General features: G+C 54.0%; 5 protein-coding genes and 1 pseudogene across 14 annotated transcripts; 5 read left to right on the forward strand and 1 right to left on the reverse strand.

Moving 5' to 3' along the window:
- Positions 1–14,288: 14,288 nt before the first annotated feature.
- On the forward strand, positions 14,289–159,870 carry SCUBE1 (signal peptide, CUB domain and EGF like domain containing 1). 7 transcript variants are annotated; one of them, XM_037848438.1, is made up of 24 exons: positions 14,289–14,495; positions 17,785–17,916; positions 37,211–37,339; positions 61,613–61,747; positions 85,243–85,368; positions 89,406–89,522; positions 92,066–92,155; positions 108,831–108,947; positions 116,006–116,128; positions 118,617–118,733; positions 120,278–120,400; positions 144,563–144,682; positions 144,977–145,081; positions 146,060–146,176; positions 146,852–146,989; positions 148,057–148,260; positions 149,882–150,043; positions 151,411–151,578; positions 153,299–153,460; positions 155,122–155,319; positions 156,741–156,893; positions 157,211–157,290; positions 158,294–158,448; positions 158,557–159,870. In XM_037848438.1, the coding sequence occupies exons 1-23, from the start codon at positions 14,408–14,410 to the stop codon at positions 158,444–158,446; spliced, it is 3,057 nt and encodes a 1,018-aa protein (XP_037704366.1). In that variant the 5' UTR covers positions 14,289–14,407; the 3' UTR covers positions 158,447–158,448; positions 158,557–159,870. The 7 variants fall into 7 exon arrangements, with proteins under 7 accessions (XP_037704366.1, XP_037704365.1, XP_037704368.1 ...); XM_037848437.1 differs by having other exon boundaries at positions 158,294–159,870; XM_037848440.1 differs by lacking the exon at positions 146,852–146,989 and having other exon boundaries at positions 158,294–159,870.
- A 5,529-nt stretch (positions 159,871–165,399) lies between these two features.
- Positions 165,400–170,748, forward strand: LOC119542521 (annotated as a pseudogene).
- TTLL12 (tubulin tyrosine ligase like 12) lies at positions 170,588–189,942 on the forward strand. 2 transcript variants are annotated; one of them, XM_037845626.1, is made up of 14 exons: positions 170,588–171,091; positions 174,465–174,640; positions 177,175–177,373; positions 177,877–178,036; positions 178,118–178,251; positions 180,697–180,773; positions 182,229–182,345; positions 182,445–182,639; positions 183,006–183,117; positions 184,019–184,170; positions 184,650–184,731; positions 187,103–187,171; positions 187,757–187,895; positions 188,451–189,942. In XM_037845626.1, exons 1-14 carry the CDS (start codon positions 170,885–170,887, stop codon positions 188,594–188,596), a joined length of 1,965 nt encoding a protein of 654 aa, XP_037701554.1. In that variant the 5' UTR covers positions 170,588–170,884; the 3' UTR covers positions 188,597–189,942. The 2 variants fall into 2 exon arrangements, with proteins under 2 accessions (XP_037701554.1, XP_037701555.1); XM_037845627.1 differs by lacking the exon at positions 170,588–171,091 and adding an exon at positions 171,366–172,497.
- Positions 189,943–193,266: 3,324 nt separating this feature from the next.
- On the reverse strand, positions 193,267–202,410 carry TSPO (translocator protein). 3 transcript variants are annotated; one of them, XM_037845629.1, is made up of 4 exons: positions 202,331–202,410; positions 196,234–196,444; positions 194,563–194,701; positions 193,389–193,717 (listed from the first exon to the last, which is right to left on the reverse strand). In XM_037845629.1, the coding sequence occupies exons 2-4, from the start codon at positions 196,413–196,415 to the stop codon at positions 193,529–193,531; spliced, it is 510 nt and encodes a 169-aa protein (XP_037701557.1). In that variant the 5' UTR covers positions 196,416–196,444; positions 202,331–202,410; the 3' UTR covers positions 193,389–193,528. The 3 variants fall into 3 exon arrangements, with proteins under 3 accessions (XP_037701556.1, XP_037701557.1, XP_037701558.1); XM_037845630.1 differs by lacking the exon at positions 202,331–202,410 and adding an exon at positions 202,096–202,302; XM_037845628.1 differs by lacking the exon at positions 202,331–202,410 and having other exon boundaries at positions 193,267–193,717.
- Positions 201,921–202,970, forward strand: LOC119542523 (translation initiation factor IF-2-like). Its single transcript, XM_037847331.1, has one exon. The coding sequence runs from the start codon at positions 201,921–201,923 to the stop codon at positions 202,968–202,970; it is 1,050 nt and encodes a 349-aa protein (XP_037703259.1).
- Positions 202,971–208,764: 5,794 nt separating this feature from the next.
- Positions 208,765–223,894, forward strand: MCAT (malonyl-CoA-acyl carrier protein transacylase). Its single transcript, XM_037847180.1, has 4 exons — positions 208,765–209,221; positions 210,243–210,330; positions 214,875–215,092; positions 222,612–223,894. Exons 1-4 carry the CDS (start codon positions 208,799–208,801, stop codon positions 223,032–223,034), a joined length of 1,152 nt encoding a protein of 383 aa, XP_037703108.1. The 5' UTR covers positions 208,765–208,798; the 3' UTR covers positions 223,035–223,894.
- The last annotated feature ends 42,418 nt before the right edge of the window (positions 223,895–266,312 follow it).

Below are 266,312 nucleotides of genomic sequence, written 5' to 3' on the forward strand. Positions count from 1 at the left end.
AAGAATGGATGTGAACAGCAAGTTGTGATTCAAATGTGAGAATTTTTCTTGGTTCTACCTTTGTCACGCACCTGCTGTGTGACCCTCAGTATATCCATGCCCCTCTCTGGGCCACTGTTTCCCCTTCTGTGAAAAAAGGGAAGTGAAATAGACGGTCGTTTCTCAAACCTGTTCGCTGAGTGACAGTGTGAATCGTTGTACCTCAGAGGGTCTGGGGCAGCAGGGGCTGGTGGGAGGTAACCCCTGTCCATTGTTCCTTCAAATGCATGGCAGGTACTCTGCCCCAGCCCAACCCAAGCAGATAGGACTTTTGGTCTTGTTCTTGAGCTGTAGACAACAAAGGTCTGGAAGCTAATTTGTCTTCTGGTTGTTTTCTTGCTGGGAGGCTGTTGGCCCAGAGCTGCCTTTCCTAGGGTCTAAGGTGTGAGGCATTCAGCATTAATCAGGTCGTGGGCCTCTGTTCTAGTTTGCTAATGCTGCAGAATGCAAAACACCAGAGATGGATAGGCTTTTATAAAATGGGGGTTTATTTGGCTACACAGTTACAGTCTTAAGGCCACAAAGCGTCCATGGTAACACCTCAGTAATTGGGTACCTTCACCGGAGGATGGCCAATGGCGTCCGGAAAACCTCTGCTAGCTAGGAAGGCAGCTGGCGTCTGTTCCAAAGCTCTGGCCTCAAAATGGCTTTCTCCCAGGACGTTCCTCTCTAGCAAGCTTGCTCCTCTTCAAAACATCACTCACAGCTGCACTCCGTTCCCTCTCTTTGAGTCAGCTCATTTATATAGCTCCACCGATCAAGGCCCACCCCGAATGGGCAGGGCCATCCCTCCATGGGAACATCCCATCAAAATCATCACCCACAGCTGGGTGGGGCACATTCCAAGCAAATCTAACCAGCACCAAAACGTCTGCCCCACAAGACCACAAAGATAATGGCATTTGGGGGACACAATACATTCAAACCGGCACAGCCTCGCTCAGTTTTCATCAGTAGCTCCCCATTGCCAGCAGAAGTAAGGCTAAATCTCTTGACTGATTCTGGCCTCTGCACATTGTCAGAAGATCAAAGCTAGAATGTCATTCCCAGTAGTCCCTCCCCTGGCCTGTTTGCACTACCCAAGATTGCACGCTTCTGCAGCCACATGGCTAAGACCAAGACCCTGGAGGTCAGACAAGCCCTGACTCTACTGAATGCTCCCATGGGTACTTGGCCAAGTGACTCCCCTCCACTGTGCCTCAGTTTCCCCATCTGTAAAATGGCCATCAGAGCCCACCTCCTTTGTAGACTTGTGGGAAGATGAAATAGAATGAGTTAAGAAAGTTGCTTAATACAAGGCCTAGCACAGAATAGACACTCAATAGCAGATGCTATGATTATAATAATAATTATTATTATCATTACTGATTGCAACCTTGTTGGGAGGTGCTCAGAGGCAGCAGACAGGCCGTCCACTCAAAGCAACCCTTATGAAGAAGTCCTCTGGATGGGAGCCCAGAAAACCAGAATCTTAAAAGGATAAAGTCTCCTGCAGCAGGGCCGAGGCTGGGACCCGCCTGACGGGCAGGGGCGTCCGCCGAGGGAAGGCTTTAAGCCTGGACAATGGGCGCCGTCTGAAGTCACCAGGGCCGCTTCTGTGAGTCGTGAGAATAGCTATTTTCTTGTTTAAGGCCTTAAAGAGCTATTAAGTCGGGCAAATCACTGGTAAAACAGCTGGAAACCTAAGTAGCAATTTAAACAGCCCATTGCCCTTCAATCCCGACTTGGAATGTGAGCCTGGGCCGCAGGCAGGCGGGATCTGGGTTCTATATTGTCAGGCCTAAGAGGATTGCGCCGGGACCTTTCGGCCGGCTGGGGCTGAATGCAGCCCGGGGCTTTATTGAGCAAATCCACAATTTCTACTCCCCCTTCTCTCTCTCTTTTTTTTTTTTTAAAGTGAGTACACCGAACTCTCATTTTCTTCTTTTCTCCCCCACGCCCCCTTGAATCAGGCCATTCTTTCATTATGTGGAACTAATGAAGGCCGCACAGAGACCCAGCTTGGGAATAGGGCCCTTAAATAAAACATGTTTCATTGATCAACTTCAAAAAGTCCTGGGCCAAGTGAGTGGGGGGGACAGGGTCTCCCGGGGCCGCCTGACGAGTGACAGCTCCAGGCCGGGAGGGGACAGGCCCTGAATTATGTCTCCTTCGTTTGTTTGTTTTCTGGGCCGCCATTTCTGAGTGGCTCAGGCTGCCGGCTTGGGCTCCACTGTTCACCCGCCATGGGCAGAAAGGCGGGCAAAGGGCTTCAATTATTTTTTTTTTTTAATTTTAAAAAGAATTTTTCAGTCTTCCCCAAAATAAAAATGTCAGCTAAGCAAACAGAGCTCTGGCATTAGAGACGTTCCCCAGGGAAATGTGGCAGCTTCAGGCTGCCCTTAACATCTCTTGGTTCCAGCGTCACCCTATCACCTGAGAGCCCCAGTCAGGTGTCCGGCACCCGGTCAGGTGGGGGAGGCACCAAGAAGGCAAGGAGAGTTGAATCCCTCCCTTCAACACATATTTAGTGAGCTCCTACTATGTGCCAGCCTCCTCTACCAATTAACTTTTTCTGATGTTTCTCTATCATTTTAATTGCAAGAACAGCAAATGCAGATTGCAAAATAATTCCATGACACCCATGGGTGCATAGTAAAACATTCCTGCTATGACGTTTAATCCCACTCACCAGAGGAAACCACTGTCAACTTTTGGATGTATATTTTCCAGGGACTTTCTTTATACAAACACACACAGACATACACACAAACACAGTGTTTTTATTGTGTTATGTTTTTACAAACACAGGCTCATAGACAGATCCTGTACTTGCTTTTGCCATTTTGTCACAATGTAGCACTCTTTAAGGACTGCAGAATATTCATTTGGGTTTGTACATAATTTTACTCAACCATTGCCCTATTGAAAGATATTTAGGGAGTTTTCAAGTTTTCCTGTTTCATCCATGAACAGCTACCCCTGTGACAGGCAAGTATTTCTGTAGTTTCTTGGTGGTGAATTGCTGACTCAAAGATACTTGCCTTGTGTTTTATTTTATTTTTCCTTTTAATGCAATATTTGTAATCAGGTGTATAAGAGGCACTAATCTTAAGTACTCAGCTCAATACTTTTTACACATCAGTGCAACGATCTATATCCAGGTATAGGACTTTTGCAGCATCCCAGAAAACTCCCGTGTGCTCCTTCCTATCAGTCTCCCACCCTAGCGATGGGGGGAGCATTTTAAATATTGATAGAGAAGCCCCCCATAAAGGCTGCTCCAATTTACCACCTGCCAGCAGTGTTCGAGACTGCCCATTCCCAAGAACCTCGCCATCTCTGGGTGTTCAAGACCTTTGTCATTTTGTGCCAACCCCGTAATGGAAATGGGTGCCTCAGTGTTGCCGTAATCAACCTCTGTGATGGGAGTGAAATTGGACTTTTTTCCAACAATACCTGCCCTTCAGTAATTCCTCCTCTGTAAATTGCACATGCTTTGCCCATTCACTCTATTCCCTTAAAAAGCATCTTGGCCCCCCTGAAGCTCAGACTGGGTGGACCCCCCCCCGCCCCCCGACATACACACACACAGCTCCTTACCCTGTTAGTTATAGACTTTCAACGTCCTCCTTTTTTTGCTTCTGAGTACCCACCTTCCTGGGGGCTTTCACCCTGGAACCCTCAAACCGGTCACTTACCCTCTCTGAGCTTCAGTTTCCCACATGTCAGATGGGGGGAGTCACGCTGTGTGGTGGGGGTATTGGGAGATTGTGAGAGGCTGGACAATATTGACAACTTGGAACATGAGGCTTCCTGGAAGGGGAAGCCAGCCCGGCCCTTCCCAGATTCCCCGGCCTTCTCTCTGGGTCCAAAGCAGAACTCCGCGAGCGGGGCTCCTTTGCCAAAAGGCAATGAAGGACCAGGGACTTGGTGACTCCAGGGTCCACAGCAGCGGGCCCCAAGATTTACTGTGAGTATGTTTTTCTCAAACTCCTGGGACCAGAAAGGGTCTAGACTATTCCTCAAAGAATCTGCCAAGGACTCTTAATAGGCGTGGTATGATTTAATTAAAAAAAAGAAAAAAGGCAAGGGATGTAGTCAAATTGGTGTGGGAGGACCTGGGTCAACCAAAGCCATAGGATACATCTGCTGAGGACCTCCCAGGTCCTCAACATGCTGATAGCTGGGAGACTCCCCAAGAGGGTGGGTGTACATCTGTGGGGTAGTTCCCAAGAGGATTTGACCTGAACCTCCACAGGAGAAATACCAGGCTGGAGTCAAGCAACTGTCTTAATCCCCTTTGCAAGCCCCCACCCATGCCAGGAGATGTGCCTGGAACACGAGTCCGTGTGGTCACTGCCCAGCCTGCAGCCCCCAGGGTCTCTCCGCAGACTCCTTCCCACTGCTTCAGGCCGCACGGCTTTGCCTCCAGGCCCCCCAAACTAGTCGCCGTTTCCTTTGCTTCCCAGGGTGTTCCTCCATTTCTCAAAACGCTCTTCATTCCCCAGTTGCCTGTTGAACTCCTACTCAACCTACAAAACTTGACTTAATTGCCTTTTTTTCTATCAAACGTTTCCCTGATGCTCACCGGCTGAGTTGATAGTGCACTCTTTATCTCAAAACTTCAAAGACAACCCTATCTCTCTGAAAGGTGAATATCTATGCATTTCTATCCCCCTTTAGACTCTGAGCTCCTTGAGGGCTGAAGTTGTGCCCAGTATAGTGCTTAGTATACAGTGGGGGCTCAGCAAATGTTTGCTGACTGAATGAATGAATGTCACTCCAACAGAATGTCACCCAAAATAAAAGCACAATGGTTTGATGGTAGTAATTCGACTTTCTTTTCACTCAGTTCTGTGGGATTCATTATCCAGGGCCAGAACCCAAAGAAGAAGTTAAAGCCTGGTTACTTCTTTGTCTGGGCAAAAATGCCGCTATCCCTTAGACTCGGGTGAGAAGACACGCTTCAGGTAGTTCTCCCCAGGTCGGTCTTGGTGGCAGAGCAGCTTCCCTTTCCCTAACCACCACATCCTTCTGGGTGTGCCACTCTTCCTGTCCTTCAGGGCCCAGTGCCAAAGCCACCTCCTCCAAGAAGCCCTCCTGCAGGCATACAGCAGTTTCTCAGCAGACATTTCCTTTCTTCTCTCCCAGAGCAGGCATCTGGTAAGCCTGTAGCTTGGCCTCCAATACCCCTCTGGCCATGGCACCTCCTTTGGAGACCTGTCCCCTACAGCCTGCAGTCTTGGTGGGTCCATCAAGCAAGGTACCCAACCCACCCTGACCAAGGAGGGCGTGACCTTAGCTAGTCACTCCTGGGAACTTGAATCTGGACTCAAGTGTGGAGACTCACTGGAGCTGATTCATCCAGGCCCCTAGTTCGCTGCCCAAATCCCTAAGCCTCCTTATGAACTGTCCCTTCCGAGGCCCGTGTTTTAGATTGTCCTGGTTTTCAGTGTGTTACCCACCTTCTTCCAACAGGTGCTGCTTCAGCTCTGCAAAGCCACATTCTGTCACTCACAACCAGCGTCCTCTAAGCCACATGCCTCGTCCAACCCAGGTTGGCCCTCCTTCCGTTTTTCTTTCCATGTGTTTTTTTGGCACCTACTCTATCCTGTCTAAAATTGATATCAGTATTTATTGAGTGCCAGCTGTATGTCAACTGCCATGCCAGGAACTTTACACGTGTCATCTCATCTCTCCACCTCTTCACCTCGGTGAGGAGAGTTTATTCTTCTCATTTTACATAAGAGGAAGCTGAGGCTCAGAGAGGCTAAGTAACTTCCCCAAGGGCACACAGCCAGTGAAGTGATTGTGTCCACTCAGGCTCAGAACCAATTAATGTCAGTTGTAGGAAATGAACTAATATTTCTGGAGATTTGCAGTATAGCAGAGAGGAACAAGGGCAGATCTGGGAGGCAGGCCCCTTCGGGTGGAATCTTGACTGCATCCTACAGAGTTCGTTGTGTTTGAGTCTCCCTCTCCAGCAGGGAGCAACTCAAGTTCCAGGGCCGGATCTCTTCCTGTGCCTCTAGCATTGGGCCCAGCACCTGGCCTGGGGTCATGGCTTAGCAAACTGCTTTCTAAATGAAATTAATTCCCTCCACCTCTGCTGGGCAGTTGCACAACTGAATAGCTCTTTTTCTTTCTCTAAAGACTTAGGTGGGATCAGCACAGCCTGGGGGTGGGAGTTGGGGCCAGTACCTAACATCACTTGGGTTCAGTTTCTCCACGTGCAAAGCAAAGGATACAGGGCTCCTGACCTCAGGCTTTGTGAGAAGCAAACAAGATGATGGACATGAACAGGTTTGACAAACTGTAAAGCCCTGCACAGATGCCCATTGTTCCTACCACCTGCCTGGCCGACATCCACCCTGGAGGCTGGTTATCAGAGAGCAGAGCTGGCCTTGGCGGCAGAGCCGGGAGCCCAAGCCCCTGGGTCAGGCTCTCCCCGGCCAGTGTCCTTCACTCCCCCAGTGTTCCTTGGAGATGAGGATGCCTGGCAAGCATCCTGAATAGCTTGTTGTGCAGGGGGCGCTGCTTCTGCAGCCTGACACGGGCAGCGGCAGGGAGCCCTTTCTAGTGGTCATACTTGTGCCCTCCTCCTTTGTGTTGGGGACAGTCTTGGAGTTGAACTAGATGAGACCAGGGGCCGGAGAAGGGCTGGCCTTGCCCATTCGAAATGGCAAATTGGAGCAACTCCAGGGAGGATGGGAAAGCCGTGGGTCTCTGGGCTAAGAGCCCGCAACTTCTCTGTGGATCTTGGGGCACCCATCCTGGCATGTCACTTACCAGCATCATCACCTCCTGTCTGTTCATCCCAGAGGTGTCCGCTGCCACCAACCACCCTGGGAGGAGTACGTGTTTTGAGGGAATCTGGATCAATGTCTTGCTGTGGGGGCCGTGCCCATTCTGAGCACCTCACCTGCCTGGACCACTGTGCTGGACACTGATGGGAAAAGGGAGGGAAGGGGACTAGTGGCCTCTAATTTATTCATGCCCCCAAACTCACGGAGCTCCTGCTCTCCACCAAGCTGCAAGGCTCCTGCCCTGTCCACAGTCTCGGTGGATGCTGGTCGTGGGGCCAAAGAGAGGCTTGCAGTCCAGGAAGATAACATCCTTGGGCAGAGATACTGGGGAAAACGCTGGGTAGCGACCCCAAAGGGCGGAGGAGGCTAGGATGTGGAGAGGGGTCCACACAGTGGAGAGACACTTAGGAGGTAACATTGACGGGACCTGTTAACACCTGAGAAGCAATTTGGCAATAGCTATAAGGAGACAAAAAATATTAATTTCATTCCACTCAGCTTTTCCACATCCACAGATTTGCTTTCAAGAAGTGGTCAAAGATGTGGGCAAAGACTTCGGTACGAGGATGTTCATCTCAGTGTTGTTTATCATAGCAAAAAATTAGAATCAGCTTGGGCTGGTTAAGGAAATTATGGAGTATCCCTGCAATGGAATACCATATAGCCAAAAAAAATCACACTCTAAGAAATTTAATGCTGTGGCTCTGAATGAAACGAGTGATAACAGTTTGCAAAACTGTATGTGTTGAATGAAACAAAAAAACATGCTGAGCAAAAGAAGCCCAATAGAGAAGAATACACAATGCATGATTCCATTTGTATAAAGTTCTAGGACAGGCAAAACTAATCCATAGTCCTAGACATCAGGTCAGCGGTTGCCTGTGTTAGGGGGTTGGGACAACTGACCAGAAGGACAGGAGGAAATGGGGGGTGGGGAGGAGTTGCTGGAAATGTCCTCTATCTGGGTAGTGGTGGAAAACACACATGTGCATGTATTTGTCAACACTCATAGAACTATGCATTTAAAACCGTGGTATTTGTTGTTGTTGTTATATAGATATTTTGTATATATGCTGATGCAATCAGGTAAAAAAAAAAATTACAAATGCAATTATAATTCCTAATGCTTGGTTTCAATGCCCCCTGGGAGCTGCCCCATTCCTTGTCTGTGTCCCAACCCCCAGCACTTCCCCACAGTTTCTCCCCAGTGCTGGGGGTAAGGAGGGTGGTCAGGTTAGGGGAGGGAGTGGGCTCTCCCAAGGCAGTGCTGGTGACCCAGAGGGTCTACTCCAGGATGGGGAGGCACAAATGAGGGGCAGGGGTGGGGTAGTAGCGTCTCTAAGGTGGGATGGGGATGGAGCAGCGCAGCCCACTCCTCTACCCCTAGTTTAAAAATGTCCCAGGGCATCTTGTAATGTCCCTGTTTGTGTACAACCAGGCAAAACAGTTGTATTTTATTGTATGTAAAAGTATAACCCTATAAAGCTGATTCAAAATAAAATTTTAAAAATAGAGAGGTCATAAAATGATGCTGTATGTGGTAATATGATCTTAGCTTTCTTTTCTACAGCGTTTATGCTCTTAGAGAAAAAGACTGGAGGGAAATAACAGAATGTGGAGTGCCATTATCTCTGAGTCTTTTCTATATTAAGCAGATAACAACCTTTTAAATTGGAAAACATGTTAACTTTTACGTAAAAGGTGTCCTTGCACTTGCAGGGGCAGGTGGGTGGGTGCACACTTGAGCCTGCTTGCGAAGCACACGGCACACACACCCCCAGCGCGATGCTGTTTAAATTCTGTCGGCAGCGCAGGTCACCCAGTGGAGGGGACTTGGGACAGGCTCCATTGAAACTAAAACAGGAAAAATTCTGAAAAAACTTTTTTCCAGGAGAACAGGATACAGTGAATGGCCCAGTCGGGGTCACCCTTTCACCACTGAGGCCTTGGGTTGAGTTCTCAAAGGAATACTAGGTGACCAGGAAGTCTAACTGCCCCGTGCGCTGTGCACGCCCCGACATTTTTGACCTAATGGGAAGAGACAGACCTACTAACCGATACATTCAAAGATGGACCAGGGCCTGTGGCAGGGGGTAATGCCCTAGCAGGGGTTGGGCAGGCTTCTGTGGGGAGTGAGTGTCTGCCAGGCACATGGTGTGGGGAAGGGCGTCCCAGGAGGAGGAAGGGAGTGAGCTGCGGCTCAGAGTGTGAGGCAGCACGGACTGGAGGGAGGTGGGGGGATTTATCAGGGAGGGGGCTGAGGACGGAGAGTTCTACAGGGCCACGTCTCTGAGGATCTCAAGTGGGCTTTGTCTTGTAGCAGCAGGCAGGGGAGAGGCCAGGTCAGTCTTTTGAGATCAGCTACCCTGGTGGGTAGTAGTTTGAGCCAAGGTGGAGTCACTGGGGTGAGAGCTGTGTCATCTCGGCACAGCCAGCAGCTGTGGGATGGAAAGAAGAAGTTGGGGAGGCAGCGTTGCCAGGGCGTGGTTGGGGGGAGGTGGGCGGGGGGAGAGGATGCCATACCCGATACAGAGAACCTTGAGAGGGGCTGGCTTAGGGAGCAGATGAGGCCCGTTTGGAGGAGTTCAAGGGGTCCCAGGGTCTCCAGGTGAACATGCCCAGTGGACAGTGGATCTGTGAGTCTGGCCTCAGTTTCCCCATCTGTAAAAGGAGGAGCGTGGGTTGAGTTTTCCCTAAGATTCATGCACAGCTTTTCCCATCTAGGTTTCTATGAACTTGAGTCCCCAGTCTATTCCACAAGTAAACCCATGAGGTGCTGGATGGGGCCACGCTTGGAGAACTGCAAAGTTCTGCACAGACAGTGGTTATGAAGGAAAGGCCTGCTGGTCCTCAAACTCTGTTGCAGGAGCACCGAGAAACCTTCTCGATGTGGCCTTGTCTCATTGTGCCTCCTCGGCGTGGGAGTTACATCACCCCCACTTCCACACGACTCTCCCCGCCCCAAATATCCTACAGTGAAATCTTGCCATTCTAGAGGGAAAAATTTTTTTGGAACTGTTAGAAAGATGAGAGAACCTAAAACTGGGGAGTACTAAAGTCACCTGTGAATTGTGAGCTGTTACAATTGGTCTGGCCATTGTGTAAACACCAGTTTTCTCAATATTAAAACCAAAAAATAAAACTAAGGGCATTACAATGAGGAGAAGTGCCCTAACCACCACCAGGCCCCCCAGCCATTCAAGTGTGTTCGCTTAGTGGGTAACGGGCAAGAGCAGGCCTTCAGGAGCCGCACAGACCTGGGTCCAAATCTCACCTCAGCCATGTGTGAAGCGGGGAGGGGGGCAGCTTCTATCTCATAGGATTACGTGATGCAGTGCCTGGGACATCCGAGCACAGTGCGGGGCACACAGGGACACGCGACAAATATCAGCTGCTGTTAGAATGTGAAGGAGGCGGTGGCGGCGGTGCTGGCAGTGGCAGTCAGAATGCCTGGAACTTCATAAATAGGACAGTCATTTCAGAGGAGTCTGGAACGTGAGCAGGAAGGAGCCCAGGGCCCCCGGGAGCAGGGATCCTCGTTTCACAGATGAGCTAGGCCCTGGTTGCCCACCCAGAGTCATGCAGGGGTGCATAATAATTACCCTGGAAGTCTAAAGAAGTGTGAGACCATGAGGGGGTATTATTATGCAATTTCATTTTTAATAAGAAAGGATGCCAGAAGCCTCTAAAACCCTCAAGATTGAGGCTTAACGTCCATGTAATGATATTTCATGCTTGCAGAGAACTTTATTTTCTCAAAGAACTTTCACAGCTGTTATTAATCAAGAGAGTTCTTCTTGAGGAAATAAAATGAAAATGTAAGGTGTTCTTAACCAGTTCAATATAACTACCATCACTACCAACACTAAAAAAGAGCTGAGGTAGTAGAAATGGTAATAAAAATAGATACAATAGCAATGTGTACCAGCTACCTCCTTGTGCCAGGCACAATAGTTCATTGAATCCTCCCCACAGCCCAGTGAGGGAGACACTAGTATATCAGTCTCAGTTTACTGAGGAGGAGACCGAGGTTCAGAGAGGACCCACACCATTCCTTCCCACCTTTACTCTTCCTGGCAACACAAAGGGGCAGGTTTTACAGAGAAGGAAACTGAGGCCCACTGAGGCGTTAAGCATCTTAGCTAAGGTCAGTAACCAAGGAGCGCTTTGAGCCCAGGCCAGTCAGATAGAGTGCTGGTGACACGGGGCCACGCCATCCCTCAGCTGCTCTTGGAGTTCGGCATCCACTCCCCAAACAGTGCCCCTCCCAGCCAGCAGTTCCTGACCTCAGTCTGCTCACTGGGGCTGCTGGAGGCGAGAGGCTGGGAAGACTCGGGGTGGGGGGTGGGGGTGGCTGGGCTTCCTCCCCACTGAGAACTGGGGTCACAGATGGAGCCCGGGGTCGCAGAGACTGTCTGTGGGCTGGGGGTGGGAGTGGGGTGGGGGTGGGGGTGGGAACAGGGCAGGCTCGGAGGGTGTGCGGGGGCAGGGCGGGGTGGGAGAGCCAGGCTCACTTCCCAGCCTCTCCTCTCCCAGCCTCTCCTCCTCACACCCATGCGAGGCGTCACCAGGGGGAGCCAAAGGGCCCTGAGTCACCAGCTCTGACACCCAGCTTCCCTGCAGGGCTGGGCGCGGAGGCAAGAGGGGATTCATTCCCGGGGGGGGCCCCATCACACGGTCGGTCTTTAGCTACTCATCGGTGCAATAGGGATTCACAGTCACGTGATGCCTGTCTCATTGTTCATTCATTCATTCAACAGTCATTTCTTGGGCCCCAGCTGGGAGCTGTGGCCCCAGACATGGATTAGCTGTGAGCCCTGCCTTCGAGAACCCCTGGGTCTAGGAGGAAACAGATGCTAAACAGGCCTGAGACCCAGAGTGAGCTGGGCTCTGATGAGGGCAGCTTAGGGTCTGTAGGGGCCCAGAGAAGGCACAGGGGTTTGGGGCCAGTTTGGGGGGGTGGCGTGCAGGGCCCCTTGTTAGCCACGCAAAGAGCTCAGGCATTGATCAGGTGGTGATGGGAGCCGTGGAGAGGTTCCTCCCAAAGTGACCGTGGGATTCGTCCTTGCTGTCTGCTCTCCCGGCGCAGTCTCACCCCATGAGCCCCTCCTACTTAAGCACAGACATGCCAGTCTCCCTCAGTAGCCCTCCCTCAGATCACATACGCCCAGGGCTTTACAGTTTGCAAGACACCTGGAGAACATTTGCTGGCTTGGTCTCTGACATCTCAGACCTTGGCACATTCTCTCTGTCTTTCCCTCCTTGTCCGTCAGGAAATCCTCCTCATGCTTCCTGCTCCAGCTCTGGGGTTGCCAGGCCTCCCTGACTGCCCCCCAGGACAGAAGTGACCACCATCTTTCTGTACCCCGTAGGCCACCTCCATTGGTCCCCCATTGCCCTGGGAAGCATCTGTGGGGGCTTACAGTGCTTCCCCTCCACTTTCCTGCTCCCTGCCTCCTGCTCACTGACCTTCCCGCAGGAAGCACTCACTGTCTGCACAGTTTACAGAGTGTTGACTCACCAGCAAGTGCAGCCTGCGTGGTTTCTTGGGGCAAGCCAGGGACTAGAACTGCAGGGGTCACAGGCCATCACTGCATCTCCATCCCCTCCTTGATTTGGGGGAACACACCTGGAAGAAGTCCCCATTACCATCAAGCTGGGGATGGGGCCACTGCTGAAAAGGCAATTGAAGGGCATTGTTTCCAGCCAGTCAGAACCCCCTGAAAAGACCCACACACACTCACAGTTTCTGCCCTGTTGCCTGATACACAAGATCCTGAGTGGTTCAGCAGGAGCTCCCACCCTTTCCAATGAAACCCAAAGCCACACAATTGAGAGAGGAGCAAAATAAAACCTGAGAACGGGGTCTCCCAAATTAAGCCGCCAGCCAGGAACAACCGAGCAGAAGAAAATATCTGGAGGACGGGGAAGGGTGCTTGTGGACACAAAGGGCAGCACCTCCCCGCCTCTGATTCCCACAGCCTCGGCTGGTCCTCCCTGGGGCCCCCAGGCGGGGACCCTGGCTCAGTCACCAGGCCAGTGCCATGGCCTGTTTGCACTGAGAAGTCAGATTGGGAGCAAGCACTGGCTGGACACAGCTATAGCTTTCCAGGACTGAGATCATCTTCAGAAGGTGGGGTGCATGGGTGTGAGGGAGCGTGGGTGACAGTGTGTGTGAGGCATGTGTGGGAGGACATGTGCATATGTGAGTGGGTGTGAGGATGGACGTGAGAGTGTGTGTGTGGATGTGTGAGGGTGTGTGTGTGAGTGGGTGTGAGGACGTGTATGAGTGTGAGTGAACTCGTGCCTGTACGCATGAGGGGGTGTGTTTGAGGGTGTATACGAGGGTAAGTGTGAGTGTGTGAGCATGCGTGCTGGAGACAGGGAGGGGAGCTGGTGCGGAGGAAACACCGGCGCAAACTGGCGCAGGCAGAATGGACAAAAAGAGCAAAGTCTTGTCTTTGAGTCGGAACTGGAGAGCCGTGGAAGAAAAAAGGAGCTCTTATTGGTGGTTGTCAAGGAGATGGGCCTTGGGGTTTGCTGAACTTTCTTCCCTTAAAGCGTCCTGCTTGGGGCTGAGAGGGGCCATTTATTTCCAACCGGCCTCTCGGGGCGGGGGTCCCGGCCCAGGCCCCCAAGGCCGAGAGGCTCAGGTGCAGACCCCAGGCCAGGCCAGAGCTGTTCTGGGGTGTGAGCCCCGCGATGCTCCTCCTGCGTCCTCCCGCGCCCCGGGCCTCGCGTTCACGCGGCATCAACCCTCCAAGGCGCCGAGGTCAGCCGCGCGCTCGCCGGCGCTGGCTGCAAAGTGGCTCATTGTCCCGGGCGGAGCTCACCGGGCGCCGGGTTCTAGGCGCCGACCCTGCGTCCAGACCCCGCGACAAGCACACTTAGGGGCCATTGTCCTTTGGGGAATGTTCCAAAGTGTTCCTTTGGCCGGTACAGTTTAAAACCGTCTCCCCAACCTCTGCACGTCTGGCGTGTCCGCCGCTGCGCGGCCAGCGCTCGGCGCCCGAGAGGGGCTCAACGGCCCCGCTGGGCGCCCCTGGATTGTCGTCCCTACAAATGGACGCCGCGGGCCTCTCGCCCTCCGAGAGGCGGGTTCGCAGGCCCCCTCCTCTCCCGGGCGTGTGTGTGCGCGCTGGGGGGAGGGGGCTAGCCCCCGAGGGGCGGCCACCCTCGACGAGGGGGACGAGGAGGGGCAGGGCGCAGGGGGAAGGCAGCCAGCCTCCGAGCAAGCCCCGGCCTGGCCGAGACGGTGCCCCCCGCGGCCGACGAGCGAGCCGGGCGCCCCCACCCCCCACCTGCCGCCCGCCCCGAGGGGAGGCCCCCGACGCCCGCGGCCGCCCCTCCCCCCGCGGCCTGGCGGCGGGCGCCCATTGGCCGGCCGCGCGCGGCGCCCCGCCCCACCGGCGGCCGCGGCCAATGAGCGCGGCTGTCAGCTCGTCAGCCGCGCCGGCTCGGTGGCTCGGGAGCCCGAGCGGTGGCCGCGGAGCCAGGAGCTAGGAGCGCTCGCGGGAGCGGCCGGTCGCTCCGGTGCCCGCCCGCACTCCCGCACGCCCGGCCGGGGGCCTGCAGCGAGCATGGGCGCGGCGGCCGTGCGCTGGCACTTGTGCGTGATGCTCGCGCTGGGCGCGCCCGGGCGGCTGGCGGGAGGCAGCGGGCTTCCAGGTAAGCGCCGGGAGCCGGCGGGCGGGTGGGGGGCGAGGGTGGGGGCGGCGGGGACCCCGGACCCGGTCCCCCAGCCCGGGCTGTCGGCAGGACCGCAGCCCCGCGCGACCCCGCGCCCCGCCTCTTCGCAAAGTAACTTCGGCGGCCGGCCCCGGGCGCCCCCTCCCCGCAGCCCCGGCGGCTCGGGGCTCCGGTGCCCGGCGCGGGCCCCCGGGGCGGGGTGGGCTGAGGCCCGGGGAAGGGTGAGGACAAGCGCGCGGGGAAGAAAGAATGCGTGACGGCTGGCCGAGGGGGCCCCCAGCGCGCGGACCGGGGAGACCCCGGTGCGGAGAGGGGCGCGCCCCCAGGGAAAGGGGAGCGCGGGCGGAAGGAGGGCCGCAGGGGTGTGAGCGAAGGGAAAAAGGCCGACACCGAGAAAAAGAGGGAGGGAGGTGGTAGATGGAGGGACAGACGGACAGAAAGGAAGCATAGAGGAAACAGACAAAAGGACGCAGGAAGAAAGCCAGAGAAAGACGGACAACGGAGGGTAGAGAAAAGGGGAAAGGGCGAGACCCCGGGGAGAGAAAAGGAGGCAGATGGACCGCAAGGGTGAAAAGGACAGATCGAAGGAGGGGACGTGAGCGACCGACCATGGAAGAGAGAGGAGGAGAGGTGGGGAGAGATGGACAGACAGACAGCGAAGGAGGGAGACAACAGAGGGGAAAAGAGGGGTGCAGATGCCTGGAAAGTGATGCAGAGAGGGGACCTCATGGACGGACAGACGGTCAGGCAGGACGGGGAGGAGGAGACAGGCAGACAGAGGAAAGGAAGGAAGAGGAGCGGACAGAGGGACAGACAGCGGGGAAGGAGATGGGTGGGAACCCAGAGGAAGGGGACTCCACCGGCCAGCAGGAGGAGATCAGGGAGGGAGGGAGCTGGTGCCCATCAGTGGGGTGGCCACTCTGCCCTTGCCCTGCACCCTGTGCCAGTGGATTTCAGAGGAAACCCCTCCTTGACCCCCCCTCCCTGCCCACTCCCCCACTGTCTGTCTGGAAGAGGCTCTCCCACAAAGCTGAAGTCACATTCTCTCCTCCCAAGTCTGCATGGGAGCTTCTCCCTTTATCTTGGAGGAGGGGGTCCTGTGCCAGGCTCTCTGAGGTCCGTGTTTCGGGCACAGGGTTCTGCTTCCTGGGAGTCACACCCTGGGAGGATGCCACGCTATTTAAAGGCTTCCCAGTTGGAGCGGAGTTGTTTTGCTGGCTCCGTGTGTCTGTCCCAGGCTTGGGGCTCCATCATCTCTCTATGGCTGTCCCTGTGTGGGCCCCTCCCCATCTCTGTTCCTCCTCGTGTGCCTCTGAGTCTGTCTGTGTCCCTGCCTGGGTCTCCTCCTCTCCTCCCTGGAGCTCATGTGTGGCCCTTGGAAGCTGGGGGACTGTGGTGGGGGACGAATGGTCTGTGTGCCTCTCCCCTCGAGTTCCCCTGTCCTCTCCCCACCCCACCCCAACCTTTTAAAGAAAACCCAAAGATAAATTTATGAGGTTTGTTAGGAGGTGTCCCACCTGCCCCCGGCCAACATCCCTCCTCCATTTCCATCCCCGTGAGGGTACTTTCCCGAGTGGGATATGGGAAGAGGGGAGCAAAGGGGCTCCAGACAGTAGCTCCTGGAAAGTGGGAAGAGATGTATCCGTGGTCTTTGCAGGTCCTCATCTCAGAAGTGGCCCCAGTCCTGCACCCCAGAAGCACGCAATTTGGCCCTCACTGGCCTCTAGCTTCTGGCCCCTGTTGCCACCTCGGTGTCATTACCACTGGGCGGCCATCCATCGTCGGCTCTGACCCCCCGACCCCCTTTCCACCCTTCCTTTGGGCAGCTGTAGGGGATGGGCTGCTGACCTAAGCCGATGCAGGTATCCTGCAAAGTGATGTAGCCTGCTGCACATATGTGTGTCTGTGTGCAGGTATGCACGTGTTTAGGCATGTGGGCATAGGTGCATGGGGGTGTGCAGGTTGAGCATTTCTCTTGTTCTTTTTTGTGCCTCTCCTCCTTCGGGGGCAGGCTGGAGCCTTGGGGTCTGGGGCAGGGAGCAAGGAGCCCTCAGGGGGAATGGGTATCTTCGAGAGGTCCCCACACCCAGATTTAGAACCGGATGCCAGCCAGGGGAGTAAGTCAGAGTGGACATCCTTGGGCACTGAACCCTAGGGTGGGGCCGGAGGATGGGGAAATGGGACATTTCAGGACTTCTGCTGGTGTGGCTGCCCTCGGGGCTGCTGCAGAAGTTCCCTTGTGCTGCATTCCTGGGTCCTTCTTTCTGTCTGCTGTCCATCTGTATTTTGTTTATAGCTGGCAGGAAGTAGCTCGGCATGGAGGAAAGCTGGACCTGCTTACTCTGTGTCGAGTCTAGTGTCTGCTCCTAATGAGTGGGTGACCCACAGCAGCCCCCTGGGCCTTGGTTTCCTCGTCCATAACCTGAGGAATTCACCTGGGGTGTGGCGAAGGCCCCTCCTGGCTGTGCTGCCCTGTGCCCTGGGGGTCCTCTCCCCACCTGGACTGTGTATGTGTGTGTGTGCATTGAGGAGGGGAGGTGGGGTGTGCCAGGAGCCCTCAAAACCTAGGCTGAATTTGAGTTTGGAAGTTGGTGTGTGAGGACCAGGTTCACACCTGGATTCTGAGGCAGGGAGCAGAGGCCAGGTGAGATCAGAACCATCCATGAGCCTGGGCAGCCCAGCTGAGGGTGGGGGCCTGCCACCAGGATACTCTATTTGGGGATGTGGAAGCTCGATTAAGAACCCTGATTTCCATAACCTGGGGAGTGGGTGGGATACACCTGCAGGGGTCTCCCGGCTTGGCCTCTGTTCACTGCTCTGTCCTAGCCTCAGTTTCCCCATCTGAAACCCAAAGGAGCTGGATTGAAATTCCTCCAAGGACACTTCTGGCTCTAAATTCTAGAATAAGGACAGTGGAGGAGGTTGGAGTGATGCTTGTGCAGACACAGAGCAAGACAGATAGAGAGATGTTGCTGGCTTTTCTGCTGTGTGACCCTAAGCCTCAGTTTTCTCACCTTTTTTTAATGGGAATAATAGTTCTACCGGATGGGGTTGTTGTGAAAATAAACGAGACCAGGTGTGTTGGTAGCATTGTAGCTGGCACGAGGAGCTGCCCCAAAGGTGCCACCAATCCCCAGTGATGCCAAGTGGCTGCCTTTGTGGCTGATTACCCCAACAGGAATGGAGGGTGGGACAGAAGAAGGTCCCTGCTCTGGTGGCTGCCACCTTCCCTGGCCACACCTGATCTGTTGTTTCCCCCACACCACAGGGGCAGTCGACGTGGACGAGTGCTCAGAGGGCACAGATGACTGCCACATTGATGCCATCTGCCAGAACACACCCAAGTCCTACAAATGCCTCTGCAAGCCAGGCTACAAGGGGGAAGGGAGGCAGTGCGAAGGTGAGCCTCCCGAGACAACCCACCCGCCACTCTCTTCTACCCCACACCCTGCTGTCAACAGCCATGTCCTGCCTCGTTCCAAGCCAGCAGGGGCTCAGCCCCCAGCTCTGCCACGATAACTGCAGCCCAGACCTCTCTCCACCTTGGGAGGCTGTTGCAGGCTTCCTGAGAATGTGGGCTGCTTCCCTGGAGGGTGGAAGTTGGAGTTGTGGGGTCTCCAGCTTTCACCTGGGTTTGAAAGGTTTTGTTTTTGTAGAGAAATTGAGAAAAGCGTTGAGTGATATATTTGAGCATTTGACCCCTACTGGACTTGGGGGCTGGATAAAAGTTTTGGGTGACACTCCCCCAAGGTCCCTAACTCCAAATCAGAAACCATCCTGAGCGTCGCCAAAGGACTTTCACAGTAGCCAGCCCCAGTGTGGGGGGTGGCTCGCTCAGGTCTCTGTCTCAACTGCCAGAGTGTGGGTAGAGACCACTGGTTTTGTGGTGTCTGCAGCATCTGGGTGCAGGTTTGACCATCGAGTTTAGAACCAGCCTCCCTGGCAGGTTGCAAGTCAGGGAGAAAAGAGCAGCCTCGGCTGTCTGGGGAGCCCAGACCTTCCAAGCCGGACGGAACCTCTGGGAGTCATCCCTGAAGGTCTGGTGGTCATTCTGACCTTGTGGATCTGGGTCTGAGTAGGGACCGGGCATCAGGAGGCTGGAAACAGCTCTCTCCACGATGGATGTGCCCCCTGGGTGAGAATCACCAATCCACATCTTCCCTGTCTGTCCCTATTTCATAGATGAGGAAAACTGAGGCTCAGAAAGAGGAAGTGCCCTCTCCAAAGTCCCCAAGTTTCATGACGGCAGAGTGAGGGCTAACCCCTGATTTGTGCTCCAGGGCTTGATAGCATCTTGCCTTCTTCCCCGAGTGCTGCTAACTTAATTTTTCAAGTGTGAGATTTGTGTAAGTTAAGCGACACATGAGACAGATGGGTGCCTATTCTTTCTTTATAAGGTTGTTACAGGTGCTCAAGTGTTGTAGGAGATACAGCTGCATCTCCTGGGGATGATGGCATTTGTTTATCCATCTCATTTCTTGAGCATCTACTTAGGGCCAAGTGCAGGGCAGATGACATGGTCTGGGTTTGGCCACATCCCTGGCCTTGCCTGGGACCCAGAGGCCTGAGTGGGGAGCTGGCATCTGCCCACACGCCTCCAAAGGGGGCCAGGTTGGATTCCCAAGACGGCAGGGGTCTTGCCTGAGTGAGGGCTAGAGCCCAGGTTTGGGGGACCCATTTCTTCATACTGCATTTCTGCAGATGGTTATTTCTGTCAGCAGCTTTCTGCCCTGAGAAGAGGGAATGAATAGTCCATATTTGATTTAGCATGGTGGTTAGAGCATGGACTTTGGTGCTAGACTGCTGGGGTTCAAATCCTGCCAGTGTGGCCTGGACAAGTTACTTGACCTGTGTTTATCTGTAAAATGGAGATAATAGTAGTACCCACTTTATCACAGAGATAGCAAGAAGATTAAGTGAGTAATGTATTTAAAACATCTGAACATAGCCTGGTACATAGAACATACCATATAAGCTTTAGATGCTGTTACTGTGATGATGATGATGGGATGATAATGCTGCTGATGTTGATGATGATGGTGATAATGAAGATGATGTCAGTGATGATGATGATGGTGGTAATGAAGATGGTGTAATTGATGATGATGAAGGTGGTGATGAAAATGGTGACACTGAGGATGCTGATGCTGATGTGGTTGATGATCATGATCATATTGATGATGGTTATGATGGTGATATTGATGATGATGTTGGTGATGTTGGAGAGAATCATGATATGGTTGATGATGATGATATTGTTCAACACATGGAAAGGGATGAGGCTTTGTCTTTTTCCATCAATTCCCAAGATCTAAAATGGCTGAGAAATGGGATGTTCTGGTTCATTGACTATTTAGACAAACGATATGCATATATCCATGTCCCCATAGAGAGATGCAAATGCATGTGCCATTAGCAGATGACCGTTTACCAAGAATGTAAAATAAAAAATACACATGACAGAGGCTTCCCTTTGTCCAACTCAGCTTCCTTCAGGAATGGCAAAGATGCTGTCCCCTTCTTCCCCAGCATGCATCAATCATCAGTCACCATACCCTCCAGACAGCCCTTTCCACCTTAGAGGAAACCTGTTTTCCCTCCCTGAGCCCTGCATCTGTAGGTCTTAAGCTGGTATGGGGTTCTACAGAGGCTGAGGCTGGAGCTTTGGGAAATGAGTAACCTATCCTACAAATCTCATAGACTTTACAGTTTACTGAGATAGGCACAGAGGGTGGGTTCTCAGCAAAGCGGGCTCGCAGAGCGCAGCTTCCCATTTCCCCAGGTCTTCACAGAAAATGGGCATGGGATGGTGGCACTGGTCATCCCAGCTGGTGGGAAGCCCTGTGAGGGGCTGGCTGAGCTTCTTGCACCCTAAGCCCCCCAACCATGTTGCCTGGAACTCCTGCTGGTCGTAAACACCTCTTTAGCAAGCCCAGCATCTGAGGGATGGGGATGGGTCCTTACCACACCAGCAGGGCCATCTTGCCATGGGGCCCAGGGGACCTGCAGCTGTGCATGGGGAGGTGTCTAGGGCCTCACACGCTCAGCTAGGGGCTTGCTAAGGCTGGCCTGAAATGCCCCAGCCAGTTGGGAAAGTCTCCGAGCAAAGCTGGGGCTAAATCAGTGTTTTCTGGATGGAATCTGAAGTCACTTGAAATCAACTCATAGATCTGTGGAGTTGGGAGAAACTTTAGAGGGCATCTGGGAAAGCCCGCATTCTTTAAAGATGACCACCCCTCTGTTAACCTCCCCGTTTTAGCCCATATTACATTGCATTTATGTTTTCCTGTGTTTCCTCCTGGAATGTGGGCTCCTCAGAGGCTGTTTCTCATCACTGGAACCCAGTGCCAGGCTGGCACAGGGCTTGAAAGGCATTTGGGTGAAAGGGTGGATGGATGGGTCCTAGGGGTTACCTCCTCCAGGAAGTTTTCCCAGAAGCCCCAGCCAGGAGAGCTGTCACCTGTGAGCTCCCACGGCCTCTGGTACATCCCTCCTTCCAAGCCCCTGTCACTCTGGATGGCTATGACTTTTGTGACCTCATTCAGGGCTGGGCCCAGAGCTGGTGTCGAGGGTGGTAAGTGACCATTATCAATCTCGGGGTTATCAGGGAAGGCCTCCTGGAACCTCACAAACTCTGTGAAGGTTTTACAGATGAGGAAGCTGAGGCCCCGAAAGGAGAAGGGACTAGTCTGAGAGTATCTACTGCAGACTGGTGGCAGAGTTAGGCTGGGGAAACTGGGCCAGTTCAGCCATGGGGTTCTGGCATGGCTGGGCCAGCCCTTCGGCATGCCTGAAACCAATGGGAGGGATTCCTTAGCCAAGGAAGGTTAGAAGGGGCTGCAGAGACCCTTTCTTTCTTCTTTCTTCTTTGAACCCTGCCATCCAGTTGGTCTCAACAGCTTGTCCAAGCTAGGCCTTATGACACTACGGGGCTGGAAGTGCATCTTCCATTTGCCCAGCTAGGAGACGACCCCCTGCCGGGGTTCAGCTAAGTCCTTGGTACCACTGTGTTGAGCCACTGTCATTCCCTGTACTCTCTCCAGCTGCACCCCAGCATGATTGTCTTTGTTAGTTCTCCCAGACTCAGCAGCTCCTTCTCCCCTCGGGCCTTTGCACCGTCTGGGTCCCCTGCCCCTCACCACTGAGCTAACCCTGCACGTGCCTGGCTCAGTGGTCCCTGGAGCAGGGACCTTTGGGAAGCCCCCCAGCCGGCACAGCCCCAGACTCCTGGTCTGAATTAGCTGGGCCTGTTTGTGCTCATTCTGCTGAGGGGTGGGCAGGGGGCATGGAGAGGGCATTTCATCCCCCTTTACGTGCTTCAACTCATTTAACCTTAATTGCCTTGTTTTCGTAGACATTTGCTAAGGAAAAGGACCAAATTATAGCTTGAATTGGGTCCTACTAATCTTAATTAAAAGCTCTCGTTTATAATCAGGACCAGGCTCCAAAGGAAGAGCAAAGCGCCCTCAAATGGCTTGTTTAAATAACTAAGACCCTCTTGATAATCACTGTTTAGTCTGAACCGGCGGCACGCAGCACCCCTTCTACGTGTACTTAATTTTTTAGACCACGTAGTCAAGTGGTTTATTCTTCTTGCAAGTTTGGAAAAGCTCAGGCCTTTTCCAAAATGTTATAATTAAAACTCTTGGGGGAAATAACTTTTTGTTTTGGCAACAGTATATCAAATATGTTACTATTTTCCTTTTTTTGTGGCAAGGAGAAAAATGACCACCTTATGGGTATCAGAGATCACAAAATTAGCATGTAGGTAATGAATGTAAATAGTCACTTCCCGAATTTTATATCCCCAGGGTCTACTTGCCAGTCACTGAAGTTAGGTAGATCACAGGGCATGTTAGTAAGCGTTTTTAACAAAACTCCTAATAACACACCCAGTGATCCATTTAGTTTAATATCCAGAAAAAAAAATCTTAAAGCCAATTGAGCCTCCTGGAGAATAATGCCCATGACCTTTTTAAATCATGTTCATCACCATTATTGCACACTTTAGTGAAACTCTGGATAAAATTCTGTTTTTCTGGGAGACCAGGAAAGGCTGTAGGAGATGGGCAGGGGGGAAAGGAAGGGGAAATTCTCTTCCAGAGTCTTAAAACTTGCAATTATGCGCGCTAACGTGTGCCCTGCTGAAGATGAAAGCACTCGAGTCCAGCAGACCAGCAGGCAGGAAGAAACTGGATGGGACTTAAAATTCCAGGTTGTTGTCAGCTAGCAGTTAGGTGGCGTTGCTTGCATCTGGTCCCAACCCTGCTGCAGAGTTTAGTTCTGCAGAACCCTTGGAGTGCATGTTTGTTTTTAGAAGGGAAAATAAAAAACTCGTGCTGTTGGCTGTTAAGCCTTGGAGGTGAGTTCGCTTCTCGGGGCCTTAGTTTACCCGTCTATAAAATGTGCACACTGGACTGGGTTCAGTTCAGTATGGAGAATGTTCCCTGAGTGCCTGCTTTGTGCCCAGCTTGATATTGGAGCCAGGACACATTTCCTGCCCTTAAAGAACTTGGTGGTTAATGGGAAAGGCAGATCTGGAAATATGTGCTCATAGTGGGGCATGGAAGGTGCAGCAGTGGAAGTACAGATGAGACCCTGAGGGTGGTGCAGAAGAGTTAGTGCATCTCTCTGCTTGAGGAGAGGAAGTTAGGGAGGACTACCTGGAGGAGGTGTCACCTGGGCCAGGTTTGGAAAGCAGAGTGGAAGCGGGTCTCTGACGTCCCATCCAGCTTTGACTGTCGATGGGAGCTTCTGTAGCAAGGATTCAGAGGCCCGTGTTTTGGTCATTGCTGACTGTAAGTCCAGCAGGCAGCTTACCCTCCGCAAGCCCTGGTTTCCTTAAGCTTCAGATGGTTGCTGCCGGAGAGGTTTGGGGATGGAGAGGGGCCTGGCTGTCCGTGAGTGTTGAAGGCAATCCCAGGGACTGCCTGCCGGGGTTTTTCTCTCTAAATCCCGATTTCTCATGGGGTTAGTGCTGCTTTGCCCCCATCCCAGTGCCTCCCAGCTCCGCAGGCAGCAGGCCCCTTGCTGCCCCTCCCCCAGGGCCCTCTCGCCTCCTCTTGGCCCGCTTCTTATTACAGTGGCTGTATTTGTTTTTCATCGGAGGAATGCTAACCAGAAAAAAACCATTATTTCTAAGAAAATAAACTGTGGGCTCCTTGGCCTTTGAATGCTACTAAAAATGGATGACGGCCTTCTCCTAAGGCCTAGAGACAAAGAGGGCCAGGGGGCTTGTGTGTGCGGGTGAGGTCAGGGGGTCTCAGAGCATCTTCTGAGGGGTCCTCCAGATGGGCCAGGGCTGTGGCCCCTGGCCTGGGAGGAGAGAGTTCAAACCCCAGCCAGCTGACTTGGACTTCTGGCCTGGGTTGATAATGACGACTGGGTGCCAACCACTCCCCACTCACTCGGGGCTCTCCAAGATGCACCCTTCTCTCCAGGACCCACCCCCCGCCTTGCCTTCTGTCTGGGCTGCCTTGGGGAAATTGGCCTGAGATGTGGTGGAGGGCTGGGCTTTGTAGCTCAGGGTGGGGAAGTGGAGGAAGAGAAGAGGGGGTAGGAGTGGGATGGGGGAGCATCCCCAGTCAGGACCCCAGGAGGGGGCAGGCCTGGAGAGTGAGGGCCTGATTCTGGTGTGGTCCCCAGTCTAGAGAGTGAGGCAGAGATTAGCAGGGTTGACAGTGCATGGGTCTCTAGGTCATTCAGTCACTCAACACATGTTGTTGGACCAACTTTTGGAACCCCCTCACTCCCTGTGATGGGCACTGAGAGGGCATGAATATAATGGCAGCAAGTTACCGGGTTACGATCATTGATAGCGCAGATAAAAGTCAGGGGCTATGGGAACACAAAGGAGACATCTGCCCCTTGAGGGGAGGGCATGGGCAGGGGAGATTTTCTCAAGGTAGTGAAATCTAAGCCAAGTAGGAGTCAAGCAGGCAAAGAGGTACGTGGAAGGGTATTCTGGGCAGAGGGAACAGCATGAACAAAGGCTCAGAGGCAGGCAAGAATGTGACTGTCTGCTTAGAGGAGTCAGTAGAAAAGTGAATGTGATAATAGGTTACATTTACAGAGGCAACAGATCTAGGATTAGGGAGGGGACAGTCACCTGCTTTCTCTCTAGGCAATTGTATTCTGTTTGGAGATAGATGTATTAACTCATTTAGTCCCTGGACAAGTCTCTGAAATAGGTAAACTATTTTAAATTCCCATTTAACAATGGGGAAACCGAGGCCCAGAGAGGCAGAGTCCAAGTCCCACAGTGAGGGAGTGGCAGAGCCAGGAACGGTGTGACCCCAGGTGTGTGCCGCCATGGGGGTCTGCGAGACCCCTAGAGGGTAGGACCTGGAAGTGTGGGAGTCATATCAGGCAGGTAGGTCACCTCTGGCCTGAGATCCTTCTAGCAGAAGAACATGTCCCTGCATGGAACCTTGTCTGCTTTATGGGTGAGGGGGAGGTGGGGTGTGAGCTCCCTGTCCCCAGGGCACTAGCAGAGGCCACAGGGATGGCATGGCTTTTATTTTATTTTAATAATTTAAAAAATCTTCTATCAAAGTAATATATATATGATTAATAAAAGCCTAAATGAAACACTCTCTGGCCCCTTCCACAGAGGCAGCTGCTTTGAACTTTTCTCCATTTCTTTTGCACCACTAGGTAAGAAAGAGAGGCCTTTACAGGTCTTAAACCGCAGGCAAAAGCCTCCTGCCCTGAGCCAGGGAGAGCAGAGCTGGGCGTCGGGGAAGGGGGCGGAGCTCTCAGCCAGCTGCAGGTGGCCTTCAAGCTGGGACGAGGGGCTGGGCTGATCCCTCCTGCTGGCCTCTGAGTGACTGAGCCATCGGCCCGTGGTAGACGGAGAGATGGTGGAGCTGGGATTCCAGCCTCGCCGCCCGACCGGGGCAGGTCTGTTGACCCCTGGGGCTTAGCATCCTGACCGCAGAGCACAGAAGGGGTCCCGTGGTGTCAAACACTGGCCCAGTCCATGGGGGCGGCTGGTGGGCTCGGGCAGGAGCCTGTGGCGGCAGTCCCTCCCACTTGCAGTCCTGCAGACAGACCTGGGCCGGGCCTGGCCTGGGGAAGGAGTTGGCACAGAAAGTGTGAAGAAGGCAGGGAGTGCAGCTTGATCCTCGGTGAGGCTGTGGGGGATTCTCCAGACAATGGTTTCAAGGGTGGGAGCAGGCACTCTGGAACCAGCCTGCCTGGGTTTGAATTTTGGCTTTGCCACTTAGTAACCAGGTGATCTTGTTAAATTCTCTGACCCTCAGTTTCTTCATCTATGAGAGGAGGATAGTAAAAGTGAACACCTCCCTACCTGGTTATTCCGGTTTGCTAATGCTGCAGTTATGCAAAATACCAGGAATGGACTGGCTTTTATAAAGGGGGTTCTTTGGTTATAGTTACAGTATTAAGGCCATAAAAAGTGTTCAGTCTAAGGTATCAACAAGAGGGTACCTTCAAAGAAGAATGGCCAGTGGTATCTGGAACACCTCTGTCAGCTGGGAAGTCCTGTGGCTGGCATCTTCTTCCTTTGCTCCCAGGTTGTGTTTCAAAATGGCTTTCTCCCAGGATGTTTCTCTCTAGGTGTCTGGGGGTATTCTCCTAGTTTCTCTCAGGCAAACTCTGGAATAGCAAAAGTCTACTTTCAATGGCCATCTTCAAAATGTCTCTCTTGGCTGAAGTTCTTCAAAATATCACTCTTAGCTGCTCTGAGTTCCTTCTGTTTGTCAGCTCTTTTATAGGGCTCCAGTGATTTAATTCAGACCCACCCTGAATGGGTGGGGTAACACCTCCATGGAAATTATCCAATTAAACGTTTCACTCACAGTTGATTGAGTCACATCTCCATGGAAATAATCAATAGGTTCCACCCTAATCAACACTAATATGTTGGGCCCCACAAGATTGCATCAAAGAACATGGCATTTGGGGGGACATAATACCTCCAAACTAGCACACTGGGCTACAGTAAAGATTCAACCACTTGCTGTTAAAAATGGTGCCTGGTGTGGAGCTGCTGTTGCTGCCGCTACTGTTAGTTTAATTACTGTTGGAGGGAAACTCCACTGAGCTGGGGGAGAGGAAGAAGGGAATCAAATTGCACCAGGCTAGTGCAGGTCCTTCCCAGGCTGCTCTTGGGGTATCCTGTGGAGTTTGGGTTCGGGTCACTGTCAGCCCCTGACTTGCTGATCTGGATGGGTTCCTCAGTCCCCTCTCCATTGCCCCTTTACAAAATCCATGAGGGTGGACTGCAGGAACTCTCGGTTCTGCCTTAAATGATTCTAAGTGACAGCTCAGGTTTTCCAACAACTTCACATTTCCAATTGCGCCTCTATTGTGAGTCCAGGGGAGCAGCCTGGCAGAGCCTGTGGTTTGGGGACCTGGGCTCCTCCTCTGCCTTCCACTAAGGGGATGGGAGAATGACGGAGCTGGTAGTTGGCAGAAGGGAGTGGTGGGGGCCTCAGCTCAGCCTGGCAACCCACCTGGCCCCCACCTCACTTCCATCTCAGACTTCCAGTGGGTCCGTTCTCCCTCAACCAGATTGCCTCGGCATCCGTGAGGCCTGATATCTGAGGCCGGGAGCAGCCAGTAGTGAAGGGTTTAGGGCGTTTTTGAGGGGAAAAGGAAATAATTAACTGGTCTTCATCCTTTAAGTTCAGTAGGGGAAAACCCCCTGGTTCTTGGGAACCACATACCTGGCCATGAGTCCCAGCTGGGCAGGTGGTATTTGAGACAGGCTCGGAGCAAGCATCCCTGTGGCAGAGCTCTGGGGACCCAGCCAGGCCAGCGCCACGGAGAAGGACGTCAGTGGATATCATTCACATACCATACACTGTACCCATTTAGAGTGTACAATTCAGTTGCCGTTAGTTTGTTCACAGAGTTTTATGTCCTTCGCCACAATAAATTTTAGAAATTTTCATTACCTCCAAAAAGAAACGCTGCACTTGTTACCCGTCACCCCCAATCCTCCAACCCTCCAGCCCTAGGAAACCCCTAATCCACTTTCTGTCTCAATCGAGCTGCCTCTTCTGAACTTCAGGGAAGTGGGATCAAGCCATCAGTGGTCCTTGCGACTGAGACAGCCATGGCCCTGAACGAAGTCAGGCCTCCTGGCTCAGATGCCGTCTCCCCTTGTCTTCGCTGTGTGGTCTCAGGCCGGTCAGGTAACACCTCCAGCCTCAGTTTCCCTCGCTGTAGAATGGCACAGTTGGCACTGCCTGCCTCTCAGTAATTTCCTGGGGGTCAGTAAGTGGCCGCCACAATCCTGAGGCTGATTCAGCTGAGTTCTGAGGCTAAAGCAGAACAGGACGCGATCCTTGTGTCCAAGGGACTTGTGGCCTTGAAGGACACACCCATAGGTGAGCCAGAGCTGTGGGGCCCCGAGGATGGAAGGGCCTCGTCTGCCGGGAGATCAGCCAAAGCTTGCACGTGCTCCTGGGGCTGAGAGAGGAGGTGAGTTGGGGTTCATGGAGGAGAAAGAGCTCCAGGCAGAGGGAACAGCAGAAGGGCAGGGGCCCGGAGCCGCGGGGGGCGCTGGGAGAGGCCGCTGGGCAGCCTGAGCTTCACGGGGCTGCACCTTCCCACCCTCTGGCCCAGCCACGGTCATTGTGTGCCGTTAGGAATGAAAAAGTGCGCGGATTTGTGTTGGTTTTGTGTGACCTTTGACCTTTCCCGTAATTAACTGCTGGGCCCACTTCTGGCATTGTCTCGGCAGAGGGGAAATCTGATCAATGGATGCCAGGCCCCCCCACCCCCAGAGTGGGTGTCATTACTCAGTCATTACAAACCCAGAGCTTAACCCTGCACCACCGGAGACAGGGCTTAATCCTTCCTGCTCAGCGGCCCCGGGAAACCGCCTTCCCTTGAGCGTAATTAGCCAACAGACTGGATTAAGATTTATTCATCAATAAGGACTCAACTTCCTAAGCCATACATCTCTCCACGAATGGTTGTCTGATCTAAGAAGTGCACGGTTTTTCCTAAAGCACCCAGACAAAGGAGGAGAGGGGCTAGCGGCCCAGCCGGGGAAGGGGTCTTTGTTCCAGCGTTTAGTCTCCACTGTCCACAAGGGATGTTGAGAAAAATGCCGTTTTCAAGGGAAACTGGAAGACATTTTCAGTAATGATCTCTAAGAGTGGAGAGTGGGGTGCTTTAAAAATCCTCATTTGGAGAACAATTTCCATTGGTCTTCATGTTTAGGAAAATGCCCTAAAATAGTATTAAAATAAAATGAGAAGGAACTCTGAATCGTTGCAGTAGAATTGTTTTAGAACCTAGGCACCAGCCAAATTATATATTTTATGGGACAGCGAGAATCAGTTTTGAATAAAATGAGAAAAACAAACACATCCCACTCAGGTTCTAAACCGGAATTGTGGGCACGTAACCACATTTATGGGCTCGCGTGTGCTCACACTGCCATTTAATAGAGAAAACGTGGAACTGTGTGTGACCTTCTAAAAATCCTATAATGAGGAGTTCCCCATTCTGCTTTGCTCTGCTCTGTTGGATGCTGGGAGTGGTGTTCTGTTGGGAACTGAGCTTCCATTAAAAAGAACAAAAAAAACGGAGCTGGGGAGAGAGCGGGAACTCCCAGCAATGAGCCGACTGACTTCTCATCCTCAGCGCTCAGGGTTTGGAAAACCGCTCAGATCTTTTGTCCTCTAGCTTTTCTCTGTCCATGAGAACCACCCCTGTCACTACCCCTCCACCTTGAGGGTAAGTACAGACCTAGGAATTAAAAATATAATGCACGTGACATCTGTTACACATTGAATTGTGCCCCTCCCCCCAAAAAATAAAGATACGTTCATGTTTTAGCCCCCGTCCCATGAACATGACCTCATTTGTAAAAGGGTCTTTGAAGATGTGATTGGTTAAAATGAGGCCAGACTGGGTCAGGGTGGGTCCTAATCCAACATGACTGTGTCCTTATAAGAAGAGGAAATCTGGACACGGCGTCAGGCAGACACAGGTGGAGAGGTGAAGGCCATGTGTTAACAGATGCAGGGAGAGGACGGATGCTTCTAGGAGCCGAGGGTACCAAGGATCTCTGGCAACCACCAGAAGCTAGAAGAGGCGAAGACGGAGACTCCCCTGCAGTGTTGGAGAGCATGGCCCTGCCGACAGCCGGATTTTGGACCTCTGGCCTCCATAACTATGAGAGAATCCATTTTTCTTGTTCTAAGCCATGTTGTTTGTTGCAGGAGCCTTTGGGAACTGAGGCAAGGTCTCTTCCCCGTCTTTCTCCTTGATGACTTTTTGGAGCAGGAGGCACTTTAAAATAATATTTCTCTTGTGCTCACCACGGATGGGCCTTGGTGGCAGGAGCGGAGCCTGCGTCTGATGCAGCCGTTGGCTGGGGCCAGGGGAACACGGTCCTCAGCCACGTAAGGCCTCAGTCTCCTCATTGCCATACCCACTTCACACGCCGTTATGAAGATCGGGGTGAAAGAGGGCCCGTCCCCAGGCCTGGCGTGGAGTTGGCGCTGGTGCCCGCCCTCCTCCTCCTCCACCGCCAGGAGACGTTCAGTTCTGGGAAGCTTGCCAGGCAACTCACGGGGCACCGCTGGCCGGGTGACGGCGGGAACTAGGCTCGTCTGCCCACAGATGGCTTCTGTGGCCTCATCTTGTTGGCATCAGCACTTCACCAGCCTCCACGCATGGAGCAGGTCTCAGCCGCAGGGCAGGGGAGCCGTGGGGTGTCCCCAGTCCAGGCAGCAGGGCCTGCAGGGCCCCCTTGGTGCCAGACCCAGGCCAGCGGCTTAGGCAGCAGGGCAGCCGGGATGCAGCAGAGCCCTCAGGGTGCGCTCAGGCTGGGCGGAGATGGACTCACGGTCGGGGGTCCTCATGCCGCCAGCCCCCGAGGGGCGAGGTTTAGGCTGGTCCCTGATTGATGGTCACGGTCTGCCAGACAGACGAGGGGATTGTCTTAGCTTGCAGGGCTGCAAATTCCACAGGCTCATTGGCTTAAGCAACAGGAATTCTGGAGGCTCAAAGTCCAAAATCAAGGGTCGGCAGGATGAAACTTTCTCCAAAGGCTGTAGTGTTCTGGTGGTAGCTTGCCAGTGACCCATAGCTCAGTGTCTGCCTCCGGCACGTGGCTGTCTCTCTCCTCTGCCTCCTCCCTCTTGATCCAAATGTCTTCTGCTTATAAGGACTCCAGTCATGTTGGATTAAGGCTCCCCTGCTTGGGTTTGGCCTCACCTTAACTAAAAGCACTTCTATAAATGAACATGCCTTTGAGGGGGACACAGTTTAATCCGTGACAGGAATGAAGGTTTCAGGCCAGGTGTGGGCTAGACCGCATGATGGAGTACCTGCCTGCACGGCCAGGGGCCCATCTCACACACACCCAACCTGATCATGTTCAACCAGATGTCCACAGAGAAAATAATAATTTGAAACACTAAAAATACCATAGGTGATGTTCTGCCTATGGGATTTGCTTACAGCATATACCATCCATGACTCCAGCTGACATTTAGAGTTACATTTTTTGGACATGGTAAATTCAACCTCTCCAACCTGTAGACGTACCTTAGGGTGGATTGAAGGACTTTCTAGGGTGATTTTGAGACTACTTGCCCTTCATCATAAGTGCATATTGGAGAATCTCCTCTGTGGCTGATTGTGGCTGGAATGACAGAGAAGGAGGGGGGGGGTGGTCACAGAAGGCCTGGGAGAGAAAAGAGTGGGGCCAGGCCCATCCCCAAGTCCAAGATTTGGACTTGATTGCAGGGGGATGGGGAACCCCCAAGGACTTGTGCTGGAGCTGGGTTTGAGCAGTAGAGCTGGTGCTGAGGGTGAAGGCAGACAGGAGGGGATGGGTGGCAGGGAGGCTGCTGAGAGTGTGGGTGCTCCTCTTGCCAGCCCTGTCTCCTGCCCTGCACCCAGCCCTGCCCTGCCTGTCCTCCACCGTCCACCAGACCCCACTCTGCCTCTGCCATCTGGGTGAGCCTTGGCTGGGATACTGCCCGACGAGGGAACCTGGCTTTAGGTGGATAATGGGGCAGATGGCCTCAGAGTTTCCTTCTAGTCTGAATTCTAGAGCTGGATTATAGAATAACATCATGTGATATACCTAACATGAATGTGTTATTTGGACGGCAGTGCTTATCAGGCAGTTTCCTGTACTGGACCACGAGGTGTAAAGGAAAAGCCCGGGTTTTGGAATCAGACAGCCTGGGTTTGAATCCCAGCTTTGTTTAATGTCGGAGGGACTCGAGACGTTGGCTAATGCCTCTGAGCCCCAATTCCGACATCTGTAAATCAGGGATGGTAGTTGGACCCGCCTCAGAGGGCTGTTGGGAGGAGTCGGTGAAGGGATCCTGGCAAGGCCCCGAGAAGGGTGCTGGGGTGTTGTGGCACCCATTTCAGCTTGGCTGTTGCTGTTTGTGTGATATGATGCTAAGCCACGCTCCCCGCCCCCTCTCCTTTGGCCCATCCTGTAATCCTAGGGGTTGTACTGGTTCCTCAGCTCTCCCCTCCCAACCTCCACTCCCCCAGCAGAGCTGGGGGTGGAGGGGCTGACATGGCTCCAGAGGTTGCCCCAGAAAGAAGAGCTGGGGTCTGAGCCCCTGGCCCAGGGCTGGCAGCCCACCTGTGGTGATTTGATTGACGCCGTGGAGCTGGAGCAGCATTTGCTGAGCTCTCTGGTCACAAATCAGCAGAGCAGGAGGGCGGAGCTGGAGGTGGCTGATGCGGTGCTTACTGGAGGTGGCAGGTCTGTGCTTCTCATTTTGCAGAAGAAGAGACTGAGGCCCGAGAGGCTCCACGACCATCTAAAAGGGGCAGAGTTGGTGGTGCCAGGTCATAGGATTCCTAGGGGTGCTGCCCCCACACTGGGCCTCTCTAACCCCTCACCCACTCCTCCAATCACTTACCATGTGGTCAATATTCAGTAATTAAACCCAACATGGGTATCTGCTTGAAAGGTGATTTCTAGAATCCTCCCTACTGTACACCTGGCATGTGAATCTGTGAAATGCCAACTTATACAATTAATTTTAATTAATCCTTTCACCAGCCCTTAAAGGGGATGATATTACTTCAACTTTACAGACAAGGATACAGAGCTCAGGGCTGGGAAGTAACTCTCCCTAGCATATCATACAGCAAAGCCAGAATTTGAACCCAGCCCTGCCTTCCCTGACACCTGCTGCTTTTCTGAAGGGAACCCTAGAGCTCAAGCCACAGGCTCAGCTCTTCTCTAAATGGAGAATATATACAAGTCCCAGCTTCTCCCCAGACAACTCCGGGAAATCAGAGATGGGAGCTGAACTGATTGGGGTGGAGGCTCTGCTTGGGCTTCTGGGATTCAGCGGCCAAGTTTAGCATACAGTCAAATCCTTTTCCTGGTCCCTCCCGGGCATGTAGGTCCTTTAAGAATAAATGTCCAGAGACCTCCCTCTGCCCTCCTCCATTCCTTCACCCTCTCCCCACCCCATCTACGTGCTCCTCATTCTCTGGCTTTAAAGGCCCTTAACAAGTGGTCCCAGCTTGATGGGTGTCTGTGAAGCCTGGGAGGCCTCTCCCAGGGGTGGTGGTTCCCACATGTGTTTTTCAATAATAAATCCCCTTGCTTGGCAATTTTTTCAGTTGGTTTGTTTGTCTTATGTATCTCTCATGTAATAAATAAGGAGGCTCATGTTGATTTTTTAAAAATGAAAATTCAAGGCACAAACCCAGAGAATGAGGGAGAGTTTGGTCTGGGAGCAAACATTCTCCTGCCAGGGCATGGGGAGGAAAGGCTGGCTGGCTGGCCTCAGGGCCTGTGGGAACTGTTCAGGCCCGGGGATCAGAGAGGAACCGATTGTTCTAAGAGATGCTCAGACCTGGGAGAACTCTTTGGGGATGGATTAAGAGGAGAGACGTGTGCAATGAGTATTACTGACTCTTCACCCAGGCGGCATCTGCTGTGTCCTCCGCTATGGAGAGTCAAAGGGAAGAGAAAGGAGGGAGTTTTTCTGTCGAATATTCAGTGATCTCTTCATGATGCCTTATGGGTGTGGTGATCAAATAGTTTATCATTTGAATAAAGACAAAGTTGCTTTTAACACTTACACCCAAACAACAGGCATCAACTGGAACTATGCCAGGCACGTCAGGACATAAGGTCATCCTAATTAAGGGAAGAGACATTTTTCTCAGACCTCATTACCAGAAAAGCAGTGGTTTAATTGCATTTTATGAATATGGTGAATCTAAAACTCATTGTGTTTCCTTCTTTACCTTAACTGCTAGGAAGCTCAGAGCCATATTTGTGACCTGCCTTTTGTATTTGTGCCAGACTTTACTGAATGTGTTTTTGCAAACAGAATGGCTTTATCTTATTTTTCAACCCTCATTCATTTCTTTGTCCTAACTTCTTTCTAAAAAACTTATTATATGTGTCTTGTAAACTTTGAATGAATGGATGATATTTGAAGAAATGGATGGGTTGGTGACTAGAAGCTTGGATGGATGGATGGATGTGGATGAATGTTTGGCTAGTTAGACTGATGGATGAGTAGGTGTTTGGATGGGTGTGCGTGTGTTTGGACAGATGAGTGGGTATTTGGATCAATGAATATATGGATGGGTGGCTAGGCCAAATAGGGTGGATGAATGGATATTTGGAGGAAGAATGTTTATATAAATGGAAGGAAGGCAGCTGCATGGATATTTAGATGAATGGATAGATGCATGCATGTTTGGATATAAGGGTAGATATTTGGCTGAATAAGTGGATGGGTGGGTGAGCATTTGTATGGGTGATTGGATGAATGGAAGGATATTTAGATGGATAGGTTTTAGCATGAATAGATAAATGGTAGGATGGCTGGGTTGATATTTACATGGATGGGTTCTGGGGTAACTAATGGATAGATAATGAGTGAGGTAGATGAGTGTTTCGATGGACAGGTGGATGAATGCATCCATGGCTGCCTGGCTGAATATTTGGGTAGGTGCATGGGCGTGTGTTTGGATATGTGTGTGTGTGTGTATGGATGGAGAATGAGTGAAAGGATGGATGGGTAAACAGTGTTTGGATGACTGAGTAATACTTTCTCAGTACACAATGCAACAAGGATGATATAACATGTAGGAAGCACTCTGCCAATGTCATGGGCATTCTAATCCATTAGAAAGGACATGGGCTCTGTAGATTGAAGGACTTTTGTTCTGATCCTTGCCCTACCACTTATTGTGTGATCTTGAACAATCACCTCTCTGCACTTTAGTTTGCTTGACCATTAAATGGAATTTAAAATACCCACTCCAGAGAGTTGCTGTGAGAATTCAAAGGACTGGCGTTTGACTCAGGGGTAGATACCTGCCTATTCCTTCTGAGGTACAGCTGGAGAGAAGGAACTCTTTACCCAAACATGGAATAAATCCTTTCCCTCAGTCTGATTGATCCAACCTAAATCACATGCCTGGAACCAGTCGCAGTTGCTAGTGTCACTTGCTGTTTGGATTACTCTGATTCAGGCTACATCCTCAGAGTTGGGATGGGGTTGGGATGGGCCAGGGACAGGCCAGACTGAGTTTCCTGCTTGAATGAAGGGAAGAAGGGAAAAGTTTGGGGGCTACCAGATCATATCAGGTGAGAGGTGATGCTATGATTGACAGGTAGTGTATAGTGGTGACCACTGGGAAGACCGTAGCCATGTTAAAGGTGTAGTAAAAGCCTGCTGTGGTGGCTGATTAGATGTGAGGGGAAGGATAACACAACTCACTGAAATGGGGAACCCCAGGGAGGTGCAGGTTGGGGAAAGATGGTGAGCTGGCATTGACTTGGGTTGCCTTTGTAGTGTCCAGCAGATCCAGGGGGTGACACAGTGGATTGGTGTGTTTGGGGCTTTGGGGAGAGGTCAGGGCTGCAAACAGAGATTGCGAAGCATCACTTCACGTTTACAACACCCATGTGCCCTTTCAATAAACATAAAAAATTTCTATTCTTCTTTAATGTTATTTAAATTTTCTAAGTGCATTAAATATCATACTTAAAAACCATTCAAATGAGTTTCAGAATTGAATCTGCTTCCCGGACCTGGAGAATGGCTGGAGCAGATAGCCAGTGCAGGCACGACAGGGTGAAGCCGCCTGTCTGCTGCGTGCCTTTGGATGGCTTGCATAGCCTAGACCCTGTACTCTGGTGCCTTTGGTACTGCTGCTATCATTACAGTTTTCCCCTCTGCCGGGCAGTGTCTCTGGCAGGAAAATGTCTTGGTCCAAGGAGCTCACCCCCCCGCGACAGGCATTCTTCCTGGTGAACATTGTGTGTCCCCCGGGTGCAGCTCTGTCCTCTGGACCAGCGTGGAGTGAGCACAGAGCTCAGTGCTTGTCTGCACCGGGTCTCAGGCATTTGCAAGGACGGCCAGGCTTGACCCCCAGTCTCTTCTCTTCACCAGGCTGCCTCCCTCCCAGCTTTTACAGCTAGAGCCTGGCCTCAAACTACCTCTTTGACCTGCTAGTGGTTGGGTCGGCTTCTTCCTACGCATTCGCCCCTCGCTAAGCACTTCCGGTTCCGCTTAGCTGGGGCACTTCCGGTTCGCTATATGCCTGGGGCACTTCCGGTTCGCAGTGGACCTCTTACCCCGGCTTGTTCCTCGGGCCTCTAGAGGCCGAGGCGTGTGTTGGTTGAGATGGGGGAGTGGAGAGGAGGTGTGGGTTTGGAATTTCAGCGGGGAGACTGAAGACCCAGCATGAGCTTTGGCCTCCCTGGCCGCGCTCCCAGAGGGCCGGGCTGCGCCGGGTCTGTTCCCACTTGAACCCAGGTGGGTGACCTTTGGCAAGTTTTTAGCCTCCCTGTGCCTATTTTCTTCTGTCCTTTTATAAAATTGAGAAGGATGAGAGCAGACACTTGACTGAGTTAGTGAGGGAATTGAGGCAGTGTTGCAAGCAGGACAGGGGCAAAGAAGCCTTCCTTGAATGTTAACTGAGGGCGTTTCTGTTATTCTCCGAAGCTTCTCACATCTCTCTGGAGCTCCAGAACTGATAGTCCTTTGGTTCCTGATGGGAAATGTTGAAAAAGAGTTAAAACGGCAAAAAGGGTGACCTTTACAAAAGCTATTGGTCATTGTTTATGAGACAGAAGCCGTTGTTAGAACAAGAAAACTGGAGCAGTAGAAAGTCAGGCTTCAGATGCTGATGTGGAGAGAAATTATATGGAGAAGTGTATAGACTTTCCTTTCATTCCAGGGGTTACATTTTTTGGTGGTTGCCTTTTCTGCCTGTGTGCACAGTTAATTTTAGTCGATGAGCCCTTGCTTTACAAGTAATGTGCCCTCCATCTCTGGGAAGATTTTAGATAGTCAGGATATCCAGTCCTCAGGCATTGGAGATAGGATTCCAACATGCCTATTAATATTAAACTTGAGATGGAGGCCAGTCTGGATTTGTATTTCTCTGGCTTCATGGTGGTGGAAGCTGGATGAAATCATGTATGGAGGGCACAGCCCACTGGCGCATGGCCTATGGCCCTGCTCTGTAAGGAGGAGGCCGACAATCTTTACCTTTGGGGGTGCCAGGATCTTCATCTTTGTAATCCTTGGGTCCCCAGACCCAGCAAGGACTTTAGTAAATACTTGTGAAGTCATCCCCTAACCACTCATGTCCTGATGGCTTCGTTGGGGGTGGGAGTGGGGGTGGGTTATGAGGAACCCCAGGACTCATCCTCTGACACCTGTCGCACCCTCGTTTTGCAGACATTGACGAGTGTGAGAATGACTACTACAATGGGGGCTGTGTCCACGAGTGCATCAACATCCCAGGAAACTACAGGTGCACCTGCTTTGATGGCTTCATGCTAGCTCACGATGGACACAACTGCCTGGGTGAGTGATGCAGCCATGCGGACCTCCGGGCACACCCCGCCTGTTTCCCAGCTCCAGCTCATGGAGTTGGGGCAATGGGAAGGCTGGCCCTTCTTTGGCTTCTTGAGGACTCTTCTGTAACTCCAGATGATGCTCTTGATTCAAATGTTTATTTTAAACCAGTTGTATACAATTTCTAGGAGTAATGCAAGCTTGCTGCATAGAATTGGAAAAATATAGATGAGTAGGGGGAAGTTGAAACCGTTTTAGTTATGCTGGTGTGTTTCCTTTCAGTCTTCTCTCTGTGCCCATCTGTAGTGGTGATCAGATGGGCAGCAGGGTCTCACGTGTTGCTCTCCCTTTACATCACACATTCCATGGGCATTTTTACATGGCCTGTTACCCCTTTGTCATAGTTGCCCCTTCGTGTGGTCAGTGGCTGGACCAGCGGTGGTTCACAGCCTGTGGCAGGAGTGTCTCTCAAAGCAGATGTGCCCATCTTCTGGGCCCTCTTCTACAGCTGGCTGCCAAGAGACCTGGGGCCAGGCAGCTGGAGCCCATGGGGTAAGAGTGTGGGTCTGGCAGGAGCGTGGCCGTGGCTATGTTACTTAATGTCTCCGAGCCTCAGTCCCTCATTGGTGAAGGGAGACAGGTCAGAGCAGCTTGCTCACAGGGCTGTCGTGAGCAGTAACTGAGCTAGTGTCCAGACAGTGCTGAGGAGCATGCCCAGCCTTTGGGGGGGCAGGTGGCAGGTCCAGTAGCTCATAACTGTTACTGTCATGGTGACCTCTGAGCCTTGTCTTCTCCGCTGGAAATAGGATAATTATGCTGCCTGCTTTATCAGGTTGAACTGACTCAGCGGAGGTGAGGTGACTGGTGCTAGTAGGTGCTAACCAGCCAGTAAATGGGTATTATTATTCCTCCAGGTGACCTGGCCGCCCCTTTGTGGCTGACAACTGAGATTGTTTGCTTTCTTTTATTTTTTTTTAAACCATTAGAATCCAGAAATGACTCTGGGCATAAAACTTTTCTTTTTCCTGTTTTCCCAGTTGTTGCCTTAGGAATGTTTCCCAGAAGTGGAACTCCTGGGTCAAAGGATCATTTGGATTTTTTTTTTTTTTTTATGGCTTTCAGTGCAGTGCTGTCTAAAAGGGCTCAACAGACGTCCCATTGTGCCAGCTGGTTGCTGGTGCATGGTAAAGGAAAAAGTTGAGGTCCTGGGGACTCTGGGACTTTTCCTTTTAATGGTCATATTAGCCTTAGATTTCCCCATATGTTTTTGTTTAATGCATATCAGATCTCAGATGAGCTTGTTATGGGAAACAGATCCGTGAACGTTTCTTGCACCCAAAATAAAAATGCTGAAACTGAGGCTGGAGGAGTCCAGGAAGGACCTCCCCTGCATGAGAGGAGGGTAGCGGTGGGCTGACTCCCCAGGAGGGCTCCAAAGAGGAGGTGGCACTGAGCAGGGTCTCCAGAGGCTGGGGAGAAGTTTCCTGGGTGGAGAACCTGAAAAGTTCATTCCTGGGGGCAGTGGGTTACAGCATGTGCACATTGCTGTGGCAGCTCCTCCAGGCCAGCCCGGTGTGCAGGCAGGGTGGCGGGAGGTGGAGCTGCGGAGGTGAGCAGAGCCGTCAATTACATTGTAAAGAATGGAGATTGCGCAGCATTTATCGGACCAGACGCAGGCCAAGTATTGTACGAGTGTTATCTCATTCAATCCTCACAAAAACACAAGTGCTTAGCTTTCCCAGTTGTTTTTCTCTTTTTCCAAATGATAAAGAGTACATTTCATTAACTGATCAGTCAGCAAAGGAAGAGAATGATGTGATGAGCCAACAGTTCCTGTGGGACAACCAGTTAAAAGCAGGTAGTGTGTCACCCAGCGGTCAAAGAGGACAGACCTTGGGAGCTGCCAGTTCTGGGCTCATATCCTGTCTCGGAGGATTATCAGTATGACCTTTGGCCCATCATTTCACCTCTCTGTACCCCAGTTTGCTCAACTGTGAAATGGGATTCATAATCCCTCTCTTGTAGGGTTCTTGGGAGGTTTAAATGAGATCATGTATGTAAAGTGTCTCGGGAGCACTCAAAATGTAATAGGCAGCATTCTCATCACCAACTCCCTGATGAGGTGTATTGAGAGTGGTGGTTTGATGCCTCCGAGTCCTGGTGGGGCTAGAGCCTGCTTTTGTACTCCCTGGGGCGTGTCTGGCACACATGGCTCCCCTTCCAACCACAGCACTCTTAACCTGTGCAGAACCACCTGTTTATAAAGACCCTTGTTCTTGGCTATGGCAGGTACACCAGGTGCCTACAGTGTCCGGCCCCACCAGTCTCCAGACTAAGAGTGGAGTTGGCACAGGCCCTTGGTGCAACAACATTGTTTTCATAACAAATTCTTTTTGCACTGGTTAGTTTAAAAGAACTGGATAAGCCTCCCCAACCACCTCCCTGGACAGATTGCAACTTCATAAGCTCTAAGTTGCACATATGGCAACCAAGAAAAGTCTGTCTGTTGTTCCTCTCCTTTCTGCTGAGGGCAGACCCTCCCTCAGGGCTTTTTTCTTCTCAAGACAAAACTCCAACACTAGAGATGTCAGACTTTGGTTCTGCTGGGCTCCAACCCAGCCTGACTGCATGACTTCAGGGGGTGAGTCTCAGAGCCTCGGCTCCTCCATCTGTAGGATGCTGCGAGAATTACAGCACCCGGTCCAGTGTCAGGACCACAGAGGCTGGACCAATGTTGGCTGAAATAAGTCAGTTTAGAGTCTTCTGGGATTGGAACTTAATGACCTTCACATTCTGGGGCTGCCACTCCTGAGTTGTAGGATTTGGGGCCAGTCATTAAAACCCTCCAAGCCTCAGTTTCCCTCACCACAAAATGGGTCAGTGATCCCTGTCTCTGCGGGTTGATGTAGTTATATATGGAAGTTGGTGGAAAGCCTTGTGTCTAGATGTGACATTCTGGAAGGCACTGGATGTTGTCGCCATGTGCAGAGGTTGCACGCCTGCTGGCTGTGGTCCTCATCTGGCCCCCACGCGCATTTGCTTTATCCTCCCAGTGTGGTTTATTTTAGTATTCTTACTGGATTGTTTGTCACCTTAACAAGCCAGGTGATGTCCCACATAAAAATTGGTATTTGCAGCATCATTCCTGCTTGGCCGTGATCACCTGGCCCCTGACATTTGTGGGACTTGGGCAAGAGTGCAAACAGAAGCCCACATCCCATGTCTAAATATTTAAAAGTCTTTAATGAAGCTCCCTAGCTAGATGGTGTTCTATCTTTGTACATCAAACAAAAATTCCTTCCCAGTGGCCTGGAAGGCCAGGCTTGAATTTAGGCTTCCTGGGCTCCTTGGCATTTTGGGCCAGAAAGTGGTATGGTGGTCAGTGCCTGCCTCCACCCCCCTCTTCCCACCCATGACTCCATCCTGCACCACACCTCTGGACACCTGAAAGCTCAGACTGGCCTTATGCCCCCACAAGCAGCGCTCTTTTGCTACTGCTTGGACCAAGTGTCATCTGTCCTTCCAAGGATAGGCCTGAGGAATGGGACTGCCCAAGCCTTGGAGAAAGGCCCGTGGGCATTTGGCAGGGAATTTTAGGGTCCCAAATACCCAAAATGTGGTCTCGAGGGTTGGGTGTGTGTTCCAGGTACACGTGCCCCCTGAGTTGTGAGTTCAGTCACAGGAGGGGCAGAGCTGAGTCTTCCAGAGTGTGAGTGTGATTCTGGCAGCAACTGGCGGGAGCTGTGCTGCAGCTTCAGCGGTGGTGTGTGCTCATCCCCTTGCCGCAGCCCCCAGCACTCCCTATTGCTCGTGGCTGGTCAGCTTTGGGCCTGCGGATTACCTGTTTGGCCTCTGTATGAGCCGTGTGTGTGCCTCTCGACACACCTCCCAGGGCCTGCCCCAGTGTGTCTGTGGCTGCCAGGGGACAACTGAAGTGTGGAAGCTTCTCTGTTCTCTTGCTTTATGGCCCTTGTTGAGCCTCACCCCCGTCACCCGTCGGCTGGGTTCAGCCTGTTTGCATCTCTCCTGTTGTTTTGTCTCCAGAAGTCTGGGCTGAGAGTTTGACCGGCTGTCACAGTCCTCCCCGGACCTCAGGGAGGATGGCTGGAGTAAAGGTCACCGCCAGCCAGATAAACAGCCCAGTTTGAAGGTGTTCTGAGTTAAGTAGGAGAAATGGGGCTGGTTTGAGGATTTAGTTCTTGTCTGCGCTCTCCCAGTCAAGCCTTGCCTTTTCTTTTGAGTCAACGAGGTTGTTTTCTTGTGGTGAAGGCTGGTCCTGCCGTGTTCTGGCAGGTGGCCAAGCCCAGCCCCCAGGGAGTGAAACCTGCTCTCTATTTGACATCTTTATTGAGGAATTTCTCAAATATAACAGAAAATGACACCATGGAGAATTGAAACCCTGATGAGATCCTTGCTCACCCCCAATGACTGCTTTCAGCATTGTAATTACTTGAAATAGCAGTAGTTCTGTTTGAAAAATATTATTCCAAATTCCACACAATTGGACATAAGACCAATATTTAGGCTAATAGAATAAGGCTTTTTTCTTTTTTTTCATCTTAAATTAAAACCAGCAGTGGATATTTTTTTCCTGTCTCCACAAAGCCAGGCTCCTTTTTCTCTAAAGCCATTAGTTCACTTATCCAGATGTTGGCTTTGACCCCGATCTTTACCTTGACTTACTGAAAACTGAGTCTCTCAAATTGCTTACAATTTGAATCATGAACTTGCTTCTCAGCACTTTTCCCCTGATGAAGAAAAGTCATTTGTAGCCAGATTCAGAAGAAGAGTTGCTTTATTAACCAGATCACTCCACTTCTGTTAGCATTTGTCAAGCACCTACTGTATGCCTGGCCTCATGCTGGGTGGTTGGTAACTCTTGGGTGAGACACGTGGAGTTCAGTTGGACCTGATTGCCCAGGACATCGCACTCACATTCTCACATCTGCCAGCATACGCCATTAGCATCCCCTTCATACAGAAGAGGAAACTGAGGCTCAGGGGTGAAGGTGACTGATGAGAGGTCCCAGGGCCAGTAGGTGGTAGAGCTGGGACCGGAGCCCAGTCTGTGCTTTTGCCGGTTCTAAGCCTGTGATGTTGGGGAGCCGGGGCCCCACCATCCACCTTCTGTTCCCCTGCCCCTGGAACAGTGACAGATCCAGAAGACTGGCTAGGGTCAGAGAGGGGCTCCCTGTTGTGGGGTGTTAGATATATACCCTCGACCCAACACGTAAGTGTGGGAGTGGCTGAAGGCACCCAGAAGTCCCAGCATCTGCCGGCCAGGCTAGGGGGTGTGTGCTAGGGGCCAAGAGTACACCACTTACTCCAGAGAGTTTATTTCAAGGCTGCCTCCTCCCCAAAGCCTGCTCCCCTCCCGTGGCCGACTCGTGTAGGTGCCTTGTGTGGCCTTGGAGTTTCCCTTTGGACCTTGCCTCACTCCCCCTAGCTGCTCCTGTGGCTCCCACCCTTTCACAGCAGCACCCTGGTTCCCCGGGCACCGGCTTACAGCCTCCCCCTCATACTCCCCTTACCGCCCGAGCCCTCTGGCCCAGCCTTCCTTACCCCACCGAGCCCTCCCACACACCCCTCCTGTTCGCACACTGCTGCCTTGTGCCCCTCCCCCAGGGCGCGCCTGGGATGCAGGGCACCCCCATCATTCCAGCCCCAGCCCCAATCTCTCCCTTGCTCCAAGGTCTTCTCTGGCCCAGTCCGCATTGTACTCACCTCCTTGGTAGCTTTGTGTCGTAATTCTCTCTTAGCCCTGAAAGCAGAATTTGCCCTGTGTACCTTTCTGTCTTCCTCCTGGGAGCCTGGTGTGGTATATGGGACATCCCAGGTGCTAAATAAATGTTTGCAGAATGAATGAATAAATGAATTTTTGATGCCTTGTAACCTGTGAAAATGCTCTCACTCGGCAAACCTCGGGGCCGTGCCCTGTCAGAGACGAGGGAGAGCAGCTGGGGCATCCCTGCCAGGCCCCTAGGCCCGTGAGGAAGATGGAAGTAGCCTCCACTTCAGGGGAAGGTAGACAGTACTGTGTGAGCAGGGATGCCGAAGCCTTTCAGCTGGCACCAGTCCATTTATTTATCCAACAAATACGTGGGGGCCCCTGCTGTGTGCCAGGCACAGTTTTAAGTGCTGGTGATGCAGTGCTGAGCAAAATTGTCCTCGTCCCCGTACTGGTGACCTTCCATAGTAGAGGGAAGACTGTAAACAAACATGTAACAGTCATTTTAGGTCAGGTCAAATCCACTGAAAAAATAATATAGCAAAATAATGTGATAGAGAATGCCGGGGAGAAGGGTGACAGCCTTAGATTGGGTAGTATTCCAGGCACCACTGCTGCACAAAAGCTCCCCAAACTTAGTGGCATACACCACCATTTTATTCTGCTTGTGGACTCTGGGTCAAGAATTCAGACACGGTACAGCAGGGACGGCTTCTCTGGGTTCCAAGATGCCGGGGGCAGACTTGACAGCCAGGAGCTGGCATCATCGGGGAACCCCTTCACTCATGTCCAGCAGCTCGTCTCGGTTGTCGGTTGTCCCCTCCCTTGTGGTCTTTCCACATGGGCTGGTGGGCTTCCTCCCGGCGTAGAAACTGGTCCCCAAGAGCTGGTCTCCCTAGAGAACAAGATGGAAGCACACACCGTTTTCACAGTCTAGCCTGGGAAGTGACTTTGACAAAACCCTGTTGGTCACAGCAGTTCCAAAGTTACTGGTCACTCCCAGACTCACTGGGAGGGGACATGGTAAAAACGGGGAAGCCACCATCTGCAGACCTAGGGAAGCTCTTCCTTCCAGGCAGAGAATGGGAGAGTGCAGTGGCCCTGAGCTGGGGACAAGCCAGGTGCATTTGGGAAACAGCCAGAAGGCCTTTGTACCTGGAGGAGACGAGTGGGGCAGGTAGGCAGGGCCAGGTTGTGTGGGGCCTTACAGGTCTTAGTAAGGAATTTGGATTTGATTCCAAATTACCTTGAAAGCCATGGGACATTTTACCTGGTATTGACATGACCCGATTGACATTTTAATTAAAAACAAAACAAAACAGGCTTTCTGGCTGCCAAGTGGAGAACGTGTCAAGAGGGGACTAGTTAGGAGCCCACTGCAGGGGTCCGGGCCCGAGATGTTGGCGGCCTGGTCCAGGGTGGCAGTGGAGGAGCGGTGGGGAGTGGTTGAATTCGGAATATAGTTTGAAAGCTGCGCCAGCAGGACTTGCTGAGGGATTAGACATGAGAGGTGAGGGGAAAGGAGGAATCAGGGCCGACCACCAGGCTTTTGCCTGGAGTATCTGTGGCTCGGCTGCCAGGATGGGATGAGAAGACTGTGGGAGGACACACTGCAGGAGGAGGCCAAGGTGCAGGACCCAGGAGGCTGTTTGGCCAAGTTTAGTTTGAGATGATCAGCAGCCATCCAGATGGAAATGGCGTGTCAGCAGTTGGATGCACAAGCTCAGAAGTCTGCGAAGCCCTCACACAAGGGCACATATGAGCGTCATCAGCTTCCAGGTGCAGTTAAACCCAGAGATCTGCAGGGATATTTGCTAATGGACTTGAATCAGCCACAGAATTCTCTTTCGTTCATTTCATAAAGATTTCATGAGTGCCTGCTCTGTGTCAGGGCCTGGGCTGGGAGGTGGCTATAAAAGGATGGGTGACATAACTGTCTACCCTCAGGAGGCACAGGGACTCAGCCTGCATGGCTGCAGATCCTGGACCCATCCTCACTCACTGTATGACCTTGAGCAGGTCCCTTGGCTTCCCTGAGCATCTGTATCTTCCTCTGTACCATGGGGCTAACGGCAGTGCTTCTTGTCCAGGGAGGGTGCAAAGACCAAAGGGGAAGCTTTGTGACACACGTACCATGCTCCTGGCCTGCAGGAAGGACTCCATGGATGTGAATTAGCTACTTAGCATTTATTGCTAGTGTACAAAGACAGAACACTTAAAAAAAAAAAAAAAAAAAAAAGGCAGATATTTTCCAGACTGGCAAGGCTGCAGGGGCTGAGCCAGGGCCCTGGGCTGCCCACGTGAAGCCCTTTGGCCAGCACCACTCCTTCACAGTCCCTGTTACATGCCTGTCAGGACTCTGCCAAACGAGCCAGTCCTTACACATTAGCTTCTATACTCACCCGTTGACCCTGGGGCCACGGCTGGCACTCAGGCGCCTAATCCCAGCTGTGCCATGAACTGATTTTATGACTTTGCATATGTTCACCTCCTTTCTCAGAACCTCTGTTTTGTTCTCTGCAAAATGGGAGTGAGCCTTATCTAGTAGGATAGATGAGGAGGTGGATGTGCAGGTGAGGCTCAAGGCTGCCAGGTGGAGGGAGAGGAGGAGGAGGGTGGTCGGAGGCTCCTGGCAGGACCCGGCTGTGCAGTGGGAGGAAATCGACGTCGGCGCAGCAGTGGCCACTCTCCCTGCACTGGGCCGCCTGGCCCCTGGCGTGATGAAAGGGCCCGCACCGCCGGGGCCCCTTTGAAGCCGCCCGCCCCCGCGTCCTGGAGGACAGCTGGAGACAATGTGCTGCTTCTCGAAGCCCTGAGGAGTCTCAAGCTGCCTCTGTTTATTTGCCTTTATACTTCAGTGGCCCAAATGTGTTCCTTGCTGGGAAAAAAATGCTGAACATTTTAATGTAAAACTAAACAGCTTCAGACAGGCATATACTCCATAAACACCAATAGTTTGTAAGGTAAACTCGAGAGGTTTCTTCCTGTCCTCCGTATTTGGGCCTCCACCGCCACCCTTTTCCCCATTCTCGGCCGGAAGTCAGGTGACCCCGGCAGCCAAGAAGCAGGATTCACTGTGGAAGTATGAGTCGGACCCTCGCCTGCTGCTCCTTTCCATTTTTTAAAACCGTTAATCTGATGGAAATTTTTTGGCCTGAGAAAAAGAAACACACTGAATGCTCTCGTGCATCTTTATAAACAGGCTTCTTTCTTTTCCCAAATCATTACAAAAATGGAGAGATCCTGGAGCAGGGTGCAGGGCAGTGGACTGATTTAGGCACAAGTGTTTTGGGGACTGGAGGGTCCCCCCCTCCACAGCCCCATGTCCACAGCCAGCTCAGGGTCAGGTGGGGAGTGGGGTGCTTTCAGCCAAGGGGTTGGGGCGGGCGCTGATGTGGCCTATGAGTCGGGCTCTTTGGACCCCTGACTCCTTGGGAGGCCTTGGGTAACTCCCTGCCCCTCTGTGCCTCACTTTCTCTGTCATTGTGAAGTAAAGGGATGAGATTCAATTCATGGTTTTCAGATTTTGTGGAATTTTGTTCATAGCAGCAGAACCTTTTTTTTTTTTCTTTCTTTTTTTTCACACCGAATCTTGCCATGGTGGACTGGTGTGGTTGAAGTGGGCAGGAGGTGGGCGGCACCCAGAGGTCCACTCATGCACAGGGCCCATCCCTCCACTGCAGCCTGCGCCCACCCTGCCCTGCTGGCATGTCACGGTCTTTGGTGACCTGGTGGCATGGCACTCATAGCATCTGTTGCTGGGAAACAGTGGCCAAGCTCTTTTCTGTCCTCCTGGTCTCTGCAAGATGGGTCTCTGTCTCCCTCTCTCGTTTCTCAGAACTGTCATCTCCCACTCCAGCATGGTGAACAATTTTCATTTCCTTCCTCTGGACTGTCCAGCCTGAATCACCCTTCCCCATCCTCGTATGTAACCCCATGTCTGGTTGACACCTCCTTGTCCCTCGGGACTCAGACATCAGCCCTTGAGAGAGCCTGCCCTGGGCCGTCAGGTTTACTCGTCTGTCCCCTGGGTGCCTCAGCCCCAGCCCTTCCCTCTGACTTAGCACCGAGCCCCCGGGACTGTCACTGTGTGTTTCAGGTGGATGTCCCGTACTTCCTGGGGACTTCCTAGAGGGGTGTGCTCAGGACTGATTTCTCTCTGTCCCTGGGGCCTCAAGGGGGCAGGCCTAGAGTAGGTTCATTTCCATGATGGAGGGCTGGGCAGGAAGCTGGGTTGGGGCCAAATGTTTGATTCTCACTCTCAGGAGGAGCATGACTTGATGTGGTGAATGAGCACCTCGTGTCCTCCACCTGGGTCAGGGGAAAAGGTCTCAAGACTGGGTGGGCGTGTTTGGATGTGCTTGGAAGGTCTCCTCACAGCCTGTGTCACTCCAGCTTCCAGCAGCTAGCCAATCCCTCACAACCCCCCAAATCCACGTCTCCATGCCAGACTCCAGCTCTCTGTTCCTGACAAGGTGAGAGTGTGGGCTTGGGAATCACACTCGTTGGGCCTTGCCTCCTGGCTCCGTTCCTCACTGCTTCTTGCCTTTCTCACCTGGGAGGGGGCATGGCGATGCCCTGGGAGTGTGGTTGGGGACCAAGGCGAGGTGGCATAGGTGAGAAGTGACACCTGGCAGGCACTCGGGAGCATCTGCGGCCTCCCCCCAACCCCCAGCTGGGTTTCAGTTGGTGGTTCGAGGGATAAGCCCTGCTCTGTTGCAGGCGGAGTGTGCCAAGACCATAAACAGCAAAGGAAAACACCCGATCGAGGAGGGCAGGCCCGGCAAGCAGACACTCTCCTTCATTTGGTCTTGTTTGCAATCCGTTTGCCAAGGGCTTGATCAGAATTCTGAGAAATAAACAAAAGCTAAGTGTCTTCTGAAGGCCCTTTAAAAATACCCTACTGCCAAAACATAGGCCACCAAACCAGACATTGCGCCGCACTCCTAAAAGGGGCATTATCAACAAATAAGGGTGTCCCAGAGTCTCCAGTCCAGCCCTCCCTTTGCCGGCAGCTTTGCTTATTTTGGAGCCACCTGGACCCTGGGTGGTGTTTGGGGTCACCCTGGATGTTTGCTGGGCCTGGCTGTGTCTGGGCAGATGCTGCAGCACCAGCAGGACAGGCCTTGGCTGTTTAGGGTGGCCATCAGCCAGCCCTGTGCATCGGCCTGTCCCAGCACCCCTCCCTGTCACCTACCGTGTCCCAACCGCATGCAGCTGGAAATAGAGTGGCTGGCAGTGATGCCTGGCACCTGGCTGGCACATGGTGTTTGTGGGAAGTGGGCAGCAGCAGCCACCCGGCTGGTTGGTCTGGGGTCTTGAATAACCTCCCAGGGGTTACCTAAGCAGACCCTCCCCTCCCCAGTTCATCTGCTGGCTGCCACGGGATCATCTGGGACTTGCTGTTGGCACAGGCCCCCTGAGTGGGATCTCCCTGGAGCCCCTGTTGCTGTCAGTGGGTCTGGCTTCCTCAGCCTGGCAGCTGGCCCCCGTGACCCAGTCCCTGCCAGCCACCCCATCTCTCGCTCCTCCTCACACTCCAGCATGCTGAGAACTCTGCCTGTCCGGGCCCCCCGTGCCCTCTGTGCCTTTGCTCACGCGGCCCCCGTGCCTGGATGACCCTCCCCCTGGTTGGTCTCGACTGTTCCAGTTCTTCCTGCGTGCACACACACACGCACCAGCCCTCCCAGGCAGAAGGACGCGCTCCCAGTCTGTGCTCCCATCAGCCTCCGCACCTCTGTGCTGGTACCAAGAGGATTACAGTGCTCCTCCCAGAGAGGTGAAAGTGGCTGTTTACTTATCCATCTTCTACACATGTAATAATTATACAGAAACACTCAGGGAAATCAATAGAAAAGACAGAAAAAATTCTTCCATTATCTTGCCACCGCAACAAATCAACAGTTTTCACGATTTGATGTTCTTGCCCAATATTGCCTCGTCTGTAGACTTTATATGGTTATAACCACTGCACTGATGTTTGTAGGCTGCCTTCCCCCGGTGTTCCATGAGGAACATTTTTCCCTGTTGATTCTTAATCCCAGAGCCAAGATGTGGGGATTGATGAAAGTCCAGGGTGTGGGACTGGTGAGAGCAGCTGCCGCTGCTGTGTCCTTCTGGTTGGGACAACAGAAATGCCCAGGAGAAGCTATGTGTGCAGGAAGGCTGTCTCATTCGGGAGCGCCGAGCGGGCTAAACACTCCTCAGGTCAGGGGCCTGGCCCTGTACCCCTGCAAGTGGGAGCACATCAGGGTGTCACCCCTTGACTGCACCTTGGACATGCCACCACTCAAGTCTGGCCCCCAGCCCTGCCTGCCCACAGCTGCCAAGGCCCTACCTGCTGCCCCAGGCTTACCTCATGCGCACTTCTCACACACAGGTGCACAAACACGTGCACACATATTGAATGCATGCACGCACATGGACGACTGCGTCATCTCACCACCAAACCCGCCTTCCCCACACCTGCTTCCTCTCTGCGAGCCCTCGCGGTGCCTTTCTCAGGTCACTCTTCTCTTCCTTCAGAGCTGACCTCCATCAGTAGCTGATGGGTGCCGGCATGCCGAAGCCCTTACTCCCTGCCCCCTGAAGGGCAGCTCCCTGAGGGCAGGTGGGGCCTCTTGGTCACAGCTTATGCTCTGCCCCTAGCACAGGGCCTTGCACCCTTGTGGAGTGGATGAACAAGCACCCATGGCTGATCGTGGAGGCCTCTGCAGGAGGAAGTCACTACAGGAAAGATGATTTCAGTTGAGACAACACACACTCGAGGGCTGGGAAATCCATGAACTTGTGCAGATTAACTGGGGAGTAATGGGAGTAAAAGGCTCCTGGTGTTTGTGTCAGGGATCCCAGTGCTGGGAACTGACCTGGAGGAAATAATCTCTGCAGTGAAGAGGCGGTAGCTGCCCGCAGGCGTCCATTGCAGGGCTGGAGCCGAAACAGCTGCAGCAAGGGGAGAGCAGAGGAGGTTAGCTGCTGGCAGGACAAGCAGAAAGTGAGAAGGATGACCGGGACTGAGCTGTAGCGTGGCAGAAATAAGGCTCACATATAGGATGACTCATCACAATTTATGAGAAAATAAGCGCATGAAACAAGACAGAAAACAGATGCTCATAATTGTGGTTGTACCTAGATTTTAGGATTTGGGGTTTTTTTTTCTCTATTTTTCACAATTCCTCATGAGTTCAAAATTTTAAATAATAAAACAATTCTACTGGGCGGGTGCTAGGGAGCCATGGTAGGTTCTTGAGGAGAGGAATGCCACAGGTAAGAAGTGGCCACATACTTGGACTGGAAAGGATGGAGCTGGCTGTGGGGAGGCAGTGACATTTTCTCCCGTTCTTCAGCCAAGCTCCAGTGCCCCCTTTCTCGTGAAATTCCCTGATGCCCTTCCTCAGCCTTCCACCCCTGACCTCTGTTGTCTGGACAGTGTTTTTCAGTCCTGCCTGTGGCCGCCCACTCCACCCTAAGCCTGACAACGAGGGACTGCTGAGTGCAGGAAGGAGCCAGCCGGCTCGCAGCGGGCCTGGTCAGGGGCCACCCTGGCAAACGGGCTGGGTGCCACATGCTGGGGGCTCAGGTCACACAGAGCTCTCGGGTGGGGACTGGGCAGTGGAGGGAAGGAGGACGACAAGGAGCACCCACCCAGCTCCCGCAGCAGCCTGCCAAGCCGAAGACCTGGAGTTTATTCTCAGCACCTTTGGAAAGAGAAAGAAAATGCTGAGTTTAATTGGGAAGAATTAAAGCGTGAGAGTTCAGAATTCCAGGCAGTGCCAAGGCTGGAAAATTTATGCTGAGAGTAAGTCAAGTTAATTGGCCGGAGTCGGGCAAAGTGGACAGCCAGAGGCGCCTGAGGGGCCTGGGCCCTCTGTGGTTGGAGGGGCGTTTTCACGGGGGCCTGACCCCCGGGCCCTAGCCCTCGGCGGTAATCACGTCCAGCTGTGCCTGGTTTCTTTCCAGGCTGTTCCCTCAGAATCCTGTCAGAGCGTTTCCTCTTCGCTTCTTCGAGCTTCTTTCTTGCTTTGGTTCATGATTTGTTTGTTTGGTTTTTCTCCCTTTCCAGCCCTCCATTCTCATCCCCATCAAAAGAAATGTTAAAAAGCTCTAGTGCCTCCCACAGATGCGGGCCCGGATCACATTCACAGCTGGGCGGTCGGAGGTGAGGGCGGGGGGATGAAAGGGCCCCAGTTTCCTTCCTGGCTCTGTCACTCGTCGCGGGGCCGTGGGCAGGCCACTCAGCCTCTCTGAGCTCCTGGTTACACATCTGCTGCTGTCCTGGGCTGTGGCACGGTTAAATGAGACCATGTCAGAGGGTGCCTGGCGCAGAGCAGGGGCTCGAGAGACGGGGCTCCCCTTCACCCTGCTGTAGCCCTGCTCCTGCCTTGCTTTAGAGATGAATGGTGAGGAGCGGGTCTTGCCTTAGGAGGTACAGACAAAGGTCAATGAACTGTAACTCGAGAGGGGATCCCACTGTCTTACCAAACCCCTCTCCTCTCCACCCTGCTTCCTGGTTAGAGTGTCGTGTCTTTAGTATAAGGCTTGGGTCCTTTTGCCAGAGAAGACACTCAGAAGGAGTGAGCTGCACTCACTGAGGCCCGCCGTGTGAGCTTATTTGTTCGTTGAATGACATGGCACTGAAGCTCCAGCCCTTCTGTCTCTCGATCTTTACTATCTCCCCACAAGAGCACCCCAGCAGGGCCGTGCTTGCCTCCATAGCGGGGCGCTCCCCCTCAGCAAGGAGAAGGCTGTCAGGCAAGCCCAGCTCTCCTCTTGACCAACCTTCCCTCACGTCTCTGGAGGTGCTGATGGCCTCTGCCCTCTCGGCCTTCACCCACCCCATCACAGCTGGAGCTGCCTTCCCTGACTGCCTCCTAGAATCCCAGGGCTCCCCGGGCAGCCCTCCAGGATGGAGATGGCTCCACTGGCCACACAGCTCAGCCCTGATAGGCAAGGCGGCAAGGCCTCGGCCAGGGCCGCCAGATGCCCAAGCCAGAAGCGCCGTTCCCCAGCCACGTTCCAGTGCTTCTCCGTTTGTTGTTCACCCACAGCCTGCAGACACACAGTGTGCCCCGTGCACTGTGCAGAGCCCTGGGCCACAGATGTGCTCAAGACAGACATGGCCCCAGTTCCCAGAACCTTGGATTCTCTGGGGAGAGACAGAAACACAGTAAAAGAAAATACCAGGTAGATGCAACTTCTTTGGAGGAATGAGGATGGGGCGACGTGATGGAGTGACTTGGGGCTGCTCCAGGTTGGCGGGTGGGGAGTGCTTCTCTCAGGAGTGGCATCTGAGCCAAGGAGAAGCCACCAGCCGTGGAAGCTTTGGACAGAATGTTCCAGGCAGAGGAACAAGGCAAAGTCCTGAGATGGGAACAAGGTAGCCACGGTCAGGGACAGCGAGGACACCAGTGTGCTCGGGGTTGGACGAGCAAGGAGGAGGCTGGTGAGGGGTGTGGGCGGGGCAGCGGGCAGGGGCAGGTCGCAGAGGCCTGGTCAGCCGGGGAAGGGAGCTTGCTTTTTTTCCTTGGCAAGCAGGGCAGTGTGGGAGGCTTTCAAGCAGGGACATGGCCTGGCTGGTTGGCATTTTCAGAGGTTGCTGAGTGGAGAATGGAAGCTATTGCAGTGATCCAGCCTGAGATGATGGTGTTTGGAGCCGGCAATCCTGGGATGCAGGTGGGGAGATGGGTTCATGCTTGGGCTTTATTTTGCAGCTGACAGGTCTGGACCCACTAACAGATTAGACATGGGTTCAGAGAAAAAGGCTTCAAGACTGACTGCCACATGTTTTGGCTGAAGTGACTGGGGCTTGCTCCTTGTGTTGAAATGCGACAGCCTGAAGGTAGGGCCATGGTTCGTTTTGTTCTGCTTTGTGTTTGTGGGAGGTGGACCTGAGAGTGCAGTTGGGCCTTGCTAGGTTTGTCCTGCCTGTTGGACTTCTAAGTGGAGGCGCTGAGTCAGCCAGGCAAGTTAGGAGAGCAGTGGAGCAGGCAGGCCCAGAGGTGGGGTTCAGGCAGCATTGGTGAGTGGGTGGGCGGGAAAGCCAGGGAGGGTGAAATCACCCCAGCGGGTGCATCACTCACCTAGCCCCACATCTGCATTGTGCTCAGTGTGTAGTTCTGAATGCCCAAGGCCACCTTAAAAGGAGAAAGTATTTGCAAATCATGTCTAATAAGGATCTGGTATCCAGAATATATAAGGAACACTTGTAATTTAATAATGAAAAGATATAATCCAATTTAAAAATAGGCAAAGGATCTGAATAGACATTTCTTCAAAGAAGATATACAAATGGCCAGTAAGCACACATGAAAAGAAGCTCAACATCGTTAGGCATTAGAGAAATGTAAATCAAAATCACACTGAAATGCCGCTTCACACCCACTAAAATGGATATAATCAAATAGAAAATAAGTGTTGTGAGGATGTGGAGAAATTGGAGCACTCATGAATTGCTTGTGGGAATAGAAAATGGGACAACCGCTGTGGAAAACAGTTTGGCAGTTCCTCAAAAAGTTAAATATAGATTTACCATATGACCCAGCCATCCCACTGCTAGGTATATACCCAGGAGAATGCAAAACACAAGATCACACAAAAGCTTGTCTACAAGTGCTCCTAGCAGCATTATTCACAATAGCCATAAGTAGAAACAAAACCCAAGGTACTCCATCCAGTCCATGGAATGTTATTCAGCTCCATGAAGGAATGGAGTGCTGGTACATGCTACCACATGCATGAACCTTGAGGACGTCATGCTAAGTCAAAGAAGCTAGTCACCAAAGGAAGATATTGTGTGATTCCATTTATATAAATGTCCAGAATAGGCAAATACATGAGACAGACGCAAGTCTGTGGTTGGGACTAACTGCTAATGGTACGGGGTTTCTTTTGGGGGGATAGGAATGTGCTGCAATAAGTAGTGATGGGTGCACAGAAGTGAATATACTGAAAACCAGTCGTGTGCATTTGAAAATGGTGTCTTCTACATTGTATGAATTATTTATCAATTTAAAAAAAGTGAGTGGAGGAAAACTAAAGAGGTGGCATATGCAGAGCATGAGAGGCTATGGCCTGTCCCACAGCCCAAGCAGACCCCACTCCTGGCACTGAGTCCAGACCTGGGCCAACTCGCACCACCTGGCAGGCCCCAACCCAGGGCCCAGGCAGCGAGCAGCCCGAGCCTCCGTCAGGGAGGAAACAGGTGAAGGAGCTGAAGCTGCTGTGCTTGGAGACCAGGGGCTAAGGCGGGGCTTAAACGCTCCCTCCCGATGTGGCTTGCTGTCATTTTTCCAAGGTGGAAGGACATCGCCATCCCTCAGCACACTCGTGTCCGTGGCCTCCCGAGGCCCTGGCAGCAGTGCTCTTCAGCAACTGCACACATCCGCTGAGGCCTTCCGTGCTTTGCCTCTCCTAACAACCTCACGAGCCAGGTGTGCTATGGCCCAAAAGGGCTCAGAGGCCTGCCCAAGGTCACCGCAAGTTTCTCCCTAAATCTCGTCCCCATCTGGTGTGACTCACGGGGCAAGGACCAGAACCGCGGGTGGTGGTCACAGGGACCCCTGAGGATAGCTGTAAGGAAGAACAGTCAGAAGCCTGAGCCAGGAGCAAACGCCCCGTCCTTAGAGATGTTCAGGCAGCTCTGGTCAGCCATCGGTTGGGGGCTGTAGGACAGAGGCCTGAATTGGAAGGTGGGGCTCAGATGACAGATGACACGGGTACCAGACCCTGAAGGCCAGGAGGCTTCCACAGAGCTCCAGCCTCTTCTGGGCTGGCTCCTCGGGTCTGCCAAGGCCCGGAGGCCCCCGCCTGGACATGAGCGTGGAGCTTGCTGATCTGCACAGTGTGTCCCCATCTAGACATGACTTTACAACACATGTGCCTCATCTCCCAACTCTGAGCTTGGACTCAGGCCCAGCCTGAGGGGCTCCATCAGGCAGGGGCACAGAAGGTGGCCCCGTATCTGCAGCACACAGCTAGCCTGCTGGGGAATCGGAGCCCCAGGGATGGCCCAAGCTGTTGCCCAGCCCAGGAACCAGCGGGGTCCTGGGAGGCTCCATCATACCTCCTGCCTGCCTGTGCCAGCACCTCTGATGGCTCAGGGAGAATTTTGAAATTGGCAGGCCCCAAGCCTCCAAGCTCTTAAGACCCATGTGTATTTTACCCGAAATCTAATCCATATGGTTCTCATTTATTTACACTTAACTCATCAAATGCAATTTTGCAAGAGCCGTTTGATAGCCAGGAAGCTTTTCTGCCTAAGCCTGCCTGTGAGAGGAGCCAGGGAGCACTGGGGCCTTGGCCCTCAGAACCAGGGGGCCTCTGTCTGTGTTGGAGGTCAAGTTCGGTTCCTAAGGTGGGCCAGTGCCTCTGCCCATCTCCTGAGCCCTCAGTGGGAGCTGCAACACTGGAGCCCAGCACAGGGCCTGACACACAGTAGGTTCCCAGCAGCCATGGAAACCATGGGTTGAGTCCAGGCAGAACACAGAGTCTCTGTTTCAAGTCATAAAACCTTCATGGGAAACACAAAGCAACCAAAGCTGGATCCAGAAGTAATTTTTAGTTATTATAAATAACTGCAAACCTGGATTCTTGATCCAAAGTAGGACAAACAGCCAGCTAAGAATAAAACCAACATCAGCACCTTGGGCCAAGAAGCAACCCTCAGGGGCAAACCCCAGTCCTGCTTGCAGAGGCCTTTTGGCCGCAGACTGGTCTAGAGCCTCTTGGCATCGCTCTAAGAACAGCCACGTCACTCGCAGTATATGGGCCTCACCCCAGATAGAAGCCTCAGCCACCGGCTTGGGGTGGGAGGGGGCATCTGCGGGCCCCGGAGGGTCAAGGAGGAGGTGGGGGCTCCCAAGGGACCCTGCTGGGACTCGCTCCTCTGGGATCAGACTAGAGTCATCACAGGGGCCACTGCCCCCGGAGAAGGGATTGAGAGGGGGAGGCGGAGCCCTGAAAGCCAGGAGGGGATGCAACCCACACCTGTAGAGAAGGCTCAGCACCAACCCAAGGCTGTGGGCATGGGGCAGAGGTGGGCCGGATCCAGTGCTGAGGACAAGCCAGCAGGCCTTGGTGACTGCACAGATGGAGACAGGGACTTCAAGGAGAAGCCGCTGCTCGGGTCTGGGGGACCAGGGGACCGGGTGGGGATAGGGCCAGACACTGCGGGGAGCATGGCCCCTCCTCCCCGTCCCCCCCCCCCCCCCGCCTTCCTCCTCCCACAGATGCTGGCCCAACAAATGCGTGCTCACTGCTCACTGCGTCCTCTGCTGGGCCTCGGGCTGGGGAGCAGAGAGGGTGCAGACTCGGCCCCATTCTCCAAGGAATGAAGGCCCTCTTTTATCCTGGACCCCTTCCAATGGTCTGTTTCTGAGGGTGCCTCCCACCCCACCAGCCAGGACCCCCTGGAGCAGGGACCATCCTGGTTCGGCCTCCTCTCGCTTCCCAGCACCTCTGCCTGCCTCCCCCACCCCAGTCAGAAGGTGCGTTTGTGTGTCACCGGGGGGCACCCTCACCCAGCTGGCTTGGGCTGGTGCAGGCAGCTGAGAGGAAGGCCCTGCCGCAGGCTTGCAGGGTTCAGGCCTCTGGGGGCCCCTCTGCCCATGGCATCCTTCAGTTCTCCTATTGCCAATTGAAAGGGTTTCCCCAAGCAGAGCCCCCAGCTTCCTCTCTGCTTTGTAGCTAAGTCCTGACCCCTTGCTGAGGCGCTGCTGCCTTCTGGGCACATTGAGCCCTGGCCATGATAAAGACAAAAGACCGGGAGCTGCCAGCAGGTGACTCCAGGTGACTCCCGGCCCTCACTCCGCATGGGCCCCACCCCAGCCCCAGGCCATGGTGGTTTGGTGATTGGTCTGGCTTGTCGGGCTGCACAGATGTGTTCCCCAAGGACTGTCCCTGCTGCCAGCTGGACTGGTGGAATGGGGGCGGGGGCACCCAGACAGGGCTGGGATTGGTGAGAACACGGGCTGGGGACCATGGTCAAGGGGCACGTCACACGGGGGTGCACAGGTGGGTGGCTCCCAGCGGTGACACGTGAAGGACACTGAGCGACCGCTGCCCAGCCAGGCTGTCACCTCTGTGTTGTGGCCTGGGTCTCCCACGCCTCCTTAGCTCGGCCTTTTCCCTGGCCACTTCCCAGCACTACCCACCTGCCCGAGTGGCCCCAGCCTTCCGCTGTGTGTGCCCTCCCCCCACGAGCCCAGGCTTTGGGTCTCGGCGCCTCCCTTCCTGCCCAGCTCCAGCATCGCCTTCTCCAGGAGCCTCTCTCGGGGCTCCTCCGGCCTCCCCTCTTGGCGCTCTGGCCGATGCGCTGGCGGCTCACGGAGGCAGTGAGTAACCAGTCACTGCACTGTGGAGGCCGGGCAGCTCGTGTGGGGTGGGCACATCATAGCTGCTCATGGAGCAGGTGGATGAACGAGGATATTTTGGTGGATTTAGAAGGGCAAGAACTTCTGACTGGACAAAGAGGGAGAGGGTCTCTGCTCCAGGGAAGGGTGCAGCGTGTGTCCATCAAGGAAGTGTGAGCAAGGGGTGTGTGACCAGGGAACATTGGACACTTGGGGGGCTGCTGGAGAGTGGCTGGAGAGGCGGGGCCAGGTTGAAAAGATGCTTGAATGAGCCCCCCTTCTGTGCCCAGAAGGCCCTGGGACAGTGCTGTGCAGAGTGGACTGGCCTTGTGTAGTAGCAAGCTCCCTGTCACGGGCACATGCAAGCACAGGCCATGCCACTCCGTTTATCCTGCTGACACCTGAGTGCCCTCTGTTTGCCAACTCTCTGCTGAGTGCTGGGCAGGTAAAGGAGACTCAGGCCTGTCCTGCCCCCAGAGCAGGCGCAGGAAGACAGGGCTGAAGGAAGGAACTAGGAAACAAAGGCAGCCCTGGTCTGGGAGCCAGGGCTGGGGCGTGAATTCTGCGGGCCACCGGGAAGATCTCATGGAGGAGGGGGCTTCCACACTGGGTCTTGGAAAGAAGGAGTGTGGGGCTCGGGAGGTTTGGGAGCATAAATCCCAGGGAGTGTGACTCTCAGGGCCACATTGCCTCCTTGTTCAGAGAAGCTGCATCATGGAGAGGGAGGGCTTTGGGCTGGGCTCACCGGGCTTCAGACTCCCCCAACCCGCCTCTATGGCTGGGGCCCATCTTTCCCCTCTCTGAGTTTCTTCATCTGAGGCCTCAGTTTCCTCATCTGAGAAATGGGGATGATGAGTTCCATACTCCAGTGTGGAGCTGTTGTGTAGATTCATGAAGACAGTGCATGAGCAGCTCAGCCCAGGGCCTGGCTGGCCAGGAGTGTCACTTACCTCTGATAAGAAAGCCACCACTTCTGCCCAGCCACCTTGCTGCTCACTTCTGGCATTAGGGAGGTGGATGGGATTCTCATACAGGGCCAGCCATACAGGCCCCATCAGCCCATGGGAGAGAGAAAGGAAGAAGACTGCTTGTACCCAAAGCAATCCCAGAAGACTTCCTGGAGGGCACGGCCTGTTGCCTCTAAAGCCCTGTGGGGCGCTTCCTGTGGGCAGGGCCAGGGTTTCTGACCCCTATATGAAGACTCTCTCCTTGCCATGAGAGGTCCTCCTGACAGCCCATGCCGAGTGCTGCTGTACCAAAAAGCAGGGTGTGCTGGGCCTGCCCCTGTAGGGAGCCAGGGAGCTGAGCATTTCCCAGGGGACCGTGCTAGGCCTGGCGAGGGCCTCCGGGTAAACCTAGTGTCCCAGGCGGGCCCTCCTCAGACCTCGCTGTGGGTCCTGTTTGGAGGGCTGGGGATGCAAAGTGCCAGGGGGTCCAAGGTGGGGCCTGAGGCCCTCAATCCAGCCCCCAGAGAAGTTGGTAACAGCAACAGGCTATCCAAAGGGATTTGGCAGCCGCGATTTCCTGCCCAACGTGGGAGCCTGTGTTTGGGCCGCGCCTCCTTTGAATGGAAAAAGGATGCAGAGAGGGCAGCCCCCTCTCCTTGACTGCTTAATTTTGGGGCTCTAACATTTGGGAGAGGGGAGAAGAAATGTTGATGTGACCTTGCATCGGTTTCTCACAAGTCCTCAGTGTTGGCAAGTCCCTGTTCTCTGCTAGTGTAGAGAGCCCCTTCCCAAGGCTCTGCCCCGCTGCCAGATGGAGCATTTGTGATGTGTTACGGCAATGGCCCTTCGGTTTTTAGCCCCCAGAGAGGTGAGGACAGGGGTCAGGCCAGATGGCTGCAGATGGGTGGCACCAGGGGGCTTGTTCACAAAGGGACAAAGTGGTGGATCTGCACCGGAAACTCAGCATTTGAGCATCTGCATCTGTTTAGTTTTTCACCAGTTGAATCTTTACCAGGGTTGAGGAAGCCAAGATGTGGAGCAGAGTCTGGGAACCACGGATGTAAAGGCTCAACCTGTGACTGGAGAAGGATCTGGAGTGAGTCCCAGGAACAGCGACCCTCACTCAGAGCGCGCTGTGAAGCGTGTGCATGGGCACCTCCTGGGTCTTACTGGCCTGACTCTGGCTTGACGTCTGCATGTGGGGTTCACAAGCAGGTGTTCATGCTGACGCCGGACCCCGGCTCGAGTCAGGAGCACCTGATGCTTCCCAACCCTGTCGGAAGGTGATTGCCGGCACGCACAGCTTGCTCTGGAGCAAGGCATCAGGTGGACTTCGCACAGGTTACTTCAGCCCTCGCTGCTTGACATCTTCATCTGTAAAACGGACTTGGTGCCATGTCACAGGGTGGCTGTGAGGTTCGAGTGGTGGATAGCCATGAAGGGCTGTGCCTGGCACAGCCTGAGTACTCAGGAGGGTTAGTGCTGTGTTGTTATTAGGAGGGGAGTAGGACCCTGGGCCTGGCTTAGGGGGGAGAGTTAGACCCTGCAGGCAGCACCCACGAAGTGTCCACTGCTGAGTGTGGAGGGGAGGCAGCCACTCACCACACCCAGGGGCAGAGGTGATGCTGGCTCAGGGCCTGGAAGGAGCTGTCAGTGAGATTTGGTGGAGTGGAGAAAGGATCCAGAATAATCCATTTCCCCCTCACCAGGCTCCCCCTTCCCCGCCCTCGGCGGCTGGTAGGATATTGCAGCTCCTCTTAGCAGGAGCCGCCTTTGCCCTTTCAGCTGGAACCCTTGGTGGCTTTTAGAGTTCAGAGCTGCCTCCCTTCTCCAGCTGCCACACAGCTGACATTTGAGCTGCCAGATGGGAATGACCCACCTCACTGTTGGCCTCAAAGGCAGCTGCACGCCCTCTTGGGTGGTAAAGCAGTCTGTTGTCCATGAGCTTAATTAGGACCCAGTTCAAACAGTTCCAGAGCTGTGTCCTCTCTGAAGTCAAGCAGGTCACTCTGCCTGGCTCGTTACCTCCTTAGCATCCTTTTGGTCCCAGCAGTAAAACCCACGTTAGCAAGAGCTACATAAAAAGCGTAATGCCGAAAGTTGGGCATGTGTGTATGTGTTGGGGGTCAGGAAGATTGGTTAGAAACAGCCAGTAGCTCACACTGCCTTTGTGGTTTTATATATTTGCCTATTAAAATGACAATACAGACATGGAACATTAAGGTTTAAGAAGCCCTTGTTTCATTAAACAAACTGACAGAGTAGGGGGTTATGACTTTGGTAATTGAAACATGCTGTTCTGTTCAGGACCAGAACTCCATAAAGGCTCTTTACAGCCAAAAGCACCCTTTGTGCCTGCAGCGTCTGGTCAGAACGAGTGTCGGCCCTCAGGTCTGTCTCCTGGAGAGTGGTCATGACTGCTTGACAGCCTTCGGCACAGGCCTGGCAGCCAGAGGTCAGGGTCTTTGAAAAACCTACCCATTCTTTGGGCTTTGGAAATCAGTCACGGGGCAGAAAGCCTCCTGGTGCAGTAGGCTGCCCCGGCCCCAGCCGCCCCACAGCTCCGAGGGCCTGTGCGCTGCCTGTGGACCAGGGGTGTGATTGAGTACAGAGAGGGGGCGGAATTTGGCTGGCTCCTGTGCTGGGGGTGGACAGCACAGGTACCATGTCTTCCCAGAGAGGCGGAATCCCACACCACAGGTAAGAGCCCAGGTTTTGGAGTCAGGTTTGAATCCTGCCTCTGCCACCTACTGTACGTGGGACCTGAGACAAGTGATTTGGCCTCTTCCTACCTCAGTTTCCTCATCTATAAAATGGGCTAATACTGGATCCGACTTAGAAGGTTACTTAGGGGACCAAAGAAGTTAATACAGGTAAGGTGCTTGGAACATGTCTGGGACACAGGAAGCACACAGGTCAGGTGGCTCCTGTCGTTGCTGGCTACCCCTATGGAGTACTTGGGTGGGGTATCTTCATGAGCACCTCTGTGGAGTATCTCTGTGGAGTCCTCCCATAGAGCATCCCCGTGGGGTACCCTCATGGAGCACCCATATAGAGCATGCCCGTGGAGCACCCCCATGGAGTACCCCTGTCTAGTACCCTTATGGAGTCCCTCCATGGAGCATCCCTGTGGAGCACCCCCATGGAGCCCCTTCATTGTAGCTGGGGAAATTGACTGCGTCACCTCCCACAGACCTGTCACTCTTTGGTCCCAGCCCCGAGTGTGATTTCCTTCTCCATCTCTTGTTTCCTCTCACAGATGTAGATGAGTGTCAGGACAACAATGGTGGTTGCCAGCAGATCTGTGTCAATGCCATGGGCAGCTACGAGTGCCAGTGCCACAGTGGCTTTTTCCTCAGTGACAACCAGCACACCTGCATTCACCGCTCCAACGGTGAGTACAGGGCCTGTGCTCGACCAGCGCCCCCCCACCCACCCACCCACGAACAGGCCTCCCAATCCACATCTGACCCCAGGGCTCTCAGGGTGAAGGCGGGGGTTTTGGCTGCCTGAATGCTGTGCTGTGCTTCAGGGGTTGGCTCTTCCTGGGGACCCTCCAGCTCCTCCTCTCCCCCAGCTACATCAGAGGTGTTGGTGGAACTCATGTTTATATGTGGAGATGGGGTGGGTGTGCACAAATGGGAAGATGGCATCAGAGACGCTGTTTTCCTTTCTGGGTTGGGGACTGGCTGTGGCCGGGGAGAGCGGGGCCCCCATTCCCCATCATCCTCTTCCCCAGGGGGTCTCGAGGCCTGATCAGGCTGTGTGCCAGTTGCTGGTCACTGGGTCACCAGCCAGCAGAGGGTCTTCGTGGTTGGGAGCCTGCTGTCCTCCAGAGGCTGGGGGGGGCAAGCCAGCCTGGGCTGGTGCAGGGGGACCCAGGAACACAGCCAGCTGAATGCTTGGGTAGCCTGGGGGCAGCCTCTGGCCGAGATGGCGCCTGGCCTCCAGCTGAGTCTAGGCAGGTAAAGGAGCTTGGTGTCAGGATGTTGGTGGAGTTTGGACCCAGGCAGCAGGGCTGTGGTGGGGGGAGACAGAGGTGGCCAGAAGCCAGGACACATGGGCTTGGAGAAGAGAGGCTTCCAGGCCGAGGGAATGGCATATCTTGCTTAAGGGTATAGAGGCATATCTTGCTTAAGATAATGGCAAGCTCCGGAGTCTCCAGGCCAGCCTGTGTGCCTGCAGCAGAGTGGGCAGTGAGGGCTGAGGCGGGAGCTGATGCTCCCAGGGCCTGGCAGTTCCGAGTAGTGAAGGCATGGGTGTGGAAGGACAGGATGGCCCCCAGGCCTCTAGCCTGAGCCCCTTCCCCCCGTTCCTAACCCCTGACGAGGAGGGGATGGAGGCTCAGGGTCACGGTATGTGGCACCAGCAGAAGGCAGGTAGATTGGCTCACCCTAAAAGTCAGGAACAAATACTGCCCAGGACACGGGCTGGGCTCTGGTGAGCCACCCCACGTGTGACTCTCACTCTGCCACTCCCTGGCTGGGACCCCGGGGCAGCTCCATCAACTGCTGTGAGCCTCAGCTTCCTCAGCCACAAAATGGGACCCAGCGTTGCCCTGGCAGGACCTCTGGAAGTTGGAATGGAACTGTATATGAGGTGCCTGCTGCAGAGTGAAGCCAATAGGTGGCTGGGAGGTGAGATTCTTGGAAGCCCTGAGCAGATTTTTTTTATTTGAAAGCAGTTTTTGAGAAAGAAAAGGGGGAAGCTTTAAAAAAGCCCACCACCCAGGATGGGAACGCAGAAGCGCTCTGTCAGCCTCCTCAGAGCCCGTCCTCACACCCTTGCTCTGCTCAGGCTGTTCCTGCAAAGACAAGCCGGGCCACACGGCCCTCCCCAGCTCTGCAGTACCCCAGCACCACGGTCTCTGGGAGCTCACTCCAGGCATTTTGTCCAGACTTCCTTAGCCCCCACGGATGGCTCCAGGGCAGTCAGGTGCTGGGTTTGCACCTGGTGAGGCCTCCCAGCTGTGGCACAGTGGGTAGAGCTGTCTGAGATGGAGGCTCACCACTTGCGTGAGGACACGGGGTCATGTAGGGTTCTGTGTGAAGCTGATTGATGGGGAAGAGGGCGAGGAAGCTTTCCTCAGGAAGGGGGACTTTAAAGGGCATCTGCTCTGGGCAGGCCGCAAAGTTCTTAAGGCCGGGGCAGTGGAGCCATCTTCGGTCGGCCACACCCATTAGCCTGCGTGCTCTGTCCCTTTGAAGAAAGGCTCCCCACAGTGGGGTCCAGGTGGACCCTGACGCCCCAGTAGAAAGGAGGGCATGTGGGAAGGGGAGCGTAGCATGACACCAGGGAGCACCCAGCTGCTGTTTGAAAAAGGGTCTGTTTGACCTATAAGCATTTGCTTACAAGGAGGCTATAAACCCCAGTGCTGGCCAAAGCGGGGGACTGGGTGGGGGGCACTGATGCAGAGGGTAACAGCAGAAGCTGCTGCTGTGGCTGCTGCATGTGCTCTGAGCCCCACGGTCCTGCATGCTGCACGTGGGCCAGCTCACTTCATCCTCAGCAGCCTGGTGGGAGGTGTTATCCCATTGATGGGGAGGAAACCGAGCCCACTCAAGACAGGTGACTCACCCAAGGACGTGGCAGGGTCAGCATTCAAATCCAGGCACATTAGCCGTGGGGCTCGCTTTTCAGGCAGTGCTGAGGCTCCTAAAGATAGAAATAGGGTGAGGTGGTGGGCAATGGCTGGAGCCAGAGGCCTCTGAGGAAGTCACATATGAGCTGAAACCCAAAGGACAAGAAAATATGCCATGGGGAGAGAGGGTAGTGTTTTGGGCAGAGGGTGTGCAAAGGCCCTGAGGTGGGAGTGGACAGGGCATGTGTGGCAGGCAGAACAAGGGGGCACTGGAGTGGGTAGTGGGCAAGGTGGGGAGGAGCCCATGGTGAGGGGAGCCTGGCAGGGGTCAGTCATGTGGGGCTGGTGGACTGTGGTCAGGAGTTCGGATTTTGTGCTGAGGACACCCATGGGAGGCGGGTTCAGCAGAGGTGGGCAAGTGAGGCTGGAGGAGAGAGTGGAGGATTTCTAGGGGAACTCGGATACATTCAGGGGCGGGGCCTCGGGTCAGCCGGGGCAGTGGCTGGTGGGGTCCGATGGGACCTGGAGCACATGTGCCCCATCCCACCAAAGGCCCAGGGCCAGATCCCATGATTTTTAAGTGAAGCCAGAGATCCAGATTTAACCAGAATACAGATTTGGGACCTCAACCCAAATCTCTATTAACTAATATGTTGACTAAAGAAGTCCCTTCCCTCTTTAGGAATTTTGTGTGGAATTTCCTGATTTTTAAATCCCAGCAGCAAAGTCAATTTTAAAAACAATGGATAGCTTCTGGGATACTTCTCTAAGGCAAGTGGCAGCATTCCCAGCATTTTCAAAGGCTGTATGGAGGGTCTAAAGAGGAGAGGCCAAGAGCACAGGTCCGCTGGCGCTTCTCTCTAGAAACCCTCATAATCCCCACGAGTGGACACAGGCCCTGGGCCCGGCTCAGGTGGGTGGCTGGGCAAGCTGCCTCCTCTCTGAGCCCCGAGCCAGTCGCCACCATTAGCTCCAACAGCAGCGATTGTTGTGGCTCACAGTCAGTGTGTGCCAAGGGCATGGAGCTGACTTCCTGAGGCTCCTGGGCAGCTGGTGAATCCAGAGCCATTTGGTGAGTTAGAATCTTCATGTCACCTGACTCCTCCTAATGTCTGTCCACTCTTTGGACCTTCCCTCTGAACCAGGCAAAGCACATCCTGGTTTTGATCAGATGAACTGGATGCTTGAGAGACATTGGCCAGAATCAGGCTATACTCCTGGCAGAGACACAAGGCTTTGGGGCTCAGCCCAGACCTAACCCGGAGTACCTGGGGGGCCAAGGCTGCGGTTGGGAGGATTAGGTGCTCAGCTGTGCTCTGCTCCAGCTCACCAGGTGCCCTTCCACATCTGCTCCGACCCCTTTGGTCTCGTTGTCTGTAAAATGAGACCAGGCTTCCCCTCCCCGGCAGCTGAGGGTCATTAGGGGAAAGGGCTCTGAAGCCTGAGGTGAGAGGTTTCATCAGATCTTCAAGTCACAGGCTCTTCCCATCACAGTGGTGGGCCAAAGGGGACTGCAGACAGACCCAGAGCTGTTGGACTCTGTGGCCAGTGTCCCCACTGCTTAGGGCTTCCCAGTGCTGGCATCCTGGCAGCCCAGGCTTGCCTTCCCCTCAGCCTCTGACCCAACAGGGCCATGACAGCCCCTCCACTGCCTCAGCCCCCAACAGCCAGTCTCATCTCCTTCCTGTCACCATCCCATCCCTGTCCTGACCCTGTCCTGCCACCCATCAGCCCCCATCCTTCTCTTATCGCTGCCACTGTCCCTCTCCCATCCCTGTCTCTGATCACTCTCCTGTCCCTGTCCTTCCTGTCACCCAGGCTTCCCTACAGACCCATCATCTGCCTGGGAGGCTCTCCAGTTGAAGCAGACAGGCTGGGCCACCCAAGGAGCCAGCACCTTCAAGCTCTCTCCCTCTCCTGCTTGCTCTTTTTTCTTTAATCTATATTGATGCTCCAAGAAGGCTTTCTCTACTGAATAAACTTTTCCCTTTTCTCCTAGCAAAGAATTATTTCTTTTAATCTGACCAGAATTGATTAGGGAGCAGAAAGAGCTCTAAAAGGCTCTTACTGGATATGTGATGGCAGACCACAATTTAATTTACCCACTCTTCTGTCTATTCATTCATTCATCCACCCATCCATCTGTCCACCCATCCATCTGTCCACTCATCCATCCATCCACTCACCATCCACTCATTTGTCCACCCATCCGTCCATGCACTCAACCATCCACCCATCCATCTATACACTCATCCATCCATCCACTTATGCATCCACCCATCCACTCATCTGTCTGTCCATTCATCCATGAACTCATCTGTCCATCCAGTTATCCATCCATCTACTCATCCATCTACTCATCAGTCCATCCACTCATTCATCCTTCCACTCATCTGTCCATCCACTCATCTGTCCATCCACTCATCTGTCTATCCACTCATCTGTCCAGCCATCTACTCATCTGTCCATCCAGTCATCTGTCCATCCACCTGTCCATCCACTCATCTGTCCATCTACTCTTCCATCCATCCACTCATCTGTCTGGCTACTCGTCCATGGACTCATCTGTCCATCCACTCATCTGTCCAACAAACCATCCACTTATCCGTCCAACCAGTCATCCACCCATCCATCTGTCCATCCACTCATCTATGAACTCATCCATCCATCTGCTTGTCTATGAACTCATTTGCCCATCTACTCATCCACCCATCCATCCACCCCACACACTCATCCATCCATCCATCTATCCACTCATCTGTCCATCCATTCTTCCATCCATGCATCGGGTTCTCTGCTGGTCCCTGGGATTCTAGCATGAGCAAAAGCAGGTGTGGTCCTTTATAAAGCTTTCAGCTTAGAAGAAGGATCAAATGCTAAATAAAGATCATATGAGTTACTGCATAATAATGAGCTGAGGGAAGGAACAGGCCTTAGGACCCATCATTGTCTCTTCTGAACGTTGGAATGAATGGCCGTTCTCCACACCAGCAGGTGAAGGATTGCTCCTTTCATTAGCACTGATCCTGGACCACTACTGCCTGCAGATGGGCTGTGGGTTGGGCTGTCTGTGCCCCTCTGAGCAGGAAGCTAGTCCTGCAGGGCCATGCTCAAAGCCTTACCAAATGCCCGCTGTGTTCTGGCCTCAGGCAGTGATAGGAGACACCAGAGTGAGAGGAAATGCCATGTGTTCCCAGAGTTGTAGGAAGCAGCACAGGCTTGCAGGGGGCATTATGTGTCAGGGCCCAACCCAGAGGCCCTTGGACCCTGTGGAGACCCTGTTTTCTGATTAGCACATCCCATCCCCTGAACAGCCTGCCCTGAGCCGAGCCCCAAGGAGAACCGTTCTTGCCAGGCTCTGCCTCTGCCCCTGCCCCATTGTTGCTGGTCATGAGCTCCAGAAAGCTTCTGCCTGGTGCCTGTGTCACTCCAGCTCAGCAGCTCAGGTGGTTCCCTGGGCCTGAGCCTCCTCTGGGTTGTCCAGTCACATTCTTGGTCAGCACATGCTCATGGGCAACATGGTCTGTGGTGAGTCCTGGGCCGAGTGATGAGGACTCAGAGGGTCCAGCCTGGGAGCAATCAGGCTGGTGCACGTTTGACCACACAGCACAGAAACCCCGCAGTGCCACCTTGTTTCCTGGTGTTTATGCCCTGGGAGATGTTGCAGGACCTGAAAGGTGGGGGCCATGCCATGCAGACACCAGAGGCTATGCCACGCAGACTTGCAGGCTGACTCTGTCCCAGCAAGGGTATCCTGAGCTTAATGTGCGTCCATTGCCCTCCCATCATGGGCTTTCCTGGTAGGACTCAGGAGCCTGCTCCACAAAGCTCATGATTTGGCCTTGAGGGACACTGCCTCCAGCTCAAATCAGAGTTGGAGCTGGAGTAGAAAAGTTCAGCTCCAGAGTCTGTCCCTCTGCATAGAGTAGCAATGGCAGCGCTGCTGAGAGCTGCACTTACTGCATGTTTCCTGTGCACCCTTTCCTGTTACTGAGCACTGTCTGTGTGTCGCCCTGTTGAATCCTTACAGTGACCCCATTTTACAGATTAAGAAACCAAGATGCTGAGAAGTTAGGGAAGTTGCCCAAGGTTGCACAGCCCGGTGGCAGCATCGCAGGGCCCATGGTGGTCGGGCCCTGGAGCTGGGCTCCTGACTGTCCCCTCCCTTAGCTAGAGAGAGCAGGCAGCGTGGAGGCTCAGGACAAGGCCTGGGCACCCTTCAGGAGCCGGCCCCGGTGGGGAGATGAGGCTGAGGCCCTGTGGCAGGGCAGATGGCCTTCTCGACAGGCTCCACCTGTGGGTCCCCAAATGTAAGCTTTCCAGACCCCGAGGATATCACTTTAAGCACCAGTCATTCCAAAAACGTTCTGTGGTGGCGCTATCCTGAAATGTCTCCCACACGTCCCCCCTCTCTTCAGGGGAGCAGCCCGAGTTGGCTCAGCCTCCAGTTTCCCACAATTCCTGGTTGAGTCGTGAACTCAGGTGCTGAGACAGCCACTCCTCTTAGGGCCAGAGTGTGTTTGTTCATCTCTGTCCCCGCACTGGATGTCCCCAGCCCTCTGGGCTGGCTGTCAACTCTTTTCTTTTGATACTGCAGTTGTTAGCTCTTACGTTTCACTGCGTTCTATGTCTTGCTGTGAAGGCCAGACCAGGCCAGCGACTGAGTGGGGCTTGGCTTAATGGACGAAGTGCGGGGGCCTTTGTGTCAGCTCTTCTCCTCCTGTGGGCCTTTGTCACTGATTGCTGAGTTGATAGGGGACTCTGGGTAATTGGATTGTGGCAGGAGGGAGTCACCTCTGGTTAGATTAAGGTTAATATTTTACTTTGTAAACCCATGTGTGAGGTTTTTAGGATCTGTTCATCTCAGCAATAAGTTTGTAGGAGTAAATACCCAAGTATAACTGGAGACAAAAGAATAGAGTTCCCAATGTCTGTTAAGTACCGTTGATTCAGTTTCCCCAGTGGTAGCATCTTACGTCACCAGGCACAAGGCCAAAACTAGGAAATCGAGATTGGTGCAATGCTTGTAGCTCCACCATTTTATCACATGCAGATTTGTGTAACCAGCACAATCAGGAACTAGGATTTTAATAATCATTGAAATCACTAAATTTGCCAGGCACTGTGATGTGCACATCCCTGACTTAAGTTAATGTCCTACCAGGATCCTCCAGAGGGTATAAGGGGGCGCTGTTATTGCTCGTGCCAGGGCAGTGGGTACAAAGGGGGACTGTCCCAGGCATACGGAGACATTACGTCACCCTAGTATTATCACATCCAATCCATTTGAGGGGGGCACTTACTCGCTCCCTGTTACAGAGGAGGGTCAGAGCCTGGCCACATGGCTTGTAGGGGTGATGCCAGGGCTGGAACCCATGACCCTGCCTCTCAGTGTGAAAGGGGCCACGGCTATGCCTTGGTTCACCCCCTCTTCTTTGAGGCATGGAAGTTGAGTCCTAAAGAGAGTAGGGGCTTCCTTGCCCAGCACCACCCTCCAGCCACCATCTGACGGAGCGCAAGAGTTGTGGCTGCCCAAGGGCCACAGAGCCTGGCGGGTGGGCTCCAGGGTTTTCCCTGACTTCTGCTTGTTTCTGGACACCGTGCAGCCTAGCCAGAAGGAAAGATGGGCTCTTGTTTGAGCCCCTACCCTGGGCCTGATATTTCTCCATGTGGACTCTCCCACCCCTGCTCCCTTCTCCTCCTTTCTCCTCCTTTCTCCCTGTGGGCCGTTCAGCTGCTCCGTGCTGCCTCCGTTCCGGCTGGCCTAGCCTCTTCCCAGGGCCTCCAGGCTTCCTGGGCCCTCCAGGTTGTGGCTTTGTTCTGGCTGGCCAAAGCAGTGGCCCTTCTTGGCAGTGGAGAGCGTGGACCCTGGGACCTAGAGCTGGAGCAGGGAGAGGGGCAGGAAAGCATGTTTGGAGGGGTCTAGACTTGGCTGTGACAGTGACAGGACACCCTGTCAGGGATGAGGGGCAGGAGTATGCACCTACCTCAGGTTGGGTGGGGGCGGAGGCAGGGAGTGCCGAGGGGCAATGGCAGCCATCGAGGCAGGGCCTCCCGCGGTCAGCCTGGATGAGAGTGGAGAGCCCAGGGGTCTGGGGTAGGGCAAGGTGCCTTCTGCAGAGCCCTCCGTCTGCCACAGGTTTCCACTTCGGAGAGGCCTGTTACCAGCCTCACGGAGGTGAGGAATGTTTCAGTGGCAGCTGGCTCCGGACAAGGTGGCCCCTGTTCTGTTAGTAGTAAGGAAAACCCCAGGGGCGGTGAGGAGGCTGGAGGTGTCTGGGGGCTCAAAACAGGACCAGCCAGTGTCTGCTTTTCATGGGTCTGGAAATACCAAGTCCTGCTCAGCTCTCGCCCAGGGTCCTAACTCAGAGGAGTCTGGGAATGGCTGTGCACAGTGCGCCCGTCCACCGTCCCCACTGCTCAGGCTGGTTTGGACCTGGCCCCAGCCTGGGGCCTGACTGGATCTCAGGAGGTGACTGGCAAGAGAAAAGGCTCAGGAATCCGAGGCTTTGTTGGGGTAAGGAGCTGGGGGCACTCAGGTGGAGCCCTGCTCCTCCTCCTCCCTGCCTGCCGTCTATACTGTGCTTCAGGGGCCGTGTGGCCAGCCCAGGAGGGGCCGGGCCCCTCCATCCCCTCCAGGGACAGCACTCAGAAGCCCCTCCTGTCAGCCACAGCAAGCCATCCCGGAACCCACAGACTGCAGGGAGGTGACCTGAAGACAGACACTAGCCAGATGGTGTGTGCAGGGCCTCGGCAGGGGGCTCCCGGGGCCAGGGACCATCTCGCATTCACGTACCACCCGTTCCTCCGTCCCTCAGTCACCTCAGCAAACAAAGATGGCGTGCTTGCTGAGTGGTGGGCTTAAAAATAAGGTGTTTCTTTTTTTTTTAATTTTTTAAATTCAATTTTATTGAGATGTATTCACAAACCATGCAGTCATCCATCCACAGTGTACAGTCAGTTGTTCACAGTACCATTATATAGTTGTGCATTCATCACTACAATCAATTTTTGAACATTTTCATTACCACACATGCGAAAGAATAAGAATAAAGTAAAAAAGAACACCCAAAACAACCCACACACCCCCAGCACTCCCTGTTACTAATTTACTTTTTGTCCCCATTTTTCTACTCACCTGTCCCTACGCTGGATAAAGGGAGTGTGAGCCACAAAGTTTTCACAATCACGTGGTCACACAGTGTAAGCTACATAGTTATACAGTCGTCTTCAAGAATCCAGGCTACTTGTTTGTAGTTCAACAGTTTCAGGTATTTCCTTCTAGCTATTCCAATACTAAATACTAAAAACGGATATGTATATAATGCATAAGAATAACCTCCAGAATGACCTCTCAACTCTATTTGAGATCTCTCAGCCACTGAAACATTATTTTGTTTCATTTCTCTTCCCGCTTTTGGTCTAACAAGGCTTTCTCAATCCCGTGGTGCCAGGGCCAGGCTCATCCCTGTGAGTCATGTCCCACGTTTTCAGGGAGGTTTACACCCCTGGGAGTCGTGTCGCGGGTAGCAGGGGAGGACAGTGAGTCCACCTGCTGATTTGGCTTAGAGAGGGTCTCCACAAAAGAGGTTCTCTGGGGGTGATTCTTAGGCACAGTTTTAAGTAGGCTCAGCGTTTCCGTAAAGCGTTTTTTTCCAGCCAGAGTTCAGACTCCCAAATGGGGTGGAGGCGAGGCAGCCACGGAGCAGCTGTGGAAGGAGGCCACGCACACACTGCCCCCAGGTCCCGAGCCCGCTGCTCGGCGCTCACACCCACCTTGGGACAGCTGGAAGGCTTCCTGGGCCGTGGTTGGGTCGGGGCTGAGGGCTGGTGGGTCTTGCCCGGGGGCAGTCTCCCAGGGCAGTCTGTTCTGTCTTCCCTGTTCCAAGCCATTGTCCTGGGCCCTCCTGCCACCTCCTCCTGGCTGGTCCTGGGTCTTTCTCACAGGCCCCTCTTGACTTGGTCCTTCACAGCTGCCTCTGTCCACCTCCCTTGCCCTGTGGCTGAGCAGACAGACCAGACACCATCCCCACCCCTACCCCACCCTCAACAGCAAGTGCCCTTCCAGGTGAGGGAACACAGCTTCCCCTGTGGTTTTACACATGGGCTCACATGCGATGCTCACGGTTGTCTGGGAAGTACTGGGATGAACACACCATCCCCATTGCAGGAGGGAAAGCCGTGGTTCCTGCTGCCACCCTGGGGGTCACTAGGTCTGAGTCAGGAGCTAGTTTACAGATACAAAAGCCAATTCTTTTCCTCCCACTCCACACCACCCAGACCTCGCTAACCAAGCCTGTGTACAGAGCCCCGCAGGCCCTCCCGTGCCTCCCCAGCCACATGTTGCCTTAGAACCCTCTGAAGTGCGCCCTGCCATCAGGGTTTCCCTTCTGCATGTGGGATCCGGTCCAGGCCCTGCCCCGAAGGCCCCAGCATGGCCCCTGCAGGGCCCAAGACTTCCTTGTCCTGTCCTGGGCTTCCCCGTCTCCTTGAGTGCAGGGGCAGCATGACGGGATTTTCTGTTCAAATGAGGGGAATGGGCGCAGCCACACCCAAACCCCACCCCAGCCTCAGGGCTGCCCTCTTCAGCTGCTCTTGGGGTGGCCCAGTGCCCAGAGTGTGGGGGCGCGACTTGTGGTGCTGCGTCTCCTCCTTCCAGCCCTCCCAGCCGCAGACCAGGCGGGCGGGAGAGTAAGCTGCCCCCCTGTTTAGTGGGAGGCCTGTGCTGCCCCTGAGAAGGCCTGTCCTGGCCCTGTGCGGTCCAGAGTGGCCCTCCAGGCGGGCACAGTAAAGCCAGCCCATTATGTTTTACGAGCCTCCCACCCCATAAACAACTCTTCTGGCTGGTGAGCGTAGCCTCACACCCTTCTTCCAGCCTGGCCTCCAGCCAGCCCTTGCCAGGCGCCGTGGGAGTCCCGCCACACTCACTTCACAGCGTTGGTAGTGTAAGGAGCAGAGCCCTCGGGTCCCGGGGCAGAGGCCGCAGGGCAGAGGCTGGGCTGCAGCTCAAGGGCACCTGGCCAAGAGGAAGCTGCTCCTGGCTCTTGCTCCCCAACAGCCACAACTCCTGGGCCTCAGTTTCTTACCTATAAAATGGGGCAAACGTTAGTGCCTTTCATTACACAACGGTTCTGAGCATGGAAACGAGGGGAAAAGCCTGTCCTCTGGGGTAGTGCCTGGCTCAGGGGTCAGTAAAACTGTCAGCTGCCACTGAGCGGCACTGGGCACCAGGCTCTGTGCCCAGATCCTGACAGTAATTGAATCTAAGGGGTAACTCTGTGTACTGCAGCTGCTGTTGTCCCCATTTTACAGGTGAGAACACTGAGGCTGAGAAGTGGAGAGATTTGCCCAGAGTGAGTAGCAGAGCCAGGATTTGAACCCAGGTCTTACTGGGTCCTAAGTCTTCTCCTAAAGAGACTGAATGACTGAGTGAACGGAGGAGCTGAGTGGAGCTGGCCGCGCAAGGAGCCCTCACCCCCCACCCTGCCCTCTGCCTTGGGCCAGCTCTCGGTGTCCTGTAGCCTTCTGACGCAGCAGACCCATTGTTCTCAGGGGCCCTCTGGCCACATTATTGCCCGTTCAGAAGCTTCCTGTGGCTCCTCAGATTAGCACCCAGCTCCCTGGCCCACCCGGAGGGCTCTGCTCAGACCCCTGTAGCCTCTCCTGGCCTTACCTGTCATGAAATAGCCACAACAGACTGCCACGTGTGCCTTCCCCAAGGGGTCTGCGGCAGTGCTCTGTGCACACCGCGCAGTCTCTCTCCACCCAGGCCATCTTCCACTTCCAGAGCACCTGCTTTCCTTGAACTCCAGCTCTGGCAGCACCCCTCCTCTCTACACCCCTCCCTGGTTCTGGGTCTTTATTTGCTAAATCTGGCGTCCCTAGGGAGAGAGAAAGGACATCTCCAGCCTCCTGGGCCTGAGGGCAGCGGAAGCTTGGGAGGCCAGGAAGTCTGGGCCAAGCCTCTCTGGTCTGCTCTGCCGGCCCCTGGGCTTTAGGAGGTTGCCTGGCGCTCAAGGAGGCTCCGACTTGACTGTGGTGACATCTAGTGTTCAGCCGGGGGAACTGCAAGAGGAGGCGAGGAGGGAGAAGAAGGGGGCTGGGGAGAGGCGGGGAAGGGGCTGTGCCTGCTCCGGCGTGAGGAGCCAGCTCCGAAGGCGGAGGGCGGAGGGCAGCAGCTTTCACTGAGCACCCCTGTGCCTTAGGGGACTGTTGCGGAACCTAAGCTGGAGCTGGTCACCTCTTTTACTGCCCTCAACAATCTTGCAGAAGAAGGCTTTAGTCTCCCCACTTCCCAGTGGAGGAAGCTGAGCAGATTATGAGACCACACCACTTAGAAGAGGTCAGGATGGGGCCAGGAACCAGAGCTGGTGAAGTCAGGCCCACCCCTCGGCCACTGTGCAGCCACACGCCCATCTGCACAGACTGCGGCTCGGACCTCACAGCCGTCAGAACGGGCCGGCCATCCCCACCACACGGGGGGCAACTCCCCAGGGTTCTCAGGGGCTGTGCTGAAGGGGCCCCTGCTTTCCAAGCAGGCGGGGCCAAGCCTACCCCCTCAGTCTCATCCAGCACACCAGGAGCCTACCACAGTCTCAGCTCTTGGTCTGTCCGTCTGTCTGTGTGCACAGTGCTGCCTACCCAGTGAGCTGCCATGGAATCGAGCATGTGAAGGGCACAGAACCTGGCCCAGGGCCTGCCCAGAGTTGGTGCTTAGCAGAGGGTCATAGAACAAATGAGGGGATGGAGGAAGTGATGTTACAGGCCAAACGTCCCCCCTAAAAAGGACAACAGTGCCCCGTGCACCTTCTGATGTGACCGAGAGAATCTGCGCTTGAGTGTCAGGGTCGGGGGAGAGGCAGGTTTGGGGCAAGTCCCTGCTTCTGGGCATCAGTCTCCCCAGTGGAAACGAGAGGCAGCTTCCAGATGCTCCTTAAAGTGTCCTTTTACCTCACTCCAGCTTTTCCAGAAAACTCATCTTTTCTGGCTCTTTGCGTGCATGTAAAGATAAAGCAGGATGTTTTCTTTCAGAGCCATGTCCCATGTCTGAAACCTGTGAGCCCACTGCCCAGCCAGCCTACAGGTGTTTGTTGAGCACTTACTGTGTGCTTCCCTGTGGTCTGGTCACTGTCCTAAATCCCCCCCACCACTCTGGTGAGGGTCCTCCCCTATCTGCCTGTTACCTTTTACTCCAAAGAGCTGTGTCAGAGTGGGCATTTAAAGAAAAGGGCACAGACGAGAAGCAGCTTGCTGAGTGGAAGGGCCTGCGTCTGAATGCAGTCTCGGGGCCCGATAAAAGCAGGCGCTCCAGAAGCGTTTATGCACTGAGTGAGCAGGTGAGCAAATGAACATGGGAAGCGCTAGAAGCCAGATACAGTGAGGTCTGGACCTCTGTGGCTGGACCCCCTGGACACCTGGACAGCGAGTAATAAGAGTGGGGAGAAGGCACAGGACCACACCTGATGCAGGGGACCCTCTGGGAGTCCTGGCAGGAGCCCTGAGCCCTGGAGGAAGGGGCAGGTGGTACAATAAGGGCAGAAGGGCCAGTGCTTCTGGGAGGGCACTCAGGGAAGTAGAGGGGTCAGGCCTGGCATGGGGGGAGGGTGTGGTGGGGAGTGAGGGGACAGTAATAGCAAGATCAGGCCAGCAGAAATGAGGGGGGTGGAAGAGGAGGAGCAGAGCAGAGAGGACCAGCCTCTCGCCCAGGTCTCCCCCAACCTGGGACCCAGGGCCCAGAGAGATTCTTTCCCCTGCATCAGGTGTGGTGTTGGCCAAGTCAGAGGGCGATGGGAGGAGGAGGAGCCGAGTGAGTGTCCTTGAGGGGCCATCGGGGCCGCTGAGCATTTGACCGAGGGTCTGGGACACCTGGTACCCACTGTTGGGGCACCGGGGTCAGGTTCCTGCTCCACCACCTGGGTTGGGAGACCTCAGGCAAACCTCTTTACCTCTGTGAGCCTCAGCGTCCTCACCTGTCAGTGGGGCTGCTGATGGGACGAGCACTCAGAGTGGTAGAGAAATTCAATTAGGGAAGTTTGCAAAGTACCTGACCTGGGATCTGGGGGCCTTCTGGGTAAGTGAAAGTCCAGAGTCCTAAATCGCCCCCACCTCTCTGGTGAGGGTCCTCCCCTATCTGCCCATCACCTTTTTCTCCAAAGAGCTGTGTCAGAGTGGAAATTAGTTTCCTGACCCCCTGGGCTGCTGCCTGGGGTGGGCGGGCTCAGGGACAGTGCGGGGCCTAGTCTTGTCGGTGCCCCAGAGTGGAAGGCAGCACCCTGCAATTAGGCTGAAGTCCAGGCTCCCTGTGAGAGGCCCTCCGCGTGCCACCTCAGGCCCTGATGCTTTTAGAATGTCATTAGGGGATTGGGGCAGAGCTGGGCAGGTGGACAGCTAGGGGGTCAGAGCCAGGGCCTGCACACGAATGTGCTCCTGTTGTCTAGGCTTCTGCCCTTGTTCTCTTCTAGAGTCTGAAGCCCAGAACAGGTGCACCGGGACAGGTGGGCTCAGTGGACATTTCCTGTGCCTTTACTCCAGGTTAGGTGTCTTGCAGGGCATGGGAAGTAAAGAGATAACTCAGGTTGAGCTCTGTCCTCCTCCACCCCCCGAGGATCCCCAGTCTGGTGGAAGAGCCAAGCTCAGATCCAGGCAGTTACAACTGAGTGAAGGGTGCTGTGATAGAGAGGTGTGCTGGGCCACAGGGACCCAGACAAATTTCCTTAATCCAGCCCGAGGGATTTGGGGCAAAGATGGAAGCAAAGTGGGCTTCCTGGAAGAGATGATACACAGAATCTCAAATCATTAGTCAGAAGTTGCCATTCAAAGAAGAGAGGGAGTGTGTCCCACATGGAGGGAACCACATGGGAGAGCCAGATGGCAAAGCTTTCATTATGACCCAGGGCCCGTGAGAGAGGTGGGAGCCGAGCTGGAGAGGCAGTGTGGCATCATGGGGGATCTTGAGTGCCATACTGACAGCTTTCTGCCTAATGCTGACACTGAGTGGGGTGGGGGAGGCAGGCCTGGAGGTCTTTTAGCAGTAGGAACTCACGTCAGGTTTATGCTCCAGGAAGCGCCCTTTGCAGCTGGAGGAGGGCAAGTCTTCAAGTCAGACACGTGCTGGTCAAGTGACCTTGGGCACATTACTTAATCTCTCTGAATGCTGCTTCTCACCTTGCAATATGATATCATCCAGGCCCGTTTCCTTGTGTCTGTTTCCATGACAGGCCCTGTCCTGGGCCCTGGAGACTGAGAGAGAGCTTAGGCAGTGGCTCTGCAGGGAATGGGATTGTCACTCCCACAAGTCAAATCAGGCTTCCTGCAGAAGGTGGCATTTGAGTTGGGCTTGGAGAGTCAGAATTGGGAGGTGTGGAAGTAGCCAGGGAAGGCAAGGGGCTGGTCATTCCCAACCTCGGACCCTCAAAGTCAAAACTGGGGGAATAAAATGGGATGGCTCCCAGAACCAAAAGAAAGTCCAAAATCAAGGCTTTCTCCCCAAGTCTCCGGCATTCTGGGGCTGGCTGCCAGCGATCCTTGGTCCTTAGTTTGTCACATGACAATGCACATGGTGGCATCCCTGGTCTCACCCGTTTATTCCTGGTTCCATTGATTTCAGCTTCTGGCTGCTCCACTTGTGGCTTCCTCTCTGTCTGAATTTCATTCTCTTACAAAGGACTTCAGTAATAGGATTAAGACCCCTCCTGATTGGGGGATGGGAGTTACACCTTAACTGAAATCACCTCATCAAAAGGTCCTGGTTACAATGGGTCCATACCAACAGGAATGGATTAAATTTACGAACTTGTTTTTCTGGGGTACATACCGCTTCAAACCACCACACACCACCCTTTGGATCCCAAAAAGACATGTTATTTCTGTATGCAAAATACATGCATTCCATCATAATATGCCAATAGTTATTTCAGAAACAATGCTTAATTCAGAGTCATCAGAATCAGCTGTGGGTGTGTTCTGTCCTGGAGCACAATTCCCTTCTGTCTCTTGACCTGTGAGACCTAGAGAACAAGTTATCTGCTTTCAATATACAAAAAAGGGACAGGCAGAGGATAAACATTTCCTTTCCTACAGGGAGAAATTGGAAGGTAAACGGGTCACAGGTCCCAAATAATTCTGAAACCGTGCAGGGCATACTCCATTGGATTTCAAGGTCTGAGAGTCGTCTATGGAACTGTGTTTCGTCCTCTGGGCCTGGTGAAGCAGTAGCTCCACCCTTTCCAAGTGCTGGGCCGTGGCCATGTTCCCCCCAAACATTGGGGTGAAGGCTCCACCCTCTTGAAGCATCAGGATGGGGGCACAGACTCCACCCTGTCCGAGCACTGGGGTGGCAGCAGTCTTCCTGAACAACCTCCAGTCACCAGGACAGACTCACCCTTTCCACACACACATAGGTGGGCCCACTCTGTTGGCCCAAGAAGATTATCTTCGGACCAGACTTCAGCTTCTATGGTTCTGACCTTGAAGTGATTTTTCCTTTAATCTGTCCCTTTTCTGTCCCTTTTATTCCAGGCTAGCAGTGGTTCTGTTTTACAGATCTCACAAAAATCTTGTTGGTTTTGTGTGCAGCACACAGGAGTCCCAACTATCAGACTGTAGGACTTTTCCACAGATCCGTCCTGGATAGCTGCACCTTCAGTCATGGCACACACCAACATGGCTGACTGGTTCCATGTTCAGCTAAACCCTCGCATGGAGCACTGTTCTCTGGGGACTTACTTTCCGGAAACTCAGAATGTTCCAAATCATCAGTTTCTGGTTTCTTTGTGCCCAGGAGTTCAGTTCTCAGCTTATCCATTTCCTGTAATAGGAATAAGATCCCTCCTGATTGAGGTGGGCCACACTTAACCGAAGTAGTCTCCTCAAAAGGTCCTATTTCCAATAGGTTCATACCCACAGGCATGGATTAAATTTAAGAACACATTCTTCTGGGGTACACACAACTTCAGACTATCACATGAGGCTTAAAGGCAATTGTTCACCTAACGTACTTACTGCACAGCAGCTCTTGTCACTTGCAGCGGGTCGGGGGCCTCCTTGCAGCCCGTGGCCGCTGTCATTCCACCTGGCTTCAGGCTTGCCCTAGACCCAGCCCCTCAGCCCCCCTCAGTTGTTCACCTCTCTTTGTTTCCATGTCACCATGACATCTCCACCTGACATGCGCCCTCCTGGGCCTCCAAGGCAGTGAGAGGTAGCGAGGGAACGCAGCTCCCTTGGTGGGCCAGAGCCCGGTCCTCGGGCAGCCCCAGGTGGATGTGTGGGGCCACCATTGTCTCCTCCCTCCCCACCTAAGAACAAGCAGATGGGGCCCGCCGCCCACTCCCTGCTTTAAATGACCCGTGAACTTTGCTTTGCACAAGATGCGCACACTGGTTTGAGTCTGGGCAGATTCTACTGTCGTTCACCTCTCGCGAGCCTTTTGGAAAAACAGGCCGTGGCGGCAGAGGGAGTCGGGACCGAGGAAGTGCTGGCCTTGGAAGAGGCAGGTGTGCCCGGGGCCGGTCCTTCCCACCATGGTTGAGCCTTCCCCTCTTGTTGGTAAAATGGGCGTGGTAGTACCCACTTGGCAGGCTCACTGTGAGGGGGAAAGGAAACGGAGGTAGGCAGAGCTGAGCCCATACATCATGTCTTCCTGAAAGCTCAGGGGAAGGGGCTCTGAAATGTGTCCCAAACCAACCCTCCTCTCCACCCCACAGCCCCACCCCAGCACCAGGCTCCCCACTTGTTTGCTGGCTTGTGGTTTGTCTCTCACGCAATGCCCCATGTCCTGTCTGAGGTGCAGATGTTTCACCCTGGGGCACCCTGCTGCCCTAGATAAAGTTCCGTGCCTTCCTTCTCTGCCCCCAGCGCCGGCCAGCCTCACCGAGAACCTGGAAGTGCACATTCAGTGAGCCTGGGGGCAGTCCTGTTACTTTGCAGCTGTACACGTGTGGAAACTGAGGCTCAGAGAGGTGAAAAGAATTGCCTGGGGTCATGCAGCAAGTGGCACAGTCTGAATTTGGATCCTGGTGATACAGCAGCAAAGCCTCTGTCTTCTGTTTCTCCCACCCTCGGCCCCCCAGGAGCCACCCAGGCTGAGTTTGCTGAATGTAATTAGGTTTGGGGGCGGATTGGATTGGATTAGATTCGACCTGGCGGGCAGCCCGGCCTGACTGGCACCAGGGCTCTGAGGACCAAGATTTCTGGGAATGAGACTGAAATCACATCTTGCTTCCCCTCAAAGTGGGGAAATAGGCAGGGCTTTCTGCTCATTTCCCATTGCCAGGCGAGGGAGCGGCTGTGCCCGGCCCAGGGGCTCCCAGGGGCAGACATAGTACCACAGCAGGGAGGCACTGGAGGAGAGTCCCACCAGCCCCTGGAAGCTTGCTCTGCCCAGGTTGGGGTTGGGGTCCAGAGTGGGAGGCCTGGCCCCTGCTCCTGAGGTGCTCACAGGCTGGCATTAGCAGAAACAGTCTGTGCCGGAGGAGTTGGGGTAGGGCCAGGGGCTGCTCCCCAGGCTGTGAGAGAGCAGAGGGGCAGTAGCCCCATCAAGTCCTTTCCAGTCTGGAGCCCAGGACCATTCTGGAACAGGAGCACTTTGCACTGAGCACCTCACATGTCCTTGGGTTCACGCTTTCACCTTTAAATCTCCACTTTGCCCCATGGCCTCAGCACTAGCTAGTCCCACCAATCCCCCCAAGAAGGGTCCAAGCTGGCTCTCCCGCCTGCTGGCCCACCTGCCCCTCAGGGCACCCCCCACCCACCCCCTTGAGAGGCAGCGGCTATGAAAGGCCCAGGTGGGGATTTGGAGGACAAGGGGTGAGGGGCTGAAGACCAAGAGGGTCATAAAGCATGGCTGCTTGGGATGCCTGGAGCCCTTTGGAATGGTTGGCTAGAGGGGTGACGGGGTCCGAGCGTGAGGCGCGGGCTGAGGAGCTAAGGCTCTGCCCACATTCTGCGCCCTGCTCGCTGCAGCCGGTGGAAGGTCAGGAGAGGAGCGGGCGGCTGTGGCTTTGTTGGCCCCATGCTTTGTTGAGGTGTCTGTTTGGAGAGCGTCAAGTTGGGGTGGCCTTGGAATTGGCCTTGAATTTTAATAAACTTTTAAGTCAGAGGGCAGTTGAGACTGACAGGTACCACTTGTTAAGCCAGCTCCATGCCAGGTTTCTAGTTCTGTTCAGCCCAGAAAGTGTCACTGGCGATCAGCCATCTGGGTCCCACCAGCTGTGCCCAGGGAGCTGGGGTGGGAAAGTCAGGCTGGGAGCCTGGGTCCAGGGTCCTCCCCCCACCGTCCATCTGGTCTGGACATCGTGCTCCCCATCACTGGGCCTCGTTTTCTCCCTCCATACAATGGATGGACAAGATGGTCTCCAGGGATCCGTCCAGGCCTGGCCTGTGATTCCTTCAGCCATGAATCTGGTTTTCTCTTGACCCACAGAAGCCAGTGTGGGGGGAGGGGGTACAATGGTTGCAGTTACCCCCGTGTCTACAGCTGGCAGGGAAACTGCAGTTACCAGCAGCAGAGGAAGCCGTGTTTGCCCTTTCAGAGTGGGTAGCTAGGGTTGATGGACACCCATCTCGGGGAGGAGGAACCTCGTCCCCCCACGCCCAGGCTGACCGAATTCACACCAGCCTCGGCTGGGCGAGGTGGGGACAGCACCCTCACCTCACCTGCACCACGTGGTGCGGGCCTGCCGCTGGGCAGGGGCAGAAGGCCAGGGGAGAGCCTGATGGGAAGAGAGCAGCCCTGTGCCTGGCAGAGACGAGCTGTTCCCTCCCTGCAGGGAGCACCGGCAGGGCCAGGGGTGCACCGTTCCTGGCTCCGGGATTCTGTTGCTTAGTGTCACGTTGACTTCGGACTGGAACACTCAGTTCCCCCAAGTAATCCAGCAAAACAATGATGACATCTTGGCTCATTGTCAAAGTCTCGATTCTCAAAAAGGAAGATCACCTGATGGCAAGTCTGGTTGGGGAGAAAATCGAGTGATTTCTAAAACTTAATACTCTGTCCAGTACCCAAGTTCAGGGCAGCCTCGGCTCCCCAGTGACAAATTGATGGTTGATGAAGATGATCAGGTCTTCTCCTGAGTCAGGATTCTTTGGCTGGGAATGGAAATTCAGTCTCCCTCTCTTCATCACAAATAAGCCCGGACAAAACGGGCCCGCGTGCTCGTCCTGGCTCAGGAAGAAGGCGCAGATGTGTTGACAATGTCGATTTCCCACAGCAGCTGGGGGCCAGTGCTGGGATATTAGCACAGGCAGTTGTGCAGGGAGACGTGGGGATACAGCCCAGGAGTCAGGAAGCTTGGTGGAACTGGTGGAGTCTGAAGCAGGCCTGGGAATCTGCTTATGGAAGAGGAAGGGAGGAGGAAGGAGAGACAAGGGGGCACTTTTGGGGTTCGGGCAGCAGGTGGTGTGGGCTTGTGGGCCCCAAGCGTATGTGTAGGAGGTGGCGGGAGGCAAGGCTGGGGAGAAGCTGGAGCATCAGTTCCTTGTGCTCTGTGGGCACAGGACCTCAGGAGCCTCAGGCGTGACAGTGGCCTGGGCTTCAGGCTCTCTGCAGACGGTGGCTATTCGTGATGGTCAGGGAGGCTGCCGCGTGGCCGTCCCCACAGGCCAGACCCTCGCTGGACAGGAGTCTCCCAGTGAGCCTGAGGAGAGAATGAATATATCTCGGGGGCCCCAGAGCTCCTCCTCTGAATGCTTCCCCTGGGTGGGGTTGCCCACTCCACCAGGCCTTGAGGTGCTGCACCGTCTCCTCATCCCCCACGAAGCACCAGTGCCCCACAGAAAGCTCTCATCTCAGGAATCAAAGCCGCCTGCACACCTGGCACATCCTGTGTGTGACATCCCTTAATTTGCACATCTTCTCTGTGAGGCAGAGATTATCATTCCCATTTTAATGACAAGGCTCAGAGAAGTGAAGTCATTTTCCTCAAGACACAGCGCCAGTAAGGAGGGGGTCCCTCTCGTCACCTGACTCTGTGGTGATCTTTTGAAGAAGGCAACATGCTGGAACCAGCTCACACCAGCTTGCCAGGGCTGACCCAGCTGTGCACATTTCCTCCCAGGCCATCTTCACTGACACCAGCCCGGGGGGAGTACTCACGCGGAGATGGGCAAACCTGCAAGTCAGCCCCCAACCCCAACCCTTACCAGCACCCCGCTCTTTCTCTCCCCCCGCACTCTGCACCTCATGGATTGATGCTCTCTTGAACTGAGCGAGAGCAGAGGGTTGGCTTCAAACCCGCAGCCACCTGTGCTCCACGAGTCGGTGGTTGGTTAGTGGGTTTCCCCTGCTTCCACCCAACAGTTTGATCTGAGTAAGTGAGGAAACCAGGACGAAGGGAAAACTAGAAACAGAGCAGGTGAAGCTGGGCTCAGGGTGCCGCGTGGGCGGCCTGCAGGCTTCATTCGTTTCCATTTTTGTGGTTGTGGCTTCATTTTAAGTTTAGACTTGTGTCTTTATTACAGCTGCCAGGCTTTTGTTTTTAAATGTGTGTCAATTCTCAGTTGCCCCAAGCCCACCTTACAGTGGATGGGGTTGAGATCGGGCTGGTCCTCATGTTAACCGCCAGCGAGCATGACGCCTGGGGGAAGGAAGCCCGCCTTGCCTGTGGGCCGTCTGCAGGTTCACTTCCTCCCTCCGAGGTGGGCTGCACTTCATAGCCCCAGGAAAGGGTCTCGCTTCTCCACCAGGCCCCTGGTGGGCGAGAGGTGGAAGCCAGGGCACAGAGCCAGCGTGTTGGCAGCCAGTGGCTCTCCCCTTTCATCTGCCTGTGGCCTCTTGATGGACTCGTGACCTACAACCTCTCACTTGACCCCTGACCCCATAAATTCTAGAAACTCCTCACAAATCACCAGAAAGATAAACATTAACTAGGATCAGCTGAAGGGGGTCTAAGCCACTCCAGGCAATGGAAGGGGGTCACCCAGTCTGCTCAGGGGTGGGTGGGCATATCCCAGGAAGCACGGGTGATGGAGGAGGGGGGCTGAAAGCCAAACTCCGGGGACCCTCCTCCCTGATCACCCAGGGCCCTTGGAGTGCATTTCAGCAGGACTCAGTGCGCTCCAAGCGAGCGGGGCCTGGAGCCTGGGCCTGGGGGCAGTAGGGCCCTAGCTCTGCACACACGCAAGGCCTGTGGGCCAGGGAGGGAGGAGAGATTCACAGGCAGAACCCGGGGCCAGGTCCTGTAGGTGCCCCTCTGCTCTCTGTGGGCCTTGGTGAGTGTCCTGGCCATGGTGCCGCTGTCCCTGAAGGGGGCAGGGCACCTGCCTCCGTGGAGGTTGAGGCCCAGACCACGTGCAGGGTGGTCCTTTCTGCCTGGGCTTTGGCACCCTCCTCGACAACTCGGAGCTGACAGGAGGAGGCGAGGGAGGCCAGCTTCTCACGAGGGCCAGGCTTCTGAGCCAGGCCCAGGAGGTCATGAGGGAAGGGCCTCTGGAGGAGAGTGGATAGGGGCGAGCCGCCAGACATAAGAAAGCTCCTGGAGAGGCATGGGGGGTGGGGGGCGATGTAGGGCAGTCTCCCCTTTCTGAATCCTCCCAGCCACCAGGGAGTCGGAGGAAAGGATAGCTGAAGCTGCAGCTTGGGAACATATTTGCTTTAAAAAGTTACATCTGCCAGCAACGGAAAGCCGGTGCTAAGATTAGGAATCCAATTGTGTGCGTGAGCATGGTCCCGGCTCCGGGAGGGCCCGGCCAGCCCAGGGACTAAGGTGTGCCCAGGCAGGGGGCACCAGGTTGTGCAGGGCTGTCCCCTTGGAGGTGGGGATTCTGGGGATGCAGGAGAGCACTGCACAGACCAGGTAAACATAGGGCCCCCATTTTAGTGGCTGGGCTGCTGCCTCTGGCTGCAAGCCCTGGAAACAGGCTGGTGTGTAGGTGCGGGTGCAGTGACCACCCCACTCCAGCCCCCTGACCATCCCTGCTCCTGTCCAGGTGCACATGAAGTCCCCCTGGAGACCACAGGTGCTGCCCAGCACCATCCTGTCAGTGCCACCCACACCAGCTCTAGTGGGGAAATTGCTTAAAGCCCTGACAACAAACAGTTCCTCAGATGAGACTTGTAACCTGACCCAGGGCAGGGGCTTTTCTCTCGTGGTTCCCGGGACGTCACTTGCAGGTGATCCGCAGAGGGAGACCCCACTCTGAGCCCAGGCACCTCGGCCATGGTTTTGCACAGGGATCCCCTACTGGGTGGTGGAGCGGGCTCCCCTGTGTGTGGGCCATGTGCACGATGACAGCCCACTGGCACTGATTGCAGCCTGCAGTGTTCTCTTTCTCTCCCAGTCTCCAACCCCTCTGTTCTCTGTCTCTCTTCCCAGAGGGTATGAACTGCATGAACAAAGACCATGGCTGTGCCCACATCTGCCGGGAGACACCCAAAGGTGGGGTGGCCTGCGACTGCAGGCCCGGCTTTGACCTTGCCCAAAACCAGAAGGACTGCACACGTAGGTAGATGGAGGCAAATGGGTTAAACTTTCCCACGCGTCTCCTGCCGTTGCTTTGTATGGGGTCTGTCCAGGCCTGGGCATTGACTAGAGAGGGCTCTCGGTCCCTCGGGCGGAGAGAAGGGCAAGGCCCACCAAGGGGGCCTGGGGGAGGCCTGAGGGGCAGGGGCTCTGGCAGAGGTGTGGGGTCTTCCCTACCTAGCATAATACCCCTGAAGCAGCCTCAGGAGATAAGCTGGATCTTCTCTAGGGCCCTCTGTGATACCCTTGCCAGTGCTTATTGTATTTATCCCCATTCCTTTCTGTCCCCACCCTAAGAAAACGAGGCTCAGGACTCATGGTCCCTGACCCCGCAATGGCTGAGTTCTTTGCAGAAGGGGCAGCCCTGGCAACGGGATGGTGTGAACAAGGAAGGGGCCTGGTTCTGGGCAGTCCCAGCCCAGACTGTGCTGGGCCAGAACTCGCAGCCCAACCCCCACAAGGTTTACTGTAGGCCCTGAAAACGTAAATGGTGATATCCTGGGAGACCTGGGGGGTGGGAGGCCTGGGCCTGCCTGGAGGTCTGTTTGGGAAGTGTCTGCCTGCTGGGCTCAAGTGCAGCCTGGCCTCTCTGCGTGCTCACCTAGCTCCCCAGGGGGAGCCAGAGCCAGGAAACCAAGGAGGACAATGGCCAAACACACCCAGCTGGTCCTCAAAAGCTCTGCACCCAGTGCTGCCTCCCAGGAAGGGACTTGGTGGATATGGCCTCTCCTTACTGGGCAGTGGGGATGCCTAGATTGAGGTTACGTTGGCCTCGTGTCAGCAAAGAGCAGAGGAGGCCATTGTAAGCTCTTCCTGTCTCTGGTCAAAGATGAGCGCTTCATACCAAGGATGCAGAAAAATGGTGCAGAGGAGTCCAACTTCCACTCTCCCACAGAAAGTGGTCCTCGCTTAGCAACTGGAAATGGGAGACAGAGGCTGCCCAGGTCTCCATCCATCACTGTGGAGAAGACAGCAGGTCCACTTCAATCCATCGGCCTTAATCATTGCGATTCTCCCATTTGCTGTCCACTTTCCTTTGGGGTCTCTCGTCAGTCACCGGGGCCTTGGGGCCCATATGTGTCAGACACTGTCCCTGTGTCCAAGTTGTATGATTCACCCATTCTCCAAAGTGAACCTGCTTTCTTCTACTTCAGGCCTGGTCTGAGATGTGGGCCAGCCTCCCTCTTTGTTCCTGCTCTTTCCTATGGAATATCAAAGGTGAACTCAAAAAATCTGAGGGGGTTGCAGTAGAGTGGCCCCTGGGATTTGAAAACAGTGAGCTGTGCATGCTGTCACCAAGGGCTGGACCAGACAAGGTTGGTCTTGATTGGGAAGTGCCCACTCCTGCCCCAGGACCCCAGCCAGCCCCTCTCGTCTCTACCGGACAGATCCCTTTAGCTACAGAGATGCCCCCTGCTGCCTTACAACTTTCAGAACAGAAAATGAACAGCTCCAGCTTTCTCAGTACTCCCTGGTGGGCAACTGGAGTTTCCTCAAGTAAAAGGCCAAGGAGAAGGATATGTAGTGTTGACAGGCTGATAGCTTTGGCCAGAAGGAAACAGCCTTCCTTCACATAACAAGATCAGTCACACGCCCGCAGCTCTGGGCCAGACACTGTGCTAGGCGCTGCCGGGAGGGCTAGGGCGGTCTGGCATGGGAATGGCTGGGGACAGCTCTCTCCATCATTCTGTCACTATGTGTGGAATGAGCACTGCAGAAGAGTTTGATAGAGACCCTGTGCTGCTGAGCTGACCTGATCCAAGAGGAGGCAGGCTCTGAGCAGCTGGTACCATACCCTTCCCCTCCCATCCTGCTCTCCAACCCCACCCTAACCGGATGTGGGTCAGAGAAGAGCTACCCCTTGCCCAGAGCAGGTGCTGGTTTAAGAAACAGCAGACCCACCCTGTCCACTCTGTGGCTGGATATTGCCAAGGTGTTTCAAGCCTGTGCTTTGCCTTACGTCATTTCCAAGGCCAAGAGGGCTGCCTCTCCGGGCCTGCCACACTGGGACTGAAGAGCTGGCTGCCCAGGCGGTCAGCTGTGGTTCCTCCTATGGGGTTGATGTAGCAGGGTTCACTTGAGGGTAACTCAGCCTTAGACTTTCCCTATAGCCCTTGAAGTCACTTGATATCCAGGAAATTCCTGGACCTTGAGTTGGATTGGGGGCGGATCAAGGCCTGGCTTAGCCTGCATCTCTGGGCTCCTGGGATCACAGAGGTCTGCAGCAAATTCTCTCTCATCCACTAAGAGCCCAGGACCACACTCCAGGGCTGGAGGGGTTTTTCTCCATCCTTCTCTGAGCACATGCACCCCTGTGTCTTCCTGGAGCTCAGGGCTCAAGTATCAACGTGAATAAGCTTTAGGCTTTCCAGGTGCTCATAGGCTTGGCTCCTAGAGATCTGTGAGACGCCCAAGCATCTGAGGGCCCTGAGCGTAGGTGGCCTTCCCGAGTTGCCTAGGACTGGCCTGTGTCCAGGAAGACCATTCCCCCTTAAAGCCACTGTTCAGGGCTCTGCCCATCTACAAGAATCTGGAGCCATGAAGAACCATCTGCAGTGTTCTTGCCAGCTTCTCCCTAGTTCCCCCTCTGCCCACTCTGAAATGGGGCTTTTCTCAGTCCCAGAAAGGTACATGGTTTTCAGCCAAGGTGGTGGCTCTGCCAGTCTCTCACCCTTCATCTGAGAGTTGCACCCCCAGTCGAGCTAAGCTGCAGAGCTCGGGAACTCTTGGCTTCCCCAGGTCTCTCCCAGGCAGAGAGGAGCTGTCTCAGAGATGAGAGAGGAGGCCCCAAGGCTGGCAGGCTCCACCTCAGAGTATAAGAGAAGAGACCCTCGCTGCAGAGGGGCCAGAGTCCTCCGTGCTGGAAGCCCCCTTCGAGTTTCCTGAGACAGCTCTGCAGTCCATAGAATTTTACCCCTCGAAACTGGGTCGCTCCTTCAGATGGTCGTTGGTTCCCCGAGGAAGAGGGCACAGCCCACTGCGGCCAAGAAGTCTCCATGGCATTCTGGTGGCGAAAAGCAGTGGACCTGAGAAAGCAGCTGCAGAATTCAGTTCTGACACGTTTGGAGTTCTTCAGTGGGGAGGCACCCCTGAACGGCTCCCCTCCAGAGGCAGCCAGGCCTAGGGGCCCATCCGTCAGGTGTCACAAGCCCAGACCCCCTGGCCACAGCTGGGGTTTTGCCAAGTACTTTAAGAGTATAGATGGACATTGGGACAAATGATTGAAGTGTCCAAAAGGACATGCCGTCTGCAAGCCCTGGGGTTCATGTGTATAGGGACAAGAGGCCTAAATAAAACCCAGAAAGCAGGGCTCTCCGAGGCCTGAGGCCACCTCCGCCTCATCTGACCTCATCGTGGAAGGCGATGACGTGTTGTCTTTTAAATGAACTTGAATGTGTGACTTCTGCTACTTCAGACTGCCTCCTCTTGCCCAGCCCTCTTTTCAGCTGCCCCAGATTGTTGAAGTTGTGAAACATTTTGATAAAAGGGTTCCAGATCCTTCAGGACACAGGCATTGCACACTACAGAACATGTCTTATTTAGGTCATTTTAAAAACTGCTCCTCTGAAACCAGTTAAGTCGCCTGAGTTCTCTGTGTTTGAACACTGCTGAGCTCTTGGGGGATCAGGGCTTTGAGGGGCTGGAGCCTGAGCCAGCTGCTAGGACTCGGAGGGGGTGACTCTTCAAGGACTAAGGAAATGCCTGTCTCCTCCTCCAATGCCCCGCACCCCTTCAACACTGTCTGCAGGCATCAGCTGTATGCCCGCTCTGTTCAAACCCCACAGGACCCAAAGTCCATCCTCCATCCCAGTTCCCTTCCAAGACCCTGGAGAGGCTGAAATCCAGGGAAATGCATGTCCGTTGTCCAGCAAGACCCAGTGATTCTGGCCACTGATGATCTTATGCCTCCACTTTCCTCCCACACCCCCTAAATGAAACAGCCAACACCGACAAAACTAATCGTTTCTATTGTCATTCTGTTTATGCCCACGTACGTACACTTGGGGCCTAACTAGTAACCTGTAACTATGGAAACGGAGGCTGCCAGCACAGCTGTGAGGACACAGACACAGGCCCCACGTGTGGCTGCCACCAGAAGTACGCTCTCCACTCGGACGGTCGGACCTGCATCGGTAAGTGGACACCTCGGCCGTGTAGCACCCTGTGCCCCCTGCCCCCTGTGCCATTGGCCCTGAGTTCTTCTGGCACCCTGCCATCTCCCAGTGCCCAAAAAGGAAGCGTAAGGATTGTGAGAAAAGGACCATCCAGGGGAATGTGGGGGTCAGCTGGCACCCATGGGAGACACTTCCTAAGGAGACCTCGCCCAGCCATCCGAGCCCAGGCTCCTCTGCTCCGGGCTTCCCGGCCTCACCCCAGCTTGGGGAGCCCCAGGCGGAGGCGCAGGTCGTCTCTGGTGAGGGGAGAATGTCCCTAGGGAGACCATCTTCTGTTGCTGAAGCTGTGCCATTCCTTCCCCTATCGTGGAAAACAGCTGCCAGCTCCACTCAATCAATCAGCCTAGGGCCGCCCATAGTTACGTGGGCTGTCCTCAGCGGTCTGGAAAACCCAGAGTTTTCTCAGAAAACTCTCTGAGGTCTTCACTGTCTACAGTACAGATGGATGGTGTGCATGAGGCGTGGGGTTGGGTGGTTTTAACCACCCTGCATTCCCGAGCTCTCAGGAGCACACAGAATGTCCATTCTTCTTGGGGACGGCCCCTGCCACCACCTCCTTTCACCTCCTGTCACAGGAACTCTTGGTTTAGTCTTGGTCACCTCCTTCCTCCTGACATAGATTTCCAAGATGAAGCTTGAATATTTATTATTTCCTGCCATGATCACTAGTGGGTCCCCCCCCCCACTCAAAAATAGCAGCGAAGTTTTAACTGAGAAAAAGAGGGATTTCAAAGTTGGCATCCAGCAGTTCACCCTCTTTTCTCTCTTCAGTGTTGACAAGCTTTAGAAACCAAAACAAGTTAATTATGTTTATTTAACAAACAAACAAGAAAAAGCCACTTCTTATTATAGACTCAGAAGATGTTTCTGGAGGCACCTTCAAGTAGCAGAAAATGGGTTGCTAAGCAGGCAGCAGCCCAAGGGCAGGGGAGCCCAGGGCCCTTGAGGGTCTGCTCCCTGGTGTCTGGGGGAGTTGAGGGTGTCCTGCATCCCGGGGTGCGCAGCAGGGGCTGCTGCCTGCAGTGGACCCCCTTCTTCTGTGTGCTCTCACTGAGACAGCGTGTATTTCATTTTATCTCATCCCTCCTGCTTTTCTGCTGATGGTCCCTGATTGCCTGTCTTGTCTGATAACTGACATTCATATGCATTATTTTCAGAGCCAAATGCCAATCCAAACCAATCAAAACAGTCAAAAAAATTATTAGAGACCAGTGTCTCTGTTGCAGCCTGATCCATCTAGAACTCGCCTCCCTGCCTTTCCCTGTGCTGTCCTGCCCGGTAGTGTCTCCTGGGCCCCGCCCGGCCTCCCTCCTGTTTCTGTCCCCTTGCGGCCCCCCGGTGTTTGCCATCTCCAGCGGAGCACACCCTGCCACCCACTGGATGAGAGCAAACAGCCGCGGCCACCTGGCCCCTTGTCTAACACATCTTGTCTTTGTCCACCTGACTCATCCTTTTTTATTTTGACTTTTTAATGTCTGCTGCATGTGACGGTCCCTGGTGGGATCTGCTCTCTAAAGTAACTTCCCAAGCCCCCGCTTTCCCTCCCCCACCCCTTAGAGATCATTTTCTGTGGCCACCTGCTGCTGCTGCTGCTTCCACCTTGGCCGGATAAGGAAGCTGTCATCTGGCTTTGCTCGCTGTTCGTGGCTTTTCCCTCCTGGGAATGAATGTTTCCACACATTTCTGATTGAGCAAAGAACAAGAACTAGCCACTTCCTCCCCAGGGAGCACTCAGGGCAGCTGCAGGCCCACGCTGCCCGAGTGCTCCCTGGCCCACCCGGGCCGTCTCTCCCGCACGCTCCTAACACGACTGAGCCATCTCTGCTGCCCCGGGCTGAGCACCTGAGTGTGTAGCTCTGGCCCTCTATAGACAAGCAGGCAACCAGCGCTGCCCCTGTGGACCCTGTGGTCCTTCCTCTGTTCTGTTCGATTGGATTCATTGCTGTCGTTTTTGTCTGTCTGTCCCTCTGTGTGTTTTGTTCTTAATCTTGCACGAGTATTTGCTACACTTCCCCATCCTTGTGGAGGGTGTCTGCTGTGCCCAGGCACATCCATCACCGGACCTCGAGTCCCTGTCCCCTGTCCTGTGCCTGCCTGTCCAGCTTGAACCATGGGCATCTGTAACTGCTTGTGTTTCCCTAGGCACCTCAACAGTATTCTCTGCCTCTGTGACCCTCCACTAGTGGTGTTCTGTCCACTCTGACCCTCAGCCTCCTCCTCTGTTGGTTTGCAGATCTGCCCTGCATCCCACCCGTGTCCAGGTTCATTTCATGGCCATCCCTCCCTCCTGCCCTTCCCCTGCCCTCACCAGTCTCCACTCCCACCCTGAGCACAACCACCTTGGCATTTCCTGGGGTTAGCCCTTGGCGAGGACACCACGCTGGCCCGGCATGCTGTGTTGGCTTTGTCTGTGCCACGCCAAGAGGCGGACTGTCTTGGGCCATGGGAAGTGGGCTCTCATTAACCACCGGCTCCATGTTTGTCCCTTACTTGTGTTTTAGAGAAGGATGAGGCTGCAATTGAGCGCTCTCAGTTCAATGCCACGTCAGTAGCTGATGTGGACAAGCGGGTGAAACGGCGACTACTCATGGGTAACACTTTTCTTCCACTTCCTTTGTTGTACTTGCACTTTTGTTCCTGCGTGTGTGTGTATGTGTGTGTGTGATATATGCTGGCATGTGAGGTATCTAAGTGGGTGGGGGGCTGTAGGGTGTTAGGGTATGGGGTGCGAGTCTGTCCTAATGCAGAGGTGTGAGTGTGTGCTGCTATGTGGGGGTGTGCTAGTACGGGGTGCTGGTGTGGAGGTGTGAGTGCAGGGATTGTGTGTGCTATTGGTGTTCTAGTGCAGGGGTGTGTATTGCTTGGGGTGTGAGCATTGCTAGTGTGGGCTGTGAGTTCTGAGTGTGGGGTGTGTGGTGCATGGGCTAGAGCATGGGGTGTATGTATTATATGTATGCACTAGTACAGGGGGTGTGAGTACTCTCATGTGGGAGTATGTGCTAGTGTGGGGGGTGCCAGTCCCTGCAGTGTGTATAGGGTATGTGTGTGTGTAAGTCATGGGTGTGAGTGTGTGAAGTGTGTGCTAGGGCATGAGGTGTGTGTGCTCTGTGGGGTGTGAGTGCTAGTGCATGGGGTATATATGTGGTATGGCTGTGTGCTGGTGTGTGTAGGGTGTGTATGCTAAAGTGTGGGGGCGTGCACTAGTGCAGGGGGTGGGAATATTCTAGTGTAGGAGTGGGAGTGTGTGCTAGTGCATGGGATGTGCATACTAGTGCAGGGAATGTGTACTAGTGTTGGGTGTGTGTACTGGTGTGTGAGATGTGGATGTGTGTGGGGCATGAGTGTGTATTAGTGTGTGGGGTTTGAGGGAGTGTGCTAGTGTGGGGGGGAGTTATGACTGTGTGCTAGTGTGGGGGTGTGAGTGTGTGGGTTGTGGGTGCTGGTATGTAGGATGTGTGTGCCCAGTGCATGGGTGTGAGTGCGTGCGAATGTGTGAGGTGCGGGCGTGTAGGGTATGAGTGTGTGCGAGTGTGTGGGGGTGTGTCTGTGGCATGGGACGTGCCCATGCATGTGTGGGCACACATCATGTGTGAGTGTGGGGGTCTCCACTACAGATGTGAACTCACTTTTTCCTTTTAAAGTTTTTACCCTCCATCACACACATTTGTTTCTTTGTGTGTTTGTTTAGAGCAAAGAGCCCAGAGCCAGTGTCTAATGGCCCCGGCCTCCAAGGAGAGGCTGGCTGTAGACCCCCAGTTGCAGTAACGCCCACACTGGCAAGTGGGAGCCTGGGATCAGCCAGGCGGCACTGAGACGCAGAGGCAGAGCAGGCTCTAGCGTAGGGCAGGGGTGGCAGGCCGCGTGGTCCCTGTCAGTGTCCACCCTGAGAGAGAAGTCACCACCCAGCACCTCTTCTCAGGGAACAAAATCCATGTCCTAGATCTGTGGCTGCAGAGATCCCAAAGCCATCCTGTTCAACCTGCTCATTTGACAGCTGGGAAAATCGACCCCTAGGGAGGGGATGGACTATTGAGGTCACCTGGCAGGCTGGGTAGAAGCAGGGTTAGTGGGGAGCTGAGAAGCACCTTCTGACCCCACGGCTCCCCAGGCCCACTTTTCCACAGTGCCACCTTCACTGTCCCTTCATCCTCCAGGCCGGGATCAGACTGGCCTTGGGGGTCCGGGGATGTCAGCTGCACTCTGAGTACTTATGGCCTTATGCAGCCTGTCCAGGTGCTCGAGAGGCCCAGAAACATCCTGGGGCCCATTCATGACCCCCCATGACCACAGCTTCTCGTAGCATCTCAGAGGCCTGGTGGGGACCCCCCCGTGGGCAGTGAGAAGATAGAGGGGGACAAGAGGAGGGCTGCTCTCGGATGGAGAAGCCAGGCTGCCCCTCATCCATGCATGGTTCCAGGGCTCTGGGTGACACCAGCTCTGGGGCCCTCCTGAGCACAGCTCTTACGCATTTGGGGGCTGTGGGGTTTGTTGGTGTGTTCCCTATTTCTCAGAGAAGGAAACACCCATTGGGGTCCTCTGGCCTGCATAATTTAGCCTAGCTCAGAGGTCATGGCCATGTGGCCTGTCTCAAGTGTCAGGGTCTTGGGACCCTAGAGGTCAGAGCCAAAAGGGCCCTAAGAGGCTGCCCAGTGCCCTGGACCTCACGGGGCCTCCCAGGGCCCAGGTGTCCACAGAGGAAGGAGGAAGGAGGGCCAGGGGCTACGGGAGGGATGTGGCCTCTGTACTGGGAGGAGGCTCGAGTTCCCCACCCCGGTAGGTCGGCTGCCGGGGTGCTGTGACTCCTAAAGGCCCTGCCAGGGGTAGCCTGTCTTTCGGAAGAGAAAGAGTTCAGAGACCTCTCCCCTGGTCACAGAGGCAGACGGGACAAGCTCAGGCTGGAGGCCAGCTCGATGCCTGGCCTCTGGACAGGCTGTCTTGTTGCCCTGGGCATCTGGCTTGGCCTGGGAAGGTGTGAGCACCACCCTCCGGGAGGGCGTGAGCCTGAGCTGGGGACTAGAAAGGTGGCTGGAGGTGGGCAAGGGGCCTCGGGGTTGGCGGTGTCCCCGAGGCCATGCTCAGGTCCAGGAGCACCGGCTCCTTGGCCTTGCACACTAGGAGAGGGGGCCCACTGTCCGCAGCCAGAGGCAGGAAGATGCTGGTTGGTGGAAGAGGGCTGAGCTGGGCTGGCGTCAGGCAGGCGGTGGCAAGGTGGGTGGGTAGAAAGGGCCCTGGACTGGCTATTGAAAATGGGACTCAGTGGATAGTGGTCAGAGCCCGACCCTGGAGTGGCATCAGGGACGTCATGAGGCGGCCTTGGGACTGTGGCTCAGTCCTGCCTGGGTTTGGGGGCAGAGTTGGGAGATCAGATCAGTGACTCTGTGCTGGGCACCGGGGAGGGGAATGACGATTGGCCTCCCTGCCTTCCCCCTCTCTGGTTATTGCAACTCGCACCCTGCCCCTCAGTCTGTCCCGCCCCCCAGAACAGAAGAGACCCTCCCTCCTCTGTTTTCCCTACAGCATTTACCACAGGGGGCCAGGGGCCAGAGCCCCATAGGCCAGGCTGGGTAACCGGCCCCTGGCGCTCCATGGCAGGTCCATCCTGCAGCCCAAAACCTGGAGCACAGGTGAGCGTCCATCCTAAGGCTCCATCCTTGGCATTCCTCACGCATCTCCTTTAATCGCACCATGGGGTGAAGATGCAAGGATGTTACCCGACTTCAGGCCCTAACTAGGAGCCCCCAGTGAGTGCGGCTGCTCCTCGGCTGGTGTGAGGGAAGTGATCATCCCCACCCTGCCCTCTGCTGCTCCCAGCAAACTGGGGCATCACGTTCACAGGCAGGCTCCTGTGGAGAGGGGGAGAGTTGAGTCATTTGTCACTTCTGCCTGCGTCACGGCCTGTGGGAGGGCACAGGCAATAGGTCCGGTGGCTTCTGGGGCTGGAGGGCAACTTGAGTCCTGTCTTGGGTCGTGGCAGGGGAGTAGGGTGTGGGCAGAGGGGAAAGGGCTTCGTTGTAGGCCACTGCTCCGGCCCCTCTCCACGAGGGGCAAGAGATGAGTGCCCACCATGAGAGGAGATGGACAGCCAGACCGTGCTATCAGGACAGAAGCAGAACCGCTGCTGGGCAGACTCCAGGCCCCGGGCTCCCCCTCACCTGTGCAGCATGGCCCCGCCGCTCCCCTGCCAGCCCGGCCTGCGGGTGCTTTGTGGTGTGGATCAGGTTGGTTTCAGGAGCAGGTGGGAAAGAACCAGGGGAGAGGGCTCCCATTCCCTCCAACCAGTGCACAGGAGCTCAGGCTGAAGGCTCCCCATGTGGCTCCAGAAGCCCCCTCTGCTCCGTGGGGACACCCCCATCTTTTCATCTCCCCATGATGGCTGCATGCCAAGCAGCCTCACCCTGTGTGTCCTTTCCCACGCTCTCGTCTCCCCCAGTGGTTCCATGGCTCCATCCCATTCTGGCCAGTTGAGCCACCAGAGGCTGGGGAGGGTTGGGGGCCTCAGGGCCATACACCTCCTGGTTCCAGGCCGCAGGCTCTAATTGCTGTGTGCCCAAACGGATGCAGAGAGTTCAGATTTGATGCAATCTTACAGGCTTCTGACTCCAAATCTGTTCAAAACATGCTCTGCCCAGACTGCAGATGTCACTGCAATCCCTCAGGCGTTTGCATGGCCAAGAGCCAGGACAAAAGCAAAAAACGGGTCACAAAACAGGCAAACCACCCATCAGAGCCTCTCGATTCTGGCTTGGAACTGGCTGCTCCTGTTTCCCCAAGTTCTCACATTTTGACCACAAGTTCCCAAGTTTAGAAGGCATAAGTGGTTCAAACACGGCAGCAGACTCAACTGCGATGTCACTTACAGTGAGGCCCTCCTAGCTTTCATCTGTGTCCTCTGAGATTTCATCCCCTGGCAATGCTAGGGACCCAAAAAGGCTGTCTCTGTTAGAAACCAGGCAGGTGAGGCCATTGGGGCTCAGAGGGTGATGGGGTTTGCTCGAGAGACCCAGGACTGGGGCCGGGACTCCGGCTCCAGCGGGGAGGGTGGGCCAGCGGCAGCGGGACACAGTCATCAGCCGTAGAGAATGGCCCCGGATGGAAGGCCTCCGGGGAGCTGGGGGAGCGCTCTGTGGTGCCCCATCTTGGGGCTCTGCCCCATCCCTGGGGTTTTGCTGTGCCCCAGCGGTTGCTCTTTAGACTAATTACCTGCAGGCCCGGAACACAGGCTAAGAGCAGGATGCATTATGTTTACTTTAAAGAGGCCATTAAAATCGGTTAAAATCTTGGGGTTTGAAAGTTAAAAGTCATCAGTTTCAATTATCTGGCAAACGTACGTGTTGAAATATCTGAGTACCAGGGTGCAAAATCCAACTTTACCCAGGCCCCTGGAACCCCACTTCCAGCAAGATGGGTGAGTCACATTTGTCAGCTCCAGGTTTTAAATCCAGTACTTTTCCCAAAAGTATGTTTAACATAGATGGTGTACTCATTTTCTGTTGCTGCTGTAACAGATTACCACAATCTTTTAGTGGCTTCAGATGACCCAGATTTCTCATTTTACTGTCTAGAGGTCAGAAGTCCAATGTGGGTTTTACTCAGCCAAAACGAGGTGTTGGCAGGCTGCGTACCTTTTGGGAGGCTCTAAGATGAACCTGTTTCCTTGCCTTTTCCAACTGGTTGGGGGACCTTGACTCGTGCCCGTTCCTCAAAGCCAGCAGCTCGGCCTCTCCCTGTGCCCGCCTCCGTCTCACCTCCCTGCTCACCCACTTCCTCTGTCCCCACTTCCACCACTAAGCCCCCGTGGCTGCTAATCCTAATCCCACAGTCTATCCAGGAGAATCCCCTCACCCCAGGGCCTTGGACACATCCGTAGAGTCCCTTTTGCTGCATGAGTCACAGGTGCTGGGGATTAGGACAAGGGCATGTTTGGGGCTGTCATTCTGCCGAGCACAGATGGTTAAAACTTGGGCTCCGAGGAACACCGCGGTCACTGGGCTCCCCACTGCCCCCGCTGCCGGCCTCATCCCCAGGACCCTGTAGTGCCAGCCCGTGGCAGGAGTTCCCAAGTGCGGTGCTGAGAGGGAGTGGGCCTCTCCCCCAGCCCCAGCAGAGCACCCGCACCCTCTCCGGCCGTCACCATGCCTTCAGCTGCTCCTGGCTGTGCCCGTTTTCCTCACCAAGTCCGCTGTCACTGTAGTTTGGAGAGCTCTCGCCAGTGAATCTCCCACAACCCTGCGGGGGGGGGGGGGGCTGTGCACACTTTCCAGCTGAAGAAGGGGGTTGAGGAGTCAGCAAGCGCAGGGGCCTTGGTCAGGAGTGGGGAGACCTGCGGTGCGGACGTGCAGGCTCCGCAGCTGCTTCAGGCTTTAACCTGCCCTCTGAAGGGGCCTAGAGAGCAGATGTTATGGCCAGCCCCTTCCATAGCCCCCTGAGCCCAGGGGAGCAGAGGTGCCCTGTCCCCCGGGCACAGAGGCTGGAGGAAAGCCGGGCAGCCAACACGGTGCTGGTGGCCTTTAGCCGCAGCCTTCTCTGGGCCTGGCACTGTCCCGAGCATCCCTCAAACCTCACGGCCACCCTGAGAGTTGGTGCTAGAGGAATTCCCAACTCACAGATGAGGAGACTGAGGCCCAGAAAGGGGGCTAGGAATTCCTCTCCCTGACCCCATGGCAGCACCCACCCCATCTTCCCGCCCCTCTCAGCCTGGCCCTTCTCTTGCCCGTGCCCACCTTCTGTGCTTCCTCCTGGGGTCGGGAGCCGTCCTTGGCAGTGCTTGTGGAGAGCAGAGCAAGTGGGGATGCTGCCCTGAAGTGGTGGCTGGTCCCAGGGTCCCCTTGCTCCTTGCACGGACAGGACCCCTGAAGCCTGCCTGCCCACTCTGGCCTGCAGAGCAGCCTTCTCCATAGCATGGGGGCCTCCCCATCCCCAGGGCCCGTGGTCGGCAGGCACGGCAGGGGCATCTCCAGGAGGAGCCCCCAGCCCTGGGAGCAAGTAAGGGGTGGGCCAGGGAGAGGACGAGCTTTGGCCCTGGAGCCACATTCCTGGTTCCAGTTCTTTTCACCCCCCGGAAACTACGCTGGCTTGGGCTAGTTCCCTACCTTCTTTCTGAGCCTCTGTTCACTTTTCACTTTTCACTTTTCACAGGAGCAGGAGCCCAGCGAGTGGGAGCCAGGGGCTGAGATGGGGAGAGAGCAGGGTGATGCTCTCCCGCCGCGGTGAGGGAGTGTGACAGGAAACCCCAGGCTTAAACCTGGTCGTGGGGTTTTAGAGCACGCACAGCACAGCTCCAGCCGGGAGAACTGAGAACCGTGGGAGCCAAAGCCCGGGGCTATGAAAGGGTCTGCAACGGGGTGGGGAGGGCCGGGCCGAGGCCTGTGGCAGAGGCAGGACAGCAGGGGCTTGCAGTGGGGAGCGCGGGACGTGGGACGGGTGCGTCGTGGCCTGGCCGCACTTGGGGATGGTCCCCAAGGACCTTCGAGGTAGAGGCTGTTGTCTCCATCGCACAGTGGAGGGGCCTGGGTGCAGGGAGGCGAGAGACCACCCAAGGCCCCACGGCTCTAGAGGCCATGTCTGCGGGCTCCCCGGGTGCTTGGGGCTGGAGGCTGGGGGCTGGGGGTGGTCAGAAGCTGGGCACTGGGACCCCTGGTGTGCTCTGCACGTGCCCTGAGATGACCTCAGTCCATCCCTTTTTGGGCTGCAGAGTAGAAAAAGGATTCCCGGTCTCCTGCCTCCGGGAGCCGAACAAGGACATGATGGGAACATCCTCTGCTAGGGCTTCATCCACCAGACCCGACTAAAGCACCAAAGGGCGTGTCTCTGGCTTGCCCAGTACCCAGACTTTGCATAAAACACCATCGGGCTTGGGGCCTGGCCCTGCCGAGCCTTCCTATGACTCACCCTCCCCGCTGCCTGCCCTGCCCCAGACTCTGGGGACAGGAGTGTCCCCAACAGAGCCCCTGCCAGCACTGGGGCAGCAAGTCCCCCCAGGTCAGCGGCTCTCCTGACCGGTGGGCAATGGTTGCTGCCCAGCTTCCCGCTTGGGGCTGAGGGGCGATGACACTGCCAGCCAAGTCCCCTTGACCCCCACCCACTCCAGCCCTTAACCCTCACCTGCTGTCGAGTCACCTGAGACCCTCCCTCCTCACTGCCTTGCCCCAGGCCCCCCCATCAGACCCCAGCCCAGTTCCCCCTGCCTCCCGGCCCCTCGGCAGAGCAGCCAGAGCCTGCCTTCTTGGGCACAAACCACGACTGCCCCCCGCCTCCTGCCTTAATCTCGTTCCAGGTGCTTGTCCCTCATGATTTGTTCCAAGCAGAACCCCAAAGCCCTTCAAGATTTGACCTCAATGCTCTCTGCCACCGAATCAACCCCTGCCCCACCCCCATCTCCTGATGGCCAGGTGGTCCTTGTCCCTTTGCCAGCTGGGGACCCCAAATAGGCACTAGGCAGGGGAGTGACCTGTTTCTCCCTCAGGGAGCCTTCTGGCCCCTGCATGACATTGCCCACCCTCCTCCCCCATGCACCAACGTTGCCAGAGGCCCACCCAGCCCCGGGCATCCTTCCCCACCTTCTGTGGGGGGCGAGAGGGGCACTAGTGACCAGCAGACGGGCGAGACGGCTGTTCACAGCGTTGGTGGGAGTGGTGCCCAAGACCTTGGGGCTCTCTCTGCCATCCTGGGGTTGGCAGCCCTCAGGCCTTGCAGGTATGATACTCACCACCCTCAGAGGCCACGAGTGGAAGGTGCCACCAGGGGCTCATGGTGGCAGCTCAGTCCTTTGTCTAGCTGGAGTCTCAGGAGGGCCGGGTGTGCACACAGATGACCCTCCTGAGCCCCTCTGTTTCTGGGGGCTCTGTCGCCTGCCTGCTGGTTCCACACTGCCGCCCCTCCTTGTAGCCTCAGCCCCTCAAGCCCATCCTTGCCTCCCTGGTGCCGTCTCAAGCTGGACATGTTGATAACGTGAGTGATGGGCGGTGGCCGTAAACCACAGGGCTGACATTGACTATTCGCTAGGGAGCAGCCAACTGCTCCCAGCTTCCCAAGGGGGTGTTTCCTCGTCCAGCCCAAGGAAGCCGGGTTGCAGTCGGCCGTTCATCAAGCTGCACCTTTGCTTCAGGAACCACACGTTTGTTCTTAGAGCAGAGCTGCCTCCAGTGAGGGTTTTGCTGACAGTGACTCCTCACCCCAGTCTGTTATCCTGACCCAGGGGAAACCTCCTGGCTCTCACATCAGACCTGGTTCAGTTCCAGCTTCCGAGTCACTAACGGCGTCACTGAGCCACCTTGTCTCTGAGCCTGTTCTCGCATGTGAGGAAGGAGTCGTGGTCTCTGCTCTGAGGCAGGCTGTGGGCCCGTGGCTGGCATGTGGTGGGTGCCCAGTTGTGGTCTCTGCTCTGAGGCAGGCTGTGGGCCCGTGGCTGGCATGTGGCGGGTGCCCAGTTGTGGTCTCTGCTCTGAGGCAGGCTGTGGGCCCGTGGCTGGCATGTGGCGGGTGCCCAGTTGTGGTCTCTGCTCTGAGGCAGGCTGTGGGCCCGTGGCTGGCATGTGGCGGGTGCCCAGTTGTGGTCTCTGCTCTGAGGCAGGCTGTGGGCCCGTGGCTGGCATGTGGCGGGTGCCCAGTTGTGGTCTCTGCTCTGAGGCAGGCTGTGGGCCCGTGGCTGGCATGTGGCGGGTGCCCAGTTGTGGTCTCTGCTTCAAGGGCCATCTGGACTGCCTTTCCCCTCCTCCCTGGGGCTGTTAGCATTTTAACAGGGCACTTTGGAATGCCATTGAGGAATAAACCCTTGACGGTGGGGACGTGGCAGTGACGTGGGAACCCTGGGGCATCGGGACTGCCTGACAGTGTGACAGATCACACTGAGCCGTGACAGAGGGAGGTGGGGGAGCCAGCAGGGCTGCCAAGGCCCTCAGGGGCCTGCACCCGGGGGCCCTCCAGGGGGCCCGCACAGCTCCCGGCCAGAGTTCCAGGGAGAGCGGTGAACGAGCTCAGAGGCCCAGGCCTGCCTTGCCCACCCTGGGCGGGGGAGGGCCCCAGAGCTGGAGGCCCCCCTGGGCATGTGGAGATTTATTTTTTAATGCTTTTTTTTTAATTGTGAACTTTAATATAGAGACATAACAGTGATAACTCTCAAAGTACGATTTAACAAGTAGTTAGCAAATCTCAAAGAATGTCATGGGTCACAGTTCCACAACTTCAGCCATTTCCATCATTGTAAAATGTACATACAGAAAGGTGTTAACTCTCGATGTATGGCTCAACAAGCAGCTATATAGGTAATTTCAAAAACTGTTATGGGTTATAGTTCCAGTTTCAATTCTTTCTTTAATATGAAATGTCGGGAATATACAGAAAGGTGAAGACTTTCAAAGCACAACTCAATGAGCAGCTATAGAGCAAATTCCAAAAAATGTTATAGGCTACTCTTCCAGCGTGTCATTTTCCTCCTCCCAGCCGTTCCAACACCCCAGCATCTAAATATACATATATATATATATATATATACACACACACACTTATATAAAGTTTTAGTATTCATAGACCTTTATTAAATCTTGTTTGTTGCTACCCGTTCCTCTTGCTTAATCTCTTTCTCCATCTTCAGGGGTGTCTAGGCAGTGAGCACCCTAACCTGTTCATATTGAAAGGGGGTGTCGACATGATGGGGAAGGGGGCTGCATCTGTTTGTTCTTAAAGAGGCTGTTGCCTCTGGGTTTTAGGACTTGTCTGGCCTAGGAACACTGGTGGAGTTAAGTTCCTGAGAGTCTTTTATAGAATCTCAGGTAGGCACGTAGGTATTTTGGTACTACTCTGGGTTATTGCTTGGCATACTGTGGCCATTCGGGATGTCTAGCTGGAGCATGCGTCAGAGAAACCTCCCGGACAGACTGCTTGCGGAGCTTTGTGTGCATGGGCCGGCACTGCTCCCTTCTGCCCCAGGTTGCGTTGACCTTCCCTTGCTAGGGGATCCCGCGGGGATCCACCGACAGGCTTGCCGTTGAGCAGCTTCTGCCAGCGACGGGGCTGCCCCGTGGTTCAGACAAGGAAACGGGTCAGAGAGGGGAAGTGGCTGCATGCCCTCCCGCTCGTCCCGCTGCCCAGGGGGAGGCAGGCAGGCAGCACCGGGCCTGTGGGTGCTCGGTGAGCGTCGGCTGCAGGCAGGGCGTGTTTGTCTGGGGAGAAGAGTCTGGTCTCCAGAGACCCCTGCCCCACCCAGCTAGAGGCTCCTGCCTCGGCTGCTTCGCCCCAGTCCTCTGAACCTTCTGGAGGATGGGCGGCATGAGTGCCCTCCTGGGCACTGACTCAGAGTGGGTGCCATGGGCATGTCTGTCCGTCTGCACACTCATTCAGGCACTGGGGTGGACGCACGAGTTGGAGGGCAGGACGGAAGCTGGCCTTGTGGGGGGCTGCGCCTGCCACCTGCTCGCACATGAAACCTGCTGTTCTCAGTGGGAAGGGGAAAACTCAGGGTCCTTCAGAGCAAATGAGGAACGCACCCACCCCCTGCAGGCCTGCCTGCTGAGCAGCTCCCGCCTGCCTCATTCCTGGGTCAGCCTCTTCTCCACCCGTGGTACCATCAGCCCTCGGGCCTCTCCCACCCCCTGCAGACCCCAGGGCACATCGCTCAAGTCGGGGGGCTCCGCCTGGAAGCACCTGTGTGAAGACCCCCAAACAGGCTCATGATGGGGGGTGTCCACACCCCTCCACAAGTCCCTGACAGAAATTCACCTCACTTCTGTGAGATAGGGCCAGTTCTCAGGCGAGCAGAGGCAGCCCCGATGGTGGGCTCATTTCTGCGGAGCTGTGCCGGAGCAGCATGGGGCCTAAGATGTCACCTGTCCCAGGCAAGGCACCAAGAGGAGACACTGGCTCAGCCTGGGCAGCCCTGCAAGGCGTGACAGGGCAGTGCCGGGGCCAGGTGCAGAGTGGACCTCCTGGGACCCCCTCCCCACTCTCCCAGCCCCAGCTTGGAAGCCCGTGCCTTGTCCGGGCTGTTGTCACAGCCTCCACAGCCCCCCGCCTCCAGCTGCACTGACCCCCTGCCACATGCACAGCAGCCCCCACCGTCCTCTGGAGTCTACCTTGCCCTGAAGCCCGGCACAGAAAGATGCTGCTGGGTCACCCAGCAGCCCTGCCCTCAGAGCACAGGAACAGCCCCCGGGTGCAGCCGCCCTCCCAGACGGCTCTCGGGAGTGGGCGTTTGCCCAGCAGAGAGGAGCAAGCATGCCAGGCAGGGAGGCAGAGGCCGTGTGGGTGACAGTGGTTCTGGCTCACAGGCCAGCGGGGTCAGGGTTAGGCCTCAGCTCCGCACCCCCTGCCGAAGGCCGCTGGGGAGCCCGTCTCCTGTCACCCTCATTTGCCAGTGGGAGTTAAGGAAGAAATCAGGCCTTCATGGGGGTCACGGGGCCTAGAACAGCTCAGGGTGCAGGACCTGCCGCACCCCAGGAAGTGCAGGGTGGCAGCACGTGGGGGTCGGGAGATGGGCAGGCATGGGAGACAGGGCCCCTGTGAGGGCCTTGCCAGGGAGTGTGGCTTTTATCCCAGACTTGATCCTGGTGGCCAGAGGGCAGGGGAACCAGTCACAGTGAGGGCCTCCAGACGGCATGTCAGAGCTGGAAGGGTCTCCGTGGGGGTCCCTGGACCCACACCTGACCCACTAGGTCAGAGCCTTGGGGGTGGGCCAGGGTGCTGGCTGGGTGACAAGCACCGCAGGGAGGCCACGCACACTCCAGGCGGGAGGACAGGGGTTAGCGTGGGCAGAGCCCTTTACCCGTAGCCACGTGGCATCAGCAGCCAGGCTGGCTCTCGGGCCTTGGCCCACATCCGGGGGCCTTGCCAGCTGTGCTGGTCCTCCAGCACTGTGGTGGCCTGTGCCAGGCAGCAGCCACGCTGGTCTTTGCTGCACCTCCACCCTCCCCAGTCCCCTGACCCCACCTATGGCTGGGTAGACAGCAGGTCTCCTGGGTTGTCAGGTCATCTCAGGGCAGGGACTCGATCAGTTGTTTCATTTAACTCCTAATGGGGCCCCTGGAGTGTCTGTGTGTCCATCCAGTCATGCAGCACTGGGCCCAGCCTTGTGCTGGGTGCTGCCCTGGAGGAAGGTGTGCCCTAACGGGGGGGCGGGCTGCATGAAGGGTCGGGGCCACCCGCGTGAGGGCTCCTGGGCCAAGTCCTGAGGAATGTGAGAGGCCAACCCGGGGAGCCCACCCTTGGGCGTGAGGGGTGTGGAGTGGGCCGGGGGAGAGATGGCCCTGACTCCTGCGTGAAAGGCCAGGCCCTGGCCCTGTCTCGAGACTGGAGCCCACGTCACACTCATCTCTGTGGCTCCTCTCCCAGCCACCAGCACCAAGTAGTTCCTAAAGTGGTGGCACAGAGGAATGACGGAACTTACCGTCTCCTTCCATGCTGGTCTGTGGCCTCCGTGGCAGAGGAGGAGTGCGGGAAGTAACTGCTGAGTGAGTCAGCAACCGAGTGGGTGCCAAGACTCCACAGGCAGAGTTCTGTGAAACGGTCGTAGCGCGGGCGAGTGTCGGCAGTGACGGGCGGTTCCTAGAGCCTCCTGTGCATCCCTTATTCCATCTGGGCCTTGCGAGAACTGTGTGGTAATTAATAAAATCATTATTGTTATCTGCACTTTACCGATCAGGAAACGCAGGTTCCAAGGAGCAAGGGGGACTTGGCCGAGCTCCCCCAGTAGCATGTGGGACCCCGGTTTTCTGCTTCCTTAGCTCATATGTTTTCACTGTAACTGAGACTGTCTTTCAAGGACCTCCTGGATTTTGCCCCACACTCGGCGCAGCCACTGCAGAAGAACAGTGCCCCGGCCTGCAGGGCAGGGCTCCAGTTGCGTGTTGTGCCTCCCCTGCTCCCCATCTGCCTGTCTTGTCTTCTCTCGCAGGGCCCGACCCAGAGCAGGAACTCCGCCCCAATTTTGGCCTTTTAACTTGTCTGGGGTTTTCCCACATGATATAAAGGGGTCCCCTCCGGGGCCCCTTTGCTTTTTAGACTCCTGACCCATGCCTGGCTCCCTCCCCTTTGCCATCCCTGCTCTGCAGGGTAGGATAGTTGTCCCTGCTCGCTGGAAGGGGAAGTTGGGGTATCATTAGGTACCCCCGCCCTACAGTGAGCTTGCTTGAGGGGCTCTCGAAACCCCAGGTGTCCTGGCTGGGCCCACTCACCTGCCTGGAGTCTCGTGGCCTGGGTTCCCATGCCCCCAGTAGCTGTGTGACGGGCCCAGGGCCAGCTTCCTGGGCGTGCAACCTGCTGGTGGCACCAGGCCTCGTGATGGGGGCGGTGCTCGGCTGTCGCCATCTTGAAATCCTTAATTGTTGAACAAGGGGCCCCACATTTTAATTTTGCACCAGGCCCTGCAAAGTACATAGCCAGCCCTGCACAGGCAGGTTATTTAACTTCTCTGAGCCTGTTTCTCTGCCTGTGAAGGGGCCAACCTTCTGGGGCAGCTCTGAGGCCCCTGAGGCAGTGGATGGGAAGGAGCCTTATCAAGTGTTACAGGGCTGTGCCTGGGGGACATTTTGTTCCCACTCTTTCTCCAGGTGGAGAGTGGAAGCCTCTAGAAATTGCTTAACAGGCTCTCAGGGTCAGAAGGGAGATGAGTCCCCCTGTCACCCGGTGAGGTCAGTAGTCTGTTGGAGGAGGAACAGTTTGAAGGCTGTGGGGGTCCCAGCAGCAGAGAGGGCAGGAGCAGGCCCGGAAGCAGCAGGTGGTGGGGAAGAAGCCAGGCCCCGGGCACCAGGCATGGGGATGGGAGCTGAGGCCAAGGCTCCAGCGGGCCCTATGTGGTTGTGGGGCCTGGGGCCGGGTCTGGCAGGAGGAGATTTAAGGCTGACGGTGGGTCCCTGGCCCTGAGGGGCCGTGGGCTCAGGGTCAAACTGAGCCGGTTCTGTCCAACTCTGCCACCTGCCAGCTGCATGGCCACAGGAGGCTCCCAGCCCTGCTGCACCTCAATCCTCTTCCAAAACAGTGGTGCCGTCCCCCAGGGCTGCAGTGAGGGCTGGGAGGAGGGAAGGGAGGGGTCGGACTGCTGCGGTTGCCTCCCAAGACCCAGGAGCCCTCATTCAAACCAGAGTGTAGGCCCCACCCCTGGCAGAGTGACACAGGGAGACTGAGGCCGCAGGGGCGGGAGGGCCAGTCTGGCACCAAGGGTTCAGCTGGTGCTCGGGGCTGGGCCAGGAGAGCCCTGCAGCCCCCAGAGCTGGAAGACAGATGTCCGGGTCCGTTGCTCAGGGTCCCCACCCCAGTGGCTCCCCCACACCTCACTCCAGCTCCATGGAGAGATCCCGCAGGTCATCCTGCTGCCGCCCAGGAAACTGTGCCTTCCAGCCTCTCCCAGGCAGGACCCTTAATTACTTGCATCTGGAAAAGAAGCATGTCCTCAGCACCCCCTCTCCAGAGGGGGCCTCTCCCACACTAAAGTCTCACGGGGCGCTTGGGGCAGTGCTGCCTCCAGGAGTGCGGTAACCCCAGGAGAGGAAACGTTTGTTGAGCATTTGCCACGTGCCGGGACCCAGGCCCCGTGTGTGTAAGTGGTGGGTGGATTTGCTGCTCACCCGAGGCCCGGGAGGGGAGGCTGTTGTCCTCATTTCATGCGGGGGCTGAGGCCCAGCGAGGAGGGGCAGCCTCCCTGGGTGACAGAGTGACAGATTTCAGATTCGCACCCAAGCCTGGCCACCCCTCCTGCCTCAGTAGAGGGTCCGGCGGGGAGACGAGAGGGCACGGGCAGGCCGATCAGGCAGGACGTGGCACACCCTGTGACAGGGAGTCTTCTTTCTGCGACAGGGATTCGGGAGGCTCCCATGGAGGTGGCCTCTGAGCTGGGCCTGCAGGACAAGCAGGGGGCAACATTCCTGGCAGCAGGACCAGTGCACCACCGAGGCAGGGTGATGAGAAGGCCCATGAGTGATTCAGAGAAACTGCCTGGGCCTGGCAGGGGGTTTGGACTTGTGGAGACACTGAGAAAGGGCCAGCAGGCAGACTTGCTTTCAGTGGTGGTAGTAGCTCACTCTCTGTCAGTAAAGACACAAGCCGGGAGGAGGGCAGGTGCCCTCTGCAGTAGGAAGCACCTGGGTCCGGGCGATCCCCCCGGCCGCCACTGCAAAGCACGCAGATGCATGTCCACAAACACTCCCCGGAAGGGGCTGTCTGGCTCCCCACCCCCACCCTGCACCACCCCCACCCCAAGGTGGAGAGCAAAGGAGAGACATGGGAGGCTGGTCTGATTAGCAGCAGGGACTTCTGGCGACTGGGGGGTTATTCATCTATTTATTCATTTATTCCCGTACTCACCCCCAGACTCCTCCCAGGGAGACCTGAAGGCAGCTTGCAGAAATACAGATATCTCAAAAGGACAGACGCTCACAGAATAAGCCTATTGGGGGAGCCTCCAGGGAGAAGGGCAGGCAAGGCAGCTGCCCAGCAGGGGCTGTGGTAGAGGCAGGCGGGAGGTCACAGGTGGCAGAGCTGGGCCGCCAGTTGGCCCCTGGCTGCCTGGCCACCAGGAGAAGAGGAAAGCCCACTCAGCCACAGTTTGCACAAGATGAAAGCACGCAGATGCTCGGGAAAAAAGCCAGGTTGAAAGGCTTGGGGTCGGGGACCCCTGGCTCTGCTCCCCTCCTGCAGGCCTGGGGAGGATCACTCGCCATGCACAGGGGCCTGGTGCCCTTGGACACCCTGGCCACTCCCAGTCCCTTTAAACTTACGAAAGAAAAAAGCTGCACTAGATGAGCTTCAAACGGACAAAAACCAGATGCCTTGGGCTTCAAGTTCAGTGAGAACAGATGTTTGGCCAAGAGCCTCATCAAGGTGATGGATGGCCTGTGGGTTCAGAAGCTTGCCTCCGCAGCCAGGGCCACCGGCCTCTCTGAACTGAGACGAGTTTATGAGACCCAGCTGCCTCCCAGTGACCTCCAGTCTGCAGCTGGGGGCTGCGTCCAGGCAGGGCGAGGGTTCAGGAATCTGGCCCCAGGCAGTTAAGTACCGGCCAGGCCAATCTCAGAGCCAGCCCCCAAAGAGCAGCTTGACCCTGTTCGCAGCATGCCCAACCCTTTACAGCTCGCAGTTTTCTTGTGCATTGTGACGTTGGGTACTCACCTGCACCTCCAGGGGAATGGTGTCATTCTCCCTTACTGCAGATGGGGAGCCTGAGACTCAGAGAGGCCGCTCAGCTCCCCTGAGCCCCTGAGACATGAACCCAGGTCTCCTGTCTCGCATGGGGGAGGGCACCTCCCCCCTGAGGATACTGAGTCTCTCTCTCTCCTTCCCCAGAGACATGTGCGGTGAACAACGGCGGCTGCGACCGGACATGCAAGGACACGGCCACTGGTGTGCGGTGCAGTTGCCCAGTTGGATTCACGCTGCAGCCAGACGGGAAGACGTGCAAAGGTCAGCAAAGGGAGCATGTTGTCCCGGGAGGTGTGGGTGCCCCGGTCTACAGGCGCAGTGGCTCTGCGGGCAAAAGCAGGGCCAGGAGGCTGGTGCTGGGCACAGTTGAGTGTGGTGGCCTGGCTGAATGCAGGGCACTAGGGCTGCTGGGACGGAGCGCAACGTGCATCCAGTGCTTCCGTATCTACTGGAGAGGCCAAGGAGAGGGAGGGGCAGCACCAGGTACCCCGCGGGGCTCAAGGGAACACTGGGTCTTAGGCCAAAAACAAGGGTTCTGATGTCAGATAACGGCTATGCAGTGGGTTCACAGTGGGTTAAACGATTAAGCATTAAGCGCTGTCTCTCCTGCAGGGTCATTGTCTTTCTGGGGCAGGGAGGAGGGGGAGTAGACAGGGAGTGCGGCACAGCCCTCACCAGAACCCTGGGTTTTGTAGTGCATCAGGATGGGTACGGGAGGCGGGGGTGGGGAGGATGCCCCAGAGCACGGTCTGGAGAAATAAGGGTGCTGTGTGTCAGCATCACGGGAGAAATGAAGCCGTGGGGATCGCAACTGAAGGAATGAGGATGCTTTGCCTTTGCAATTAGAAAAACAAGGAATCGAAGCCATCTGAGAATTAATGCAATTGAAGAAATAAAGGAATGAGCCAGTGCGCCGATTGCTGGAAGCATGAGAATGAAGAGGTTTCTTTCCACTCATTTCCCAAGCCATCCCGGAACTGCTGAGTGCTCCCCATGGGAGCTGGGCACCAGGGAGACCTCAGGAGATGAGAAACAAGGGGGCTCAGGAAGGCTCTGGAAACAGCTGCTGGTGCTCTAGAGACAGGGATCAGGGAGAGGGGCCCGCCTTGCCATGGGGGGACAGCCAGCCACCCACAGTAGGACCAGCCTAGGCAGAGGCCTTGGGGTGTTCACAGAACCCTTGGGGAATGGAGTTGGGCCTAATTCCAAAGCTCCCTGTGAAGAAGGGCTGAAGTGTAGCCGCTTGGCACTCCCCTCCTCCAGCTCAAGACCGTGTCCCTTCCAACCCCTGTTGAGCCAGGGGTCTCCTCCCTACCACCTTGCCAGAAACTGAGGCAGAGCTGGAGAATAGGGCAAGAACAGAAGAGGAACTTGAACTTCCAAAGTCCACTGAGTGGGAACTTGGACATCAGAGGCATAGGGTGATTTTAAATGGTTTGAGGTGGCCTCTTTTAAGCCTGTGCAAATAAGCAGGCAGCATGTGGCTTCTCTTTTCTGGCCAATCATAGGCCTCCGAGCTGGGAGGCACCCAGTGACTACTGACCGAAACAACAGTTCTTCTACCTGTTTATTGGAAAAGAAAACCCTTCTGCAGCCGCTGCTCAGCCTGTTAATAGCTGGGGGGCATTCCTGGCAGCCGTCAGGTGGCTTTCAGCTGAGCCCTTGTCCACAGACTCGGTGCCATGGCTGGCCGAGGAGGAAAGTGTAGCCACAGGCTGCGTCTTCATGGCCCAGGGATGGCCATGGCAGGCCCAGCTGACTGTGGCAGGGGGCCCGGGCCACGAGGGTGGGAAATCAGGCCCACTAAGGGGCATTCGGACCCAGAAGCGCAGCTCCAACCCAGGACCAGGGGTAAGTGGGCCTGCGCTCCCGGGAAAGGCTGGGCCAGCAGGCATGGGGCGTGTGAGGCCAGGAGCCTGCCACGGGAGCTGGCTGTTCCGGCTGGAAGTGGCCTCAGGAGTCACAGGGCCCAAGCCCCAAATTATCTGGAGGGGACAACTGAGAGAGGCGTCTGCTGCCCCCTGCCCCAGCCCTTGGCAGCTCAAAGCATCCCTACTCCACCCCCCATACCCACTCCAAGTCTCAGGAGCAGCACGCTGAGGAGAGCTGTCCACACAGCCCCAGGCCCACCTTAAGCTCAGCCCTTTGGCCTCCCCTAGCCAGGTCCTCCTCTTGAACAGGGTCAGAGTCCTGGGAGAGCATTCCGTTCATTTGTTTAGCAGATGTGTTTTCTGGGTCTGACTGTGAAGGTGCTGGGGAAACCTGGGTGAATAAAGCTGACTCCCTGCCCCAGGCATCTTCTGTCCAGCACAGAGGACAGATTTGATTTTAAAACACTGAGATAAATGTGTAATTACAGACTGCTCAGCACTGGCTGAAAGGGGACAGCGTGCTAGGAGAGGTGGTAGCAGGGGAACCTGACCTGGGGGGCATGAGGTGAGGCCCGGGAGGCTTCCCAGGGTGACTAGGCATCAAAGAGGCAAGGCGAGGAGGCAGAGGTCGGATGGATGGCATTTCCAGCCGCAGTGACTGCTGTGCAAAGGCCTGGGTGAGTTCCAGGACCAAGGGGGGCCAATGAGCCCAGATGTCAGACAGATGCCCGGGAAGCGGGCAGGAGGGGCAGGGCCTGTGCGTGTGGCGAGGGGCTTGCCCCGAGAGCCTTGCTGAGGCCCCGGATGGTATTGGGCAGGGCAGGGGCAGGCTCAGGTTCTCATTCAGCCACTGCTTGGGCAGCAGCCTCCAGGTGGGGCTGGCTGGGACCTGGAAGACCAGCGAGGAGGCTGTGCCTCCCCCCGGGCTCCCGGTGACATCGGCTTGGACCAGGTAGTGCAGTGGAGATGGAGAAAAGTAGGGCCTGGGTATTGCCATAGATTTTAGAATTGAAAGACCGTAGAACCTCAGAATCATCAAAGTCTGGAACCACATTCTGTGAACATCATAACACCTTCAAGTCTTGACCCCCAGACTCAAGGGTTTGGTGTCTTAGAGCCTTGGGCTCACAGCAGAGATCTCTGGGGTCTGGTTGGAGAGGTGCAGGTCAGGCACAAGGGCTTGACAGAGACAAGTCCGGCTAGGGCTCCCTGGTGAGCCAGACGCCCTGGCTTAGGGGTTCACTCCTCAGTCCCCTGTAAGCCCTGATCTTGGCCAGGGCCCAGAAGGAAGATATCACGGAAGTGATTTCAAAGATTCAGTGTTTTTTGAAGCCAAAACGTCCTTGTCAAGCAGGGTAAATGGCTGGAGGAAGGAGATAATGGAAGGCTTGGGAAATCCAGAGCTGAAAACCCTGGGCAGGCAGAAATTGCGTGGGCAGGTTGAGGCAGGGGGTGGGGAGGTATGGGTGTTTTGCCTAAAATCTTGGGGTGCTGGGGGGCATGCAGGCATCTTCAGCTAATCCTTCAAATGGAATTTGCCCCGAGTTCTCACCTTGGTATTTCAAGCATTCGGACAAGGCTGGGTCCAGTCCTGAAATCTCTCCTTTGGGTGCAGCTCCTGTTTGATACTGGGAGGCGGCACCTTGCTAACTGGCCCTTCCGAGAGGAGGGAAGTCCAGGGCCTCAACCCCTGAGGGCCCCGGGCACCTGTCACTCCCCTCTCTCAGGCTGGAGCCTGGATTGCCCTTGGGGACACCAGCCTCCCCTCACCACACCTTCTGGAACAGTCTGGGAGAACCCCCACCCAGTGCCCGCCTCCTTTCCCTGCCTCTCCAGCGCCCACTACTCCTGTCTGAGTGGGTGCGAGTATGCCCTTGCCTGCCCTCCACTGGCCAGCCCAGCCCAGATTGCCCTCCCTGCTAGCTGCCCCAGGGCAATGCTGGCCACACGGAGCCAGCCCACTCCCCCATGCCCCCTCTGCTCCCATCCCAAAGCCCTCACGCACATGGCTCCTGGGCTGCCAAGTTGTGTCCCCTCGGCAGGCTGGGCAGGGGGAACAGGAGCAGTTGACACCCCATCACCCTTCATTCCTCTCCCCCCGCCCCCCCACATGCACACACCGTGAATACTGGCTGGTGCATGGAATGTTCCACTCCATGGCCAGAAACGCCCCCTTCTCTCGCCCCACGCCTCCCCTTTGTCTCGGGTCACCCTGGACTGACTCAATCCACACTCTGAGGCAGCTCCTCTGCGCAGGCCACATGTTAGGCGCTGGGTGCCAGGCAGGAGCCAGAAGCCCCCATCTCTGCACTCAAGGCCCCCTAATCCCCTCGAGGGCGGTCCATGACAAGGGGACAGTTAACCCTGGAGAAACATCAGGGAAGTCTTCCGGGGAATAGTTTTTCCCATGGGAATGGTGGGGTGGAGCCCTCCCTATGGAAGGTCAGCAGGTGCAAGGTGGCTGTGGCCAGAGTTGGGGGCCCAAGGGTGCAGGCAGGAGCCAAGGATGCAGAGAAGGGGTGGGCCAGGGCAGCCAGGCCCTGCCCACAGAGCTCCTCAGCCCTCATCTGTGTCTCATGGGGAGGCCTCTGAAGGCTCCTAAACAGGTAAGGGGACACTTCTCAGATCTCTGCGGTTGGTCACCTGCCCTGTGCCCACCCTTGGCTGGACTGGCTCCCTGTCTCCATCCCCCATCCATTTTTGTTCAGCCTCCGAGAGATGTTTGGCCCCAGAGCAGAAGGGCCTAGGCAAGGCTGGGTGGGAGCTCCAGCTGGGGCCCCCAGCACCCATCACTGTGTCCTGGGCTGGCCAGGCAGGGCTTCCTCCCTACCCTGACCCCAGCGGCAGCCACCCCTGCCTGGGCCTCAAGCAGATGTGCCTCCCTCAGCCTGTCTGGTTGCCATGACAGCCCCTTAGCTGAGGGTCCCAGTGGGGAAGGGGCTGAGGTTGGGGTTCCAGAAGGCCGGAGGCAGTCCAGAAGAGGGCTGGGAGGCCTGCTAATGATCACCTGCTGGCATTACTTCCTTGCTCTTATTAATGAGACTATGAGAGACAGCCATCAGCAGCCCCACTTCCCAGATGGAGAAGCTGACGCTCAGAGAGTTGCCTTACCCCACCCAAGATCACACAGCAGGTGGGGGCAAGGCTGACATGAGCCTCTGTTCTCCAGCCCAAGGCTTCTAGCTAGAAATTCCTCATCTCCCTGTAATCCCAGAGGTTGGAACTGATGGGGTGTAGGGAGGGAGATGACTGAGCCTGGGCTCTGGACCAGGCCCGGCCGCGCCTTCTGCCTGCCTCCACTGGCCGCTAAGGGGCCAGGGGTGTGCACTGGAGAAGTCCATGTCCTTGGACTCAAATGGTCCTGGATTCAGATCTGCCTCCCTGGGTGTGGTTCCGTGACCCCATCTCTGGCATTGTGGGTCCACGGCCTCATCTGTAGAATGGATATCTGGCCTCCCAGTCACTTTGGAGGTCACATGAGCCATGGCACAGAAAGCCCTGGACCTGGTCAGCACGAGGCAGGGCCCAGCAGTGCTGGAACCCTCACCATCTGCCAACATTGCACACCCCCGAAGGCCCAGGGGTCCTGTTATTCTGGAAAATGGGCTTCACCCTTTAGGCAGCTTCGTTCCTAACGTGGGGCAGAGTTCCTGGTGCTGAGAAACCATTTCTCGTAGTCATCATTCCAGTGAACACATAGAGCACCTGCTGTGCTCAGAGGTGAGGTGACCGCGCCAAGTCCCAGGGCCTTGCGGGGTGGAGCCAGGGTGGAAGCCGGGTCTGGTGAAGCACCCCGGGCTGCCTCCCTCCAGGGGGGCCACCTCAGTGCCCCTCCCTGCCCGCTGTCCCGGGGCCAGAATGTGTAAACAGAAGGAGTCTTTGGGCTGGGCGTGCCTTGGCACATCCGTCTAGGGCACGGGGTGCACTGAGCACCCAGTGTTCCCCAGAGGCTCCTGTGCACCAGTCCCACCAGGGGCCCCACAGAAAAGAGGCTCCACGTGGCTGCCTCCCAGGAGGAGTGCTGGGCACATGGCCCCCCAAAGGCTCCAGATGCCCACGTCAGGGGTCCAGCCTGGCCCCCTCTCACCCCACTACCCTCATTTACTTGACCACAGGTTTGCTCTTTGTTTTGTGGTGGCAGAACATTCTGTGGGAAACACTGCTTTAGGACTTTTCCACCGTATCAAGTCTAGCCAACGTGGCTTGAGTTAAAGGAAATGAGAACAGTGACGGCCACACAAAGGGGGGTCAAGCCAAGATTGGAGTCCGTGTGGTCAGCACCACATCCCTCCGCCTCCATGGGGCTCAGCTCCCCATCTGTAAAATGGGGGCAGGTTTACCCCCCTCTAAATCAGGAAAGTCATCTCTATTTTTGTTACTAATTGCTGAGTCATGTCTACAGTGGGGTGACCAGGATGGGGGTCCTGAAGGCTGGCACCCAGGAGGAACTTTGGAGTAACTGGGACTGCATCTCCTGGGGAAGAGGCGCCTTGGGGACAGGGCCTCTGTAGGCAGGTCTCTGCCAGGCTGGCCTGGGGCCCAAAGAGTGGTCAGGGCCTTTGCAGCCAGCACGCACAGCCCAGGAGAGCAGGGGGCTCTCGCAGTCAGCACTCCAGGCATCTTCATGCTGCCACAGCCAAGGCTCGGCTGTGAGGGAGAGAGCTCCCTGTTACCAGAGGTGTGCAAGCAGAAGCTGACTGGCAGAGAGGGATGTCTGTGGAGGGTGGTGGGGGGTGCATTTATTGCATAAGGTTGGACCAGGAACCCTTCAAAGTGCTCATTAAATGCCAAGCAAACAGCTTAAACAAAGAGGTGAGGAATGGGGTGGGGTAGCCGGGAGAACCCAGGCAGTGAAGTCAGGCCCAGGTGAAATTCCCAGCTCCAGCCTTCACCAGCTGTAGCCCGCTGAGCAAGTTACTTAGCAAAACAGGGACATCAACACCTACTTTTTAAAAAAGTTTATTGAGCTCAGACAAAGTACCAGCACTCTGAAGGTTATTTCACATCATCCTCCTGGTGTCTTTCAAAGGAAGTGCGGCAATTGTCCTGGTTTTTACAGACAAGGAGGTCGAGGCTTGGGAGGGAAGGAGCTTGCCCAGGCCCCTCGCTAGCAGTGGTGGAGCTGGACGGCCACCTCCCTGAGTGTGCATAGAAGGGGACACAGTGGGTGGCCTCGTCCCCGCTGTTCTGCCTGGTGCTGCAGGTGCTGGTTCCTTCCGGTTACATGATTCCCTGAACGCCAGGCTCACCGAATCTCGGGGCCGCAGCAGGCTAGCCCACCTCCCCGCAGGCCCCCCGTCCCCGCTGTTCAGCCGGGGGCCCCAGCAGGCAGCCCTGGGCAGCGGGCAGCCGGTGAGCCAGGGCAGGATGGGGGTGGGTGCCGCTGTCACACCCTGAGCGGACAGACGGCGCAAGCTCCTTCTCCCACCCCTCCCGCTGGCCCTGCAGACATCAACGAGTGCCTGGCCAACAACGGGGGCTGCGACCACTTCTGCCGGAACACTGTGGGCAGCTTCGAGTGCGGCTGCAGGAAGGGATACAAGCTGCTGACGGACGAGCGGACCTGCCAAGGTGAGCCGCCTGCCATGCCCTGGCAGCCCTCGGGCCTGTGGCCCTCCCTCTCCTCCTCAGGGCTCCTCCCGGCTCAGGCAGCTTCCTAGGACAGAAGGTGACGTGGGGGTGCCGGGGCCTGCGGGCGTGGCTCCTCATTCCTCGGAGTGGGCTCCTGTCCCCAGGCTGGCGCATCCATCCTAGAAGGTCTGGGGTCCTGAGAGCTTCAGGAATCTACTGGGGACTCTCGGGCACCAGCCAGCCTCTCTCTTTTGTAGATGGGAACCCGAGGCCCAGAGGGCGACCGGCGCGTGTCCCGGGGCCCCGCAGCCCTGGCCGAGGCAGCAGCCCCGGCCTCCTCCAGGGCCCGACCCCCTGGCTTCGCGGGGGTGCTGCCCCCTGGCGGCACACGCTGCACATTGCCGCTCCCTTCAGCAGGGCCTTCCTTTGGGGCCCTGGGGCCTGAGATGAGTCAGGCTAACAGATCAAACACATCCAATCTGGGAGAAGTCTGGGCAAAAGCCAAGAATCTCAGCCCAGGACAAGTCCAGCAGGGTGTCCAGGATGCAGAGAGAGCCCAGAAGGTGGACAGTGGAGACGAGCAGTCAAGAAAGGCTTACCGTGGGGAGGGGAAATCGTTGAAAGGCTTCAAGGATAAGTCGTCATTTTCCAGGAGTCAGGCATGTAAACCACCCCAGAGGTGGCACTCTGGGACCAGGGAGTTTGAGGGACCCCAAGGAGTCCTGTGGGGCTGGATAAGGCTCCTGGAAAGGAGATGGGTGCCCTGGGGGCCAGGGGTGGGGGGTCTTAGTTTCATTGTGGACTATCCAGAGGTGTTCTAGTTGGTTTTGCTCCTCTGGGCACCTACAGTTGCAGACTCCATGTGGCCGAGCCTGCATCAGGGGCTCACAGCTTTGGCCGATAGTGCAGCTCAGATACTGACACCCAAGGGTGTGAGGCCCCAAGGTATCAGATGATGTGCTTAGGGGATGTGGTCCCCCAAGGCCCTGAAGGTCCAGGGCCAGCCCACCCCTGAGCTCACTGTGTGACCTGGGGCCATCACTTGCCCTCCTTGGCCTCCGAGGTCAAGGCCTGTCTCCCTCTCAGAGCTGCCAGGGCCGGGTGGGAGCATGGCATCTGCCAAGGGGCCCGTCCTCAGGGCCCCTCCACACTTGGACTTGGTTTCCGGGTCTGCCTTCCCTGGTCTGTGGAGGGCGGAGGGAGGGTCCTTGGCTTGGCATGCGCAGCTGCCCTCTGAGAGAGACGGGCAGCTGCCTGAGGAGGATGCGAGGCACTGTGGCCGCTTTGGGGCTCTGGGGCAAGCCTCTGCCCCCACCCATGTCTTCTCCCCCAGCTCATCGTTCTGAGCGTCCAGCAGGGAGGGCCCATGCTCCTGGACCCCCTGCTGGACTTGTCCTGGGCTCTCAGGGCACTCATGATGGGGGACCCTGGACCTTTGCCTGTCCTGTTCTCTTAGCCTGTGAGCCCTTCCCCACACCTATTTCTTCATTCCATCGTTCAAGGTCCCCATCATTCAAGGTCTGCCCAGGCAGTGCTGGCATCAGGAAGTCTTCCCAGACCCCACTGCTGGAAGGGATCGCAGCCTCCTCTAAGCCCCTACAGTGCAATTCCTTCCTTGGGTGTTGTTATAAACACATACATATTGTGAATATTGCATGAAGTCGCATAAGCTGGTGTTTGTGAAGAATGAACTCTAACTGCTGTACCCGTGGAGGGCCGGGTAACTGTCTGCTTTGCCCTCAAGAGCCCCCATCAACTGTGCCATGGGAGGTGTTTTCCTCAGAATTTATGGCCAGCATGGATTTGTCTCCTGTGAGCATGTGGTTCATTTCTTCCTTTTCAGTCATGAAGAACACTATTCCTCTTTCCCTTTTCACCTTGGCTGCCAGCAAGCTCAAAACCAAATTTCACATACTGGTAGGGCTAGCTTGTTAACCCTTAAGAATGGCATGTTTCCCCCCTTCTACTTGGGTATTTTCCTTATCTCTTCAAGAGAACTCCAGGAATAATGGGAAAACACACTGGTCAGCATCCAAGAGGACTAAGTTCATGGACCAGTTCAGTTGCTTTCTCAGGGCCCTTGGGTGAGCCCCAGTCAATTTTCTCATTTCAAAAGTGGGATGAAGTTCCTGCAGGAGTGGATGAAACATTTAACTTAATCATGGTTTAATGTGAGATATTAAACTGACAGAGATTCATAATGATCACAGTAAACCCTTGAGTCAAAATCCTTCTCCTTGCTCACCTCCAGAAAAGGTGTGAGGTGGCTTCTAACCCAGGGTCAGTGGCGGTGAAATGGAAAATGGGGCCACAGCAAGAAGCTGAACATCCGTGGTGGGTCAGCTGTTGCTGGACCCCAAGAGTTGGCCAGTGACTCCACTCAGGGCCTGGGAACTGTCAGTTGAGTGACTGAGTGCGTGACAGGCTGAGCCCCCCTGCCATGCCCTCAAACACCTCCCCCAACTTTTGTCTCCCTGCGGCCACACAGACATCGACGAGTGCTCCTTCGAGCGGACCTGTGACCACGTCTGCATCAACTCTCCGGGCAGCTTCCAGTGCCTGTGTCACCGCGGCTACACGCTCTACGGGACCACCCACTGCGGAGGTCTGCAGCCTGCCCACCAGGGCCACCTTCCCCCCAGGCACGCGCCTGGCCACACGGCCACCCACACTGCACCCCACGTCCCCCCCGATCTTGAGCTGCTGGGCCTGGGAGGGAGGGAGCAAGGCTGGGGGCAGCTGGGCAGAGGAGGTCGGCCAAGAGCGGGGCCAAGGAGTGGGGCAGCAAGTATCTGCTGGGTACCAGGCCTCAGCCAAGTTGTGGGCACGAGCCTGGTGACAGCGGGCATGGGGAGGCCCTGTCTGGAAGGGGTACACCACTACGGAGAGAACCCCATGGGCAATTCACTCCAGTGGGGGCAGTCACAACAGGAGTCTTGAGACACCCTTGGGGACTTTTTGGGGAGAACCTGAAGGTGGGGGAGCATTCCAGAGGGCACCGCATGTGCAAAGGCACTGAGGCAGAGAGAGCAGAGGGACTGAGAGGCAGTGGGAGTGGCTGGAGCCCCAAGAGGGAAGTGGGGGTGGCGTGGTTGGAGATACAGACCAGGAGGCAGCAGGGACAGGCCGTGGGGCTTTGTGAGTCTGGGAGGGGACTTGAGGTTTTATTCCCCATTCAAGCAGGGGGTGGCATAGTCGCACGTAGCAGGAGCCTCTGGCTGCCAGAGTGCAGGTGGCAAGCCTGGACCCCAGGGCCCCAGTGGGCAGGTGGCTCCAGGCATGGAGTAAGAGCTGCCAGGTGGGGCCAGGACATGGTGGGGAGGGTGGGAGGAAGGTCAGGTTCAAGGTGTACTGAGGGGCTGGGGCTGAGGGAAGTGGTGATGGGCGGAGCGGAACGGGTGAAGGAGGAGTCAAGGGTGGCCCTGTGGTCTCTGGGTGTCGCTCCCATTTCCACGACATGGGAGTGGCATGCTCACTCAGCAGGGGTCAGGCAGTAGAGCGGTCAGGGCACAGCAGGTGCTGGGGGTGGCCTCTGCAGTGGCCTCTCAAGGTCTGGGCACTGGCCCCTGAGCTGGTCGCTCCTTGGCCTGTGGGCAGCCCAGGCTCTGAGTCCTTCCACTGCAGCTGGAGTGAGGTGCCAGCCCAGGCCCCCCATCTCCCATGGGTGCTTTGGACTTTGGTGATCAGAGGAGGAAGGGCCCTTAGAGGTGACTCGGTACAGGAGGGGAAACTGAGGCTTGGAGGGGGCTTGGCCCATAGTGCCCATTCCCTGCTCTGGGAGACCTGGTTGGATTGGAATTTAATTTTCTGTGCCCTTTTCTGCTCTACCTCTGCATGCGGCTGCTTGAGTTCAGAAATCCTCCAAGGTCCACTAGGGGAGGGTGTTGCTTCCTGGCAGGAAAGTGCATGTAGCTGCATACCTACGTACCTGTATACCTGTGTAGCTGTGTACCTGCACAGCAGTTTACCTGTGCATCTCTGTATGTGACAGTGGGCGGCAACCGTCTGCATCATTGACTGTGTCAGGCAGGGGGCATGGGCCGGGTGGTCCTCAGCCCTCTGTTCCTGGGTGGTCCCTTGCCCTGACAGCCCACTGGGGCTGGCCAGTCCTGCCATCCCTCCTGCCCTCACTCCCACCTGCGCTTCCAGATGTGGACGAGTGCAGCATGAACGACGGGAGCTGCAGCCAGGGCTGCGTCAACACCAAGGGCAGCTATGAGTGCACCTGCCCACCAGGGAGGCGGCTGCACTGGAACCGGAAGGACTGCGTGGGTGAGTGCCCAGGGAGCGGGGGGGGGGGCACCCAGGGCAGAGGCCGAGTGGGCCTCCTCTGTCCCCTCCATCTCGTGCTCGGAGGACTGGGCTCCGGAGGGGCGGCAACTCTTCCAAGGTGAGCCAGGCAGGTTCGCCACTTTCTTTGGGCCTTGTGTTGCTAGGGAGGGGGTTGGTTTATGAGATTGAGGGCTAGCACAAGAAGAGTGGCCTAGCGGGGAGAACGGGGACCTGCAGGGGCTGGGAGCTGAGTCACATGGTTGTAGGGTGTGCAGTGTGCAGCAGCTTCGGGGCCTGGGCTGTGGGGGCACCTGGGCAGAGAGCACTGCATCCATCTTCTTTGCAGACCCTCAACGTGCCCAGGGGCCCAGCCCCACCCACGGTGGGCAGAGGGGCAGGGTGCTCGTGTACCCTCTGCCAGCAGCACTGGGGGCTGAGTTCTCCATTGTGCCACCACACTGGTGCCACCGACTCGCGCTGACTGCCTCCTGTGGGCTGCACTACTGTGGCCCTGTCCCAGGTTCCGGGGTTCATTCCACATCGTTGGTGGGGACAGAGAAGAAGTAGCTCCCTGGTCCCTACCCCACAGGGCGATCCTTCTAGAAACCTGAGTTGCAACATGCCCCCTGCCCAGAGCCCTCCAGTGACTCCTCACCTTACTCTCAGAGGATAAATAAAATAAAAACCAGAGTGAAGAAAACCAGAATGAAAACCAGAATGTTTAGAATGGCAGAGGCTGCTCCAGGCCAGCCAGCGCCTTCCACCCTCACTTGCCTTGGCACCCAACAGAGCCCACACATGCTCTTCACCTGGCCTCCAGGTGCACCCCCAGATTCTATGGAGCCCTGACCACCCCACACAGACCCCTCACTGCCTCCTCTGCTTTCCTGCTGGATTTTCTGCAGTTGCGCTTCTCACCACCTGACACAACATACACTGTATTTACTCGTGTTGGCTGTGTCTGTCTGTCCTCACTAGAACATAAGCCCTACACGGTTGAGCAGGTCTTTCTCGCCTGTTCTGTTCACCGCTGTTTCCTAGCACCTAGAATAGTGCCCAGCAGTTGCGTCGCTCCTTAAATACTTGTTGAATGAATGAATAAAGGCATCAAAGAATGGAAACCATCACTTAATCTCTGAAAGCAAGAAGCTGAACCCGTTGCTTGCTTAACTAAGGAATGGCTGTGCTGCTCAGGCAAAGTCGTGCTGAGTGAAGCTGCTCATAGTGTATGGGGCTCAGGGGAAGAGTTGGTTTGGGGTCGTGTCAGTTGGAGGCGGGAGGAGTCAGTGTCCTAGAAGCGGGTTTGTGCTGGTTGTGTGTGGCTCACCAAGGCGGGTGTCGGCGGCACCAGCTGGCTGATGTCCGAAGCCTGAGGCTGCCCTTGGTTGGTTGCCTTTTAGAGGAGCATTCTCTGGAGCACGTGTCATTAATCCGCTGGGTAGAGTCATGCTAGTTCTGGAGAACTGACCGTCTTTCCTAGGAATATGGGGAGGGGACTTTGTCTTTTTTAATTACCGTTCTCACTCCAGGCCTCGGGAGAGACCATGAGGGTTTGTCGGGTCCTCCCGCTGTCCTGGCCTCTCCTTGGAGGTCTGGTTCTCAGGTCAAGTGTCAGTTGGCATGATTTCACCCTGTTTTTGTTTCTAAGTCATCTACTGGGGTAGTAGCTACAGAAAAGCACTTAATGTTCTGGACAATAGACGTTGAGTGACTGAGACAAACAAGTGTAACCAAAGGTGTGACCAGAAGGTGCTGGAGGGCTCTGGAACGATGACCTAAGATCTCCCACGCCTGACCAGGAAAACAAGTCCCAACAGCTCCCTACGTCTGTCTTAGATATTCAGGCTGCTTTTTCTTCTAGCATTATTACAGATTGTTCTACCTCACCCCTGGTGTGAATCCGAGTTCAAAATAAAGTCTGGCCACAGCACCGACTCCCCCTCGTTGGCCAGAAGGAAACCCAAGGTGGCACTCTTGTCCGTGACTATTTGGGCTAGGGATTTTGACTGCTTTGTCGTGCCTCCGCCCCAGCACAGGCTGAATTATTGACTGTTTCATCCAAAATGAGGGGCAAATTTTGAATGACCACCTTGAATAGTCCAGTTCCTGGAAGTGGGATTCTGATCCCCGCAGTCTTCTTCGCCAGGTGTTATTTATATCCCCGGGAAGGATTTTATACCTTCGGATTCTTTGCAAGAAGGTACAGTTAGGACATAAGACACTTGGAATGGTCTCAGAGCCCACAGGACAGTGAACCTTGGCCCCGAGTGGCACTGAAGAGCTGGATTTCCAAGTGACCAGCTCAGTGGAGCTGGAGGTGTCTTGTCTCAGGGTTGGCTGTCATCCACAGCCATGGACACATCCCAGCAGCCGCGGAACCCGCCTCTCAGGGCAAGGCCGTTTGCCTGCATTTTTACATAGTGTCTACAAAGAGAACTGTAATAAATAAAGTTCATGTACCGTACCTTTGTACCATTTTGTAGATTGACCACACTAGCGGTTCGGGAGAACTGAACTCTAAAATGAGGGAGGCAGTGGCCCCTAATAAAGCCTAGCCTCGGTGTGTTATTTTAAGGGGAACACAACAGGCTAAGTCAGAACTGTACAACCTTAAAGCTGTAGGGTGAAAAGCATCGCCAAAGGAATAGGAGGCAGAAGTATGCGAAAGAGAGTGTGGAAATCAGTGTGCCCAGCACCCAGGAGCGTTGGTTCCAGTGGTCTGGGGAAAGCTAGCTACTTCAGGTCGTCATCTGCCTATTCCAAGAATCATGGGTGACAGTCATCTTCTGTGGACAGTCTGGTTCTGGACATCCTCTGGAGAACTCCAGTTTAAGGCCCTTAAATGGTAACTTTACCATTCTGAAAAATTTATTCCTATTCTCCCAGAAAATTGGGACCAAAAAGACAGGGAGATTTCTGAGTAATTCACAAGTAAGTCTCCCAGTAAAATGTGTTCACCCTATCACTAAATAAGTTGCAATGTCTCGAATAAGGAGCAGGAAATCTAGGCTTATTTTAACCCCTGTGACTGCTGGGTTGTTTTTTTTGGTTTGTTTTTTGTTTTGTTTTGTTTTGTTTTGTTTCCAGCAAAGGACTGCTTCAATTCATCCAGAAAATAAACATACTATTACTAGTATGTATTTATGACCCATAAAATCTATTTGGAGATGCTCAAAGGGGTCCCTTAGGGTCTGGGTCCCACCTCTGTCCCATCTTTATAGTTTATCCGGGATTATGCTTGTTACACAGGAGTCATGAACTGGCCATTTCCTCTGCTTCCCTATTAAAATTTTCCTACAAATAATTTGCAGTACAGATTTGTCCCTATTGAGATGAATTGTCTCAGGAAAGATGTTTGCAGAAGTCCATCTGAGGTGGCCTGGGGGTACCTGGGGGCCATCCTGGCTTCACCAGATCCTAGCCTCGTGATCTTACAACTTGATTGTTACCGCGCTTCCTTGCAGAGCAGGAGGCCACACAGAGGGTGTCCGTGTTGGAATCCTTGAGCTCGCCATGCGTTTGTCTCTCTGTCGGCAGAGGCCCTCGCTTAAGGGCATGGTCAGATTGCCTCGTGTTTCTGTCCTTTCCACTGGGGGCCTCTGTGTTTCTGTTTCCATGGGCCACAACCTCTTGTTTTCACAGCTTTCCAAAGTTGTCAGTTACTCCAGCAGCTCTCAGTGTAAATATTTACCCTTTTACTTTTAGGAATTTAACATTGCCCAAGAGAACGTCACAAGTTCAGCCAGGGCAGCCAGTTTGGGTCCCGTAGGGCTTGATTCCAGCCTGGATAGATCCAGCCTCATGCTGTCTTTTCTTTTTTTGTGATAACAGCTTTATTGAGGTAAGATTCACATGCCATACAGTTCACCCTCTTAAAGCGTACAATTCAACAGGTTTTAGTATATTCACAGAGTTGTGCAAGCACAATCAATTTTAGAACATTTTTATTACCCCGAAAAGAAACCCATACACATAAGCACGTAAGCATTTCCCCTCAACCCCACCCCCACCCCAGCCCAGCCTCAGCAAGCACTTATTTACTTTTGTCTCTATGGATTTGCCTATTCTGGATGATTCCTGTCAGTGGAATCATGCAATATGTAGGCTTTTATCACTGGCCTCGTTCAGTTAGCTTAATGTTTCATTCATTCATGTTGTAGGTAAAATGAACCAGTATTTCATTCCTTTTTTATAGTTTTTTTTTTTATTAGAGTAGTTGTAGGTACAGAAAAATCATGCACAAAGTACAGAGTTTTCAAATACTACAGACACACACACAATTTTCCCTGTTAACATTTGCATTAGTGTGGTACCTTTTTAACAATTGATGAACAATATTATTATAATTATACTATTAACTAGAGTCCATAGTTTACGTTAAGTCCACTCTGTCTTGTAGACTTCTATGTGTTTGTTTTTAATTTTTATTCTGGTAACATATATACAGTCTAAAATTTCCCATTTTAACCACTCTCAAATATACAATTCAGTAGTGTCGATTACATTCACAGTGTTGTGCTACCATCACCACCGTCCGTGACCAAAACATTCCCATCACCCCAAACAGAAACTCACTACCGGTTAAGCAGTAATTCCCATTGCCCACCCCCACCCTTGCCCCTGGTAATCTGTATTCTAGTTTCTGACTATGAATTTGTAAATTCTAATTCTTTCATATAAATGAGGTCTTACAATATTTGTCCTTTTGTATCTGGCTTATTTTACTCAACATGATGTTTCCAAGGTTCATCCATGTCATAGCAGGTATCAGAACTTCATTCCTTTTTGCAGCTGAATAACATCCCATTATATAGACACACCGCATTTTTGTTTATCCGTTCTTCGGCAGATGTACATTAGGGTTGTTTCTACTTTTTCACTCTTACAAAAAATGCTTTTGTTTTTTTGTGAACATGTTTTCAGTTCCCTGGGGTATGTACCTAAGAATAGAATTTCTTGGTTGTACGATAACTCTATGTTTAATCTTGTGAGGAGCTACCCGACTATTTACCCAAGTGGCTACGCCATTTTACATTCCCACCAGCCGTATATGAGGCTTCCCATTTTTCCACATCCTCACAAAGACATGTTATTATTGGACTTCTTATTATAGCCATCCTAGTAGGTATGAAGGGGCATCTAATTGTGCTTTTGATTTGTATTTCCCTGATGGCTAATGATGTTGAGCATGTTTTCATGTGCTTATCAGTTATTTGTATGTCTTCTTTTGAGAAACATCTATTCAGATCCTTTGCCCATTTTTTAATTGGGTTATTTGTCTTCATCATTGAATTATAAGAGTTCTTTATATATTCTAGTCCCAAGATCCTTATCAGATAGATAATTTGCAAATATTTAACCCCATTCTGTGGATTGTCTTTTCACTTCTTGAGAGTGTCCTTTGAAATGCAAAAGTTTTTCATTTTAATGAAGGCCAACTGATGTCTTTTTTTCTTTGGTTGCTTATTATATTTTTGATGTCATAGGTAAGAAACCATTGCCTGATTCAAGGTGATGACAATTTATGACTATGTTTTCTTCCAAGAGTTTTATAGTTTAGCTGTCACATTTAGGTTGTTGATGGATTTTGAATTAATTTTTGTGTATGCTGTGAGGATAGTGCATATGGATGTCCAGTTGTCCCAGCATCATTTGTTGAATGACTGTTTTTCCCCACTATCTTAGCACACTGTCAAAAAATCATTTCACCAATAATGGATTTATTTCTAAACCCTCAATTCTCTTCCCCTGACCTGTATGTCTGTCTTTATGCCAGTCCCACAGTCTTGATTACTGTGTCTTTGTGGTAAGTTTTGAAATCAGGAAGTGCAAGTCCTCCAACTTTGTTAGTCTTTTTCAAGATTGTTTTGGCTCTTCTGGGTCCCTCAAATTTCCATATGATTTTTAGGATCTCTTCACATTTAAATAAGGCTCATCTACAACCAATGTTAAGTGAGGATTTGGTCCTAGAATCTCCAAAATATCTCTTGTGGACATGAACACTTTGGAAGCACAAAGATGAGTTTCTCCTTACAGAAAGGGTCAGAGAAACCACCCTCAGGCAGAAGTGGCAGAGGAGTCTTAAAAACGTAGTACCTATTTTTTTTTTTTTCTCTTTTCTCTCCTTTCCCTATTTGGGAACAAAAATAGTTTGGAAACATCACAAATTGATGGCTCAAAGAAAAAGAAAAAAAAAAAATCTAGCAACACAGAAGAGTGGGAGAACTAGATTTCCAGAGTAATAACAACATAATACTCACAATGTCTGGTTCTTCACAAAAAGATTACAAAACACACAGAAAAACAGGAAAGTATGGCCCATTCAAAGGAAAAAGGAATTTGCCGGGAATCATTCCTGAGGAAGCTCTTACGTTGGAACCATTAGTCAAATACTTTAAATGAACAATCTTAAATATGTTAAGTGAGCTAAAGGAATTCATACAAAGAACTAAAGGAAATTAGGAAAATGTTGTCTGAACAAAATATGTAGAAATTATAAAAAGGAACCAAAAAATTTTGGAACTGCAACATACATTAATTAAAATTAAAAATTCATTAAACGATTCAACAGATTTGAACAGTCAGAAAAAAGGATCAGCCAACTTGAACACAAAACTATTGAAACTATCCAGTGTGAGGAGAGAAAGAAAAAGTAATGAAGAAAATGAACAGAGCCTGAGGGACCTGTGGGACACTATCACATACGCATCATTGGAGTCCCAGAAGGACAATAAGCATAATAAGCAACCAAAGAAAAAAAATAGATCAATTGGAGTTCATTAAAATGAAAGAGAGAAAGGGACAGAAAAAGTATTTGAATAAATAATGGCTGAAAACATCTCAAAGATGATGAACGAAATGAATATACACATCCAGGAAACTCAACAAAATCCAAGCAGGAGAGACTCTAAGAGATCTACCCCCAAGACATATTAGAGTGAAATTGTCAAAATCCAAAAAAAAGAGAGGATTTGAAAGCAGCAAGAGAGAAGCAACCTGTCACATACAAGAGATCCCCAGTAAGATTAACAGCTCTCTCATCAGAAACCATGGAGGCCAGGAAACAATGGGATGACATATTTTTAAAGTCCTTGAAGGAAAAAACTGACAACCAAGAATTCTAGATAAAGCAAAATTATCTTTCAAAAATGAAAGAGAAATTATGACATTTACAGATAAACAAAAGTAAAAGAGTTCATTAACAGAAGACCTGCCCTATAAGAAATGCTAAAGGGAGTCCTTCAGGCTGAAATCAGAGGATGCTAGAGAGTAAATGGAAGCCATAAGAAGAAATAAAGAGGATTGGTAAAGGTGACTTTTGATTATAGAAAACGAACAGCTAAATTGCAGAAGCAAATCCTTCCATCTCAATTACTGCCTTAAACACCAGTGGATTAAACTCCCTTATTAGATGGCAGAGGTTGGCAGATTGGATAAAAAGTATACTCCATCTATGTCATCTATAGGCTGTCTATAAGAAACTCACATTAGGTAAAAAGACACAAAGAAGTTGAAAGTAGAAGAGTGTAAAAAGATATTCCATGCAAACAGTAATCAGAATCTTTTGAGTTCTGTTTTTCGTTTGCTTGATTGTCTGTTATTGTCAGACAAAATAGACTTTAAGTTGAAAAAGATCACAAGAATCAAAGGATATTTTTATATTGATAAAAGTTTCAATCCAGCAAGAAGATAAAACGATTATAAATAGATGTGCATCTTATAAGAAAGCCCCAAAATTTATGAAGCAAAAATTGACAGAATTGAAGGGAAAAATAGTTCTCCAATAATAGTTGGCAACTTCAATACATCACTTACAACAAATGATAGAACATCTAAACAAAAGATCAGCAAAGAGATAGAGGACTTGAACAACATTCTTAATCAATTAGACCTACTGGACATATATATAAAACACTCTACCCACAGCCGCATACACCTTCTCAAGTGCCTTTGGAACTTTTTCCAGGGTAGACCGTATGTTAGGACAAAAATTAAATCTTAGTGAAGATAAAAATATTGTAATCAAACAAAGTATATTCTTGGACCACATTAGAAGGAAAACTGGATATTTTACAAGTATGTGGATATTAAACAACAAACTATGAAACAACCAATGGGTCAGGAGGAGATCACAAGAGAAGTTAAGAAGTATCTTGGAATATGTAAAACAACCACACTATACCAAAACATATGGGATGCAGCAAAGGCTGTGCTCAGAGGGAAATTTATAGCTCTAAATGCCTACATTAAAAAAGAAGAGAGATTAAAAATCAATAAGCTAACTTCACAGCTAAGGAAACTAGAACAAGAAGGGTAAACTAAATCTGAAGTTAGAAGGAAGAAAAGAGTAAAGATTAGAGCAGAGATAAATGAAACAGAATAGAAAAAACAGCAGAATCAGCAAAACCAAAAGTTTTTTTTTTTAAGATCAATAAAATTGATAAACATTTAGCCAGACAAAGAAAGAGTAAACAAATAACTAAACTTGGGAATGAAAGTGGGGAGGACATTACTACCAACTTTACAGATATAAAAAGGATTGTAAGAGGATACTATGAACAATTGTATGCTATTCCAGTTTGCTAATGCTGCCATTATGCAGAACACCAGAAATGTATTGGCTTTTATAAAGGGGAGTTATTTGGTGACAAAGTTACAGTCTTAAGGCCATAAAAATGTCCCATCAACAATAGGGTACTTCACAGAAGAATGGCCGATGGCATCTGGAACACCTCTGTTATCTGGGAAGGCACGTGGCTGGTATCTTCATGCTCCCAGGTTGCATTTCAAAATGGTGTTCTCCAAAATGTCAGCCTCAGCTTTCAACGACCATCTTCAAAATGTCTCTCTAGGTTGCAGCTATACTGAGCTCCTGTCTGAGCTTTTGTAGGGCTCTGATAAACAAACGAAGACCCATACTGAATGGGCGGGGCCACATCTCCATGGAAACAGCCTAATCCAAAGATTCCAACTTAATCAACACTGGAGGATGGCCAGTGGCGCCCGGAAAACCTCTGTTAGCCAGGAAGGCACGTGGCTGGCATCTCCTCCAAAGTTCTGGTTTCAAAATGGCTTTCTCCCAGGATGTTCCTCTCTGGCAAGCTTGCTCCTCTTCAAAACGTCACTCACAGCTGCACTGAGTTCCTTCTCTTTGAGTCAGCTCATTTATATGGCTCCAGTGATCAAGGCCCACCCTGAATGGGTGGGGCCATGCCTCCATGGGAATATCTCATCAGAGTCATCACCCACAGCTGGGTGGGGCACATTCCAAGCAAATCTAATCAGCACCAAAACATCTGCCCCACAAGACTACATCAAAGATAATGGCGTTTGGGGGACACAATACATTCAAACTGGCACAAAAACTCTCCTTCAAATTTGAGGGAGAGCTTTAATTTTTCACAGACAAATGAATGCTGAGAGATTTTGCCAATAAAAGACCTGCCCTACTTCAGATACTACAGGGAGCCCTACCAACAGAGAAACAAAGAAAGGAGAGAGATAGAGAAGCTTAACAGACATATATAGACCCTTACATCCCAAATCACCAGGACACACATTTTTCTCTAGTGATCAGGGATCTTGCTGCAGAATAGACCATATGCTGGGACATAAAACAAGCCTCAATAAATAAAAAAAAAAAAATTGAATTTATTCAAAGCACATTCTCTGAACACGATGGAATACAAATAGAAGTCAATAATTTTTGATTTGTAACTCCACTATTTACTTCCTACAGGATATAAAATACATAAACTCTAATGACAAATCAGTGGTTTTGGACTCAATGTAAAATATGTAATTTTTGACAAGAACTATATAAAGGCGGGGGAATGGAGGAGTATAGGAACATTGTTTATGTGTCCTATTGAAGTTAAGTTGGTATCAAAGAAAACCAAAATTGTTATGGATTTAAGAGGTTAAATTTAAGCCCCACAGTAAACACAAAGAAATTATCAGAGAATATGACCATAGAGATGAAAAGTAGAGTATGGGTTATGAGAAGTGGGGGAAGGGGCAATGGGGAGTTAAGAAATGAGTGTAGGGTTGCTGTTGGAGGTGAAGGGAAATTTCTAGTAATGGCTGGTAGGAAGGTGATGGCAATACAACATTCTAAATGTGATTAATCCCACTAATGGAATGCTAGGGAGGGGGTGGAATGGGAAGATTTAGGCTGTCTATATGTTTCCACAATTGAAAAAAAAAAGACAGTCTAAATAGATGACAATTGAATGCCAAGGATGACCCTGGATGGGATCTGAGGATGGAGAACAGGAGGCTCAAAGGGACATAGTTGGGACATAAGGAAAAAAAAAAAAAGAAATATAGAATGTAAGTTTTGTATCAATGTTGAATTTCCTGAACTTCTTAGCTGAGCTTAATGGGATTGCATAAAAGAATGTTCTTGTTCATGGGAATTGTGTATGTGAATTAAATTATAGTGTTTGTTCAAGGATGTGTGCAGCTTGCTCTCACATGTTCAGAAGACAGAGCAATAGATGATGGGTGATAGGGAGGGAGGGAGGGAAAGAAATGGCGGTGTGACAGCATGTTAACGTTGGTGGATCGGGATATTGAGGGAGGGGGGTCAGGGTATGCTGAGTATGGGGTTTGTATTGTTTTTGCAACTGTTCCTGTAACTTTGAATTTATTTCAAAATAAAATTTAAAAAAATAATTAATATTTTTTCAAAAAAGAAAGGGTGGAGAGGCGGGGCAAGATGGCAGACTGGTGAGCTGTATGTTTTAGTTACTCCTCCAGGAAAGTAGGTAGAAAGCCAGGAACTGCGTGGACTGGACACCACAGAGCAATCTGACTTTGGGCATACTTCATACAACACTCATGAAAACGTGGAACTGCTGAGATCAGCGAAATCTGTAAGTTTTTGCGGCCAGGGGACCCGCGCCCATCCCTGCCAGGCTCAGTCCCAGGGGAGGAGGGGCTGTCAGCTCCGGGAAGGAGAAGGGAGAACTGCAGTGGCTGCTCTTATCGGAAACTCATTCTACTGATACAGACTCCAACCATAGATAGACTGAGACCAGACACCAGAGAATCTGAGAGCAGCCAGCCCAGCAGAAAGGAGACAGGCATAGAAAAAAAACAACACGAAAAACTCCAAAATAAAAGCGGAGGATTTTTGGAGTTCTGGTGAACATAGAAAGGGGAAGGGCCCTGAGGCGCATATGTAAATCAAGAAGAAAAGCTGATCTCTCTGCCCTGTGGACCTTTCCTTAATGGCCCTGGTTGCTTTGTCTCTTAGCATTTCAATAACCCATTAGATCTCCAAGGAGGGCCCGTTTTTTTTTTTTTTTTTTAATCCTTTTTTCTTTTTCTAAAACAATTACTCTAAGAAGCCCAATACAGAAAGCTTCAAAGACTTACTATTTGGGCAGGTCAAGTCAAGAGCAGAACTAGGAGAGCTCTGAGACAAAACGCAATAATCCAGTGGCTGAGAAAATTCACTAAACACCACAACTTCCCAAGAAAAGGGGGGTGTCCGCCCACAGCCATCATCCTGGTGGACAGGAAACACTCCTGCCCATCGCCAGCCCCATAGCCCAGAACTGCCCCAGACAACCCAGTGTGACGGAAGTGCTTCAAATAACAGGCACACACCACAAAACTGGGTGTGGACATTAGCCTTCCCTGCAACCTCAGCTGATAGTCCCAGAGTTGGGAAGGTAGAGCAGTGTGAATTAACAAAGCCCCATTCAGCCATCATTTGAGCAGACTGGGAGCCTCCCTACACAGCCCAGCAGCCCAGAACTGCCCTGGGGGGACGGCACTCACCTGTGACATAGCACAGTCATCCCTCAACAGAGGACCCGGGGTGCACGGCCTGGAAGAGGGGCCCACTTGCAAGTCTCAGGAGCCATACGCCAATACCAAGGACTTGTGGGTCAGTGGCAGAGACAAACTGTGGCAGGACTGAACTGAAGGATTAGACTATTGCAGCAGCTTTAAAACTCTAGGATCACCAGGGAGATTTGATTGTTAGAGCCACCCCCCCTCCCTGACTGCCCAGAAACACGCCCCATATACAGGGCAGGCAACACCAACTACACACGCAAGCTTGGTACACCAATTGGACCCCACAAGACTCACTCCCCCACTCACCAAAAAGGCTAAGCAGGGGAGAACTGGCTTGTGGAGAACAAGTGGCTCGTGGATGCCACCTGCTGGTTAGTTAGAGAAAGTGTACTCCACGAAGCTGTAGATCTGATAAATTAGAGATAAGGACTTCAATTGGTCTACAAATCCTAAAAGAACCCTATCAAGTTCAGCAAATGCCACGAGGCCAAAAACAACAGAAAATTATAAAGCATATGAAAAAACCAGACGATATGGATAACCCAAGCCCAAGCACCCAAACCAAAAGACCAGAAGAGACACAGCACCTAGAGCAGCTACTCAAAGAACTAAAGATGAACAATGAGACCATAGTACGGGAGATAAAGGAAATCAAGAAGACCCTAGAAGAGCATAAAGAAGACATTGCAAGACTAAATAAAAAAATGGATGATCTTATGGAAATTAAAGAAACTGTTGACCAAATTAAAAAGATTCTGGACACTCATAGTACAAGACTAGAGGAAGTTGAACAACGAATCAGTGACCTCGAAGGTGACAGAATGGAAAATGAAAACATAAAAGAAAGAATGGGGAAAAAAATTGAAAAAATCGAAATGGACCTCAGGGATATGATAGATAATATGAAACGTCCAAATATAAGACTCATTGGTGTCCCAGAAGGGGAAGAAAAGGGTAAAGGTCTAGGAAGAGTATTCAAAGAAATTGTTGGGGAAAACTTCCCAAATCTTCTAAACAACATAAATACACAAATCATAAATGCTCAGCGAACTCCAAATAGAATAAATCCAAATAAACACACTCCGAGACATATACTGATCACACTATCAAACACAGAAGAGAAGGAGCAAGTTCTGAAAGCAGCAAGAGAAAAGCAATTGACCACATACAAAGGAAACAGCATAAGACTAAGTAGTGACTACTCAGCAGCCACCATGGAGGCAAGAAGGCAGTGGCACGATATATTTAAAATTCTGAGTGAGAAAAATTTCCAGCCAAGAATACTTTATCCAGCAAAGCTCTCCTTCAAATTTGAGGGAGAGCTTAAATTTTTCACAGACAAACAAATGCTGAGAGAATTTGCTAACAAGAGACCTGCCCTACTGGAGATACTAAAGGGAGCCCTACAGACAGAGAAACAAAGACAGGACAGAGAGACTTGGAGAAAGGTTCAGTACTAAAGAGATTCGGTATGGGTACAATAAAAGATATTAATAGACAGAGGGGAAAAATTATGACAAACATAAACCAAAGGATAAGATGGCTGATTCAAGAAATGCCTTCACGGTTATAACGTTGAATGTAAATGGATTAAACTCCCCAATTAAAAGATATAGATTCGCAGAATGGATCAAAAAAAATGAACCATCAATATGTTGCATACAAGAGACTCATCTTAGACACAGGGACACAAAGAAACTGAAAGTGAAAGGATGGAAAAAAATATTTCATGCAAGCTACAGCCAAAAGAAAGCAGGTGTAGCAATATTAATCTCAGATAAAATAGACTTCAAATGCAGGGATGTTTTGAGAGACAAAGAAGGCCACTACGTACTAATAAAAGGGGCAATTCAGCAAGAAGAAATAACAATCGTAAATGTCTATGCACCCAACCAAGGTGCCACAAAATACATGAGAGAAACACTGGCAAAACTAAAGGAAGCAATTGATGTTTCCACAATAATTGTGGGAGACTTCAACACATCACTCTCTCCTATAGATAGATCAACCAGACAGAAGACCAATAAGGAAATTGAAAACCTAAACAATCTGATAAATGAATTAGATTTAACAGACATATACAGGACATTACATCCCAAATCACCAGGATACACATACTTTTCTAGTGCTCATGGAACTTTCTCCAAAATAGATCATATGCTGGTACATAAAACAAGCCTCAATAAATTTAAAAAGATTGAAATTATTCAAAGCACATTCTCTGACCACAATGGAATACAATTAGAAGTCAATAACCATCAGAGACTTAGAAAATTCACAAATACCTGGAGGTTAAACAACACACTGCTAAAAAATCAGTGGGTTAAAGAAGAAATAGCAAGAGAAATTGCTAAATATATAGAGACGAATGAAAATGAGAACACAACATACCAAAACCTATGGGATGCAGCAAAAGCAGCGCTAAGGGGGAAATTTATAGCACTAAACGCATATATTAAAAAGGAAGAAAGAGCCAAAATCAAAGAACTAATGGATCAGCTGAAGAAGCTAGAAAATGAACAGCAAACCAATCCTAAACCAAGTACAAGAAAAGAAATAACAAGGATTAAAGCAGAAATAAATGACATAGAGAACAAAAAAACAATAGAGAGGATAAATATCACCAAAAGTTGGTTCTTTGAGAAGATCAACAAGATTGACAAGCCCCTAGCTAGACTGACAAAATCAAAAAGAGAGAAGACCCATATAAACAAAATAATGAATGAAAAAGGTGACATAAGTGCAGATCCTGAAGAAATTAAAAAAATTATAAGAGGATACTATGAACAACTGTATGGCAACAAACTGGATAATGTAGAGGAAATGGACAATTTCCTGGAAACATATGAACAACCTAGACTGACCAGAGAAGAAATAGAAGACCTCAACCAACCCATCACAAGCAAAGAGATCCAATCAGTCATCAAAAATCTTCCCACAAATAAATGCCCAGGGCCAGATGGCTTCACAGGGGAATTCTACCAAACTTTCCAGAAAGAACTGACACCAATCTTACTCAAACTCTTTCAAAACATTGAAGAAAATGGAACTCTACCTAACTCATTTTATGAAGCTAACATCAATCTAATACCAAAACCAGGCAAAGATGTTACAAAAAAGGAAAACTACCGGCCAATCTCCCTAATGAATATAGATGCAAAATCCTCAACAAAATACTTGCAAATCGAATCCAAAGACACATTAAAAAAATCATACACCATGACCAAGTGGGGTTTATTCCAGGCATGCAAGGATGGTTCAACATAAGAAAATCAATCAATGTATTACAACACATTAACAAGTCAAAAGGGAAAAATCAATTGATCATCTCAATAGATGCTGAAAAAGCATTTGACAAAATCCAACATCCGTTTTTGATAAAAACACTTCAAAAGGTAGGAATTGAGGGAAACTTCCTCAACATGATAAAGAGCATATATGAAAAACCCACAGCCAGCATAGTACTCAATGGTGAGAGACTGAAAGCCTTCCCTCTAAGATCAGGAACAAGACAAGGATGCCCGCTGTCACCACTGTTATTCAACATTGTGCTGGAAGTGCTAGTCAGGGCAATCCGGCAAGACAAAGAAATAAAAGGCATCCAAATTGGAAAAGAAGAAGTAAAACTGTCATTGTTTGCAGATGATATGATCTTATATCTAGAAAACCCTGAGAAATCGACGATACAGCTACTAGAGCTAATAAACAAATTTAGCAAAGTAGCGGGATACAAGGTTAATGCACATAAGTCCGTAATGTTTCTATATGCTAGAAATGAACAAACTGAAGAGACACTCAGGAAAAAGATACCATTTTCAATAGCAACTAAAAAAATCAAGTACCTAGGAATAAACTTAACCAAAGATGTAAAAGACCTATACAAAGAAAACTACATAACTCTACTAAAAGAAATAGAAGGGGACCTTAAAAGATGGAAAAATATTCCATGTTCATGGATAGGAAGGCTAAATGTCATTAAGATGTCAATTCTACCCAAACTCATCTACAGATTCAATGCAATCCAAATCAAAATTCCAACAACCTACTTTGCAGACTTGGAAAAGCTAGTTATCAAATTTATTTGGAAAGGGAAGATGCCTCGAATTGCTAAAGCCACTCTAAAAAAGAAAAACGAAGTGGGAGGACTTACCCTCCCTGACTTTGAAGCTTATTATAAAGCCACAGTTGCCAAAACAGCATGGTACTGGCACAAAGATAGACATATAGATCAATGGAATCGAATTGAGAATTCGGAGATAGACCCTCAGATCTATGGCCGACTGATCTTTGATAAGGCCCCCAAAGTCACTGAACTGAGTCATAATGGTCTTTTCAACAAATGGGGCTGGGAGAGTTGGATATCCATATCCAAAAGAATGAAAGAGGACCCCTACCTCACCCCCTACACAAAAATTAACTCAAAATGGACCAAAGATCTCAATATAAAAGAAAGTACCATAAAACTCCTAGAAGATAATGTAGGAAAACATCTTCAAGACCTTGTATTAGGCGGCCACTTCCTAGACTTTACACCCAAAGCACAAGCAACAAAAGAGAAAATAGATAAATGGGAACTCCTCAAGCTTAGAAGTTTCTGCACCTCAAAGGAATTTCTCAAAAAGGTAAAGAGGCAGCCAACTCAATGGGAAAAAATTTTTGGAAACCATGTATCTGACAAAAGACTGATATCTTGCATATATAAAGAAATCCTACAACTCAATGACAATAGTACAGTCGGCCCAATTATAAAATGGGCAAAAGATATGAAAAGACAGTTCTCTGAAGAGGAAATACAAATGGCCAAGAAACACATGAAAAAATGTTCAGTTTCACTAGCTATTAGAGAGATGCAAATTAAGACCACAATGAGATACCATGTAACACCGGTTAGAATGGCTGCCATTAAACAAACAGGAAACTACAAATGCTGGAGGGGATGTGGAGAAATTGGGACTCTTATTCACTGTTGGTGGGACTGTATAATGGTTCAGCCACTCTGGAAGTCAGTCTGGCAGTTCCTTAGAAAACTAGATATAGAGCTACCATTCGATCCAGCGATTGCACTTCTCGGTATATACCCGGAAGATCGGAAAGCAGTGACACGAACAGATATCTGCACGTCAATGTTCATAGCAGCATTATTCACAATTGCCAAAAGATGGAAACAACCCAAATGTCCTTCAACAGATGAGTGGATAAATAAAATGTGGTATATACACGCGATGGAATACTACGCAGCAGTAAGAAGGAACGATCTCGTGAAACATATGACAACATGGATGAACCTTGAAGACATAATGCTAAGCGAAATAAGCCAGGCACAAAAAGAGAAATATTATATGCTACCACTAATGTGAACTTTGAAAAATGTAAAACAAATGGCTTATAATGTAGAATGTAGGGGAACTAGCAGTAGAGCGCAATTAAGGAAGGGGGAACAATAATCCAAGAAGAACAGATAAGCTATTTAACGTTCTGGGGATGCCCAGGAATGACTATGGTCTGTGAATTTCTGATGGATATAGTAGGAGCAAGTTCACAGAAATGTTGCTATATTAGGTAACTTTCTTGGGGTAAAGTAGGAACATGTTGGAAGTTAAGCAGTTATCTTAGGTTAGTTGTCTTTTTCTTACTCCCTTGTTATGGTCTCTTTGAAATGTTCTTTTATTGTATGTTTGTTTTCTTTTTAACTTTTTTTTCATACAGTTGATTTAAAAAAGAAGGGAAAGTTAAAAAAAAAAAAAAAAGATGTAGTGCCCCCTTGAGGAGCCTGTGGAGAATGCAGGGGTATTCGCCTACCCCACCTCCATGGTTGCTAACATGACCACAGACATAGGGGACTGGTGGTTTGATGGTTTGAGCCCTCTACCACAGGTTTTACCCTTGGGAAGACGGTTGCTGCAAAGGAGAGGCTAGGCCTCCCTATGGTTGTGCCTAAGAGCCTCCTCCCGAATGCCTCTTTGTTGCTCAGATGTGGCCCTGTCTCTCTAGCTAAGCCAACTTGAAAGGTGAAATCACTGCCCTCCCCCCTACGTGGGATCAGACACCCAGGGGAGTGAATCTCCCTGGCAACGTGGAATATGACTCCCGGGGAGGAATGTAGACCCGGCATCGTGGGACGGAGAACATCTTCTTGACCAAAAGGGGGATGTGAAAGGAAATGAAATAAGCTTCAATGGCAGAGAGAATCCAAAAGGAGCCGAGAGGTCACTCTGGTGGGCACTCTTACGCACACTTTAGACAACCCTTTTTAGGTTCTAAAGAATTGGGGTAGCTGGTGGTGGATACCTGAAACTATCAAACTACATCCCAGAACCCATGAATCTCGAAGACAGTTGTATAAAAATGTAGCTTATAAGGGGTGACAATGGGATTGGGAAAGCCATAAGGACCACACTCCACTTTGTCTAGTTTATGGATGGATGAGTAGAAAAATAGGGGAAGGAAACAAACAGACAAAGGTACCCAGTGTTCTTTTTTACTTCAATTGCTCTTTTTCACTCTAATTATTATTCTTGTTATTCTTGTGTGTGTACTAATGAAGGTGTCAGGGATTGATTTGGGTGATGAATGTACAACTATGTAATGGTACTGTGAACAATCGAAAGTACGATTTGTTTTGTATGACTGCGTGGTATACGAATATATCTCAATAAAATGAAGATTAAAAAAAAAAAAAAAAGACATAATTCTGAGCAAAATAAGCCAGGCACAAAAAGAGAGATATCGTATGTTACCACTAATGTGAATTCTGTGAAAAATGTACAATGTTTTATACTGTAGAATGTAGGGGACCTAGAGATACCAATTAGTGGAGGGGGAATGATAATCTAATAAGAACAGATAAACTATGGAGGGTAATCTCAATGTTATGGGGATGCTCAGGAATGATTATGGTTTGTAAACTTTCTTGGATATAGTAAGATCAAGTTGGAAGCAATAGAGTTATTTTAGGTTTTTTTTTTCTCTTATTCCTTTGTTTTCTTAGGGGTTGTTAATTTTCTTGGGGTATGGAAGGAACATGTTGGAAGCAATGTAGTTATTTTAGATTATTTGTTTTTCTTACTCCTCTGTTTGGACATGGTTTATTAATTTTCTTGGGGTGTGGTAGGAACATATTGGAAGCAAAGTAGTTATTTTAGGTTATTTGTTTTCCTTAATCCATTGCTTTGTTTGAAATGTTGTGGGGTTTTTTTGGTTGTTGTTTGCCTGTTTGTTTTTAATTTTTTGATAAACAAAGTTAAAAAATTGAAAAAAAATCAGTAGAAAAATGGGAGTAAAAACTAAATGACAAATAGGGTGGGATGGGGGGATGGTTTGGGTATTCTTTTTTCACTTTTATTTTTTATTCTTATTCTGATTCTTTCTGATGTAAGGAAAATGTTCAGAAATAGATTGTGGTGATGAACGCATAACTATATGATCATATTGTGAACAGTTGATTGTATACCATGGATGACTGTATGGTTTGTGAATATATTTCAATAAAACTGAATTAAAAAAAATTAAATTAAATTAAATTAAAAAAAAAAAAAAAAAGAAAGGGTAAGAGCACTGATGAACAGTAGTAAGAGGAGAAAGTGGCAAGATGCCATAGTTAGTTAATTGACACACAGGAAAAATACTAGGTGTTCACAATAGATATACTTTGCAGGTGGTACCCTCAGATTAAAGGTGACTCTTGGGCAAGATATGAAGATACTGTTTTGACCAAGGCCATTAAAGAAATGCAAATTAAAACTGCAACGACATACTGCTTAGCATGCAAGTTGCCCTGAGGCAGGGAGAATAAGCCTGGTCAAGATGAGTGAATCATTGATACGGTGTTGTTGGGTTTATACTGCGAGAGCGCAGCCTAACCTTTGCATGTTCCCACAAAAAGAAAAGTTGATGTCAGGATTGAGAAGCCTGCAGCTAAACCCTTTCTGGGCTCTGCTTCAGTTATTCTGCAGAATTTGAGGCTTTTGTCCCCCCAAAAATCATATCATTTGGAATCATACTTAGTGTAGGTACATTGAGGTTCCTGTCAGCTATAATTTGAATCATGTGGAGAAGAATTTTCTGGGCCTTCTAAAAATAGCCCTCTGCAGTATTTTATCTGGCAGCTCCATTTGCAGAGTGGGTTCCTCCCCAACTTTATGTGCAGGGGCTTTGTCACAGAGGAGGAAGCAGTGTCTTCTGATAATGGTCCCAACGGAACAGTTACAGGTTGGAACTTGGGAAAGAGCTGAGGATTGTGGGAAAATCCCACTAACTTAAGCAAATAAAGTTCACTTCCCCTCAGGCTTTCTACAACTTCCTGTACACTCTCAAGTTTGCCTTTTACTATTATTTTTCACATTCTGGCTCCACCAGACATTCTTTAGAACAAAACCTCTCTCTCTTGCCCTCTCTCTCTCTTCCTCTCTTTCATTTTTACTGCCAATCAGTTTGCCTTCCCTCTTGCTTTTATGGAAACTTTAAACTCTCTGTGGGATCTCATGTTCTGTGGTTGTGGAATTAGTGGCACAGATGGCGAGTGAGCGTCTGAGATTTAACCATCTTACAAGCTAAGAAAGCGAGCCTTTTTCCAGTGCATGGGTGCTGGGTGAAGCAGGGGTCGCCTGGCTCAGAGCAAGCTGTGCGAGCATCACGTTGGCCTGGTTCTCTGCCCCTCCCCAAGTCCCCCAGGGGTGCCGCGGAGGGACCCAGGTGGACTCTGTACAAACCATGCTTGGGAAATTCACCGCTTTCCTGAGCTGGTCGGTTAAGATGCAGTTAGAGATTTGTTTTCATTGCATATCCATCAGGAACACGCAGGGATGCTGAGGACCGTGGTGGATTGGCTCTCACAACACGTGGCCGCCATGTGAACACGAAAGCTCTGTTGTCTGTCTCTATTTACTGACCATCCCCTTTGGGAATTTAGAAAAGGACAGGGGGTTGTTGGGGCTGGCATCTCCCTCAGCAGTTTGTGGGTAGCCGTCCTGCTGTTTCTGACCCAGTATGGAACTTGGGTTCTTCTGGTGGCCCTGCTGCCTGCATTATCTACTGAGGAACAGAGGACTTTGGGAACAGAGGGCTTTTGAGGGAGCAGATTTGTAATCTAGAGGGCCACGAGTGTATTTTCATTTCTAAATTGTTGACTTTCTATGGCTCTTGAAAGTGCTCGGCCACATGTGGAAGATCACTTGAGTTGTCAATTTCCCCTTCCAATTTGCTTGTCTAAATCCATTATTTGGAGGGAACCCATTTACAAAAAGAGAGGAAAAGACTTCCTTTACTTCAACTTTTAGGTCCACCCCCAAAGTATTGTTTGTAAGTTTACCGAAGTCTATGTTTAAAGAACCTGTTGAATCATATTTATTTTTTTACACCTTTGAATCTTTATCCATTTTTTTCTTATGCCAAAGGCTTTACAATTTTTCTTGTTCTCTTAAGGTCACTTTTTAAAAAATTATGCACAGCTGGGTATTTAAATCTTCTCCTGGTCTTTACCATCTGCTCCTTTTAATCTTTTCCCCCCATCCTAAATCCTTACAATGAAGTGTGAACTCGGTATACACCTCATCACCCAGGAAATAAGTATCCAACAAAATCCTGAATTCTGCAGCAGATGTTTGTCTATCTCTTGAAGTTTAGGAAAATTCTTTAATTTAGTACTCAGCTTGGCTGTTAGAACAGTGTTTAAATTCAGCATCTATAGATCTGTCACTGGTCTAGCAATTTTGAGGGGATGTTGCAAAATGCGATTGTTCCTTTTCTGAGATAAACCTGAAGGAAGGAAATGTTGCTGTAAGATGTCAGGAGCAGAAGAAACAGAATGGTGTATAAGCAGTTGGTAAAGGTGGCACTCAGTAGAGAGAGGGTGGCAAGAAGGTGGGTTTCAGAAGATTTGAGTGAAAGGAAACTGTGCTGGTTTAGATGTATTATGTCCCCCAAAACACCATTATCTTTGATGCAGTCTTGTGTGGGCAGGAAACGTATTGGTGTTTGGGTTGAAGACTTTCGATTTGATGTTCCCATGGAGATGTGATCACTCAGCTGTGGGCAAGATCTTTCATTGGATAATTTCCATGGAGATGTGGCCCTGCCCATTCAGTGTGGGCCTTGATGAGTTTACTGGAGCACTGTATAAGCTCAGAGAGAAGAAGCGAGCTTGCTACAGCCGAGAGGGACACTGAAGAATTCACAGAAGCTGAGAGAGGAGCTGCAGATGAGAGACAGTTTGAAGACAGCCGTTGAAAGCAGACTCTTGCTCCAGAGAAGCTAAGAGAGGAAAAATACCCCAAGAGCAACTGAGAATGACATATTTGAGGAACTGTAGCCTAGAGAGGAACGTCCTGAGAGAAAGCCATTTTGAAACCAGAACTTTGGAGCAGACGCCAGCCACGTGCCTTCCCAGCTAACAGAGGTTTTCCAGATGCCATTGGCCATCCTCCAGTGAAGGTACCCAATTGTTGATGACTGACCTTGGACACTTTATGGCCTCAAGACTGTAACTGTGTAACCAAATAAACCCCCTTTTATAAAAGTCGATACATTTCTGGTGTTTTGTATTCCAGCAGCATTAGCAAACTGGAACAGAAACTGAGGCCAAGTATAGTGGTGAAAGAAGCATACTATTGAATGATTGGTATTTTGTCTCCTAACTTTTTAGAGTTTCTCTTAAATCTGTTAATTTATTAATTTTGACATTTCCAAAGTTCCATAATGGTCAATGTTATTCTGAGTTTTTTGGCTTTTGTTTTTTGTTTGTTTGCTTGCTTGCTTGTTTTTTGCCATTTACCAAGGCAAGTGAAAGAGTTGGGATTATAGTGTAAGTTGACAAGGATGCAGACGCTCAGCCAGGCAGTTGCAGCTTTGATGTAAACAACCCCATGATAATCACTGTAGTCAGTCAAAAATGTGTGCTTACAAATGGTATGTCAGGTTCCCCAGCAAGCAGAGGTAGGAAGGAGCCTCCAGATCAACATCTGACAACTGTTAACCAGGAATGTGGACAAAACAAAGCGACCTCCTTTCATATGTTGGCAAAACGGGGAGTGTCCTCGTGAAGACTTTCTGAGGAACCCAAGGGAGGGCTTCGCCCGGCCATCTGTGCACACATGGGTCCCCAGTCCCGTGAGCCTCTGACTGTTAGTCCTTGGGGCCAGCACAGATTGGGTTGGAGGCTTACAGGGCCTAGGTCTCCATCCGTTCCCTGCAGACACAAGACAAGTTAAAGCATGACCAAAACACAGGAGACACGAATTTGTGCAGTAGTCAAACAGGAGCAAAAGCAAAACACAACAGAAGAACTTGTGGGTTAATGGCAAAAATACGTACACATGGTGCCCTTCCTAGAAATCTATTTGATAAGATAAATTAGTGGTGAGAGCCTGATGAAACAAGTGAGAGCTCAGATCTTCGTTGAGCTAGACTCTCCTAGAAGCAGAACCTAAGGACAAACAAAATATGGGCATAGGGGGCTTAAGGATGCACATCTGCGGGACACTGGGAACCAGGGTTTTTAAAAACAATCTTGCTGGAACCTCCAAAATTATCAAAGGATGAGCCCACCACTCAATATCTGAAATAAAAAAGCTGAATCTGTTGCTTATTTAAATATAGGCAAGCTGTATTTGTCAGGCACTCACTGAGCAAATCCAACTGATCTTGCAGAGGGATTCAGGGAAGAGTTTGTTTTAGGCTGTTCAGGATTAGGTTGGTGGGAGTCAGAAGCAGGGGTATCTCCCCTCCACTGGAGAAGCCTGCTCCGGAGTGACTTCCCCATCCCTCAAATATCCTCTGAGGGGGAGGCTGCCACTGATCAGTTGGCTTCCAGAGGCGTGTTCACTTCAGTGAGTTGTCACTGACCAATTAGACAGGATTAAAATCAGTTCCGGTGTTTACTTGTTACCATGGCTGTAGAACTGTCAGTCTTTTCCTAGGTATGTGAATTTTTTTTTGAATCTCAAAAGATAAATATATGAGAAATTAGGAAGTACTTAATTTTGGACAACTTCAACTATCAGTTCCTAGTGACCATCCCAAGCTTAGAGGTTGGATCACTGCCAAGAAGCCAACATTCACTTAAGGCAGCTCCTGTTCTCAGATGGGCAGGGATTATGGACACCTACTCTGCAGAACCCGCCTGCCCTCAGGGATCTCCTGGTCTGGGTTGGAGCAGGAGGAGGGAGCCAGCCAGTGCCCTGGGCCATGTCCTACGTGACCCGATGGATCCAGACCCTTCCCACTAGGAGAGTCTGGCCACGGGAGGGAGGGAGGTGGGTTCCCTGCTGGCCCATGTGTGGAGGCCCTGCTGTCTCCAGGGAGCCTGCCCCCGGCCTCCCTCAAAGCCCCTCTCTCCTCTCGTGTCTTCCTTCTCAGAGACAGGCAAGTGCCTTGCGCGGGCCAAGGCCTCGCCCCAGGCCCAGCTCTCCTGCAGCAAGGCAGGCGGTGTGGAGAGCTGCTTTCTCTCCTGCCCAGCCCACTCATTCTTCATGCCAGGTAAGCAGAGCCTGGCCAGGGATGGGATGGGGAGGGGGAGGGGGATCAGGGCCCACCCTGCCCCTGCCTCACCGAGTGGTCCCGGGCAGCTGTCTGGCTCTCTCAGGCCTCCGGGTTCTCAATAAATTCATTCCTGCCGGCCATCTGTGCCTTGGGGTCAGGTGGCAGAAATGCCCTGCTTAAGGCCAGTCTGACCTCCATCTGACACTCAGCAGCCCCTCTGAGGCCCCAGGATCGGGGGGCCCTGGACAGGAGGTGCATCCAGACCCACTGTACCCACTGACCCCTCTGCAGACTCAGAAAACAGCTACCTCCTGAGCTGCGGTGTTCCGGGTCTCCAGGGCAAGACGCTACAGAAACGCAACGGTACCAGCTCGAGCACTGGGCCCAGCTGCTCAGGTATCCCCTTGGCCTCTTCATGGTGGGCGTGCTGGGGTGACCCCTGCCAGGGGTCGGGGAGGAGGCAGAGCCCAGGGAGTTGCTTCCTTGTCTGAGTCTTAACCAGCACGGCCCAGGGTCCTGGGAAAATGAGAGCAGGGCAGGGCCTAGAAGCAAGCAGGCTGCAGGCCGAGTGCCAGCCTGGGGACAGGGTTTCTGTGCATAGTTCCAGAGTCACTCAGTGATGCCAAGATGCTGGGAGTCCTGCATCTCACACTCTGTTTGATGTGGCATTAGTTCTAGAATCTGCCATAGACAAAGCTACCCTCGAAGACTCTGCCACACTCACGTGCCCTCTTGACCGGCTGCCGTGGCTCAGTTAACGCAGCCTGTGTTGTGTTCCCGCTGCTTGGGAGCAGGGGCGTGTCTGCCGCGGCGTTTCTTTCTCAGTGAGACTGGATAACAGGGTTGAACTTGTGTACATTTTATGCATATGTGATGCAATCCTAAGCACATGATCGTAGGAGGCTTTGGTCAAGGGTCTGTGATTTGCAGATTGAAGGAGTAGCAGTTCTGGGCATCTGTATTATTTCAAATCCCTGCCCCTTCCTTGCTTCCTTCCATCTCCCTTCCATTCCACCCCCTTTCCTAAAAGCACAAGCCATATCTACTGGCTTTGGGGGTGGCTGAGAAGGTGGGGGCCTTCCTCGTCTCCTCCAAAGAAGGTGTCTGGCTGGATGGCCCTGGGCTTGGGCCTCATCCCACTGTCCATTCTGTCACCTGTTTGAGGCCATTCTGGGAGAGGAATGAGGTGGGAGACAGGGACTGCCAGGGCTGCCGGGGCAGAGGGACCCAAGCCAGCCCCTTCCCCTAGCTCCCTGTGGATTTGTCCCTCTGGAAGCCCCCACCCTCAGCCACTCCCTATGGCAGCCCCTGCCCCCCCCCACCTCCTTGCCCACAGGAGAGGCCACCACCTGGGGGAATTTTGGCTTTTCCCAGATGCCCTTGCCACCCCCCTCAAGCAGAAGGCCCGCTTCAAGATCAGGGACGCCAAATGCCACCTGCAGCCGCGCAGCCAGGAGCAAGCCAAGGAGACTCTGCGGCAGCCGCTGCTGGGTGAGTGGGCTGCCCAGGTGCCAACGCATGCAGGGGTGGCAGGGGAGTCCCCCTACCTGGGAGGTGGGGGACTGGGAGCCAGCCAGAGTGATGCCTGCACACATGGATGGCAGTGGTGTCTTGGGAAGAGGCCGGCATTGGAGAAGGGAAGCAGGTCCCCTGCCGCACCCAGCCACAGCAGGGGCCCTGTAGGTTGCCGGGTTTTACCCCAAAGGAAGGCAGGATACGGGCTCATATTGAACGAAGGGGGCCACAAGGGGCATTCCAGCTGAGTTTGCAGCACTGGGGAAGCCTGGTAGTGAGAAGGGCCCAGGAGGATGCAGCCCAGGCCCGTCCATGAAGATCCCCAAAGACCTAAAGATTCCCCTCACGCTTGACAAAACTCTCAGCCCTCCCAGGCCCGACCTGGGGTCAGAGCCTCCAAGGGCAAACCCACTGCGGCCAGCCCTGTGGCCAGTGCTGCACCGTGTCAGTAACACATGTCCCAGGTAACTCAGTGTGTAGCAGGTGAGGGACTCAGAACAACCAGGTGCCAGGCCGTCTCCAGCCTTGGTTTCCCCATCTGCACCACAGACCACTAGGCAAGGGGGAGCTTTGCCCATGGCTCTCTGTGTGCTCGCTTAGCTAGAGCCATGCCACCTTTGCCATGCCCCAGCTGTCCCTTCCTTTGTCCAGACAACTGCCACATGACTTTCGTGACCCTCAAGTGTGACTCCTCCAAGAAAAGGCGCCGTGGCCGCAAGTCCCCATCTAAGGAGGTGTCTCACCTCACGGCGGAGTTCGAGGTTGAGGCGAAGACAGAAGAGGCTTCGGGTGGGTGAGGGGCTCCCTCGTGGGGCTGTTGGCAGCTGGAGAGAGGACCAGGCTGGGAGGGCTGGCGGGGGTCTGTGGGGTGTGATGCTGGGCTACCACCCTAGCCACAGCTACTGGAGGTCGAGGGTCAGCGCCAGGTCCTGAAAACAACGACCAGCCCAGGGGGGAGGAGGCGGCCCAGGGGCACTGAGAGGAGGAAGGCTCATGGGGTCACAGAGGGGCCAGGGCCTGAAAGGGTGGATCCTGCAGCCTCCCCGGAAAGCTTGAGCCGCGGACCTGCCTTTCCCAGTGCCACAGGCGGTTTGGAATGCTGGCTTGTGTTACACACCAGCACTTTCCTCCTGGCTGTGAGTGTTCAGTTGTGACAAAGGAGTTGAAACCTGTCAGCAAGTGTGTACTGTGTGCGCCCCCACCCCCCCAGCTGGGCACCATAGAAAGGCAGCCAGATCACGGTCCCTTCCCCGGTGGAGCTCCCAAGCCAGTGAGGGGGGCATTAGGCAGTCAACACGTGAGAACCAACAGGGCACAAAGTGGAACTCTCTCCCCAGGATGGGAAGGTACCAGGGAAGTCTTCCGGGGGAGGCACCACTTGGATCAGGCTTGAAATCGAGGCTCATTATGTGGCAGAGGAGGCAGGGAATGACATCAGCAAATGCACAGAGGACAGATAGAGTAGGAAATGGAGAGTCAAGCAGGGTGGCTAGAAAGTGGAGTTCACAGTGAGGGTGGGGGGTAAGGCTGGCCAGGCAGCAGGGGCAGGAGTATTTGAGTGGCCAGGAGAAGCCCCCTCAGTGGGTTGTGCCCAGGTAGGCGCTGTGATGCTGTGAGTGGAGGCCTGACTTTGTGTCAGCTCTGCCGCGTGGCCTTAGGCAAGTCCTACCCCTCCAAGCCTCAGTCCGCTCCTGTGTCTGATGGGTGCATCAGGGCACCCAGCCCCAGGGTGAGGAAATTCGAGTGGAGGGCCTGTCCAGCACCTGGCACGGAGTGCATGCTGGGAATGGCAGCCCGGAGCAGGATGGGGTTGCCATGGTGCCCTAACTCTTCCTCGGTCTCTCCCTGCCCTGCAGACAGCTGCGAGGCGGACTGCCTGCGGAGGCGAGCGGAGCAGAGCTTGCAGGCTGCCATCAAGACCCTGCGGAAATCCATCAGCCGGCAGCAGTTCTTCGTGCGGGTCTCAGGCACCGAGTACGAGGTGGCTCAGCGGCCAGCCAAGGCCATGGAGGGGCAGGGGGCGTGTGGCCCAGGCCGGGTGCCCCAGGACGGCAAGTGTGGTGAGCCCCAGCCCATGGCACGGACATAACGCACAGGCGTTCCCTGTCCTTCCCTCCACTCATGGGGGTGGGGCGGACATGCTCTGCCTGCCCTGGGGGGGCTCAGGAGGGAGGGGTCCGAGAGAGCCCTCAGAGAGAACAGGAGCACCCAGTCAGAGCTGCCAGGAAAGAGATGCCCTGCACACATCCTTTCATGGGCGCCTTGATCCTAAGGATGATGGGGATGGGGAGGACAGGACAGGGCGGAGGGTTGCAGGAACCAGAGCAGGCACCCCCACCTCCAGCCCGGGGAGGGGGTTGCTTCGAGAAGGCTCCCAGTCAAGGAGACACGTGCACTGTCACCAAGGGGTGACAGGAGTCAGGGAGGCAGAATCAGGGTAGAGGAGGGGCAGGCAGAGCGGATCCTTCTGTGCACAAGGCCCAGGGGCCACAGAGGAGGGACGCGCGGGGCTAACACGAAGTGGGAGGCCAGGCTGACAGCAGGAGCTGGGGCCTGGCGGCCCTCGGGCGGGAGGGGAGAGCCTGGAGGCAGGACAGCCAGCCAGGGCCTGGGTGAGCGAGGCTGGTGGCTTGCCCAGCTCCTGGGGCTGGCACTGGACAGGGGGACAATGTAGGGGTTTGAAACGGTGAGTGGACAGCACCTGGGGCAAGGTGGGGGTAAACTGGGGCAGGGGGAGGTCCTGGTTCTCACGGAGTCTCACTGCAGCTGAGTGTCGCTGCCCCTCGGCCCTTTAAGGGGACAGAGCAGGAGATCTCTGCATGTGTAGATGTACGCACATAGACCCACACGCGTCTGTACTATTTCTGTAACTGCATGTGTGTGTGTGTCTGTGATAAAACCACAAGTTCACACCAAAATGCCCCGTTCCAGTTCATTACCTCAGGGCTCATTCAAACCATTGCCCTTTCCATGTTTGCGCCCTTGAGAAACTTGGCTCCCTTTCTCCTTAATTCGCTTACTCAGTTTCCTCATTTGCTCAGTCAGTTTACTTACTTACACGTGAGTTTAATTTGCTCGTGTAACCCGTCTCCTAACTGCCCTGGCTTTCTCCGCAGCCCACCATCCCCACACCCTCCCACTTCAGGACCCCTATCCTCAACTGCCAGGCCCCTGCCCACCCCCACCCCCACATCCTCGGGTGCTAACTCCACCATACAAGGGAGGAAAGGGGGCGAGGGGGGCCTGGTTGTGGATGAAATGGCCACATGCCATCCAGGTGGAGACATTCAGGAGGCAGTTTGGTGAACAGGCCCAAGAGGCCAGGCCCGGAGGCCGGGAGGTGGGCGCTGCCCGGGTCTGGCCTCACCAGAGAGAACCAAGGTCCAGGCCAAGCCGAAGGCACTCAGGCATTTACAAGAGGGCTGAGGCAGCGGGGTCTGCAGGGGACCCTGAGGAGGAGCAGCCAAGAGGGGGAAGAGGCCAGCCAGGCCTCGAGGGTCCTCCCGGATGGCTGCCACCTGGTTCCTAAGCCGGCTCTTCTGGGTTGGGTCTGGGGTCCATCTGTGCCCTCTGAGCCACAAGGGGTAGCTCTGTGCCCCCTCTGGCTGGAGAGCCTGGGCTTCAGGCCTGCACCCAGGAGCCAAAAGTGCCCACAACCACCCTGCCCCTCTGCCCCTGCAGTGACCTGCGGGCCTGGCACCTACTTCAGCGGCGAGCTCGGCCAGTGTGTGCCCTGCACCCCGGGGACCTACCAGGACGTGGAAGGCCAGCTCAGCTGTGCTCCATGCCCCAGCAGCGATGGGTTCGGCCTGGCTGGTGCCCGCAACGTATCCGAGTGTGGAGGCAAGTGTGGGTGCACCCTGGCAGGGGCGGGCCAGGGGCAGGGCCTCCTCTTGTCTCCCCCAGGCTCCCACAGCAAAAGCCTGGATGCCACATGGGACTGCAAGACGTGACGTTCTGTAAAGCTCTTTGCCATTTCCAGAGCATTTCAGTTTCATTGCGATTGCTGCTTGCAAATAAATACAGTGTAGACTCCAAAGCCCTCCACATGCTCGTTGACAGAGTCAACAAGCACTTTACTGTGTTCACAGTGCTTTTAAAATCTGCACTATGCAGTTTAGAGAGAACTTGCAGTTTATGAATACATAGCATGCAGGTCAACACATATCACATAATGGAGGTACATAAGTGCTCTACAGTTGACCAATTCACGTTCTATACAGCCCTCTGTCCTCATCAAAATGCTTTCTGGAGTGGGCCAGATACTGGGGCAGGAACTTGGCCGTACACAAAGAACTTTACAGTTTGCCCTCTTGAAGGTTTGGAAAGCCTGATTTCCATTCACCAAGCACAGTTTGGTTTGCAAGGAGCTTTTCCACTTACTCTCTGCTTAGCCTCGCCCGTGAAATGGGCCATGTCCTCCCTTCCTGGGCCCTTGCAGGAGTCACCCAGGAGGGCAGCTGGGGAAAGGTGCTGCATCCTGGGATGTCCGGGCAGCTGCAAGCGGGGGGAGTGGGTCCTGAGAGCAGTGGAGGCCCCTGCAGTGTCTGCCCTCCAGCTCCTCCAGGGACAGGCGAGCCTGGAGCCCAGCCCTGCGCCTCCGGGCTGGCCGGCTGCCCTCTGGCCTGGCCCTGAAGGAGTGTGGCCTCCGCCCCAGGGAGGACTCGGGACTGCTGGAGAGCACAGCATGACCGCTGGGTTGGAAGCCGAGAAATCTGGGTTCTGGGCTGAGAGGGCACCAAAGCTGCCCTCACCCAATGCCGGGGTGCCCTGTGCCCCTGGCTTGTTGCCAGAGTGTTAGAACATTTTCCCTGCCTTGGCCCAGCCCTGCAGCCTTCTCCAGCCAGGCCTCACAGCCCCAATGCTCATGTAAGGGCTCCTGGGAAGGCCTGGCCATCAGGAGAGTGCCCCTGAGATCCATGTCCATCCTCCAGGTCTCGGGGGGACTGCCGTCCCCAGCTCAGCAGGCCATGCCCACTTACTCTCCAACCCACAGCTCTTCTGGGCCCGGGCCATACAGTGAGCCCCTGGCAACATCGGACTAGGGGCCAGCCTCCCGCCACCCCAGCCTCAGTGGTCCCCCTGGCCTTTGCTGCCCCTGTACCTTTTCCAGGGCTGGGCGGGGCCGTGAGCAGTGCCCGGGGCCACCCACAGCCTCAGCCACGGCCCTGCCCCTCCTGCTGGCCTGAGCCAGCACCTTTGACTTCCAGGCCAGTGCTCTCCAGGCTTCTTCTCGGCCGACGGCTTCAAGCCCTGCCAGGCCTGCCCCATGGGCACCTACCAGCCAGAGCCTGGGCGCACCGGCTGCTTCCCCTGCGGAGGAGGGCTGCTCACCAAGCACGAGGCCGCCACCGCCTTCCAGGACTGTGAGACCAAAGGTGAGCACAACCCGCCCCTCCCGGCCTGCTCACACCAGCTCCCTAAAGACCCCTCGTCCCCCCACGTGGCTGCCTCCAAAGGGCGTCAGCGACTGGCCCTGAGCCACAGATGAGGACAGGGACCACAGGGAACCTGCCCCGAAGGGCCCCGGCACCGAGGAGCAGCAGGCGGGAGCGTGGGGGGAGAGAACCGGGGCAGGGAAAGGACCAAGCACGGTGCTTGGGTGGGGGAGCTGCTCAGGTTTGTTGGAGCAGGGCTGGGGGGGCGAGGGTTTGTGAGAGGAGCACAAGTGAAGGGAGGGAAGCACTGAGTCAGGGTGGCCATCCCCCATCCCCCTTCTGTCTCCAGTCCACTCGCTCGCCCCCTCCCCTCCTGGTTGCTCCTTCCCCTCCTCTTTCCCAATCCCCACCCCATCCCCTGCCTCACTGTCAGCTTAGGGCCCTGCTGACCACCTGAAGAGGTCTTCCCAGCTCCCCCAGGCCCCTGCCCCACCGCCCCAACCCCATCTCTGTGGATCTCTCTGCAAATACTTCCGTGAGCGCGTGAACTGCTCTTTACTCCCCTGTCCTTAAAAGCAACCCCCACCACGCACTACTCCCCCACCAGCAGCTCCTGCACGTTCTTTTCCATTCACCTCCGACCTCGGCGAAGGTGAAGAACCTGGGTCTGTCCTGCTGCCTCCACTCCCTCTCCTCCCGTTCTCACATGAGCCCCCTGCACTCAGATGGCCCCCACTGCTCCCCAGAAATGGCTCCCATTAAGGCGGCTCAGAAGCCTAAGTTGCTAAAGCCAAAATTTCTGCTCAGTCCACGTCTGAGCCTGGAACCCTCTCGGCTTCCAGAATGTGGCCCTCCTGCTTGGCCCTGCAGCCCCCCAGCTGCTGCTTGCCAGTCTCCTTTGCTGGTTCCCCTCGTCCCCTCGCCCTCTGGAATCTAGACAAGTGCACCTGGCCACCTCTTCTGCTGGCGACCCCACACCGCTTCCTCCACCCAGCCTCTCCCTGGACTCCATACTCGCCCACCTGCCAGCTCAGCAGCTCCACGCGGCCTCTAGCAAGCACCGCAGCCCCCACCTGCCCAGCCCGCACCTCAGCCCCCCACGGCCTGGCCCCCACTTCCCAGGGGCCCCAGCCACCAGCTGCCTAGGCCAAACCTCAGAGTTCCTGACTCCCTCCCTCACAACTGGCCAGCTCCAGATGCCAGCAACTTCTCACCCCTCTCTGATGCCCAGTCCTCACCCAGCCGTGCCCTCCACCATTCTCCCCAGGGCCTCGGGCCTCCTCTCTGGCCTCACAGGCCACCTCAGTGCTCCTCAGACTGACCAGCCCCACCCCTTGTGCTCGCCCAGAGCTGGTGCTGTGCACTGCCTCCCCCACCCCCAGCCTGCAGCCAGTTCCCACCCTCCCCAGGTCTCCCCACCCGTCTCCTTAGAGGCCTGTGAGCTCCCTCTTCAGAAGCCCACCCAGCCTCCCATCCATCACCATCTAACCTGACGGACTTGAATGTGCAAGGGGGCAGGACACAGCCCCTTTCACTCCCTGCTGAATCCCACCACGTACAGCACTTTGTTCATTTTACACACTCCTGCTTCTGGGAGGGACGAGGGATGAGGGTAGGAGGGTCAGCTGATTCAAGGACTGGGGTGGGGGCAGGAGGCCTCTGGGGAAGGCCTTGAGCCCCTGCTGAGGCCCCCCACCCACCCCCACATTGCCCCCCACAGTGCATTGCTCCCCCGGCCACCACTACAACAGCAGCACCCATCGCTGCATCCGCTGCCCCATCGGCACCTACCAGCCCGAGTTCGGCCAGAACCACTGTGTCACCTGCCCAGGCAACACCAGCACCGACTTTGACGGCTCCACCAATGTCACACACTGCAAAAGTGGGTGCTGCTCCTTCCCGGGGCCAGGGTTGGGGGGCAGGTGGGGCATTGGGCGCCCTCTGATCTCGCATCGTGGCTGAGAGGGGACTGTTAGCTCCTCCCTGCTCTGTCACACCACTCAGCGGGTGCCCCGGGGCACCCCACACCCCTGAGCCTGATGACACAGGGTCCCCTGGGGCCTAACCCCAGAAGGGGCAGCTCCTGCCTCAGCTCCTCCCACCCACCCATCAATCAGTTCCATTCGTTCACCAGCATTGCCCAGGCCTTGGGCCTGGCCAGGCCACGTTCTAGCATCTGGTCGACCAGAGAAGGGAGCCAGGGCCTGTCCGGGGTCAGTGGGGGAGGCCTGTGGGGGATTCTGCTGAGAGCAGGGTCCCCTGGCTCATGAAGACTGGGCCACCAGACAGACACAAGCAGGCAAGCCAAAGCAGCGGGAAGCGGTGGACAAGTGAGCACAAGCACACAAAGGGAAGAGGAAAGTAAGATCAATTTTTTATGTTTATAAGAAGCTGAGTTTAGCCAAAGAAAATCTGGGTAACATAAGATAATTTTGGAAGTGAATAATATCCCCTGTCCCCGTTTAGCAAGTCATTTAGGCATGCCAAAGCAGATACTAACTATAGTGCATATTTTAAGTATTTTTAACTGATTTTTCAGAATTCTGTGGGGCATATTTTCTGGGGTTTTGTTTTTGTTGTTATTTTTGTTTCTTTGTTTTTCATCTTTCTCCTAATTACTTTTCAGCCAGCTGTTCCTTTCCTGGGCCGCCAGTAATGTCGGGAATGGCCTAAATTAGGTCCAAGAAAAGGGGATTCCATCTGAGAGGGGGCAGCACGCCCTCTGCCCAGGGCTGTCTCTTTTCCGTGTTCCTGGGGCAGAAGAGCAGGTGGATGGCAGAGCTCGGCAGAGAGAGGGTTTTCAGTGTCCCTATAAGTTAAAGAGGGGAAGCGAGGTGGGTGGAAAGCTTCTGGAATGCTAAAGGTGGAAATGAAATGTTTCCCAGAAACTTTGAAGTGAGAAGAGGATTTTAAAAGGAAAATTTAGGGGGAAGGGATTACGTATATTTATTTCAGTTCTCTTTGGCAGAATGAAGGTGATTTCATTGACAAGTTTCAGGCTCAGAACCCTTCCAGCTCCCAAAAACGTCACATTTGGCCTCTTCGAGGCTGAAGGCTTAGTTAGAAAAAAGAGGAAAGGAAAGCGGTTATCGTTTTCCTGGCTGTGTTGCTGGTCTGTCTGTCTTTGCCCTGTCCCTCCCTGAGCCTTCCTGGCAGACGCTCAGCAAACGTTGAGTAAACGAGCCAACACGTGAAGAGATGGAGGGAAGTGGGAAGTTGGGGTCCACATGGGTTTTCACACTTGAGACTAGAGACTCGCCTTCAAGGAGGTGAAGCTGGGGCAGGCCTGGGGGGCTGAGGGCCCGAGAGGACCTGCTGGGGGTTGCTGAGCCTCTGAGGACAAATGGCACACAGGGTGGGCCTGTACCCCCAAGAAGACAAGCTGCCTGCCCAGAGTCACACAGCCCCTCAGGGTACCCAGGGCAGGGTCCCAGAGGGAGGAACGGCCCGGGGCCTCGCAGGCTCTTGTGGGAGGACCCGGTAGAGGCCAGGGCCCCTGGCCGTCCAGCCTGGCTGACCAGTCCTGGGCCTCCGTGCCCACAGACCAGCACTGTGGCGGTGAGCTCGGCGACTACACGGGCTACATCGAGTCCCCCAACTATCCCGGTGACTACCCAGCCAACGCTGAGTGCGTCTGGCAGATCGCACCTCCTCCCAAGCGCAGAATCCTCATCGTGGTCCCCGAGATCTTCCTGCCCATTGAGGACGAGTGCGGCGACGTCCTGGTCATGAGGAAGAGTGGTACGTGCCAGGGCGGGGGCAGAAGCAGACGTCACCCCCATGCCCAGTCTACCCCCTCAGCCTGGCCCAGGGAGAGGTCAGGGCCCGGGGCACCCGGGAGGCAGGGGCTTAACCCCGGCTGCACTCTTCTCGAGGTGCTGAGCTCTGCAGAGCTCTATGGAAAGGTCCTGAGGGCCTTTCCAGGTCCTGCCATTTGCAGAGCTCCCTTCCCACCATTTCCTGTCCTGCCATCCAGAGTGAGTCCCCACTGCCAGGCTTGGGGGGACAAGGGGCCAGCCCACCCTCATCAACCTGATGCCCAGGGTTGGCAGCCTGAGCATCATGGGACTGCGGGCAAGACCCTTCCCCTCCTGGGGCCCCAGACTCAGGCTCGTCACCCCCTGGGGGAGCACTGTGAGGCCCCAGGGGAGTGACAGGATAGGGAGGGTGGAGCAGAGGCCTCGAGCCTTCGGCAGGGGGTGGCAAGCAACAGCAGGGGTGAGCCCGGGGGGCAGGGCAGCGAGAAAGCTGGGGAAGCCCCAAGTTCCCACATTGCACTCAGCCTTCTCAGGCTGGGCACCCCTGCTGCCATGGGGCCGCAGGGCCCGTAGGGAGCAAGCTCCAGGTCAGAACACCTGGGAGGAAAGAAGGAGCGGGCCCACAGCACTCGAAGACGCGCCTGGAAGGCCTCGGCTGGGTCCCCGGACGGCCAGGGTGGGAGGCTCCCTTCCCCACCCTCCGTCGTCATGCTCAGTCGCAGCTGCAGTGGGTGCGTCTGACCTGTGCAGCTGGTGGGCACCCGTGGGAGACTGAGGCAGGAGGGGCAGGATACCTGCCTGGGACCACACGGCCCAGCCGCCCCCAGCATCCTCCCCGCCACTGACTGTCTCGGGGGACCAGCCTCTCCCACAGAGGGGGCTCCTTGGGAAGGCTCCCCAGGGAGGCTCTCCCCCTTGGTCACCCACTCATGGCAAGAGCAGACCGGCCACCAGGGCCTGCCCGGATCTGACCCTCCAGCCCCAGCCCCTCTGTGCTGGCTCGTCCCCTGCCCCCTCTCGGAGCTTGGCACCGGCCACGCCTGTGTGCTCAGGACAGGCACGGGCACCCTCCCCGAGGGGCAGCTGGCAGGAGGGAGTCAGGACAAGCCAAGCGAGGGGAGCTGTGATAAGGGTTCAGCAGAGCAGAGCGGGAACCTGGGAGGGTGTGGATGGAGCAGCCGGGGAGGCTCCCTGGAGGTGGGAGCACAGAAAAGGGTCTCAGAGGATGGGGAGGAACTGGGTGGAGGTGGGGAAAGCACTGCAGGCAGAGGGGACAAGTGCAGAGACGAGAGCCTGGAGCGTCTGGGGGAACAGAGTGTGGCGGGTGCCCGGGTGGCTGCCTGGGTGGAGAGGCAGCAGCCAGGGGTCCGCAGGGGGCTCAGCAAGCCGGGGCGTCCTCCACAGCCTCCCCCACGTCTGTCACCACCTATGAGACCTGCCAGACCTACGAGAGGCCCATCGCCTTCACCTCCCGCTCCCGGAAGCTCTGGATCCAGTTCAAATCCAACGAAGGCAACAGTGGCAAAGGATTCCAAGTGCCCTACGTCACCTATGACGGTAAAGGGGCCCACGTCGGGGCGGGGGCAGACCCGGGGGGGACCTGAGGGGCTGGAGCAGGCCAGGGCACGGGTACGGGGTGGTCCAGCCGAGACAGCGATTCATGATGTCTGCGGGCTTCAGGATTCCCAAGGTTAAAGAAGGCTTTCCTCGATAGCCAGAGGAGGTCCCATGGCACACACGTGGGTGGAGGGGACCCCAGTCCCGAGGCGCATCAGTGCTGAGAGGGGCAGGGGGTAGAGGCTGAAGGTGACAGGGAGGAGGGCGGGCTCTCAAGGCTTCCATTTTCCTTTCTTCCCTGCTGACGGGTTTCCCAGAGGATTACCAGCAATTAATAGAAGATATTGTTCGGGATGGCCGGTTATACGCCTCGGAAAACCACCAGGAAATTTTGAAAGTGAGTTTCTTTAATGGAAGGGGGATCTGTAACCCTGGGATAGTAGCCTTGTGGTGAGCCAGAAAAGCGAGGAAAGGAGAGTGGTGACCTGGAGTCCAGGAGGCCCCGGGCGGGACGGCTTCCGGCTCATCCTCCCTTCCGGACCCAAACTCTGAGACCAGCACTCAGGGAGGGGGGTGCAGCTCAGCACCTAGCGACGTGTCGTTGGGCAGGTTCCTTAGTTGCTCCCGGCCTTGTTTTCCTTGAAGTCAGTGGAATCCACCCACTGCTGCTGCTGCCCGGAGCTGCTCGGCTCTTGGATCGGGACCCCCTCATCATCCCGCCATGGCCTTGGGGGCTGAGCCTCTTGGGGGGCCTCCCTGGCCAGGCTCTGGGCACTCCCCAGGAGCTGCTGCATGGGCTGCTCAGGCCACTGCCGTCTCCCATCTGCTCCTTGGGGCTGTCCTCAAGGCAGCCCACGCTGCCCCAGTCTGGAGGGGAGGATGCTGAGGCCCAGCGAGGGCACCTGCCCATCAGGGCCAGGGCGTGCTGCGTCTGTCCTCCGCAGGCCGCTCAAGCAGGGTGCTGCCGCCCCCCTCCCGGCAGACCTGTGAGCCGGGCACTTTTCTCTCGTCTTCTTCATCCCAGCCCCAGAGGAGGGTCATCATCCCTCCGTCCTCATGGCATGGAAACAGCAGCGTGTCCTCCCGTGGGGCAGGAGCTGGAGTAGGTGGTGGCACTACAATTTTGAACCTGGGTCTGCCACGCGAAAAGGCCTATACTCAGGGCCTCTGTGGTTCTCAAACTTATTTTCCCTCTGGCCATAGAACCCTTTTTTAACAAAATACAATTGGAACACCAACAGTGAAAACCAGTAAGACCCGTCTTGGCAGAGGGTCTGCAGACTCCTGAAACCACCAGCCAGCCCACCACTCCCTTCCCCAACCTCGCAGACTCCCGCACACCCCTCCAGGCCCCAGGGCCAGGCACCCCAGCTCACCCCCAGCCTCGCCGCCTCTTGCAGGACAAGAAGCTGATCCAGGCCCTCTTCGACGTGCTCGCGCACCCCCAGAACTACTTCAAGTACACAGCCCAGGAGTCCAAGGAGATGTTCCCACGGTCCTTCATCAAACTGCTGCGCTCCAAAGTGTCCCGATTCCTGCGGCCCTACAAATAACTCTCCAGGAGCCACCCTGCCCAGGGGGACCCGGCTATACCGAGGGGGCCAGGGTGGGGGGGCTCCCTGCCCGGGGTTTCCTGCCCTGTGCTGTGGAAGCTGAGAGGTGGCTCCATGGGGCAGCCGGCCTCCTGGTTGCCTTGGGAAGTGGCCGTGGCACCTGCCCTTCAGGAAAGGCTGACCCCCTGGGGGGCCGAGACGTGCCCGGGTGGAGGCCCCACCCCACCACCCCTGCAAAAACCACCGCTAAGAACGTATCCCCTGCTCTCTGCCTGCTGATCCCCAGCGCCTGGGGGACCGCCGGGGCTGACGCAGGGCCCTGAGCGAGCATCTGGACCCGGGAGTGCAGTGAACTGGGCCGACGGCTCAGGAGGGAGAGGAAGGCGGCTCCGGGAGGCTCAGGTCCACATCGCCAAGCGGACAGGGAGCCAGGGCCGCGGGGGGTCTGTCCGAGGGTGCCGTCTGGCCATGAGCACTGGGCACGGAGGCCACGCCGCCTGGCTCTAAAGGATTCTGTGATGGGACGAAAGAAGCTGCTAGGGGAGGAGATAGTAGGTTTGTGCTTTTCCTGATAGAGCATCTAATTAAGTACTATATATATATATATAAATATATATCCTTCTATTTGTGGGTACTTTAGAAAATTACCTTTAGTAACTGTAAATATCAACCTCAGTCCCACCCCTTCTGCAAGCCAGTCAGCATCACACCCATGGCCGGCATCCCTGATGGTTAAACGGCTTCTCCAAGTGCTTGCACCCTCCATCTTTGTGGGATGGGAGCCTGCAGCTTCCCTCAGACACTCTTGAGCTCAGATTCTTTGGGAATTGAGCTCTGATTCTTTGCTGGGGTGTGGCTTGGTCCCAGTCCCCTCGCTCGCAGCGTCCCCACCCCCAGATGGGACAGGGTAGGGTCAGTTTCTCCTGGGGCCTTTCCTAGGGGCTGGGGCCTTGGAACAAACCACCGATGGGGCCCTGTGTTCTGACCCCGATGCAAGCACCTTAGGGTCCACATTGAGCCTGCACGTCCCGGAGAAGCCAGGCCTTTCCTAGCGCATGGAGGCTGTACCACAGGGCCTTGAAGCAGCTGGCCCCCTTTATTCTACAGATGAGGACAGCAACCCAGAGAGGGCAGGCAGCTGGCCCAGGGTCACACAGCAGGTCTCCAGGGAGGAGCCACAGCCAGTAGTTGGGAGGCCAGGGAGCCTGGTGGTCTCCCTGCTGCCCCATGCCACCTCCCTCCCAGAGCTACCTTTTCACCCTTAAATAAGAGAATCTGGAGATCTGACCAAGTTAGCCCATGTCCTGCTCAGCCCGACCAGTGCCCGGGATGGAGTTAGCTGAGAGGCCTGGGGTCTTCCTGGTTTTTGAGGCCTTGCTGGAAACAGCCTGTATTTTCAAGTAAAACAAATATGAAAATTCCAAGGAGCCAGAAGAATTTTTAAATGAACTCACCTCATCTGCTCCAAGTCGCCTCTGGCTGTTTGTTCCTTCTTGCCCTCAGATTCAGGCTGGCCAGTTAGAAATGACCACGGGGATGAAACCTTGAGGATGATGAAGGCCGAGGCGAGTGGAGAGGTTCCTGGAGATTCGGGGCTAGGTGAAAAGGCAGGAAATGGCACATTTCACCATCCACACTAGGGCTCAGAACTCGGGGTTCCTCGCCATTACTCAGCAGCCAAGCTGCCGGCAACCACCAGCTCTGCTGAAGTGGAGAGCCTCTGCCCTTGGCGGCAGGTCAGCGCCAGCTTACGAGCCCTGCACCGGCCACGCTCTCGCCCACTGGTCAGTCCATACCGGCCAGCCTGAGTTTCCAGAATGAGGCCTGCCTTGTCTTCAGCAAGCCATTAGGAACTGGAGATATGCATGCTCCAGAATGAGCAGAAAATGCTTGACCCTTGTGGAGCTCTTTCTCCTGTTCCTTGAGGTGGTCTCTACCCGTTGCCACCCACTTACCCACTAACCCACCGCCCTGCCCTTTCCATGGCAGTCCCCTCCCCGCCACAGCTGTCGCCATGTTAAGTACCCCTCCTGGCTCATGGTCAGGCCCTTCTGGAGCCCACACCCCTCAGGAGGGTGCGGCAGCCAGCAGCCGGGCCTGCCAGCCTCCTGAGCGGTCCCCATTAACCCCCCGGTAAAACCACCTCCCGGGCCCTCTGGGTAATGTGGTCCAGGGGCGGGGTCCGTCCAGGATCTCCACATCAGCTCTGGCTGGGGGGCTTGGAGCACCCCCCTCCACCCCCCACCCTCCCCCACGAAACCCAAAGCTGTCCCTGATCCTCTGGGTCCTGGTGGCCGTGGGGAGGTGTCCCTGGACCACAAGCCCGTTACTCCAAGTTTCCACGTTGGCACTGGCAGTAGCTTGACTGACAGGAGGGCAGCCCTTGCACCTGGTTAAAAAGGGAAGTGGCGAGAAACGGGGTGGCCAAGCAAAGACACGACGTTGCCACAAGACCATCCCAAGCTGCCGTTCCATGGAAGAATCAGGATCTGTGAAAAGAAGACAGGAAGGGCACTGAGGCAGAGGGGCTGCAGGGGTCTCCTATGGTCTGAGGAGCTGCAGCTGCACCGCACATGGCACCTCTCGAGGAAAGGAGCACAGAGTAAGCTTCTGGAAGCCAAAGCCTTGCCAGTTGGCCAGGACTGAACGAAGGTGTCAAGGTCTCTTGGTCCCGATCCTCTTGGCTCTGAGCCACAGTGCGACATGGCACCCGGGGGCTGTGGGAGGGCCGCTGCTGGGAGAGGCAGAAACCCCGGATTCCTCAGCACGTTTCCGGGGGCCAGGGGAGCCGACGGGATCCCATCGAGGGCTGTAAGCTGCCTTTCCCTCCGCCTTCCCGTCACCTGCCAGCCCTCTTCCCGAGAAAGGGAAAGAGTCTCCCCAGGTTTCGTCTCCCCTGGGCTGGTTTCTTTCTCCAGCTCTCACCTGTGTCAGAATCTTCCCCCTTCGGGTCCTCTGTCTGGTCTGGAAGCCACCAAGCTTGCCTCGGGTCCCCCCCGCCTCTCCCCCTCACCCCAAGGCAGGTGACATTTGCCGGTGGGGTCACCACTTTTTTCCCAAACTCTGGCTCCCCAGCGAGACAATCGTTCCCAGCTCCACCCCCACCTCCGTGGTGACAGGACTTTCACTGCTGCCATCTGTTGATTTATGACAACCAAGTAAAGTAGAACCGAAGTTTTGGCCAGAAACTCACCAGAGACCTGGAAGCCCTGAGAGAAAACACCCCCAGCCCTCATGAAGCAGTTTTCCTCTTCTTTCTTTAGTGCTGGGCTCCTCCCCTGAGAGCTGCAGCTTTGGCAGCTGCGGCCTTTTTCACAAAGAGAGGCCCTGGACCCTGTCGGGAGACCTGAGGCCCTCCCTCCTAAGTGCTTAATTGTTATTTGGGGGGGTTGGAGCTTTATTCCAGCCCCTCCACCACCCTCTGCAGAAAAACAAGATACCCAAATAAATTGGGCCTCTTAGCAGACATCCTGGTTCCTCCTGTGTGCCAGGCTCCTGGGAGGGCGGGGCCCGTGCCCTACCCGCACAGAGGCCGCAGCAGGGGCTCATGTCAGAGAGACACAGGGGGCTGTGCTCAGCATTCTCTGCCAATGGGCGGGCTCAGGGGGGCCTTCCCTCCAGCCCCGTCTCAGGATCCCTGGGGGCCAAGGGCACCCCAGAGCCCACGGGGCAGGCAGTAGGAACAGGGCACAGCCGGGGTTACCGATTCACGTTTCAAGGAGGATGCCCCTGAAGACGCTGCAGACACTCGGCCTCACAGGCAGCTGCCCCTTCCCCACTGGCAAAGAGAGTGGCTCGCCCTTGCCCACTGGACGCACCTGGTGCACAGGAAGCTGGGCTCCTTTCTTTTCACCCAGGGCCCCTGCTCTTTGACCTCCTCAACTCCTTTCGTGGAGTTTGGTCAACTTGGTAACTGCGTCTTGTATCGAGGCCCTGTATCTTACGTTACCAAAGATGCCCACAGTGGCAGCTCAGCCCAAGTGACAGCAGCCAAAGGCAAAAGGACTTGGTGTCTGAGTAGTGCCCACAGCTCACTTTCTCCGTGGCTACCTCTGCCGTGGCAGCACCCCAGATCACCTGCCCACCCCAGAACGGGTCTGAGCGCATCCTGTGTGCTGGGCCCAGGGCTGGGTTTGCCTCACCGTCCTGCCTTGCTTCCTGGACACGGGCGTGGCACAGCCCTCTCTGCCCAGACGGGCCTGTGGCGCAGGACGCCTGGTTTCTCTGAGGCTGCCCCCGCCCAGGGCACACCACACTGGCCTGGGCCCCCGGAGGGACCCTTGGAAATTGGCTCAGCAGGAGGAAACGAAAGACGATGGACAGCTAAGGCTCATGCAGTGCCTCCTGTGTGCCAGGCTCCAGGCTCAACCCTTTACACACACTCAAAATCCTCCCAACCCTGTCAGGAGGTGGGGTCACCCCCCTTTTTCAGGTATGGAAAGTGAGGCTCGGGCCAGGTGACATGCCCAAGGCAAATAATCACTCCTGGAGTTGGGAGCCAGACCTGAGCTCATCTAATTCCAAGGAAGGAAGCGTCTCTTTGTGAAATGTTGACTGATCTGTATTTTCAGATTGGGCAGCCCTGGCGGTGAGGAGTCCAGGAACAGGACGTGAGGACAGAGAGGAGTGGGCTAGGGGGGACTGGGGAGTGACCACAGTGACCCTCCCGCCCTCCTTGGCAAGCACTGAAAGCGCCTTCGGAGGAAGGACAGCTTCTACCTTCTCCACTGGGGGACAAAGTACTTACTGTTCAAGCCCAAAACTCCCCTGTAAGCCAAAGCCAGAGCCCCTGCGTCCAGCCTGGCGTGAGTGTGGAATGCCCCCGTGCCCGGGGGGCTGCAGCCCTCACTCCTTCCCGTGTCCGTCAGCAAGTGGTGCCATGAAAAGTAGGAAAAAGAGTGCTGGCGGATCGCTGGTACTCTGTGTTCAGTCCAGAGGTCATGTAGAGCTGCAGGTAAACTTACTCCTTAAACAACCCGAGCAGAGCATCGAGATGTCCGCAGGCCCTCCAGGGGTCGGGTGGGGTGGGGGCACCAGACAGGGTCCTGCTGGGCCCCGTGGCTGTACTGTCCAGGCGCTTTGGCAGTAACTGCCCACGAGAGTGACAATATCAACACAACCATGCTTTTCTTTTAGTTGCCTCTGATACTCGAAGCTTTGTTTGCGCCATCACATTCCCACATATGCATGTAATTAAATATTTGTGAAAATCGCTTTAATAATAAACAAAAAATGAAACTAAATATTACTCCTATCTCTTATTCATCAGAGACCACGCCTGGGGGGAGAAAAAGGTAACCGGAATCCAGGAGAAATAAAAAAATTCCATGAGTGTAGTAAGAGCTGAAAGTAAAGGAGCTGCAGTAAATTTCTGACAAGCAGAGCAGTGAGTTTGAGGGTTGCGTGTGAAGTAGTGGAAGAGCATCCAAATTCAGGGAACTGCCACGTTCTTAAACGAGCTGCCGGGAAGGAAAATTCCTGTGTCTCAGATCCCAGCGCTCCTCCTGACCACGCTATGCAGTGAGAGTCTCCTCAACACCCGGGGCTTAATCTAGGACTCCTGTTCATGGTGGGCCTCAGGATCGGGGGCTCTGAAAGGTAGAAGACAATGCAGTGAGGGCATGTGTGTGTGTGTGTGCGTGTGTGCATGTGCACACTCCTGTGTGCCTTGCTCAGGGAATGTGACCCAGGGCTTTCATCAGATTCTCAAAGAAATTTGGAACCCCAGAAAGGCCACTCCTCTCCTCAGCAGTCTGACCCTTTGGCATCATACCCTCAATGAAAAAAAACAATTTTATAAAGTATTAATAATTCACATCAGCGACAGGGTGAATGGCAGGTCATTTCTTTAACACCAAGTTTAAATCTCTAATGAGAACACGACATCTGAGCCCAGAACATACTGGACATTTTTACCAGTTTCTACCAAAGCTTCCAAGAACACAGGATTGAGAGATGAAACAGCCAGGGAAGGAGCAACGCCTCACACACCCAACTGTCAAGTTCGCCACGTCCGTCAGGGAAAAGCACGGGGCGTCAGGAGGCCTGGAGCAGGGCGGACCGTGCCCGCCGGCTGGTACGTAGGGGATGTCACAGGTCCGGGCCCAACCTCAGCAGCTTAATACAGACCACTTTTCACACACATCCAAATCAAAGCAGGTGTTCCTGAGCGGCAGGCAGCTCCCCTGGGAGAGGCAAGAGGCGAGAATGTGGGAAGATCCCACCGGGGACCTTTGCCGGCCAGGCCGGAAGGGCTCTCGTCGCTTCTGCTCATGTTCCACTGGCTGGAAACCGACCCCTACGCCGGGGCGCCGGGTAACGCAGCACCACCCCGTGCCCAGCCACCGGGGAAGAGGTCTGGTGAGCATCCAGGCTCACCCTGGCGTGGGGGACATGACATTTGAGCTGAGTGTGGACGAGCGAGTGGAACCTGACCAGGCGGGGAGGAGATGGGAGTAGTCAGACAGCAGCACCCACTTCCTCCCACCTCCCCTCCTGCCGGCCTTTGGGGGGCCACCTGCCCCGACCCAGCAGGACACCGAGATGGGCTGTAACCCGCCAACCAGCTAGGCAGAACAAGGGTTTCATCGCCTTAAATGGTTTTGAGCCAATGAAGCTGTATTCCCTTAAAAAGACAGACAGTCCATGTGTAGACCATAGGATTTGTGGACAGATACGCAATTGGCCCCAAAGCTGTGCTGATGTGAGGAGAGGAACATTCATGCTCAAAAGTTTCCAGAACCAGGTAGAACCCAGGTCTCCATCGGTGCAGGGGTGGACATTTGCAGCATGGTTCACAGTGGCGTGAGGCACAGACTCCTACGAGTTCCCCAGAGTTTTTAAAGGACTGCTTCACCTTTTGAATCAGGAGTTGCAAAGTCCAGTAAAGAATGGTCCTTGTGGATAAGCACAAAGTCAAGCGATGGTGATCTAATGGGATTTGTGAAGGGATTCGCTCCCCGACATGAATGGCCCCTGCGTCCCTGCCCTCTGGTGGTTCAGTGGCAGGGACTGCGCCATGAGATGCCAATCCCAAAGGAGCTCGCCACCAGGGCCTTCTGTCATGCGCAGGCCATGCAAGAGATCCATGGGAAGGGTTTAAACGAAGCAGTGGGCGCCATGATGTACCGCACCATCACCCTCACTGGGGAAGTCCTGGAGGAGTTCAAGGCCTTGGAGCGTAATCGTGCCAATAGACAGTGGCTACGACAACGTGGACATCGAGGCTGCTGGCGAGCCTGGCATTGCCGTGTGCAATAGCTCGTCAGCAGCGGAAGAAGAGACCGCAGATTCCACCATCTGCCACATCTTCAACCTGTGCCGGCAGAATATGTGGCTGCACCAGGCGCTGGGGGAAGGCATGTGGCCAGAACGTGGAGCAGATCTGCAAGGTGGCCTCCAGGGAGCCCGCATCCCTGGGGAGTCTCTGGGCCTCACTGGCTTGATCGCATGGGGCAGGTGGTTGTGGTTGAAGCCAAGGCCTTTGGATTCAGCGTCCTGTTTTATGACCCCTACTTGCAGGGTGGTACAGAGCAGTCCCTGGGCATGCAGAGGATCTACATGCTGCAGGACTTGCTGTATACGAGCGACTGTGTCTCCTTGCACCATTATCTCAATGAACACACCCACCACCTTGTGAATGACTTTACTGTAAAGCAGACGAGGCAAGGGGCACTCCTAGAGAATGTGGCCCATGGGGGGCTGGTGAACGAGAGAGCCTTAGCCCAAGCCCTCAAGGAAGGAAGAATCCAAGGGGCGGCCCCTGATGTGCACGAGCTGGAGACTTTGAGCTTTGCTCAGGGCCCACTGAAAGATGCACCAAATCTAATCTGTACATTCCGCACTGCTTGGTGCATTGAGCAAGCATCGCTAGAGGTGAGGGAGGCAGCTGCTACTGAGATCTGTCGAGCAATCACAAGTCGCATCCCAGAAAGCTTAAGAAACTGTGTCAACAAGGTTTTGCTACCACAGCTCCTTGGTCAGTAACAGATGAGCAAGCAATTCATCCAGAGCTCACGCGTGCCACATACAGACACCCACCAGCACCGTGGGGGTGTCTCCGGGAGGCCTCCTGCGGCCACAGAAGGGATCAACCCTGGAGGCATCCCAGTGACCCACAACCTCCCCATGGAGGCACACCCTTCCCAAGCTCCTTCTCCCAACCAGCCCGCAAAACACAAAACACGGGGACAGTCGAGAGCTCCCCAACGAGCAACAGCACAGAAGGTCAAAAGGTAACAATTCAGATAAACCTGGGACCAGGAGACAGAGAAAAATTGATGAACTAAGAGAAAAAGATTTGATGCAGTCTTTTTAACTGCTGGACATAATGCATCACTGACGTTGTAGTGCTAGAGCTACAAAAGCGCTAGAAACCGAGGTGTGGGAAAACTGAAGTTGTCTGCTTCTGAAAGCACCAAAAGACTAGGACAGGATTTATTAATGACCAACCTCTGTTGTTGTGTGCTGAGTTTTTCATGTGTATCAAATCATAACAAATAAATAGATCTTTTTCCCTTATGAGTCCCTTGGGCACAGCAGATCCTGAGCACCTTGCTCCAGGTGTTGCGCTGAGAGTTCCAAACATCAAAATAAAATATATAAAAAAGGAAACCCCCTCATCCTATGATTTGCTCCTTTGGTCCATGGGGGCCGGTTATCTCTTTCGCTAACAGGAAGATTAATTTACTACACAATGGGGAGAAAGGCGTTGGCCTGTGCTAGACCACTGCAAGCAGAGGGTGGAAGATGGTAAAGGCCCCTGTCCGGGAGTGCCTCTCCCGCATCAGAACTGTGTACTGAGCGGGCACGGTGGCTGAAGTTCAGTGGCACCCTCTGATGATGCAAAAAACAAACAAACAAACAAAAGCATTAAGTTTCACAAGCTGTTTGTACCCAAATATATTTTGCATATGTTTGGCACAGCTATTTTATTGAGTGGGAAGTCTTGAACTTAAAAGGGTTCAAGAAGAAGAACGTTCCATTTCTTTATGTCTCAGGAAACACTTTTTATGGTAACTTGTCAGATTGCCTATGAACAAAGCCACTTTTTTAGACATTGATAAAGTCTTTCCTTCACGTGGTATTTTACACAAGAGCACTTCAGATTGTTATTAGATGTGACTGATTTTAACAAATCCTATTAGATTTGGATCAACTAGTTACGTTATATTCATAGTTTTTTGTGAATCATCACCTTTTTGTTTTAAAAGATGGCCTGTTTTGAGCCTTTGTGTAGGTACATTCCTGTTTTTATGACCAAAAAAAAAAAAAAAACTTTTAAAAACTGTCTCAAACAGAAAAATAATGGCTATCAGAAGTATGTTTTGTTTTAGTGTGTTACCATTACTGTATTTGTTTATTGTAAAGGTGGACATTCAGTGTTCAGTGCAGTTTTCAATAAAATGTAACAAAAAAAAAAAGAGCTCTCAGGCAGAAGGAACAACACACGCCAGACGCCTGAGACAGGGTGACAAGACATACACCAAGAGCTGAAGACAGCCAGTGGGGCGGGATCTCAAAGAACGAGGGAAAGAGTGTGACACAAGGGGGCCGAAAAGGTTGGCAGGGCCGGGATCACCAGCTCCCTGGAGTCACGTGAGGGACTGGGCTTTTATCCCTGCAGCACTGGATAACCACGAAGGGTTTCAAGCAGGCATCTGCTGTGACTAGGTTTGCATCTGGAGAGGAGCATGTCCTATCAGAGCATCGCAAGCCATTGATTACAGGGACTGGGTCAGGGATGCTCACATGATGCAATCAGACCCTGGGATTCAGGTTCCCTTCGCCAATGAGACTTGATTCCCAGGAGGATCTAGGCTGGAGCTGTTGCAGCCATATTAGCACTATGAGGGGAAAGCCTATCACAGAGTAAAGCCAACATGCAGAAGTGCAGAGCTGAGAGACAACACAGAGAAACCAGATCCTGGTGACAGTATTTGAGCCCCTGGATCAAGCTGGACCTGAAGCCTACATGAACACTTTTGTTAAGTGAGCCAACAAATACCCTTTTTCCTTAAGCCAGTTTGAGTTGGATTTACTGTCCGTTCCTCGGAGTGGGTAAACTCCAGACTGATTCAGAGAATGAGGAAAAAGTCAAGGATGACAGATAGGTTTTCAAGTACTACAATTCATGGTTTCTCATAATAAAGCAATATTATAAGGCATGATAAAAAATAATATATAATATAGTTATCCACAGCAATAATTAGTTTTGTGAAGTAGATGATAATTCTTATAATATTGTCATGAACTGAATAATCAATGGGCTCCTGCTGCCCCTGTCTGCCACCTGAGTTCAGCCTGGGTGGTGGCTGGCAAGATGCCTGATGCTCCAGGGAAATTATAAATTAGTTACACATGAAATGTGTAGGTTGCGGCAGCTGAGCGGCCCCATATAGGGGAACCTGAATGCTCCTGCTACAGTGGTTTTGTTCCCTATTGTATGGTATAAAACCACAGGCTTTGATTGATATATTGTTTGGTAGTTGGGTTTTTGTTTTTGTTTGTATTTTGCAATAAACCCTTTCAGGAGCAAGAAACATTTTAAAAGTCCACGTTTAACTAAAAATTAAGCTCTGACTTTCCATTCCTCAAAGTCGATTATGAAAGTGAAACTTCCATAAAATACTTGACTCACTTTCCACCAAGGGGACAACAGAGAGAACACTAACCACAAAACGGATGACAGTTCTGCTTCAGAAACAACCCATCTATCTCAGAGTTAGAATTATGTTAAGTAGACTGTGCCCCCAAAATGAGTTAACATGTGCAGCTGCAACAGTAGGTTTGCATATCACTCTGTGAATCATGACTCTTCATTTAGATCAAATAACTTTTTCTACATTATTTTCACTCTTTATTATTAATTCCAAGTTTTCTTGTACTCCTCAGAAAAGCAAATCCATTGCTGTTATTGTGTTGGCTCCACTGGCTAAAGATTTATTCCATAATTGATGCCACTTGGTATCAGGGTCATCAGGTGGTTCCATTTTTTTTATCCAATTCACGGAGTCAAAATAAAGGTTTTGGAAGTTCATTCTGTCCAAAGTGAAAAACTGACACTATCCTGAATGTTATCATATATACAGTTGCAAAGTTTCACAATGCAGGCATTTTATTTTTGCAATGAGAATACTCATATCAAGTTTGATGGAGGAAGGCATGAAGGCACTAAACATTCTTATTAAATTAAGACCCCCATGGAGCAGAAATGCACTTGGAATTGGTTGTGGTACACACAAAGTTAATCAGTTCATCCAAAGAAGCTGTAAAATTCTCCCAATTGAATTAGAAATCAAAATTGTCAAAAAAATTACAAATAATTTTCATATAAAGTAATTGAACTATTGAATTTTCGTGACAAAACTCATGTTGAATACAAAAAAAGTACTTTGGCAGGAAAGTAACCATGCTTTTCTCTGCCTCCCTCACCAGCTGGAGTTTGGAACTGTTTGAGCCTTTGCAGATCCCCTTCGTAAATCCATTTAAGTATCCTACAGTGACACGGAACTTTTAAGAAACAATCCTCTAAACTTTGGTACATTTTATTCAAATTCAGTTTAAAATCTCGAGTCAGGTATTCAGGGACTGAAGCGCCAAAAAAAAATCTTCACCTTTGGGGCTTTTTTTTTTTTTTAGCAATTTATAAATGTTACAAAGTTGCAAACAGGAAGACACGGAAATGCATTCCTATGGAAGCAGTAGAAGAACTGAACAAAGTAATAATGACAGTTCAAATGAGTAAATTCCGTAATTGCACTTTGACATATCTCGACTTGTGACCAAACAAAAAAAATCTTGAGGTAACGCTCATTTTTAATTTATATTCCGAATATTAATATAAAGAATTGAGAAGGCCAGTATTTTGCAGCAACCACAGGGGTCTGCAAGCCCTCAAAATGACGTCACTGCAAGGCAACAGCTTGCCACACCGATGGCTCTGGACCTCAGTTTCCCCTTCTGGACTGTCTCCAGAGTCCCTTCCGGTTCTGACCGTGAAGGATACTATAGCCCCGCCCTCCCGGCATCCCCTGGGGCAGCCGCACGCCCTCCCCACCGGCGCACGCGCACCCACCGGCGCCGGGCACCGCCTCGCTCGTGCACGCGCACCCCTTCCACCAGTCCGCTCGCTCACGCACGCGCGCCCACGCTCCCGCCACTTCGCTCACGCACGCGCACCCACGGCGCCCCTCTCCCGGCAGGCCCGCTCGCTCACGCACGCGCACTCGCACTCGCTCCCCTCGGACGCCCGTTCGCGGGTCTCGCGGCCCGGGTCCGGTTCTCCGAGCTTGGCGCCCTGAGCTTCGCGCTCGCGGGCCCGCGGCGAGTCGGCGCCGGGCGGAGGGCGGGGCGGGCTGGCGGGCGGGCCGCGTCGGGAGGGCCGGGCCCGCGGGCTGCGGCGCCGCTGGAACTGGCGCTGGCGCTGGCGGAGGCGCCATGGAGGCCGGGCCGGGGCCGGAGTCGGCGGTGCCGAGCTCGCAGCGGGACCCGGAGCTGGGCCAGGCGCGGGGCGCGAGCCCGGAGCGGCGGGCGGCAGGCACTCCGACCCTGGCGGAGTTCGCGGCGCTGCACGGCCCGGCACTGCGCGCCTCGGGGGTCCCCGAGCGGTACTGGGGCCGCCTCCTGCACAAGCTGGAGCACGAGGTGCGGGCCGGGGCGACGCGGAGCGGGGAGACCCCCGGGCTCCTCCTGAGGAGAGCCGGGGAGGCCCGGGTGGAGCGCCCTGGGCGCCGCTGCGGGGACGGGCGTGGTCTGCGGAGGGCCCTGGGCCGTGGCCGGTTGCGGCGGGCGGTGGAGAGGCAGGGAGGCCGCCTGGAGCGCACGTGCCGCTGAGCTGTGGGAGGGAGGCCGCGCGGAGAAGTCTGGAGAGGGCATTTCAGGGCGCGAGAAGTCTGTGCCGAGGTGGGGAGGTCTTGGTGGGAAGCCGGGGGGGTGTCCCGCTCCGTGGAGGCTGGAGAAGCCGGCAGAGATTTGATGCTGTGGAGTCACGCGGAGTGTCGGAGACCTGGCCTCCTTGGCAGTTTAGGAGTCCTCTAGGGTCAGAGGCCTGTCGTGTGGCCCGCATCCTGCCAGGGCCCCGGCCAGGACAGAGCTCCACCGGGAACTGGAGCTAAATCGAGCTTCGGCTCTTATTGTGTGCCGGGTCCTGTGAGGAATCAGCATCAGGAAGAGGAAATGCCTCTCACCCGGCCGGGCTGACTCCACTCCCGTGCTGGCTCCCAGCCCCTGCCCCTGTCAGGGAGAGGGGAAGAAGCCGGTGAGTGCGTGTAACCCACCGTTCACTGAGCACTTTCCTGGTTCTTCAGTTGACGGGAACCTCTTGTCACCACGTTTTGGAGATGAGAGAAAAGCGAGGCTGCAGGATATAGAGGAGATTAAGAAAAAATGAAAAAAGGAGTCCAGATGCTTCTAGTTTGTCGCTTTTTGTGGTGAAGGCTCGGCTCTGCTCCTCAGCCTGCTCTAACCTGGCCTCCACGGGGCTCCTGCTGGTCCTGGGTGAGGCATGGATGCTGGTTTTGGGGGGTTGCCAGAGTGCCCCACAGGCTTTTTCCTTGGTTGGAACCAGACTCCCCTAAAGGGGCCTGCCTCCCAGGGGCGAGACAAAGCAGCTAAGTTCTGAAGGTGTGGGTGACGAGTGGAACCCCACAGCCAAGTGTGTGCCAGGCCAGGAACTCTGGGTCCCGGAGCCTGGCTGCGGAAAAGTTCCTACCACTCTTAAGACACCGTTTCTATATTTGCAAAATCCAGGATTGTACCAGAGAACTTCCAGCTCAAACACACATAGATGCTCTAACACTGTGCCGTTTCAGTGGCACCTCAGTGTGAAACCTGTTTTGTAACAGTGAATTTCCTTTACCTGTATGATATACCCTCCATCCTGCCAGCGTTTCCTGAGGACTCACTCCAGACCCAGGCCTGTGCTGGGGGTGAAAGGGATGCTGGCAGTTTTTAGTGAGGATTAAATGTCCTCGTGTGCTGGGCAGAAGCAGCCCAGAGTGCCACCACCCCGGCTCCAGCCCAGCCAGCCCCCATCAGCAGTAAACCCTCAGGCAGGTGGCTCAGTCTCCACCTGTGTCACGGCCCGGTGAGGCCATCCCATCCCACCCCACGGACGTGCTTGAGATTGGATGGTGGCATGAGGAATGAACTTCAGCCAGCGCCCAGCACGTAGCTGGCAGTCCCTGGGGCATCCCCTCTGCCCCAGTCACCCTTCTGCAGGCCGCCCTGGCCATGTTGCTCTCCTGAGGGGCAGAAAGTTTTTTCTTGATCCTCCCTAGCAGTTACAGAAAGCTCTGAGTCACTGCTTTGCCAGACACAAACCTGCAGCCATTATTCCCCAGCGAAACCTCCTGCCCCTGCAGGCCGGGCGTGGGGGTGGGGCCCTCTGGCCCAGAAGGCACCTGCTGATAGAAGAGGGGGGCCTTTTCGACTCCGCCCCTTGGGTGACCCTGGAGCCCTGACGTGGACAAAATTGTTTCCCTTGGAAAGCACAGGGAGTGTTTTAAAAATGTTTCAACTCTTGTGCCTGCGTGTACCTCCCAGTTGAAAAAGCCCTCCCTTCATTATCACACAAGACGCCCCTCCCGTCCATCCTGAAGGGATTGTGGTCACCCCCACAGCATAATGAGGGGAGGCCAAGCCAGGCCTCTCTGGTCAGGTTTTGGAGGGCAGACTGGGATCTGGTGCCCAAGGTGTGAATTCCAGCTCTCTCAGCCTCTTTCCTTGTCTGTAAACTGGGAGGGAAGGTCATGGCCATCTGGGGCTGCTGTGAGGGCGTGTCCCAAAAAGTACCTGAGCTCCCTTGTCTCCCAGGTGAGCCTGGCCCTCTGGAGACCACCCCCAGCCAGCCTGCTCCCCTGCCCCCCAGCCCTCCCTCTCCCAGGCCTTTGCTCTGGCAACCCCCCCACCCCTCCTGTTCAAGCCTGCCCCTTCCAAGCTCACCTCTGATTGTGGCCCCAAAAAGTCTTCCCAGGCCCTCTCGGCCCCAGAACCATTTACCTAACTCTACCCAACTCACCTTGGGCAGGGGCAGGGGGGTGCATGAGGGATTCACCCTCATACCCTAGGTGCCCAGTCCCACCTGCTGCTTCTCAGCAAATAAGCAGCTGGTTTCCACTGTTGGGATGAATTTCTGTGAAACATAGGAGAATATTTAACAGAGTAATAAAAAAGAGGTTTTAGAGGGGTACCAGCCCTTGTTGAGCCCCCGCTGTAAGATAGATACGGTAGATGATACCCACCTTCACAGGTGAGGAAAGTGAGTCTCAGAGAAGCATAATGTTACCGAGTGTCGTGGCCTGTTCCAAGCATTTGTCATGGGGCAGCCCCGTGTGTGTGTGTGTGTGTGTGTGTGTGTGTGTGTGTGTGTGTGTTTGTGTGTGTGTGTGTGTGTGTGTGTGTGTAACTTGTGGGTCTGCTGCCCGTGTGTGTGTGTGTGTGTGTGTGTGTGTGTGTGTGTGTGTGTTACTTGTGGGTCTGCCCTAGGCTAGCCTGAGACTGACAGAATGAGGGGGCATCACCACAGGGGGTTCCGCCTGACTCCAGAGCACCCAAGAAGCCAAACTGCCACCGTCCCAGCTGCTGCTCTGGGGGCTGGCGGGGTGGTCAGAGGAGGCTCTGGGGCCCTGTGCCCCACACCCCACCCCAGGATGGACTGGTTTTTCTGATGAAAGGAAAACGGGTGACCCTGGCCACCCTCTGCTTTCTGGGCCCCGTTTCCCCATAAAGCAAGGGGGCTGGACCAAATTAACTGCCACCTGCTGGCACGTGCCGCCATTTCCCTGGGTGCCATCCCGTGGGGTAAGAGGAATAAAGGGGCTCAGGTAGCAGTGGGGTCCATTAGGTCCAAGTTCTGACTGGTTCTCCAGGACCCTCGGCTCCCCCGCCTGCAAGAGAGTGGGGGTGGCTTGGGAGGGCTGCTCCTCTGGAGGAGCTGACTGTTCTGGAGGCCTGGACGGCAGGGCTGGGGCAGGATGTCCCGCCAGCACCCCCTGCTGACCTGTGCTTTGGCCCCCAGGTTTTCGACGCTGGGGAGATGTTTGGGATAATGCAAGTGGAGGAAGTGGAAGAGGATGAGAACGAGGATGAGGAGGTGCGGGAAGTGCGGAGGAAGCAGCCCAACCCCGGGGGCGAGCTCTGCTTCAAGGTCATTGTTACCAATGAAAACGGGCTCCGGGCGGCTGACCCCAACAGGTAGGAGTCGGAGGCCGGTGGCTGCTGTCTGCACAGCTACCCTCAGGGCTCGGTTTCCTTTAGCAGTTTCACCAAGATCCTCATTGCTGGGGAAAGCATGATGGCAGGCGTTCCTGCACCTCCTTTGTGCCAGGCATTGTCCGTTGAGTCTTCCAGACAGCCCATGACGGGCATGCAGCTCACTGAGTCCCCACCTGGGCTTCCGGGCAGCCTCTGCCCCAGTGTGATAACTCCCCATTTCAGTCATGCTTTATCCCAGCCCAAGAGAGGTTCCTCCGTGGTCTCACCAGTCTGGGGCCCCACGCCAAAGGTGTCACATGTTCTGATTTTGCCGATGAGAAAACAGATGCAGGAAGGGCTTGCCAAGCTCACACAGCTGGTTAATGGCGCAGCTGGGGAGGGGTGTAGGAATAGGGCAGGGGCTTTTCTGAGATCCCCAGGTCCTCTCTCCAGTCTTGCTGAATCTGAATCTCTGAAGGTGGGGCCCAGGAAGCCATATTTAAAAGATCTCCTGGTGCTTTTGCCTGGGAAGCATGAGGTCTGGTGAGTTCCTCAGATAAAGGGACTGAGGCCCGGAGCAGGCCTGGACCTCATCCAAGGCCACAGGATAGCCGGGGGCAGAGCTCAGACTGGGCCCACGCTTCTGTCCCCTAGGGACAGCTCTCCACTCGAGTTTGTCAAAACCTCCAGGAAGAAACCCAATAGCCCCTGAGTGTCACAGGGCTTCTGGGTCCACACGTAGCCCCTCAGGAAGGGTCTGGCTGCCGGCTTGGGAGTTTTGCCCACCTCCTTTAGCCCCAAGCAGCAGGATTGGCCACACAAGTGATGACAGCCGGACAGGGACCCCCCACACATACTCTTGGATCAGAAGCGGAGGGGCTCGTTAAATTCAGTGCAGTGAACCCATGTGTGCGCCTGCTCTGTTGCTCCTCGCCCAGGGCTGGCTCAGGCCCAGGTACAGGTGAGTCAGCACAGCAGCCACCTGAGGAGCGCACGGTGGAGCTCACAGTCAGCCTCAGTCCCACTCACACTCACTCACACACACACAGCTCCCATCAGGCGGGGAGGGATGACTGGGGATCCAGGGCCCTGGCTTTGAAGCCCAAGGTGTGATTCCAGCCCTCCAAGACTCTCTTTTCTAATCTCTAAACTAGAAGGGAAGGTCGTGGCCTCCTGAGGCTGCTGTGGGAGTTTCAGTAAAACTTAATGCAAGCTCTGTTCATGTGCTTCACACCCAAGAAGCTCCCAGAAAGCGTCAGGGCTCCCTTGTCTCCCAGATGAGCCAGGCCCCAGAATACCACCCGCAGCCGGCCCATCTCCTTCGCCCCCAGCCCTCCCTCTCCTGGGCCTTCCTCCTCCAGGCCTTTGCCCTCTGTGCCCTCTCTGGCAGCCCGGCCCCCGTCAGCCCCTCCGGCCTCCTCCTCCACACCTGCCTCTGGACACCTGCCCAGGGTCACTCCGTGGGGCCAGCCCTGAAGGCCTGGTGCTCTTGCCTGCATCTTACAGCTTCCCAGCCAGAAACTTTGAGCACAAGGGTGGGAGTAGATAAATAGACTTTTATTTTAGGATATTTTTATACACACGAACAGAAAAATAAAAGCAACGCAAGCGTGAGTTATGTTGAAAGGAGTACTTTTGCTCTCACCACCCAGCCTGAGGACTAGAATGCTGCTATTCCTTTCATTTTAAAAGGGGAGCAAAGTTGTAGGGTCAGGAGGGGCCACTAGCCTTGTGTCTCTGGAGCCTCCTAAGCTAGCAAGGCCCTGGGAAGGGCTTCAGGGAGGGTTCTCTGTCCTGGAGGAGCAGGGGGAGGCATGACCCAGGCCTGTAACTGGGCACCCTCCTTGTCGTCCGCCAGTTTCCCCGGGTGTCCCAGGGACTGTGCTGCTGGAAGTGGTTTCCTCCCAGGGAACCAAGCGGTGAGGACTGTGGGTTTCTGGGCACTTAGGGACTTGAAGCTCCTCCGTAGAAAGGTCTGGATCCTTGCACAGAAGGTTCCGGAAGTCCAGGGTGCACGTGAGCTGCATACAGCGACTCCTTTGAGCACCTGCCCACCACCAGCCTCCCAGCACGTGGGGCCTTCACTTTGGCTGAGATCCTACTGGGTGCCGGGCCTGCAGGTAGCAAGACAGGAGAACACCTCCACCCTCTGGCAGGTCAGAGTCCAGCTGGGGATACATTCTTTATCACAGGTTCTTAAGGTACAGCCAGCATGTAGCATGTTTTGTCTCATTTAATGCCCACACCAGCCCAGGGGGGTGAGGTGGGTGCATATTGCCCCCTTTCAAAGGTTTGCAGAGAATAACTTGTCTGAGGCCACACAGTTAGTGGTCACAGAGCTGGGAGCTCAGCCCACACCCACCAGCCTCCACAGCAGCCTCTGTGGCGCTGGGGGAGACCGAGTCTCAGACAGGCTGGTGCCAAGTCCGGGCCCCCACCCGAGTTACCCAGTGCCGCCTTCACCCGCCTCTCCCTACTGATCCCCACTCATGGTGCCTGCAGGATGCTCACGCCGCCTCTCCCTGTGCCCCCAGCATCTTCCTCGTGGACCACGCCTGGACGTACCGCGTGGAGCATGCCCGCCAGCAGCTGCAGCAGACACCAGGGCTCCTGCACCGCATGGCCAACCTGATGGGCGTCGCATTCCACGGCGAGCTGCCCAGCATGGAGGCTGTGGACCTGGTGCTGGAGGAGATGTGGAAGTTCAACCAGACCTACCAGCTGGCCCACGGGGTGAGCAGGAGGCCGGGCCCATGGGGCAGGGGCAGGGCAGACCCATAGGCCTTCACGGCCCTGTGCTGGCAGACGAGCTGGGGAGCCCAGGAGAGTGAATCCGTCTTCTCCCATGGCCCTCACTCCCCAAGGCCTCGCCACAGGCACAGGGGCTCTGGACCAGGGGCCGGCGCCTCTCCCAGCCCCCTGTAGCTAGGACACGGTCAGATCCTGTCACCCTCTTTTGAAAGGCCCTCCATGGTTCCTCGCCACCCTCAGGAGGAGAGTTGAGCCCCTTCAGTACTTGTCCTTGGGTCTCCAGCACCCAACCCTGCTGGCCTCCCAGTCTCACCCTCTGTGCTCCAGCCCTTCGGGACTTTCAGTATGGGGAGACAAATACTTAGGTCTGTGATCTCAGTTTATATGCCACCGCCTCCAGGCAGCCTTCCCCCAGTATACCAAAAAAGCAAACATACGTGTGGTGGATGGATAGACAAGAGTTGCTGTGTGTGCCCTGCCTGCAGACGGCTGAGGAGAAGGTCCCGGTGTGGTACATCATGGACGAGTTTGGCTCACGGATCCAGCACTCAGACGTGCCCAGCTTTGCCACCGCGCCCTTCTTCTACATGCCACAGCAAGTAGCCTACACGCTGCTGTGGCCCCTGAGGGATCTGGACACAGGCGGTAAGTCAGCCTCACACTACCCCAAAGGGCCTGGGGCCCGTGTCCCGCCTGCCACCCTCTGATGGGTGTGTCCCGCTGCAGATGAGGTGACCCGGGACTTTGCCTACGGAGAGACTGACCCTCTGATCCGGAAGTGCATGCTGCTGCCCTGGGCACCTGCCGACCTGCTGGACCTCAGCTCCTCCACCCCTGAGCTGCCCGACGAGTACTACCAGGTGCGATAGCCTCCGCCTCCCTCCCCAGGGCCCCTTTGCTAGGGTGGCTTCTGGAACCTTCTCTATCCAGTCACCCTGTGTTATTGACACCAGCTGGGTACCAGGCCTGGAGCTGGTTACTGTAGGAGATAGAGAAAAGTTTGGGGTGCATTTGAGAGATGAGGGACTCAGCTCAGAGGGTGAAAATGAGCTGCTTCTGGCCTCAGGCCTGGTGCTGGGGAGGTCAGAGTTGCTGGCAGTCACTGTGGCCCTTTCTCGCGTGAGGGCTCTCCTTGGACTAGGAGGAAAGTGTGGGCCATGGAGTTGAACTTGCCGTGAATCCCTGCCATGTTCCCTCATGACCTGCCTTTAGGCACTGTGTCATGTGAAGACACTGTCCTTGAGCACCAGAGAGTGATAACTCCAGGACCCGGCTGGCCCCTCAGATGAGCTCACCTGGGCGAGAGTTAATTTAGAGACCTAGTACATGGGGCAGCCACTGGAGCAGGGCAGGGCTAGGGAGCAGCGGGTCAGGGTGAGGCCTGAGGCAAACAAGCTGGACCCTGGGGAACACAGCCACTGCCCAAACCAGGCAGGGCCCTGCAGGGGCTAGGAGCGTGACTCCCCTGGCACCCCTCCCTCCTCTGCCCTCAGCTCTCTGGCCACCGTTCCCAGTGATTGGGCCCAATTGAAAACCTGCTGGTGAGGAGCCTACGCTTAAGGCTTCAGGGGCTTTCTCTGGGGTAATCCTCACAACTACCTTACAGCATAGGCTTAGCTTTGATTTAATTTTCTTGATGAGGAAACCAACGCATAGAGATGCCAAGTAACTTGCCAAAGGTCACACAGCTGGTGGGAGAATTGGAGTCCAAAACAGGGGGCCCTGCCAGCGTGTGGGCAGAGGCTACAGACCTTGCCCCACGGAGTTTGATGTTGCCCTGCCTGCCCCCGGCTCATCAGACACTCGATCCCCACGCCTCCAAGGGTTGTCAGAAGGATTAGACAAGTTAACCCAAGTTAGAGCAGGAAGCACGCGTAGTGTCAGCTGTTTCTGTGAGTGCTGCTGATTGGGAGGGGCCGGGCTGCAGCAGGGGTCCTGCTGGCACCGAATGAGGTTTAAGTCGGTGGCAATTGAACCAACCATCCCGAATCCCTGATCTCAATTCAGGGGTGTGCGTCAGTGCCTCCTCACGTGCCCACACCCAATGGTGCTTCGTAAACGATCGACTGAACGAGTTGGTGACCGCCTTTATGAATGCAGAGGGCAAGGCTTAGGAATGGCTAGGGAGCAGACACTTCCTGGTGTTGACTTTGTCTTCTAATGGCACGTAAACCAAAATGAGTACGTTTTCTTGGGAAGCTGGGTACTGGCCAGGAGGAAAAGGAGAAAAGACAAGCCAGACCCTCCGTGTCTGAAGTATCCTGGTGGCTTTTCCCTGTTTGACCCATCTGAGCCCTGGGAGCTGCCTGGGTCCATTAGCCAACACCGGTTAACAGATGACTCCAAATTAGCAGACGTTTGTCATCACATACAAGTTGGGATGTGGCTGGTCTAGGTGAGCTGTCTCGGGGTCTGTCATGAGGTTTTGGTCAAGCTCTCAGCCAGAGCTGCCGCTGTCTGAGGCCCGACTGGGGCGAGAGGCCCCACGTCCATGGCACCTGCTCACTCACCTGACAACAGGCGCTGGCCGTGGGAGGGGGCCGTGGTTCCCAAAACATGGTGTTTGGCCTTTCCTCAAGCAAGTGATCTGAGAGCGAACAAGAGAAACGTGTTCTTTTACAATTCAAAAACCAAACTTCCAAAATCAGGGTGTCGGCAGGGTCAGTTCCCTCGGAGGCTCTGAAGGAGAGTCTGTTCCGTGCCCCTCTCCTGGCTTCTGGTGGCCTCGCTGCCGGCCCCCCGTCTTCACGTGGCCTTCCTCCTTGTATTTCTTTGTGTCCTCTCCTCTTAAAAGAACATCGGGCTTGGGGCCTGTCCTAATCCAGTGTCATCTCTAGATCCTTAACCGAGCGCGTCTTCAAAGACTATTTCCAAATAAGGTCACATTTGTAGGTTCTGAATTTGAGGGGGGATACTGATCAACCCACTGCAACAGACATGGCTCCTTCTCTTGGGGCATCCAAGAGCTTCGAGCCCCCGGATCCTGTCTATGGAGTGGCTGGGTTTCCCGCCCAGCACTGGTTTTGTCCTGGGAGGCTGTTCCTCGCTGCCTGGCATGTGCCTGATGGAGGTGCGGCTGTGGTACAGTCTCAGGACGGGGGGTGAGCAGAGGCCCCGGATGCTGGCGAGCGAGCGGCAGCCGTGAGCCCTGTGATGCCCGTGGAAGGTTCTACCTGAGGACTGGGGTGTGTGTCCAGGGTTGCTGGGCAGGTGTGTGCCCCACGAATTCCTGTAAGCCTGCTGCCCCGGGCTGGGAGGCATGTGTTCATTTGTTTCCATTCTGTCTCTGGCGTGTCTCCTCCTAGGCCATTCTGGAGGAAAACAAGGAGAAACTGCCACTTCCCATCAGTCCGGCCCCGTGTTCTCACGACCGCGTCTTCAAGTAGGTGGCCCCACTCTTGTGCCATGACCTCTGAGGTCACCTTCCTCGCGCTCACCGTGGTCCCCGCGGCTCCTCAGACAGGACGTGGCACAGAGCAGGCTCTCAGGATTTGTCGACTGTGTCTGGGGAGCTTGTAGTCTGGGTGTGACACTGGCAGAAATGCCCAGGGTGGGGCTCCTGGGATCCACAGAAAATGCTGTAGAAAGTGGGAGGGGATGGGCAGGGCTCCTGCACACAGGGCCTTTTAAATGTCCCCTTGAGAAATAGGAACAGGCCATGAACACATTGGGGGTGGGGACCGGCACTTGAGGCGGCCAGGTGGGCCTGACACTGGTCCCACTTCCCCGTCCTCCAGAAGCAGGAGGTCCTAGCCCTGGCAGCCTCTCTTGGGCACCACTCTGCTCACCCGGGTGTGAGGGCACTCACTGGGTCCTGGAGATGAAACGCCAGCCAGGCTGGTACCCCCAGCCCCACCCGGAGGCCGGGAGAGCCTGCGTTGGCTGAGGGGTGCAGGGCGGCTCAAAGAGGCTCCAGGGCTGCAAGAAGGGGCCGTTCCTGACACCTGCAGGTGTGGGCTGGAGGGTTCCGTAAGCTCAGGCCAGCAAGTCAAGGCTGGACCCCATGCGGCAGCAGACACAATGGCTGTGGCTGGGTGTCACGCCCCGTTATGGACGAGGAAGTGGACATGCAGGGAGCAGCACCTGTCTGCTGGAGAGCCAAGGGCTCAGGAGGTTTCTCAGGGGAGCCACCAGGAGGGACAGCAGGCCACCCCTCCCCGAGTTCCTGTCTCCTACTTCTGTCACACCTTCCCTTGCCCACATCACCGTCCGGTCCCCTGCAGGGCTTGCTGCCTCCAGCCTTTCCCCTGCAGACCCCCAGAGCACCTGCCCTTGGGCTGCCCAAACCTGGCCACCTCGGAACAGGCAACACGCTCCACTCCACCCTCCACCACCTTCCACCGGGTCCCAGGGGCTCCTCGCCTCTGCCCAGAGTGGGCCTCAGGTGTGGGCGAGAGCCCATGTGTGGGTCCCAGCAGGCCCTGCTGCTTCCAGAGAACTCTCCTGGGCACGATTCCCTGCTCTCTTTTATAGCCACATGGGAGGAAAGAATGGGCATTTGTATGTTAAAAACTGAAACTATCCCGTCTAGTCCTCATGACAGATGTGGGGTTGACGCCGTTGTCCCATCTTACGGGTGCAAGATCTAAGGTGTGGAGGAGTGAGCTGTCCCATCCCTCAGCAAACAGGCTTGGGGGGCAGGGGGTCTATACCCGGTTCTTTCTGCCTCCAGGACTCTGGAGTCAGGGTTCTTGCCGCCCTCGCCTCAGTGTCCTCGGCTTTAAAGTGGGGTTGGGAGCCGCTGAGCCCCGGGGCCCATCTCGGAGCTCCTGCTTTAGGAGTCCAGGTGGGTGGAGCAGGGGAGCTGGGAGCCCAGCTCAGCTCAGACCCTCCGCAGGGTCTACACCGACGTCCAGCAGGTGCTGAGCAGCCTGACCCACCCACGCTTCGCCTTCACCCCGAGCGAGGCCGAGGCCGACGTGCTCTACAGCTTCTCACACTTCAAGGACTACAGGTGAGGGGCCCCTCCTCGTCCCGGGCCCTGGGGGTCCCCCGCCTGCCCCAGAGCCCCCGCCTCCCTCTGAGCCGGCCATGCCCTAACCCGGCCCTGCAGGAGGCTCAGCCAGGAGAGGCCGAACGTGCTGCTGAACCAGTTCCCCTGCGAGAACCTGCTGACAGTGAAGGACTGCCTGGCCTCCATCGCCCGCCGGGCGGGGGGCCCCGAGGGCCCGCCTTGGCTGCCCCGCACCTTCAACCTGCGCACCGAGCTGCCCCAGTTCATCAGCTACTTCCAGCAGCGGGAGCAGCGGTAAGAGGAATGGGGCTGGTGGGCCAAGAAGCCAGGGACAGGGCGCCCCGTCAGGCCCCCACCTGTCCCCAGCCTCCCCGCCAGGCCTGCTCCTCGCTGAGCATCAGCTGCAGGGGCGGTGGGACATGGTGCAGTTATACTTGTACCCCTACTTGTGCTGTATGCCCCCTTCCCAGCTATTGTACAGCTGGGCTCTCCAGCCAGGAGGCAGCCCCCTTGGCGCTGGCTACTCCCCGGGGCCCGTCCTCCATGCCTCCTCCATGCCTCCTCCGTGGCTCTTCCCTGGGTGCTCCTCGCTACACAGTCCTGGGAGACGTTCCCCGAGGGCAGGCCCTGGCATGCTCAGCACCCCCACTTCCATCCCAGGGGCGAGGACAACCACTGGATCTGCAAGCCCTGGAACCTGGCACGCAGCCTGGACACCCACGTCACCAAGCACCTGGGCAGTGTTATCCGGCACCGCGAGAGCGCCCCCAAGGTGGGACCCCGGCTCCTCATCGGGCAGGGGGTGGGGGGGCAGACCAGGGCACGTGGCCGGATCAGAGTCACAGCCCAGCACCAAGGGGGCGGGGTGGGTCCGGACCTGGGTGAGGGGTCCAGGTGATCCCCCGTTTGTAGGGGAGGAGGTGAGGCTCTGGAGGGTCAGTGGGGACTCAGGGTCCCTCAGCTCCCGGGATGGCCCCACCAAGCTCCTTCCCCTGTGCTGAGGCTGCGGGGGCCATGTGAGAATTCAGGCCCGAGGAGGTGCCTCCAGCCGAGCCTTCTGCGTGTCTGCCTTCCAAGCCTGTCAAGTTCCCTGCCCTGCGCTGCCCAGTGGTCCTGGGAGGAACGGGGCACTGGGGGCGGGGGTGAGGCCCCAGGAGGCCTGCAGGGTACTTCAGAGGCAGTGTGGAGGGACACAAAGTTAGATCCCAGGGCCGCTTTTATCGCCGTGCTGGCAGGACACATGCCGAAAAATCAGCAATTGTGGGGAACCCCAGCAGTCAGACAGGAGTGGGTGGAATCATGGGTGAGAACGTATATTCAATTCTCAAAACCTAGAAAATGGTAGCCTTTTTTTCCTACAATTAAAAGGTTACAGTCAGTACAAAGGATTTGTCACAACCTGGATAAGGGTTTGTAAAGGCAGAAAAAGTGCAGTGCGGCTGCGGCTGGGCCATTCCCACTCCGGGTTCAAAGAGGCCTCTGCAGATACGAGGAAGAGGCGGCCCTGCTCGGGGAGCCGTGTGTTCCGGAGCCCAGTGCTGGGGGTAGGGGCAGCAGGCAGCACCCCATGTCTCTGTGATGTGATAGTGGTGTGGGGTGTCCCATGCCCAAGGGGTGAGGTGCCCCCTGCCTGTCCTGCCCCAGGTGAGTTGGAGCCCGTCTGTCTCCCCCAGGTGGTGTCGAAGTACATCGAGAGCCCCGTCCTGTTCCTGCGGGAAGATGTGGGCCTGGTCAAGTTTGACATCCGCTACGTCGTGCTGCTGCGATCGGTGAAGCCGCTGAAGCTGTTCGTGTACGACGTGTTCTGGCTGCGGTTCTCCAACCGGTAACTGCGGGGCAGGCTGGCCGGGTCCGCGGGCCAGGGCGCTGGGCCACGGGGCCTCTCTTTTACTTGCAAGCTGAGAACCGGGGTTGAAGTTCCTTTGCCCTTCCTTTCCCACCACCCAACCTGCCACAACCATCTTCCCGAGTGTTAAATGGGCGATAGTCCTGGCCCTGCCTGCTTCAGAGCAAGTTTCTGTATCCACCACCATAGTGGTTTATAAAATAAGACGTTCTGGTGTCAAAACCACAGTTGTTCTATGGTTTCCCTGTTAGCGGGTCACTCACCTGACCACACTCGGAGAGGGCCTTGGCGCCCCCTCCCCACTTGCCCAGAGAAGGAACCAAGGCCGGGGCAGCTGCAGCTCTGCCGCAGTGGCCTCCCCCCACCTGCCTGCACCTGGGAGGCTGGATCTGGCCACTTTCCACGGGGCTCGAGCAGCTGCTCAGGAGCCCGTGGGTGACCGTCTGCTCATCCTCCAGGCCCTTCGCGCTCAACGACCTGGACGACTACGAGAAGCACTTCACCGTCATGAACTACGACCCGGATGTGGTCCTCAAGCAGGTAGGGGCTGCATGGAGCTCGGAGCAGGCCTCTGCCCCCTGCCCAGACCCACACCCTGACAGGGCCGTGCTTGGTCTTCTATGGAGCCCAGGCAGGCAGGTTATTTAAATCTATCTTTCAAAAACACCTTTCAAGATAACTGTGATATGCTGCGCTCCTAAACCTGTGCAGTCCTAAGGCTCCCTCCCCCCAGGGTGACACACATGCATCTAGATCCGCTCCTTTTTTTTATTTAGAGGAGTTGTAGGTTTACATAAGAATCATGCATAAAAGACTTCCTGTATATTGCTGTTAACTCCTCGCATCATCGTGGTCCCCTTGTGACAGCTGATAGAAGAAAGAACATTTTTATAATTGTACCATTCACTGTGGTCTGTGGTTTAACTTGGGGTTCACTGTGTTTCCTGCAAGGTTTTTAATTATTACTTTTATCCTAGTAACATATATAGAACCTAAAATGTCCCCTTTTTATCCTAGTCAAATATGTAGTTCAGTGCTGTTAATTACGTTCACAATGTTGTGCTACCGTCACCACCATCCGTTACCAAAACTTTTCCATTAGCCCAAATAGAAAACCCACCCTAGCCCCTAGTAACCTGTGTTCTGGTTTCTGACTCAGTGAGTTTGCTTATTCTGATTATTTCATATCAGTGAGGTCAAACAGTATTTGTCCCTTTGTGTCTGGTTTATTTCACCAACGTGCTGTCTTCAGAGTTCATCGCTGTTGTCACATATATCAGGACTTCATTCCTTTTTATGGCTGAATACTATTCCAATGTATGGATATACATGTATATACCATATTTTGTCTATCCATTCATCTGTTGATGGATATTTGGGTTTCTTCCATCTTTTGGCAATTGTGAATAATGCCACTGTGAGCATCAGTGTGAAAATTGATGTTCGAGTCCTGCTTACAGTTTTTTTGGTTAGGTACCAAGAAGTGGGATTGCCAGGTCATATTGTAATTCTGTACTTTCTGAGGAACCATCAAACTGTCTTCCACAATGGCTGTACCATTTTACTTTACTGTCTCTCCACGTTCTTCCAACACTTGTTATTTCCAGTTTTTTAAATAGTGGCCATTCTAGTGGGTGTAAAATAGAATCATATAGTGGTTTTCATTTGCATTTCCCTAATGGCTAATGATGTTGAGCATATTCTCATGTGCTTTTTGGCCATTTGTATATCTTTGGAGAAATGCTGTTCAAGTCTTTTGCCTGTTTTTTAATTGGGTTGTTGGTCTTTTTGTTGAGTTGTAGGATTTCTTTATTTGTTCTGGATATTAAACCTTATCAGATATATGGTTTCCAGGTATTTTCTCCCATTCTGTAGGTTGTCTTTTCACTTTCTTGTTAATGTCCTTTGATGCATAAAAGTTCTTAATTTTGATGAAGTCCGCTATATCTGTTTTTTTCTTTTCTTGCTCATGCATTTCCTAACATAAGGTCCTGCGGTTGCTTCCCTATGTTTTCTTCTGGGCGTTTTATAGTTCTGGTTCTTACACTTAGGTCTCTGATCCATTTTAAGTTGAATTTCTAATGTGGTGTGAGGCAGGGGTCCACCCGCATTCTCTTGCATATGGACATCCGATTTTCCCGGCACCCTTTCTTGAAGAGACTATTCTTTCCCCATTTAGTGGACTTGGCACCCTTGTCAAAAATCAGTTGGCCAGAAATGTGAGGGTTGATTTCTGAATGTTCTGTTTGATTCCATTGGTCTCTATATCTGTCTTTGTGCCAGTACTGTGCTGTTTTGATTATTATGGCTTTGTAGTAAGTTTTAAGATTGAGAAGTGCGAGTCCTCCAACTAAGTTCTTTTTCAAAATGGCTTTGGCTGTACCGGGCCTTTATTTACGCTTCCACATAAATTTGATAATTGGCTTTTCCATTTCTGCAAAGAAGGCTTTTGGAATTTCTACTGGGATTGCCTTGAAAATCTGTGAGTTGCTTTGACTAGAATTGACATCTTAACAATATTTAGTCTTCTAATCCAGGAACACAGAATGCCCTTCCGTTTATTTAGGTCTTCTTTGTTTTCTTTTAGCAATGTTTTATAGTTTTCTGTATGCAAGTTCCTTACATCCTTGGATAGATTTATTTCTAGATATTTGATTCTTTTAGTTGCTATTGTAAATAGAGTTTCATTCGTGATTTATTCTTTAGATAGTTCATATCTTGTGTATAGAAACACTGCTGATTTTTACATGCTGGTCTTGTACCCCACCACTTTGTTGAATTAATTGGTTAGTTCTAGTAGCTTTGTTATGGATTTTTCAGGACTTTTTATATGTAGGATCATATCATCTGCAAATAGAAAAACTTTCACTCTTCCTTTCCAATTTCTTTTCCTTCCCCGTATCTGTTACAGGTGCATTATGACGAGTTCATCCCTGAGTTTGAGAAACAGTATCCGGAGTTTCCCTGGAAGGATGTGCAGGTGAGTCCTCAGAGGCTGCCCCCTCACCCCTGTAGACTGGCATTGGACACAGGGATGGTAGGTGGGTGGGTGGGGGTCTTTGCCTCTTCTGAATGGTCTTCCTCAGACCATCCTCCCCAGACTACTAGGGGCCCATGTGGGGTATTGGAGGGGACTCCACAGAGGGACATCTGGAGAGACATTCAGCGCACACTTGGAACAGCCCAAGGGCAAGGGCGCTACCTTTCCTAGGAATTGCCATGTGGCTGCAGGGTCGGGGTGGGAGTAGGGGCTGGTCTCCCGATCGTAGCCTGGCCTGAGTACTCTGCCCGCACTGAGCCTCCTCGGTGCAGCGTGGAGCCCAGAAGCTCTGAGGAAAGGACACACACCAGGTCTGCAGTGGGCTGCGCTGGGGGTGGATGTCAGGAAGGGACACAGGGCAGGTACTGGGCAGAAAAGCCCGCAGCCTGGTCGAGAGTCACGAAGCACGTAGGAGGCACTGGGCTCAGGAAGGAGCCACGGGCCCGGATCAGGAAGCCGACGGGAGGGGCTGACCTGACGAGCAAAGCCCTGCAGGCCCCTGACTCTGCCTGCCGCGGTCCCTAGGCCGGAATCTTCCAGGCCTTCACGGAGCTGTTCCAGGTGGCGTGTGCCAAGCCTGCGCCCCTTGGCCTATGCGACTACCCCTCGTCCCGGGCTGTGTATGCCATCGACCTCATGCTGAAGTGGGACGTCCGTCCAGATGGTGAGAAGGCTGCACGTCTCCATCCCCAGCCCCATTCGCCCACAACAGATGCTCTAGCTTCCTCCCCACCCTCCAACCCCAGCAGGTGCCACCCAGGGCCTTCTAACCCAGTCTTCTGGCTCAAGAAAGCTGAGGGCCTGTGTCTGGGGAGGCTCACGTTAGGGGAAACGGCATGCAGGGCAGAGTGCAGAGGGGAAGGGGTGGCCCTGCGGTGTGCTAGGAAAGCACGCAAAGGGGAGCCCTGGGTGCAAGGCCTGGCTGGGCCATGCTGGGTTCCAAGGTACCAAGGCCTTGCCTGGGCCCAAGCCTTCCCACTGGGCACTGCCTCTCTGCCTCTCTGACCAACCAGAACATCTAAATTGGTGTGTGATGCTTTCATGCCATCCCCAGAGCCAGGCCACTGAGCTCTAGGCCCTGCCCTGCCGCAGTCACGTGACAGGTGGTCACTGTGGCCCCCGGATCCTGTCCAAGAGCCTTCCCGGGGTCCACCCAGCTCCTCCCAGGAGTGAGAGGCCCTGACACGCCGTCACGCCCCCACCTGTTTCTTCCATCCAGGGAAGCGAGTCATGCAGCCGCAGATCCTGGAGGTGAACTTCAACCCCGACTGCGAGCGGGCCTGCAAGTTCCACCCGGCCTTCTTCAACGACGTCTTCAGCACCTTGTTTCTGGACGAGCCCAGCCGCGTCACCCACCTGGCCTAGGCGCCCCCGGCCCTCGCCTTGTGCCCCGGGCAGGTTCCAGCTCCGTTCTCTGAGCTGCTTCTGCCCGGCCCCTCCTCCCCACCTCCCAGTCGCAGCCCTCGTCCTGAAGCCTCAGCCCTCCCCAGCCATCACCGGCTTCAGCTGCCGAGCCCGACCCTGGCCCCCTGTGGGCTCTGCTCACCCCCGTGGGTCAGAAGCGGGAGCAGGACCAGGTCTGCAGGGGCGAGCACCTCCCGAGGCCCTGTCCCCTCCCCCACCCCCGTCTGTGCCGTTAGCTCCAGCTCAGCCAAGTGCTTTATCCCAGACGTCAAGTGAGTTCAGTTACTGGGCAGCCATGTTTCCAGAGGCCTTTAGCAAAAGGGGTTCATGGGATGTGACGAGGCGTTCCCCAGGAACAGAGGTCCAAGGGAAGTGTCTGCTCTTGGGAATGGGGTCCCAAACTCTGCCTGCAGGCCCTGTGTGACCAGGGTCCCCAGAGTGCCTGGGTGGAGGCTCTGCTTGCCAACCCACCACAAACCAGCCTTACTGCTGTGCCCGGCTCAACCGGAGCCTTCACCAGCAAGCCTCCCGTTAAATCCCGGGACAGGAAGCCCACCACCTTCTGTTGTCCCTTCCATTCCACGAGGGCAGGCCCGGCCTCTGGGTCACAGACCCTGACGTTGGAAGTGGCCTGTCAGGTCCCGTGGTCCCGGTGCTCCCCCTGCCCCTGAGCACTCCGGTGGTTTCCCCCTCATCTGGGATTCACTGGGATGCTCCAACGTGGGCAGCTGAGAGCAAGCTTTGGCTCCCGGCTCTAAGCAGGGGACGGCCGAGCAACAGTGCCAGGCTGCACCTTAGTTGGTCCCGAGGAGAACATGGTGTTGAAGTCAGACGCCCTCTCCCACTGGGGTCTAGGTGTTGCATTCTCATCATTTTAATAAGTGGGAGGAAAATGTGAGAACACTAGTTTTCTCCTTAACTTTCTTCTGCCATTTGGAGTCGGCGCCCACATTTCTTGGGTGGCAGCTGGCAGTGGGGCTGACCCCTGGCCTCGGCAGGGTGGGGCGTGCTGGCAGTTTGTCTCATTTTGAAGCTAAGAAGTCGTCCTTGTAGCACATCTGGCCTCCCGACCTGCCTCTGGCTCCTCCCTGCGGACGAGCGCCTCGCCCCTTCTGATGGGAGCTTCCCCCTGCAGCTAGAGGGGTCCCATCTGTCACTGCCACCCTTCCTTCCTCAGGGCTTTCTCGGCGACTGCCCGTGTGGACGCCTCATCCCTGGTTTTCTCCTCGGGAAAGTTGCCGACGCCCCAAGTCCCTGACGGCCCTCATCTTGATTTGTGCTGCAATAAAGGATGCCTTCTTCCCTTATGCTGGCCTCCCCCTCTCTGGGGACCCTGGACCCACAGGCTTGACATGCTGGTGCAGCTGTGTGGAACCTGCTGGCCGGTGAGGAAAACCCCAAGGAGGAAGACGTGGGCATTAGGGGATGGGAGAAGCCACGAGATGGCGTTGAGGCCTCTGAGTCCCCTGCCCCGGGCCTGAGCGCCTGGCACGGGTTCTGTTCCAGAGCAGGGTGTAGTGGGGAGGGATGCAGAGCTGAGGCCGGTCCCAGGGTGCCTTCAGGCCAAGGAATTGGTTCTCTCTGTGTCTGTTTCCCTGCAGAGCGGGTGCAGTGAAGGGGGTGTCCGACTCCCACCTGCAGACCTCACGGGGCGCCAGGAGGGCTCAGGGGCTGGTGGAGGGAGAGCTGGGACACAGCCGGGTCCAGCGCAAGTGGTGGGAACAGGGACACCACACGGTGGTTCTGGGGGTTAAATGATGCAGAGGGGCCCCCGGATCTTCCCACAAGGGTCTTCCTGTGCCCCCAGGGCAGGTGCTCACTCAGCTACTGGGCCAAAAGCCTCAAGGGGCTGGGGCTATTTCCAGGTTCCCCGTTGCAGGAGGAAGGCCAAGTGGGTACCTACAGCCATGGGGGGCAGAGAGCACCCAAACCAGGCCCTCGGTGGTCATAAACATGCTCTCTCGCGTCAGTGTGCCCTCACACCTTGGTCGGTGCCACCTCCCGAGGAAGGTCATATGGCCGGGGCCCGTAGTCCCGGAGACCAGGCTGAGACCTGGGGAAGCTGCAGGGGAGGCAGCTCTTATCCCACCAAATACTTCCCTGGTGCTCATTTTCACCCTGGTCACTTTTTCTGTTTTAAGAATTCATCAAAAGCCAGAATTTAAAAGTGTTGGACATTTGGAATTGAGTGGAGAGGATTCCAGGAGTCATGTTACTTGCACCAGAGTTGTAGAGGGTGTTTCAGTTCGGTAAAGCTGACGAAATGCAATGTACCAGAAATGGGCTGGCTTCTACAACAGGGATTTATTAACTTACAAGGTTACGATTCTGAGGCCATGAAAATGTCCACATTAAGGCATCAACAGGCAATGCTTTCTCCCCAAAGACCGACGATCCTGGACTCCTCGGCCAGGCACAGGCATCTGCTGCTCTCGCCCTTCTTTTCTGGGTTTTGTTGCTTCCAGCTTCTGGCTCCAGTGGCTTCCTCTCTGTTTCTGTGGTTTTCTCTCTCAGCTTCTGTCCTTTCTATTTCATCCTCCTACAAAGGACTCCAGTAAGCAGATTAAGACTCACCAGGGTAAGCCTCAACTGAAATAACCTGGTCAAAAGGTCCCACCCACCATGGGTCTAACCCACAGGAATGGATTAGCTCTAAGAACGTGATCTGGGATCCATAAAACCTCCAAACCATCACAGATGGCAATACCGGAGAAATGCCACAGCCACAGCTTACAGGGGTGGCCTGAAATGGACGTGTCCCCAGCAGCCATCCATGACTACATCAGTGCACCCAAAGGCAGCAGGTCCTTCAAGTGGCACCAGCGTGCTGTAGAATCTCTTAGTCAAGGAGCCCAGGGTAGCTGCTCACCAAGCAGAAGTCAGGCCAAGTCCTAAGACCCACTCGCTCCACGCTGGTGAGCAGCCAGCCAAGCCTGGGACTGTGCGGACGGCCGGGATGTGCATCCTGTCTCGAGGTGGCTTTATTGCTAGTGGGTGAGAGTGAGGGGCGTGAAAGGGCTCAAGCAGACCTCAACTGCACGAAGTCGCCCCAGGCAACAGTTCAGACCAGGGGGCTGGAGGAATCTGGGCTGTGGACCTTCCCATGAAACCTGCAAGTCCCCAGGGGATGGAAACAGCATAGAAACAGAATGCTGTCCAGTCATGAAAGCATCGTGGGGTCCTTAATGGAAAGCCAACAAACAAATTTGTACAACACGTTGTCCTCTCGAAATGCCCCCTTTTCCAGGCAATGTGTGGATATTGCTAGAGATGGACAAACCCACAAGTTTATGGACTGGGCAAAAAACAGTCTAGGTGAACATCTCTGGGCAACCATTCACAGATCCCAGAAGTCTCAAGTGCACGTCCCTTAAGTTCTGGGTGCACTTGGTGCCCGCTACACTTCTGAAGCCCCTGTCTGCCCTGCGGGACCCGTGCGCGCTCACAGGGCCTCTTGGAGCAGGAGGGCACCTAGCAGTGCCGCCCGCGACCTCGCTGCCGTGGGACTGGGACAGTAGCCAAGGCACAGCTCGAGGAGATTGCACTCTATCCATCTTGGGGAACTTTAGAAATAAATTAATGAAAAGGAGGTATAAAGCATTCCCTCTGTCCCCAACTCCTCTGCCCTGGTGGGCACCAGGAAAGCCATGCAGGGAGCTGGCCACCTGCCGAGTGCCAGCCTCCACTGGGAGTTAGCAGGAGGATGGAGGTCATGCCAGCCCCTGACAGCAAGCTGTACCCCACCCCCACCCCCAAGGAGTCAGAGGAGCTGTGTCCTGTCAGGTTGTTTCTGATTGCAGAAGAGGAACAGAAGAGTGCATAAAACTCATGGCCTGCCCAAGGGTGCTGGGGCCTCCAAACAGGAAAATGTTGCTGACCTGAATGACCGTCCATCAACCACCAAAAGCCCCAACACCCCAGGGCCAGCCCTGTGCAGCTGCTTTGGAAAGTGCTGCACGGAGCACAAGGCATTTAATAACAGGAAAGAGGCAAGTGGTTCCTCACGCAGGGGCCTGCCTTGGGCCAGGCACTTTGGTGACACCTCCTGGCAAGGTGGAGGGTCACCCAGGTGGGAGCTGGAGGCACCTCCAGGCTGGGTAGGTCTGTGCTGTCTGCAGAGCCCGTGCTTGTGGACCTGGCCTGACTGCCTTCTGACACCCCCTCCCATCAAAGGACTGTGGGGCTGTCCTGGTGGGGTGAAGCTGGCATGAAGCTGGGCACCCAAGGGCGAGGCCAGTCAAGGGTCCTGCAGGGAGCCTGGACAGAAGCAAGTGTTGAGCCCGGCAGGCTGTGCCCCCTGCCCCACTCAGGAACTCGGCTGGTGTCCTGGACACTGTGGAAGCAGCCGGGACACCAGGGGGAACCTGTCCCTCAGCCAATGCCCTGTGGGCTCCGGAACAGCACATGGGCCTGCATCTCAGGCAGCCGGTCTCCCGCTGCTCCACCTGGCAGGCCCCTCACCTCTCCCAGGCCCTTGAGGGCCCCAAGAAGTGTGGGGAAGCCCTCACCAGGGGCCAGCCTCCTTTCTGACATTCCATCCTGGGTGACAGAGCCAGCAGGAGACAAGCCCCTGCAGCCCCCAGGCCTTCCCCCATGCCTTGGCTGTGGTGCCACCCAAGTAGAAAGGCCACTACACAAGAAGTAAAAACTTTATTTAGCTTATACAATGCTATGTCTCGCAAGCGTGCTTTCGGCAGGGCAGGAAGTGCAGGGGGGCTGCTTTGGGTCCCTTCCTGGGTAGGGGGCTCAGCCCGGATGGCACAAGCTGCTGGTGGCTCCCGGCTGAGATCCAGCTGGACCAACAGGCCCAGTGGCCATGAGAGCCTGGTGGCCACCACCGACGGCTCCTGGTGGGTGGCAGGCAGTGGCCACAGTGCTCGGCGGGTGGCACCCTCAATCTGGGGACCGCCGGCCACTGCGCCGGCCGCGGTTGTCCCGCCACACGCAGTAGTTGAGCATAGCCGCGAAGGCCAGCCAGGCCAGGTACGGGTACAGCAGGCGCGCGGCCGACGGGCTCACCTGGTGCCAGGCCACTGCCGTGGCAGTGGCCGCCCCGCCTGTGAGCAGGAGGTCCACCAGGGCCTGCGGAGACACAGGGAGGCAGAGGTGCCTCGTCAGCCCGGGTGTGTTTGCATGAGTGTGCATGTGTGTGTGTGCGTGCATGTCCGTGCATGCATGTTTGTCCAAGCCACCACCCAGCAGCTAGCCTGGAGAGGGCACTCAATTAGGAGTCAGGAGTCTGGCTCAAACCTCCAGTCGTTCCCTGCCCTGTCCTCAGCTTCGGTTTCCTCCTCTGTAAGAGGGGAGCCATCATCCTGCCTGATGGACACCGTGGAGGAGGGTAGGGGTGACGTGCTGGGGAGACAAGGGTGCAACAGCTGCTGCAGGACCTTGGCACCCCCACCCCCCACTTCTGGACTGGGAGCCTCCACAGAGGCCAGCCCTTATCTCCCAGCAGTACAGGGAGGCCCAAACAAAACCATGACCATGAGAAAAGCCTGCTGTGAACCATCAAGCATCGTCCCCAAGGGGTAACAGTCAAGTCCCACCTCCTTTGGCACAACCTCAACTGCATGGACACAGCACAAATCTGCATAAGCAGCGATCAGTCTGCTGTCCCAGTGTCTCACCACATACAGCGCCCAGTGTAGCGTGGGTTTCTCCAATAAAAGGGGCCCTAAACACGACCCCATCTGGCTTTAACCTGGTGGTTCCTTTGCTGGAGGCTAAGGGGAAGCTGGAGGGTACTTGTCCCCTAGGAGCTTCTGAAAAAAACTGGGCCATTAGCTGTTTGCCTCCCCCCCCGCCCCCACCCCCGGCCTTTAGACCCTGACCCCATCAGGGATGTGGTGTCCCCATGTCCCCTAAGGGAAGGCCCCTCCACAGCTCATCTCCAAGGACCAGGGAGACAGGCCACGGTCACTTACCCAGCCCATTTGGTGGGCACCAAAGAAGATGGGGGGCCACGCCCAGTTCAGGGCCAGCTGCCCAGCATAGAGGCCCAGGGGAACCACGGCCTCCTCCGAGAAGCCCCCTAGCTCTTTCCAAACCATGTAGGAACCATACCTGAAAGAAAGGCCGCCATCAGGACACTGTGAGGCAGTGGCCAGGAGCTCCAGGGGCATTCTCTAAGGACACAGTGGTGGCTCAGGCACACCCCTGCCCACAGCTCAGTGGGGAGGCAGAAATCCTGCCCTGCCACTGACTGCTGTGTGACTTCAGAGAAGGTGCCTGACTTCTCTGGGCCTTCATTTCTCAAGGGGTCACTGTGGGGATTAGAGCTAGCACACTGGCTGTTCTTAGGCTACAATGAATATTTGCCGTTGTCATCATCATCAGTGCTGTGAAGGGGGAAGCACATGGGGCATGCAGGTGAAGAGGCTCCTAATCTAGCCTAATCTGCACAGAGGATGGAACATTTGGGCTGGGCCTTAGAGGATGAATAGGAGTTTGCCAGGGAGCAGAAACAGGATAGGTGAGGTGTGAAGGGCACAGGTGAGGTGAGTCTGGAAAGGTTGGGGGAGACTTTTTCGGGGGTTCTTTGGAGCCACGAGAGCAACACCACTACCAATAAGCATAGCTAATGCTCTAGCACTTTCCAAACATTAACTCATTTTATCCTCAAGATAATGCTCCCCATGGGCAGGATCATCACCCCCACTTTACAGATAAAAAAACTGAGGCACAGAGAGGTGAAATGACTGCTGAAAATCTCCCAACAGGCAATCGGTAGGTAAAGCCAGGATTTGAACCCAAGTGGTCTGGGGCCCCAGCTCTTAACCAGGACGTGAGGGGTGTGACCTCCTCGATGGTGGAGGAAGGCTGGGGGTAGGGGCCTGGGGGCTGGAGTCAGTGGAGGCAGAAACGGCGGGTTCCTGGACCAGGATCTAAGAGGAAGTGCTGGGCACCCAACTGGGCAGGGCCTGGGGGCCAGCGGGAGTGAGGGTGGACCCAGGTGATGTGCAGGCTTGGGGGACCCGGCCTTATTCCCATCAGAAACCCCAGCACCAGGTCTGGCCTCTGCTACCTGGCCCCTGGGGTGCCCACAGTCCCACCCTGAGCCGGGCAGGGAAGATTCCGGGAGGGCAGGTTGCTGGCTTTGCCTCCTGGGTGCAGTACCCGCGGCAGCCACCAGGGGCGCCCTCCCCCAACCAGGACTTCCTCTCCATTGCAATCCCCAGGGCCCTGTCACGGGGGCTCCTGGGGAGAAGTTCTAACCCAAGGGCAGCAGAGAGCTCCTGCAGGGTTCCTGCTTGCGGGCCCCCTGTCCGTGGGAGGTCACCTGTCCCTCATCTGTAAAGCGGGGCCCGTGAGGCTCAGCCAGGAGGCTCCAGCTGCCTTACTCCACCCCTGCCCCAACCCCGGCTGCACCCACCCTGCTCTGAACTTGACCTCACCCCGGAGTTGTGAAAACCACCAGGAGGCCAGCATGGGGCCGAGCCGCCCCGCCGTCCTCCCGGAGGCCCAGCTGGAGAAATCTCTGTTACCTTACGCAAGCGGGAGGCCCCGCCGCTGCCCGCCCCGGCTGCCAAGGCCGGCGGAAGGGGCGCCCCAGCCCCGGGCCTGGAGGAGCCGCCGCCCCGGCCCAGTCCACCTACCCCATGGCCGAGTAGAGCGTGCCCCAGATGGGGCCCAGCGTCCAGTAGGGCGGGTGCCATGAGGGCTTCTGCAGGCTGGCGTACCAGCGGAGTCCCTCCCCGCGGGCAAAGTAGGAGCCCAGGAAGCCCCCCAGGCTGGGCACCAGCGTGAAGCCCATGGCAGGCACCCAGGGCGGGGCCATTGCTGCTGCAGCTGCTGTTCCGGAAGGCTCTGGAAGAGAAGACAGGGCCCGGGTGAGCAAGCATTTCTCCAGGACCTCCTGTGTGCAGAACCCGGGCCAGGCCTATGGTCTCTGTCAGCACCCCTGCAATTCCTGGGGGTGTCTGTAAGGACCCCCCCCCACCAATGGATGGAGCAATCTGGAGGCGCCTAAAGTGGGGGACACACGGACAGTTCGCACCCACAGCCCTGCCAGGCCAGCCCAAGGGCGGAAGTGAACACATGTCCATCCAAATTCCTGCCCCACCCACCACAAGGAGACTCTGGGGTGCCCCCACCCCCACAGTCGGGCTCCTGCTCAGCTTCTTCCCCAGCCGTGAGGGTCTTGTGCTCTCTTACCCTCGCCCTTGACCTTGGGTCTCGGGGCAAGTGGGCCCCTCCTCAAGGCCAGTGCAGGGCCCCCTCTGCCACGAAGGCCCCCAGCCCTTCCTCCCTGGGCCAAGCGCCAGCCCCCAGAGGCTCGGCAGGGCCTGCATTAGGCGCCACACTGCACTTCATGTTCTAGAACTTCATTCATTCATTCATTTGTTCAGTGACTCATATCAGACAGACTTTGGTTCAAATCCCTGTTGACTTGCTATGGTGAGTTGGCTGATTTTGGGCAAATCACCTTACCCCTCTGGGCCTCAGTTTTCCCCTCTGTAAAAGAGGATAGCACATCGCCTACCTTTGGTCTAGCCTGGTGTGCAGCCTGGGGGAGTCTATGAACATCAGTGTTTCACCACTGCCCCACAGGCCCACCCTAAAATCAGCCTGCCCGCACACCTACCCCCATGAACCAGAGAGGGAGAGCAGCATCCCTGATGTCACCCAGCACCCAGGGCCAGGCTCTGCCCAGGGCTCCAACTTGCTCCCACCCTGATGTCCCAGACCCCAGAGCAGCAGTTCAGGACTGGCAAGGTCCCTGCCCTTCCCCCTGGGCCCCCTTGGCAGGTCTTGGGGCGAGGAAAGGCCCTGGTTGCAGGCCTGGACACTACCACCCCCAGGGCTGGAGCAGAGACCCCCCTCAGCCCTCCACAGTCAGACGGCCCTCCCCAGGGGCCCGAGGCAGAGCAGAGGGGACCCAGGCATCAGTGTCCCCCTTGCCTGGCAACTCTGAGGTCATGGGGTAGCAGGACTCAGTCTGGGCTGAGGCCCTACTGGGCGCTTGCACCGTGCCAGGCACCAGCAACCTGAGGAGCTCGTTGGGCTGTGAGTCCAGCGAGCCTGGTGAGAGGAGACCACGCTGGCATCTGGGGCCTGGGCGCCAGGCCAGCTCTGCCCTAACTTACTGTGGGACCCTGACTCAGTCTCCCCATCATGAAATGAGGGGCTGAGCTCTAGCTAACACACTCTGATTCTAGCTGGAGAATCAGGGGGTGACTGTTTGCATGAGACAAGACCATTGGATACGGTCCTGGGGTGGGGTCTGGGGACCCAGAGGTGGATGGGGGGGGTCCTTAGGGAGCTCAGACCTCACAAGGGAGGGGACAGTGGCGGAAGGACAGAGAGCGTTTTCCCCACAGTCCCGCGGTGGATACAAAAGGGAAAAACAGTCCAGAAGGGAGAGAAGAGCACAGAGCCAGGCCCAGAGGCAGCCGGGGTGGGCTGGAGGGGGTTCGGGCAGGGGGTGGGGGTCCGGGGGTGTCAGATGCCACAGAGTCTGTGCTCAGTCTGGAGGCGTGCAGAGGATAAGACTATGACATCAACAACCCCCCCATCTGATTCACGGAGATACACGTTTTGGGGCGTTCTTGTCCAAAATGCATAACCCGGTCTAATCACAAGAAAACGCCACGGAGCCTTCTACCAAAGCGTCAAGGTCATGGAAGACAAAGAAAGATGGTGGAAACTGTCACAGATTGCAGTTGACCATGGAGAAATAAGGACAACGGGAACGTGGGATCCTGGCGGGGATCCTGGGACAGACAAAGGGCGTTGGTGGAAAAAGGAGTGAAATTCGAATGGGCTCTGTAGTCTGGAGAACAGCGTTGCACCATCGTTGGTTTCCTGGTTTTGCTAACTGCATTATGAGGGGAGGCTGGGAGAAAGTGCATGGGAATTCTCTGTACTATTTTTACAACTTTCCTGTAAGTCTAAAACCAATTCAAAATAAAACATCCAATAGAAGTGCCCTGGTTTGGACGATGAATCTTGTGGCCTCCTTCTTAGGCTTAGCACTTAACCGACACGTCTCTCCTGGCTCCCACCTGGGCTCGTCTGGCGTCTCCACCCCCAGCCTCCCGGCAATACCCGCTGCCAAGGGTCCCCCGAACCTCACTCCCACCACCTCCCTCCTGCCTGAAGACCCTCAGAGTCTCCCCCAGGTTTTGTGGGATGGGCCAGACACTTGGTCAGCAGCCAGGAAATCCGCAGGGGGGGATGCACCCAGCTTTCCAGCTCCCAGGGACTTAGAGCTCGCCACCCAGGCCCCCCTGCACAGATCAAACCAAGGCCCAAAAAGGGGCGGTGGCCTTTCCCAGGGGGCGGGGGCGGGGCAGTGGCAGGGCTGGGTCTCGAACCTGAGTCTGAGCTCCATGTTTCCCCCGCCCCAGGCAGCCCCCTTGGCCGTCCTGGCCATGTTTATTCTAACCTGGGCCAAAAGCCGCAGAGGGTCTGCTCCTCCCAAGCACTAGTAATCGGGGCGGCCAGATGCCCCACATGGAGAGAGCCTTGGCAGGCCCCTGGGGGACCGCCTGGCCCCTGAACCACTTGGCTGGGGACGGGAGGCGGGGGGGGGGGGGGGTCAGTACCCACCACGCTGAGTCACACTGGGCGGCCCGGGCAGGTCCCAGAGAGGCCTGCTCTGGGATGGGGCCCAGGGAGGTTCAGGGAGGGTCGGGGGGCACCAAGGCAGGGAGGGAGCTTGGGGCTCAGGCAGAGGACAAAGCCACCCATCAAACCTTTACTTCTATCTCCCTGAGCAGGTGCATGACAACCCAAACCTCAGCTCTGCCTCCGAGCAGGCCAAAGCTCCTGCCCGGGCCCAGCCTGCTTCTCAGGGTCGTGGGAAGGCTCCGGTAGGAAAGGGCGGGAGGGCGAGCTACCCAGAAGACCTCTGCGCAGGTGAGGGGCATGGGTCTCGTGTTGGGGGCCACTCGCCCCACTTCCTCGGGGGGTAAGGAGTGGCCTCCCAGTGCACACCCCCCAAGGCCGCTGTGCTCCACAGGGAGCACCTCCCGGACAGAGGCCGAGAATGGGCGAGGCAGAGGATGGGATGCAGGGCCGGGAGATGCTTCTGGGCCTTGCCTGCCGCCGCCTGGCCACGGGCCCCGGAGCTCACCCTGGTCACTGCCCCCTTCACTCCGCCCACAGCTGCAGGGGAAGGGACCAGCATTTCTGTCCCTGGGAACCCTCTTCCTCTCCCCTCCCCCACCTTCAAGAGGATGGTGCCTGTGCGACAAAACAAGACGTCATGGGGCGGCATCACCTCCCCTCTCCCAGCTTCCTCCCTCCTCCTAAAGCCTGCAGGGCCTCGCAGCCCACTCCCCAGCCCAGCCCCAGAGCCCTCTGCCCAGTGCCAGAAGATTCCCTCAGGGCCAGCGGCCAAGTTCCAGCTCTCTCCGCTCCGGTGCCAATGGCCCAGTGGGTGAGCTGGGTGGCCCCTAGACCTCAGGTCAGCCCCCGGTGTGGCCGGTTCCAGGATCCGCACCCCCGGCCCCACCCCTGAGTGTGGGACCCAGGATCTTCTGTCCTTGTGACACTTCACCTCTGGTCAGTGACCCAACCCATCCCTGCCCCTCGGGTCTCTTCCCTGGGCCTCTGTGACCCCATCTGTGAAGTGGAGGTCTGGCCACAGGGTCTCAGGGACACGCTCCGTTCTCTGAGATCTCCCTGTAGAAGGCAACAGAAACCACTGCCCAGAAACAGAACAAGGAATTTTGTCCTTCATTGATCCCCCCTCCAGGCTGGACCCAGTCCCCAAGGCCTTAGTGCACCCTTCAGCCACCACTGCCCCATGGACTTGTTTTAAGTCTCTCGCTTTCTCTTTTTCAAAATGACTCACAATTTATTGTCCTCTTTATAACCTTTGTGGATCTTTTCCATTATGCAAGGAACCAGTGTGACAACAGGTCGGAAAAGGACTAGAAGGTTCCAAAACTAACAGGTAGCTGGGGAGAATTTGCTTTATCGCAAATGATTGCTTTTTTTTTTTAAACAAAGAGAGCACATTCAAAAATAAGTGAAAGAAAATACAAATAACAGAAACAGGTCCTCAAATAAAAGCATGAAAAAGCAAAGCAGATAAAGTAAGCTGGTCTCCCTGCTGTCAGCGCAAGCCCCTCACCCGCCCCAGGGGACCACTGTCAACTGCTTCCAGTGGGTCCGGGGGATGCTGTCCTGGCCGGGTGCACACACCACACACAAGGCACACACATTCACAATACACCACGCACACACATGCACTTAAACCACATTCACAGGCCACACCTCACACATACACAGACCCACACACATACACACCCAAAGACACACCCACTGCACATGCACAGACAGGCAACACTACATACACACACACACACGAGCAACACTCCCCCACACACTCACAGGCAACACCACACACACCACACGCTTGCACATATCACACTCAGGGAAAACATCAGGGGGAGAAAGTGGCCCCTGTTTCAGCAGAGAGCAGCAAGGCTGTGGAATCAGACCCGCACAGTTCAAAACCCGGTCCCACCTCCCAGCTGGGTGACTCTGGACAAAGTTTCCTGAGCCACCCGGGATGCCCACGGGGGCTCGGCAGGAGGCAGCCCACTCCCCTCCCCTCACTTCTCCCTTGTTGCTTCTGGGAGCCTCTGGGAGTTAAAACCTGCCCCCCACTGCCCCGCTCCAAGGAAACACCCGGGCCTCGAGCCACACGCTGGAGGCCCTGCCATTTGGTTGAGGGCCCGCTGTGTGCCAGGTGCCCTGGGCAGGTGCTTTCTGTACTTGACCTCCCCTGACACCCTCTCCCTGCCAATGACCCTTTGGAACTGCAGGGTCACTTGTCCCTAGGGGAGGCTCAAGCCCATTCTTCCCGTCATCCATCCAAGGGCACACGAGCCAGTACCGGGTAACCCCTTGCCCTGGCAGGTGAGGCAGAGCCGGCTCCGAGCCCACTCCAGGCCCTTCCAAAACAGCACACCAAGCCAGCGCCAGGGCATCTGCAGAGCTGACCCCAGCACTCAGCAGTTTGTTCACAGCTGGAGACCCCACGCGCCCTCCAGCCCCACAGGGGCTTCGCGCTCCTTTGCACGCGGAGCAGGGCTCAGGCTTCAAGCCCCGGTCCAGGCCAGAGCGCGCCCGGGCGGACCCGGCAGCAGGAACCACGTTAGACGGCCCGACGGTGCTTGTGCCAGTAGCTTCCAATCGGGCGCCGCTTCCCTCCCCTGTGGAATGGCGGAGGGTTGTCCCCAAATGGATCATGCGGCCGAGGGCTGCCTGACATTTTGTGATCCTAACGTGATCCCGGCTCAGCTCTCGGCCTCCCGCCCCGGCCTCGATGTGCTCATCCGCGGAATGGGCGCGGGGCTGCCCACCCCGCACCCCGCGGCCGCCGCTTCCCGCGGTACCCGAGCCCACAGGCTGGGGCCGGGGCGGGGAGAGGGCGGGGCCGGGGCGGGCCTTGCACAATCCCCCCACCCCCGCCACCCGCTGGAACCGGGCCGCGCAGCTACCTGGACCGAGAGGCCGGGGCCGGAGCCGCCCGCCGCCGCCGCCCGCTGACCCGGTAGCCGAACCCCAAGCGCTGCCGGGGGGCCGCCCGCTCGGCTCCCCGCGCCCAGACTCCGGCCCGCTGCCTCCGGCCTCCGTTTCCCCTCGGCCGCGCGGCGCCGAGCGGGAGCTGTCGGGGGTCCGGCCCGCGCCGCGCTCACTTCCCGGCTCCTTCCTCCCGGTCCCGGCCCCACTCACCGGCGGGCGAGGGCGCGCTCGGGCAGGGCGCTGCGCGGCGGGAGTCGGCGGCGTCTGTCCCGGGCCGCCCCGCCCGGCCCCGGCCCCGCCCACCCTGGCTGGGAGCCCCGGCCCGGCCGCCCGCCCCCGCGCGCCAGGGGGAGCCCTTTCCCCTCCCGGCGCCTGCGAGGCGCTGCCTGCCCGCCCCTCTCCGGCTGACCACGGCCGCGGCCCACACCCAGCCAGCAGCGGGTCCGGCGGCGCCACGTCCCAGCGGTGCGTCCGCGGGCTGCTCGCCCCTCCTCCGAGCCTCACTTTTCCCTTCTGCAAAATGGGGCGCCAGAGGCCGAGGTTCAGGGAAATGAATCACCCCGCCCGATGGCAAAGCCCTGGACGCCCTCCTGCAAGCAGCTGTGCCCTTCCATCTCGAAACAAGCGCCCCAGTTCCTTTGGGTGCTGGTCCAGGGCGCGCAGGCAGCACCGTCGTGAGTCCCAGTTCTGGCTGGGCCACTCTTCAATTGGTTCTCGCGGCCTCCTTTTCCTCATCTGTAAAATGGGCACAGCGTCGTGGCGCGAGGCACACGCAGGCGCTTGGTGCCCAGTGAGTGGAGGCTGCGATTGCCACCACCTCCCCGGTCTGGAGAGCGGCTTTAATCTTTAGTCTGCTCAGACGCTCGGGCTGACCGAGCCTGGCAGTGCCCCTCGGCCCACAGCCCGGAGTTGCCCAGGCCCATCTTTGGGGGCCTGGCTGAGCTGCAGCTACCACTCTGTGGGCACAGGAGCTTGGCTCCTCCTTGGGGACCAGCCAGGATCTGAGTATGACTTCTGAGCCCTGCACTTCTGCCTTTGTGGGCTCCTTCCTCTAGTTAAGAAAAAAAAAATTATATTTTCAGATGCAGTGGAATAAAGTCGAGGATAATCCAAGCTGGATTCCATTTATCTTTTTCTTCTGATTTTAAAAGAAACTGAAACATTTTTATGGGTCCCTGGAAGTCCAGAGGCCCTAGGCACAGTGCCTGCTGGGCCAAAAGGAGTTATTGGCCTGGCCACGCCTCCCAGCATGCTGCCACCCCCGCCCTCTTCCTGTAAGGAGGTGCAGACTCATCTCGGACAAGCCGCAACCTCCCCTCCCCCGGAAGACCCAATGGGGAGGAGGCAGTGCCACTTCCCTCCAGCCTCACCCCTGCTGCCCACACCTGCGGGCCCACAGGGGCATGTGGGAGGCTGGGCTTTCTGGCCCCAAGGCCATGCTGCACACCAGGGCCCAAAAGGGGCTGAGAACAAAGCACAGGGTCCCAGCCCTGGTGCAGTTCACACCCACTTCACAGACGGGAAACCTGCAGGTCAGAGGGGTGAGGGGCTCACACTGCAGGTCTGGATGTTTCTGCCTCCCTCCTTCCTCTCCATCCCCACAGCCCCTACCTGAGCTTGGGCTGCAGCCATTGTCTCCCCCCTGGGTGGCTGCCCCAGCCCCAGCTCCCCTCTCCAGCTGTTCCACGCAATGTGACCACAGCCTTTCTCTGCGCAGGACCCTCTGTGGTTCCCACTGCCCTAGAATCCAGTGCAAGCCTTTAACGTGGCATCCGAGGCCCTGCCAAGCTAGAGCCAAGACACCTTGGTTTGTCCACACTGTTCGCCTGCCTGCCACACCCTTGGCCCCGACCCCAGGCATCTCCACGCACCCGAGTACATCCTGTTACCCAGCTTCATCCCAGCAGGCTCTTCCAGCGCCTAAGCAGGCAGTGACCTCCTCCCCTCTGAACGCCACAGCACCGAGCATGGGGCCTGTCTTGAGGCACTTGGCATGTGCCAGCCTCGAGAGACACATAGAGGTTTCCGGCTCTGGCCGAACCCAGAGGATACAGCACCAGCAAACAAACCCAGCCCCTGGCCTCAGGCCTCCAGCAGAAAGGGCAGGAAAACACCCTCCCAGTCCTCAGAGGCTCGACCCCCTCCTCACATGCTCAGAAAGGTGAAAGGCTGCGCTCTTACCTGCTAGGACTTCCCGATTCCAAGTGTGACTCCCGTACAGTATTTCCTTACATCTTATTTATGGGTTTAACTTTCTTCCATGCTTATCATAAAGCAACTGGAAAATGCAGGCAAGCAAAGTGAAAAAAATAGGCCCCCACTCTCCCATCACCTAAAGAAAAGCACTAACACCCTTTGTGTGTTTTCACGCCTTTCTAAGCCTGCACACACATTGCTTTCATGGATGCCGTCACGCTATAAATGGTTCTGCCACTTTTCTTCTTCCCTCTACAATAAATCAGAAACCTCTTTCTATATTAACAATTGTCTGCACTGTATTTTTTAAAATTGTGATGTGTTTCATACACACAAAAATGTACATTTTTAAATAATAATAAAAAGAACCCCGGTGCACCCATCCCCTGGTGAGCGAACAGATATTACCTGTAACCTCGCTGCCCTCTGGGGCCCTCCCCACTGACTCCTGCCCGCTCCCCTCTGGCAGCCTCTGTCTTGACCTTGGCCCTTGCTTCCCTTTAGAGCTGTGTTAACGCCACCTCTGTGTGTTTCCCTGGGAACCGTGTAGGTTTGTTTTGAGCTGAGGATCAGCTCGCCGCTGGCTGGGGGAGGAATGGGCCTTCTGAGCGGACCAGAAGAAGACTCCTGGGAAGGAGAAACTGAAGAGGGCCTCTGGGGCACGGGCTGGCCTCAGCCTCCCTCGGTGTCAACACCCAGGAGGCTAGGAAGGGGAGCCAACACCTTGGGGCAAGGCCAAGGGGCTGCAGGGCTGGGGTGAGGGGGAGGTCTGCACCCCTCCCTACCTGCCCCTGTGGGTCACACACACTCTCCCCATTTATAAATCACCCCAAAACTGTCCTCAAAAGGGCATAAATACCATCTGCCAAGGCACTGCCAGAAATTAGCCCCAAGCTGAAAACCCAGAGCTCCCCCTTCCCTGCCCCAAGTCACCCAAAGCCTGGAGAAGAGGCGCCTTTGTTCCCCACCCCCTGCAGTAAGGGTGCCACTCTGAGCAGGAGCAGGGCCTGGAGGGGCTGCTGAGAAGCCTTTTAGGGGAGGGGGGCTCAGGCTCGGCTCCCAGCAGCCACAGTGCGGCAGTGTGGGCAGCCCTGCCAGGGGCAAACACAGCCTGAACTCTGGTCAGCGCCAAGTGAGGGGAGACAGGCCACACTCCTGTCCAGGCCCCAGCGTGGACTTAGAGCGGCTGCCCTGGCTCAGTCCCGTGGGAGCTGCTGTCAGGGCCCTAAGTGGACAGCAATGCAGCAGCTGGTGCCCCAGTAGCCTGTCAGCGACAGAGTGCTCTGCGATGATGTCCTGTCGGTGATGTATGAGAGTGTTGGCAGCACCCCTAGGATGGGGGGAGAAAGAAGCTGGTGATGCACCCGATGAGCACAGCCTGGGTACAGCCCTGTGCAGAGATCACGGTCCATGCTGAGGTGCCCCACAGGGAGAGTTTTGTGGGCACCCCTGGTGTTGATGACCTCGTGTTTCTGAGGCAGCAGGGGTGGGGCGCCCCTGGGTCTGGGGTTGTGGCAGCTGTAGTCCTGGTTTGTCCTCCCCTCCATGGCATTCAACCTGCTCCTGAACAAGGGCCGTGGTTTTGAAGTCCAGATGGTTAAAGCAGTTCTCCAGGCCTCTTGCAGTGTCAGCAAGGCCACCCCCTTCAATGAGACGAGGCATGTACACGATGTACACGAGCGCTCGGAGAACGCACGGGCTGTCGCCGAGGGAAGCTGCCATCGCGAGGACAGAAGCGATGGACGTGCTGACCCCAGGGGAAGGAGGAGGAAGCCCCCACACAGGACCAGGCCCCTGCCAGCCCGCACGCTGGGGAGAAGATGATAAGCGAGAACTGGACTGAGGGAGGAGAAGAGCAATGTGAGAGAGGACTTAGGGCTTTCTCTACATTTTGCATACAGTATCCACCTGTTTTCGACAGAGTATCCACATTCAAAACCTCCCCTGGCATGTCCAGCTCCGAGACCCATCGTTTGACCCTTTCTCGAGCTAAACCAGAGGTGTTTGCTGAAACGGGAGGGCATCACTCGGTGGACAGGGAAAAGGGGGTCCCCAGGACTCACTGACTTCTCAAAGCCTCCTTATTTGAGCCCTCCTTCACTCCTAGATCCAGAAGCAGTACTCTATGCTTTAGAGTATTTATTCTGTGATATGGATGAGAGTTGGTTCTCTGCTTTCCCCACTGCTGGGAGGGATTTGGCTGCCTGGGGTTGGCTAAGTCAGGTTACACTGGTCCCCCCCTTTCCAGCTTCCAGAGATTCTGTTGCTGGCATCTCATTTCTTGTTCTCCTGCCCTTGGGGTTTGTATATTTAAAAGATCTGTTTACTGTGGCTTTATGGACTTGCAGAGTCAGCATATGCCCTATTCATGTCTTAACCTGAAAGTCTCCTCCACATCTTTTATGACTGTGGCAGAGCCTTCCACTGTATAAATTGGCCATAATTCTTTTAACCAATCCCCTCTAGGTGGACATGTAGCTTATTTCCACTTTTTCTTTATCAAAAGCAAGGCTGTTGTCTGTAGTTAACTGTACAAATATAGAAAAGTTCTTTCATGAACTAGAGCAAATTATATAACACTATTACAAGGATTTAATAACAGAGGATTAAGATGGAGCTGAATAAGGGGCCAAACAAGAAAAAACCGCTAAAAAAAAAGAGACTGAGAACTGCATGGGATAAATGTAAACCAGTGAAAGACTGAATCAAGTATCTATATAAGATTTCTAATACACTTTTTTAAACAGCTTACTTGAGATATATTTTTACATCCCATAAAGTGTACACCTTCACTATTCAAGTGTACAGTTCAATGGTTTTTATTAAATATATAAAATTATGCAATTATCAAAAAATAATAGAGGGGTATATAGGGAAAATGTACCTTTGAAAACCATGGACTATAGTTAACAGTAATATTTTAATACTCTTTCATCAACAGTAACATGTACCAAATCAATACTGTGGGTCAATAATGGGGGGAGGGGATAGGGGATATGGGAGGATTTGGGTTTTCTTTTTTATTTTTCTTTCTTTTCTGGAGTAATGAGAATGTTCTAAATTTGATCACGGAGATGTGTGCACAACTTTGTGATGTTACTGTGAGCCAGTGTTTGTATACTTCAGATGCTTTCTATGGTGTGTGAATATATGTCAATAAAATTGCATTTTAAAAAAAAGCAAGTCTGCCATGAATACCCTGGGAGGTAGGTCTTTGCTCATTTGTCTGATTTGTTTTACTCAGTGATGTAGATTTGCTGATGTGATTGTACCTAGATTTCTCTCATTGTGAGGTGTGGTGTGTGTGTGTGTTTGTCCCGGGTTCCTTAAAGAGAGACTAGCAGGAAAGGAGAGAAAACAGAAGGGAATTTAGAGCTGAGGGTAAAGGGATGGGGTGAGGATAGAGTCAGACTCTGTCTGGCCTTGAGAGCCAACTTCATATCAGCACTCAGAGGCTGGATAACTCCCATTTCCAATCCCTGTTCCACTCAACCTTTGAACGTTGGTCTTCTTACCTATACATTAAGGATAATGCATCATTGCATTGTTGTGAGGGATTAAGCTGAAACAAATATTTGTTGGATGCTGTGCCGGTTTGGATGTATTATGTCCCCCAAAACGCCATGTTCTTTAATGCAATCTTGTGGAAAGCAGATGCATTAGTGTTGATTAGGTTGTTTCCATGGAGGTGTGACACAGCCAACACCTTTGATTAGATTATTTCCACGTAGGTGTGGCCCTGCCCATTCAGCATGGATCTTGATTTAATCACTGGAGTCCTATATAAGAGCTCCAACAGAAGGAGCTTGCCGCTGCAGCTTAGACAGACATTTTGGAGATAGCTGCTGAAAGCAGACTTTTGCTGAAACTTTGGAGATGCTAGCCCAGAGTTTGCTCCGGAGAAGCTAAGAGAGGACAAAACATCCCAAGAGCAACATTCTGAAGAATGTAGGGGAGCTGAGAGAGGATTTGGAACACAACCTGGGATCAGCAGATGCCAGCCACGTGCCTGCCCAGCTAACAGTGGTTTTCCAGACACCATTGGCCTTCCTTTGATGAAGGCATACTCGTGTTGATACCTTAATCTGAACATTTTCATGGCCTTCAGACTGTAAATCTGTAACCAAATGAACCCCCTTTCTAAAAGCCAATCCATTTCTGGTATTTTGCTTGACCGCAGCATTAGCAAACCGGAACAGATGCCTATTATGTGCAGGGTACCATTCCAGTCTGTTGCCTGTACTATGCGAGAAAGGTGGTGTTACGTAAGAAGAGTAAGTAGTTACATCCGCCTGGGTCACTCTGGGCCCCTAGTTAGGCAGCAGTGAAGAGTCTCAGAACTGGAGCGGAACCAGAAACTGCGGAACCTTTCTTCGCGCCTCCGGGTGCCCCGACCAGCCCGGCAGGAAATGCGGCAAGGACCGCGCCGCCGCAGTAGGGGCCCGTCGTCACGGTAACCCGCGCGGGGCGGGGGATTCCACCATGAGCGTCCGGGCGGCGCGTGGCGCGTGGGCCCGGAGTTGGGGCGCGGTCTTCCGCCGTGGCGCCTCGGGCCTCCCGCAGCCTCCCCTGGGCACCGCGGGCGTGGCGGAGCTGCTGCGGGACGCGACGGTGGCGGCGGAGGACGGGCCCTCGGAGGCGGCGGCGCGGCGGGCGCCGGGCCAGTGCTCGGTGCTGCTCTTCCCCGGCCAGGGCAGCCAGGTGGTGGGCATGGGCCGCGGCCTGCTGGGCTACCCGCGCGTCCGCGAGCTCTACGCCGCCGCCCGCCAGGTGCTGGGCTACGACCTGCTGGAGCTGAGTCTGCACGGGCCGCAGGAGGCCCTGGACCGCACCGCGTACTGCCAGCCCGCCGTCTTCGTGGCTTCGCTGGCCGCCGTCGAGAAACTGCATCACCTGCAGCCGGCGGTGAGGCCCGGTGACAGACCGGGGAGGGTGAGCCCTGCCCGAGCTCTCGCAGCCGGGCTGCCGGGCCGGAGCGCGTCCACACCTGACTCATTCGGCAGCTTTTTGTTGTGTACCTCACCGTAGCCGGGCACTGTTCTAGGAGCTTGGGATAAAGCCGTGAACAAAACAAGAATCCCTGCTTAGGGGAGCTTGCGACACAGTGGAGGGAGGCAGATAATAAATGTACTAGCTGTGTAAGTCACATAGTATGTTAAAGACGGTAAACATTATGGAAAGAAAAATAGCAGGAAATAGATGGGGAGTGGAGGGCTGGGTTGTGATTTTAAATTGGGGCATCAGGGAAGGATCATTAAGAAGATATTTGAAAATGTCACTTTATCTGAAGGTGGTGAATTGGTTGCTATTAATATTTAATAATAATGAAACAGTGATTGTTCATGACCACATACACCCTCACAGCAACCTTTATTTGATGGGCAAGGAGAGGAGGCTGTTACCGTGGCCCTGCTGAATTGTGTTCATAACATTCATTGATGCTTACCCTGGGCCAGGCCTGTGGTAAGCACTTGACAGACATTATCTTCAAGTGTATCTTGCTCTTCCCTCCTTTTCAGGGATGATCTAATTTGGGCTCAGAGAGATTAAGGAACTCCCCGAAGTTATGATTTAAATGCAGGTCTCTGCAGCTGTGAAAGTCAAGTCCTTCTGTGCTTCACTCCCTGGGCTCTATGTGGCCTGAGAAGCAGCTCCACAGCAGAAGCAGGAGTGTGGGCTGGAGGTTCCAGAGCCCTTGGTTGGAGTCACTGCTCTACCACAGAGTCAGCTGAGGCTTATCCTTGTCCTGCCAAGGGAAGTTCCTCATCATTAAAGAGGCCAGACTCAGCAATTGCCAAGGCCACTTCTGCGTGTCCCCTTCTAGCTGGAGCACCAGGCCAGTGGGACCTGTCTCCTTGAGCCCCTGAGCACCCTGCCAGCTCTCAGGTACAGATCCCTGGCCTCACATTCTTCTCTGTCACCACAGGTCATTGAGAACTGTGTGGCTGCTGCTGGATTCAGTGTGGGTGAATTTGCAGCCCTGGTGTTTGCAGGAGCCATGGAGTTTTCTGAAGGTACCCACAAAGAGCTTTGGTTGTGTGCAGGGGTTGTGGTCTTGCTGAGCTCACTGGGGACCAGGACCACTGCCAAAAAGGGTGCTTGGCCCAGTCAGGGGTGATAAGGAAGGGAGCACGTGGATGGGGGGTAACTTACACTGGTACCCTAAGTCCAGGCTTCACCTTGATTTCCTTTTAAGCAGAAGGACTCATCAGGGGATTTCCTTTTTGTAATCAGAATTTGCTTGACTATCTCCCTCTATTACCTTGCACGTTCTTATTTTATTCATACACCCTCAGTGCCTGTCACCTGCTTGGTACTTCATAATCATTGAATGAAAAATGAATAAGCATAAATGTTTAATTTTGACTCATGTCAGTTTTTGTTAATAATTTTGCTTGTAATTAAGAGAGCAATGTATCATTATTAAGAAAATGGAAAGGAAAGTTTCATTCGTATTCCACATCCTAATATTATTTTAACACATGTATAGATATATGTATACATAATTTTGCAGAATTTCGGCATGTTTACAATTTTGTGTTCAGTTTTTTCACTTGGCATTTTTCACTTACTGCTTTAACACCTGCATGGGAGGGTTTCCACATGTACCTTCCTGATTCCATGTGTTTTCTCCCACTCCCTCCCGTAGGCTCTCAATGTGTGCTTGCTCCATAGTTCTGCTTGTGTTATGGGGCCAAAGGGCCAAGTCAGCTATACCTAAGTGCTGAATGAATGAAGGTGTGCTAAAGGGAAAAGGTGCTCTCAGACCCTCTCATTCCCATCAAACCCTGGCTGGGCCCCTGGATCTCTCCCTGGACTGCTCACTCTCGCCCCAGGGAGCAGGTCTGGGACTGGGACCATGGTTGTCTGGTAGGTACAGGCCATTCTGGCATCCCAAGGTCATTGGAGCTGGCTGTCCCAGTCCAGCCCTGTCCTCTCACCTTGCATTTGAGCCTCCCCGACCCAGGATCCCTGGCTGTATCGGTTCTTCAACTCGTAATGGGGGCGGTAATATCTGATTTATGATTATTATACAATACTTAAAGTCATGTACTCATTCGTAATTTGTACAGGCTTCCCATGTCTCTGATATGTCTTGTTTTTCCTCTTTATAATCTCTTAAATCATAAACTAATTAATAATAATATTTGGTCTTCACAGCAAACTAGGCAGGTTAGTTATCATTGTCCTCATTTTACCAATTAAAACTTTGAACTCAAAGGAGGTTATGATTTGCCCAAGGCAATATAGCTCAAAGTCTGCTGCTTTTTACATTATACCAGGGTTTCTCCACAGTGGCACTCCTGATGGTGTGGTCTGGGTAACCTTTCTTATGGGAAGGCCATCCTGCGCCTAGGAGGATGGAGAGCAGTAGCTGTGGGCTTTCCCCACTAGGTGCCAGTAGCACCCCAGTCCCCAGTTGTGATAACCAGGTAGTGTCTGCAGACTTGGCCAAATGTCCCCATCCCCACCCCCATTTGGATTCAGTAACCTACACCAAACCAGCTTTTAAATTTAACTTTATTATTTATATAAAACTTACACGACAGTCACAAAAATAATATAAGCCCATAAAGAGTATTCCAACATACTCCTCCTCCAAGGTACCCAGATCCACCAATTTTAACCTTTTGCCACCTTTGCTGTATCTTTCCATCTATCTTCTAAATATTTGAGAGCAGGTTGCACACATTGTACTCCTTGAACACATAATACTTCCACGTACATTTCCTAAGAACAAGGATATTCACTCATGTAACCACCTTAAGTGCAGTTATCAAGTTCAAAAAATTTAACACCGATAGAAAGCTTACGATCTATACTCCAATTTTTGTTATGTCCCAATAATGTCCTTTTGAGCCTTGTCTCCTCCGTTCTTAGATCCCACCCAGTATCATGTATTGTGTTTAATTGTCATTATCTCTTTAGTTTATCTTTATTTTAATTATGGAAACATGTCCTTCCAAATATTACCCTTCAGTGGTATTAATCATACTATGTTGCAGTGCCCCCACCACCATCCATTAATAGAACTTTCTCTTTACCTCAAACAGAAACCCTACACTCACTTTGCTTTAACTCCCCATTGCCCCTGCTCCCCACCCGTAGTAACCTGTGCTCTATTTTCTGTCTCTATGAGTTTACATATTCTCTGATATTTTCTTTGTGGTTATCATGGGGCTTAAATTTACATCCTAAATCTTGTTTGCTTTGATACCAATTTAACTTCAATAGCACACATAAGCTATGTTCCTATATCCCTCCATCCCCCCACATTTGTGTAGTTCTTGTTCCAAATTACAAATTTATACATTATGAGGCAAAAACTATTGATTTATCATTACATTTTATGCATTTGCCTTTTAGATTCTGTAGGAGGAAAAAAGTGGAGTTACAAACCAAAAATACAATAGTACTGGTGTTTATATTTACTCATGCCATTATCTTTACCAGAGACCTTTATTTCTTCTTGTGGCTTCAGTCAATTGTCTTGTGTCCTTTCCTTTCAACTTGCAGAACTGCCTTTAGCACTTCTTGTAGGGCGGGTCTAGAGGTGAGGAGATCCTTCAGCTTTTGTTTATCTGGGAATGTTTTAATTCCTCCCTCACTTTTCAAAGACAGTTTGCCAGATATAGAAATCTTGGTTGGCAATTTTGTTGCATTCAGTACTTTAAGTATGTTTTCCTGCTGTCTTTTTGCCTCTGCGGTTTCTGATGAGAAATTGGCACTTAATCTTATTGAGTCTCCCTTGTACATGTCATGTTGCTTCTCTGTTGGAACTTTCAGAGTTCTCTCTTTATCTTTGGCATTCAACAGTTTGGTTACAACATGGTGCGGTGTGAGCTTATTGAGGTTTATCCTGTTGGGAGTCCAGTGAGTATCTTGGATGTGTATATTCGTGGCTTTAATTAGATTTGGGAAGTTTAAGCCATTATTTCTTTGAATATTCTCTCTGCCCCTTTCTCTTTTTCTCCTTGTGGGATACCCATAATGTATATATTGACATGCTTGATGGTGTCCACAGGTTCCTCAGGCTCTGTTCACTTTTCTTCATTCTTTCTTCTTTCGCTCCACAGACTGGGCAATTTCAGTTGTCTTATTATCTTCAAGTCCACTGATTCTTTCATCTGCCAGCTCCAATCTGCTGATGAACCCCTCTAGAGAAAATTTAATTTCTGGTACTGTGGTCTTTAGCTCTGTTTGGATCCTTTTCATAATTTCGACCTCTCCATTGATATTCTTTTTGTGCTCCTCTATCGTTTCCTGATTTCCTTTAGTTTTGTCCATGTTTTCTTTGCACATATTTAGGGACCTTTTTTTAAAAAAAAAAAAAACCCTTTGTCTGCAGTGTCCCAGGTCTGGTCCTCACTGATGGTTTCTAAAGCTTTAGTCTTCTCCTTTACCTGGGCCATCACTTCCTGTTTTGGAATCTTCTGTTGAAACCTGGCCATTTGGATATTTTAGTGTGTTATCTCTGGAATTTAGACTCTGAGACATCTGTTCCTTAAGCTTGAATCCAGCCAGTGTCATGACAGAGCTTTCCTTGAATGCCAAGAGCTAACAGAAAAGAAAAATACGGGGGTTGTGGTGGAGGAAACACTCTTTGCAGACTGACTGAGTGCTCCTTCAGGGCTTATCCACATAGTGAGGTTGGAGAATAGCTCCAGGCCGAAGTGTGGGGGCCCCCCACCCCACCCCTGGCTCCTTTCTTGTGTCTTGTCTCAGTCATGTGCCCTAGGAATTCCCTGGTTTATAGGGATAGGACTATCCCCTCTTACACAGGAAAGAGTTTCCTCACAAGGCACTGCACTGTGTGTCCTCAAGCCAGCAACCCCCTGCCCCAGGCAGCACAGCTTGAGTGCTCTCTCGAGGGCTTCTGCAGGAGAGCTCGGTGAGCCGCCTTCTACAGGCAGGGCAGGTTCTGGGCAGCAAGTCCCTCAGGCCACTGCCAGACAGGTTGGGCCAGACATAGGTGCTCCCAGTGTGTGCACAAGGGTTACAAGTTCTGGAGGGAGCAGAACTCCAGAAGTGGGATGGGGGATCAGCACTGGGAGCAGGGGCCAGGTCTTTGCCAAGCTGGTGAGTGGGAGGGGAGGGGAGGGCACTGGGAGAGTCTATCACTTTTTTAAATAGCCTTTTTCTTGATTTGGTACTTGCCCTGTTACTGCAGTCTTTTACCTGTTGTCTGGAGCTTTGAGAAAGCTCTTTCTGCCAGTTCTTGCTGTTGTTCAGAGCCTCAGTGGGGGGTGGAGCCCTGAAGGGTGGCGCTCTGCCATCTTGATTGGGGCAGGACCCAAACCGGCTTTTAAGGGAGGACCCTCCTTGGGTTCATTTGTCCAGGGCCAAAGTCAGCACTGTGGTTTTTGATGATGGAGGTGACATCTTGATCTGTACGTTCGATACAGATACACAGAATTCTGGAATTGTGGGTTGGCAGTGAACCCCAGTATCAGGATCCCAGTGCAGCCGTGGGGAACTTGTGCTTTGTCTTTCAGGTCTGGGCCTCCCTCCTCCATGACATGTCCTGATTTTTCCAAATGCATTTCTCTCTGGATAGGTTTGTATGCAGTGAAAATCCGAGCTGAGGCCATGCAGGAAGCCTCGGAAGCTGTCCCCAGTGGGATGTTGTCTATCCTCGGCCGGCCTCAGACCAAGTTCAACTTTGCCTGTTTGGAAGCCCGGGAGCACTGCCAGTCTTTGGGCATAGAGGACCCCGTGTGCGAAGTGTCCAACTACCTCTTTCCTGACTGCAGGGTGATTTCAGGACACCTAGAGGTTGGTGTTGATGGCGATCGCCTCCATGGACCCTAGCCCCTGGAGCTGTGGAGAGTTAAACAGTGCAGGAGACTGGGGTTGGTTGACTGTGGCCTCTGGGAAGCATTTGAGGGCCGGGGACATGTGGAGGGGAGAGAGGACTCCAGTGGGGGGCAGGAGGCCAGGATGCTGACCCCATTCCCCCACACTGGCAGGAACCACGTGTACAAAGGTCCCTTCCTGGAGCACATTCTGGGATTGAGAGAAGCCATTTTCTTTTGGGTTGCTGTGTCCTGTCCTGCTTTTTCTGGGTGTCTGTTTTTGTACCTGAGTTAATTTTTTTCCCTTCTGTCCTTCCATTTGCTGCTTTCCCATACATTTATTGAGTGCCCTCTGGGTAAGAAGCACCAGGGGCTTGCAGACTATTAAACCATGGTTCTTGCCCTGTGAAGGCAAACTCCAGGGCTTGGGGCACAGGTGAGGGTCAGGCTGACACCCTATGGGCCTCAGGAGGCGGCACCTGAAGGGTGAGCGCAAGTTTGCCAAGAGGAGGTAGGTACCCCAGGCAGCCGGAACGAGCAGTTCTGTAGCAAGTGCCTGCCTCGCGTAGGCAGGGAGAGAGCACTTGGAGATGGTGGAGGAGATGGTGAGACCAAGCCTACCTGACTTTGCTTAGCCACACACAGTCCACCTGTCCCTTTAAGGGTTTGCCAGAGTGACCAGTGTCATGTATATCCTCTGAATCTGACCCTTGAGAGACAGTTCTGAGGTGAGGGGTTGGGAAGATGAGTTAGTCACATGGTAGACTGGTGGTCCAGGAGGGGCCCCCAGCCAGGCAGGAGTCTCCTCCACAGACTCCCGGAAACATAATGACTTCTGGGAAGGTTTGTCCTTTTGGTGCCCTTGGAAGTGCCATGGCAGAGAGCTCAGGTGAGGGCAGGGGTACCCCTGAGCAGGGGAGTTCAGGAAAGGCAGTCCCTTTCCAATAGTCTGTGAAAAAAACACCTTGGCTGCTCTTGGGCCAGTGTCTGAGCCAAGGACTGGCCACAGAAGAGCCTGCCAGCCTGAGGTCCTGTGGCCTCGACAAGGACTTGAGGGAGTCCAGCAGCTGACTGAGTCCAGACACTCACTGCAGAGCACCTGGGGAGCAGGGAAGTGCCCCAGGAAATGCCCCTAGGAGCCATCCTTGGATGGTAGGCGTCAGAATGATCCAGGGGTGGTGGAAAGGGCTTGGGCTGGTCCCTTGGTGAGATGGGAACAGGTTGGGTGTGACGAGGGATGTGCAGCACTGGAACAGGGCAGGAGGCTGCGGTAACAAGCAGCCCCAACCTCAGTGGTTCACGCTCACCAGTGTGGCTTCTGCTCCCAGTGCACATCCACCGTGGGGGCTCGCTGATGCCTTTTCACTCCAGGGCTCTGGCTCCTGGAACAGCCTCTGGGTAAGAACTTGAACACAGGTGCAGCAGAGGGAAGGTGAGACCAGGTGAACCACAGCCAGCTTCTGCTCACCTGTGGTCAGAGCTCATCCTTGACCTTGCCTGGGTGGGTGGTCTCCAACCACCTGCAGGGAGAGGCACCAGGTGATGGGTGAACAGGCGCCATCCAACACCAGATGATAATCCCTCCTACTCTTTGGGGGTACAAACAGCCACCCTGTTTTTCTTTATCTTACAGACATGGATGGGCTTGGTATACAAGATAGTAATTGCTAACCCTTATGTAGCACTTGTGTGCCAAGCGTAGTCCTGAGTTCTTTATACGAATTCATTGAATCTCCCCTCAGCCCTGTGGGATAATTATTGTCGTCCTTGACAGGCTCAGAGATGTAAAGTCAGTTGCTTGAGGTCGTGTGGCTGATGGGACCATTTGGAGTCTCACCTGCAGTCTCCCGGGGAGTAGCTCCCAGGGGCCCCTGGCCCCGTCTCAGGATGGGCTGTGGGTGGTTTCAGGAGGAAGGGGCAGGGCTTGCAGGGGGCACAGTCTCTCTTAAGAGAACATCTATTTTATTTATTTATTTTATATTTTTTTAACTTTATCAAAAAATTAAAAAAAACACATTTCAAACAAAACAAAGGAATGAGGAAAACAAATACCTTAAAATAACTAGATTGCTTCCAACATGTTCCTACCATACCCAAGAAAATTTACAAACCATAATCATTTCTGAGCATTCCTGTAACATTAAATTTACCCTCAGTAGCTTATCTGTTCTTATTAGATTATCGTTCCCCCTTCATTAGTTGCTGTCTGTCTCTAGGTCCCCTACATTCTACAATATAAAACATGTTTCACTGAGTTCACATTAGTGGTAACTTCCAATATTTCTCTCTTTGTGTCTGGCTTATTTCACTCACCATTATGCCTTCAAGGTTCACCCATGTTGTCATATGTATCATGACCTCGTTCCTTCTTATTGCTGCATAGTATTGCATCGTGTGTATGTACACCACGTTTTGTTTATTCACTCATCTGTTGAAGGACATTTGGATTGTTTCTATCTCTTGGCAGTTGTGAGTAATGCCACTATGAACATCAGTGTGCAAATATTGTTCTTAGAACATCTTTTTTTTATTATTATTGAGATTGTTCACATACCATACAATTATCCAAAGATCCAAAGTGTACAGTCGCCCACGATACCATCATACAGCTGTGTATCCATTACCATAATTTTTTTTTCCGATTTTTAGAACATTTTCATTACTCCAGAAAAGAAATAAAGACAAAAAAAGGAAACTCAAATCTCCCATACCCCTAACCACCCCCACTCCACTATTGATTGATAGTATTGGTATAGTACACTTGTTACTGTTGATGAAAGAACATTAAAATACTACTAACTGTAGTATATAGTTTGCAATAGGTATTTTTTTCCTATATGCCCCTCTATTAACTTCTAGTTATAGTGTCGTGTATTTGTTCCAGTTCATGAAAGAGATTTCTAATATTTGTACAGTTAATCACATACATTGTCCACCACATGATTCACGGTTTTATACATTCCCATCTTTTAACCTCCAGCTTTCCTTCTGGTGACATACGTGACTCTGAGCTTACCCTTTCCACCACATTCACAGACCATTCAGCACTGGTATTCTCACAACATGCTACCATCACCTCTGTCCATTTCCAAACATTTAAGTTCACCCTAGTTGAACATTCTGCTCATAATAAGCAGCTGCTCCCCATTCTTTAGCCTCGTTCTATATCCTGGTAACTTAAATTTCATGTCTATGAATTTACATATTATAATTAGTTCATATCAGTAAGCCCTGTAATATTTGTCCTTATGTGTCTGTCTTATTTCGCTCAATATACTGCCCGCGAGGTTTCTTCATCAACCCATTTTTTTAAGACAGTTTTGTTCAGACACCATACATTCCATCCTAAGTAAACAATCAGTGGTTCCCTGTATAGTCACATATTTATGTATTCACCACCATCACCACTGTCTATATAAGGACATCTCCATTTCTTCCACAAAGAAGGAGGAAGGGTCAAAGAAGGTAGAGAGACAAAAGAAAAAGAAAAAGAGAAGAGAAAAAAAAAAGTGACAGCTAGGAAGCAACAAAAGGAACTATAGCATTAAACTAAAGTAGAATAAAGAGTCAGACAACATCACCAATGCCAAGATTCCCATACCCTTCCCCTATGCCCCCCCATATGCAATTAGCTTTGGTATATTGCCTTTGTTACGTTAAAGGAAGCATAATATGATGTTTCTGTTAACTATAGTCTCTCTAGTTTTCATTAATTGTATTTTCCCCCATCCCACCTTATTTTTAACTCCTTGTACTATTGACATTCATTTGTTCTCCCTCATGTAAACACATATTTGTACCTTTTATCACAATTGTTGAGCACTCTAGGTTTCACTGAGTTAAAAAGTCCTAGTCTTTATCTTTCCTTTTTCCTTCTGGTGTCCCACATGCTCCTAAACTTCCTCTTTCAACCATACTCACAGTCATCTTTGTTCAATGTACTTACATTGCTGTGCTACTGTCACCCAAAATTGTGTTCCAAACCTCTCACTCCTGTCTTTTCCTATCTGTCTGTAGTGTTCCCCTTAGTATTTCCTGTAGAGCAGGTATCTTGTTCATAAACTCTGTCATTGTCTGTCAGAGAATATTTTAAGCTCTCCCTCATATTTGAAGGACAGTTTTGACAGATATAGGATTCTTGGCTGGCAGTTTTTCTCTTTCAGTATCTTAAATGTATCACCCCACTTCCTTCTTGCCTCCATGGTTTCTACTGAGAAATCCGCACATGGTCTTATCAAGTTTCCTTTGTATGTGATGGATCGCTTTTCTCTTGCTGCTTTCAGGATTCTCTCTTTATCTTTGATGTTTGATAATCTGATTATTAAGTGTCTTCACATAGGCCTATTCAGATCTATTCTGTTTGGGGTACGCTGCGCTTATTGGATCTGTAATTTTATATCTTTCATGAGAGATGGGAAATTTTCATTGATTATTTCCTCTATTATTGCTTCTGCCCCTTTTTCCTTCTCTTCTTCTGGGATACCCATGACATGTACATTCGTGTGTTTCATGTTGTCATTCAGTTCCCTGAGATGTTGCTCATATTTTTCCTTTCTTTTCTCTATCTGTTCTTTTGTGTGTAGGCTTTCAAGTGTCTTATTTTCCAGTTCCTGGGTGTTTTCTTCTGCCTCTTGAGATCTGCTGTTTTATGTCTCCATTGTGTCTTTCATCTCTTGCGTTGTGCCTTTCATTTCCATAGATTCTGCCAGTTTTTTCAAACTTTCCATTTCTACCTTCTGTATGCTCAGTGTTTTCATTATATGCTTCATCTTTTTTGCCATATCTTCCCTAAACTTTTGGAATTGATTTAGCATTAGTTGTTTCAATTCCTGTATCTCAGTTGAAGTGTAAGTTTGTTCCTTTGGGCCATAACTTCGTTTTTCTTAGTGTAGGTTGTAGTTTTCTGTTGTCTAGGCATCTGGTTTTCTTGGTTACCCCAGTCAGGTTTTCCCAGACCAGAACGGGCTCAGGTCTCAGAAGGAAACAATAGTATCTGGTTTCCCTGAGGGTGTGTCTTAGAGACCCTGTGAGGCCTCAAGCCGCTGTGCTTTTCTGCCCAGCAGGTGGCGCCTGTCATCCTTTCACTCCTGACTGGTGTAGGGGGGGTGTGGCCCATGGCTGTTTTCCCCTGGCTCTGGGATCTGGTTCTGAATGGAAGGCAGGCAGTAGACCTTGGCACCACTTCTTTCCTCTTAGGAAAGATACACCCCCTGGGGAGAGGTCATTTGCATTTGAATAGTCTCTCTGACTATGCTGTCTCCACCCTTGTCTGGGTCAGAGCACTGGGAAAATGGCTGAGGCTTTCTCCACTGAACCGAAAAAGGGACAGAAAGCCCCCTGTCGGGGCCAGTCTGCGGCCCCCCCTTAGCTTCACCAGTCAGCCAGAGATAGCACCTGGTTCTCGGTGCTCCCCCTCCCTCCCAGAGAGGTCCTCTGGCTCTCCAAGGTCAGTTGTCACCAGAAGCCTCTGTCTGCTTGTTGGGGATTCGTAGCTTGTATGGAGCAGTCCATGTTTGTTGATTAAAACCCAAGTTGGAGCTGCACTGAGGTATATTCACTTGTTCAGAGAGTGCTGCTGTCTACTATAGTGAGGTTTTGCAGTTCAGGCTGTGGGGGAGGGGCTCTTGGCATGGGTCCACAGTTTTTATTTACAGATTTTATGCTGCGATCTCAGGCATTCCTCCCAATCCAGGTTGGTGTATGATGTGTGGACAGTCGTGATTGTCCCCCAGCAGTTATTCCAGATCATTTACTAGTTGTTCCTGGTTGTTTGTTAGTTGTTGCAGGGGGACTAACTAATTTCTGCTCCTCTCTATGCTGCCATCTTCTTCCGTCTCAGAACATGTATTTTAAAGATCTTTGCCAATTATGTCATTGGTTGTTCAGACAGTTCCAAGGTTTGGGCCTGTGGGCTGGCCCCCGAGACCCTTGGGAGCTGAGGTGCCCGACGGGAAGGCTTCGGCTTCAGGGAAGGGAGCTCTTTTCTTCCCAGAGCACCCCAGGTGAGGGTGCTAACAGGAATGCCCCTGCTTAGTGAAGCGGGGTTCGGATTTTCCTACTGAATTCTTACCTGGAATATTGTTGAGTAACAAGAAAACATGCTTATTAAAAATTGAGGTGTAACAGAATTACGATCGAAAACTAAGAATTTTATATTTATCTGCCACTTCCACACAACTTACTTGACCTTCCCAGCCACTTTCCGTAGTAGATGAAATTATGCTCATTATACAGAAGATTAAAAAGAGGGTCAAATAGGTGGTGATTTGCCTGGGCCACCAGCCTCATTTCCCAGCCTCAGAGCCCTCAGCTGTGTTGTGTCCTCCTTCCCAGATGGGGCAGGTGAATTGTCAGAGCCCTTAGGAGGACTTCTGGGATACTGTTTTGAGTATACAATTAAATTTTTTAATATAATTTTATTGAGATATATTCACACACCATACAGTCAATCCAAAGTGTACAATCAGTGGTTCACAGAATCATCACATAGTTGTGCATTCATCACCATGATCAATTTTAGAACATTTGTATTACTCCAGAAAAAGAAAAAAGAAAATCCCAAACATCCCACAATTCTTAACCCACCCCCCCACCCCTGCTACTGACCCCTAGTATTGCACTCTACTCAATTTTAAGACTTACAGTAAAGCTAGGTTAACTAAGACAGTGTAGGATTGTCAGAGATAAATAAATCAGTGGAACAGAACAAAACATCCAGAATTAGATTCATACAAACATGGGCAATCGACTTTTTTTTAATATATATAGTTATACAATCGTTATCAAAGATCAGGGCTCCTGGATTATAGCTCAGAAATTTCCAGTATTTCCTCCTAGCTCCTTTAATACAGTAGAAACTAAAAAGAAGTGTCTATATAATGAGTCAATAGTAATAATTTGTTAAATCCTAATTTCTCAGTTATACCTCGTCCCTCTCATTTGCTCATTCCCCAATCTTCAGGGATATCTGGGCATTGGCCATTTTAACTTCTTCGTGCTGGAAAGGGGTGTTGACCTTATGGGGAAGAATGAAACTGGTTGATGTTCTTGGAGAGACTGGTACCCCTGGGTTTCAGGGCTTATCTGGCATAGGAACAATCTAGAGGCCTTAAGTTTCTGAAAAAATAAACTTACTAAGAAAAACTTTTATAGAGTCTTAGATAAAGCCCAGGGCATTCTTTAGGGTTTCCAGGAATACTGTTGGTTGGGGATTGGCATACATACTGTGGCAAGTTGCAATATCCGGCTGAAGACTGCATTGAAAGTTATCTCCAGAATGACCTCTCCAACTCTGTTTGAAATCAGTTGAATTTTAACTGGAACTGGAAAAGCGAACTTAGTGGACCCCTCAGGGTTTGGAGGATGAGCAGGTCCAGGTGTGGATGTGTAGAGAGGAGCATGGGACATGCATAGCATGGTGATTTGTGCCTGTGTGTGTTGCCACCCCCCTCCCCCGAGAAAGAATTTTGCTTGGCGTAAGCCTCCTTTCTCTGTTTCAGGCCCTGCAGTTTCTGCAGAAGAATTCCTCTAAGTACCACTTCAGACGCACCAAAATGCTGTCGGTTAGCGGAGGGTTCCACACCCGCCTCATGGAGCCTGCCCTGGAGCCCCTGGCTCAGGTTTTAAAGACGATCGAGATTAAGAAACCTCTGGTTGCCGTTCATTCCAACGTGGATGGAAACAAGTACATGCATCCGAAACACATACAGAAGCTTCTGGGGAAGCAGGTGGTCTCCCCCGTGAAGTGGGAGCAGACTATGCACGCCATATATGAAAGGAAGAAGGGCAGCGAGTTCCCCCAGACTTTCGAAGTCGGGCCCGGCAAGCAGCTGGGGACCATCCTGAGAAGCTGTAACCAGCAGGCGTGGAAGTCCTACAGTCACGTGGAAGTGCTGGAGGCCGCCCAGGAGCCGGACCCTTAGGCATCTTCCCAGCAAGGGCCTCTGGGGGACGAGGCTTGGGGTGGGTGCAGGTGGGACAACTGGGAGCAGCTCTGCGGAGGGGCTGCACCTGCCCCTGCCTCTCAGGGCCCCACCTCTGAGTGACTGCAAGTAATTATTTGCAAAGTGCTTTGAGTTGCTACCTAAAAAAGCACTAAAGATGTTTATTTATTTACATGATACAATCCATTTCTTCCCCTTGAAAATACTCAAGTGCCAGGGGGAAAGCTGCAACAGTGACCATTACAGTGACCGGTAAAATCTTGCTGTGCCTCCACCAGCTTTGCCACTGTGGGCAGCCGCAGCCCCTCTGCAGGCCGAGGTTCCCCCACCCCAGGGGCCGGAGCACCCTGGCTGGCAGGTGCACTCTGGGGAAGAAGCTGGCCTGGCCTGCTGAGGGTGCCCTCCCCAGCGGTGCTGCAGCCTTCTGGGCGGAGGGGGCGTCAGGTCCTCCTGCCGTCACGGGCTCCCCACTGCTCTGGTGGCGGCTGGCCACCCAGGGCTGGCGCCTCTGCTCCAGGATCGTCTTGAGCAACTGCTGTATGCCAGGGAGTGAGTAGCCTCTGCCCCAGACGGGAGCAGGGTGTGAGGAGTGGGGGTGGGGTGTCCAGAAATGGGGAGCAGAGGCAGCAGGAGGGCGACTGAGGTCCCTGAGCCCCATGGGGTGAGCCCTGGCCTCTTCAGGGAGCAGTGTCCTGAGGAGGGCCCCTGTCCTGTAGCAGTGATCGAGGAACTGTGCTGGTGCCCTGTCAGGCTCAGGCCTGCCCCACTCCTGGGGTGGGCACAGGCTCGCCTCAGCACAGCTGCCTGCTCTAAGATTCAGTAAATACCAGTGATTCTAAGCTCCTTGGGTTGGTTTTCTCATTATTAATGATAGTGGGACAATCTTGCCAGGAATGAAGTCTCCTTGTCTTGAATTACAGTGATGCTATTGTGTAGACACAAGCCAAATCCCGGAAAGGGTTGAATTTTCAGTTCTATGAGTTTTCCCAGCAGCTGCTTTCTTGGCCTCTGGGCAGGATGTTCCCACTGGCTCCCAGTCTCTCCCAGCCACTCGGGCTTCCAGGCTCATGACCCCCAAACTCACCTGTGCATGTTCCCTTCCACACACCCCTGGCTGAGAACCACTGCAGATATTAGCAAGGAGTACCCTATTTTCACATGTCCTAAGTTTGAATTTTCCTTGGAGCACAGTGAGGAAAGAACTATTTCTTAAAACTTTATTTTGGAAATTTTCAAACATTGACTGAGTTTTTTTTTTTTTTTAATACTTGGCTGGGTCTTGTTTGAAACCCCTTCATCGAGGGTGTTTAATGAGAGCTACAAGCTCAGTTTCCCATCAGTTCTCCAGCTGTGCCACAGGGTCTCATTGAGCTCTGAGGAACAAAATCCCCAGGTGAGGGACGTGTAGGAGGTGAGAAAATTGTCCCTTTCATTAGTTGGGGCAGCCTGTCCAGGGTGTGGCCTTGCTGCCCCACCCCCACCCCCAGGCACAACCCTCTTCCTGGTGATTGGGTGGAGCTCCAGCAAGGCTTTCTGTTTTCCCAGCCACAGGAAGGGATGAAACAGCAAGCAAAGGCTGTGGGAACCCAAAGGTGCAGGGAGGGTGGAGTTCACTTCCCACTGCATAAGCCCTGGGCTGGGGACACCTGGGCCTCTCCCTGCCCCAAGCCCCTGCAGACTTTGATCCCAGTAGGAACAAGGCAGAGGCAGAGTGGTGGTGGTGGTGCAGCTACTGGGGGAGCTGAGCCCCAGGTCCCAGGAAAAGGCATGGGGGGCCATGGGGATCCTGCATCTTTTCCTTGGCGGGATCTCGTTCCTGCCTTGTTTCTATGGGCACCACGTAGGTTAAGAACCTTGGCCTGTTTCTCTGCGGCAGCTGGACTCTAGGTCTGCCTTGATCAGGCACAGCGCTCCTTCCTGGTGAGCCAGTTTCCCTTGGGCATCTTCCTTCTGAGAGGCTTGGGTCTTATTGCTTGTTTCCAGAGATCCTGAAGAGGACCAGCCACTGGGCTCTCTGGGCACCAGCTTCCTCCAGGAAGACGGGCAGGAGCAGCTCCCACATGGAAGGGGACAAAGATTCCTGGTCTTTTCCTCTGAGGCAGCAATTTGCCAGCAGGACAAGGTTCTTTGGCCACAGTAGGTGCAACTCTGGGTAAAGGGATGAAGGCTCAGTCGCCCTTCCCAAGGTGATGGGATGAGGGCTCAGTTACCCTTCTGCAAATCCAGCCCAGCAAACAGTGGTTCCCTCTCACCCCTACGGCTTTATCACCTCCTCTGGGAAGGCCCAGGAAAGAACTCTGCTGCTCCAGGACAGACTGCACCCCTGGGGCCTGCTGCAAGGCTGCTGTGGCAATAGCAGGGTTGGCATTCTGTGGAAATCCTTTAGGAATAGTGAGGCTGCTGGATGACACTTAGTCACCTGCCTCCTTCCTGGGAGGGACAGGCCTCTGGACGCCCTTTTCAGAGCAAGGGAGCAATCCTCAGTATCGCTGTTGACTCAGATCCAAGCTGGTATCACCACCTGGTGAGACTCTGGTTCTGTGGTGTGGGCAGCGGGGGTTTCCATCTGGCGGGAGGGGTCTTTGTGGTGGGGGGGCAGGCAGCAGCCACAGGTGTTAACCCTCTCCACAGTGCCGAGTGACAGTGCAAGGCCCACTTCTCAGAGCAGCCTGAGGCACACAGGCCCCACCACCAGCACGTGCCAGCAAGGGCTGCAGACAGAAGCCAGGTGAGTTTGGCCACAAGTGGGGGCCCCTGCAACAGCCTCCCTTCCAGGCCCAGCTCCTCCAGGCTTACTGTGTCCTCAAGGTAATGATGACCGTTTCCTGAGCAGCCGAGGCCTGCAGCACCCACGTGGGAGCTGCTCCTGGTCCAGTTTCCCGCTCATCTGGGTTCAAGCAAAATGTGGACCCAGCTCTGGTCTGACTCCTGTCCCCTCACTGGGAAGATCACTTGGCATAGCCAACTCCCACCCAGCCTAGGATTGGCATTTGAGGTAGGGGACGGGGGATAGATGACACAGAGCCCAAGTCTTGAGGGAGGAGTCCTCTTACTAGAAGTCTAGAGACAGCACTGGGCCTAGATCTGGGGCAAGCTGAGCCTGTGGGGCGCAGCCCAGCTCTCCACAGGAGCCGTCCTGGCCCTGGTGCCCCTTGCCCAGCCTCCCTTCCCCAGCCCACCCCTCTTCCATGACCAGCTCTGCAGGCCCCATTCCCCCAGCAGTGAGGGCTGGATGAGCATCCGTGAAGATTGGTGTCCCCAGTTTACAAGGGACTGAATGTCCAAAGGAAATAATCCCTAATGCTGGATTTTGGGTACCACAGCAGGACAGGGAGGGGGTAAATTTTGCAAACTAGGTATGTCACATCAGGCCAGACTGCATGGTGGCATTTGTGGTTCTTGGGTGCAGGGACAAGCCAGGGGCTGTGTGATACATGGAGCCACATAGATGGCAGAGAATATGGCCCACCCTCTTCCCCCACCCCACCACGATTCACCTCCAAGGGGCAAGACAACCAAAGACCAGAGATCTGCTGTAAACCAACATTTTATTGAGCTCTCACATCCCTCAAAAATCTATTCCAGCAGATTTTCCTCCTTGCCACCAGCATCGCAAACCTGGGGGTGTGACCAGCACTCCCCTTGCTGCCGGGGCACAGCCGCCGCCTCAAGGGGCTGGGCTGGGGCGAGCGTGAGGCCCAGCCAGGCCTCGGGACAGGCCGTTAACCAGTAACAGCCTCAGAGGCACCGACAAATTCATGTCTCTTAAAAAAACAGAAAAGAATTCCAGTATGAAACCTCAGCAGTGTTCCAGCACTGTCTCAGGATTTAAATATCAAAAAGGATCATCAGAAAAGAAGAGTTTAAAAAAAAAAAAAAAACAGGACAGCAAAACCAGCAAGGCCGCCTGCCACCTCCAGGGTGGGGTCGGGATGGGGGCCAGCCCCGCCCCGGCTCTGGGGGTCACTGAAGCAGCAGGAGGGGGAGCACCAGGGCCAGCAGCAGGAGCAGCACCGGGAGCGCCTCCCCCCACGCCCGGCGGGGGGCCACCTGCGGACGGAGAGGGGAGGAGTGAGGCTGCGGCCTGTCTGGGGCCGGCTCGCCCAGGCCCTGACTTGCCAGCCCTAGCACTGCCCTCGGCACCTGCTCTGGGGACACAGAGGTGTGCCAGGCATGGGTGAGGAGTGGGCGGGTGGCCACAGGAAGGGGCAGGGGGCTCGGGACACAGAAGCGTCTCACCCAGTCCCAGAGGGCTGGGAGAAGGGGAGATGGGAAAAATAAAGAGGAGTTTCAGAAGAGAAGGGGAGGAGAGGAACGGGACCCTGGGACAGGAGCAGGGGAGGCCAGCCCCACTCGGGGGGCCGCTCATGAGACACACGTTCTGTCCCAAGCACAGTGGGAGCACTCTGCTGTGGGTGACAGGAGAGACTGGTCAGGAAAGCTACTCGGGAGAGGGGCGCCCCTGGCAGAGGGACAGCCGGAGCTGAGGAGCAGAAGCCTTTAGGGACGTGGTTCTATTCTTCCACTCACTGCTTCAGGCCATCACCTGGTCAGCCGTAAACCAGGCAGAAAGCATAAATGGGTGAAGCAAGAGAGGTGAGACAGCGGGGAGTGGCAGGGAGTGGGGCAAACCAGAGAGGGCATGTGCCAAGGGGCAGGAGCCAGGGGCATGAAAGCTCTTCCCAGCTCGGGAGAAGCTCTTACCCAGTTCCTGCGGACCCGGAGCCTCTGGAGCCTCATGTTCTCCCTGAGGTGGGTGAGACAATTGATCAAACTTCTAAAAATACCCATCATGCCTGCCTGGATATGGTTGAAGGCCAAGCTGTAAGAAATGGGGTGAGGGACGGAGGCCGTTATTGCAGGAATCCGGGCCAAGAGCAAGCCTTTATCTTAGGGCGTGGGTGAGAAGCTAAACCCTCCCGCCCCCACTGCCACCCTGGTCCCCTCCCAATCCTGCCTGCCAGCCCACCAGGGAGGGACTCAGGTCTTGGCGGCCAGAGCTGACCAAGTGGAAAAAACACCACCGCCCAGGGGCACAGGCAGGTCCCTGGGGGGAGGGCCATCCCTCCAGAGAGGCCTTGCTGTGACAGAGGTCCTGGCCACCCAGAAGCAAGGCTGGCCCCTGCACCCTCCCTTCAGCATTCCTGGGGGCACAGCCGGACTGCCTCCCTTGGGGGCCAAGGCGACGCATCGTCTCCCTGGTTGGAAACAGTAAGGTTTCCACGGTCCCTGCAGAGCGGTTCCATGGTTCTCTAAGTAAACACCGAAGCTTGGGGGGCTAAGTATTGTCAGGCGACAGTGGGGACAGAAATGTATTTCTGTCCAGAGGGCTCTGCTGAGGTCACCCCAAAGGGGCCTGTCTTCGGTAAGCCCCTCCATGTGTCCCTTCTGCTCCCGGCAACCCTGGGCCCACCAACCTAGAGCTGGGGAGGCTGAGAAGTGAGTCCTGTGGGTGGTTCCAGGGTGCTTGGGGCAGCAGGGTGTGCCTGGTCCAGCCTGCCAGCTGCATGACCTTGGGCAAGTTACTGCCCTCTCTGAGTGGGCTCCTCCCTGCCTCCCGCAGTGTTCAGGGGACCCGGGGTCTGAGCTCCTTCCTCAGCACTTTCTGTCATTCAGTCAAGGCTTGTGGACGCATACCCTGCCTTGGCTCGATGAAGGAAGGAAACAAAGGGTTTGGCTTTTGCATCTATGGCCTGGGCCAGAGAAAAGGAAGGCTCCATGGGCCAGCCCTGGGAGCTGGAGTGGGCAGTGAGGGGTGGCGTTTCCCAGGGGGACCATCTGCTTCCAGGGCCCCCACTATGCACACCCCTGTGCCCCGCCCAGGTGGAGAAGCCCCGGGAAGGACACAGGTCAGTTACCTGCGCAGCTCACCAAGGCGGGGGCTCCTGAGCCTCAGGTCCATCTCGTCCCCGATGCGGGCCAGCCGCAGGCCCACCTGGGCGGGGGCTTCACTGTGGGGAGGCCACGCAGAGGTCAGGGCTGTGGTTGCCTCAGGATGCCACATGCACCCTGACTCACAGGCAGCCCAGAGCCCCCACCAGCACAAGGGAGGGCGGCTGTCATACTTGGGTGGGAGGAAACCTTACTGCTTACCCCCTCTGGCTCCCACAAGTGGATTTCAAAAGACACCACTGCTGGGCAGGGCAGGGGGGCAGCCTATACCACAATAGGGATGTCCAGGTTTGGGGGGTGGGGGGGCCATCCCAGCCTCTTGCACCTCATGGCCTCCTCTAGTAGGGAGGCAGGGATTACTGAGTGCCACAAGTCAGACCCCTTTCTTCACCCCCAACTCCGGTGACCATCCTGCCTGCCACCCCAGGATAACTGAGCCCAGGGAAACGTGCTCCCTTGGTTTCTCTGGGGGGGGGGGTCCAGAGAGAGGCATGGGGCAGGCACGGGGGCTCCAAGCCCCCCTGGCTTCCCACAGGTGCCCTGACCTACCCTCCGCCTTATGGCCGCTGGCCCCAACCACCCGATTGCACGGACCCCCCAATCTCAGCAGAATCCCCGGGTGAAATGGAGAGGCTGACACCCACGCCCACCCTGCCCACCCTCAGAGAGAACAATTTCATCCGTGGAGAAGCCGGCTAAATGGGCCTGGGGCAAGGGGAGAGGGAGGGAGGAGCTCACGGTGGCTGGTGTGTGCACCCCTGCCCCCACCCCCACCCGGTGTGCATGCCCCGGGCTCGGGGCGTCCAGGGGGCCCATCAGCCCCGAGCTCAGGGGTTTGCCCACACATTCCACCGCGGTGACGCGGCAGCTGGCTGGGAATTCCCGGGCGGAAGGGCCTGTCGGGGTCCAGGGGCTCGGTGCCCCACCCGCCCAGCCCTGGCCACCTGCCCAGTCTCGGTCACCCAGTCTGAGCTCCCCTAGCCTAGGGGCACGGGGTGGGGGGGGCAGGCTGGAGGGAGCTGGCACTCGGGCGGGAAAGGTCCCGCTTCTATCCAGTTACCCGGGGCCTCAGGAGGACGTGGCCAGGGCTGAACTTCCCTGTCCGTCTCCACTGATGGGGAAGGGGCAGGCAGATCCGCTCCAGGTCCCTCCAGCCCTAAAACCCCAATCAGCCCCAACCCCCAAGTCCAGGACCTCAGGACTAAGAGAGCCCTGGGGCCTACAGGAAGGAAGCATCCAGAACCCCCCCCCCCAGAGCTGTCCTTGGGGGTTTTGCCCTTGAGGAATATTTTTTCATTCCAGAAGGGAACGCCCTCGGCCTGCTGGGGTGTGGCAGGAAGAACCCAGGCTGCCAGGTGGGGGGGCCAGCCCTGTGCGGACGTGGCCTTGGAGCGTCAACCGCTCCCCAGGCCTCGGTTTCCTCATCTGGACAAGGGGAAAAGTAAAAACGCGCATGTAGCCTGCAGTGGGGAGGCCCAGTGAGCCAAGCGGCCGGGGCAGGGGCAGCGGCCAAGAGCCCAGGGCTCCAGTCCTGCCGCTGCCCTGGGCAAGTCCAGGGAGACCCCAGGAGCCTCAGGGCTGGGAAGGCCCCCTCTCCCCGACTCAGTGATTCCTCCCCAGCTGCTGTCCTCACAGCCCCACCTGGGCCAGGAACTGCTCTTAAGTCCCTCCTGGTCCCTCGGCCAGAAGGGGACCCTGGCCCGCTGCCTGAGCCCACAAACTTGCCCCATTTGGGGGGCGGTGCTCAATGCCCATGTAAGGACTGGGAGGGACCCCCTGTGAGCGGGGATCAGTCACAGCCACACCAGGGCACAGTGGAGTCCTAGGGTAGGATGTGGGGGTGGGGAAGAGACACCTCCAGGACCCCGCCTCGGAGTGTCCTCTGGGGACCACAGTCTGGAAGGCCGTGGAAGACCACCCACTCCCCGGGAGGCCTGGGCCAGGACGACACTCCAGGCCCTTTCTTCCGACCCACCCCAAGGCCACGGACCTGGATGGGGGTGGGCAGGGCCCAAAGCAGGCTGGGGAGGTGGCGGCGACAGAGGGCTTACCTGCTGAGGTACTCCCCGGGATTCATCGTGGGGTACACCGTGGTGTCGGTCATGCCAGGAACCCCTGCGTTCGACAGGGATCCAGGGAGCTGCCCATACAAGGAGGTGGCAAAAATCAGGTTCCTGGAGAGGCGTCTTGCTCGAGACATTTCTCCTCTAGGAGACAAAACAGACAGTGTGACTGAACCCCAGAATTATGCATCTGGTGGCCACTCACACGTCACCGTGCCCCTTCCCCAGGCCCACTCTTTTGCTCTGCTAAAGCCCTGAATCCAGCTCCCCCAGGCATGAATCCTGCCACACCGTATGCTGGCTGTGTGCCTCCGGGCAAGTCACCGCACCTCTCCGTTGACCCTCACTCTATCTCCAAAGTGAAGGACTTGGAGATGATTCACCAAAGCCCTTGCCCTTCCCTTCTCTGGGAAATAAATTCAGAGTGCACACAGAGCACGGTCTCTAACTCCGCCCCTCAAAAGGCCAGTGGCCGAGCTGAAAAACCCAGGTGTCTGGGGTTAAAGGAGCAAGCCTTCAAGGATAGGAGCCCCCAGGAGAGCAAACTACTGGGTGCTGCAGAGCTGGAGACGACACCCACTTTTGGCATCTACCACTTCTCTAGAGCAAAAATAAGGTCACCCACAATGCCAATTCTCAAAAGGACCTGTTGCTGACCCTTCCAGTCTTTCTCAAAATGCATACACACATCTCACACATAACATACATACACACCTTCAAAATGGAATCACTCTGTACGTAGTGTTTTATAACCTTCATCCTTCACTTGACTCTTGGCAGATGCTTTTATTTACCTCCTTGATATCCATTCCCCCTTGTTTCTTTGCTAATAGAACTACAATTTTCTTTGGAGTGGCCCTGGATCCTGATTGGTCTAAGCCAATTACGACACTCTTAATTCTCATTTTCCCAGCCTCCCTGGAATCTAGTGGCGGCCACGTAACCCCATTCTGGGAAGTCTGATGTGCAGGGTTAAGACAAGGTGGCAGCTCTTCTCTCTTCTTGCTGCCTTCAACACAGGAGAGAGAGCTGGAGCTGTAGCAGCCACCTGACGATGTTGAGGTGATAAGCACAAGAATAACCAACCTGCTACGAATAGCAGAGCAGAGACAGAGAGAGCCTGCCTCTCTGGTTACATCTTGAGCAACTGTCACAGTGCAAGTCCCTGCCCACTTCTTGTCGTATAAGAAAAATAAACCCCTATTTTTTCAAAGCACTGTTCATCAAGTTTCTGTTCCTTGCAGCCAAACCCTCTCTTAACTAATACAATGGTGAGTTCTGCATCAATAAATATGCACATCATTACTCACAATGGCCAGGTCCACCAAGACCTGGCCACCACGATTTACCCCACCCTGAAGCAAACAGCCTTAGGTCAAGAGTGGGGCTCTGGAACCCTGAGATCCACACTTGCTAACTATGTGATGATAGGCTTGCTATTTAACGTCTTAATGCCCCAGTTTCCTCTGTAAAATGAGTCCAACAGTATTCTCACCGCCTTTCTGGGGCATTGAGTGGATTAAGTGAATCCCTTTCAAGTTCTTTCAGCAGAGCCTGGCACAGGTGAAGGTGTAGACACGGCCCCTTCTCACCGGTGGGTGCCCCCAATTACTTTCCTAGGATATCATCCTTGGCTTTTTTATTCTTAATGCCTCACATCTCTGGGCACTTTTGAGCTGGTATCTACCACCATGTCACCGGATTCTTACCTATCAGGTAGGTATATTTTTAATTAAAAGAGGAAACTGCGGCTTAGAAATATTCAGGATTGAGCCACGAAGGGGCAGAGCCTGGGTCTCTTTCCCCCCAGACCGAAGGGACGTGTCCTACCCATCTGGGAACACCCTGAGGCCAGACACAAAAGAGTGAGCTCACTATTTACTTCCAGAGTGTAAAAGAAAGGACTAAAGCCCAGGGATAGAGCAGCATGGCAGGAACACACAGGTAATGCCGCTCAGGGTGGTGGCCCGGGCCCGCTCTCGGCAGGTTATTTTCAACAAGGCATCCCAAGTACCCAAAGTCAAGGCGAGAGAGAAGGGCTGGCAGTGACGCGACGGGGCTAAGGCAGGTGTGTGGGGTCCCGGGAGACGCCGCCTCTGAGAAATGAAGCCACATGAAGGACAGCTTTGGTCTTCTTTGGAGAGTTGGTGGGGGAAAAAAAAAGAATAAATGCCCAGAATTTCTGTCTCAGCCAAGAGGGACGGCTGTTTCAGTTTCCCGAGAGGAAAGCAGAGGGCTGCGTGTGTTCCGGACGAGGCCTGGCACGGAAGGCGGCTGAGAAGTCAGACATGCAACAACGGACACACGGAGCCAGACCGAGGCCACCTCACACCTGTCCAGGTAACACCTCCCCCCACCGGCTGACGGAAACCACCACGTCCCACGTCACTGGGTTGTTTATGCAGGGGAAGGTTTCCAAGTACGGGCTACCGACCCCGAATCTGTCCTCAACCTCCAGGGAGGGCACAGACACACGTACAGGGAGGGTCACAGTGGCATTTGGAAAATCCATAAAATGCCAATAACAGCTTAAATACCCAACAAAGGTGTCGGGCGTCTGAATCTCGACACGGTTTTCCCAGGGAATGCTCAGTCGCGGTTAAAAATGATGCGACAAGTCTGGATTTCCTAGTAAGAGAAAGATGTTCAATACTTTAGAAAAAGCTGATGACAAAACCAGTGTGGTATGAACCCACTTTACAGATGGGCTGAGCCGGAGCTGGGTATCATCCTTTACCCTTTCAATACATGAGCTGCACTTTGACAATATCTGCTGACCTCGCAAACCCCCTTCCCTTCGCCAAAGCTGGGCTTTGTGGGGCCGCCCTAAGACCCCACTGCCAGCCAGGGCGTCCGGGGGCAATGACACGGTCTCTGACCAGCTGGGTTTGACTTTTTGTCCCATTCTGCTTTGCTGGAAGCTCTGACATTACTGCGAAAGTCGGGACTGGCACACATGAGGCGGAGACAGACGTAGGAGGGATTTTACACTGGCGCCCCAGCCTCCCTCAGAAGCCCGTGGGACTCGTGCTTGGGGGACGACCACCCAACTGTGAAGGCAAAGAGCGAAACTAGGGAACTAGCACAGGCCACGGGTTCTCCCCACTCCCCCAACCCCCATCCAACCTGGAGAGCCATGGACGATGCGGGTGCACAAAGACCCCCACTCGGCAGCACACAAACTGAGCAGGGGAGCGGGGGTCCCAGATGGGGGAACATGGTGGCCTGGAGCCATGGGCCACAGAGGGGACAGGCTGAGGAGAGACACCCCCGTATTATTCCCATGGATCAGAGCCCACCCTGGCCAGCCAGAGGGTCAGCAAGCAGCACAATGTCTGGGTGACGCTGGAACCCAGATAGCAGGGAGGGGGGCAAGGCTTCGGGGCCAAGCCGGCTGAACCTGTTTTCTCCTGAGCCGTTGTATCCTGGGAAGGCTCCAGGGCACAAGGGATGCCATGGTGGGGGGCTGGGGGGCTCAGGTGGCACTCCACCACCCAACCACCCCATACTCACCCAGAGGGATACTCGCCAGGGGCTGCCCCACACACACACACTGGGTGACAGTGCAGGGGAGGGAGCTGACAGCTCCCCGGGCATAAATGGTGGGCTCCCACGGTGTCTGAGGAGCACAAGTCCTACGAAAGGAGCCAAGAAGTAGAACAATACATATCAGAAAAGCTGGAACAAATGGAGCACACAGAACAGGGATTTTGAAAATGCCTAATAATCTTAAAAAGTTAAGCATAAATTTGCTATACAACTCAGCAACATGACTCCTAGGTATCTAACCCCCAAGAGAACTGAGAGCACATGACCCCACAAAGACCCAGAATGCAAATGTCCAGAGCAGCGTTATTCCCGACAGGAAAGAAGGGGAACCAGCCCAAATGCCCACTGACTGATGAACGGTGCACACAACGTGGTCCAGCCGTAGAATGGAATACTATCCAGCAGTAAAAAGGAACACAATGCTGATATACATGTCACACATGGGCGAACCGCAAAAAGCATCATGTTTGGTGCAAGAAGCCAATACAAAAGACCACATATCGTGCAAGTTCCTTTATACAAAAGGTCCAGAATAGGCAAACCATCTAGACAGAAAGTGGTTGACCAGAGCTGAAGACGGAACCGAGATCGGGGAGATGGAAATGTTCCAAAACTGGATTTCTGGTAATGGTTTGCACAATTCAGTAAACTTAGATGGTGGCACAACTAAATTCACTAAAATCTACTAAAAATCATTGAGTTGGATGCTTAAAACAGGTGAATTTTGTGGTATGTAAATTGTCTCTTAAGAATGTTAAAAATACATCTCTCTATAAAAAAGCATCATAAGCATCCTCCGAAAGACAGGGTGCACATTAGAAATGGGAACCAGCACAAACACTTCCCAGGAACCCACAGAATGTCCTAGGGATGAAAAACCCACCAGGGACAGAGCTCCTTCTAGAACGTGGGCACCCTGAGGGCGGGCGTTTGTGTTCTGTCCACCGGCAGCCCGCAGTGCTCTTCTCAGTAGGGGCTCGGGCAGTCGGGCCAGAGGGACGCGCGAAGGGGCCCAACAGCTGGGATGAATGGCTGCAGCCACAAGAAACGATCGGAGGAAAAGAACGGGGCTCTCAGAGGGAAACTGCAAGGGACAGAAGGAAAGAGGGAGAGAAGATACAGAGATGGAATACTGACTTAGAAGTGTCAGCAGCTGTCTAATAGAATTCCTAGGGGGTGAGAAATGATCAAACAAAAACTATTTGAAGAAATAATGAGCAGGGAGGATCTTCTAAAATTAAAGAAAAAGACCTTGGGTTGTGAAGGCTCTTGCTGAACAAGATAGATAAGAAAAATCTCATACGCAGATACATCTTAGTGCAACGTAAGAACCTATGAAAGCTTCCAGAGACAGAAAAGCAGATCAGCAAAGTCATGGGAATCGAATTAATTGATATCACACTGTCCTACCACCAAAGTTAGATACAAGACAATAGGAGTGATATTTTCAAAATTTTAAAGGAAGAGTACAATATAAAAATCCTCTTAAAAGAGCTCTCAAAGAGAAAGCCTTCTTGGACCAAAACAGGGAAGAGAAATGAAACAAAATAAAGTTTCAGTGGCTGGGAGATTTCAAATAGAAGCGAGAGGACATTCTGGAGGGTATTCTTATGCATTATATAGATATCCTTTTTTAGTTTTTAGTACATTAGAATAGCTAGAAGGAAATACCTGAAATGGGTGAACTCAGAATCAACCCAGAAGCCTTGATTCTTGAAAATGATTGTATAACTATATAGCTTATATGGTGTGACCGTGTGATTGTGAAAACCTTGTGACTGACACTTCCTCTATCCAGTATATGGACAGATTAGTAAGAAAACAAAGACAAAAAATAAATAAATAATGGGAGGGGATAAGGGGTATGGGATGTTTTGGGTGTTCTTTTTTATTTTTACTTTTTTTTTTTTTTTTTTGAGTAATGAAAATGTTTAAAAATTGATGTGGTGATGAATGCACAACTATATGATGATACCGTGAACCACAGATTACACATCTAGGATGATTATCTCGTATGTGAATATATCTCAATAAAATTACATTTAAAAAATAAAATTAAATAAAAAATAAAGAATAAAAATAAAAAAATAAGAGCTCTCAGAGGATGCAATCCCACAAGAGAAATAAATCCAGTAGGAAGTAACAAAATGTGAGAAAGAAGGAGTTAAGAGGCTGGTAAGTAAAGCAAACACCTAATAATCTGAAATTAGGTCAGAGAAACTCACAAATCCAGGCAGGGACCCCATACCAGGACTCTTACCTTGTGGGGTACTGGGAATATCAGCAAACTTTAGACCTGAATTGTGAAAAATATTTGTAAATGAGTCTCCCTAAATTAGAGGAAACCTCCAAAGAAATAAGAATAAAATGCATAACATTCAAAAGAGCAGAAGAAAATGTATCTCAATAAAAGGTAAGAAAGGGGAAGTATATGAGTAGATATGAGCATTTATGCAGAGAAAACCACGAGAATCGAGGCACCTGTTGGAGCTAACAGTGGAGTTTCAAGGTTGCCAGAGATGAGATGAGCAGGTAAAAGCCAAGGGCACTCACTGCCACACACCAACCAGAAAACATAACAGAAATAAAGACACGTCATTTACGATCACAACAAAAAAAATTTTTGGTCATGAATTAAGAATGCAAAAGACCTTTACGGAGAAAATTTTAAAAGTCCATTAAAGGACATAAAAGACAGAAATAAACGGAGAGAGAATTTTCATGGAAGAGATGTTTTAACATTGTAAAGATGTCAATCCACCTCAGATTAATAAATTCAACTCAATTTCAATTAAAACTCAACAGAATGTTAATCGAATTTACTTATTTTCAAACGACTATAGAAAAATAAGGTCCTCCAAATAGCAAAGATGACTTTGAGGAAAAAAAAAGCAAAGGGGCATATTTGCCTGTCAAATATTAAGATGTATTATGAAGCCAGAGTAATTTAAGAGGAAAAGTAGCTAAGAAGACACTGGTGTGGTGAAGAAACAAACAAAACTGACAAATGGAACACAATAAAGAGCTCCAAAAACAGATACACAGATATGGAAACCCGGCTTTGTGCTCCATGCAAAGCAGAAGTACAAGCAGTCAGAAGGAACAGCTTCACACACAGCTTCAGGAATAAATCTAAAAACACGAATGAGTTCAAGTAAAAAAACAGAAAAAACTTCACAGCATATTATTATTTGTGTAAGTTTGAAAACATACACAGAAAATGACACTATTTTTAATATTTTTCCCAAATACCAATAACATCTAAACTAAAGAATCTCCAAATGGCAGCATCACAGAGTATTTTTACTCTCTACTTTGCATTTTTCAATAATTAGTAAAAAGCTTACAATAAGCATGAATTGCTTTTTATTTTAACAAGGGGTAAACGGCCCTCTCCATGTGCCCTTCTGAGTGGCCCCCAAATGACTGAGGACGGGTGACTTTCCGAGCTCCCCGGGAGAGCACAGCCTTGCAGGAACCGGCCAGGCCAGGGCCCAGGGGACACAGAACACACACAGCGTGGCCTTCTGCTCACAAAGCCTTCCATGGCTCCCCACTGCCTCCAGGGCAAATTCCAAGCCCTTCAGCTCAGCACCCAGGACCCTTGGTGATCTGGGACCCTGCGTTATCTCCCCCCACGTGCCCTCCCCTGCACCAAACTGGGCCCACCATTCACCCTCTCCTTCCCGTCTTTGTCAAACTCTTCCATCCTCCAAAGCCTGGCCAGAGGGCCACCTCCTCCAAGAAGCCCTCCTGGGTGTCTCCAGCCACCACCTTCCTCTTCACTCTGCAGCTCACTGTGGTGTGGCTCCTGCACCTCCATGTGTACCTCTCTGTCCAGGCAGTTAAGCTCAAGGGTCACTTTTTTTTTCAATTAGAGAAGCTGTGGGTTACAGAACAATTACGCACAAAATGCAGGATTCCCATATGCCACCCTATTATGAACACCTTGCATTGGTGTGGAATCGAGGGTCACTCCTTGGTCCTCCCCTGACCTCTCACCTCAAGCTCCTTTTGACCCTGCCCTGCCCTCCCCGCCCCTTCTATTAGGCCCATTTCCCAGGTCCCTGCCTCTGCCGCCCCTGCTGCCCTCCTCCCCCATCCTCAGCAAACCCCCTCCTGAGACCTGGGGATCTGGGCGGGGAGGGGGTGTCCCTGGAGTGACCACCAGCAAAGCCAAGAACTTTCTTTAAAATCTGTTTCACTTTTAAAATGTATTGCAAAACTTACATTCTGCTTCAAAATGTGTGTGTACATTTTTTAGGATAAAAACAATTTCTACCTCTTTTGTTGCTCAAATGCAGCCCTTTCTCTCTCTCTCTCTAGCTAAGCCACCCGGCAGGTGAACTTGCTGCCCTCCCCCTACGTGGGATGTGGCTCCCAGGGGTGTAAATCTTCCTGGCAACACGGGACATGACTCCCGGGAATGAGCCTGGACCCGGCATCCTGGGATTGAGAAAGACTTCTTGACCAAAAGGGGGAAGACAAATGAAACAAAATAAAGTTCCAGAGGCTGAGATTTCAAATGGAGTTGAAAGGTCACTCTGGAGGGCACTTTTACTCACTATATGGATATCACTTTTTAGTTTTTAGGGTGTTGAAATAGCTAGAAGAAAATACCTGAAACCGTTGAACTGCAACCCAGTTCGTCAAACTGCAACCCAGTAGCCTTGATTTTTTAAGACGATTGTATAACTATGTAGCTTACTGTGTGACCATGTAACTGTGAAAGCCTTGTGGCTCACACTCCCTCTATACAGTGTATGGACAGATGAGTAGAAAAATGGGGACAAAAAGTAAATGAATATTAGGGGGGTATGGGATATTTTGGGTGTCCTTTTTAGCTTTATTTCTACTTTGATTCTTTTTTTTTTTTTGGAGTAATGAGAATGTTCAAAAATTGATTGTGGTGATGAATGCACACAACTATATGATAATACTGTGAACAAATGATTGTCCACTTTGGATGACTGTATGGTATGAGAATATATCTCAATAAAATTGCATTTAAAAAAAGAGATAATTTTAGAAAAAACAGTCTTTCTAGTAACTCACCGCTGGCCCTCCAGGAATTACCATAGGTTTGTTTGCCTGGTAACTTCTGGAACCCAGGCACCCCTGCTATGGGATACCTGGGTCGGCCTGCCCCGTCAGCTCCTGCAGGCCACCTCCTGCCCCCACAAGTGACCCTCTGAATCCCACCTCCAGGCCTTTGCGGAGGTGTCCCCAACATGCGGCTGGGGTGCCTTCCCTCCTGTCCGTATCCAAGCCTGCCCCCTAGGGAGGGGGCGCTCTGCCCATCTTGCAGGTGGGGACACCGAGCCTTGGGGAGGCTGCCAGGCCTGCCTGAAGGCACGCACCCTGAATCTGGGACTCCTCAGCCCCAATCCCTAGGTCTTCCAGCCCCCCACCCTGCCTCGGTGGGCTCAGCTTGGCCATGGGTGGGAGGTGCTGTGTGAGCTGGGTCCTGCTGTTGGGGTCTAGGGACTTACTCCAGAGGTCATGCCCGGGCGGGCAGCCACTGTGTGTGTGTGTGTGTGTGTGTGTGCACAGTCACATGCACCTGTCTTAAGGTGATGTTTAAGGAACTATGTCCCCTCAGGCTCCCAGCCCCTGGGGGTGGGGGCAGCTATCTATGCAAAGGGCCATTTCCCTGGGAAAGCAGCCCCAGCCCTGGTTTGCATCCGTCACCCACTGCTCTGGGCTCCTCTCCCCTCCCCTCCAGCAGGCACCCCCTTCCCGGAGGCCGAATGCTCTAACCCCTCAGCCCCCAGGAGGTCATTCGTCCTTGCCCCATATGTGTACCCACTCCCTCAATTCGCCCCCTCACTCCTCCATCCATGCCAGCCCCAGGAGGGCAGCAGGGACACTGGGGGACAGCGGACGCAGCAGCCGGTCCCAGAGCACACAGCCCAGGGGTCGCTAGAGAGGGACGCAGGTGAAGATGCTCCGGGTGACCTGCAGGAGACACGCAGGAGCAGAAGGAGCCCCGAGGGCTTCCCAGAGGAGGGAACTTCTAAGCAGTTTTAAAGGAGTCAGCCAGGTGGAGGGGGAAGGGAGGAATGTTCCAGGCTGCGAGAGGGATGGAGCGGGAATAGACCAGCCCCTCCAGGGCCTGGAGAGTGTGAACCAAGAGAGCTGGAGGCTCAGCAACTGTGCTGAAGCAAACTGTTCTAGAAACCAGCTACCCCACCCACACGCCACACCCAGTGGAGACAGTTAAAGGACCCTCAGCACCAAATAGGAAGAGCGTCCCAGCCACGGGGTCCCCTGAGCCCTGCAGGGGCAGGTGCCGCCTGAGGGATGGTGACCTTGGGCATGGCCAGGCTGGGGTTGAGGCCTGGGTGTTCAGCCAAGGCCCCAAGTCCAGATGTGTCTGACCAGATCCAGGGGTGGGTGGCTGAGTTTTGGGGTGCAGACTGTGCTGCCTAGAGGCAGGACCCTCAGCTGCGCCTTTTTGCGGGTCCCCAGCCTTGCTCTATGTGGGCTGGGCCTGCACATGGATACACTAGTGTCCGCTGACTGTCCTCTTTCCCTTCAAGACCCCTCCAGCCCCTGCCCAGACGGAGCCTGCCGTTGGGTTCCCTCACCCCCACCCTCACCCCACCCTCCAGTCTGAGCCTTCTGGGGCTCCCCTCTCCCCCGGTTCTCACCGGCTCCTCTGAGCCTGCCCTCCAGCTTGGCTCAAGTCCTAACCACCCACCCACCTGCAGGGAGACCGTGGCAAGGCCTTCCCTCGCTGGACCTCAGTTACCTCATCTGTGAAATGGGGGCAATGGTCCCAAACCAGTGGGGTTCCTCGTCCAGGCCAAGAACCAGCACCAGGACTCCCGGCCAAACAGAAATGAAAATTACTTAAAGAACGACCACTTAATGCCTCTGGAAATGGCCCTAAGGGCAAACAGCAAAGGAAGGAAATCCGTTCAAGAAAACCCATGAAAATTTTGTCAGAAAGGTGAGGGTCTGTGGCATCTCAACCAAGATGGCCCCTCCGCAGCTCAGGGAGGTGGGGCCTCGGCTCCGGGCTGTGGCAGCCAAGGACACAGGGCCCCCCCACACTCCCAATCGGGGGACTCTCCTGCTGGAGGGGAGCGGGACGTCAGGGCCATCCTGACACTGATGCTGGGCTGAGTGTGGGATGAGTGCAGCCGAGAGCTGGGGGCCCCTTCTTCCACCCCCCACCCCCCACTCATGGAGCTGAGAACACTGGGGTACTGTCACCCGCACCCCATGGTTCCCCACCAGAAGAGGCAAGGAGAAGACCCCAGGCTGCAGGGCTCCAGGCCCCCCTGAGTGCTCTGCTCCTGAAGCAGGGGTGTCACTCAGAGAGAGGCTGCCGGCTCCACCTGCACCCCCAGCTCCCGGCTGGGCTCAAAGATATGGCCTGGGGGAGGGGGGAGAAGCAAGCCATAAAACAGATAATGCCTCATCTCTGCCCAAAGGAACTGACTTTATTTGCAAGAGACTTGGATAAATTCAAGCCTAAGAGGGCTCCCAAGGATGGGGGAGGTTGTGGTAAAAGGTAACTGGGAGGAGATTCATGGACTTCAGGAAGATACAGCCCCGACAGCAGGTTGGCTAGATCTGGGCTGTTTGCAAGAGAGAACAGGGAACAGAACGGCTGGAGGGGGCCCTCCTGAGGTCAAACAAATATCAAATACTGACCCCAGAAACAGTTCCTTCAGAGGAGCCGCAACTGGATTAGATTAGTCTGGGGAGCAATTTCAGCCCTGGGGCATTGTTGTAAACAATAGAGGGATCTGGGGCAGTTAGTGGAGCCGTCTGGCAAACAGACGAGGACAGCCACTGTCCTCCAGGGCCACTCGGCTCCAAAGCTGGGCCTCCCTGACAACCAGGTCAGAGGCTTAACACTGGGCTACAAACAGACGTCCTTAAAACAACCCAGCCAGTCACTAAACAAATAAGCAGCAACAAAACAGCCCGTAGGGGAGGATCCAGGGTTGCTACAAGATATTATCCCAAATGTCCAATTTCCAACAAAAAACTATAGGCACGCAAAGAAACAGAAGATATGATCCACACGCTGCTGGGGGCAGGGGGGTGGTGGGAAGCAGACAACATTGTGAGAGAGCCCCGATACTGGATTCAGCAGAAAAAGACTTCAAAATAGCCATTATAAAGATGTTCACAGAACTAAAGGAAACATGATTAAAGAAGTAAAGTATGACGACAATTCACAGAGGAGAGCCAGCCCAACTGCCTCTCTGTAGTAACACTGGCTCTGTTTATTGAGCACCTACTGTATACCTCAGACCCTGCCCATGGGTTCACTCACTGAATGCTCACCGTGACCCTGTACCCAAGTCACAGAGGAGCAAAGCGACCTGAGCCCTCAGCCATCCTGCCCTTGGGTCCGTGCCCCGAGTCTGCCCATTTGGACACAGTATTAATGGAAACAATGCAACCCACTGGCCAGGCCTCAGCTGGCCTCGAGGCTCTGGATCTGAGTGGGGAACTCGCAGAGTGTGGCCAGGGAGCTGGGTGGTGGTGGAGGCGGCAGTGGGAGGGGTCCTGAGCAGACATGATGTCCGCAGCAGCCTCCCTGCCCTGGGCCCCCTGGCCTGGCCCCCACTGCAGCCTCCTTGCTGGTTTCCAGCCTCCAGCTGGGTTCTCTCCAATCCCACTACCCCTCCCCACCCCCACCACTGTCGCCAACGGCAACCTGTCGTCAGACCTTGTCCCTGCCCTGCTCCGTTCTCCCGGGACTCCCGGGACCCTCTAACAGCCCCGTCTTCTGGCCTTGGCTGCCCCACAGGCACCTGCTCTTGCACTCCCTCTTTGTGCCCGTTCCAGCCACGCTCAGTAACGTGTGCATCCCCAGACCTGTTGGGACACGTCTGCCTCTGAGCCTGGCCATCCTCGCCAGGCTCCGACCAGCTCCTTCCTGTTTGTTCCCCAAGAACTCAGCTCTGGCCTCACCTCCCTGGACCCTGAGGGTCTGGCTGAGGGCCTCCCCTGGCATCCTGTGGCCCCATCTGTGTTTTCTCTTTCTCTGCACTGACCACGCTGCCACCCGTTTCTCCGTCTGTGGTAGGTTAAGAGCATGGGCTCTGGAGGCAGGCTGCTCGGGTTCAAATCCTTGGGCATCCTGGGGCAATTAAGTTAACTGCTTGGTGCCTCAGCTTCCCCTCTTCTAAAATGGGGATAATAGTAACATCTATTTCACAGGACTGTTGTGAGGATGAAATGATACAATCCGGGTTAAAGGGCCTGGCACAAAGTAAATGTCAGAGAAAGAGGAGCTGCTGCTGTCATGATTACTACTCCCATCAGGATTATTCATCTCTGGTCCCCAGCACACAGCCTGGGGCCTGGCACAGAGCAGATATGTTTGTTGGATGAATAAATGAAAGCGAAGTATTCCCAGAGGACCTAACTGATCACTGCAGCTACAGATCAGGAAGGAAACTGGACTGGTTTTTAGCATCTCGGTTTTTTCCCAGCAAATTTGCAAACAAGTAGTTGAAACCCTTTCTTTGGTGACAGACACACCTACCCATGTGTCCCCACCCACAGTGCAACCCACACACTCACCCTCCTACACACTCACCAGTGGAAAAACTAGCCGCAGGTTGGAGCCCTATATATATATATATAATCTGCAAAGGTCAAGATGCAAATCTAACATCTGTGCAGAAGAGAGGGACTTGCCTCCGGGCACAAGGACCCCATGGGCTCAGTGGGCGAGGGGTAGGCTCTGGACCCCAGCCTGCATTTGGTGACCGGTTCTGCACTCAGCTGTGTAACCACAGGCTCCTGGCCAAGCCTCAGTTTCCTCATCCGGGAAATGGGGAAACAGCACATCCAACATAAGGGCACACAGAGGGTGAACAGTAAAGGACAGGGGGCCGAGGGAGAGGGATGGCAGCACAGCAAGATAATGTGGGCAAGGCAGCTGCAGCACAGGCCTCTGGGGGTTAAGATCCTGGTGGTCTCAGGTGGTTCTGCGGAAGCTCCCAGACTCTGGTGCTTTCCAGTTCACAGATGGGCAAATAGAGGTGCAGGTTGGCTGGCAGCCCCAAGCCCACCCTGGCCCGCTCCCCTCCCTGGTGCCAGCCCTGCCGTTTCCCAGCAGGCCCTGAAGTAAAGCCCCTCAGTGCTGGCTGGTCACTGCAGTCCTGAGTGCTGGGCCTGGGGCTGCTGGGTGGACCTGGCTGGAAACTCCTCGTCCCATCATTTCCATCCCACCTGGCCTGTGAGCGTCGGGTGATGCCAGCTTACAGAGCACCCCAGTGCTCAAAGCACTGGTGGGAGGAGCCCTGACCTGGAAGCTGGGCATTCCTAGGTTCCAGTCCCCTCTTTCCTCGGCTGTGCAACCACAGGCCAGTCACTTAATCTCTCTGAGCCTCCTGGTGGAAACAGCACTACTCCAGGGCTGCTCTGAGGATAAAGGATACAAGGTTGCCTGTTCCCTGCCACTTCGCAGGGGCTCCACAAATGCTGGTTAATTGAATCAACAGACTCAGAAGAGAGCAGGAAATAAGAAACAGCAAGCCAAACAGAAGGTGCTAGTTCTTAGAGGTCAATTTGACAATCAGTATCTATCAAAATCACAATGCACATAAGCTTTGCTTTCTAGGAGTGTTTCCCCACACTACCTATACCAGGCAGTCCTGAAAAGAACACAGCAGATGGAGCTGCTGCCCTGCAACTATCTTTAAGGAATATTGCTACACATCAATAGCAAGAAACAGAACAGTTTGTAACTGTGCTGTCCCTTGTGACAAAATAAAGTGCATAAAGAGATAAACACTTCTATATGTTTAGACTGTCAGAGGCCATGTCTAGAGGAGAAAAGACATTAGTAAAGAGAAGGGGAAGGAGTATCTCTGCAACAGAGATGGGAGAAAAACTTGATTTTCACCACGCGCCCTTTTGTGCTGTTGAATTTTATCATCATGCACGAGCTGGCTTCACCCCTTGAAAAAAATAATACAGCAAAAATAATTGATTTAGATGAACAGCTTGAATGTGTCTTAAAGGAAGATGCTTGTTTTAATGGAGCACCACAGGGAAGATCAAGCACAACCCCAAAACACACACACACACACACACACACACACACACACACACACACACACCCTCCCCCCCCCCCCACACACACACACCCTCTCCCCCACCTGGCCAGGAAGTCCCGCCCCCGCCTCACCTACACCACCGCCGATGCCCAAAACAGGCTGCTCCGAGGGCGGTGTTTACTTCTCATGAGCGATGGAGAAATAGCAAGAGAGGAGAGAGAGAGAGAAAGGAGAGGGGGTAGGGGGGAGGAAAAAGAAAGAAATTTCTCAAGCAAAAAAGGAACTTGGAAATTCACCTGGACGTGGGTAGGAAGGAGAGCTGTCCAATAATTTGGAAAGAGGCAGCTTGGATAGACCCTGGGGTCCCGACCACTCCGTCCTGCCCACCCACCCGCACTGCAGCCCCTCCAGCCAGGACAGTGCACAGCTTCTGGCTGCTGAGCCCCAGGGCCAAGGCCCAGGAGAGCCGGCCGAGCAGGAAGTCCGATCCCCACTCACTCCTGGCTGCTGTGTGACCTCTGGCAAGGACAGCTGCCCTCTCTGGGCCCTTCAACTGATGCTCTGGGAGACCCACCTCCTTCTCATTTGCTTCTACTGAGGCCAACTCTCCCCCAGAAGGAAGCTACCCGATGGCACCCTTCACCGATGGGAACTGGAGAAGGGGCAGAAGGTCCACTCGGAACCCTGCTGGCCACGCAACCAACCCACCGCCACCCCAGCCTCAGGAAACACACCGACCTGGCAACGAGGACCGAATTCAGGAAAAGGAAACCAGGAAGGCAGCTCCAACGATTAAAAACTCTGAGACCTGAAATGCAAAATGGTTTGCGCTGAATTCAGTAGTGGCTGGAGTGTGCCGGGGCCCGATGTGTGACGCATCGTGGTCACCCAATAATTAGCCCTTATTCGGGTTATCATCGTGATAGAGACACCCGCCCTCGAGGGCGCCAGGCCATGACGACAAATATGAAGTATGTGCTGTGCGGGTACCACCAGGTAAATCACCTGTTTATAGAGGAAGAAACTGACGTTTAGACCAGTCACCGGCCCGAGGGCAGGGTCTCCAACACCAGGGACACATTTTTAGTCATGACAGTTTAAACTCAAGTGTGGCAGCCATGGAACCAGCACACGTAGCCTCCGATTGGATCACCTGATGCTCAGGGTCCCTCTCCCCAGTTTCCACATGCTGGCAGCGGGACAGGGCACCCCCAGAGCTGCAGCCTCATGCACTTTCACCTCCCCTGGCCCTCCATGGCCACCTTACTGCTGTCTCCCTCCTCCAGGGCCCCTGGACGGTGCCCCTCATTCTCAGCTCCCAATTCAGGCCCCCAGCCTTCGCACATGCCCTTCCCCGCTCGGGGTGCACCCCCTGCTCCCCCCAGCCCCGGTCTGGCAAACTCTCATCCCAGCTGGGCTCAAATGTCACCTCCTCTGAGCTGCTGCCGGCGGCTCACCCAAGCAGGGGAGGTTCTCAGTCCCCCTGGGCTCCACGACTTGGGAGCACAACCACCGGGTCATACGTCTGCCCCCCACGTCTGCCAGCCCCACCCACTGGGAGCTGCTCGGGTCTGACACAGCTCCAGGTCCCCAGCTCCCATCCTGGGCCTGGATGGTAGAAGGACCAGGTACTCAGGAATGTCGGGTGGAAGAATGAGGCAAGATCAGCCCCCTTTCCTCCTAAACCCACACCTAGGTAGGCTGGCCACGACAGAAATAGAGCATATGTGCAAAATACAGCAAAGTAACAACACTGAGCGGGTGAGGAAGCCGGTTCCCTCCCTCCCAGCAGGGGGGAGTGGCCACGGCCATCCACTTGGAGCACCCATCTTGGAAAGGAACGTGACCCCCCCTACAGTCTCCCCCAGATGTCCCCTGCAGCCAGGGGTCGGGGCTTGGGCTCCAGAGCCACACTGCCCGGCTTCCATCCCCAGCTCCACCACTGACGCACAGGACACCCTTGGGAACCCTAACCTCTCTGTGCCTCAGTTTCCTCCTGTGTAAAATCCACCTCCTGGGGCTGCTGAGAGGAGTAAAGAGGATAATCCAGGTGAAGCCTCGGCATAGCACGGAGCTGAGTGAAGACTCAAAATATACCGGATATTATTTTTAATACAGAAAAATTCAGAAACCACCCAAATGACTGTCATTAAGGGGATAAATAAACCATCTAGAATGCATGCCCACCGTGGTCTAAGGAGCAGGTAATGGGACACGGGGCTCTCTGGGTAAACACAGAGATATCAAGGCATGTTGGTGAGTGAAGAGAGCAAGACACAGACTAATTTGCTTGGTGATGCCATTTATGCCAACATTTACATTTCGCTGTTATGTTTTTACATGTGCACGTATATGTACATTATATGTGAGTGTAATTGCGTGGAAAAAAGATCTGAAAGGGAACATGTCAAACTGATGAGGACAGTTACCTCTGGAGGGGTAATTGGCGAGGGAAGAGGGGACAAGCTTCAGTTTTATCTCTATTTTTGAAGTTTTGATTGATGACCATGTAATTACTTACATAATTAAAAGCATCCCTCGCCCAAGCCCCCAAGGACCATCACATTTTTTTACATCTTTAGAGACCTTCTGCTGTGACCCTGGGCGAGTCACTTCACCTCTCTGGTGTGACATTTCCTCAGCTGCACCATGGGAACAAAACATATGACCCAACCCTCAGGGCTGTGGTCAGTGTAAAATGAGATTTCAAACGCCCAAAACCCTTTGGAAACTCTCAGGGCATTAGAAAGACACAAGCCATACCTGGCAGCTGCTTTCAGATCTCTAATTTTACTTCTGTTATGTCGTCACCCTTCAGGAACTACATGAAGAAACAGATGCGCCTGTGTCTGGGGTTGGAGGATAACGCCCACCGAGTGAGGAAGTTTGCTGTTTCCTTTTTGCCAGGTATATCTGCAGGGTGATTGTCCCAGGGTTTGGTTTAATGTCTGCTCCTACCTTATCAAAGAAAACAAACCCCAATGCCCTGGCCTAGTGCAGGCCCAGTCGAGCCATAGTCAGCGGGCACAGCCAGGACCCAGCCCTGACAGAACCAGCGGTGCCAGGGGGCCCTCAGCCACTGGGGTCTGGTCCAGCTCGGCTTTGACAAATGTCTTAGCCCTCTGAGCCCCTAATCCCTCATCTCTACAACATGAGTTGGGGGGTAGATTTTTTTTGTGGGTTCTTTCTTGCTGAAGCCTTATAAAACAACTCAAAACCGTAGAGGAAATGTAACAGATTAATAATTCTCTTGAAAACCGATTTGGAGATTGGCTTTAAACCGAATCAAATGAACACCAAAGAGGTGGGGGAGAAAAGCACAAGGAAAACCGGGCCATTCTGCCGAGCCAGGCGGGAAAACCGGGTCATTCTGAGTTGACAGGGTTTGGCACCAAAAAGGGGGAGCCCATGCTTGTCTTGCTGCCACCCCCCACCACTGCATTCAAATTCTTTTTTTTTTTTTTGTAATTTATCACCATTAGAAAAGTACGGGAAGCCAAGGCATCATCTGGGTCTGCATAATTTTAGGTTAAAAAGCCAGGGTTTAAAGTAAGTCCGAAGTACTGTCCGAGCCTGAGGGTTTAGCGAGGACCCAGCCCTGCCGGGTGCTGGGGCGCCAAAGGGCCTCGTTTTCCTGAGACGGTTTTCTGGGTCTCCCCTCAGTGCCAAGGGTCTTAGTAAATCACTCAGAGGACCTGACACACACCCCCCCACCTGGTCACCACAACTAGGGGCCCCGTTTCCAGCCCAGGACAAAGCCCCACACGACCTGGTCCCCTCTATTCACCCTCCCCCAGCCTGGGGAAGGGGCCGCTTCTTCCTTCAGGGCCAAGCCAGACGTCCCCCGTCTCCGCCCTCCCCGGGACAGAGGCAAATGATCCTCATCTGTGTTGTCCCAGCACCCTGGGTAAACATGCCTGGATTGGGCACTGAGCCCATTATGATCTCGTTACCTGTTTACCTGTCTGTCTGCCCCTGCCACCCAGGAGCTGGGCCGCCCAAGAGCAGAGCAGGGACCTGGCGGAAGCGGATGAGGGCACATGGACAGCCCAAGGGAAGCAGACGGTTTGCTGGACACCACATAGGAGGAACTGGGGTGAATAGGTGCTGGGCTCGGGCAACCAGCAACTACTAGCTGGGGAGACCCTCTCTGAGCCTTGGTTTGACTTTTTGCAAAATGGCAAGAGCTAAGAACCCCACTGGGAAGGGCAGCTGTGGGGACGAGGGGACACGTGGCATGTGGGGTATACAGTAAGTGCTCATAACCAGGAAGCTGTTGCTGCAATGAGCCTGGGGCTCAGAGGAGGGGGAGAGAGGCCACCCATGCCGACCACCGCAGGGTCAGACCCTGGAAATTGTTCGCGTGATCTGTCATAGCCAGTACATGGCAAGCTTTATTTCTTTCCCAGATCAGGGGCACACAAACTCTCCCCTTGACTCGAGGAAGGGCCTCTTGGAGCTCCAGGACACAGATGCACCCGCAAACAAAATGTCATCTCTTGGGGTAAAAAAAAAAAAAAAACCTCATTCTTAAAAATTTAAATTACAGTGACCCTTCCCAAGTAACCAGGTGGGCTGCTTTATTCATCGCAGAGGTTGCACTTTAGAAAGCGAGTGTGGAAGTCTGGGTCGTGTATTTTCTCCCACTCCCAGAAAAACAGGTTGACTGTGCAGTGCCGGGTAAGACCCGGCGGGTGTTTTGTATTGTCACATCCTAATATTGACTTTTGGAAAATCAGCTGCCCTCCGTGCCCGCCCCTGCGCCCTGACCACCACGCCTGCCCACCCTCTTGCCCGCCCCGGGGCCAACGAGGAACCTGGGGCCGGGGGACTTGTTTGTTCTCCTTCTGTGTTTCTCCCGGGCCGGCCCCGACTACTGCTGGCGGGACAAAGGCAGGTGAGGAAGCGGAGGCCCATGTCCACTCCAGACCCACTGCCGGCTTCCTGCTGACCGCCGACGACACACTTCCTCGAAACCGCTCTCGGAATTGTTCTGAGCAGAGAGGAAAACAGTGGGTCTCTCGTGGGATCCACTAAGCCCGTGGCAGGGGAAGCAAGAAACTATTTTCTACACACTTAATATGTTCTCTAAAAACAGGATGCTTTCCACGGAGAGGGGAAAACACCGCCCGCGGCTGCAGCTTCAAGACTTACTAGTGAATCGAAGTCTTCCCCAGTTGCCACCTTCCATTTATTTTCCGGAGAGATGATCGGAAGGGAGAAAAATGGACCTGTCCATGGTGGTCTCTGATTTCTTCTCTGTGGCTTATTGATTTCAGGTGTTATTTTACTGCTATTATATCTACTAACCACCTAAAACTCACAATAATTAACACGTACACAGCCCCGTGGATTCAGCTTTTGAGAGCTTTTACCCAAGTGCCCAGGCACTAGGAGACAGCAGGGAACCTGACATATGGGGCTCCTCTTCCCACAGAAGTGAAGGTTAGCGGGTGCCACACACCATAAGCGAGCACATAAATGCATAAGATAAGTTCCCAATGTCTATTGTGTTCTGAAGACAAAACAAGGTCAGAGACAAAGGCAGTGGTAGGAGAGAGGAAGGAGTAGACAGGGAAGACTTCTCCGAGGAGGCAGCAACTGAGTCAAGAAGGCAAAGAAAAGATGGAAAAGGGGCCAGGAACCCACAGGGACTACATGTTTCACTCAAGTTATCCCAAGGCCTAGCAACATCCCATAGAAGTCCACCCAGCACCCCAGTGCTTGGAGAACCTCAGCAGTGTTTATCAGCTTCCCCAGCACCCTCCTTCCCCCCAAAAAGCAACTGGAAGCCATCTTAGATGGTTGGCTAAATAATTTTGCAGCCCTGGAAAAGGACATTTTCAGGCACTCGCTGAAAACCCACACCCTGGAAGCCAGTCTCCCCAGATACTTTACAAACATTTTGAACAAAAAACTAGCAGAAATAAAGGAAAATGGTGCAAGGAGCTTGTGGCAAAGTCATGGAAAAGCCGCAGCTAAGTCAGTCCCCAGAGGCTCCTGTGACCCTGAGGTTCAGAAGAGGGGGGAATTCCCCAAATCCAGGAGCAAGAAGCGACAGGAGGGGAGGGGAGAACGGACAAGGTGAGGCAGGAAGGCAGCCAGATAACAAAGGTCAGGCTGCTGAGCCGCCAGGTGTGGACACCTGCCCCGCCGGGCACGGAACTCCAGCCCCAGCGAGCAGAAGGACCCACTGCCGCCCTTCCCTGGGGCGCCTCCAGGAGAGACCCCCAAGACTGCCTCTGATCCCTGTGCCCGTCAGAGCACCAAGAGACAAAAAGTGTACCACTCCTGAGAAGTTATTTCCAGGGCCTGCCCAAAGAGGCAAAAAACACAAAATAAGTAGAAAAAAAGGTAAGTATTCTTAACTCTGGGGTGCCACTACCAACCACCAACACTTGGGCGGGCAGGGCTTCTCTGCACCTGGCCAGACACCTCCAGGATCCCTTTAGAGGATGGAGTGACCATCCCCATTTCACAAGAGGAAACAGGCTCAGAGAGGTGAATTAGCCTGCCCAAGGCCACACAGCTGGAAAGTGGCTGAGTGGAGAGGGGACGCAGGTTTGGCTTCCAGAAAACAGCTCTGGGCCTTGAGCTCTGCAGCTTGGGCATTTATTTCTATCCTTCCTGGGAGGCAGGTCTCAGTTTCTCCATCTGTAAAATGAAGCCTCCTGTCCCCAGATCGGCCAACACAGAGGTTAAGATCTTCAGCTTCCTAATATAAGTTCGATTTTCCAATATGGGAACGACGAGGCTGGTCCGGGGTGGGGGCGGGGGCGGTGTGTGGAGGGATGGGGGAGGTCACAGCAGGTGCTCAAAAAATGTTGCAACTGCAGCAGTGTTGGCAACATCGTCCCGCCCCCCGGGGTGGATAGTCCCAGCGAAAATCAGAGGAGCAATTAACGGTTTACAAAGCGGACGCGCATCCAGGAGGCCAAAGCGCGACCGTGCAAGTTTAACAAGCCCGGAGCCCGCCAGAGCTTGGTAAAACCGCGCTCGGCAGGCGGCGGGGCCCCCTCCCGGGTCACGGAGGGGACACGTCCCCGCGCCCATTCAAACGCTAATCGCGCGGGCCGGCGGGCTCCCTGTTTACAAAACAAGACCCGGGCGCCCCGCCTCGGGTTCGAGCCCCAGCTCCGCCCGCGGTGCGCACCTGTGCAGGGGCGTGGGCAGGTGCTGGTCAGCGGCCGCGCCCGGCTCCGCGCGCAAGTTCCTGTTCCGGGCTTTCGCCGCGTCCCAAGACAAGGTGCGCGGAGGCTCGGGGCGATTCGGGTCCCCGCCGGGACAGGTGCCCGACGCCATCTTCCCTATTTTTAAGGGAAGATTGGGGCTCTGCCATCGCGGCCCTGGACCGGGGGTCCGGCACCGCACTCTTGCCCCCCGCCAGCATCGAGCCCCCAGGAGATCGACCCGGAACCCGGCCCCGAGAGGCCGCGCAGGAGTGCGGTGCCGGGCGAGGGGCCACCCCATTGCTCAGATGCGGAGACTGAGGCCCGCAAGGGCCGCGGCTGGAACGATCGGGGAGCGGGGACCTTGAGTTCGCAGGGCGGAGAGGAGCGTCGCGGAGCCGAGGTCCCCAGTTTTCGCCCTTCAAATGCCACACCCGACACTTCCCCTGGGGCGGAAAAACCTTCCACCCGCTCGGCACCCAGGGCAGCCCCTGGGCGTTTACCTGCCGGGCTTGTGCTGGGCCGCAGGTAGGACAGCAGCGAGGCCGGGGGCACGAGTGGGGCGCGCGGGGATCGCACTCACCCCCGCGGCGGTGACTGCGGTGGCGGCGGCGGCGTCTGGCGGTGCGCGGGTCGGGAAGCGTATTGTCTGCGGCTCGTCCTCCCGCCCGGGACGGGATAGGCCGGCCGGGCCACGCCCCCGCCCCGGCCACGCCCCGGCCACGCCCTCCCACTCTTGGCCTTGCCCGCCCGGGCCCCCGCCCACCCTTCTGAGTCCCCGCCCCTCTCCGCCCACCCGGCCTCGCCCCACCTCGCGGAGGCCAAGACTGAGTCCCGAAAGGTAACACAACTGCTACAAGTGTGATCTGTTTACTTGTTTACTGTCTGTGCCTCCGCGAATCTGCAAGCTTGTTTTTCCCGTGCGCTGCTGTTTTCCCTGTGCCCAGCGCGGGACTGCACGCAGTATGCCCAGCGGAACATTTGGGGATGGATCCACCCGCCGAATCTGAGCCAGTGTATTCAATCTTAACTTTGTTCTCAGAATCGTCGTAGGGTGCTTTACCCATGCCCATTTTACGGATCATAAAACTGAGGCTCAGAGAGGACGAAATGACTTGCTACGTGGCAGCGTGAATTCAGAGCTCATAAATGGGTGCTCTTTGCACTGGCAGCTTCAGGGGTTAGGTATTTCTAAGCAAATTTCACAAATGTGGAAACTGAGGCCAACGCTCGGTTAGAGCTCAAGTCCGGGGCTTCCCCGCGCCGCCTCCCCGCCGGCTCCCATCATCCCGCTCCGTTGCAGCCTTTGCTCTGCACACGCGTGTCCGGGTCTCCTCAGGCCTCGCGAAGCTGGGGCAGCCTGACCTGCCCTGGGGCTCCATGCTTTAGGAAAATGGGGGGCGGGCCAGGGCGGGGAGCCAGCAGAAGCCCCCTTGCCAGGGGCTCCGGGCTGTTTGGGGTGGAGGAAGGGAGAGGCTGTGCCAGGATAACAAAGTATCCTTCACCAAGAGAACACAACAAGGCTTGTTTACCTCAGTCCTGGTCTGAGGTCGTGGGATCGGTGGGGTTCTGAGGGGGCCCCCTGGTGCTAGTTCTGCCATTTGCTACCTGTGGGGCCCCTTGGGTCACATCACCTCCGGAGCGACCTGTTTGTCCCTCAGTGTCCTCGTCTGGGAAATGGGAAGGCAGCACCCACCCCTGGGGCTGTTAGGATCGGAGGAGAATATCAGGGAGGCTTTAGCGCACTCAGAGCTCAAGTCTGGGCCTCTTCCCCACAACTCCTGGTGTCTTTGCAAATGTGCAGTCCTTCCTTGTCGTCCTGAGGGCCCCCCAAGTCCCACAGAGCAGTCGTCCCCAGGCGACCAGACGGCCACAGGGTGCTTTACAGGCTGGAGTGAGGAGCCAATGAAATCCACGGGGAAAGTGAGGCAGACGTGTGTGAAAATGCTCCCCGGGGGGCCTCGTGCGAGGCTGCGGGCACTGTGGAGGGCACAGAGTGGGCGCTCGATCAGTGTTAGCAGAGCAAACAGAGGAAGGACAGACTGGGGACAGATGGGGGGTAAAAGAGCCCAGACAAGGAGAGGGTTAAAATGTTTGCCTTGCAAGATCCCAGAATAATATGCTGATCACAGGGAGGAGGAGGCAAGAGTCTTTTGAATAAGAATTGGGCAGGAAGAAGGCCTTGACTTGCTTTAGTCCAAAAAAGCCCTGGGTTGGTTGGCAAATGGTAGTGACAGTGACAAAGTAATAGTGCTTTGCCCCAACTGTTTGGCGCTCCAACCTAAGCACTGCCTGTTGGGTCCTGTAATCTCACAGCCGAGCACCCCATGGGGCAGGAAGGGCCACCCCTCTCCACGTATGACAGACCCTGGAGCATGCACAGGTTCAACACATGGACAAGAGAGAACTTGTGTTCTGTTTTATAGACGGGGAAACTGAGGCTCGGCAGACGAGGACAGCAGCAGAGGTGCGTGCAATCCAGGGATCCTGCACTCAGCCCTGTGGTGCAGCCTCTTCCTTCCCTGTGAGCCACAATCCAGGGAACCTGCCCCCGGGGCCCCTGGACCCTCCCAGCACCCTCCCCTCCCCCAAGCCCCTCCTGCTGTGGCCATGACCATTTCTGTCTGTTATTTGGGGAGCTGCTGCCTGGCAGACCCTCAGGCACCCACTTCAGGTGGTCCTTGATGTGAATTGATTAGCTTATTCATTTGACAAATTGAATGATAACTGCCATGTGCTAGGCAGGGCGGTGGGTGATGGGGTTCCACAGCTGACACATTCTAGTGGGGGGTCTCACATCCTAGTGGGGGAGGCAGAGGATAAACAGAGTGCCCAGCAGCCACGGGAATGGCACCGGGCACAGAGCAAGCTCCCAGGAAAGGAGAGTGCCGCAAGCTAGGGGTGGAGGGTGGAGGGTAGGGGTAGGCCTTTCAGCCAAGGGGGCCAGGGGAGGTCCTGTGAGGGGGTGACCTTTGTACAGAGAGGGAAGTGAGGGGAGGGCCTTCCAGGGGCCTGAGAGTGATGCCCATGGCTGGGGAGGGGAGGGGAGGGGAGGGGAGGGACGGAGGGGGCAGCATGGGCAGGGTGGACAAGAAAATGCCCACCTGCTTGCCAAGTTTTGGCCTCAGCATCCACGGCCCCACCTGGGAGAGCTAGAAGCTGGCACAGGTTTGAAATAGCCTTGTCTGGCCACTTGTCATCCCAGACTTTTATTCCCAACTTCAAGGTGACACCTTATCTGGAAAATCCCCTGGCTCCGCAGCTTTGCAGGAGGCTGTGTGCTATGCCAGGGCCCGCCTCCTCAAAAGGCTTTGCTGTTTTTTCCTAGGCTGGGCCGGAGCCACCTGGCGGGCCCCCGCCTCATTGTTGCAATTCACCTGCGCCCTTCCCAGGGGCACCTCGTGGGGAGCCCAGTGGGCTGGGTACACTGCCTGGGTGGTTTCATGTACCCTGCTTGGCCCCCTGGAGGGTAGGTTTGAGTCTCCCCAGTGGACAGACCAGCCTTGGAGAGGGGTTCTAACTGGGCCAAGGCCACACAGCAAGAGGTTGGAGGCCTTTGTCCCATCCACCTTGGGGAACTGTAGCTGGGCTTCAGAAAGTCTGTGAACCACCCAGAGGGAAGCAAATTTGTGGTTGTTTATGAGCCTTTTCTGGGGAGAGGACTTACAGCCCGATCGGTGAGGTCTGGGACACTGTAGTTTGAACTTGCTGCCCCCAGTTCGAATCCTAACTCTGCCAACTATATGGTGGTAAATCTACCTAATGTATAATTTACCATTTTAGCCATTTCAAAGCATAAAATTCAGTGGCATTTAGTGCATTCACAATGTCGTGCAACCGTCACCATTATCTAGCTCTAGAACATTTTCCACTCAAAAAGGAAACACCATACCCACTAAACAGTCACTCCCCATTCCTCCCCATCACCCCCAGCCCCTGGCAACCACTAATTTGCTTTCTGTCTCAATGGATTTGCCTATTCTGGACCTTTCATACAAGTGGAAACAGACAATACGTGGGCTTTTCTGTCGTGCTCCTTTCACTTAGCATAACGATTTCCAGGTTCATACATCTTGTAGCATGTGTCAGAACATCATTCCTTCTTATGGCTGAATCGTGAAGAGTTTTTAACATGTCTATAAAATAAACGGTACCCTGGAGATGTGTGATCTATTAGATAAAATAGCGTGTTTTACAAATCAGCAAGTCCAGTATAAATCCCACATTTTTTAAAGTCCATATATAAAAAGGTCTGGTGAGAAATACAGCAGAATGGTTCTGCAGTGCAGGAGGATTACAGCTGCTTAATTTTTTGCCTTGTGTTTTTCTGTGTTTTCCAGATTTTCTATATAAACATGCATTAATTTGATAATCAGAAAAAAATTTTTTTTTTAAGAAGAGGAAGAAAACTATGTTTGGCCTGGTAGCAGGTCAGAGCTGAGCCAGAGACAATGCTAATGTTTAATTAGCTTCAAGTCAGAGGAAAACCCAGTACAGAAATACATAATAAATTCCAGACAGAAAGTGACCTCAGGAGAGAGAAGGCTAAGAGCCTGGCTCACCAAGAGGGTGCGAACACATAGGAAAGTCTTCATGGAGGAGGAGGTGTTTGCTGGGACTTTGGAGAAATTGACTGAATTTCAAATGATCAATGAAGCGAGGAAAAGCAATTCAGGCTGGGGAACAGCATGAGCAAAGGCACAGAGGCAGGAAAGTGCCAGGTGCGTTCAGGGAGCTGGGAGCCTTTCTCTGCGCCAGAGAAAGGGAGCAGGGAGAGACAGAATGGGAAGATGGGTTTGGCCCGATTGTCCTGTGGGTACTAGGGAGCCACAGCCGGGCTTTGAGCAGGAGAGGGACTGGATCTCAGCCCAGGAGGCTTCAGGAAAGAGAATCAGTAGCCACGTGGAGGGGGATTGGAGGGGAAACCATGACCACTGTCTCTGGCAGTGCCCAGGGCTCCTGTGCAGGGCATCTGAACCTTCATCTGCCCAGCGGGGGTGCCCAGGCAGCCACCACCTGCAGCTGACCAGGGCACCTCTTTGGCTTTGCGTCCTGCATGTCTGGCCAGCACTGACCTCCAGAGTTAGTGAGGTCTTCTGTGGACAGGGCACCCTACTTACAGAGCTGCTGTGTGGGGGGCCTTTGAGAACCTCATTACATCCTCATTTCACAGGTGAGGAGACCAAAGCTCAGGGAGGCCCACTGAAGTGCAGGGTAGAGAAGCCATGGGTGCTGGCTGCCAGGGCCTGGAGCTTCATTTCCCAGCCATATGAACTTAAGCACAGGCTTAATGCATCAGAGCCTCAGTTTCCCTGACTTTCCAGAAAATGAGCATAGCAATAGCTAGCTCAAAAGTTTGTCCTGAGGACAGCAGACGTAATTCTTGACCAGACACAATTGTTGGCCGTAACTGTCTCTTAGCAGGTGAGCTGGGGGTGGAGGGTGGGGGGAGGAAGGTGGAGGGAGGTTACTGCTGCTTTCTCCCCTTCCCCCTCTTGCTTTATTTATTTGCCTGTTTGTTTGGGTTTTGTCTGACTCCCCGCCACCACCAGACTCCACGCCAGGCTTGTCTTAGTCACTGCACGTACCATAGGTGCTCAATAAATGTCTACTGAACAAATGCATGATGTTGAGCACCTGAGAGCGCAGGGGGGCCGTCCACTTCCGGGGTGGACTTCTCCCTCTGTCCCTCCCACGTTTCTCCGACGCCTACATAATTCTCCTCCTCGAAGAACATTTAAAACAGCTTCCATGGCGGCTTCTCTTTCTCCTTTAAGTCGGGGGTGGGGAGGGGGGAGATGCTGCTCCACTCACCACCTGGGCGGAGGGCACCTGCACTGGTCATCCAGCGAGCCCTGCTGACCTTGAGTCAGGGCCCTTGCAGTCAGGTGACACGGTGGTCCGGGGGTTGTGAGCCTGGGGGGAGTTGGACCCTTTTGGCAGCGCTGAGGTTTCTGCCAGGCCCTGGGTTCAAAGGTGGGGTCAGGCCTGCCCTGCCTGGAAGGGGAGTGCCTGGGCATGGCCTGCACCCAGGCTGTGTGACACCGACCCCACACTAGGCCCCTTTGAGAACTAACTCCCAGGGGGCTGCAGGAATGCACCGAGAACGAGGATGGGAAGGCCAGTGACCAGAGCCTGGCTCAGGTAGGTGCTGGGGGCAGCTGGAGGAGACCGAAGTGGGGGTTGAAGGTGGGGCAGAATTACTGGGTGCCCGGAGGCCTGGAGCCCCTGCTCTGGGTATTTCAACAGGCCCTGGGGAGGCCTTCAGGCAAGAGTCAGTGGTTATAAGATTATCTTTGAAAATCAAGTCTGGCTCTTAGCTGCCTTGAACCAGTAACAACTTAGAATCCGGAAGCTGGATTGGTTTCCCAACTTCCGTTTCCCTCACAACTCCCCAGGGCTGTAAGCCAAAGTGTCCTCACTGCGGAATACACAGATTTCTGCCCCTTGGGCCTCCCGGAATCTTCCACCTGTTGCACACAACCAGAGACAGGCTGGGGTTAAGGCCTGCAGCACTGTCCAGACTCGCTGAGCGGGGACCCCGGCCCCTCCCAGCCTCATGCCGGCTCTGCCCACCCAGGACTCGAGCCTGCAGGGAGGCACTGGGCAACCCTTGCAGGCCCGGGAGCCTCAGCCCAGGAGGGTGGCCGCAGCTCCACCGAGGGCTAGGGCAAAGGTGTCTGCAAACTCAGCCAGGTCCAGCGGGCAAGCAGGGAAGAACCGGTATGGGCAAGGACAGAGGAAGGAGCACGCCTCTACGTCTCCACCCAATGAGTAGGAGGCACTGCAGGCTAACGTGGCCCAAACTGATCTCGTCTCCCGCACTGTCCATACTCTCCCTGTCCCGGCCGATGGTGGTTCCATCCTCCCATGTCCTCAGACCAGAGACCTTGGAGTTGTCCCTGTTTCCTCTCTTTCTCCCATACTCCTCTTCTTGAAAGTGGACCAGACTTAGTGACTCACTTCCGACCAAGACGATCTGTCCGCAGCTCAGGCTGGATCATAAAAACAATAGCTCCTGCCTGGCTCTGGCTTTCTTGGCTCGCCCCAGGGGAAGGCAGCTGCTGTGTCCTGAGGACACTCAGCAGCCCCATGGAGAGAGGAACCCAGGTGTCCCACCAACATCCAGTACAAATGTGCCGGTCGTGTGAATAAGCCGACGTGGAAGCCGACCCTCCGGCCCCACTCGAGCCTTCTGATAACCGCAGCCCTGGCCAATGTCGTGTCTTGACTGCAGCCTCGTGAAAGACCCCAAGCCCAAATCACCCAGTTAATCTGCTCCTGAATTCCTGCCCCACAGAAACTGAGAGAGAAAATAAGTATTCACTGTTGCCTTGCTCCACTAGATTTGGGGTAAGGGGAGTTTGTTACACAGCAAGGGATAACAAATACACTCCACATCTGGTTCATCAGCAAATCCTGTCAGTGTTATCCTTGAAGTAGATCCAGACTCTGACCACTTCTGGGTTGGCTCTCACCTGGATTATTGCAAGAGTCCACTCACTGATCTTCCTGCTTTCATTCCTGCCTCTCTACAGTTTATACTCAGCAGAGCTGCCCACGTGATGGTGTAAAATATGACTTAGATCGTGTCCCTCCCCTGCTCAAAACCCTCCCAGAGTAAAAATCAAAGTCCTCAAGGCCCTCCCAGCCCCACCCAATTTTACCTTCCTGGCCTCATTTTCTACTACTCTGCTCCTTGCTCATTCCGATTCAGCCTCATTGGCCTCCTACAAAATCTCATTTGTAGGAATTTTCTTGTTAATGTAATTAAACTACATGGCACAGATGTGTGTGCAAGGGTGCACATTGTTCTCCCTCAAACCCGAGCTCACTGCTGCCCCAGGGCCTTTGGACCTGTTTTCCCCTCTGCCTGGTTTTCTACCCGATATCCGCAGGTCGGTCCCTCACCTCCTTAAGTCTTGGCTTCAATGTCACCTTCTCCACGAGACCTTCCCTGACAGCCCCATTTAATGCTGCAACTCTGACATCCTGGAGTTCTTTATCACCCTCCCCTGCATTTATCACCTTCTTACATAGCTACAATTTTGATGAACTTATTTTGTTCATTGCCTGTCTCCCCCAACTGTACTGTAAGCTCCATGAGGGCAGGCATCTTTGTTTTTTCCTTTTTCTTTTTTCTCTGCTGTATCTCCCAGAGCCCAGAGCAATGCCTCATACACGCAGCAGGTCCTCAACACTTATTTGTTCAAGAAAATAATAACATACAAATGGCTGGAAAATGAATAAAAAGATCATCACCTTCAGGGGTAATTACAGAAAGGTAATGGAAAACATCGATAAGATGTCCCTTTTCACCCAGTGGGGAAAGTTTCAAATGTTCCTGGTACCTGAGTGAGACGCAAGCTCGGGCCTTCCCACAAGGGTGCAGGCTGCCTCCGTTCACCGCTGTGGCCCCAGCGCCTGGGAGAGTGCCTGGCACACAGTAGGTGTTCAATAAAGATGGGTGGAATGAACACATGAATAAACAACTTTCTGGAAGGTAATCTGGCAATTTATAACAACAACAACAAAAAACCTTTAAAATGTACATTCCTTTGGGGCCAACAATCCCATTTGTAGGAATTTTCTTGTAAATATAATTAAACTACGTGGCACAGATGTATGTGCAAGGGTGCACATTGCAACTTGTCCACTGACCCACTCATTCATTCCCTGAAATTTATTGAGCTCTCACTAAGTACTGGGGAGATAGCAGTGGGCAGACCAACAAGTTCTCTCCTCTTGTGAAGCAGATTATCTAGGGAGCGAGAGAGACGTCAACCAAGAGAAAATCCAACACGGATGGATACAGCCTAAACAGCTGTCAGCAGGGGATAAACAGAGCTCTACTCTGCAGCCATCAAATATCCAGCTGATCTCTATGTGCTAACACAGAAAGACATCTGTACTTGCACTATATTCAAGAACCACAAACAGTTATGCGATAATAGATATAATATGAATTTATGCAAGTTGGAAAAAATTTTTATTTGCCTGGAAGGTGGTTAACAGGGGCAGATAGTTTTCAGCGGTCTTTTCCTTCTCCTGTACATTATTTGTGTCTTTGGCAGTGGCCAGGAATTATGTTTCTAGCCAACAAAACGATAACCCTTTTACTCGTCCAGACATTATGTTGAGTGGAAGAAAACTCCTGAGCGAGGAACTGTACGATTTCAGGTATATGAAGTTCAGGAACCAGCAAAACCAATCGACAGTGAGAGAGGTCAGAATGGGGGGTGGGTCCTGGCTGGGAAGGGGCACGAAGTTAACCTTCTGGGGCCTTATAGGAGGTGGTTGCGGGGGTGCATCCATACGCAACCATGCATTAAACCAAATGCTTAAGATTTCGTTATATAAGTTAAAACTCCACACTGAAAGATAAAAATCAAACAAAGCACAATGGATCCGTCCTGAGCAGCCAAGAGTGAGGACTTTAATCGGGACCCAGATGTATGGCTGCCTGGGGGGACTTGGCAGCTGAGCCCCTGGTTGGAACAGAGAGACGGGCTTCGCTGGTGACAAGAATAACACCGTGATTGAAACCAGAACCAGCAGATGAAGGAGGCTTGGCCAGCCAGGCCTCTTTGCAAAGTGCTGCAGTAGTTTAATAGACACTTATTGGGGCCAAAAAACCGAAATGGCCTATGTGACCAAAATAACCTAATCTTGAGTGGCCTGTCAGGGGGACAGAGAACAGGCCTCGGCTCCTTCAGACAATTCCAGGAACCTGGGGTCGGCGGAGGGGGGCGATCAGCTCCTGCAGCACTGTGGAACCTTGGGCAGTGGGCGGGGGGCGTCCTGCAGCGCGGCCCCGCTGTCCCCTGCCAGGAGCAGGTTTGAGGCTCCAGGTTATCGCTCGAGTTGGGTCAGACCCGCGTGGGTGGAGGCAGGAAGGAGCCCCAGTCCTGCAGAATCTCCTTTCACCCAGAAATAACATCCTTTCTGACAGCTGAGCTTATCAGCGTGATAACAGATCTTTTCAGAACAAGAATAGCTGCGCTAGAGGCTCACGCGGCCCTGTCTTGTTAAGGTCAGGCTGGCCGTGTTGGCGGCGGCCCCTGCCGTCTACACCTCTGCTTTCAGGGCACCCCGGTAAGGGTCTCTTCCGGCCTGGTCTGTAAGCCCCGAGAGGGCAGGGCTCCTGGAAGCGTCTGCAGCTCTGCACCTTGCACAGTAGACCTTCAACAGATGTTCATTTCACCAAAGAATGAATTTTCCCGTCACCGTCCCTTTTCACCTCCCAACGACCTGATGGGATCGTTATTGCTGTTCCCACTTTACAGGAGAGGAAACTGAGGCCCAGGTGGGTTAAATGTTGCACCCAAGGTCCACTGGGCCATGGGAGGGGGAAGCTGGTTTCTCATTCCAGGCCCACGGGTTTCCAGGCCTCACACCTGCCAATCACCACGGCCTCAAACCCCCCTCCTCCTGCCCCAAAGAGGGCCCCAGGGAAAGTGCAGCAGTTTTGGGACTTTTTTCTCTCACAGGAAATAATCTCTTTTTATTTACAGTTCTGCAGCCATGACCTTTTTTCCAAGGAAGTATACGGGTTGCTATATCCCCATAAATAATGAAATAATGAAAGTAATGCAAATAAAAGCAATGAGTCTGGCCAGCATGGAAGCTTGTGATCACACGCAGCCAGCGTCAGCACATATGTGGGAAACCCTGGCCACTGGTGCACTTGTGCTGTGAATGTATGTTGGTGCAAACTTCCGGCAGGGCAGCTTGGTGAATTTTTAAAACCTGTATAATTCGCGTGTTCTTTGAGCCAAATATTTTGCGTAAGGACATGCTGGGTGAAAGGAAGAGTGTGAGCAGAGATAGGGAGGTCAGAAAGGCCAGGCATTGACGTCGGACAGAAAAGGCCAGGCTGGCCCTTTGCTCGGGAAGGAGGGCAGCCGCAGTTGCTAGACAAGCCGGGCCACCGCCACCCCTGTCCCCGTCCAAGGCTGAGCCCTCGGTGAGCAGATGCCCCTGCTGGAGAACTCGGACCCCCCTCTGGGTGGACACTGGGTTGCAGGACGCCGGGAGCTCTGCTGCTGACCAGCTGTGATGCCGGCCGGCCCGGGCTTGGGCAGATCCTGGGGAAGGACGGGGTGGGGGGCGGCCTGGCAGGGCAAGCTGCGGGAGAATGAGCAACTCCCGAGAGGGGCCTAGCGTTTGAAGCTGATGGCGCTTGGAGCTGACGGCTCGGCCACCTGCATTTTGCGGCCGCCCACGGAATGGGCAGTGCACTTATTTTCTTCCTGTTTCTCTGTAATGTGGTGGAGCCAGGATTATGAGCCCATTTCCCAGATGAGAAAACTGACCTCAGAGAGGTTCAGCAACAGACCCAATGTCATACAGCAAAACCTCAGTTTGAACTTGGGTGTGTCTGACCCCCAATTTCAAACTCATTCCTTTGGGCATTCCTGAGGGTTCCTGGGGTCCCCCCTGAGCCGTGTGACTCTGGGGACTCATGGGATGGCTGAAGCCCTCAGGGAACTCACCATCCAGAAAGGAGGTTGGAGTTGGGAAAAAAAATCTCCAGCAAATGGCTCAGAGGCCGGAGTCCTTCTTTCATACCTCAGTCTATGGCGAGCAGGAGAAAAGAAATCCCCATGCAGCCAGACATTTGAGACCAAATGTCCCCCTTGGTGAGAGCGTCCAACAAGGCAAACTTTCAGTGGGGCCTGGGCCAGGTCGGTGCTGATCCCAGATGAGCTGTGGGTCCTGGGTGGGCCTCAGTTTCCTCTGTGAGATCATGGCCCCAGAGCCTTCTCCTGCCTTTCTCTGCCTTTCCTCCAGGGCCTGCCTGGGTGGCTGAACCCATCGGTGGGAATGCCTCCCCTGTCTCCCTACCCCCTTATCCCACCTGCCACCCCTGGACATTTTTCTCCCCACTCCCTCCGTCTGCGAGCAACTTCCTCTGCCTGTTTGTGGGAGCGAGGTGACATATATGTGGGGCTGGAGGAAGCGGGTGGGGGATTTTGGAAGCCAGCCCTCAGATGCACACGCCTCACCCACCCATTTTACCTTGTTGAGTTCCGTCTCCTCAGCAGCCCCGCGAGGCCAGGTGCAGTGGACCCTGGGGGGTGAGTCTAAGTGTCCGCTCGGCTGGGCTGCAGGACCCAGTGATTTCACCTGACACGAGTCGAGGCGTTGCTGTGAGGTGTCCTGCAGCTACGGGAAGGGGGATCACTCTCAAAAATGCCTGTGGGCCTCACCCAATCAGACAAAGGCCTTGGGAGCACAGCTGAGGTTTCCCTGGAGAAGAAATTCTGCCTCAAGACTGCAGTGTCAGCTCGTCCCCAAGAGTTTCCAGGCTGCTGGTCACACACACGCACACACGCACACACACACACACACACACGCACGCACACACACACACACGCTGAGTGTGAGAGCACACACAGCTCTCACCTGACAGGCTTCTCTTTCATTAATAATGAATAATAATAATAATAGAAACTCCATTTGCGCCTCGCTCCTTGCTGAGCTCTGTTCACCTGCATCCCTTCATTTGATCCATTTGAAGCTGGTTCTCTTATTAGCCCCATTTTAAAAAGAAGGAAGGAAGCAGCCGCAGAGTTTAATGCAAAGCCACACAGCTTGTGGGACAGCTCTCCAGGAGATAACTGATTCTTTTGTTATTGCCCGGCACCCATCACTGACTGATCACCCACCTATTCAGCTCTACCTGCTGCTGAGCTGAACACCTGGGACCCCCAGGGCTGCGGGACCAGGCACCTGGCTGCCCAGCAGGAGGGCAAAGGGGCGAGGTCTCTGGGCACAAAAATGGATGAGAAGGAAGGGGTGGGGGAGGAGGGAATTGAAAGCCAGGCCCCCACAGGAAGCAGCCCAGCCAGCCGGCCTTTCCTGGTGAATAACCGAGGCAAGGAGCCTTCCTTGGCTACCAACTGCTCTGGGGACTGGAGAGTCTTTCCAAAGAGTGATGTAGCCCTTGTATGAGTGGGCCAGCTCTGTGCAGTGACAAGGCATTTCCATGTCTCTCTTGGCCCCAAGCCCACAGAATTATCTCCACCTTCTGCAGGGTCATGTGCCACACAGGACATGTGGCTGGGAAGTGGCTGAGGTGGCAACGCAACCTGGTGTCCCTGAACCTGTGTTCACACAGTCATCTCCCCTGCAGCCAGGGTTTCCGGCTCTGTGACTTGGCTGGCCCTGCCTTGGGGATGGGGAAAGAGGGCTAGGGCCCGGCTCCCAATAGCCCAGGCCCCTGGACAAGACCAGGATGGTGTTCTAGGCCCCTTGGGCAGCACCTGGCCCAGGTACCCTTGTGTGCACCAGCCCAGGACCCGGGTCAGAAGACGGGGAATCTGAGGCTCTTGGGCTTGTACAGTCAGCAAGTGCAGGACCGAGGTTTGAGCCCAGGCCCAATAGATGCCCAATCTGGTGCTGTTTGCTGCTCCGCCATTCTGAAGGCAAGGAGTGCGGGAGGAGAGACGCAGAACCCTGGGGGAGTGGCCCCGGGGGGAGGTTGGCAGAGAAAGGGCAGGCCTACGGGGTCTGGCCCAGAGAAGGCCACAAATGGTTTTG

The sequence above is a fragment of the Choloepus didactylus genome, chromosome 8, assembly GCF_015220235.1.
Source record: "Choloepus didactylus isolate mChoDid1 chromosome 8, mChoDid1.pri, whole genome shotgun sequence".
Classification (NCBI taxonomy): Eukaryota; Metazoa; Chordata; class Mammalia; order Pilosa; family Megalonychidae; genus Choloepus; species Choloepus didactylus.

Excerpts from the sequence above, each read along its gene's own strand:
- MCAT (XM_037847180.1), top strand. The coding sequence starts at position 208,799 with ATGAGCGTCCGGGCGGCGCGTGGCGCGTGGGCCCGGAGTTGGGGCGCG. Across the intron at positions 209,222-210,242 it reads TGCATCACCTGCAGCCGGCG|GTCATTGAGAACTGTGTGGC; the intron begins GTGAGGCCCGGT and ends CTGTCACCACAG. Across the intron at positions 210,331-214,874 it reads AGCCATGGAGTTTTCTGAAG|GTTTGTATGCAGTGAAAATC; the intron begins GTACCCACAAAG and ends CTCTCTGGATAG.
- SCUBE1 (XM_037848437.1), top strand. The coding sequence starts at position 14,408 with ATGGGCGCGGCGGCCGTGCGCTGGCACTTGTGCGTGATGCTCGCGCTG. Across the intron at positions 14,496-17,784 it reads GGGAGGCAGCGGGCTTCCAG|GGGCAGTCGACGTGGACGAG; the intron begins GTAAGCGCCGGG and ends CCCACACCACAG. Across the intron at positions 85,369-89,405 it reads AAACCAGAAGGACTGCACAC|TAACCTGTAACTATGGAAAC; the intron begins GTAGGTAGATGG and ends GGGCCTAACTAG.
- LOC119542523 (XM_037847331.1), top strand. The coding sequence starts at position 201,921 with ATGTGCTCATCCGCGGAATGGGCGCGGGGCTGCCCACCCCGCACCCCG.
- TTLL12 (XM_037845626.1), top strand. The coding sequence starts at position 170,885 with ATGGAGGCCGGGCCGGGGCCGGAGTCGGCGGTGCCGAGCTCGCAGCGG. Across the intron at positions 178,252-180,696 it reads TGCCCGACGAGTACTACCAG|GCCATTCTGGAGGAAAACAA; the intron begins GTGCGATAGCCT and ends GTCTCCTCCTAG. Across the intron at positions 184,732-187,102 it reads CGGATGTGGTCCTCAAGCAG|GTGCATTATGACGAGTTCAT; the intron begins GTAGGGGCTGCA and ends TATCTGTTACAG.
- TSPO (XM_037845628.1), bottom strand. The coding sequence starts at position 196,293 with ATGGCACCCGCCCTACTGGACGCTGGGCCCCATCTGGGGCACGCTCTA. Across the intron at positions 194,702-196,233 it reads ACGCTCTACTCGGCCATGGG|GTATGGTTCCTACATGGTTT; the intron begins GTAGGTGGACTG and ends CCTTTCTTTCAG. Across the intron at positions 193,718-194,562 it reads GTGCCCACCAAATGGGCTGG|GCCCTGGTGGACCTCCTGCT; the intron begins GTAAGTGACCGT and ends GTGTCTCCGCAG.